The 213,152-nt window shown below is 41.7% G+C and overlaps 4 protein-coding genes, 1 non-coding gene and 1 pseudogene across 16 annotated transcripts; 2 read left to right on the plus strand and 4 right to left on the minus strand.

Moving 5' to 3' along the window:
- The first annotated feature begins 2,209 nt into the window (after positions 1–2,209).
- ZNF233 (zinc finger protein 233) lies at positions 2,210–18,010 on the plus strand. The gene is given in 6 exon segments (XM_019932965.3): positions 2,210–2,278; positions 10,400–10,461; positions 13,283–13,409; positions 13,948–14,043; positions 15,393–17,132; positions 17,135–18,010. Coding segments are annotated over 5 exon segments (2,007 nt in total). The 5' UTR covers positions 2,210–2,278; positions 10,400–10,446; the 3' UTR covers positions 17,164–18,010.
- On the minus strand, positions 6,973–7,045 carry TRNAG-CCC (transfer RNA glycine (anticodon CCC)). Its single transcript has one exon. It is a non-coding gene; the product is annotated as a tRNA-Gly (tRNA).
- Positions 18,011–25,719: 7,709 nt separating the features above from the next.
- LOC101318175 (recombining binding protein suppressor of hairless-like) lies at positions 25,720–27,577 on the plus strand (annotated as a pseudogene).
- A 51,827-nt stretch (positions 27,578–79,404) lies between these two features.
- ZNF235 (zinc finger protein 235) lies at positions 79,405–162,044 on the minus strand. Of its 10 annotated transcripts, none has more exons than XM_019932940.3 (7): positions 161,973–162,044; positions 139,635–139,710; positions 138,293–138,332; positions 123,183–123,245; positions 119,609–119,735; positions 118,707–118,802; positions 79,405–85,317 (listed from the first exon to the last, which is right to left on the minus strand). In XM_019932940.3, the coding sequence occupies exons 2-7, from the start codon at positions 139,676–139,678 to the stop codon at positions 83,348–83,350; spliced, it is 2,340 nt and encodes a 779-aa protein (XP_019788499.2). In that variant the 5' UTR covers positions 139,679–139,710; positions 161,973–162,044; the 3' UTR covers positions 79,405–83,347. The 10 variants fall into 10 exon arrangements, with proteins under 10 accessions (XP_019788499.2, XP_073652030.1, XP_019788501.2 ...); XM_073795929.1 differs by lacking the exons at positions 139,635–139,710; positions 161,973–162,044 and adding exons at positions 136,211–136,292; positions 138,638–138,732 and having other exon boundaries at positions 138,199–138,332; XM_019932942.3 differs by lacking the exons at positions 139,635–139,710; positions 161,973–162,044 and adding an exon at positions 138,671–138,803.
- LOC101329707 (uncharacterized) lies at positions 149,377–180,156 on the minus strand. Of its 3 annotated transcripts, none has more exons than XM_073795928.1 (6): positions 180,078–180,156; positions 168,458–168,596; positions 168,311–168,355; positions 165,607–165,733; positions 161,973–162,068; positions 149,377–152,798 (listed from the first exon to the last, which is right to left on the minus strand). In XM_073795928.1, the coding sequence occupies exons 3-6, from the start codon at positions 168,323–168,325 to the stop codon at positions 150,298–150,300; spliced, it is 2,739 nt and encodes a 912-aa protein (XP_073652029.1). In that variant the 5' UTR covers positions 168,326–168,355; positions 168,458–168,596; positions 180,078–180,156; the 3' UTR covers positions 149,377–150,297. The 3 variants fall into 3 exon arrangements, with proteins under 3 accessions (XP_073652029.1, XP_073652028.1, XP_033702264.1); XM_073795927.1 differs by lacking the exon at positions 180,078–180,156 and adding an exon at positions 172,507–176,242; XM_033846373.2 differs by lacking the exon at positions 168,458–168,596 and having other exon boundaries at positions 180,078–180,142.
- Positions 180,157–188,968: 8,812 nt separating this feature from the next.
- On the minus strand, positions 188,969–210,165 carry ZNF285 (zinc finger protein 285). The gene is given in 10 exon segments (XM_033844032.2): positions 188,969–190,365; positions 190,368–190,513; positions 190,515–190,588; positions 190,590–190,731; positions 190,733–191,202; positions 191,205–191,554; positions 193,500–193,656; positions 195,039–195,097; positions 202,733–202,790; positions 208,509–210,165. Coding segments are annotated over 7 exon segments (1,557 nt in total). The 5' UTR covers positions 193,558–193,656; positions 195,039–195,097; positions 202,733–202,790; positions 208,509–210,165; the 3' UTR covers positions 188,969–190,048.
- Between the last annotated feature and the right edge of the window lie 2,987 nt (positions 210,166–213,152).

Genomic DNA, 213,152 nt, shown 5'->3' on the forward strand with positions numbered 1-213,152 from the left:
TCCTCCTTCCCTCTCTCTTTCCTTTTTCTTTATTTTTTTGGTAGGTGACAGGATTAAAATCAATTTATTAACAAATCTTCAAAGAAAGGTCTATGTTTGCCTTTCACATAATTTGATTATTCACCATATGAATATCCAGTTGTTCCTATACCAATTACTGAACATTTCCCTTATTCCCCACTACTATGCAGTGCCACTTTTGAAGAAAATCAGTAATCTGTATATGATTAGATGGATGTCTTGACTCTCAATTCCCTTTGATTGGTCTACTTTTCAGTAATTTTACCAATACCACACTGCTTCAGTTACCATAGCTTTGCAACGAGTCTTGATATTTGGTAGAAAACATTTTCTCATCTTGATCTCTTTTTAGGTGTCTTGGCAGCTTCCAGTTAGGGTAATAGGAGATACAAACAGAACCACCCATGAAGTATGCTTTCCAAAACAAAATAAACCTGAATCAAATTGAACCTCTAATTCTAACCACTGGTACACAGGAAATACATATGGAGAAATATTTGTAACAACATGAATAAAACTGTAGGGCATATGCTAAATGAAATAAGAGAAAGAAAAATAATGCATGGTATTAGTTATATGTGGAATCTAAGGGGGAAAAAAGGTCAAACTTAGAAACGTAGTGTGGTGGTGGTTGTTGCCTGGGGAATGGGGGGAGGTTGGTTATGAAAAGGGTACAAACTTTCAGCTTTAAGATGAACAAGGTCTGAGGATCTAATCTATGGTGACTACAGTTGATGATGCAGTATTGTATAGTTTAAATTTGCTAAGAGAGTAGATATTAAAGGTTCTCACTCCTCTCCCTCCAAAAGAGTTAGCTATGTGAAGTGATGAATGTGTTAATTCACTTGTGGGAGTCCTTTCACAATGTGTATCAATTCATCACATATACTTTAAATATATTACAATTTTACTTGTCAATTATACCTCATAAGGCTGAAAAAAGTTGAATTTGTTACCGTTATCTGAGCAGGATACCCCACTTTACGCACCTACGTTTTGAATAATTGTGGCTCATTGATTTAGACCATCCTGAAGAAAAATAAAACATTCTATTGTATTTACTTATTTTCCTATTGTGTTTATGGCGATTTTATTTGTTATGGTAACTTTACAAATTGAAGGTTTGTGGCAAACCTGTGTCAAGCAAGTCTACTGGTGCCATTTTTCCAACAGCATTATTTTTATGTTAAGTTGTATACATTATTGTTTAACATAATGTAATTGCACACTTAGATTACATTATAGTGTAAACTTATATGCAGTGGGAAACTAAAAAATTCATACAACTCAAGTTTATTTCGATATTTGCTTTATTGCAATGGTCTGGAATCTAACACCAGATATCTCCGAGGTATGCCTGTATTCTAGACTTTTCTCTTTCAAAGTACAGTATTCCTTCACTTCTTGCTAATGCATCTTCTTTCGTTTGCTGGAAAACTCCAGATTTCAAAATGAGCAATTAAAACCAACAAAAGTGGGAAAGTCGTTATTTATATTGTGGCTTGATCAAAGGTTACTTTTCCTTCTCCTGAGTCTTTAGCATCTTGGAATGAATAGCTCATGCTAGGTAAACATTGTCAGGGGTTTACACAAGGAGAGTAAAGAAGGCAATAAACCGGGTTTGAGATCCTCTCTTCGCCTTTCTTTGCTATACAGCCACATTTACTTTTCAGTCGTACTTATTAGTAATGTAATTAAAACAACAACAACAAAAAAAAACCCTCCAGAAGAGAAGGAAGGAAGGAAAAGAAAAAGATCAAGCGCTAATAGCGTCTCCAAACTGACTGAACTGAACCGGCTTATATTTAAAAACAAAACAAAGCAAACAAAAAAAACGTGGCATTACTTTTTTTTTTTTTTTTTTGTCGGTATGTGGGCCTCTCACTGTTGTGGCCTCTCCCGTTGCGGAGCACAGGCTCCAGACGCGCAGGCTCAGCGGCCATGGCTCACGGGCCCAGCCGCTCCGCGGCACTTGGGATCTTCCCGGACCGGGGCACGAACCCGTCTTCCCTGCGTGAGCAAGCGGACTCTCAACCACTGCGCCACGAGGGAAGCCTGTGGCATTACTTTTGCCGAGGATTCTGGGGAGTGTAGTCCAGCAGCGCCGGGTAGTCAGAGCCACTTCCGCTCTCGAAGGGAAGAGGTGTAGCCCTTGTTCCGCTGAGGGATTCTGGGAAGTGTGGTCCAGGAACGGCGTGTAGTCCGGGCCCTTCCGCTTCAGGAGTGAGAGGCCGCGGTCATCAGTACCTGCTGGGAGGTGAGTCAGTGCCTAGAACCCGAGTCCCTTCCGAGTCTGCCTGGGCGTGGAATCCGCAGGTGCCACCCTCGCCCTTGGGGAATAGAAGCCGTGCAGGGCAGGGGCGACGGTTTTCGTCACCTCGGTGTTTGGGGCTGTTCGCGCGTACCCGAGTTGTAGGCGGGCAGGGGTCGCGATCTCCGGGTTTGAGAGTCTCCGGACGCTCGGTTTCCCTCGCCTCCCCTACTTTCTGCACGCTCTGCGGTCTCTTAGGCATGTACTCTTCGTAGTTATTTCACTTTTCCATTTCTCGTCTGCAAAGTGGAGTTAATAGTAGTGCCTCCCTAGTAGGCATGTGGTGAGATTTACGTGATGTGAAAATGCTTAGAACCGGTCGCTGGCACCTGCGAAAAGGCGGTCGGTCGTTCTCAGTCTTTTATTTCTTTCGAGAATCGCTCAGTCCTTGAAAGCCTCTGTGAGCCCGCGGTGGGTTCTGAGCTGCAGCTGCAGAGCCACTGGCTCTTCTCTGACCCCTGCGGGAAGAGGGGTTTTTCGTGGATTCCTAATGACCCCACGACCTTTTTAATTTTACTTACTTATTTATTTATTTATTTATTTATTTATTTATTTGCGGCACGCGGGCCTCTCACTGTTGTGGCCTCTCCCGTTGTGGAGCACAGGCTCCGGACGCGCAGGCTCAGCGGCCATGGCTCACTGGCCCAGCCGCTCCGCGGCATGTGGGATCTTCCCGGACCTGGGCACGAACCCGTGTCCCCTGCATCGGCAGGTGGACTCTCAACCACTGCGCCACCAGGGAAACCCCCCACGACCTTTTTTAAAGGAAGGAGTGGGTCTCACCCCCAGCTGGTGCCTGGGGATGGCCGCTGTGATTGATCCTGGACCTGAGACACGATTATGATATCTTTCCTTTCCCGACCCTGATTTCTCAAAGAGGTTGCAGAGAGGAGGGAATGACCCATGACTCCAGGCAACATTGTCCCAAAGTGAGAGAATTTATCGTGCTGTGTCATTTCTACTCTCAGTTGGGCAACAGATTTCCTTCATTCATTAGCAGATTTTTACTCCTGGGCAAATGTCGAATGTTTATAGAATAAATGGGAGGTTGGATGAGACATGTTGATGAATGAGTAATAATAATTTGTTAACATAGTGAATGCCAGGTACTCTTTTACAGCATTTATATGCATTAATTAGCTTAATCTTCATAACAAAGATGTGGTTATTATCTGTTTTACAGATGAGAACACTGATAGGTGAAGAATTTAAGTAATTTTCTCAAAGTCAAACAACAGAGAAGAGACAGAACTGGGAATTTGAACCCAGGCAGCCTGTGTTCTTGACCTTTAAGCCATACTCTTGAAACTGAGCGGGACACTCTGGGGCCTTCTTGGAGACAGACCTCCCCTACCCACCGTGTGTCCCTCACCTCTTGTTTATAAAAAAGCTTTAGTCTCCTAGGCCTTCCCTGAGTTCCAAAGAGCAAATTTAGTCAGAGAAGCGAGAAAACGCAGAAACAAAGGAAAACAGTCAAGCAAGACAAAAATAATAGTTTAGCTGTAAAACAAAGTCAAGGAGGACTTTTAGTTCCTCCTCAAGGGCTAGAGATAATACCCTGAGCCACATCCTTGAGTTGTTTTGCAGATACTAAACCCCCCACCACGTGGAGGAAGTTAACTGCATGCTGACCACCAGCGGGTAGATCCCAGATGTGTTGGAACCAGGTTGATGATTGAGATTCCCAAAACAGCACCCTGTTACCTCACCATCAGCCAGTCAGAGAATTGTGCATGAGCTGATCACACACCTGTGATCCCCTCCCTCACACTGTCTTTAAAAACCCTTCGCTGAAATCTATCAGAGAGTTTGTGTCTTTTGAACATGAACTGTCTGTTCTCCTTGCTTGGCATCCTGCGGTAAATGCTATACTTTCCTTCACCACCACCTGGTGTCAGTAGACTGGCTTTGCTGCATGTCGGTTGGGTAACACTCTCCTTCAGTTCTAACATGGTAAATAACCCCTGTGAATGAAGGAGGGAGGGTCGTTTTGTAATAATTTAGGATCTTAGAGGACCTGAAGGCTGTGCTCATTTAATTAATTTTTTTAATTTACTTTATTTATGTATTTATTTATTTTTGGCTGTGTTGGGTCTTTGTTGCTGTGCGCAGACTTTCCCTAGTTGCAGTGAGCAGGGGCTACTCATCGTTGCGGTGTGCAGGCTTCTCACTGTGGTGGCTTCTCTTGTTGTGGAGCACAGGCTCTAGGCGCACGGGCTTCAGTAGTTGTGGCACATGGGCTCAGTAGTTGTGGCTTTTGGGCTCTAGAGCGCAGGCTCAGTAGTTGTGGCTCACAGGCCTAGTTGCTCCGTGACATGTGGGATCTTCCCGGACCAGGGCTTGAACCTGTGTCTCCTGCATTGGCAGGCGGATTCTTAACCACTGCGCCACCAGGGAAGTCCTAATTAATTTCTTGTAATTTTATATGATGTTACATTCATATTCTGATTATAGAAGTAATTTGTGCTCTTCATAGAAAATACGAGAAATAGATGAAGAAAGCCAATAATTATCCATAATTATCCAGAATGTAGAGATAACTGTAAACATGTTAACGTATTTCTCTTTAGTTATTTCTTTGTATATATGTTTTTCTATGCTTCTCAAAAATTTTATCGTACTTGTAGTACTTTTATATTTGGTAACTTGTAATTATGAACATTTTCTAGCAAAAACGTACAGAAAATAATATAATGAATTCTCACATAGCCATCAACCCTTGTCAAACCTTCAACTGTTGTATACCGTTTGTCAATCTTACGTAATCCACCCTCCTTTTTTTTTTTTTGCTTGAGTATTTTAATACAAAATCCAGACCTTGAGTGAAGAGGATTTATACTAGATTATCGTAAATATATAGAGGTCAAGAGAGAGAGAGAGGACATTAAACAGTTCCAAAGTTTTCACATAGTAACTAGGAGAATGGTGGCTAGTGAGAAAGCTAGGGGCCCCCTTGAAAGAGTTGCAGTTAAAGAAGGTTATGGATTTTGTTTCTCATTTGGAATTTAATTTGCTCATGGTTTCCAATCGGTCTTGATTCCTATGTTGTGGGGACTGTGTTGTATTCTTTCTAGTGTGCCCAGCACTGTGACAAGGTTTACAGAGAGAAGTTATTCAGTTAAGTGTTTGTGGCTGGTACAGGTGTTCAGTTGGCAGATGGCTACAGGGGCCTGCAGCTTTGAGAGATGGTTATTTGAATTCCTGAAAATGGATTAAGTGACAAAACAATAAAAACGATCCACATAGGTATTACTTCTCCTTTATCTCACTCACTCTTGGCTATACTTAGAAGCCACAGCTTTTCAGAGTATTTACAAGTTGATATATAGTTATTGGTAATGCTTTTCATGTCCTAAAACAAATTTACTTAGAACAAACCAGGAGTAATGCACCATTTCTGTATTCATCACAAAGTCATAACAATAACCTGGTGGAGTTTATTGGGAGCTTATTACGAGTCAGGCAGAGTTTCCAGTGCTCTTCACGTATTAACTCATTCATTCCTCAAAATATCCCTGTTATTATCCCCATGTTATTACAAATGAGGCAAAGAGGTTAATTGATCTGTACAACGTCACTCACCCAGGAACTACAGCACTAGAATTGAAACCGTCCTTCCTAAAATAGCACCTCCCCATCTCTCTCCATCCCTGTTTTCCCTGCCGTATTTTTCTTAGCAGTGTCTACCAGTGGCTAGCACATTATATACTTATCTGTTGGTTGGCTTATTACCCATCCTCTACTATAATATCAGCTTCATGACAGCAGGGATTTTATCCACTGCTGTATCTTTAATATATAGAACTGTGCCTGGTACATGCTAGATAATCAGTAAGTATTTGTTGAATGAATGAATGAAAGATCCTGGTGAATAGTAATGAAGTGCTCAGCTAATATAATACAGGATGTATCTTTATCAACTATTCATTCAGTAATTCACCTTTTTTTGGCCACCCCTTGTGGCAGACAGAACCTTAGTTCCCTGACCAGGGATCGAACTCGCGCCTCCTGCAATGGAGGCATGGAGTTCTAACCCCTGGATCACCAGGGAAGTCCCCTCAGTCATTCACCTTTTTTTTTTTTTAAACAAATCTGTGTTGAGTGCCTGCTTCATGCCATGAACTATTCTAGGCACTGGAGAAAGAGACTAAAACAATGCGGCCTACACTGCAAAAATGTGGATTGATATAAGCAAGATGAATAACTAAAATGTACATTAGGGACCTTCCTGTTGGTCCAGTGGTTAAGACTCTGTGCTTCTGCTGCAGGGAGCCCAGGATCGATCCCTGGTCGGGGAACTAAGATCCCACATGCTGCGAGGCATGGACAAAAAAAAAATAAGATGTACATTAATAAGATAGAGAGGGATGACCCTAAATATAAAAGGGCAGTGAACTGGAGAAGAAGGGAAGTGGTGGGGCAGGGGATTTAAAGTATATAAAGCATGTCCAGGGAAGAACTCTGAGGACAGTGACATTTGAGTAAATACCTGATCATGTTGAATGAATGAATGTTTTAAAATAAATAAATAAATAGGAATTGCCTTATCCAGAGCCCATAATTATTCCTTTTATCAATATTTTACTTTTTATTTATTTATTTGGCTGTGCCGGGTCTTAGTTGCGGTACACGGGATCTAGTTCCCTGACCAGGGATCGAACCTGGGGCCCCTGCATTGGGAGAGCAGAGTCTTAACCGCTGGACTACCAGGGAAGTTCTTGAGTATTTTACTTTTAAGAATGACCTTAGTGTTGCTTGAGCAAAACCAGTAGTTAGGACTCCACGCTTCCACTTGCACGGGGCACAGGTTCAATCCCTGGTGGGGAACTAAGATCCCGCAAGGCGTGTGGCATGGCCAAAAAAAAAAAAGAAAAGAAACCCAGAGGAAAAAATTGGAAGATACAATTCATCCTCTCCTCCTCCCAATCAGAAACAGCCTCAGAATTTTACAGCTCAGAGGAACCTCTGATCCTTGCCCGACAAAGTGTGTCTTCGGTCATCCTTTGAGTCCATGTGTTTTGAGCACTCATTATATTCTAGGCGCTGGGATTAAAAAAGTGTGTTAATCATCTCAGAAGTAAAACAGATGCTTCACCGCTCACCATCCCCTCAACCGCCCTCAGGCGATAGAAGACTTCTGGGGACTGGGATTTGAAGGGTGAGAGGCGAGCAGAGCTGAGGCAGGCACCCCAGACCCCACTTGCTTTCTCCTTCTAAATATGGCGAAATGTCAGGTCTGCTTGCAAAACCGTGTTGCTGAGCAGAGCAGAGCAGGAGAGTGCAGCAAATATAGGGCCAGCGCAAGGGAGTTGGGGGTTATGAATGATCTGTCTTCCAAGCTTTGGGGAGCGGATACATTGCTCTCATCCCTACGGGAGTGCTTCTGCCTAGAGCAGCAGGACCCACGAACACGAGGCGCTATCATACGTTTAACGCTTATTCGCACGTATTCACTGAAACCTCTTGTCACCCCTATAAGCTCGATATTCTCCTTATCCCTGTTGTCTGGATGTGGAAATAGACGCAAAGAGCTGTCAGAAGAGTTGGTAGAATCCTGATGCCCTGGCTCCATATCGCTCAGCAGGTCACTTTCAGCAGAGTGTGTACCCTCCAACTCCCCTTTCTCTCCTCCCCAAGGACACCCCTCCCATCTCTTCTGTGTGTTTGTGATTAGAGACACAGTGACTGGATTAAGAGCACGGGCTCCGGAGTCAGAGTTGGGTTTCAGGTTAGTCAGTCCTCACCAGCTCTGTGATTATCAGTAACTTAATCTCATGAATCCTCAGCTTCCTCATCCATTAAATGGGAGCAATAATCATCATACCATCACTTACTGAGAGCTTGTATTATGTGCCAGGCACTGAGCCAAGGCTTTTTCCCCCCTATTTTTTATCTTCAGATGTAATTCACATATCATAAGAGTCACCCTTTAGTATACTAAAGTATGCTTTAGGCACCCTTAAAGTCTACAACCCACTGGTTTTTAGTATATTCACAAGGCTGTACAGCCAACACCACAGGCTAATTCCAGAACATTTTCCTCATCCCCAAAAGAAACCCCATGCCCCTGAGCTGTCACTTCTCACTTGCTGCCCTCTCAGCCCCTGGCAGCCACTAATTTACTTTCTGTCTGGATGGACTTGCCTGTTCGGGGCTATTGGACTTGCTCAGTTAATCCCCAAAGCACCCTTATAAGTCAGGATCTGTTATGGCCACTACAGTATTGTTCATTGAGACATTCTGTCGGACTTTTGTTTAAAATGAAAAAAAAACTAGCAGTCATATTTTAAAACAGTTTTTCTGGGCTTCCCTGGTGGCGCAGTGGTTGAGAGTCTGCCTGCCGATGCAGGGGACATGGGTTCGTGCCCCGGTCCGGGAAGATCCCACATGCCGCGAAGCGGCTGGGCCCCTGAGCCATAGCCGCTGGACCTGCGCGTACGGAGCCTGTGCTCCGCAACGGGAGAGGCCACAACAGTGAGAGGCCCGCGTACAGCAAAAAAAAAAAAAAAAAAAAAAAAAAAAAAAAGTTTTTCTTTACTACAGTCAGCATGGCTGAGGGGGATGTGCCATTGAGACTTTTCTGGCTGCTTGAAGAAAATTCACAAGTATTTATACCTTTTACAAAACCAGATACTGGTATCAATGAATCATCATTACAGGGCCAGAAATTATTAAGTAATATAGCCAATCAGAACTATGGACTTGTCAGAGATAAAGGTGAAATATGGATGTTAAAAAAGACTCCTTGGTGCTTCCCTGGTGGCACAGTGGTTAAGAATCCGCCTGCCAATGCAGGGGACACGGGTTCAAGCCCTGGTCCAGGAAAAGCCCACATGCCGCGGAGCAACTAAGCCCATGCACCACAACTACTGAGCCAGCGAGCCACAACTACTGAGCCCGCATGCCACAACTACTGAAGCCCACGTGCCTAGAGCCCGTGCTCCGCAACAAGAGAAGCCACTGCAAGAGCAGTTTTGTGATGTATAATATTTACCTGCTTTTCTGAAGTGGAATCAGTTATAAGTTTCCATCTATTCACACGTTTGACTTGCACAGTTGAGCAATCCTGTAAGGAAGCACTGTTCTCATTTTGCAGGTGATAGATTTGAGGCAGAGGGAGGTTAATTAACTTAAGCAGCGTTAGTAGCTCCGTAAGAACAATTCAGTCTTCCTCCTGTGTTCCTCTCTATTCTCACACTCCTAGCACCTTCACAACGTTTCTGACACCAGATGTGGGTGGGTTTTTCCCCACGCCGAGCAATTAATTCTACTTTACCAGCTGGGTGCCCTACAACTTAGCTCAGTTCAGACACTCTTTTCCTGGAGATAGCTTCAGATCCCACAGGTTAAGGGCTCAGTCCCACGAGATCGCCCTCCCCCACTTCAGATGCCGTTTGCAAGTAGAAGGCCCCCAGGTTACCCACAACTTCTGTCTGACTTGGCTGCAAATCAGAGGTTTGCAAGACTCTTCCACTTCGGAGTCACTTATTTGCTGGTGCGGCTCACAGAACTCAAAGAAACGCTTAACATTTGCTAGTTTGTTAAAGGATATGACATAAGGCGAACCCCATACTATTGGGATTTTATGGAGGCTTCCTCACTAGGGGGTGCGGCTGAACATTCCAAGCCATCTAATCAAGCTTTGACCTTTCTGCTGACCAGTCCCCATCCAGGAGCCCCCCCCAAGAGTTACCTCATTAGAACAAAAGACACTCCTAGCAACCAGGAAATTACGAGGATTTCAGGAGCCCTGTGTCAGGAGCTGGGGGCGAAACCAGTATATTATGTCACAGTAGCAGTACCCGGATTGACCCCAGACCTGTTGCCCCCAGAGTGCACTCTCATACCGGTACATTCCACTGCCTTTCATTTCCCCTGATACCCAGGGCGAGAATGATGACCCTGAACCCTGGGAGCCACCACAAGGGACTCTTGTGTGAGCCTCACTGCTTAGACTTGAGCAGATTGTTCACTGCACAGGAGCCTCTGGCTGGGGGGCTAGTGATTCACACAGAGCCACCACTTGGGCTTGGACCTACGTCTCATGGCTTCCTTCTCCTTTGCCAGTTGTGTCTTCCCAGGACTCTGCCCTTCCCCACAAGGGGCTGGAGGAAATGATCAAGTTCCAGGTGAGTTGAGTTTTATCTCTTAAAATTACATCTCTTTTCTCAAAGATTAGGTACGTACTTTTTCTCTCCCATGGGAAGGATAAAGGAAGAAAACATGTGTTTGTTATATGCCAGGTACTTGCCTTTTTTTTTTTTTTGGCTGTGTCATGCGTGGCTTGCGAGGTCTTAGTTCCCTGACCAAGGATAAAACCCGAGCCCACTGCAGTAAAAATGCTGAGTTCTAACCACTGGACCACCAGGGAATTCCCAGGTACTTGCTTTTTTATTGGTTTTAGTTTTTATTTTTGGTTTTATTTTATCATTTTCGTTTCAAAAATAAGAGTACAGAAATCCATAGATATCAAGAAATTTTGAAAACCCAAACTACTACACTGCTTGTGAATCAGTTATACTTAATATAATTATGATCACAGTATATGTGTAATTTTCAATTTTATTTTTTCACTTAATGTTAACACTTGAGTTTTTATGACTCAGCATTCTTCTGTGTATTGTCTGAGAAGGCTTTCTATTTTTTGTCTAACATTTCAGACGCTACAGTTAAGCATACAGACTGCTGTACCTCTGACTAAGTTTTGCTTTGATTCATAACACTTTTGCATAGGGCTTTAAAAAATGGAATATAATTTACTTACAAAAATTATAGATCAATGACAGTTGTATACCCCATTTTGCAAGTTGTATAATTGCATTAACCCACTACACAAAACAAGAAATAGAACATTTACATTACCTACATTACCCCAAAAAGTTCTCTCATGTCTCTTTCAAGACAGTTTCTTACCCCCGGGAGGCATCTACTGTTCTGATCTGTCATCATATCACTAGATTTACTTGTTTTCAAATTAAATATAATCAGTGAAATCATAGTGTATGTACTCTTGTGTCTGGCTTCTTTCACCCCGCATAAAGTTTTTGAGATTCATCTGTGCTGTTGCAGGTGTCAGTAATTCATTCCTTTTTTATTATATTCCATTTTATGAATATATCAGTTTGCTTATCCTTTTGAAGGACCTTTGAGTTGTTTGCAGATTTTAATTGTTAATGCATAAAGCTCCCATGAGCATTCTGCGCAGGTCTTGAGGACATATGTTTTCATATCTCTTGGGTAAACATCTAGAAGTGGTAGATGAATATAAACTGTTTTCCACAGTGCTTGTACCATTTAACAACTTATCAGTGGTGCATGAAAGTTCCAGTTTGTTCTACCTCTTTGCCGCCATTCGGTGTTGTAGATCTTTTTTATTTTAGCCATTCTAATGAAATGACTTCTCACCGTGACTGTAATTTGTATTTCCCTCATGATGCGTGATGTTGAATACTTTTTCATGGGTTTTTGCAATTGGCATATCCTTTATGAAAAGTTTGTTAAAGTCATTTGCCCATTTAAAAATGTGGCTTCTACTTTTTATTATTGAGGAGTTCTTCATGTTTTGTGAGTTCAAGTCCTTTGTTAGATATACGTACTGTAATTTTTTTCCATTCTGTGATTTGTCGATTTGTTTTCTTAATTTTGTCTTTTAAAATCATTTTGAGGTGAAATTTACATGTAATATATATATAAAAATATATTTGATCAATTTTGACAAATATACATACGCACATGACCACTGCCACAATCTAGACGTAGATCATTTCCATCACCAAAAAGGTTACCTGGTGCCCCAGTTAATCCCAATCCCACATCCCTGGCTGTAGGCAATAACTGATTTACTTTATGTCACTCCAGATCAGATTCATCGTTTCTTGAGTTTCACATTAATGGAATTATACAGTATATGCTCTTCTTGTGTCTGGCTTCATTTGTTCATCAGAATGTTTTTGAATACAGGTCAATAGTTTGTTCCTTTTTATTGCTGCATAGTATTTCATTGCATGGATATACCACAATTTGGTTATTCATTCACCTCTTGATGGACATCTTTTATTGTGGTAAAATATACATAACAGGGGCTTCCCTGGCGGTCCAGTGAGTAAGACTCCATGCTCCCAATGCAGGGGTCCTGGGTTCAATCCCTGGTTGGGGAAGCAGATCCTACCTGCATGCCGCAAGTAAGAGCCTGCATGCCGCAACTAAAGATCCCATGTGCCACAACTAAGACCCAGTGCAGCCAAAAATAAAATAATTTCAAAATATATATATACATAACATAAAATTTACCATTCAAACTATTTTTAAGTGTACAATTCAGTGGTATTAAGTATATTCACACTGTTGTGCAACCATCACCACCACACATCTCCAGAACTTTTTTCATCTTCTCAAAGTGGAATTTCATACCCATTAAAACAGTAGTTCCCTATCCCCCACACCCCCCAGTCTTTTGCAAACATCACTTTACTTCCTGTCTCTATATATGTGACTACTCTGGGTATCTCATATAAGTGGAATCATACACATAATCCTTTTGTGACTGTCTGGCTTCACTTAGCATAATGTCTTCAAGTTTCATCCATCTGATCAGGATTTTAAAGCAACTATCATAAGGGAATTCCCCAGCGGTCCAGTGGTTAGGATTCTGCACTTCCACTGCAGGGGGCACAGGTTCCATCCCTGGTCAGGGAACTAAGATCCTACATCCTGCGTGCCACGAGGCATGGCCAAAAAAAAAAAAAGTCAATGATCATAAATATATTTCAGTATTTAGCATGTGGCATTGACATGCGGACTGGAGAAGAGGAGGAAACTACATAAGGTAGACTCAAGGTCCCCAGGATCTAGAACAACTTCCCACCCACCCTCTCCACCCACTAAGTGCCGTCCCTCTCCCAGTGGCCACTGATCATAAAATTGAGGCTGTGTGTGTGCTTGATGTCGTAGGAGCCAGTGTCCTTCAAGGACGTGGCTGTGACCTTCACCAAGGAGGAGCTGGGGCTGCTGGACTCCACTCAGAGGAAGCTGTACCAAGACGTGATGCTGGAGAACTTCCGGAACCTGGTCTCAGTGGGTGAGGACAGGCACCCTGTGACTCAGTGTCAACCCTCAGAAGTGTCTTGGTTTCAAACGTTTAAGACTTGGGGCTCTTGAAATGCTTCCCTGAATCTGGGGCCCTGAATTTCCTCATCCCAGTGGGACATCTCATCTGTACCTTGTCTATTTTCTCAAATTGTAGTTGCGACATCTTGGTGGGGTTTTAAAGTCAATTAGCAAATTGCGTCATTATTGCATTTAATGAAATAGGACGGAATAGCATAGCTTCTTGTCAGGAACTGCATATAGTGCAACAGAAATTGTGAGTTAAAGACAGGAAAGGAGATGTGATAAAAGTAGATAGTGGTTAGGATCGAGTCATTCGATTCCTCGATTTGGTGATGTACATCTGTGTATTTGTCTACCAGATCACAGCATAAGAGGTATTTATTACAACAGGTCATGATCAGAATTTGGAAAAATACTACTTACAGTGCATGAAGATTGGAGAATTGGAACTAAAAATTTTGCCTTTAGTGTACTCACCTTACACATGTGCCATTTCTTTTTCACAGGATATCTACCTTTCAAATTAGATATGATACTACAGCTGGGGAGAAAAAAGAAGCTTTGGGTGATGGAGCCAGAAGCCCAAGGAGCTGGGTGTTCAGGTGAGAACCATGCAGGTCTGAGTCCTTGCAGATCACAGAGAATGGTGCTAAGTGGATCTCACTGCCCACTCCTCCTGCAGACAGCTCATGAGTGGAGAATATATCAGTATGATGAAAGGATTATTTCAGAACACTGTTAATCTTCTGATGAATGCCTAATCTAATTTTAACTTCTATGGTACTTGTATTAGCCATCAATTGCTGTATAACAAATTGTTCTTAAACTTTGCAGTTTAGAGCTACAGGCATTATAGTTTCTGTGAGTCAGGAATCTGGGGGCAGCTTAGCAGGGTAGTTCTGGCTCATGATCTCATAAGATCTCAAGGAGTCTGCATGAGCTGCAATCCTCTGAAGGCTTGATGGGCCTCAAGGGATGTGCTTCCAAGATGGGCTCATTCACAGGGTTGTTGACAGGAGGCCTTAGTTCTTCCCTGGCTGTTGGCAGGAGGCCTCAGTTCTTTGCCAAACAGGTCTCTCCCTAGGGCTGCCTGAATGTCCTCAAAACGTGGCAGCTGGTTTCCCCAAGCTAGTTACACCCAAGGGAGTAGAAGGCAGAAATCAAAGTGTCTTTTATGACATAACCTTGGAAGTGACATACCATCACGTCTGCCATATCCTGTTGGCTTTGCAGGCCAATCCTGAAAGGTTGTGGAGGGGACTTCAATAGGGTGTGGATACCTCCTGGAGATTGTCTTGGATGCTGGCTACCACAGCAACTTTTGGTATTTGCAGATTCATATCTACAAAACCTGGAAGATAATATTAGCCATTCAGGCTTATCAGAAAATTCAGCCAAATTAAGTGGCAATAATTATCATAGGATTTTTTACTCCCATAGGATGTGTCAGTTAAGGGAATGAGTTTTCTAGTTTTTATTCCCAGTTATAATGTTCACTAGTTGAATATTATATATTAGGACATCATTGAAATAAAGAGGAATTCTCTCAAATCTAGCTTATGTATTAACACGTGCATATAATGGCTGAATTAAGGAAATAAAGTTATCATCTCATGGGTTCATTATCAGGACAGAGGAGATGTTTCCCTTTGCAAATCTTTTCTTTTCACTTTTGCTGAGCAAGTCCCCTGCTCGGTAGCACTGTATTTCTAATTTTGACCTCATACATAAGTCTCGGTACATTAGTTCTAAATGAGTCTCATTAACACGTAGTGAATAGGAGGCTACTACTTATCAGCTCTGTTTCCATAAGCATGAAAAAACAAAGACAGAGTCCAGCTGAACTCTCCACTGGTTGAATAGGGTCTCCCAGCACAGTCGACCTGTGAAATATTTTTTTGTCCCTGAACTTGTCCTCACTTTCATCTCTGAATTCTCTTTATCCTTCCAGGACACGGGAACCAAAATGAGATAGAGACTCTTCAAGAAGCAGGATTAAGACAGCTTTTACATGAAGGCCTTATGTGCTGGCAGATATGGGAACAGTTTACAAGTAAATTAACCAGAACTCAGGACTCAATAATAAATCTGCAAGGCAAGAAGTTGCCAAAACAAGATGATTCCTCCTGTGAGGCATGGTCAGGAGAATCTACTCAGCTTCCAGAAGATGAGAACTATGTAGGAAAGCTTCAAGGAGAGAGTTCCACAAGTATCAAAAATCAAGTGTCTCCAACTCAGACATCCTGGGATTTCTGGAGAAAAATGTATCTGAGAGAGTCACAGAATTATCAGAGTAGGTGTCAGCAAATTGACATAAAAGATAAACTGTGTCAGTGTGATCACTGTGTCATGAGAAGGATCTCTCATCACCATGGCAATCAGGAAGTACACAAAAGTGAGAAGGCTTGTGGCCACAATAATCATGGAAAAGACTTTGTGAAGAACACATCCCAGCATAGTATCATCCACTCAGGAGAGCAGACCTCTGATGAGACTGGAAAAGGTGTCAGCCTTGGCTATGATGTTGAACTTCATCAGCAGTTGCGTGTAGGAGAGAAGCCCCACGTGTGTAGTGAGTGTGGGAAGGGCAGCACGTATAACTCAGTGTTTCACATTCATTACAGTGTTCACAGAGGAGGGAAACGCAGTGGGAATGATGAGTGTGGGGTGGACTTGGGTCAGAGCTCACATCCGGAGACCCATCAGAGAGTCAACCCAGGGGAGAAACCCTACAGATCTGGGGTGTGTGCTGCTGAGAGCTTCAATCAGAACTCCTCCCTTCCCACTCATGAGCCCATTCACCCGGGGGAGAATCTGTGTAGGGGTGGCAGGTGTGGGAAGGGCTCCAGTCATATCTTAGACCTCAACAGTCACTGTGTAGAAAACACTGGCGAGAAATCCTGGAAATGTGAGCTGTGTGGTAAAGGCTTCAATGAGACATCACAAATTCAAGCCCATCAGACAGCCTACCCTCAAGACAAAACGTCCAAATGGAAGGCATATGACAGGATATTCAGTCAGAGCTCTGGTCCTCTTCAGAGAGTTCACACTGGAGGAAAACCATATAAATGCGACGTATGTGGGAAAGACTTCAGTAAGGCCTCCAACCTTCAAGCCCATCAGAGAATCCACACCGGCGAGAAGCCCTACCAATGTGATGTGTGTAATAAGAGCTTCAGCCGGAATTCCCATCTTCAGGCCCATCAGAGAGTCCACACAGGAGAGAAACCCTACAGATGTGACACATGTGGGAAGGATTTCAGTCAGATTTCCCATCTTCAGGCCCATCAGAGAGTCCACACAGGAGAGAAGCCCTACAGATGTGACATATGTGGGAAAGGCTTCAGTCAGAGCTCACATCTTCAAGACCACCAGCGGGTCCACACTGGAGAGAAACCCTACACGTGCGATGTGTGTGGGAAGGGTTTCAGTTGGAGCTCCCATCTTCAAGCCCATCAGAGAGTCCATACAGGGGAGAAACCCTACAAGTGTGAAGAATGTGGGAAAGGCTTCATCTGGAACTCGTACCTTCACGTTCATCAGAGGATCCACACGGGAGAGAAACCCTATAAGTGTGGCATGTGTGGGAAGAGCTTCAGTCAGACCTCCCATCTTCAAGCCCATCAAAGGGTCCATACAGGAGAGAAACCCTACAAATGTTTTGACTGTGGTAAGGGCTTTAGCAAGAGTTCATGTCTTCAGGTTCATCAGAGAGTCCATAGTGGTGATCAATCCAGTACACGCAGAGTGTGATAAAAGTGTTCTTCAGAATTTAGACTTCTCATTTTCATCAGAAAACGCCCACAACAGGGGCTATTTATAAAATGTTGTATTTTAAGCATTCAGGAGGGAGCTGCTTTTTTTTACAGTCATCCGAATTCCATTGGAGGAGACCTATTTGTTGTATGAGTATGGCCAGTGTGTCCAGAAGAGCCCAAAATGTCACAATTCTCAAGAGAATGCACAGCAGAGAAACCTTGTAAGGATGGTGCAGTAGGTTTCAGTCAGAACCTTTACATTCAGTAGAATCTACATGGGGGAGAAGCTTTAAAAATGAGAAGTACCGTCAGGACTTCAGGAAAAGTATAATGATGGACATGACAAAATCCATGTCCACTAGAATGTAAGCTCCATGGGGGCAGGAGGTCTGTTTACTGCTTGTATGACCGTGACCTGGAACCAGTGCCAAACAGAGCAGGTGCCCTGGACTTTGTCTCACTTGAAGGAGAGGAATAGGACAAACATTTGAAAATGTTAGTGAGCTCAATCCCAAGTAGTCACGATAAATTGTACTAGGAAAAGGATTCTTGGAAGAAGCCTTAAAAATTAATTCAAGGAAATGATAATTTAATAAAAATATGTTAAATCATGCAGTCTACAATTTGAGTGTTAGATTTTTGCCATTGGCTCCTATCCTGCTCAGCTCCACTTTTCAAGCAGTAAAGGGCTCGATTTTTTATCGCATCATTTAAGACTTTCTCTGGACAGTGTACCATCAGTTGTGTATAGTGTAAGTTTCACTATTTTTCTTTTGTTGGGTCTTTGGTGACAGAAAAAGACTGAATGGAAAAAGAAAAACTTGGTTTTCATTCCATAAAGCTTCCTGTCAAGGGGTCTACAAAGAAGGGAGAACATATTATAATATGCATTTTGGATGTTGTACTAAGCTGTTAAGGCACAGAGCGTTTTGGACAGCACCCCATGCTTCTCAGATGCTTCTGTATTTTTCAAGTTTGCTTGTTTGAACCGTTTACTCAGGTGTATATTTACTGGAGGTAGTGGACAGTTTCCCACAGCTGTTTTGCTTTGTTGTTTTTTTTTGAGTATAGCTAATTTGCAATGTTGTGTTAGTTTCAACTGCACAACAAAGTAATTCATATATATATAATATGTATATATATATATATACTTTTTCAGATTCTTTTCCTTTATAGGTTATTACAGAATATTGAGTAGAGTTCCCTGTGCTATACTGTAGGACCTAGTTGTTCACATTTTTTTTTTCTTCTGGACCTTACCTTCCAGGACACTCGTTGCTTAAGTTCTATGGTATCTCAAGTTTCATATTACCATCAGAAATCCAGGGCCAACACCATACACTGGGGTGGGCTACCGGAGCTCATGGATGTTTATAACCGTTAGGATGTTCTCAGTTGTAAGAAATAGAAAACCCAACTCAAACTAGCTGAGACAAAAAGGAGGATTATGTAATTACTTCAAAATCCTTTTCAGATAATCCCAACATCTAAATTGTCTTGGTATTGATGTCTGTTGATTGTTTTTTTCTCATTCAAGTTCTGATTGTTCTGGTTCTTGGTATGATGGGTGATTTTTTTTTTATTGTATCCTGGATATTTGGGGTACAATGTTGCAAGACTTTGGATCCCATTTGATCTTTTTTGTCAGGAAGTCACCTGTTTAGGTGTAGTACACAGGTCCAAATGGGAATGGAAGTTCACCTTCCTTCTGGGCCCTTTTGACACTGTGTGTGTGGGAGTGGGGGCGCTGGTGGGGGGGTGGCAGAGGGCCAACTGCCTCTACCTCCTTGCTGCTGAAAGTTCAGCTGTCCCCGTTCAGCCTAGTAGGGGGCATTAGAGCACTGCCTAGGACTGCCTCACCTCTGTGGGTGGTGGGAGTGAGGTGGGGAGGTGGGGAGTGGGAATTCAGCTTTCCATTCATCCCCACTGACCTAGTATTATGGGCTGTCTGTCATATTTGCCTTCTCCTTTTCCAGAAGGGGGATAGTTCAGTAAATTCCAGAAAGTAGTATTTCCTTTCTTGGTTAAACATCTTATCCGTTCTCAGAAGGGATGTGACTCTTACAAAGAGAGCTTAACATCCGTTGAGGGATTCTTCAAGATCACCATTCCTACTATGTTGAAGCCTCAGTGAGGTAAGTGATATTATTCCCATTGTAACATGAGGAAGGGTTAAACCATTGCCCTAGTTCATACAAGTGGCAGTATTGGTAAAATTCAGGCTTCAAAAATTCAAGATTTTAATTCTTAATTATGAAAAACGTCCAGAATAGTCAAAAAGAGAAAATACAATGGACCCCATATATTCATCACCCAAATTTAACAATGGTCAAGATTTTGCCACATTTGCTTAATCTATCCCTTTTTCCTTTTTATCTTACATGCTGAAATAATTTAAAGCAAATCCCTGATGGCATCTCTTACACCTATAGGCATCTCTTAAATATAGACTATTTTTTACAAGATCAGAAAGCTATTATCACACCTAACATAATTAACAGTCACATTTCTATGATTGCTTCAAGTTTTCACTTAACTACAGACTAAATAAACTTCTTTCTTTCTTCCTTTCTTCCTTTCATTCTTTCTTTCTTCCTTTCTTTTGTACTGTCTCTAATTTTGGTATCAGGATAATATTGGCTTCTATTTTCTGGAAGAGATTGTGTATAATTGGTGCTGATGCTTCTTCAAATGTTTAGTAGAATTCTCCAGTGAAACTATCTGGACTTAGAGATTTCTTTTTTTGGAAGTTTTAAAATTATGGATTACATTTCTTCAGTAGTTATAGGACTATTGAGATTATTTCATATTGGGTGAATTTGGGTAGTTTGGTTTTCAAAGAATTGGTCTATTTCTCTTAAGTTGTTGAATTTACCTGGATAGAGTTGTTCATAGAAGTCCTTTATTAAGTTTTTATTGGCTGCAACATCTGTAATTATGTCCCCAATTTTATCCTTGATATTGGTAATGTCTTTGTCTTGCTAGAAGCTTATCAATTTTATGGATCTTTTCAAAGAATCGGCTTTCTGTTTCATAGATTTTCCTTTATTTTTATGTTTTTAATTGTACTTATTTCTGTTCTTTATTATTTCCTTTCTTGTGCTTACTTTTGATTTATTTTTCTCTTTTCCTAGTTATCTGAGTGGGATTTTGACTATTGTTTTGAGACCTTTCCTCTTTACTAAGGTAAACATTCAGTGGCATGAATTTCCCTTTCAGCACCCCTAGATTTTAATATGTTGTATTTTTATTTTCATTCCATTTCCAAATGTTTGGAGAGTTTTCTGTTTTGCTTCTTAGTTTAATTTCTAGTTTGATTCCATTATGATCAGAGAATATAGTTGGTATGATTTTGATTAGCTCATATATTCCCAGACATCAATTTGTTCTCTCAGGGAGAAAACAGTATAAATGTGGTAAGGGCTTTAGAAGGGAGTCATCTCTTACAGCCATCATTGAGTTCACATGGGAATAATAGTTTTACAGGTATAGTGTGCATGGTAAGAGATTTGACTTTAGGTCACTTATTTGTGTTTCAGCGGTATAGGAAAGAAATTCTAAACAAGTGAGGAATGTGGAGAGGGATTTGACAGGAACTCCCATCGTGTCCACTAGAGGGTGAACATTGGAGAGAAATCCTAAAATGCCGTGAGACTGGAAAGTGTTTCTTCAAGTTCAGTTCAAGCGATATTCCTCAAGTCCACTTAGTTTTCACTCAGGAGGGAGGACTTACTGTGAATAGCAGTGGAAAGAGCTTCAGAGAGAGCAAATACCTTCATATTCACTGGAGTCCATAAGGAGAAGCCCTACAAGTGCTATGTGTGTGGAAAGGATTTTGCATATAACTGAGTTTTCACACTCATCTGAGTGTTCTCTCAGGGGATGAATCCTGTAAATATAATGAACGTGATAAGAATGAAAACAGCCATGAATGGGATGAGTGGAGTAAGGGCTTATTTGGAGTTCACATCTTCGTGTCCATCTCAGAACCCACATGGGAGAGAAGCTTCCATATATAAGAAAAAGATATTAAGGACTTCATGTGAAACTCATCTTATTAATCAGAGGTGCATGAGGAAAAGAAAACCATATACATGTGAAGAGTTTATTTTTTTGAATAATAGTTCAGACCTTCTTACTCATCAGAGTCTGCACAGGACAGAAATTCTATACATATGGTCAGTACTTGGCCTGTCAGGGTTCAATAGAGAACCAGATGCCACTCTGTATATTCTAGGCATGAATGCTTTTTTTTTTGCGGGGGGGAGGGGGGGCGGGGAGTAATTTTTTTTTTTTTTTTTTTGCCCTGCCGCATGGCATGCTAGATCTTAGTTCCCCAACCAGGGATCAAACTCGTGCCCCCAGCAGTGGAAGCACGGAACCCTAACCACTGGACCACCAGGGAATTCCCATGGAGTAATAATTCTTATTGGAGTATAGTGGACTTACAATGTTGTGTTAGTTTCTGCAGGCATGAATGCTTTTAATACAGGCAATAAGAGGCACGCACACGTTTGGAAGAGCTAAGGGAACGTTGATCAGGGAAGCCAACACCAGCCTGCAGCGCCAAACTGGGTTCTCAAGAACTTTCTTAGAAGCTGCTGCCAATCTCAAGGATCTCAGTCTACAGCAGCAACATGAGTGATACTCAAGGGATTTCTCTGAAGCTGCTGAAGATGCGGAGAGCCCCGTAAGCTATCTCAGTCTATGGTACCAATATGGGTGATATATTTTTTTAAGTATTAAAAGCTTTATTTATGATTGGAATCATTCAACAAAAAGGCAAAAGCAAATGAGCCTGAAAAAGAAACTAAGCTGTCGTCTAGAATAGCCTCAGTCGCTAAGCTGCCTTTGCACCTGGCTGGCATGACAGCTGTGGCTCAGCATACACAGCAGTTGCACTCACAGAAGCATCAATATGAATGATTCTTTTTTTTTTTTTTTTGGCCGGACCGCAAGGCTTGTGGGATATTAGCTCCCCGACCAGGGATTGACCCCGGGCCCTCAACAGTGAAAGCACAGACTCCTAACCACTGAATCACCAGGGAATTCCCTGGATAATTCTTAAGAAGCTCACTTGGATGCTTGGAAGCTCATGCCTGTCCACGATTCCTCCTGCAATTGCCTCCGGAGAATAATGCCTTTTCTTCCTATGCTTCCTAAGTCTCATGTGAGTGCCTTTTCAATGGCCAACTATAACCAAGAAACATCTGGGGAAGGGGATTCTGAGCTATGCTGTTCCTGTCTTTTCTTTTAATACAGGAGCCCTTAACAGATCCAGTCGTAAAAAGAAGTGAAGATGCCATGTGACCAACAGACAATATAGCACAGTGTTGTAGGGGCCTCATTTGCACCTCAAGTATTAGTAAACAGCATGCACCCTTATTTATGTCCAATCCATGAAGGTCGTGCTACAGGAAGGGCTACAGTTAGCACTCCACTCTTGGAAGACATCAGTTTTCCTACACTGTTGATGGACTCTATTGGTATCATGCATGTCAAGGATTCCAGAGATACCTCTGGTCTCCCCAGTCATTAACCATCTATGCAGAACAAAATCCATAAATGTGATGGTTGTAGCCACGGCTATCGTCAGTGCTCAAACTGCTACCATACCTTCTACACGGGAAGAAAATTGTAACTGGGGTGTGTCTTCAGATTTATTAAACAGACCGTATTAGAAAAATAACCTAATGTTCTTTTTCTAATGTCAGGTCATACAAGTTATCAGAGAGTGTATTCATAAAATAAATAAAATGTGGTGAGAACTTTAATCAATGTTCAGGCCCTTAAATTCATTAGTCTCCACCACATGAGAGAAAGTTTATCGAAGTGATGTTTTAAGAGTATCACAGAAACACTCCTATATGGTCAACACACTGTTTTCTCTTTATAGGCACACGAGATTATGTTCACATCCTCCAATATGGATCGGAGCCATATGATTGAATTCTGGCCAATGGAGTGAGGACAAAAATTATGTGCACCACTTCCTGGCATTGCCCATAAAAATATTCCAGGTGATTCTCTCCTTCCTCTTCCACAGTGATCTCTAGCCATGAATTATGGGTGCCACCTGTTCCATATATGTAGCTACAAGATGAAGGACTGCCTGACCTCTGCTGGACATCACTTGAGTGAGAAATCTTTTTTGCACTAAGACACTGAGATTTCAGGGGTTATCTGAAGTATCAAGTCTATCCTAACCAGTACAAAAGTCTTAGTAGAAGCTAATTTCATAATTACACAGGAAGGTAACTCTACAATCCCCCCCTTAAATGTTTGAAACAATTATTTTCAAACTTACATAAAAGTCACAAGTGAAGTAACAAAGGATTTTCCTTCCCTGAACTCTGAGACTATCATGATGTCCCATCACCACTGGATACTTCAGTGTATATTATTACAAATATGGATATTTTCTACACAATCATTTTATAACAACCAACATCAGGAGATTAATATTTGTACATTACTACCATCTAATCCACATATTCCATTCACATTTCATCAATTGCCCCAACAATGTCCTTTATAGCAAAATTATCTAATCTAGGATCACACAATGCGTTTAGTCATTACAGCATGTTAGGCTCCTTCAGTATGGAATAGTTTCTCAGACTTCCATGAGCTTGACACTTTAGAAGATCACATGTTATTTTTGTTCTTGTGTAGAACATCCCTTAATTCGGACTTGTCTGATATTTCCTCGTGATTAGATTCAGCTTATGCACCTTTGACCAGAATATCACAGAAGTGATGATGTGCTCTCTTGGCATACAATTTTATTTATCCCATTTGTGGGGATGTTAATTTCGATTACTGGACCCATATGATATCTGCTAGACCTTTCACTGTAAAGGTACTAGTTTTTTCCATTATAATCAGGAAGTAGTGTGTGGAGTGGTACTTTGAGTTCATGAAAATATCTACTTTTCATTAAACTCTCATTAACTGTTTTATTAATATAATCTAGACTCTTGGATTTCTAAACTATTCAATGTGTTATGATCAGTTACTGTCACTTATTTTGATCCTTAAATTAACCCAGATTTGGCCATGGGAACCCTTTAGGCTGGCTTCTGTGTCCTTTTAATTTGTACCCATCCTTCTTTAATCACCCCCTTACTTTCTGGCACAGGACATGTGAGGCTCACCTTGTACTTTCCCAGCCTGTTGATTTGCACCCTTGGGAGTCTCCTAGGTGAAATCTGAAACAGAAGCTCCAGACACAGAGGGTAGGGAGAGACTGAAGAAAGAGGCAGATCACTTCAGGTTGGAAGGTGGCAGGTTTAATAAGGGAACTCACATACAAGGCTTGTCTTTGGTGACTGCAAGACAAATAGATCTCTGCACCTGCCTGCCAGAATCTTAAAAGTTTATATAGAGGCCTTAACTGGGTTCAGTCATGTATTCAATCCAGATGGTCTTAACGACGTCTTACTGTCTCAAGGCTGTGTCCTGGAGGCAGCTTCTAGTGGGGAGCGGGCAAGTGGACTGCATATTCCAAAGACAGGGGAGGGGGCAAAGGAGCCTCCAATTGCCCAAGTCCAGCTCATGGGTCAACCAGTGGTCGCATCCTCGAAATGACCTTCTCCAACTTAGTCCCTCCTTTTAACAAGGAGGCCTTCTTCTGTGTAGTGGAGAATGGTGATTAGAGGCCAAAATATGGGTACTAGGTGTACTCATTACTGTAGAGTCACTGCTCCCGGGCTCTCTCATACCCAGAACTGGCAGGGGATGAGTGTGTGATTGTGTTTATACACTTTTTTTTTTTGGTTTTTGGCCATGCTGCACAGCATGCAGGATCTTAGTTCCCCAACCAGGGGTTGAACCTGTGCCCCCTGCAGTGGAAGCAAGGAGTCTTAACCACTGGGCCACCAGGGAAGTCCCAATACACATTTTTTCCCCTATATTTCTTCATACAGTTGACCCTTGAACTTGGGTTTGGACTGCATGGGTCCACTTACACGTGGATTTTTTTTTCAATAGTAAATAGTACAGGAGGGTTGGAGTTTTGGCGAGAGTTTGTGGAAGATGGTGCCTGTTGTGACAGGTTCCTGGCTCACAGCTCCTAAAACCCATGGAATTTCCTGAGTGATAAAGGTGTCTTTTGTTATGTTAATGAGTCGTTGAAATTATGAAACTATCATTCAAATGGAAGCATTATAGTTCTTCGGAACCATTATTATCTCAAAAGGAAAGGAGAATGATACAGATACACTGGCTGAGGTGTTTTGAGGGGCATCGAAGTGTTCCAGCCTGTGGCTTACCTTAACATGTTTTTTTGTTTGTTTGTTTTTGCGGTACACGGGCCTCTCACTGCTGTGGCCTCTCCCGTTGCGGAGCACAGGCTCCGGACGCACAGGCCCAGTGGCCATGGCTCACGGGCCCAGCCGCTCCGTGGCGTGTGGGATCTTCCCGGACCGGGGCATGAACCCGTGTCTCTTGCATCGGCAGGAGGACCCTCAACCACTGCGCTACCAGGGAAGCCCTACCTGAACATATTCTTGAAGTACCATGGCGTGGATTAAAAGAAAATTTGGTGAGCGGCCTCCATCTAAATGACTTACTAGGGAAGCTATGCGAAATTATTTAAAAGAGCAAGGGGGGCTTCCCTGGTGGCGCAGTGGTTGGGAGTCCGCCTGCTGATGCAGGGGACACGGGTTTGTGCCCCGCTCCGGGAGGATCCCACATGCCGCGGAGCGGCTGGGCCCGTGAGCCATGGCCGCTGAGCCTGCGCGTTCGGAGCCTGTGCTTCGCAATGGGAGAGGCCACAGCAGTGAGAGGCCTGCGTACCGCAAAAAAAAAAAAAAAAAAAGAGCGAGGGGATCAAACAGTACTTATTCTTCATGCAAAAGCTGCATAGAAGTCATATGGAAATGAAAAAAGGTTGTTTTGCCCTCCTCCTTATGTGTATCTTATGGGCAGTGGATGGAAGGGAAAAAAAAGAACAAATGGAACGCGATGGTTGTTCTGAACAAGAGTCTCAACCATGTGCATTTATTGGAATAGGAAATAGTGACCAAGAAATGCAGCAGCTGAACTTGGAAGGAAAGAACTATTGCACGGCCAAAACATTGTATATATCTGATTCAGACAAGAGGAAGCACTTCGTGCTGTCTGTAAAGATGTTCTGTGGCAATAGTGATGGCTTTGGTAGGTTCCTCAGCAAGTGGATAAAAGTCATCTCCAAACCTTCCAAAAAGAAGCAGTCATTGGAAAATGCTGACTTATGCATCGCCTCGGTAACAAAGGTGGCTCTGTTTAATCGACTTCGATCCCAGACAGTTAGTACCAGATCCTTGCATGTAGAAGGAGGTAATTTCCATGCCAGTTCTCAGCAGTGAGGAGCATTTTACATTCATCTCTTAGATGATGATGAATCAGAAGGAGAAGAATTCACAGACCGCGATGGATACATCCATTATGGACAAACAGTCAAACTTGTGTGTTCAGTTACTGGCATGGCACTCCCAAGATTGATAATTAGGAAAGTTGATAAGCAGACCGCATTACTAGATGCAGATGATCCTGTGTCACAGCTCTATAAATGTGCATTTTACCTTAAGGATACAGAAAGAATGTACTTGTGCCTTTCTCAAGAAAGAATAATTCAGTTTCAGGCCACTCCATGCCCAAAAGAACCAAATAAAGAGATGATAAATGATGACGCTTCCTGGACAATCAATAGTATGGATAAGGCAGAGTATACCTTTTACGAGGCGATGGGCCCTGTCCTTGCCCCAGTCATACCCGTGCCTGTTGTAGACAGTCTTCAGTTGAATGGCGGTGGGGACGTAGCAATGCTTGAACTTACAGGACAGAATTTCGCTCCAAATTTATGAGTGTCGTTTGGGGATGTAGAAGTTGAAACTATGTACAGACGTGGAGAGAGTATGCTCTGTGTTATCCCAGACATTTCTGCATTCCGAGAAGGTTGGAGAGGGGTCCGGCAGCCAGTCCAGCGTCCAGTGACTTTGGTCCGTAATGATGAAATCATTTATTCCACCAACACCCCAGAACCAGGGCCCTACACCCCAGAACTGGCACCATAGCCACACTGCAGTGCGGGGAGCCATCCTTCGAGCCAACTCCAGCCAAGTGCCCCCTAATGAGTCAAACACAAACAGCAAGGGGAATTACACAAATGTCAGCACAAATTCGACCAATGTCACATCATCTACAGCAACAGTTGTGTCCTAACTGCCGTCTTTTTGCTAGGACGTACACTGACTTGAGTGCAGCCAAATGTTGACAAAAAAAAAAAAGAAAGAAAAAAATGAACAATCTTCTGTGGTTTCTTGGGAAAACTTTTCATACCCAGTGATACTATTCAAAAAGCCCATTACCTGCAAGTGCTGATTTGAAGTGCAGAAGCCACAGTAAAACAAACAAACAAAAAACCCATCAAAATGTACAAACTTTTGGAAATTGATTTTTTTCACCTGTTATTTTTGTTTGGTTGGTTTGTGTTTGGTTTTGTTTAAATGGGCAAGAAATAGAGATGTGGTTGGAGTAAAAGGTAATCAAACTAGAGGATGAAAATCTAACATAGTTTTTATGGACCAAGGAACTTGCATAAGCTTTAGCAAAAGGTACATTTCCATCATACCTTTTTTATATCACAGTATATATAATACACCTTTGTTACCAAATAGGTTGTTCTCCTCCCCACCCCCTTTGAGCGTTTGCTCTTAAGTGCATTCAGGTGGCAAGCTTGACCATGCTTGTTTAATCTAATTACCATACTCCTCCAGGTCTTTTTGGTCTAAGGCTGGAACTGTTCTTTTTATTTTATGATTTTCTTTAAAAGCTGAAGTCTTATGACTTTTCATGAGTGGAAGGTGTTGTGATTTCAGCAAGTCAAATCTTGTAAAGGCCTGCGTATTTCTTTTAAGATTATTTGAAGTCTGTGCAAAAGCTTTAAAAAAAATGCCTCTGCCTTGCCTGCAATACATGCAATGTACGTTGACTTAGGCTCTATTCTCAGACACCATTGACAGTTATTTCTGTGTGTTCCTTTTTTTAAAAAAAAATGTATTTATAGTTGTAATCCAAGAGGTTCTAACATTTACCTGGAATTAAATGTGGCCATTCAGTCATTAATGAAAAGAAAATAGTAAATAGTACAGTCATACACGATCCACAGTTGGTTGAATCCACAGATGGGGAACTTCCAATATGGCGGGCCCTTGGATATGGAGGGCCAGCTGTAAGTTATACTCAGATTTTTGACTGAGTGGAGGGTCAGCGCTCCTAACCCCCAAGTTGTTCAAGGGTCAACTGTATATATTGAAAAGCATAAATTGACACCTCTAAAGTTAATCCCAAACCACAGGCGCATTCTGTTTTCTCCCTTCCCAGCAAAGAGCTCCGATGCCGAAAAGAGTTAATAGCAGGTCTGAGACCACTGTCTGTAGAAAGGCCTGTTTCGAGGTCATGAAGGACATCTGGGAGCTTGGATTTTGGTAGGGTTCCCTCACCATTTCCTGTTAATGGGGATTCACTGTGCCTTGACTGTTTGTACAAATAATGCGGCTTACGCTGAACACCTGCTTTCCTTCTGGGCGCCGGGAATTTGAGTTCGTGCTCTGCAGAGCGTGACTACGTGACCAGCCTGCAGTGGGAATCTTGGGCGATGTGTGTGTGTGACGGGCCTTCCTGGTAGATACACTTCACACGTGTTGTCACAGTTGTTGCTAGGGAATTAACTGTGTCAGACTGGTTTTCTCCAGACTTTACCCCAAGGAACAAAACTTTACATAAACCAGAGAAAAAAAAGAGGGCCTAGGAGGAAAATGCTTAGCCTCCTTGATAGCTTCACAGAGTTGTCACAGAGCCCCTCCCTTCAACCCCCGAACTGTAATGTTAACCCTGTAAGTGCTGAATTTATTGCTCAGGGGTTTGAGGGGGAAAGAGGGAAACTTTTAAGAGCGTGGGTTTGTATTTTGTGGCTAATACACCTAGATGTGGGATCATCTCAGTCACGGAAAGCTGCAAAGAAAACGTGTCAGGGGGCCACAGCGCCCCGGATTTCTGCTGCCAGTGGGCAGGTTGAAACTTAATCTCTGAAGAACAGAGATGTGTCTTGCCTATAGGAACCTCTGGGGAAAAAAGGAGACAACACGAAAAGGGAGGCAATCTCCAGATGGAGATACACTTTCGGAGATTTCAAAAGCCGTTTTCAGTTGTTATTGGGCTCCTGGGAAATCAGATGTCTGACCCTGAGAGGTTGATGCTTCTCCAGCCTGGTGTGCATGTTTTCTAGAGGGTCAGTTTGGACTCTAAGAATGATGAAGAGGAAGGGGTTCCAGGAAAGCCTTACTGGAACTTAGAACATAGCTGTCTGACCCTACTGAGTCTCGGCTTTGCTGCTGCCAAAGAAAAGCAGCTGGCTTTTTTGCGAATCCTGAAATCACAGTTGCTATCTGCCTGGACCTGCCTCTGAGCTGAAACCTGAGACTGTATACCTAAGTGTTTCAGCCCCAGCACGTGCTGTGCTTAATTGAAATGGGATGGAATTTCTTCACTCAAAAACCTGGCTCAGACTATGCAACTGTGGCAGACTTAGGACAGCCCTCTAGGGGGACCCCAAACTGTGACAAAACAGTATGGATACTCCCACTTCTGGGCATAGATCCAAAGGAAATGAAAACAGGTTACTGAAGAGATACGTGTGCTTCCATGTTCATTGCAGCATTATTCACAATAGCCAAGATATGGAAACAACCTAAGTGTCTGTCAGTGAATGAATGGATAAAGATGATGTGGTGTTATGTATACAATGGAATATTATTCAGTCATGAGAAAAAAGGAAATTCTTCCATTTGGGACAACATGGATGCACTTGGGGGGCATATGCTAAGCGAGATAAGTCAGACAGAGAAAGACAAACACTGTATGTTGTCATGTATATGTGGAATCTAACAAATAAAACAAAGTAGTGAATATAACAAAAAAGAAACAGGCTCACAGATACAGAGGACAAACTAGTGGTTACCAGTGGGGAGAGGGACTGGGGAGAGGTGGGTAGGGCATTAAGAAGTTCAAACGATTATGTATAAAATAAACATGCCACAGGGACATATTGTACAGCACAGGGAATATAGCCAATAGTTTATAATAACTATAGATGGAGTATAATCTATAAAACTTTTGAATCACTATGTTGTACACCTGAAACTAATATAATATTGTAAATCAACTATACCACAATAAAAATTTTTTTAATTAAATTTAAAAATGGAAAAAAGAATTGATTAGACAGGTCATTAAAAAGTTCAGATACGTTTCAATAAGACCCTGACACCCCCACCTTAAAAAAATTAAAAATAAAAAAAACAAATGATAAAAACAGAGTAAAATGGTGGTTACCAGGGGCTGGGGGTGGAGGATATGGGAGAGCTATTGTTTAAGGGTACACATAACTAGTAGATAAATAAGTCCTGGAGACCTAATACATGATATAGTGATTATAGACAACAAAACTGTATTATAAACATTAATCTCACCACTTGAAGAAATAATTATGTGATGTGATAGAGATATTAACTAACACCACAAGGGCAATCATTTTGCAGTAGAAGTGTATCAAATCAATCTGCTGTACACCTTAAATCTACACAGTGTTGTAAGTCAAATATATCTTTTTTTTTTTTTTTTCGGTACGCGGGCCTCTCACTGTTGTGGCCTCTCCCGTTGCGGAGCACAGGCTCCGGATGCGCAGGCTCAGCGGCCATGGCTCACGGGCCCAGCCGCTCCGCAGCACGCGGGATCCTCCCGGACCGGGGCACGAACCCGCGTCCCCCGCATCGGCAGGTGGACTCTCAACCACTGCGCCACCAGGGAAGCCCTATATCTTATTTTTTTTGAAAAAAGAAAGTGAAAAGAAATATCATGTAAGTTTCTGGACCCACTGGGTCACACGGAAACACCCACAGGAAAGGCTTATTGCCAGATGAGACCATCTGAAACTAAGCTGCTTATCCACACTCTGACAGCATTCATCACTTTTGAGCCCTGCCTGTCAAATCAAAACACATCTGAACCTCAATAAGGACAGACTTCATTCAAAAGGACTTGTATATATGCACTACCAAACGTAAAATAGGTAGCTGGTGGGAAGCAGCTGCATAGCACAGGGAGATCAGTTCGGTGCTTTGTGACCACCTAGAGGGGTGGGATAGGGAGGGTGGGAGGGAGACGCAAGAGGGAAGAGATATGGGGATATATGTATACATAGAGCTGATTCACTTTGTTATAAAGCAGAAACTAACACAACAATGTAAAGCAATTATACTCCAATAAAGATGTTAAAAAAAAAACACTTGTCGTAGGGAGAACCCTCCGATTTCAGAAATCTGCAAGTGTCTCAAATTTAAACAGAAAAGGGCTTTTCTAAGGCGGGGTAAGAAAGGCTGGCAGGAACGTTGTGAGGTAGGAGCCGGTGGCCAAATCAGGGCTTCAATGAGAAATGTTTATTGTCTTCAAAGACATCCCACGGATGTCCTCAAGATGCTTGAGAACAGTAGATACGGTAAAAAACCCAGAAAATAAAACTGCGGTTCTCCAAATCCTCTGACCGGGGAACCTCAACTCTCACCCGGGCCACAGCTCCCCTGTCCACTTGTCGGTTCATTCACTTCTCCATTCATTGTGGATTCCACCCTTTTATCTGAGGGACTGGCGATACGAAGCTGAGTAAGAATTGATCGCCTCTCGGGCAACACAGGAGGTTAATTAATCAAATATACCTGGATAGGACTTCCCTGGCGGTCCAGTGGTTAAGAATCCACGCTTCCACTGCAGGGGGCGGGGGTCGGATCCCTGGCCGGGGAACTAAGATCCCACATGCCTCGGGGCACAACCAAAAAAATAATAATGATAATAAGTTTAAAAATAAATAAAATAAAATATCCCTGGAGGGTGATGGAGGGCTTCCTGAAGGCCACAGCTGAGTAGGTTTTTAAGGGCACATGAAAGTTTTCCAGGAAAATAAAGGGAAAGAGCGTCTTCCAGGTGGAAACAATGGCCCACATAAAGGGGTGTGAAGACTCGAGAACTCAGGAAAGGCCAAGTCTGGAATGTCGGGTCTAGAAAAGGGACCCTGCTGGACGTCACGGACAAAACCGAGCCAGGTGGACCAAACCCTTATTTGGTCCAGTGAGGTTTTCCCACTAAACCCCCAGAATTGTCAGACCTCCGTGCAACTCCCCGTTTCTGGGAGGAAGGCTTCTGATGATCACTGAGGCACAGAGAAGAAGTTGGGAGTTGTGAGGGGATGCTTCTGCCAGTACGGGGAGATGCTAACGAGAATAGGGAACGTGTCTCAAATGCTTACAGTGGGCGCGGCCCGGTGCTGTGTTTTGTTTTGTTTTTTTTTTTTGCGGTACACGGGCCTCTCACTGCTGTGGCCTCTCCCGTTGCGGAGCACAGGCTCCTAGCGCTGTGTTTTATGTGTATTCACAGCGTTCTGCCTCTTGATGGCCCTGCGAGGAGGTTACAATCTTCCTTTTACACAGATGAGGCACAGAGAGGTAACGAGTCCGTGTTAAACCCTCAACGATGTGGCTTGAAACCACGCTCCTCCCTGCGTTATACTATCTGGCAAGCAGGCCCTATGTCAGCAGGAGGTTTCTCCCTCTTCCGTGGGTCTGTCCTTCACTCCCTGGGGATGGCTGAGTAGTGCCTCCCCCAAAGACACCCACGTCCTGATCCCCAGAACCTATGCATATGTCCCCTTATATGGCAAGAGGGACTTTGCAGATGTAATCAATGTCTTGAGATGGGGAGATGATCTTAGATGATCCAGGTGGACCCAATGTAATCACAAGAGGCTTATAAAAGGAAGGCAGCCTGTTAGAGAGAACATTCCATGCAGCTGGCTTTGAGGATGGTGGGAGGGGTCACAAGCCGCCTCTCGAAGCTGGAAGAGGCAAGGAATGGATCCTTCCCTGGCGCCCCCAGAAAGAATCAGCCCTGCCCGCACCTTGACTTTAGCCGTACTCGCTTTGGATCTCTGACCTCCAGAACTGTAAGAGAATATGCTTGTGTTGTTTGAAGCTAAGTTTGTGCTAATTTTCCACAGCAGCCATAGATAAATGGATCCACTCCTCGACTGTCCTTTCCTGATTCCATGAGAATTCCCCCTTTCTTGTCTTGTATTTGTCTTTAGAGCAGCACGGAGACACGGTGAAGAGCACAGGCTTTTGAGTCAGAGCTGGATTCAGGCCCGGCCACTGCCTATTGTCAACTCCGTGACCCGGGTGCCTTATTCTCATTGAACCTCAGCCTTCCTATCTATTAAATGGGAGCAAAAGTCATCTGCTCCTCATTAGTTATTGAGAATTTATCTAATGTGCCGGGCACTGAGCCTCACGTAGATAAGCTCACAAAATCTCCAAAACAACTATGTGGGCTGGGTTTTGTCATCACTACTCAAGTACCATGAAATGAAACAGAGACTCGCAAAGGTTTTGTTCTAACACGACAAATTAGGATATGTCAGAGGTTCATTCGTCCATGAACATAGGAGAGGGATGTGTCATTGAGCCTTTTCTGGCTTCAGGAAGAAAATTCACCGGCAGTGATTCTTTTTTTTTCTTTGCACCGAGCAGGGGTCGAATCCAGGCCCTCGGCAGTGAAAGCTCCGAGTCCTAGCCACTGGACGGCCAGAGAACTCCCACAATGATTCCTTTTTATAAAACAAATAAGAACATAAAAAAATTTACTGAGCAACAAATAAGTAAAGCTGCCAACCAGAATTTCACACTTTTCAAAGATTACAGTCTGATGCTCAGGTGTCTGACAAGCACGTTGCCAAAGACGGCTTTACCATTCAGAATAGCATCTGCTTCTATGAAGCTACCAGGAAAGAGGGTCCCCCGAGTAGAGTTAGAACAGCTTTGCACCTGCCCACACGTTAATCCCCACAATTATCCCGAGAGGTGCCTCTGTTGGAATCCTCCACACGCAGATGACTAACAGAAACCAGTTACTTGACCAGTGAGTAGCACGGCCATGATTTGAACTCGGGCCTCTTGGGGGTTTTTTGGTTTGTTTTTGTTTTCTTTTTGAAGATGTGGACCTTTTTTTTTTTTTATTTTCCGCTGTACGCGGGCCTCTCACCGCCGCGGCCCCTCCCGTTGCAGATCACAGGCTCCAAACGCGCAGGCCCAGCGGCCATGGCTCACGGGCCCAGCCGCTCCGCGGCATGAGGGATCTTCCCGGACCTGGGCACGAACCCGTGTCCCCTGCATCGGCAGGCGGACTCCCAACCACTGCACCACCAGGGAAGCCCGATGTGGACCATTTTTAAAGTCTTTATTGAATTTGTTACAATATTGCTTCTGTTTTATGTTTTGTTGTTTTGGCCACGAGGCATGTGGGATATTAGCTCCCTGACCAGGGATCGACCCCACACCTCCTGCATTGGAAGGCAAAGTTTTAACCACTGGACAGCCAGGGAAGTCCCCTGAACGCGGGCATTTTGGCCCCAGCCCCAAAATAATTTCTGTTGCCTCCCCTGCCCCACATTTCCTGGGGTGGGATGGCTGGCCTGGGCGCTCTGAGGACCAGCTGTTGGCACTGACAGTGTTTGTCCGAGGTGAACTAGAGGCGGCAGGACCCCAGCCCACACTCTGCTCACCAGGGGCTGTGTCTGTTTGGTGGAAGGGGAACCTTCCTGTACCTTTCGCAAAGATGCCAAACAGGCTAGGGGATTCCTGCTTTTTTCTTATGACTTCATTTCCTTTCTCCAGCTCTGTCTTCTCGTGACTCTGCCCTTCCCCAGAGAAAGGAGAAAACAACCAAGTTCCAGGTGAGTTGCGTTTTCGTATCTTGTTTTGCAGTGAGTGGCCGCGTGTTTTCTGATTTCTTGGAGGGTGAAAGACGATACCCAATGTTTACTATTTGTGATGTACCAGGCATTTGCCTTTTATGATGCAATTTCATTTGTTCGTTTTGTTTGTTCCCCAAATAATAGTGTAGAAGTGAATTTAAAAATTTCTACATTTACTACGTGCCTTACAAACCAGTTTTCTCACTGAAATTTTTATTTATTTGTTATTGAAATATAGTTGATATACAATATTTCAGGTGTACAGCAAAATGACTCAGTTATACATAAGTATATATCTATATTCTTTTTTCAATTCTTTTTCATTATAGTTTATTGGAAGATATTGAATATAGTTCCCTGTGCTATACAGTATATCCTTGTTGTTTAGCTATTTTATATATGGTAGAGTGCATCTGTTAATCGCATACTCCCAATTTATCCCTCTCCTAAACCAGTTGTTTTCAATGCTCTTCTTAAAATAGGTATTCACAACTATTTGCAATAATAGAAAATGATTTTGAATAGTGCTTTCTTTACTTACTTTTTATAACTGCTTGACTGAGATACAATTCACATACTGTATAATACACCCACTTAAAGTGTGAAATTCAAAAGTTTTTAATATACGTACAGATATATGCAACTATCACCACAGTTAATCTTAGAACATTTTCGTCGCCTCAAATTAACACTATACCTTTTAGCTACTACACCCCCTCCACCACTCGTAAAAATGGAATCATATACTATGTACTCTTTATGACGGGCTCTGATTTTTATGACTGATTTGGTGGAATGCTTTCAAGGTTTATCCATGTGTGGCGTGTATCACTGCTCCGTCCCTTTTATGACTGAATAATATTCCATTTATGGATGTAGCACATTTTGCTTAATTCATCAGTTTGGATTGTTTCCGCCTTCTGGCTGCTATGTCTAAGGCTACCGTAAACCTTTGTATACAAGTTTTTGCATGCATGTGTTTTCGTTTGTCTTGGACATGTCTCTTGGGTAGAAGTAGAGTTGCTGTGTCATCTAGTAACTGTTTATTTATTTATTTTTGGATTTAGTGAAATGTATTTATGAGGTTTGCAATCACTTTTATATATAGTTAAGTTATTGCCTGTTGCCTCAGTGTAGGAATGGTTTCCAGGAACTCTCCCTCTGCAAACTGTTAATGAATGTTGCCAGTGCAGAGTTTTTAAGGCTTGTCGCTGAACAAGAGATCTTCAGATGCCTTGTAATCTCGCACCTCATACATGAAAGAAACTTGGTAGGGGACTTCCTGAATTTGACAACGATCCTAAAAGTTTATATGACATTACTAAGACAAGTTGTGGAGCCGAAATAAACTTTTCATAAACTAGCAATAGGAAAAAAAATTGAATAACTAGATTACAGAAAAGAAAAAGTACTTTTTCATTCTCTATATAGAAAATAATATAATAAAACCATTGTCATATGAAAAGGTGATCAAAGATAACCAAAGTTTTAGAAAATAAGAATATGGAAATATGGAGAGATTCATTCCTTTAGCTATTTGATCCACAGATATTTATTATTTGCCTACTCTATTTTCCAGAATGCTGCTAGGGGCTGAAACTAGAACAGTGAATAGACATAAATAGTCCCTGACATTGTAGTAACTATGTTTAAATGTTTGAGAAGCTGCCAGACTCTTTTCCAAAGTGTCTGCACCATTTTACAATCCTGCCAGCCATGTTTCCCATTTCTCCACATCTTTGCCAACACTGGTTATTACTTGATTTTTTTTTCATTCTAGCTATCCTAGTGGGTGTGAAGTGGTATTTGTGGTTTTTTTTTTTTTTTTTTTTTGTATTTGTGGTTTTGATCTGCCTTTTCCTAACAACTAATCTGTTCATTTCAAAATTGAGTTATTTGACTTTGTATTATTGAGTTGTAAGAGTACCTCATATGTTCTAGATACTGGTCCCTTATCAGATAGATGATTTGCAAATATTTTCTCCCATTCTGTATGTTGTCTTTCCATTTTCTTCATAATGTCTTTTGCACAAAAATGTTTAATTTTGATGAAATCCAAGATATCCTTTTTCGTTGTTGCTCATGTTCTAAGAATCCACTTCCAAATCCGAGGTCATGCATATTCACCTGTTTTCTTTGGAAATATTTCTAGCTTTAACTCTCACATGTAAATCTTAGGTCAGTTTTGAGCTAATTTTGTATAAAATTGGAAGTAAGTATCTAGTTTCATTCTTTGACACGTGGCTATCCAGTTGTCCAGCACTCTTCATTGAAAAGATTCTTCTTTCCCCATTGAATGATTGTGGTTCCTTTGAAAACCAGTTGACCACAGACATAAGGTTTTGTCTCTGGACTCTGAATTCCATCCCATTGATCTATATATCCATCCATATGCCAGTACCACATTATCTTGACTGCTGTTGCTTTGAAGTTTTGATTAGAAAGTGTGAGTCTTCTAACCTTCAAACATCTTACGTTGATGCATTTCAAAGTAAGTTGAAGATATTTCCTCCCAAGTATTTCAGTGTCCGTATCATTAACAAGAGTTCAGTATTTGTGGATGGATATTTTTTCTTTGGAGGTAAAACTTACATCAAAATGCACGTATCTTAAGTGAATATGTGTGCAATTAATTGGAGCCTCTAGCAGGATAGAGTTATCCCAGGGAGTTTGTAATGCCCCTTCCCAGGCTCCTCCCTCATGCTCCTCTCCTGCATAACCAGACTAAACACTGTTCTGATGTATTATAAAATAGATTTGCCTATTCTGTTTTTTTGCTGTTGTAGTTAGATGTGATGTCTCTTTGATTTTGTTGTTATTTTCTCTGTCTCTTGGGTCTCCCCTTTTCATTTCACTACAGTTTGCAAACAGTAAAGTTGAAAAATCTGTTGGACTGACACTTTTATCATTATAAAATGTCCTTCTGTGTCTTGTAACAATTTTTGTCAAAGCCGGTATTTTCTTTTTTTTTTTTTTTTTTTTTTTTAAATTAATTTGGCTGCATTGGGTCTTTGCTGCGTGCGGGCTTTCTCTAGTTGCGGTGAGTGGGGGCTACTCTTTGTTGAGGTGTGCGGGCTTCTCATTGTGGTGGCTTCTCTTACTGCAGAGCATGGGCTCTAGGTGCATGGGCTTCAGTAGTTGTGGCACATGGGCTCAATAGTTGTGGTTGACAGGCTCTAGAGCGCAGGCTGAGTAGTTGTGGCGCACGGGCTTAGTTGCTCTGTGGCATGTGGGATCTTCCCGGACCGGGGCTCAAACCCGTGTCCACTGCATTGGCAGGCGGATTCTTAACCACTGCACCAGGAGGGAAGTCCCCCAACTCCATTTTAATTTTCCTTTCACACTTCAAAAGACACAAATAGGCTGAAGGTGAAAGGATGTGAAAAGACATCGTGCAAACAGTAACTGAGAGCTGGAGTGTTCATTACTAATATCAGAAAACAGTGACTTTGGGACTTCCTGGTGGTGCAGTGGTTAAGAATCTGCCTGCCAATGCAGGGGACACGGATTTGAGTCCTGGTCCGGGAAGATCCCACATGCCAGAGAGCAACTAAGCCCGTGAGCCACAACTACTGATCCCACGTGCCACAACTACTGAAGCCTGTGAGCCTAGAGCCCATGCTCCACAACAAGAGAAGCCACTGCAATGAGAAGCCCATGCACCGCAACAAAGAGTAGCCCCCGCTCGCCTCAACTAGAGAAAGCCTGCGTCAGCAATGAAGACCCAACGCAGCCAGAAAAAAAACAAAAACAAAAAACGGAGTTGGTATTGCTAAGAGCACTCGCTAAAATAGAGCCAGGAGGCCATTGAGGAAGTGACATAAGTCATAAGCACGTCTCAGCCTGGTTGGAATCTGACCTTTTGATCTGATGCAGCTATCTAGAACCTCTGCCAGAAATTCATGCCTGTCGACTTACCAATGCTTACACTAAAAAAAACCCCCTCATGATTCCTAAGAAAAAATATTTCCTGGCTCACGTCAGAATCCACTGCAGTTCTCACCCAGCAACGTTTTCTTCTCTATTTTTTTTAAACTGAAGTATACTTGATTTACAAAGTTGCGTTAGTTTCTGCTGTACAGCAAAGTGAATCAGCTATACATATATATACATTCTTTTTCATATTTTCCATTATGGTTTATCATAGGATATTGAAAATAGTTCTCTGTGCTCTACAGTAGGACCTTGTTGTTTATCCATCCTATATATAATCGTTTGCATCTGCTAATCCCAAACTCCCAATCTTTCCTTCCCTCAACCACATCCCCCTTGGCAACCACAAGTCTGTTCTCTATGTCTATGAGTCTGTTTCTGTTTTGTAGATTAGTTCATTTGTGTCATATTTTAGATTCCACATAGAAGTGATATCATATGGTATTTGTCTTTCTCTTTCTGACTTACTTCACTTAGTGTGATAATCTCTAGTTCCATCCATATTGCTGCAAGTCACCGAGCAACTTTTAACAACCTTCATAGCTTTATGTCTTTATAAGCCCATGACTCTTTCTCTTCCTTGGAACACTCTTTCGTGGTTGCCTGAATCTATGTCTCCCGCATTGCAGTTCTTAAAGACCCCAAATAAACTCTTTACTTATTTGCAGATTCCTGCATTATTATTTTCTTTTTGCGGTATGCGGGCCTCTCACTGTTGGTGGCCTCTCCCGTTGCGGAGCACAGGCTCCGGACGTGCAGGCTCAGCAGCCGTGGCTCACGGGCCCAGCCTCTCCGCAGCATGTGGGATCCTCCCGGACTGGGGCACGAACCCGCGTCCCCTGCATCAGCAGGTGGACTCTCAACCACTGCGCCACCAGGGAAGCCCCCTGCATTATTTTTTGGTTGACAGGAGCACCTAAGGGACATCTCACTCCTCAGCTTTTCCTTTTAAGCTTTGTGATTGGTTCATTATCTGCCCCAGCTGAACTGCCTCAGACCACCATGATGTGAAAACATTGCACGGGTTGGGCCTTCCAGGGAGTCAACCAATTGACCCAATAATAATTCTTTGGGAAGGAGGCTTTGAAAGAGCCCTAGGTCTACTCTGCTTCCTCCAGTAATGGAAATGCAGCCTCTCAGCTTCCAAGGCTACTGCTGAGCTGGGAAGTGGGAGATGGACCTAAGCTAAGTTAAAACCGCAGGCCTAAAGATACAGACCTCCTAGAGAACGGACTTGAGGTTATGGGGAGGGGGAAGGGTGAGCTGTGACAGGGCGAGAGAGAGTCATGGACATATACACACTAACAAACGTAGTAAGGTAGATAGCTAGTGGGAAGCAGCCGCATGGCACAGGGATATTGGCTCGGTGCTTTGTGACAGCCTGGAGGGGTGGGATAGGGAGGGTGGGAGGGAGGGAGACGCAAGAGGGAGGAGATATGGTAACATATGTTTATGTGTGACTGATTCACTTTGTTATGGAGTGGAAACTAACACACCATTGTAAAGCAATTATACCCCAATAAAGATGTTTAAAAAAAAAGAGGTACAGCACAGGGAATTATATTCAATATCTTGTAATAAACTATAATGGAAAAGAAAAAAAAACCGCAGGCCTTGCTCTTCTTACTGAGATTCAGCTGTTTTTTTCTTGACTAAATACACCTGGGCTGCTGCAAGCCTTTGGTTAATTTCCAGAGTTCTGGGGAAAAAGTCAATTCTGTATCTGCCAATTTTTTCATTACTTTTACGTAGAGTGAACTTTCAGAGGTCCTTAACCCTACCATGTTTGCCAAATGTTTCCGTATAAGTATTTTCGTGGATTTATCTTTTCATTTGTCCTAGATCAACACCCAGGAGGGTAATCACTGGGCCACGGGAGAGATAGTATATTAAGGTTTATTTAAAAACGGCCAGACATTTTTCCCCCAAAGTTGTACCATTTACAATACAAACATTTGAGGTTTCCAGATGATTCATATCTTTATTAATGTCACATCAACTGAATCATACAATTGAAATGTCATCATTGAATTATACTTTCAAGTATGACTTACTACATTTAACAAATGATATTCATCAATATTTCATTAATATTCATTCCCCTTAAAATTCTATTTCATAGTATGGTATGGATTTATCTCAATTTGTTATTCGCCAGCTGATCTTCCAGTTGGCACTTATGAATAAAGCTGCTATAAATATTGCATACAGATGTTTGGATGTATGCTTTCATTTCTTTTGGGTAACTACCTAGGAGTGAGATTGCTGGGGTTTAGGGTACTTTTTATTCAACTTGATAATGAACTGTCCTCCCTCCCTCCCTCCCTTCCAATTTGATCCATTCTAATAGGTGTGTAGTAATACTACTGCGGTTTTAATTTGTATTTCCTTATTGACTAATGATGTTGAGCACATTCATGTGCTTATTGGCCATTCCTGTGTCTTTTTTTTTTTTTTTTTTTTTTTTTTTTGCGGTACGCGGGCCTCTCACTGTTGTGGCCTCTCCCGTCACGGAGCACAGGCTCCGGACGCGCAGGCTCAGCGGCCATGGCTCACGGGCCCAGCTGCTCCACGGCATGTGGGATCTTCCCAGACCGGGGCACGAACCCGTGTCCCCTGCATCAGCAGGTGGAGTCTCAACCACTGTGCCACCAGGGAAGCCCTCTTCCTGTGTCTTTTGAAAATGTTCAAATATTTTTTCCATTAAGAAAATGTTGGATTATTTGTCTTCCTTGAATTGCAAGAGTTCCCTGTATATTCTGGGTACAAGTCCTTCATCAGATTTATGTCTTATAAATATTTTCTCTCATTATGCATCTTAACTTTTAAACTTTGAAATAGTATCTTTAATGAAATAGAATTTATCAAGCTTATTGAGTGTCTTTTGATTTCATTCTTTCTGTGTCCAGTATAAGAAATCGGACTAACCCATGTTCATAAAGGTTTTCTTCTATGTAATAAGCTTTATAGCTCCCGTTTTACATGTAGGTCTATGATACATTCTGAGTAAATTTGTGAATATGGTACAAAGGATCAAGGCTCATATATTTTAACCTAAGGTTGTTCAATTATTGCAGTACCATTTGTTGAAAAACAACTTTCTCCATTGAATTACCTTGGTACTTTTGTCAAAAATTAACTGACAGTATATATGTGATACTAGTTATGGATTTTCTACTCTGTTTCATTGAGCTATATGTCTATTTCCATCCTAATATCAACCTATCTTGATTGCCATAGCTTTACAGTAAGTCCTGAAATTGAGCAGTATGTCTTCTAATTTCTTTTAAAAAAATTGTTAGATGTTCTAAACCCTATGATTTTTCCATATAAATTTTTATTTATTTAAAAAAATTATTTTTATTTTTGGCTGCGTTGGGTCTTCGTTGCTGCACGGGGGCTTTTCTCTAGTTGCGGCAAGCGGGGGCTACTCTTTGTTGCGGTGTGCGGGCTTCTCATTGCGGTGGCTTCTCGTTGCGGAGCACAGGCTCTAGGCGCGTGGTTTTCAGTAGTTGTGGCACGCGGACTCGGTAGTTGTGGCTCACAGGCTCTAGAGCGCAGGCTCAGTAGTTGTGGCGCATGGGCTCAGCTGCTCTGCGGCATGTGGGATCTTCCTGGACCAGGGCTTGAACCCGTGTCCCCTGCATTGGCAGGTGGATTCTTATCCACTGTGCCACCATGGAAGCCCTATTTATTTAGTAAATGATGTGGTCTTTTCTATAAATGGGCCACCCAACAGTGCCCCCTACATAGATTGGGCTTGTGTGTTTATGAATCAACAATCAATGACCTTTTTTTTGGGGGGCCACACCTCGCGGCATGTGAGATCTTAGTTCCCTGAACAGGGATGGAACCGGTGCCCCCTGCAGTGGAAGGGAAGAGTCTTAACCACTGGACCACCAGGGAAGTCCCAATTTTTCCGTGTAAATTCTAGAATCCACTTGTCAGTATCTACAGGAAAGCCTGAGGAGATTTTGAAGGTGACTGTGTCACAGCTATAGATCAATCTAGGGAGAATTGACATTTTAACAATCTGTCTTATCCAAGAAAAACGACATCTCTCCATTTACGTAGGTCTAGTCTTAAGTTCTGTTAGTGTATTACATAGAATATAGATCATAGTGTTCTGTCGTATGCCACCTACAGGAGGGGGTGACCTCCCCTATCCTCCATCACCTGCCAGATCCCTTGGCTGCCTTGGGATAAACTGAGATGGTGGACTACGTGAGGGTGCTGCCACCACCCATGTGATGGAGCTCAGGGGAATGCTGCTGCTTTCCATCCCTTAACCAGGAAGTCCGTGATGAAGGATGGGACCCAAGCATCAACACACTTGGTCAAACCTCAGGCAGTCTTCTCAGTGCTGGATGCCCTGGCCAGCAAATGGAACCGTCTTCACATTTACCAAATCGCTGGACCACTGCCTAAAAATTGTTTGTGCGCTAGGGTAAAGGACTCTGAGAATCTCTTGCCTTAGAGATGCCCAGGACATAAATCGAATCACACGTGTCTCTACATACACTAAAGCCACGATACAAGGCCTTGCCAGGGTACTCCTCATCTTCAGAATTCTAGAACTTACTGATAATAACCAAGACACCTATTTCACTTCCCAAAATACGCATTGCTAGCTCTTGGAAAAGGCATTCAATGGAACTCATGTCCCTGATGGGTCCCAGATAGCCCATTTAATTAAAAGACAGAAAGGTCACCTCAGACAACTCCTTTTCAAATTCCAGTTCAGCAAATGGATTCCTAAATGGGTCTCTGTCTTGCCCCAGACCTTACTTTATCTTAATTCAGAGCTCCTTGGCTGTGTCACACCAACATTAAAAACCTTTCTCAGCGCCGTTTCCCACGTTTAAAGTGGGTTATGGGGACTTCCCTGGCAGTCCAGTAGTTAAGACTCTACGCTTCCACTGCAGGGGGCATGGGTTCAGTCTGTCGTCCGGGAACTAAGATCCTACACGCTGTGTGGTGTGGCAAAAAAAAGGGTTATGTCTGACCTCCATGTATAAAAAGACTCATTATATATGAGGCCCTTTAATAATATCACCCCATCTTTATAAATGTTTTATCTTGCCCCGCCACCCAATAAGGGCTGGAAAGCAGACTGAGGGTGCATACTCTCCTGGGACCCATTTGAGCCTAAAATTCCACCACCCCAAAACTTTGCTAAATGTTCCAGTTATAAGGGGTAGATAATTTGTGTTCTCCCTCTGATCCTTTTCAGGAAATTAAATTAGTATTCCAGGGCCATCCCCACAGACGGAGTGGACTACCAAAAAAGGGAGATAGAAAACTCCACTTAGTACATTAAAAAAAAAAATCAGGTTTGGACATAATTTATTCAACACTGTATTCATTTACTGTGGCTGTTATTAACAAAATTCTATAAACCAGGTGGCTTAAACAATGGATTTATCTTACCCCAGTTCCGGGCGCTAGAAGTCCAAGATCAAGGTATCAGCAGGTCTGTCTGCTTCTGGGATGTCTCCCTCTGCCTTGCAGATGGCCCCTTCTCTGTCCTCACATGGCCTTTTCTTTGTGTGATGCATACCTGGTGTCTCTGTGTGTGTCTAAATTTCCTCCCCTTATAAGGATACCAGTCATATTGTATTCAGACCCCCCACACACCAAAGACCTCATTTTAACATAATCACCTCTTTAAGGACCTTCTCTCCAAAGAGGGTCACATTCTGAGGTACTGGATGTTAGGACTTCCACATATGAATTTGTTGGGAAGGGGGTGAACACAATTACACCCATAAAAACACCATATCAGATAATGATGAAGCCAGACGAGCCTTCCTTGATAGGTATATGTGCCAAGGAAACTCAACATCATACGACAAAGCCTATCGAGTGCAGCTGCACACCCTACTGTTGACTGTGGGTCTGGGTGCGTTCATTGGTTTGCAGTCAAGAGACTCAAACCTTCCAAGGAAGCCATTGTTTCAACCACACATGACAAATGCTGAGGCCTGCATGCCATCAAGTTCTGTTGATACAGGCGCTATGATCCAAAGACCTTGCGAGCTTGCCTACCACCAACAAATCCTTTGCCCTTGAGGTCAAGGGACCACAGTAACTGGCAAAATCAGAGGACCTGCCTACAGGCTAATGCTGGATATTTCAATTGGCAAATGACCTGACACCCTATTAACACTTTTTTTTTTTTTTTTGTGGTACGCAAGCCTCTCACTGCTGTGGCCTCTCCCATTGCGGAGCACAGGCTCTGACGCGCAGGCTCAGAGGCCATGGCTCACGGGCCCAGCCGCTCCGCGGCATGTGGGATCTTCCCGGACCGGGGCACGAACCCGTGTCCCCTGCATCGGCAGGCGGACTCTCAACCACTGCGCCACCAGGGAAGCCCATTAACACATTTTTGACCAGAGACGTATTACGGCCACAGGCGTTAGTTTCTGCAAAAATCCCCTGGTCAATAATGTGTTAACAACATACACTCAAATCAGGCCATATGGTTTAAAACCTATTTGCAACAGAAATAGGTTGCACACAAACCTCCTCCTCAGTTACACACAGACATCTCGAATCTTTACATATACTTTACCAAACTATCAGTTCATATCCTCCAAGAGCACACCTGCCATACCTACCACCTTGACCCAAGAAACACACCAAGATGTTAATTGTCTATATTTTTTCAATGGCAATTTTCTCCTGATCTGTTGGCCTTACTGTACTTCAACTTTTCTATTAACACACTGTATTTTAAAACATGATCATGTTATCTGTAAGTAGTTTTCTTTCTTTCCAATTTGTACACCTATTAGTTTTTGCACTAACTTGGACCTTCAGTCCAATATTGAATAGAAGTAGTGCGATTGGACATCATAAAAGCATTCATTCTATCAATATTAAATACGCTAGCTGTAGCGTTCTTATAGATATGGTTTATCAGTTTGAGGACATTGCCTTTCTATTCGTAGTTTATTGAGAGTGTTAATCATGAATGGTTGTTCACTTTTGTCAAATACTTTTCATATAGCTATTGAAATGGCCATATGGTCATTTTTTTTAGTCTCTTATTAACATGGTGAATCACTTTAAGGAGATAAATGGTTACTAAATTTCTTTTTAATTAATTAATTTTATCTTTGGCTGTGTTGGTCTTTGTTGCTGCGCACAGGCTTCTCTAGATGCAGCGAGCCAGGACTATTCTTCCTTGTGGCGCATGGGCTTCTCGTTGTGGTGGCTTCTCTTGTCGCAGAGCACAGGCTCTAGGTGTGCAGTTGCGAAGCACAGGCTCCGGACGCGCGGGCTCAGTGGCCATGGCTCACGGGCCCAGCCACTCCACAGCATGTGGGATCTTCCCAAACCGGGTCACGAACCCGTGTCCCCTGCATCGGCAGGCGGACTCTCAACCACTGAGCCACTGAGCCACCAGGGAAGCCCTAACAGTCTTTATTTTAAAGTCTATTTTATCTGATACAAGTATTGCTACTCCAGTTTTCTTGTGACTTCCATTTGCATGGAATATATTTTTCCATCCCCTCCCTTTCAGTCTGCGTGTGTCCCTAGGTCTGAAGTGGGTCTCTTGTAGACAGCATATATACAGGTCTTGTTTTTGTATCCATTCAGCCATACTGTGACTTTTGGGTGAAGCATTTAATCCATTTACATTCAAGATGATTATTGATAATGTATGTTCCTGTTACCATTTTCTTAATTGATTTAGGTTTGTTTTTGTGTGTCTTTTTCTTCTCTTGTGTTTCCCACCTAGAGAAGTTCCTTTAGCATTTGTTGTAAAGCTGGTTTTGTGGTGCTGAATTCTCTTAGCTTTTGCTTGTCTGTAAAGCTTTTGATTTCTCTGTCAAATCTGAATGTAGATCCTTGCTGGGTAGAGAAATCTTGGTTGTAGGTTTTTCCCTTTCATCACTTTAAATATATCCTGCCACTCCCTTCTGGCCTGCAGAGTTTCTGCTGAAAAATCAGCTGATAACCTTGTGGGGATTCCCTTGTATGTTATTTGTTGATTTTTCCCTTGCTGCTTTGAATATTTTTTTCTTTGAATTTAATTTTTGTTAGTTTAATTGATATGTGTCTTGGTGTGTTTCTCCTAGGGTTTATCCTGTATGGGACTCTCTGTGCTTCCTGGACTTGGGTGGTTATTTCCTTTCCCATGTTAGGGAAGTTTTTGACTATAATTTCTTCAAATATTTTCTCAGCCCCTTTCTTTTTCTCTTCTTCTGGGACCCCTATAATTAGAATGTTGGTGCATTTAGTGTTGCCCCAGAGGTATCTGAGACTGTCCTCAATTCTTTTCATTCTTTTTTCTTTATTCTGCTCCTTGGCAGTAATTTCCACCATTCTATGTTCCAGCTCATTTATTTGTTCTTCTGCCTCAGGTATTCTACTATTGAGTCCTTCTAGTGTATTTTTCATTTCAATTATTGTGTTGTTTATCACTGTTTGTTTGCTCTTTAGTTCTTCTAGGTCTTTGTTAAACATGTCTTGTAGTTTCTCGATCCGTGCCTCTATTCTATTTCTGAGATTTTGGATCAACTTTACTATCACTACTCTGAATTCTTTTTCATGTAGGTTGCCTATTTCCTCTTCATTTATTTGGTCTTGTAGGTTTTTACCTTGCTCCTTCGTCTGTAACATATTTTTTTGTTGGCTCATTTTTTTTGATGGTTGGGGCTGTATTCCTGTCTTACTGGTTGTATGGCCTGAGATGTCCAGCACTGGAGTTTGCAGGCAGTTGAGTCAAGTCTTGGTGCTGAGGTGAGGACCTCCGGGAGACCTCACTTCAATTAACATTCCCTGTGGTCTGAGGTTCTCTGTTGGTCCAGTGGTTTGGACTTGGTGCTCCCACCACAGGAGCTCAGGCCTGACCCCCAGCCTGGGAGCCAAGATCCCGCCAGCCATGTGGCACAGCAAAAGAAAAGAAACAAAAAGGAGCAGTCCAATAACAGAATAAGAAATAAAATTAGAAAATTTAAAATGTATTAGGAAAAATAAAAATACAAGTGAAACAACTACAACAAGGTAAAACAGAGCCATAACAGAAAAAAGAAAGAAAAAAATGGGGGGTGGAACAAGCTAAAAGGAGCAGAACAATAACAAAGTATAAAATAAAATTAGAAAAATAAAAAATGTAGTAGAAAAAATACATAAATGAAACAACAACAAGGTAAAACAACCACAATCTAAAAGAAAAAATGGCTGGAAAAGGCCTTGGCTGTGGGGTGGGGTGGAGCTTACACAGGGCTTAGGAGGGGGCGGGGCTTAGGGCAGGGGCGGGGCTTAGGCTCAGAACCCCTGTGGCCAGGAAAGGCAGCACAGCCATGGGAGGCCTCAGGAGTGTGGAGTTTAGAGGTAAGGCCCTGGGTGGGGTGTGGGGGTGGGGCTTAGGTTCAGCACAGCCAGAGGGAGCCTCAGAGGGCAGAGGATTTGCCTGGGACCTCAGCAGGCTCCCGGGGCCCAAGTGGGCAGGGTAAACACTGGCCATGTTCCCTTCCCATCCTCTGCTCTCCCGAGGGTCTCCCCTGTCCCAGTTGATCCCCTAACCATGGGTGGGTCCCTCTAGGCGTGGGAACCCCTCCACTCCCCCAGCCATCCCTCAGGGGTGCCACTCCTGTCCTGCCTCTACTCCTCTCCCTTCCTCCCTGTCATGTCCTACCTGGTTCCTTGGGGGTTTCTCCCATCCCTTTAGGTGTCCATAATCCCCCACCAGTGCCTGGTAGGTGCCCTAGTTGTGCAGAGATGCAAACTTCATGTCCTCCTAGTCTGCCATCTTGACTCCATCCCCTCTGTAGACTTTTTAGTGATGGTCGTTCTGACCCGTGTGAGGTGGTACCTCATTGTAGTTTTGATTTGCATTTCTCTAATAATTACTGATGTTGAGCATATTTTCATGTGCTTACTGTCCATCTGTATATCTTCTTTGGAGAAATGTCTATTAAGGTCTTCTGCTCATTTTTCTATTGGGTTGTTTTGTTGTTGTTGTTGACTTGTGTGAGCTGTTTATATATTTTGGAGAGTAAGCATTTGTCAGTCATGTAATTTGCAAATATTTTCTCCCATTCCATAGGTTGTCTTTTTTTTTTATGGTTTCCTTTGCTATGTAAAAGCTTGTAAGTTTGGTAGGTCCCATTTGTTTATTTTTGTTTTTATTTCTATTGCCTTGGAAGACTGACCTAAGAAAACATTGGTACGATTTATGTCAGAGAATGTTTTGCCTATGTTTTCTTCTAGAAATTTTATGGTGTCATGTCTTATGTTTAAGTCCTTATTGCTTCATGTATTTTGAAGCACCCTTATTAGATGTATACAAATTTGCAATTGTCATGTCTTTTTGATAAAGTTACCCCTTTATCATTGTAGAATACCTTTATTTATACCTGTTAATATTTCTTGCTCTAAAGTCTACTCTTATAATAATATAGACACACTAGCTTTTTTGGACTAGCATTTGCATGACATGCATGTGTCTTCCTATTCTTTTATTTTTCCTACCTGTATCTTTATATTTAAAAATAGGTTTTTGTATACAACACACAGTTGGGGCTTGCTTTGTTTTTAAATATAGTATTAGAATCTTTGCCTTTTAATTGGGTGTTTACATATTTACATATTACATATTACACTTTACACATATTACATATTACACAACATTTACATATTACACTTAATATGACTATTTACATGTTTGGATTTAAATCTATCATCTTCCTACCTGCTTTATATTTTATGTGTTCTTTCTTTTTTTCCTGTTTTCTGTTGGCTTGAGTATTTTTATGTTTCCATTTTATCTCCATTATTGACTTATTAATTATACCCCCCTTGTTTTCCTTTTATACTTTTTTTATAATACACAGTTTGCAACATTATAATCTACCTTAAAGCAATACTGTACTGCTTCAAGTACAATGTCACATCATTACAACTGTACACTTCTAGTTTCTGCCTTCTGTCTTTTGTGCTATCATTATATATTTTACCCTACATATGTAATAAATTTCAAAAAATATTTATGCTTCAAATAGTCAATTCATTTCTTCAAAGTTTACTTAAAAATTATCATACAATAAAAATGACCTTTTTAACTTTAGTGTTTAATTCTGTGAATTTTAACACATGTATAGATTTGTGTAGCCATCATTGTACTTCAGTGTACAAAACGGTTCCTTCACACCAAAAACTTCATTATACTATCTCTTTATAGCCACTCCTCACCACATTGATAAACCCTCAAAACCAATGATATGCTCTCTATCACCATGGTATTATTTTTTAATTTTATTTATTTAGTTTTCGCTGTGTTGGGTCTTTGTTGCTGCGTGCAGGCTTTCTCTAGTTGAGGCAAGTGGGGGCTACTCTTCATTGCAGTGCATGGGCTTCTCATTGCAGTGGCTTCTCTTGTTGCAGAGCATGGGCTCTAGGCATGCGGGCTTCAGTAGTTGTGGCACGTGGGCTCAGTAGTTGTAGCTTGCGGGCTCTAGAGAGCAGGCTCAGTAGTTGTGGCACATGGGCTTAGTTGCTCTACGGCATGTGGGATCTCCCCAGACCAGGGCTCGAACCTGTGTCCCGTGCATTGGCAGGTGGATTCTTAGCCACTGCACCACCAGAGAAGCCTGGTATTTCTTTTTAGAACATGCCATATAAATGAAATCATATAGTACTTAGTGCTATGTGACTGGGTTCTTTCATTTAATAAACTGTCTTTAAGATTCATCAGAGTTGTTGTATATATTAATGGTTGGTTCCTTTTTATTGCTGAGTGGTATTCCATTGTGTGGATGTACTGCAGTTTATTAATCCATCCTCCCATTGAAGGGCATTTGGGTTATTTCCAGGTAATGAAAATTATGAATAACGCTGGTATAAACATTCATGTACAGGTTTTAGTATGAGCATAAGTTCTCATTTCTCTAGGGAAGACTGCTGAGAAGAGTACTTGAGTATTTTTAATTTTGTTATAAATTTTCAAATTGTTTTCCACCAAAGTATCTGTACCCTTTTGCATTCCCCCACCACCCACCAGCAATATGTGAGAGTTCCAGTTGCTCTGGGACCTCATGACAACTTGATATTGTTCCTATTTTTTAAGGCATTCTAATAGGTGTGTAGTAGAGTCTAATTGTAGTTTAACTTGTAATTTCCTTAATTGCTAATGATGTTGTATATATTTTCTTGTGCTTATTTGTCATCATTATATCTGCCTTGGGGAAGTGTATGTTGATGTCTTTTTTAAATTATTGGAGTGTAATTTCTTTACAATGTTGTTAGTTTCTCCTGTAAAATGAAGTGAATCAGCTATATGTATACCTATATCCCCTCCCTCTTGGACCTCCCTTCCTGCTGCCATCCCACACATCTAGGTCGTCACAGAGTACTGAGCTGAGCTTCCTGTACTTTATAGCATGTTCCCACTAGCTATCTACTTTACACATGGTAGTGTATATATGTCAATCCTAATCTCCCAATTCGTCCCACCCTCCCTTCCACCCTCCAATTTTCAGTTAGGTTGTTTGTTACTGTTGAGTTTTAAAGTTCTTATTGTTGAGTTTTGAAAGTTATTTATATATTATGGAGAGAAGATTTTTTTTGAATATGTGATTTGCAAATATTCCTGTCTAGATCTCGTTTTTTTCATTCTCTTAATATTGTCTTTTACATAAGTTTTAAAATTGGATAAGGTTGAATTTACTAATGTGTTTTTGTATGGATTGCACTTTTGGTGTCAAGTCTAGGAACTCTTTGCTTAACCTCAGGTTCCAAAGATTTTCTCTTATGTTTTCTTTTTATATTTTTTCTTCATTAAAAAAAATTTATTGGAGTATAGTTGATTTACAGTGTTGTGTTGGTTTTAGGTGTACAGCAAAGTGAATCAGTTATACATATATCCTCTCATGTCTTCTTTTTAAATTTTTATAGTTTTGCATTTTGTAGTCAGATCTATAAATAACTGCTAATTTTTGCATAAGGTGTATGTTTAGGTTAAGGCTCATTTCATTTTGCACACAGAGGGTCAATTGTTCAAACACCATTTGTTGAAAGAATGTCCTTTTGCATCTTTGTCAAAGTCAATTTGCCATATTTATATGCATACATTTCTGGACTTTCTATTTTCCACTAATCTATGTATCTGTCCCTTCACTATCTTGATTACTGTAGCTTTAGAGTATCTCTTAACATCAAGTAATATGATTCTTCCAATTTATTCTACTTTTAAAATAAAATTTGGGTCTATTTAAGTTCCTTTGCTTTTCCATATAAATTTTAGAATGAGCTAGTCTATAAAATGCTTCTAGAACTTTGACTAATATTGTATTAAATCTGTAAATCAATTTGGGGATAATTGACACATTTACTGTGTTTCATATTCTAATTCATGAACACTGTATATCTCTTCAATTATTTAGGGGTTCTTTGGTTTCATTCTGTCAGTACTTTGTAATGTTTGGCACACGAATTCTATACATGTTGTTAGATTTATACCTAAGCATTTCATTCTTTAGAGATTGTTGTTGTGGTCCGTGCGTGGGTTGGAAGAATTTCCAGACACAAAGTATTTTAGATGAGAGTGAGTTTATGGAGAACAAAGAGCAGAGTTAGTGAGGGGCGCTGCAAATACAGCCGGCCGACTTCCTGATAGACCAGGGAGAGCCGACCCCCTTTGTGGGCTGGTAGCCAACTTTTACAGCCTCAAGACAAGAAAACTCCTGCTGGCAGGATGGCATTAGGTGATCGGTCAGGATGCTACATGGTGAATATTGTACCTGATATGGAGTCAGGGGCTGTCCAGTTTAGGTCAGGAGAGCCTATGGCAACAGTTGCTATGGGGGCTCGGTTAATTCCGGAGATTTTTGTCCTGTGCCCTCAACATAGGAATCCCCATTCCCCTCTCTTTTTATTTATGGACCAAATCTTTGGCCCCTTAACACCCCACTCATGACTAACTATCTACCTATCCCCGTCTCGGGCCATAGGAACCCAGGTCATTGGGGAAAGGGGCGATGACCATTCCTAGCTTCTTCCTGCTGGACGGGGGCATCATGGGGTCCTGGGTCCCAGTGCCCACTCTCTGTCAGGGTGTATTTACAGAGGGAGATGAGAGCCCTCGGAATGAAAAGGCAGCTTGTTCCAACGTAGTCCACGTGCCAACTGGCTGGTACCCTTGTTGTAGCACCATCTGGAATTGAATCTTTTGAACCTGTTGGGAGATGAACCTAGATAATGTGTTAATAATGCAGGAGCCAAACAACAAAACAAAGGCCATCAGGATTAATGGTCCCAACAAGGGCAATAGCCGTGTCCATATCTGGATCCCCAGAGAGGAGAGGAGGCTGGAAAGCCAGCTTGGGGCCCTGTCCTGCTGTCTCTTTTAAATCTTCTATTAATTTGATGTTTTTCTTTAGAATCTGAAGGTTGTCTTCAACCTGGCCGGAGGTATTAATGTAGAAGCAGCCTGTCTCATTTAGCTGGGCACAGACACTCCCACCTCAGCTGTTATAACATTAAGGGCCCTCCTACTTTGAAAAACCCCCGCAGCCAGAGAGCCTGGGGCTGACTGCTGTTCCTCAATGGCTGCTACTGTAGCCTTCCAAGATTCCTGGACCATGATGGTGAGATGGAGAACGCTCCTCTCTAAGAGGGGTGTGCCTGCAAACCGGAAGAACCCTCTAAAGTCGCTACGTATTATTTCAAGCTGATCAAGAACTGGGTTATCATAAGCATGTCCCCACCAAGCAGCGGTTCATTTTTGTCTCTCCAGGACAAGTCTTAAGGCCTCCTTGAGGAAGGACCCCAGGTTGGGAATGCCTCCTGAGGAAGCTAAATCCTTTGTAGTCGTAATGGTCACCTCTGGGACCACAGCAATAATTGTGCAGGAGCCCCTCCAAAGCGTGGGAAGATCTAGATAGACCCCGTTACCACAATGAAACAAAAATCCAGTGCACCTCAAGGATACCCCTGTTGTGGGTCCCCAGAGCCAGGCCTTGACCTTTTGGGAGTTTTCCTCTGGAAATAGACTGGGGTCCCATGGCCTGGGATTATATTGGGAAGGCCAAACTCTGCAGAAGTAATCATCTATACATGAAGGGGAGAATCCGGGCTCTGACTGATTATGAGTGTGACCGGGGAATTGGCATAACAAATTTCTTAATATTAGCTGAATTATGTTATATGTTGGAGGAGAATCTTGTCGGGAGGTTAAACTAAGTAAGTGTCCGGTGTCCGGTGGTCACACCAATCCCCACCTATTTAGTTCCCAGGGCCGAGCTGTTTACGGGGGTATGGTCTTCATTAATATATTTCTTAGTCACATTTTTCCTTGAATTTCCCCAACATAAAGTGAAATTACCTTCGTGTACGTTATATTCATCTTCCTCTGACCAGGGATCCCATTCCAGGCTAGTCTGATTAAAACTAAGAGTGTAATTACAGAGAGTCATTTAGCCAGCCCCAAATGGGTCCCCATCCATCTAGGTTTTGGAAACAGAGCTGTGCCTTTCCTAAGAGCCTGGAAACTGTACCTACACAGACAACTAGCCCTGTGCCAAAAGTGTCAGGTTCTACCTGCCTTTGGCCTCCGTACAAAAGGTAATCCATCCCATAATATTGGCCTTATAGATTACACAACTGTTCGATGGAGGTAGGGAGGGCCAATAAGTAGAGTTCCTCTAAGTTTTGAGTTCCCCTGGGGTATATCCAACAGTCGGTTTTATTAGTTAATTTTGCGACTTGATTTATGGTGTCAGCGGATGACGGGGATATGGAGAAATGAAGGGAAAAGAGCAAAGTCCAGTAACTGTAAGAAGAAATGCCACATTAGGGAAGTAAGAGACTGTGCGAATTCATTTTGTGACGATACGAAGAATAGGAGAAGGGCAAGCACAACGAGAAAAGTCAGGAGGTACAGTAGGCCTGTTACTTCTGCCAACTGTGGGAATGGTGAGTTCATGTACCCAGAGGGCCTAGGTTTAAAAGGCAATGGACCTGTTGTGGTGCATAATCTTGGAAGTCCCCTTGGAGGATTCTGTCCCACGATAATTGTAATATGTATTGTCTCTGATAATTTGGGGGCCGTAAGTGTAACTGAGATTCTTGGGAATTTATGTCTTTCAGCAACGCCCAGTAAAAATCAAGTCCAAAAGGGGAAATTGAAAGCTGGTGTATAGGGGTCAATGGAAAGAGCAGATTTAGTAGCTATCTTAAAGTGTACATTAGTATTAGAAGGAAGTGAGGTTATTGGCGTTAGATCCGTGCCATCCTAGCTAGGCAGTCCCTAGAATACTAGGGAACCGCGTTGCAAGGGAGGGTGATAAGTACAAGCAGAAATGAAATGGCCCAGAAAATAACAAGGAAAATGAAAAAGTTGTAAATCAGTTTCTCAAGATCCAGAAAGCAAGGAGGAGACATCACCTGGTTGTTTTTTGAAAAGGAAGCGAAGACCTTCCAGAGTTTCGCAGCTATATGTTGAGTCCGGCAATTTTTCTACCTCCTGGGGGTTTCGTTCTTCAGGGGTAGGAGCTGCTTTCAGTCTGGATATGTGAATCCAAGGGGTGAAGCCTTGGACTTTTGCCGCCATGGGGCTGGTCAGCAGGACTTGGTGTAGCCCCGTCCAGATCCCACTTAATGGCTTCCGGTCCTTTGGGAGAGTCTTAACGTACACTCAGTTACCCGGTAGTAAGTTTTTAGATGTTTCTGTGAGGTCAGGGTCAGGTTTGGGACTATTTGGGTCCTAATATTTCAATATATTTTTTTTAATGGATAATTATTGGAGTATAATTGCTTCACAATACCGTGTTAGTTTCTGTTGCACAACAAAGTGAATCAGCCATATGCATACATATGTCCCCATATCCCCTCCCTCCGCAGCCTCCCTATCCCACCCCTCTAGGTCATCACAAAGCACCAAGTCAATCTCCCTCTGCTATGCTGCTGCTTCCCACCAGCCAACTATTTTACATTCGGTAGTGTATATACGTCGATGCTACCCTCACTTTGCCCCAGCTTCGCCCTCCCACCCCATGGCATCAAGTCCATTCTCTATGTCTACCTCTTTATTCCTGCCCTGCCACTAGGTTCATCAGTACCATTATTTTTTAATTCCATATAGATGCGTTAGCATATGGTATTTGTTTTTCTCTTTCTGACTTACTTCACTCTGTATGACAGACTCTAGGTCCATCTACCTCACTACAAATAACTCAATTTTGTTTCTTTTTATGGCTGAGTTATATTCCATTGTATATATGTGCCACATCTTCTTTATCCATTCATCTGTTGATGGAAATTTAGGTTGGTTCCATGTCCTGGCTATTGTAAATAGGGCTGCAATGAACAATGTGGTGCATGTCCCTTTTTGAATTATGGTTTTTTCGGGGTATATGCCCAGTAGTGGCATTGCTGGGTCATATGGTAGTTCTATTTTTAGTTTTTAGGTGTGTTTTTTGTTTGTTTGTTTGTTTGTTTTGTGGTACGCGGGCCTCTCACTGCTGTGGCCTCTCCCTCCGCGGACCACAGGCTCTGGAAGCGCAGGCCCAGCGGCCATGGCCCACGGACCCAGCCGCTCTGCGGCACGTGGGATCCTCCCAGACCGGGGCACAAACCCACGTCCCCTGCATCGGCAGGCAGACTCTCAACAACTGTGCCACCAGGGAAGCCCTATTTTTAGTTTTTTAAGGAACCTCCATACTGTTTTCCATAGTGGTTGTATCAATTTACATTCCCATCAACGGTGTAGGAGGGTTCCCTTTTCACCACACCCTTTCCAGCATTTATTGTTTCTAGCTTTTTTGATAATGGCCATTCTGACCAGCGTGAGGTGATACCTCATTGTAGTTTTGATTTGCATTTCTCTAATAATTAGTGATGTTGAGCATCTTTTCATGTGCCTCTTGGCCATCTGTATGTCTTCATTGGTGAAATGTCTATTTAGGTCTTCTGCCCATTTTTTAACTGGATCATTTGGGTTTTTTTGATATTTGAGCTCCATGAGATGTTTGTATATTTTGGAGATTAATCCTTTGTCTGTTGTTTCATTTGCAAATATTTTCTCCCATTCTGAGGGTTGTCTTTTTGTCTTGTTCATGATTTCCTTCAGTGTGCAAAAGCTTTTAAGTTTAATTAAGTCCCATTTGTTTATTTTTGTTTTTATTTCTGTTACTCTAGGAGGTGGGTCAAAAAAGATCTTGCTATGGTTTATGTCAAAGAGTGTTTTTCCTATGAAAGTTTTATAGTGTCTGGTCTTACATTTAAGGCTTTAATCCATTTGGAGTTTATTTCTGTGTATGGTGTTAGGTAGTTAATTTCATTCTTTACATGTAGCTGTCCAGTTTTCCCAGCACCACTTATTGAAGAGGCTGTCTTTTCTCCATTGTATGTTCTTGCCTCCTTTGTCATAAATTAGGTGCCCATATGTGTATGGGTTTATCTCTGGGCATTCTATCCTGTACCATTCTGTTTTTGTGCCAGTACCATACTGTCCTGATTACTGTAGCTTTGTGGTATAGTTTGAAGTCAGGGAGCCTGATTCCTCCAACTACGTTTTTCTTTCTCAAGATTTCTTTGGCTGTTCGGGGTCTTTTGTGTTTCCATACAAATTGCAAGATTTTTTGTTCTAATTCTGTGAAGAATGCCATTGGTAGTTTGATAGGGATTGCACTGAATCTGTAGATTGCTTTGGGTAGTATAGTCATTTTCACAATATTGATTCTTCCAGTCCAAGAACATGGTATATTTCTCCATCTGTGTATGTCATCTTTGATTTCTTTCATCAGTGTTTTATAGTTTTCTGAGTACAAGTCTTTTGCCTCCTTAGGCAGGTTTATTCCTAGGTATTTTATTCTTTTTGTTGCAATGGTAAATGGGAGTGTTTCCTTAATTTCTCTTTCTGATTTTTCGTTGTTGGTGTGTAGGAATGCCAGAGATTTCTGTGCATTAATTTTGTATCCTGTAACCTTACCACATTCATTGATTAGCTCTAGTAGTTTTCTGGTGGCATCTTTAGGATTTTCTTTGTATAGTATGGCATAGGCAAACAGTGACAGTTTTACTTCTTCTTTTCCAATTTGTATTCCTTTTATTTCTTTTTCTTCTCTGATTGCTGTGGCTAGGACTTCCAAAACTATGTTGAATAAGAGTGGTGAGAGTGGACATCCTTGTCTTGTTCCTGATCTTAGTGGACATGCTTTCAGTTTTTCACCATTGAGCATGATGCTTGCTGTGGGGTTGTCATATATAGCCTTTATTATGTTGAGGTAGGTTCCCTCTATGCCCATTATCTGGAGACTTTTTATCATAAATCGGTGTTGAATTCTGTCAGAAGTTTTTTCTGCATCTATTGAGATGATCATATGGTTTTTATTCCTTAATTTGTTAATGTGGTGTATCACATTGATTGATTTGCGTATATTGAAGAATCCTTGCATTCCTGGGATAAATCCCACTTGGTCATGGTGTATGATCCTTTTAATGTGCTGTTGGATTCTGTTTGCTAGTATTTTGTTCAGGATTCTTGCATCTATGTTCATCAGTGATATTGGTCTGTAGTTTTCTTTTTTTGTGTGTGGTACACGGGCCTCTCACTGTTGTGGCCTCTCCTGTTGTGGAGCACAGGCTCCAGACGCGCAGGCTCAGCAGCCATGGCTCACGGGCCTAGCCACTCCGCGGCATGTGAGATCTTCCCGGACCAGGGCACGAACCCGTGTCCCCTGCATCGGCAGGCGTACTCTCAGCCACTGCGCCACCAGGGAAGCCCTGTGGTTTTCTTTTTTTGTGATATCTTTTTCTGGTTTTGGTATCAGGGTGATGGTGGCTTTGTAGAATGAATTTGGGAGTGTTCCTCCCTCTGCAATTTCTTGGAAGAGTTTGAGTAGAATGGGTGTTAGCTCTTCTCTAAATGTTTGATAGAATTCGACTGTGAAGCCATCTGGTCCTAGATTTTTGTTTGTTGGAAGATTTTTAATTACGGTTTCAATTTCATTACTTGTGATAGGTTTGTTAATATTTTCTAATTCTTCCTGGTTCAGCCTTGGAAAATTGTACCTTTCCAAGAATTTGTCCATTTCTTCGTGGTTGTCCATTTTATTGGTATATAGTTGTTTGTAGTAGTCTCTTATAATCTTTTGTATTTCTGCAGTGTCAGTTGTGATTTCTCCTTTTTCATTTCTAATTTTATTGATTTGCATCCTCTCCCTTTTTTTCTTGATGAATCTGACTAAGGGTTTATCAATTTCATTTATCTTCTCAAAAAAACAGCTTTTAGTTTTATTGATCTTTGCTATTGTTTTCTTCTTTTCTATTTCATTTATTTCTGCTCTGATCTTCATGATTTCTTTCTTTCTACTGACTTTGAGTTTTCTTTGTTCTTCTTTCTCTAGTTGTTTTAAGTGTAGGATTAGAGTGTTTATTTGAGACGTTTCTTGAGGTGAGATTGAATTGCTATAAACTTCCCTTTTAGAACTGCTTTTGCTGTGTCCCATGGGTTTTGGGTCGTTGTGTTTTCGTTGTCATTTGTTTCTATATATTTATTAAATTTCTTCTTTGATTTCTTCAGTGAACTCTTGGTTACTTAGTAGCATACTGTTTAGCCTCCATGTATTGTGTTTTCTACAGTTTATTTTATGTAATTGATTTCCAATCTCATAGCACTGTGGTTAGAAAAGATGCTTGATACAATTTCAATTTTCTTAAATTTTCCAAGACTTGATTTGTGACCCAAGATGTAACCTATCCTGGAGAATATTCCACGTGAACTTGAGAAAAAAGTGTATCCTGCCACTTTTGGGTGGAATGTTCTATAAATATCAATTAGATCTATCCGGCCTATTGTGTCATTTAAAGCTTCTGTTTCCTTATTTATTTTCTGTTTGGATGATCTGTCCATTGCTGTAAGTGGGGTTGTTAAAGTCCCCTACTATTGTGTTACTGTCGATTTCTCCTTTCATGGTTGTTAGCATTTGCCTTATGTATTCAGGTGCTCCTATGTTAGGTGCATAAACATTTCTAATTTTTATATCTTCTTCTTGGATTGATTCTTTGATCATTATGTAGTGTCTCTCCTTATATCTTGTAACAGTCTTTATTTTAAAGTCATTTTATGTGATATAAGTACTGCTACTCCAGCTTTCTTTTGATTTCTGTTTGCATGGAGTATTTTTTTCCATCCCTTCACTTTCAGTCTGTATGTGTCCCTAGGTCTGAAGTGGGTCTCTTGTAGACAGCATATATATGGGTCTTGTTTTTGTATCCATTCAGCCAGCCTGTGTCTTTTGGTTGGGGCATTTAATCCATTTACATTCAAGGTTATTATTGATATGTATGTTCCTATTACCATTTTCTTAATTGTTTTGGGTTTGTTTTTGTGGGTCTTTTTCTTCTTTTGTGTTTCCCACTTAGAGAGGTTTCTTTAGCGTTTGTTGTAAAGCTGGTTTTGTGGTGCTGAATTCTCTTAGCTTTTGCTTGTCGGTAAAGCTTTTGACTTCTCCATCGAATCTGAATGAGATCCTTGCTGGGTAGAGTAATCTTGGCTGTAGGTGTTTCTCTTTCATCACTTTAAGTATATCCTGCCACTCTCTTCTGGCCTGCAGAGTTTCTGCTGAAAAATCAGCTGATAACATACAAAGGAATCCCCATAAGGTTATTTTTTGTTTTTCCCTTGCTGCTTTGAATATATTTTCTTTGCATTTAATTTTTGTTAGTTTGATTAATATGTGTATTGGTGTGTTTCTCCTTGGGTTTATCCTGTATGGGACTCTCTGTGCTTCTTGGACTTGGATGACTATTTCCTCTCCCATGTTAGGGAAGTTTTCCACTATATCTCTTCAATAATTTTCTCAGACCCTTTGTTTTTCTTCTCTTCTTCCGAGACCCCTATAATTTGAATGTTGGTGCGTTTAGTGTTGTCCCAGAGGTCTCTGAGGTTGTCTTCAATTCTTTTCTTTATTCTGCTCCTTAGCAGTTATTTCCACCGTTTTATCTTCCAGCTCACTTATTCGTTCTTCTGCCTCAGTTATTCTGTTATTGATTCCTTCTAGTGTATTTTTCATTTCACTTATTGTGTTGTTCATCTCTGTTTGTTCTTTAGTTCTTCTAGATCTTTGTTAAACATTTCTTGTATTTTCTCAATCCGTGCCTCCATTCTATTTCTAAGATTGTGGATCATCTTTACTATCATTACTCTGAATTCTTTTTCAGGTAGATTGCCTGTTTCCTCTTCATTTATTTGGTCTTCTAGGTTTTTACTTTGCTCCTTCATCTGTGACATATTTTTTTGCCATCTCTCTTTTTTTTTTTGAGTGGGATTGTGTTCCTGTTTTACTGGTTGTTTGGCCTGAGGCTTCCAACACTGTAGTTTGTAGGCTATTGCGTAGAGGAGCTGGGTCTTGGTGCTGAGATGAGGGCCTCTGTGAGACCTCACTCCAATGAATATTACTTGGGGTCTGAAGTTCTCTGTTAGTCCAGTGGTTTGGACTCATAGCTCCCACCACAGGAGCTTCTGCCTGACCCCAGGCTCGCAAACCAAGATCCTGCAAGCCGAGTGGGGTGGCAAAAAAAAAAAAAAGTAAAAAATAATACTAGACTAGGAAACTAACAGATATGTTAGAAAGAATGTAAAAATAAAAATATACATGAATTAACAACAAGAAGGTACATCAGTACCACAATAGTAAAGAAGAGGAGGGAAAAGAAAAAAAAGAAAAAACAAAGTGGGGGGGGAGGCCTTGGCTGTGGTGGGCCTAAGCAAAGGCAAGGTTCGGTGGTGGGCGGGGCCAATGCTCAGGACCCACAGGGTTGGGAAAGGCCCTGGGGGCTGTGGGGGGTGGGGCTTAGGCTCAAGGAACAGAAGGGGCTCAGGCGTACCCCCAAACCCTGGTCTCAGAGGGCGGGGGACCTCACCTGAGAGCCCAGCACGCCTCCTGGGCCCGAGTGGGCAGGGCAAACGCCCTCCTCTCCTCTCCTGCTCCTCCAGTCTGGGGTCTGGGAGAGCCCTTCCTTCTTGCCTCTCCTGATCTCCCTGGCCTCCCTCCTATGCCCCCAGGACCAATGCGGCCGGTGCGGGGGAGGGTGGGCACTTTGGAGGACAGAGAACCAGCCTGGGAGCTCAGTAGGCTCCCCATGCCTAAGTGGGCTGGGCGATCGCCCTCCGCTCTTCTCCTCCTCCTCCTGGAGGGCTCCTCCCACCTGCCTCTCCTGTCCTCCCCTTGGCCTCCTTCCTATGCCCCCAAGCACCCACGTGGCCTGGAGAGGGGTCTGGAGGGCAGGGAATATGCCTGCGAACTCAGCAGGCTCCCCAGGGCCCAAGTGGGTGGGGCAAACGCCCTCCGCTCCTCTCCCGCTCTTCCCGGAGAGTCCCTCCCACCTGCCTCTCCTGATCTCCCCGGCCTCAGGGGTGCCGATCTTGTCTGGCCTTCACTTCTCCCCCCTTGGCCCCCCTACATCCTACCGGTTCACTCTGGGGTTCCTCCCGTCTCCTTGGGGGTCAGAGTTCCCCACCAGTGGCCGGCAGGCGCCCTAGTTGTGGGCAGATGCTAACTCCGCGTCTTCCCACACCGCCACCTTGACTCCACCTCCCCATATATTTTTGAGAGTTAATCCTAACACTGGGAGGTGTTGAGCCAGGTAGCGAGTTTCTGGATTGACCAGGAGATCTGTGTTTAAAAAGGGCCTTCCATATAGGATTTCATATGGGCTCAGAGGGGTCTTAGATTTGGGGGTTATTTCAGGCTCTCAAGAGCGTGATGGGGAGAAGTGTAACCCATGTTTGATGGGTCTCCATAGCCAGTTTAGTTAAATACCTTTTGAGGGTTTGATTAGCTCTCTGTGCTTTTCTGGACGCGTGGGGGTGCCAGGCTGAATGGAGAAAGTATTTAATCTGTAATGCTTTGCTTCTGCCCTGAGTTAAGCTGGAAATAAAAGTGGGCCCATTATCGGATTGTAGAGACCTTGGGAGTCCGAATCTAGGTATGATGTGTTCCACTAAGGCTGTGGTGACTTCTGAGGCTCTGTCTTAGTTGGGAATGCCTCTCTCCACCCTGTGAAAGTGTCTACCATAACCAAGAGATATTTGTAACCCTTGCAGGTGTGCCTGTGAGTGAACTCTACCTGCCAGTCTTCCCCTGGTTGGTTCCCCCACCTTTGGACTGGCTTGAGCAGCGTTGGGGGGTCTTATGGCACCCTCTGTGTTAACCTGGTGACATACCGGGTGAGCCTGTGATGTGGACTGAAGTGCTGAGAGAATTCCTCTTCCAGAGAAGACAGTCTCGGCTAATTTAAAGAGAGATTTGGCCCCTAGGTGGGTGGCCTGGTGGAGAATGGTTTAAGACCTTCCATTGAGATGCTGCTGGTAGAAGGAGCGTATTGTCTGGGCCTTGTAACCGTCCTTCAGGAGTTAAGGTGAATCCCCGACTCTTCCCTTCCTTTAGCTCTAGATCACAATACTGGGGTGGGGAGGCTTTAAATTTGGGGTCAAGGGAGCTTGTACGAGTCTTTGAGCGACTTTCTTTGCTTCCCTGTCTGCTTTCTTGTTACCCTTGGTTATCTCTGAGGAGTCCCTTTGGTGTGCCTTGCAATGGATAATGGTCACTTCCTTAGGGAATTTTATTGCCTCTAGCAAGTCTAGAATGTCTGGCCCATGTTTAATTGGGGTGTTATTAACAGTCCCCTTTCTTCCCAGATGGAGGCATGAGCATGGACTACATGGAAGGCATAAGTTGAGTCTGTGTAAATATCTATTCGGAGTCCCTCTCCTAGTTTTAAGGCTCTAATTAAGGCAATGAGTTTCACCCTTTGGGCAGAAGTGGTAGCCCCATAGAGTGGGCCCGACTCTGACATTTTCTTGACTGACAGTGGCATAGCCTGAGACCCTGTGTCCCGTCCTTCATGAAACTACTGCCGTCTGTGAACCATTCTGCATCTGGGTTGGGCAGAGGTGCATCCCAGAGATCTGCCCTAGTGCTGTCATTCTGGTCTAGTGTTTCTAGACAAGAGTGTAATAGGGTGTCAGGATTCGGGTTAGGCAGAAAGGTAGCAGGATTTAATATATTACAAGGTTTAATTGACGTCTTAATTGATGTTTCCAGAAATAAAGCTTGGTATTTTTGAATTCTGTTGCCTGAAACCCAGTGGTAAGCTTTGGAGTTGAGAACACCTAGGACCTGATGTGGAGTATAAACTGTAAGGGGTTGTCCCATAGAGAGTTTGGAAGCCTCTTCTGTTAGTAATGCTGTGGCGGCCAGTGCCCTAAGACAGGGAGGCCACCCCTGGGATGTCGCATCTAATGTTTTAGATAGATACGCCACAGGGCGCTGAGATGGCCCCAGAGATGGAGTTAGCGCTCCAAGGGTTATTCCTCTCCTCTTGTGAGTGAAAAGAGAAAACGGCTTGGTTAAGTCTGGTAGGCCTAAGGCTGGGGCCATAACAAGAGCCTCCTTCATCTGTCTAAAAGCCATCTGTCCATCTCAGTGGTCCACTCAAGAGGGAGATTTTCTGGTCCTTTAAGGGCCTCATAGAGTGGCTTTGCCAACAGGCCGTAGGTGGGGATTCAGATCCAGCAAAAGCCAGCCCCACCCAGGAAGGTTCTGAGCTGTTGTTCAGTGGCTGGCGGGGCCATACTTAGGATTAGAGTCCTTGGGCGTGGAGAAATACTTCTCCTCCGCGGGGTTAATATTAACCCTAGGAAGGTAACCTGCTGGGAAGTAATCTGAGCTTTGGTTGGGGACACTTGGTATCCCCTTTCTGCTAAATGTTTAAGGACTAAAACAGTGTTGTTGTCTGAGGTTTGCCTGTCGGGGCAGGCAGCCTTCGCCTTCCAATCGTAGAGGGAAGAGGTCTTTTGCTCATGCTTGGCCAAATAGGTGGCGGCTGTCTCTGAACCCCTGGGGTAACACTGTGCATGTGAGTTGTTGGGAATGTTTAGTGTCTGGGTCACTCCATTCGAAGGCAAATAAGAATTGGGAGTCAGAATGGACTGGGCTGGCTGCAGAATAAGGCATCTTTTAGATCCAGGACTGAATACCATTGGGTCCCCCGGTGGAATGTGACTCAGGAGGATGTGACAGTTTGGGACTAGAGGGTGGATGGGGACCACAGCCTGGTTGATTGCCCTTAGATCTTGGACCAAACGGTACGTGCTATCAGATTTTTTTTTACTGTGAGAATCGGAGTATTGCGTGGGGAGTTGCAGGGAATTAAAAGGCCGTTTTTGAGAAACTTAGAAATTAGGGGCTGTGGTCCCTTTAAAGCTGCCTCTTTAAGAGGGTATTGTAGGACCCTGGGAAAGGAGTTCGGGTCTTTTAATAACTACCGGGGTGGGGGGCGGTGGTAGATTTGCCAGCAGTAGAAGTGTCCCATATTATTGGAGGTGCCTGTTGGTAAATACGGGGTGGAATATTGTCCGGAATGGATTCAATGTTTAAAGCCATAGTGGTTGCGGCGAGAGATAGGGTGGCTCTGAGTCTTGTCAGGAGGTCTCTGCCTAGCAGAGGAACGGGGCAGGCCGGAAGAACCAACAGAGAATGTGAGAGTAGGGTATTTTCAAGGGAACATGGTAGTGGAGGTGTAAATCGGCCAAGGCTAAGTTGTCCATCTATTCCTGTTAGAAGGATCGAGGAACAGCGGGTAGGACCAGAGAAGGAAGTTAGGGCTGAATAAGTGGCCCCAGTGCCAGTCAGAAAGGTTATGGCAGCCCCTGCCACATCCAGGGTTACCTGGGGCTCCTCCAGTCTTACGGGAACCATAGGGGCCTCTATATTAAGCCCCGGGCACCGTCAATCGTCCGCCTCTAGGATGTCGAGACCCAGGAGACTGTCTGGCTCCCGTTCTTGGTAATCAGCGACCACCGATAATGGCAGCTGGGTCTGAACTTTGCCTGGGGCATTGAGCCCCATCATACCCTTGTTACCGGGAGCCTTGGGTGCCGGCCCACTGGCTTGAGGGCGGGAGGGACAGCTCCTTCTCCAGTGGCCCATCTGCTGGCAAATAGGACAAGGGGTATTAGGCGGTGGGGCGTGACAGTTTCTGACGGTGTGCCCTGGCTGACCTCATTGGTAGCAGGTCATCGGTGGCTTTTGACCGGTAGGAAGAGCTCCCGTTGTACCCTGCCAGAGCGGGACTGGGGGAGATCAAGAGCAAAGTATTGAGCATGCTTTCTTAATTTCTCCTTCTCTCTCTGTTCCCTCCTGTTCCTGGAGGCTTCCTCCCTGTTGTTAAAAAACCTTAAAAGCCATATCACGTAGCACAGGAAATGGGGTCTGGGGGCCCTGCTCTAGTTTTTGTAGCTTTTGCCTAATGTCTGGGGTTGACTTGCTTATGAAGTGGACCGCAAGTATTGCTCTTCCTTTGTTAGTATCCAGATCTAAGTTGGTATATTTTCTCATGGCTCCTGCTAGCCGGGCCTGAAAAAGGGCTGGGTTCTCAGAAGGGTCTCGAGTGACTTCCCTAAGCTGATTGTAATTGACAGGTTTAATGACTGCTTTCCTCATGCCCTCTAGAAGGCAGGTGATCATGTAGTCTTTCCTGGTTCGTCCCCCTGCTGGCCCATTATCATTTGCCTGGTATCTCCGTCTGGGATCCGCTCTCAGGACCGCATCTCCTCCCATTGGATTTTCACTGGGATTTTCGAGCATGTGCCTCGTCTGCCCAAGCTTGGGTTGATGCCCGTATCCTGTTTTTTCTCTTCCTGAGTACAAGAAGTGGTCAGGACTACATGCATGTCTTGCCAGGTCAGGTCAAAGGCTATGGTGAGGGCCTGAAATTCCTTAATAAAGGTGGTGGGATCCTGACTGAGGGAACCTAACTTGTTTTGAATTCAGGAAATGTCAGACATGGGAGGGAACATGGACTCCAATAGTGCCCATGTCTCCATTTGCTACTTCCCTTAAGGGAAGCATATTAGAATCTAATTCCTGGCGTTGGGCAGTCCTTGATCTTGTGTGGGGAGGGGAGAGGGGGCTTTCACCCTGATAAAGGGGGTGGCTGACGGCGAGCTGTGGGTTGAGGCAGGGGCAGGGTTGATGGGGTGGGGGACAGGAAAGGTCAGGTAGAGGGTCGCCTAGGATATCTGATGGAGAGGCAGACAGAGGGGGCAGGGGGAGAAGGTGGCAACAGAAAGACACATGCGGCATGAGCCCCTCAGATCTGGATTCTGACTAAGGGCCATAAAGGTCTGGACATGAGGGACCTCTGAGTTCTTTCCTTGTTTCCAGCAAAAGAGATCAAGTTGGAGGATCGTATGCCATGAACAGGCCATTGTTCTCGGTCCCCCAGTTTATACTGGGGCCACGCTGTGTTACAAAAGAAAATGAGCCTCTTCTTTTTGAGATTTTCAGGGTCAAATGTTTTCCAGTTCCTGAGGATACAGCCGAGGGGTGAGTCTGAGGGAGGCTCCTGAGACATACCAGAACCCGTTCTTATCCTGTATGCCATAGAAGGGGGGGGTACTCAGAGTCACCGGCTGACAGACAGGCGTCCCCTTTGTCCCAGTGATCTCTCCGTGCGACGAAGGCACAAAATGGGCCGACCGTCCCAGCAGTCGCGTCCGACCATGAGAGGTGACCCCTGAGCGTGAGACAGGCACAAACCATGCCACTAAGGCATCGCGTGGCTCAGGCAGAGAAAGAAAGAAAAGAGAGATTCCCAGGACCCACCGGGTGACTCCCTGTTTGGCGATTCCCTGAAACGTGGAAAGCACTCCTGGGACGGCTCAGAGGCAACACCGAGGCTCCTGTAAATCAATCTGGCCCGAGAAAAAGGTGAAAGTAGCAGAGAAGACAGGCTGAGGAATCGGCCTCGTAGTCCTCTCGGGAAGGCGGCGGCCAAGGGGAGGGGGCTGTGTTCTGCTTGAACCAATACGCGCCTCACGGTGCACGGAAGTTGTCTTGCTGGGGGCAGACGCTCTAACAGCCTGGTCTGTTCCGTGACCCCCTTTCCCTTTCACGGGAGTCTTCACGCGGCAGGCGCCCTAATGGCTTTTAAGTGCCTGACCCGTGCCCGTACGATATTAATTGGCCTGGTCCTGAGCCCAAGAGAGAAAGAGGAAAGGAGAGGCCTCACCCGCTTGGGTGGCAGCTACTGGGGCGTAATGGGTTGTGAGGCCTTCAGAACACACCAGAGGGTGCCTCTCGCCTGTTCACAGAGGGTTCGAAAAAAGAAACGACAGTGTGGAGGGGGGCCCCCCCGAGCGTCCCTGTACAGGCCACCAAAATACTGTGGTCCGTGTGCGGGTTGGAAGAAGAATTTCCAGACACAAAGTGTTTTAGATGGGAGTGAGTTTATTGAGAACAAAGAGAAGAGTTAGTGAGGGGCGCTGCAAATACACCGGGCCCACTTCCTGATAGACCAGGGAGAGCCGACCCCCTTTGTGGGCTAGAAGCCAACTTTTATAGTCTCAAGACAAGGAAAACTCCTGCTGGCAGGATGGCATTAGGTGATCGGTCAGGATGCTACAAGGTGAATATTGTACCTGATACGGAGTTGGGGGCTGTCCGGTTTAGGTCAGGAGAGCCCATGGCAACGGTTGCTATGGGGGCTTGGTTAATTCCGGAGATTTTTGTCCTGTGCCCTCGATATAGGGCTCCACACTTGTAAATGGCATTGTTTTTAAATTCTGTACATTGCTAGGGCATAGAAATATTATACATTACTAGGGTTATTAAAAATTGTACATTGGTAGGATATTGAAAAATGATTTGTGTGTGTGTGTGTACTGCCTTCATATCGAATGACCTTGATAAACTACTTAAAATTCTAGCTTTTTGTAGATTCCTTAGAATTTTCTTGGGTAGAAAATTATTTCTTCCTTTCCAATCTGTATACTTTTTTTCTTGCTTTGGTGCACTGGCTAAGACTTCTAGTACAATTTTGAATAGAAGTGGTGAGAGTGGACATCCTTGCTTTGTTCCCAGTCACATGGGGAAAGCATTCAGTCTTTATTAAGTATGATGTCACCTGCTGGTTTTTGCTAGGTGCCTTTTATCAAGTTGAGGAAGTTCTCTTCTTTCCCTAGTTTGCTGAGATGTTTTATCATTACTGGATGTTTTATTTTGTCAAATGCCTTTTCTGTGTCAATTGAAATGATATGATAGGGACTTCCCTGGTGGTGCAGTGGTTAAGAATCCGCCTGCCAATGCAAGGGACATGGGTTTGAGCCCTGGTCTGGGAAGATCCCACATGCTGCAGAGCAACTAAGCCCATGCACCACAACTATTGAGCCTGCGGTCTAGAGCCCGTGAGCTACAGCTACTGAGCCCATGTGCCACAACTACTGAAGCCCACACGCCTAGAGACCGTGCTCCGCAAACAAGAGAAGCCACCGCAATGAGAAGCCAGTGCACCGCAACGAAGAGTAGCCCCTGCTTGACACAACTAGAGAAAGCCCACGTGAGCAGCAAAGACCCAATGCAGCCAAAAATAAATAAATAAGTAAATTTATTTAAAAAAAAAGATAAAGTGTTTTCTTCCTGAGACCAATATTGGAAAACTTTTTCTGAAAAGGATCAGATAGCAAACATTTTAGGCTTTGTGGGCCAAGATGCAAAATTTCAGATATTATGTATGCACTTAAAAAACAAAATTCTTGTCCTAACACTGTTTGCCTAGGTGGACTTCCCAAGGGGCGGGCACACTTTGTGTCTAGTTGTTGGAGACATTCTTAGGATATAGAGCGTCTGGCCTGAGGAGGAGGGGCAAGACGGGCTGAGTCTTTTTTTTTTTTTTTTTTTTTTTTTGCCGTACGCGGGTCTCTCACTGTTGTGGCCCCTCCCGTAGCGGAGCACAGGCTCCAGATGCGCAGGCTCAGCGGCCATGGCTCACGGGCCCAGCCGCTCCGCGGCATGTGGGATCTTCCCGGACCGGGGCACGAACCTGCGTCCCCTGCATCGGCAGGCGGACTCTCAACCACTGCGCCACCAGGGAAGCCCGGGCTGAGTCTTTTTGACATAAACAGTTTCACAGAAAATCAACGTCAGAGAAGGCCACTTTGTTACCATGATACATCAAGGCAAAGACAAGACCATTCTGCAATCATGTCTCAACAGGGACAATACATGATTATCCAAACAAAAATGACCAACCCTCCCCCTCTCCTGGCTGATCTGAGTGACTGCTTTTTTTTTTTTAAACCAATAATACCTTTAGACTTGGTCTTGTTTTCTCTCTTTCTACTGGTACATAAGATTAATTATACCCGAACATAGACCCACTCAAAGGACATAATTCTATGTACATAGACCCACCCAAAGGACATAATTCTATGTCCAAATCTTTTTCTACATCTAAACTTTCTTCCCTCTTCTTGAAGAGAGAACATTATTAGCCTTTTACAGTATAATTGCATAATTGTCTGAAGTTGGATCCCTTTTTATTTTTCCTGTTCCAGTTCCTTTTTATCCACCCCACCCTTGTGAAACTTTTGAGATTTATTATTTAAAAAATCAGGTTTTTTGGGGGTGTGTGTGCCACACAGCATGCAGGATCTTAGTTCCCCAACCAGGAATCGAACCCGTGTCCCCTGCAGTGGGAGCACAGAATCCTAACCATTGGACCACCAGCAAAGTCCCAAAAATCATTCAGTTGTTATTCACACACTTCAGTCAAGATAAACTGTCAAAATGATTTAAAAGAAAGAAATGTTATTAAACTGCAAATTATTACATATTTATCAAAAGAATATGATTTGGGTCTTCTTATATGAAGTGACTAAGTTAATTCATACCCAAATTAATATAGGTTCCTTTTCTGTCACCAAATTATTCTCTTAAACTCTCAGTTAACAGTCAACAGCGTTCTGCTGTTCTTGGGTGAAGGGTTCTGTAAATATCAATTAGATCAAGGTGGTTGATGTTGTCAATATCTGTCTTCACTGATTTTGTGTAGTTGTACTAACAGTTTCTGGGAGAGAGGCTAAAAATCTTTACCTCTGGTGGGTTTTCCTATTTTTTTCCCTTTAGTTTTATAAGTTTTGCTTCATGTGTTTTAAAACTTTGTGATCTGTCCCATAAACGTTTAAAAATTATGTTATTGGGACTTCCCTGGTGGGCCGGTGGTAAAGAGTTCACCTTCCAATGCAGGGGGTGCAGGTTCATTCCCTGGTCGGGAGCTAAAATCCCACATGCCTCGTGGCCAAAAAAACCAAAACATAAAACAGAAGCAATATTGTAACAAATTCAATAAAGACTTTAAAAATGGTCCACATAATTTTTTTAAGATTTTTTTTTATGTTACTGATGTACTGACCTTTTTATCACTGAAAAAACGTCCCTGTTTCAGCTCTGTAGGAGTCTTTGTAAAGAAATCTACTTTATCTTATATTAATATAACTGCTCCAGCCTTCTCATGCTTATGGGAAAAGTCATATGGACTCTTCCATCTGTGTACTTTCAACCCATCTGGCTCTTGATGGTTAAGGTACATTTCTCGAAGAGAGCATATAGTTACTTTTTAATCCATTCAACCCTTGCCTTTGTATAGTTAAGATTTAATGTAATTATTTATGTGGTTATATTTAGGGCTACTGTTTTACTATTTACGTTTTACCCTCTTGTTTTTTTGTTCCTCTATCTTCCCCTTCCTTCTCTCTTTGGGACTAATTAAGTATCTTTTAAAATATATATATATATATTTATTTATTTGTTTGTTTTTGGCTGCATTGGGTCTTCGTTGCTGAGTGCGGGCTTTCTCTAGTTGTGGAGAGTAGGGGCTACTCTTCATTGTGGTGCATGGGCTTCTCATTGCAGTGGCTTCTCTTGTTGCAGAGTATAGGCTCTAGGTGTGTGGGCTTCAGTAGTTGTGGCATGTGGGCTCAGCAGTTGTGGCTCACAGGCTCTAGAGCACAGGCTCAGTAGTTGTGGCACATGGGCTTAGTTGCTCCGCGGCACGTGGGATCTTCCCAGACCAGGGCTCGAACCCGTGTCCCCTGCATTGGCAGGCGGATTCTTAACCACTGTGCCACCAGGGAAGTCCTAATTAAGTATCTTTATGCGTTCTATTTTAATTATCTATTGGCTTTTTGGCTGTACTGCTGCATCATTTAACTAACAGTTGTTTTAGTGATTACAACGTTCTTCATAATTTTTCACAGTTAAAGTGTCATTTCATGTAAAGTGAATAATGTATATGTATTGCATCAACATACATTATATATTTTGCATCATCAGTCATATGTATATTAGTGAGTGAAGAAGAAATACAGTATATTATGTTTACATATTTACCATTTCTGTCTTTCTCCCTTACTTCCTGGAGATCCGTGTTTCCAGTGTCATTTCTGATCATACTGAAAAACTCCTCGAGCATTTATTATGGTGCAGTTCTGCTGGCAGTGAATTCTCTGTTTGCCTTTATTTGAAAATATCTTTACTTTGCCTTTATTTTGAAAGAACATTTTCTTTGAAAATAGGATTGGTTTGATTTTTTTTTTTCTTGCAACACTTTAAAGACATTGCTCCTCTTTTTTTCTGCCCTAGATTTTTTTTCTGGTGCCTTTTTTTTTTTCAAATGTCAGCTGTCATTTGAATCATTGTTTCCCTCTGCAATATCATTTTTCTTTAGCTGCTTTCATGATTTGACTTTTATCCTTGATTTTCATCAGTTTGACTACAGTTGTATATAGGTCTGTCTTTCCTATTTGGAGTACACTGAGCTTTTTTAAAAATTTATTTTATTGAAGTATAGTTGATTTACAATGTTGTATTAATTTCTGCTGTACAGCAAAGTGATTCAGTTATACATATATATTTACATTCTTTTTCATATTCTTTCCCATTATGGTTTATCATAGAATATTGAATATAGTTCCCTGTGCTATACAGTTAAGACCTTGTTGTTTATCCATTCTATATATGAGTTTGTATCTGCTAATCCCAAACTCCCAATCCATCCCTTCCCCCAAACTTTGGTAACCACAAGTCTGTCCTCTCTCTGTCTGTTTCTGTTTTGTAGGTAAGTTCATTTTACACTGAGCTTCTTGAATCTGTAAAGTTATGTCTTTCACCAAATGGGGCAAAATTTTGGTCTTTATGTTTTCAAATTCTTTTCTGCCTCACTCCCCTTACCCCTCTTTCTGGGACTATAAATACACACACATTGGGGCTTCCCTGGTGGTGCAGTGGTTGAGGGTCTGCCTGTCGATGCAGGGGACACGGGTTCGTGCCCTGGTCCGGGAAGATCCCATATGCCGTGGAGTGGCTAGGCCCATGAGCCATGGCCGCTGAGCCTGTGCATCCGGAGCCTGTGCTCCGCAACGGGAGAGGCCACAACAGTGAGCGGGCCGTGTACCACAAAAACAATAACAAAATACACACACATTATACCTTTTTATTATCCTTCAGATTTCAGAGGTTCTCTCCAATTTTTTGTGATTTTTTTTCTCTGTGTTCTTCAGATTTGATAATTACTATTAATGTATCTTCAAGGCCACTGACAATTTTGTTTTTTTCTATTCTGCTATTTTAGTAATCTAGTGAACTTACTTCAGTTATTGTATTTTTTAAAATTAATTAACGTATACAACCATAGATTGTATATCCATTCGCTTGTTGAAGAAACATCTTAGTTGCTTCCAGTTTTTGGCAATTATGATGAAAGTTGCTATAAATATGTGTGCAGGTTTTGAGTATACATAAGTTTTCCACCCAGTTGGGTAGGATCCTAGAAGCATGATTGCAGTCCATATGGAAAGACTCTGTCTAGCTTCATAAGAAACTGTCAAACTGTCTTTCCACATGGCTGTACCATTTTGCTTTCCCACCGGAAATGAAAAAAATCATCCCTGTTGCCACCATGTTCTTAACACCGTTTGGTGTTGTCGGGGGTTTTTTTGTTTTTAAATTTAATTAATTAATTAATTAATTTTTGGCTGTGTTGGGTCTTCGTTGCTGTGTGTGGGCTTCCTCTAGTTGTGGTGAGCGGGGGCTACTCTTCGCTGCGGTGCACAGGCTTCTTACTGCTGTGGCTCCTCCTGCTGTGGAGCACAGGTTCCAGGCATGCAGGATTCAGTAGTTGTGGCTCCTGGGCTCTAGAGTGCACGCTAAGTAGTTGTGGTGCATGGGTTTAGTTGTTCCACGGCATGTGGGATCTTCCTGGACCAGGGCTTGAACCTGTGTCCCCTACCTTGGCAGGCGGATTCTTAACCACTGCGCCACCACAAAAGTCCCGTGTTGTCAGTTTTTTGATAGCCATTCTGATAGGTAGTATCTCATTTTAATTTGCAATTCCCTGATGACATGATGTAGAACGTATATTTATATGCTTATTTTCTATCTGTATATCTTCTTTGGTGAGATGTCTACTGAGATCCTTTGCCCATTTTTAAGTTGGCTTGTTAGCTCTTGTTGACTTTTAAGAGTTCTTTGTATATTTTGGACACATCCTTTATTAGATATGTTTTGTAAGAATTTTCTTAGTCTGTGGTTTGTCTTTTTTTCAATAGTGTCTTATGCAGAATGTGTTTTTAATTTTATAGAAGTCTAACATTATTTTTTTTCTTTCATGGACATATGGTAAGTGCTCTATCTATCTACAACTTATCGCCCACCCCAAGGTCATCTAGATTTTCTCTTATGTTATCTTCTAGAAGTCTTACAGTTTTGCATTTTACATTGAAGTTTGTGATCTGTGAAGTATGTAAAGCCTGTCTCTAGATCCTTTTTTAAATTTGTTTTTGCATGTGGATGTCCAGTTGTTCCGTGTCATTTGTTGAAAAGACTCTTTGCTCCTTTGTCAAAGATCAGTTGACTAGTATTTGTTGTGGGGGGGTCTATTTCTGGGCTCTCTATTCTGTTCCACTGATCTACTTGTATATTCTTTTGCCAGTACCACACCATCTTGATTACACCTTTATAGTAAGTCTGTACCTCTATATACAGTCAGGTCTTTTGACCTTCTTCTTTTGTTGGCTATTCTGGATCTTTTGCCTTTTCGTATACAATTTAGAATCCAATTGTCAATATTAACAAAATAACATGATGGGATTTTGGCTGGGACTGCATTAAGTCTATAGATCACATTAGGAAAACTGACATCTTGACAGTATTGTCTTCCTGTCCATGAACATGGAATATCTCTCCATTTATTTAGATATTTCTTTCATCAAGGTTTTAGTTTCCCTCATATGGATCATGTGCCTATTTTGTTAGATTTGTACCTAAATATTTCTCATTTTTGGAGCTAATGTCAGTGGTATTTTGTTTTTTATTCAAATTCCAGTTGTTCACTGCTGGTATACAGGGAAGCAGTTGAATTTTGTATATTGTATTCTATACTTGGCTATAATCACTTTGACTTGCAGGAGTTATTATTTTCTCATCAATGCTTTGGGATTTTCTACATAGACTATTACATCACCTGTGAACAAAGTTCCACTTCTTTCTTCCCAAGTTTCCTTATTTTATTACATTAGCTAGGACCTCCAGTACAATGTTGACTAGGAATGGTGTAAGTGAACATTCTTGCCTTGTCTTTGATCTTTGGGGAAGCATCCAGTTTCCCACCATTAAGTATTATGTTGCTGCAGGTTTTTTGGTAGATGTTATCAAGTTTGGAAAGTTCTATTCCTAGTTTACTGAGTTTTTGTTACAAATGTGAGTTAGGTTTTGTCAAATGCTTTTTCTGCATCTATTGATATGATCATGTGATTTTTCTTATTTAGCCTATTGGTGTGATGGATTAATTTAATGTTCAAGTATTAAACCAGCCTTGTATACCTGAAATAAATCCCTCTTGATTGTGGTATAAATTCTTTTCATACATTTTTGGATTTGATTTGCTATTTTGTTGAGGATTTTTACACCTTTGTCCATGAGAGATATTTGTCTGTAGTTTTCTTGCTTCTAATATCTTTATCTGGTTTTGATATTAGGGTAATGCTGGCCTCATAGCATATTCCCTCTGCTTCAATTTTCTGGAAGAAATAATACCAATTTTCTATAATTTCTTTCTTAAACGTTTGGGAATTTCACCAATGAAACTCTCTGGGCCTGGTGCATTCTTTTTTGTAATTACTCACTGGTTCAATTTCTTTAGTAGATATAGGCGTATTCAGATTATCTATTTTTTTCTTGATTGTGTCTTTCAAAGAATAGGTCCATTTCATCTAAGTTATTTTAAAGTTCACTGAAACACTTTTCTCTGTCATTTTCACTTTTGTTACAGTGATCTAATAAATTTGTTAGGATATTTTTTAGTTCTAGAATTTTTTTTAAACATTTTTTGGCTGCATTGGGTCTTCATTGCTGCGCTTGCGGTTACTCTTTGTGGTGCATGGGCTTCTCATTGGGTAGCTTTTCTTGTTGTGGAGCACAGGATCCAGGCGCGTTGGTTTCAGTAGTTGTGGCATATGGACTCAGTAGTTGTGGCTCACAGGCTTAGTTGCTCTGCAGCATGTGGGATCTTCCCAGACCAGGGCTCGAACCTGTGACCCTGCACTGGCAGGTGGATTCTTAACCACTGCACCACCAGGGAAACCCATAGAATTTTTATTTTTATTTTTTTATTTTTTGCAGTACACAGGCCTCTCACTGTTGTGGCCTCTCCTGTTGCAGAGCACAGGCTCTGGACGCGCAGGCTCAGCAGCCATGGCTCACTGGCCCAGCCGCTCCGCGGCACGCGGGATCCTCCCGGACCGGGGCACAAACCCGCGTCCCCTGCATCGGCAGGCGGACTCTCAACCACTGTGCCACCAGGGAAGCCCTCCTTTACATTTTAAGCATAGTTATAATAGATTTTATTTTAATAGAGTGGTTCTTTTTTTAAATTTTATTTATTTATTTTTTGGCTGTGTTGGGTCTTCGTTGTTGTATGTGGGCTTTCTAGTTGCAGCAAGTGGGGGCTACTCTTTGTTGTGGTGTGAGGGCTTCTCATCGCGGTGGCTTCTCTTGTGGAGCACAGGCTCCAGGCGCATGGGCTCAGTAGTTGTGGTGCACAGGCTCAGTAGTTGTGGCACATGGGCTTAGTTGCTCCGTGGCACGTGGGATCTTCCCAGACCAGGGATCGAACCTGTGTCTCCTGCATTGGCAGGAGGATTCTTAAACACTGTGCCACCAGGTAAGTCCTTATAATAGCTTTTAAAAATCATTATCGGGCTTCCCTGGTGGCACAGTAGTTAAGCATCTGCCTGCTAATGCATGGGACATGGGTTCGAGCCCTGGCCTGGGAAGATCCCACATGCTGCAGAGCAACTAAGCCTGTGTGCCACAACTACTGAGCCTGTGCTCTAGAGTCTGCACACCACAACTACTGAAGCCCATGTGCCTAGAGCCCGTGCTCCGCAACAATAGAAGCCACTGCAATGAGAAGCCTGTGCACTGCAACAAAGAGTAGCCCCCACTCGCTGCAACCACAGAAAGCCTGTGCACAGCAATGAAGACCCAACACAGCCAAAAATTAAAAAAAAAAATTAGCTAATTGCAACATCTGAATCATCTCAGGGCTAGATGTCCATTGATCTCTTGTCTCTTGAGAATGGGTCATGTTTTCCTGTTTCTTTCATCTGTCTAGTAACTTTGGATTATATCCTGGACATTGTCATTAATATACTGAGGAAACTGGATTCCATTATGTTCCTCCAAAGGGTGCTGATTTTCTTTTTTTAAAAAGTAGTTTTATTACTCACTTAATTTAGCTGTATTCAGACTGAAAATTGTTTCTTTCCTGTGGGTGACAGCTCAAATTTCAATTCAGTTCTATTGGCTTGGTAGCTTTGTCTCCTCTGCCTTATATAGTTAAAGAATCAGCCAGACTTTGGGGAAATGCTTATACACAGAATTTGGGGCTTTCCCTCTCTGGCTTGCTTCTTCCCAAGGCTATCCTACACACCTCATCTTCCAGCAGCAGTTGTATAGGCCTTGAACTCTTTTGCGGTTTTCCAGATGGTACTGCCCAAGATACAATCCAAAATTTTAGCTGCCCTAAACAGAGTTGACTGGGATGTGCTCTCAGGATAAAAGCCATATAAAAAGCAGAAAACTGACCCTGTCATTTCCTTCTTCTAAGCGTTGACCTATCTCCAGGATCTGCCCACTTTTGATCATTCACCAATGCTTTTGGATAGTGTGTTTTTATTTTTAAAATTTATTTATTTGGCTTCACTGGGTCTTTAGTTGTGGCTCGCAGGATCTTCGTTGCACTATATGGGATCTTCTTAGTTGTGGCATGCAGGATCTTTTTAGGTGCTGTATGCGGAACCTTTACTTGCAGTATGCAGGATCTTTACTTGTGGTATGCAGGCTCTTAGTTGCAGCATGCAGGATCTAGTTCAAACCTGGGCCCCGTGCATTGGGAGTGCGGAGTCTTAACCACTGGATCACCAGGGAAGTTGCCGGTTTTGGATAGTTTTTAAATTAAAAAAATTTTTTTTAAATATTTGGTGTAGAATTAATACTTTATGTGTTGCAGTTTTGGTACAGTAGGAATTTACTTGGTCAACACATTTAAAATACAGAAATGAACAGACTGGTAGGTGACTGTATGGAAAAGGAATGGTGGGTAGTTTGATGACATGAAAATTAATGCTGGGGGGTGGGGGCTGGAATTTAGGGAGAAGAAGGAGATAATAGTTCGGAAGCGGAAATTAACAAGACACGCATCCCATGTCCACGCCTAGTGGTACAAGGAGTGTGAGAGAGAACACAGGAGACCATTTGAAAGACAGTCCTTGAGGGGGGAAGCAACTTTCTTCATTGAAATTTCAGAATATTTATTAAGAATGCCTCACTTACAGGCAGGAATATATAATATACTGTATGAATAACATATAAGTACATACTATTAATATATACTAACATAAGTAAATATAATATTTATAAATATATTAGTAAATTGTCCAAGTCTCAAAGCAAGCACATCAACTACAGAGCTCTGCTGTACATTTTCTGACCCTAAATGTCTATACTCACTAGCTCTTTCTCTTTTCATTTTATATATTTAAAATTCCTGGCATATTTCAAATATAAAGAAATATATAAGAATAAAACAAATATCCTTTTATAAGCCATCCAGCTTTTGTAAATCCACCCAGTTTCCATCATGCATTACAATCTCTCCATTCCTGTGGTCTATCTACTCAAAGGAATATAATGCAGTCATTAAAGATTAATTTCATGAAGGATGTGGAACAGTGAAAAGCACTTACTGTGTATTTCCAAGGAGGTAAATAGAATATTTTAAATATCTAAGGAATCAATGCAAATGAAATATATTAGGGAATTCTAGTTTCACCTTAATTTAATCCACTTCCCAATTTTTGTAAATCAAAAGATGGGAGGGATGGGAACCTGAAAGAGACTATAAACATAAAAAAGAATCTAACTTTATTTCAAATGAATCATATAATTGGGTTGAACGGGGATAAAAAGAACTAGGTGACGTAACTTTTAAACAGAGTACTTCATCTCTACATATGATCTAAAAAGACCTGTAAAAGAAAAATTCCTGAACAGAGCCAGGTGTGTGTTTTGCAGTGACATTATTTAGCAACTCTAAAGCTACTTGCTGCATATTGGAGGACTGAACAAATGAGTAAGCAGATTGATGACTGGGAGCCTACTTCCAACTATTGAAGACCTAAATATGGAATAGGGAAAGACCAGAAAGCAATAGTTACTTGAAGTGGAAGCTATCAGTATTTTACACACACACATATACATGAAGGATTGCTATCCCAGTAACAAGGAGAACATACAGCCCCTAGGTCTTGGTTTCCCCAAAGGATTCAGGGCTCTATAGAATCTGTGGTCGCAGCAGGCAATATACAAGATAAACCCAACCTTATTGTACCAGAAAACAAGAGTTCATACTGATGATAGAGAAAGAGACGTGGGGGAGAAGGCAAAGCTCTTCTAACAGTAGAAAGCCAATTGCTAAATACAGAAGGGATGATGGAGCAAGAAAGTCATCCTTTTGCAATCATGACAGTAATAACTGATTCACAGAAGAATATCCACGAATGTTAAGACTAGTAGGTGAAGGTTATGATGAAGCAGTTATTACACAGTCTCCAAGATTTCCCCACAAATTAGTTATTAATTTCAAAGGCAAACAGCAATTTTACTGTGGAGAAATCTAGTAATTATCAGTGTATCCAAGTGATCAAAGCCACCATCACCAATGAAACAAATACATCTTTCCTGTTCTAATGCACTGAGAAGTATGCATCATTCATGGAACACTCATGCCACAGTTAACCTGAATCTAATCATGATGAGTCAAACCCCCCATTTAGGGACACCCTACACATTAGCTTGTGTTCTTCAAAATTACCAGTTTCATGGAAGACAAAGAAAGGCTGTGGAACTGATCCAGAATTAAAGACTAAACAAACATGACAATCAAATGCAGGTTATGACACACCTTAAGAGTAGATCCTGATATAGGAAAAAAAAATGCTACCAATATATATATTGGGACAACTGTGGAATCTGAATAAACTGTAGATTAGAAAATATCATAGCAATGTATGGCAGTCTTAAAATAGGTTTGCAAATTCTTTGACACTCCTCTCATGAAGTAGGGTTCAGGTCCCCTCCCCTTGCTCCTGGATAGGCTTTTATGACTGTCTCAATAGACTGACTGGCAGACTGACTGTTACTTCCAAGGTTAGATTAGCAAAGGCCATGGTACTTCCGCTGGTTTTTCTTGGCAGACTTTTGAGCCACCACATAGTGTCCAGTTAGTATGAAGTTGTCATGCTGGAGGCCACACCGATTTGTAAAGACAAGCCAAGGCTGTCTGGGTTCTCAGTTCAGGTACTAGATAAACAGGTCTGCTTGTAATCACATTAGATACCCAAAGGATATAAAGGAATTCTATTATTCTTACATCTTTTCTGAGTGTTTAGAATGAGCTAAAACACTCTAATAGAAGCATTTCAAAAAATTAAAAATTTACTGTAATGGGTAATTCCCTGGTGGTCCAGTGGTTAGGACTCCACACTTTTACTGCCAGTGGCCCAGGTTCCATCCCTGGTCAGGGAACTAAGATCCTGCAAGCCATGAGGTGCAGCCAAAAAAAAAAAAAAAATTACTATAATGCCCTTAGGTATCTCTTATATATATATATATATATATATATATATATATATATATATAAAATGACATACATGTATGATATTATTGTATGTATGGCTATGATCTGGTTACTTTTAAAGGGAGGGCATCACAGTAAATTTAGATATCATTTCATAAAAAATTCTATGTCTCTGCCCACTTTCCTCAGCATATTCTGGATATCTACTAATGTCGGTAACTATGAACTTATCTTTTCTCATTTGATTCTGCATAGTATTCCACAGAATGGCTAAGCCACAAATTATTTTTGTCAGATCCAACCGATGAATGCAACGTGTGCTATTACCAATAATGCAATGGTGAACATGCTTTATGTACATCCGTAACACAAGTTTACAGGCCATGAGATAGAGCAGTTAAGATTTAGCTGTAAGGGATTTTCATTTATTTTATTGTCCCAGTTTTACTGCTTTGGTAAAATGGATAATGGCCACTGTAAATAATTTTTCAAAAAGGTAAAGAAAAATCATCCGAACCCTCTATGCCAGAGTAAACCAGGTGGTATATTAATATCTTTCCACCTGGGACTTCCCTCCCGGCACAGTGATTGAGAATCCGCCTGCCAATGCATGGGACATGGGTTCGATCCCTGGTCCGGGAAGATCCCACATGCCGCAGAGCAACTAAGCCTGTGTGCCACAGCTACTGAGCCTGTGCTCTAGAGCCTGAGAGCCACAACTACTGAACCCGCGTGCTGCAACTACTGAGCCTAGAGCCCATGCTCCACAACAACAAAAGCCACTGCAATGAGAAGCCTGTGCACCGCGACAAAGAGTAGCCCCTGCTCACCACAACTAGAGAAAGCCCACACACAGCAACGAAGACCCAACACAGACAAAAAAAAAAATATGTCTTTCCACCTATTAGTGCTATGCACATAATCACATCTTCAGGTACACATCCCCTTATTACTTGAATTATACCAGGAAGTCTCTAACCTAGTTTTTTCGTGGATGACGAATTTTTTCGGGTCATTATACATCTATATCATATTTTTTCATGGCTATATATTAGAATATATTTATGTAAATATTTTGCTGATACTTCCTTTTTAAAAAATTCAGTATAAACATCTTTGTGTACAATCTTCCTTACTGTTGCTATAATCTCCTAAGCAAAACCTCTAATGCTAGGATTTGCCAGGGCAGACTATTTTGATACCTATTGACCAGCAAATGTTCACTCCTACTAATAGGTGTTGAACACAGAATGCTGTGTATATGACAGTTAATCTAAACTGATAACTTTAATGAAATCTCAATCAAAATCCAAGAGGTTTTTTGTCTACCCCACCCCATTTTTAGAGGGGGAACAATGGGGGTGGAATGTGACAAAATTAATATCCTTGGTTTCTGCCAAAGCTCCTGCTTAAAGAGGTCTGGATGAAGGACCATGAATAGAAAAGGCAATGTGACCTGAGCCTGAATGGAAATAATGCAAAGAAACTGATTATTAACAATTCAAGTTTACTAAGAAACTTTTTGTTACTAGTAACTACTTTTAACACTTTCAGAGTTACAGTAAAACCCTAAGGAATTAATTAGTGTTCAAAATTTCCAATCATATAAGTTGCAGTATGTTATTAGATTAAAAAAGTCTTTCAGTCTATAAAATACAAACTAATGATGCTAAATATTACACTGCACACAATGGGTGATTCTGTACATATAACTGAAGCTGGATGGAGGGTGGCAGCCATTCAAAACTATTGTGGATGGCTATTATATGACTCTGATTTCAGGAAATATTAATTGAAGTACAATCTTATTAAGGCGACTTGCAGGATTCTTCTTGAGTATGTTATGAATTTAGGATAGGAAGCCAACCAGAATTTTCAAATATTTGTCCTAATTAGAGGGATTTCCTCCCCTTGGTTCAGTAATTGCCAGGCACCTATTAGGAACCAAGCACAGTTCTACACAGTAGAGACAGAATGGTGAAAAACAGCCCTCCCTATGTGGAGGGTACACTGCAGTTGACATCTATTGTTTGTCCATCATTATACTTTTGTTCAAGTCCTGCCCATAACCTTCATGTACGGTAGATGCCAATGATTCTTCTCTTGTGTCACATCTTGAGAATCGGGGCATTCAGAGCTCTGGTATAACCACTGACCATATTTATAGAATACGTTTTCCTTCCTCTGTGAAACCTGATGTTAGTATAAAGAGTTCACCTCCCAACTGGATCTTTAAAAACACAGCATTTTACAGAACTTCTTTCCCATGAAGATTCCTTCATGTTTCCAAGTTCTGCAGGAACTTCCCACAACTACGAGCACAGACTTTCCAATAGAGATGAAGACGTGGATTAGCTGGAGGCCATGCCTCACCTTCCAATTCTACAGGTTCCCTCCAGTGTGGACCCTCTGATGGTAAACAAGATGTGACCTCTGGCTGAAGCCCTTGCAACATATATCACATATGTAAGGCCTCTCTCCGGTGTGGACCCTCTGATGGGTGTGGAAATGTGAGGCCTGGCTGAAGCCCTTACCGCACTGCTGACACGTATAGGGTTTCTCTCCCGTGTGGACCCTCTGATGAGCACTGAGCCCGGCGCTCCAGCTGAACTCTTTCCCACACTCCTCGCATTTGAATGGTTTCTCTCCAGTGTGAATTATCTGATGGACTTGGAGATTCGACCTCTGGCTGAAGGCCTTACCACATGTATCACATTTATATGGCTTCTCTCCCGTGTGGACTCTCTGATGGGCTTGAAGATGGGAGGCCTGACTGAATCGCTTCTGACACGCATCACATTTGAAGGGCTTTTCCCCCGTGTGGACACTCTGATGAGCTTGAAGGTTCGAGGCCTGACTGAAGCCCTTCCCGCACTCCTCGCACTTATAGGGTTTCTCTCCCGTGTGGACCCTCTGATGGTTGTGAAGATTCAGGCTCCAATTGAAGCGCTTCCCACACACCTCACACTTGTAGGGCTTTTCTCCAGTGTGGACTCTCTGATGGGCTTGGAAATAGGAACTCTGGCTGAAGCCCTTCCCACACACACTGCATCGAAACGGCTTCTCTCCCGTGTGAACCCTCTGGTGGCTCTGGAAGCTTGAGGCCGAACTAAAACCCTTCCCGCACTCCTCACATTTGTAGGGTTTCTCTCCCGTGTGGACGCGCTGGTGACTGTGAAGGTTGAAGCTCAGGCTGAAGCACTTGCCGCACTCCTCACATCTGTAGGGTTTCTCCTCAGTGTGGACGCGCTGGTGCGTGTGAAGATTTGAGCTACAGCTGAAGCGTTTCCCACAATCTGCACACTTGTATGGTTTCTCTCCAGTGTGGATTCTTTCGTGGGCCTGAAGGTGGGACCTCTGGGTGAAGCCCTTCCCGCACACCTCACACTTATATGGTTTCTCTCCCGTGTGGACTCTGCAGTGGATGTTGAGGTCTGTGCTACGACTGAAGCCCTTCCCGCAGCTCTCGCATCTGTAGGGCTTCTCTCCGGTGTGAATGGGCAGGTGGGCGTACAGGTGTGAGGTCTGATTAAAGCTCTTCCCGCACTCGTGGCATGAATAGGGCTTCTCCCCTGTGTGGACTCTCTGGTGAGTCTGCAGGTTTGAGCTCTGACTGAAGCCCTTCCCGCACTCGTGACACCAATAGCGTTTCTTCCCTGGGAGGACACTCTGTTGAATGGGACTAGCTGAGCTGTAACCACTGCCCTTCTCATGTATCCTGTATGTAGGGGACTTCCTGCCCAAGTGTACCTGCTGATGAAGTTCAAGGCTGGTATGGTCACGGAATCCTTTCTCACGTTCATTACACTGGTAGGTTTTCGGTCCAGTTTGAATGATACTGTACGGGGCCAGAGGTGATGCCTTTAAGAGATCTCTACCACACTCTCTGTTGCCGTGAGCTTTCTCTCTTTTGTACACCGTGTCATCATCGAGGTGAGGAGAGATACAACTGAAAATATTAGCACATGGAACAAATATACAGAACTTGTTTTTCACTGGAGTCAGCTTACAACTTCTCTGATAATTCTGAGTCCCATTCAGATAGAGTTTATTCCAGGAATTCTGAGCTCTCCCAGTTGGAAATTCTTGATTTTCAATAACATTAGAATGATCCTCTAGAAGAGTCATTAAACAGCTGTCTTCCACAGAAGCCTGAATGGACACTCCTGCAGGGGAGTTATGTTGTTTGGGGGACTGAGAATTCTTTCTGTGAATACTTATCACGGAGTCCTGACTTCTGGTTAATTTGCTCACAACGTGTTTCTTGATGTACCAGCACGAAAGCTCTCCCAATGAAAGGAGTCTGACTCCTGTTTCATGAAGAGTCTCCACCTCATTGTGATTCCCGGCTCCTGAAAGGAAAACAGTAAGGAATTAAGGACGGAGAGAGTGACGGCAGCAAGATGGTGGGCTAGGAAGCTCCAAGCCTCTGCTCCTGCCACGAAAACATTATAAACAAGTAGAGAGTAGTGAAAATGACTTCATAGGAGTTCTGAAAAACAAAGGTCTACAGCAACCAAGAGAACGTCCAATCAAGAAAAAGCCAAATTTGAAAAGGTAGGATATTTGGGATCAGTCCGGAGTGAGGTTGCCCATATCCCTGGCAGATCTCTTAAGGATACAGACACGGGAAAGACCAAAGGCCTGGACTGAAAAGCAGCAGCTAAAAGCCAGCCAGAGGCATGGAAGTGTAATACCAAAACATATTTGATCTACCCGAAAGAACACAGAAAAGGACAAAGAGATGAACAAAATACATGAGACCTCCCCCAACAAAAGCAATTGCAAATATACCCGGTTTCAGTAAGTATATTATGTGGAAGTGCACTCCCCTAAAATCAAAAGGCAGAGATTGGCAGAGAATATAAAAAGCAAGGTTCAACTACATGCTGTCAACAAGGGATATGTTTTAAATACAAGTAAGCAAAAGAAAAAGGGTAGGAAAAGACGTATCATACAAATATCATGCAAAGCCTAAGAAAGCTGGAATGGCTAAACAGACAAAAAGACTTTACAAAATAGAGCACTCTTAGATACAAAGACATTTTATGACAAGGATCAGCAGATGTAACAATTACAAATGTATATGTATCTAATAAAGGCTCCAAAATAAATGAAACAAAAAGAGGGAACTAAAATGAGAAATGGACAAATCTACAGACTTGAAGATTTTTTACACACTTATTAGACCATTAAAAAAAATCAGCAAAGCCATACAAGATCTGAACCACTATAACCAAAACGAAACTTACAGGTCACTGCACCTAACTGCAGTACATACATTTTTTTTTCAAGTACATATAAAACATCCATCAAGATAAACCATACCCAGGGCTATAAAACAAATTTTGAAAGATTTTTAAAGACCATAGCAGAATTAAAATCAAAACCAACACGCAGAAAAGGCCTATAAGAAATCACATGGAAACTAGAAAATATTTTGAAATAATAATGAAAGAAAATAGTATCTCAATTTCTGGCATGCAGTTAAACAGCACTCAGATTATTTATACCTTTAAATATTCATATAGAAAGCAAGAAAGGCCTAAAGTCAATAACCTAAGGTTCCAATTTAAGAAGCCATAAAAAGAAGAGGAAATGAAAGGAAATAGTGAAAAGCAATTAAACAAGGGGGAAAAAAAATCAAGGAAAACAAACTGAATCAAGGAAAAAAATAGAAAAGACAAAACACACCATTGTAAAGCAATTATACACCAATAAAGATGTTAAAAAAAAAAAAAGACAAAAACTACCAACATCAGGCATAAAAGATGGGATATTACTAAAGATCATAAAAGGCATTAGAATAAGGGGATATATTCAACAACTTAGATAAAATATACCAATTCCCTGAAACATACAAATCTGTTACAAGAAAAGCAAAATATGTAAGTAGTTCATGAACTGAAGTCATAAATAACATTCTCACAAAAGGACCAGACAACTTCACTGGTGAATTCCACTTAGCACGTAGGAAAGGAATAATACCAGTCTTACACAAACCCTTGCAGAAGGCTGAAAAGGAGAGTATACTTTCTGAGGTATTGTGTATAATAAGGCCTGTATTACCTTGATATCAAGATAGATGAAGACATTAAGTACAAAGAAAATTACAGATCAAAATCCCTACATAATGTAAGTGCAAAAATCCTAAACAAAGAGAAAATCTTGTTTTTTATAATACACAATAAAAGGGTACTATTAATAAGTGGGTTGAATCCTAGGAATGCGAGGTGGTTTTAACACGTGAAATCATCAGTGCTTCATGCTCCTTTAATAGCATAAAGCAGGAGGACAAGATGGCAGAGTAGAAGGACTTGAGCTCACCTCCTCTCATGAAAACACCAAAATCAATTACTTCTCAACAACCATTAACAAAAAAGACTGGAACCTATCAAAAAAGATATTCTACATCCAGAGGCAAAGAAGAAGCCATAACAAGATGGTAGGAGGGGCACTTTTGTGATACAACCAAATCCATACCTGCCGACTGGGTGACCCACAAACTGGAAACTAATCACATCACAGAGGCTCTCCCACAGAAGAGTTCTGATCCCCATGGCAGGCTCCTCAGCCTGGGGGTCTGGCATCAAGAGGAAGAGCCCCCAGAGCATTGGGCTTTGAAGGCCAGTGGGGCTTGATTTCAGGAGCTCCACAGGACTGGGGGAAACAGAGACTCGACTCCTGGAGGGCGCACACAAGGTAGCATGTGCACCGGGACCCAGGGCAAAGCAGTGACTCCACAGGAGCCTGGGCCTGACCTGCCTGTGGGTCTCGGAGGGTCTCTTGGGGAGGCAGGGGTCAGCTGTGATCCACTGCAGGGGCAAGGACACTGGTGGGGGAGCCCCCAGGGAATATTCCTCAGCATGCGCTCTCCTGGAGGTCACCATTTTGGCACCAAGACCTGTCCCCACCCAACAGCCTTCAGGCTCCAGTGCTGGGATGCCTCAGGCTAAACAGCCAACAGGGTGGGAACACAGCCCCACCCATCAACAGACGGGCTGCCTAAAGTCATCCTGAGCCCACAGTCACTTTTTGACATGTCCCTGTCCATCAGAAAGGCCTCCACAAGCCCCTGCACCAACCCCACCCACCAGGGGGCAGAAACCAGATGCAAGAAGTACAATCTGCAGCCTGTGGAATGGAGACCATAAACACAAAGTTAGACAAAATGAGATGGAAGAGAAATATGTTGCAGATGAAGGAAGAAGATAAAACTCTAGAAGAACAACTAAGTGAAGTGGAGATAGGCAATCTGCCTGAAAAAGAATTCAGAATAATGATAGTAAAGATGATCCAAGATGGTGGAAAAAGAATGGAGGCACAGACCAAGAAGATACAAGAAATTTTAAAGAACAGATGAACAATAACTGAAATGAAAAATATACTATCAGGAATCAACAGCAGAATAATAGAGGCAGAAGAACCAACAAGTAGCTGGAAGACAGAATGGTGGAAATCACTGCTGCAGAACGGAATTAAAAAAGAAGAATGAAAAGAAATGACAGTCTGAGACCTCTGGGACAACATTAAATGCCACCAACATTTGCATTATAGGAGTCCCAGAAGTAGGAGAGAGAGACAAAGGGCCTGAGAAAATATTTGAAGAGATAAGGGACTTCCCTGGTGGTGCAGTGGTTAAGAATCTGCCTGCCAATGTAGGGGACCAGAGTCCTGGTCCGGGAAGAGCCCACATGCCGTGGAGCAACTAAGCCCATGTGCCACAACTACTGAGCCTGCATGCCACAACTACTGAAGCCCATGTGCCTAGAGCCCATGCTCTACAACAAGCCACCGCAATGAGAAGCCTGTACACCGTGACGAAGAGTAGCCGCTGCTCGCCACAACTACAGAAAGCCCAGGCTCAGCAACAAAGACCCAATGCAGCCAAAAATAAATAAATAAATTTTTTAAAAAAGAGAGAAGAGCCAAAAACTTCCCTAAAATGGGAAAGGAAACACTCAAGTCCAGGAAGTGCAGAGAGTCCCATACTGGATAAACACAAGGAGGAACAAGCTGAGACACATATTAGTCAAACTGACAAAAATTAAAGACAGACAAAATATTAAAAGCAACAAGGGAAAAGCAATAAATAACATACAAGGGAATTCCCATAAGGTTATCAGTTGATTTTTCAGTAGAAACTCTGCAGGCCAGAAGGGAGTGCCAGGATATATTTAAAGTGATGAAAGGAAAAAACTTACAACCAAGAATACTCTACCCAGCAAGGTTCTTGTTCAGATTCGATGGAGAAATCAAAAGCTTTACAGACAAGCAAAAGCTAAGAGAATCCAGCACCACAAAACCAGCTTTATAACAAATGCTAAAGGAACTTGTCTAGGTGAAAAAAAAAAAGCCCACAACTAGAAACAAGAAAACTACGAATGGAAAAGCTCACTAGTAAAGGCAAACACACAGTAAAGGTAGGATATCATCCACACACAAATATATCAAAACCAGCAACTGTGAAGAGAGGAGAGTACAAATGGGGAATATTGGAAAAGCATTTGAAATTAATAGACCTGCGACTTATAGCAGTCTGTGTATATATACAAGATTGTTTTATCAAAACCTCATGGTAGGGGGACCTTGAAGATGGCGGAAGAGTAAGACGCGGAGATCACCTTCCTCCCCACAGATACACCAGAAATACATCTACACGTGGAACAACTCCTACAGAACACCTACTGAATGCTGGCAGAAGACCTCAGACCTCCCAAACGGCAAGAAACTCCCCACGTACCTGGGTAGGGCAAAAGAAAAAAAAAAAAAAAGAAAAAACAGAGACAAAAGAATAGGGACGGCACCTGCACCAGTGGGAGGGAGCTGTGAAGGAAGAAAAGTTTCCACACACTAGGAAGCCCCTTCGCGGGCGGAGACTGCGGGAGGCCGAGGGGGGAGCTTCGAAGCCGCGGAGGAGAGCACAGCAACGGGTGCGGAGGGCAAAGCGGGGAGATTCCCGCACAGAGGATCGGTGCCGACCGGCACTCACCAGCCCGAGAGGCTTGTCTGCTCACCCGCCGGGGCGGGCGGGGCTGCGAGCTGAGGCTCTGAGGCTTGGGTTTCGGTTTCGGACCAAGCGCAGGGAGAGGGTTGGCGGCTTGAACATAGCCTGAAGGGGTTAGTGCACCACAGCTAGCCGGGAGGGAGTCCGGGGAAAAGTCTGCACCTACCGAAGACGCAAGAGACTTTTTCTTCCCTCTTTGTTTCCTGGTGCGTGAGGAGAGGGGTTTAAGAGCGCTGCTTAAAGGAACTCCAGAGACGGGCGCGAGCCGCGGCTAAAAGCGCGAACCCCAGAGACGGGCGGGAGACGCTAAGGCTGCTGCTGCCGCCGCCACCAAGGGGCCTGTGTGCGAGCACAGGTCACTCTCCACACCCCTCTTCCGCGGAGCCTGTGCAGCCCGCCACTGCCAGGTTCCCGGGATCCAGGGACAACTTCCCAGGGAGAACGCACGGCGGGCCTCAGGCTGGTGCAAAGTCACGCTAGACTTTGCCGCCGCAGGCCCGCCCCGCACTCCGTGCCCCTCCCTCCCCGCCGGCCTGAGTGCGCCAGAGCCCCCGAATCAGCGGCTCCTTTAACCCCGTCCTGTCTGAGCAAAGAACAGACGCCCTCCAGCGACCTACACGCAGAGGCAGGGCCAAATCCAAAGCTGAGCCCCTGTGAGCACAAAGAAGAGAAAGGGAAATCTCTCCCAGCAGCCTCAGAAGCAGCGGATTAAAGCTCCACAATCAACTTGATATACAGGAGGTGGACTTTAGGAGCAAGATCTATGATTTTTTTCCCTTTTCCTCTTTCTGTGAATGTGTATGTGTATGTTTTTGTGTGAGATCTTGTCTGTATAGTCTTGCTTCCACCATTTGTCCTAGGGTTCTATCCGTCCATGGTTTTTTTAAAAAATTTTTTTCTTAATAATCAATTTTAATTTTAATAATGTTATTATACTTTACCTTCGTTCTTTCTTTCTTTCCTTCCTTCCTTCCCTCCTTTAGACAACGAATCATCCGAAATTGAGGAGGTGGTCTCTGACAGCAAGATTTATAATTTTTCCCCCTTTACCTCTTTTAGTGAGGGTGTATGTGTATGCTTCTGTGTAAGATTTTGTCTGTATAGCTTTGCTTCCAACATTTGTCCTAAGGTTCTATCTGTCCCTTTTTTTTTCTAAATAAGAATTTTTTAATTCAATTTTATTATACTTTTATTTTTACTGTATCTTCTTTCTTTTTTCCTTCTTTCCCTCCTTCCTTCCTTCCTCCCTCCCTCCTTTCTTTCCTTCTTTCTTTCTTCCTTCCTTCCCTCCTCCTTTCTTTCTTTCCTCATACTTCTACTAATTCCCTCTACTTTTTCTCCCTTTTATTCTGAGCCGTGTGGATGAAAGGCTCTTGCTGCTCCAGCCAGGAGTCAGGGCTCTGCCTCTGACGTAGGAGAGCCAACTTCAGGACACTGGTCAACAAGAGACCTCCCAGCTCCACATAATATCAAACAGCGAAAATCTCCCAGAGACCTCCATCTTAACACCAGCACCCAGCTTCACTCAACGACCAGCAAGCCACAGTGCTAGACAATCTATGCCAAACAACTAGCAACACAGGAACACAACCCCACCCATTAGCAGAGAGACTGCCTAAAATCATAAGGCCACAGACACCCCAAAACACACCACCAGACGTGAACCTGCCCACTACAGAGACAAGATCCAGCCTCATCCACCACAACACTGGCACTAGTCCCCTCCACCAGGAAGCCTACACAACCCACTGAACCAACCTTAGCCACTGGAGACAGACATCAAAAACAACGGGAACTACGAACCTGCAGTCTGCAAAAAGGAGACCCCAAACACAGTAAGATAAGCAAAATGAGAAGACAGAAAAACACAGAGCAGATAAAGGAGCAAATTAAAATGCACCAGACCCAACAAATGAAGAGGAAATAGGCAGTCTACCTGAAAAAGAATTCAGAATAATGATAGTAAGGATGATCTGAAATCTTGGAAATAGAATGGACAAAATGCAAGAAACAGTTAACAAGGACCTAGAAGAAGTAAAGATGAAACAAGCAACGATGAACAACACAATAAATGAAATTAAAAGTACTCTAGATGGGATCAATAGCAGAATAACTGAGGCAGAAGAACGGATAAGTGACCTGGAAGATAAAATAGTGGAAAGAACTACTGCAGAGCAGAATAAAGAATGAAAAGAACTGAGGACAGTCTCAGAGACCTCTGGGACAACATTAAACGCACCAACATTCGAATTATATGGGTTCCAGAAGAAGAAGAGAAAAAGAAAGGGACTGAGAAAATATTTGAAGAGATTATAGTTGAAAACTTCCCTAATATGGGAAAGGAAATAGTTAATCAAGTCCAGGAAGCACAGAGAGTCCCATACAGGATAAATCCAAGGAGAAATACGCCAAGACACATATTAATCAAACTGTAAAAAATTAAATACAAAGAAAACATATTAAAAGCAGCAAGGGAAAAACAACAAATAACACACAAGGGAATCTCCATAAGGTTAATAGCTGATCTCTCAGCAGAAACCCTACAAGCCAGAAGGGAGTGGCAGGACATACTGAAAGTGATGAAGGAGAAAAACCTGCAGCCAAGACTACTCTACCCAGCAAGGATCTCATTCAGATTTGATGGAGAAATTAAAACCTTTACAGACAAGCAAAAGCTGAGAGTTCAGCACCACCAAACCAGCTTTACAACAAATGCTAAAGGATCTTCTCTAGGCAAGAAACACAAGAGAAGGAAAAGACCTATAATAACGAACCCAAAACAATTTAGAAAATGGGAATAGGAACATACATATTGATAATTACCTTAAATGTAAATGGACTAAATGCTCCCACCAAAAGACACAGATTGGCTGAATGGATACAAAAACAAGACCCTTATATATGCTGTCTACAAGAGACCCACTTCAGACCTAGAGACACATACAGACTGAAAGTAAGGGGATGGAAAAAAATATTCCATGCAAATGGAAAACAAAAGAAAGCTGGAGTAGCAATTCTCGTATCAGACAAAATAGACTTTAAAATAAGGACTATTAGAAGAGACAAAGAAGGACACTACATAATGATTAAGGGATCGATCCAAGAAGAAGATATAACAATTGTAAATATTTATGCACCCAACATAGGAGCACCTCAATACATAAGGCAAATACTAACAGCCATAAAAGGGGAAATCGACAGTAACACATTCATAGTAGGGGACTTCAACACCCCACTTTCACCCATGGACAGATCATCCACAATGAAAATAAATAAGGAAACACAAGCTTCAAATGATACATTAAACAAGATGGACTTAATTGATATTTATAGGACACTCCATCCAAAAACAACAGAATACACATTTTTCTCAAGTGCTCATGGAACATTCTCCAGGATAGATCATATCTTGGGTCACAAATCAAGCCTTGGTAAATTTAACAAAACTGAAATTGTATCAAGTACCTTTTCCGACCACAATGCCATGAGACTAGATATCAATTACAGGAAAAGATCTGTAAAAAATACAAACACATGGAGGCTAAACAATACACTACTTAATAATGAAGTGATCACTGAAGAAATCAAAGAGGAAATAAAAAAATACCTAGAAACGAATGACAATGGAGACACAACGACTCAAAACCTATGGGATGCAGCAAAAGCAGTTCTAAGAGGGAAGTTTATAGCAATACAAGCCCACCTTAAGAAGCAGGAATCATCTCGAATAAACAACCTAACCGTGCACCTCAAGCAATTAGAGAAAGAAGAACAAAAAAACCCCAAAGCTAGCAGAAGGAAAGAAATCATAAAAATCAGATCAGAAATAAATGAAAAAGAAATGAAGGAAACAATAGCAAAGATCAATAAAACTAAAAGCTGGTTCTTTGAGAAGATAAACAAAATAGATAAACCACTAGCCAGACTCATCAAGAAAAAAAGGGAGAAGACTCAAATCAATAGAATTAGAAATGAAAAAGGAGAGGTAACAACTGACACTGCAGAAATAAAAAAGATCATGAGAGATTACTACAAGCAACTCTATGCCAATAAAATGGACAATCTGGAAGAAATGGACAAATTCTTAGAAATGCACAAACTGCCAAGACTGAATCAGGAAGAAATAGAAAATATGAACAGACCAATCACAAGCACTGAAATTGAAACTGTGATTAAAAATCTTCCAACAAACAAAAGCCCAGGACCAGATGGCTTCACAGGCGAATTCTATCAAACATTTAGAGAAGAGCTAACACCTATCCTTCTCAAACTCTTCCAAAATATAGTAGAGGGAGGAACACTCCCAAACTCATTCTATGAGGCCACCATCACCTTGATACCAAAACCAGACAAGGATGTCACAAAGAAAACTACAGGCCAATATCACTGATGAACATAGATGCAAAAATCCTCAACAAAATACTAGCAAACAGAATCCAACAGCACATTAAAAGGATCATACACCATGATCAAGTGGGGTTTATTCCAGGAATGCAAGGATTCTTCAATATACGCAAATCAATCAGTGTGATAAACCATATTAACAAATTGAAGGAGAAAAATCATATGATCATCTCAATAGATGCAGAGAAAGCTTTTGACAAAATTCAACACCCATTTATGATAAAAACCCTGCAGAAAGTAGGCATAGAGGGAACTTTCCTCAACATAATAAAGGCCATATATGACAAGCCCACAGCCAACATCATCCTCAATGGTGAATAATTGAAAGCATTTCCACTAAGATCAGGAACAAGACAAGGTTGCCCACTCTCACCACTCTTATTCAACACAGTTTTGGAAGTTTTAGCCACAGCAATCAGAGAAGAAAAGGAAATAAAAAGAATCCAAATCGGAGAAGAAGAAGTAAAGCTGTCACTGTTTGCAGATGACATGATCCTATATATAGAGAATCCTAAAGATGCTACCAGAAAACTACTAGAGCTAATCAATGAATTTGGTAAAGTGGTAGGATACAAAATTAATGCACAGAAATCTCTGGCATTCCTATATACTAATGATGAAAAATCTGAAAGTGAAATCAAGAAAACACTCCCATTTACCACTGCAACAAAAAGAATAAAATATCTAGGAATAAACCTACCTAAGGAGACAAAAGACCTGTATGCAGAAAATTATAAGACACTGATGAAAGAAATTAAAGATGATACAAATAGATGGAGAGATATATCATGTTCTTGGATTGGAAGAATCAACATTGTGAAAATGACTCTACTACCCAAAGCATTCTATAGATTCAATGCAATCCCTATCAAACCACCACTGGCATTTTTCACAGAACTAGAACAAAAAATTTCACAATTTGTATGGAAACACAAAAGACCCCGAATAGCCAAAGCAATCTTGAGAACGAAAAAAGGAACTGGAGGAATCAGGCTCCCTGACTTCAGACTATACTACAAAGCTACAGTTATCAAGATGGTATGGTACTGGCACAAAAACAGAAAGATAGATCAATGGAACAGGATAGAAAGCCCAGAGATAAACCCACGCACATATGGACACCTTATCTTTGATAAAGGTGGCAGGAATGTACAGTGGAGAAAGGACAGCCTCTTCAATAAGTGGTGCTGGGACAACTGGACAGGTACTTTTAAAAGTATGAGATTAGATCACTCCCTAACACCATACACAAAAATAAGCTCAAAATGGATGAAAGACCTAAATGTAAGGCCAGAAACTATCAAACTCTTAGAGGAAAACATAGGCAGAACACTCTATGACATAAATCACAGCAAGATCCTTTCTGACCCACCTCCTAGAGTAATGGAAATAAAAACAAAAATAAACAAATGGGACCTAATGAAACTTCAAAGCTTTTGCACAGCAAAGGAAACCATAAACAAGACCAAAAGACAACCCTCAGAATGGGAGAAAATATTTGCAAATGAAGCAACTGACAAAGGATTAATCTCCAAAATTTATAAGCAGCTCATGCAGCTCAATAACAAAAAAACAAACAACCCAATCCAAAAATGGGCAGAAGACCTAAATAGACATTTCTCCAAAGAAGATATACAGACTGCCAACAAACACATGAAAGAATGCTCAACATCATTAATCATTAGAGAAATGCAAATCAAAACTACAATGAGATATCATCTCACACCAGTCAGAATGGCCATCATCAAAAAATCTAGAAACAATAAATGCTGGAGAGGGTGTGGAGAAAAGGGAACACTCTTGCACTACTGGTGGGAATGTGAATTGGTTCAGCCACCATGGAGAACAGTATGGAGGTTCCTTAAAAAACTACAAATAGAACTACCATATGACCCAGCAATCCCACTACTGGGCATATACCCTGAGAAAACCAAAATTCAAAAAGAGTCATGTACCAAAATGTTCATTGCAGCTCTATTTACAATAGCCCGGAGATGGAAACAACCTAAGTGCCCATCATCGGATGAATGGATAAAGACGTGGCACATATATACAATGGAATATTACTCAGCCATAAAAAGAAACGAAATTGAGCTATTTGTAATGAGGTGGATAGACCTAGAGTGTGTCATACAGAGTGAAGTAAGTCAGAAAGAAAAAGACAAATACCATATGCTAACACATATATATGGAATTTAAGGAAAAAAAAATGTCATGAAGAACCTAGGGGTAAGGCAGGAATAAAGACGCAGACCTCCTAGAGAACGGACTTGAGGTTATGGGGAGGGGGAAGGGTGAGCTGTGACAGGGTGAGAGAGAGAGTCATGGACATATACACACTAACAAACGTAGTAAGGTAGATAGCTAGTGGGAAGCAGCCGCATGGCACAGGGATATTGGCTCGGTGCTTTGTGACAGCCTGGAGGGGTGGGATAGGGAGGGTGGGAGGGAGGGAGACGCAAGAGGGAAGACATATGGGAACATATGTTTATGTATGACTGATTCACTTTGTTATAAAGCAGAAACTAACACACCATTGTAAAGCAATTATACCCCAATAAAGATGTTAAAAAAAAAACACAAAAAACCTCATGGTAACTGCAAACCAAAAACCTACAATAGATACACAAAAAAAGAAAAAGGAATCCAAACACCACAAAAGATAGTCATCAAATCACAAGAAAAGAGAACAAAAGAGGAAGGGAAGCAAAAAGACCTACGAAAACGGTCCCAAAAGAATTAACAACATGGCAGTAAGAATATACGTATCAGTAATTACCTCAAACCTAAATGGATTGAATACTCCAACCAAAACACACAGACTGGCTGAATGGATACAAAAATAAGACCTGGATATCAACGTATGTTTTCTCCAAGAGACCCAATTCACATGTAGGGACACATGAAGACTGAAAGTGAGGGGATGAAAAAAGATACTCCATGCAAATGGGAATCAAAAGAAAGCTGGAGCAGCAATACTCATATCAGCCAAAATAGACTTTAAAATAAAGACTGTTACAAGAGATAAGGAAGGGGGCTTCCCTGGTGGCGCAGTGCTTGGGAGTCCACCTGCCGATGCAGGGGACGCGGGTTCATGCCCCGGTCCAGGAGGATCCCACGTGCCACGGAGTGGCTGGGCCCGTGGGCCATGGCTGCTGGGCCTGCGCGTCCAGAGCCTGTGCTCCGCGACAGGAGGGGCTGCAGCAGTGGGAGGCCCGTGTACTGCAAAAAAAAGAAAAAAAAAAAAAAAGGATAAGGAAGGACACTACATAATGATTCAAGGGATCAATCCAAGAAGATATAACGATTGTAAATATATATATGCACCCCACATAGAAGCACCTCAATATATAAGGCAAATGCTAACAGCCATAAAAGGAGAAATTGACAGTAACACAATAATAGTGAGGGACTTTAACACCTCACTTACATCAATGGACTGATCATCCAGCCAGAAAATCAATAGGGAAACACAGGCCTTAAATGACCCATTAGACCAGATGGACTTAACTGATATTTATAGGGCATTCCATCCCAAAGCAACAGAATACATATTCTTCTCAAGTGCACATGAAACATTCTCCGGGATAGATCACATGCTGGGCCACAAAGCAAGTCTCAGTAAATTTAAGAAAACTGAAATCATATCAAGTATCTTTTCCGACAACAATGCTATGAGATTAGAAATCAACTAGAAGAAAAAAACCTATAAAAATCACAAACACATAGAGGCTAAACAGTATGTTACTAAACAACCCATGGATCACTGAACAAATCAAAGAAGAAATTTAAAAAAAAAAACCTAGGGACAAATGAAAGTGAAAGCACAATGATCCAAAACCTATGGGACAAAGCAAAAGCAGTTCTACGAGGAAGTTTATAGCAATACAGTCTTACCTCAGGAAACAAGAAAAATCTCAAACAACCCAACTTTGCACCTAAAGCAACTAGAGAAAGAACAAACAAAACCCAAAGTTTGTAAAAGGAAAGAAATCATGAAGATGAGACCAGAAATAGAGACAAAGAAAACAAAAGATCAATGAAACTAAAATCTGGTTCTTTGAAAAGATAAACAAAGTTCATAAGCCTTTAGCCCAACTCATCAAGGAAAAAAGGAAGAGGGTTCAAATCAATAAAAATATTTACACAGAAAAAAACAGCATAAAGGAGAAACTCTTACAATTGTCTGAAAAAATGTGAATAAGCATTTGACAAATTACCATACCCACACATGACAAAAATGCACATTAAATAAGAAATGAAAGGAACTCAGTCCATTAAGGACGCTAAAAAATCACCTCCAGTTAACACCATGCTCAGTGAGGAAAGACTGAATGCTGTCTACCTGCATTCAGGCAGAAGGAAACAAGAGGCATACAGATTGGAAAGGAAAGTAAAATAATGTATTTACAGAAGTTATAAATCTATATATAGAAAAATCTTTAGGAATGTACAAAAATGCTTCTAGAACACGTGAATATAGGAAGATTGCAGGCTACAAGAATTGATGTACAAAAATCAACTCTATTCCGACAAGCAAATAATTGAAAAACAGAATTAATTCCATTTATATAGCATCAAAACACAAAACACTTCTGAAAAATTAGAGATACAATTCCTATAGGCTACATGCTGTAAAAGGTGACACTGTGATTCATAATAAATGTTTCATCTTCTCCCATGGTTCCTGGCTCACAGCTCCCAAAACCCTTGGAATTTCCTGAGAGATAAGAGCAATCAGAGCATCTTTTGTTCTAATATTTAGTCTTTTATCCTCTGTTCCTGAAATGGCTTCAGAGCCCTAAGGGTGAAATGGGTGTCTTCTTATTCATGATGAGCCCTGGGATGCTGAACCTATGATTAAGGCCAACCAGATCTTCAAATTTACTCAGTTGAATTTTGTTTTTTTATCAGATTGGTGGCAGTGACGAGATCCCAAGTGGAACTTCTGAACGCATTCAGAAGAAATACAGGCACGGCGCCCTGGAGAACCATTCTGAGTTCAGTCTTTCTTGCCGTTCCTGAGGGCTGCTGGTACATGTTACAAGTGTTTCAGAAATTGTGTGATATCTCCTGCTATAAAATGTCTGTCACCTAAATTGAGGCTCACACCAAAAGGACTGAACCCTAGCATCAGGGAACTGCCCTCGCTTCTCAGGCAAAGGTAGCAGCAGTAGAATCTATAGATTGTGGGGCATGTGGATGAAGTCCATTCTGCTTCTGCAAAGACCGACCCCTCAATGCCAAACTTTTGCCACGCCGATGTCCTTGTCACCTGGCAACAGTCTGCTCGTGCGTCAGATAAACTGAGACAGGTAAACAATGGCTCTGGGAAAACCAAGATATATATGGCCACTTGGTTCTTCCCAGCTCCCTGGCAAGCCCCATTTTTTGGTGTTTGCATTCCTTCACCCACCACAGTGCATTTAAAAAAAACTTTTTTTTTAAGTCAAAACTCTCTGTACAGCCTGGCGACTATGGTAAATAATACTGTATTGCATATATGAAAGCTGCTAAGAGTAGATTTTAAAAGTTATCATCACAAGAAAAAAAATTATAACTGTGTGGTGACGGATGTTAACTAGACTCATCGTGGTGATAGTTTTGAGACATACACAAATGTTGATTCATTATGTTGGACATCTGAAATTAATGTTATATGTTAATTATATCTCAATTTTAAAAATTAAAAAAGAAAAACTATCTTTGTCCCTGGAGGCGTCCTCTTTCTGGACCCTCTGAATACTTTGCAGCTGGACTTCATTCAAGTGCCACTCACTATGGGTCATCAGTCTGGATGTTTTCCAGATAGTAAAGCCTTTCCCTGCTGCAAGACCAATGCCCTCATCGTGGCAAAGACACTATTAAAGAAGGTGTTTCCTGCTTGGGGTACACCTTCCACAATCTCCAGTGATCTAGGTACCGCCTCACTGGGTATATCACACAGAAACCTTGTAAACTTCTTGGAATGATCACTGCCCTACTGGCTTCAATCATCAGGCAAGGTCAAGAGAACTAATGGAAAAAACCAGATTCAAGCAAAACAAGTGTTAATTATGTGGGACGACATGAACTGGGGAGGATGCTCTGATATTTTCGTTTTCCCATTTTAAGGAGACCTTTATCTCTTAAGTTATATATGACTTACAGAAATCTGGTACAATATACCTTTGTGAGCAAAGATGAAACACCTACTTTTTCTCCTTACCTGATCCTTCCAGAATTCAGAAAGTCTCAGTGAGTACCCTTATTTTTCTGATAGTATATTTGTTCACATAAGTTCAGTAAGAATCTGCTCTCCCTGTGACAGGACAGAATTAGAAACACTGGCTGTATTACCAAGGTTTTGACTGAAATGTCATATTTGAGATACGTGTAGACTCATATATGACCACAGAGCTTCAAGGAACTGCTTGGAAAAATCGAACTGGTACCTTGCATACACAGTTCCAGGAAACCAGTCTTAAAAAAGAGTTTTTAAATAATCAGGCCAAATTTAACACAAACCTTTGTTTTTTTTTTTTAAAGAAAAAGGAGGTGGAGTAATTGTAGAGAAAAAAATTATGTTTCCACCTTTGTAGATATTAGATTCTAGTCCTGCTAACTGTCTTGGAGGTAATGTTATCTGTAAACTGGACTGGATCCTGAATGTTTTCTAGTTTCCTCAAGTATCTGGCTCTGACTCACCAAACTAACACTTGCAATTTTCTCCTACCCTTCTGATTTGAAATCAGGAAGAAGGCAGCCCCCGAGCTCCGTCCGAAGGGACCTCACCAAGTGCTCCTGCCCACTGACACTGCAGGGAAACTAGAAGGTACTGAACCCTGGATGTACATCCCATGGCTAAAAAGACACCCCACCTAACACCAGGTCCTATACAGATGCTGGGGACCTCCAAATCAAGGTGACGGGCAAGAAGTAGCTGACACCAAGGTCGACTGCTTCTGCCCAAGAAGCCAGATCCAGACTTTACCTAACCGTGAAACCCCTTCTTTCCTTTACTCTGGCATTGGCCTGCAGAGATTATGCCCTCATCTGCATCCCCCAGGCCACTGCTAAGGGGGTTAACCTCTGGAATTTAGAATAGATTTTTCTCCCAGCCTGAAATATAAGTTAACTGACCCCTGCCTTGAATAGGCACAGGCAACAATTCTTACAAATGAATCCATTAACAGTGCCACCTTCATGGAAGTAGTTTGTGCCCTGACAAGACTTATCTTTGTCTGTGGTGGTTATGTTTCTCCTTGGGCCAACGGATGCCTAGATGGCTGGTGCACAGCTGGGCAATGCCTCTTGGTTATCAAACCGTGCCCCTACCTGTTCTAGCAAGGACCTACCAGGAGGCTTTTCATGATTCGGGGTTTGCTTCCTTCGGTAGGGCCCTACTTCCCCGATTAGGAGCAGATATGAATGAGACTGTCATCAGAAACCACTCCTTAACTCCTGAAGAGACTCTTGAAGAGACTGCAGATTTCATTGCTAAGACATTAGCAGAAATATGTGGACCCTCTGGCCAAGGCCACTCCTGATGACAGCCCCTGATTATCTTTTAGCTGAAGGAGGAGGTGCCTGTGCTGTGGCCAACATCACCTGTTGCACCTGGGTTAACACTTCTGAGGAAGCTGAAACTCAGGTACAGAAGTTCATTGAGGAGGCCACCTTGCTTAAGAAGATGACTCTTTTGATACTATACATAGAAAACCCTAAAGATGCTACCAGAAAACTACTAGAGTGCATCACTGAATTCGGTAAAGTTGCAGGATACAAAACTAATACACAGAAATCTCTTGCATTCCTATATATTAACAATGAAAGATCAGAAAGAGAAATTAAGGAAATAATCCAATTTACCATCACATCAAAAAGAATAAAATACCAAGGAATAAACCTACCACAGAAATCTCTTGCATTCCTATATATTAACAATGAAAGATCAGAAAGAGAAATTAAGGAAATAATCCAATTTACCATCACATCAAAAAGAATAAAATACCAAGGAATAAACCTACCACAGAAATCTCTTGCATTCCTATATATTAACAATGAAAGATCAGAAAGAGAAATTAAGGAAATAATCCAATTTACCATCACATCAAAAAGAATAAAATACCAAGGAATAAACCTACCTAAGGAGGCAAAGGACCTGTACTCTGAAAACTATATTTAGGGCACTAATGAAAGAAATCGAAGATGACACAAACAGGTGGAAAGATATACCATGTTCTTGGACTGGAAGAATCAATATTGTCAAAATGACTGTCCTACCCAAGGCAATCCACAGATTCAATGCAATCCCTATCAAGTTACCAATGGCATTTTTCAGAGAACTAGAACAGACACAAAAAACCCTGAATAGCCAAAGCAATCCTGTCAAAGAAAAATGGAGGACTTCCCTGGTGTGCAGTGGTTAAGAATCTGCCTGCCAATGCAGGAGACACGGGTTCCAGCCCTGGTCCAGGAAGATCCCACATGCCACACAGCAGCATAGCCTGTAGGGCACAACTACTAAAGCCCGTGTGCCTAGAGCCCGTGCTCCACAACAAGAGAAGCCACTGCACTGGGAAGCCCACACACCGCAACGGAGAGTAGCCACTGCTCGCCACAACTAGAGAAAGCCTGCGCGCAGCAACGAAGACCCAATGCAGCCAAAAATAAATAAATTAAATAAATTAAAATCCAACAAATCTATGGTTACCAAAGGGGAAACGTGGGGGATAAGAGGGATAAAGTAGGAGCTTGGGATTAACACACACATTCTACTATATATAAAATAGATAACCAACAAGGGCCTACCATATAGCACAGGGAACTCTACTCAGTATTTTCTAATAACCTATATGGGTAAAGAATCTGAAAAAGAATGAATCTATGTATATGTATAACTGAATCACTTTGCTGTGCACCTGAAGCTAACAACATTGTAAATCAACAATACTCCAAACAAATTTTTAAAAAAGGAGGGAAGGAGCTTCAAGATGGTGGAGGAGTAAGACGTGGAGATCACCTTCCTCCCCACAAATACATCAGAAATACATCTACATGTAGAACAACAACTACAGAACACCTACTGAACGCTGGCAAAAGACCTCAGACTTCCCAAAAGGGTCTTGGTGCTCTGGCCAGGTGTCAGGCCTGTGCTTCTGAGGTGGCAGAGCTGAGTTCAGGACATTGGTCCACCAGAGACCTCCCGGCTCCATGAAATATCAAATGGCGAAAACTCTCCCAGAGATCTCCTTCTCAACACTAAGACCCAGCTCCACTCAACAACCAGCAAGCTACAGTGCTGGACATGCATGCCAAGCAACTAGCAAGACAGGAACACAACCCCACCCATTAGCAGAGAGGCTGCCTAACATCATCATAAGTTCACAGACACCCCAAAACACACCACTGGACGCGGTGCTGCCCACCGGAAAGACAAGATCCAGCCTCATCCACCAGAACACAGTAACTAGTCCTCTCCACCAGGAAGCCTACACAACCCACTGAAACAACCTTACCCACTGGGGGGGGACACAAAAACAACGGGAACTATGAATCTTCAGCCTGCAAAAAGGAGACCCCAAACACAGTAAGTTAAGCAAAATGAGAAGACAGAGAAACACACAGCAGATGAGGGAGCAAGGTAAAAGCCCACCAGACCAAACAAATGAGGAGGAAATAGGCAGTCTATGTGAAAAAGAATTCAGAGTAACAGTAAACATGATCCAAAATCTTGGAAACAGAATGGAGAAAATACAAGAAACATTTAATAGGGACCTAGAAGAACTAAAGAGCAAACAAACAATGATGAACAACACAATAAATGAAATTTAAAATTCTCTAGAAGGAATCAATAGCAGAATAACTGAGGCAGAACAGATAAGTGACCTGGAAGATAAAATAGTGGAAATAACTACTGCAGAGCAGAATAAAGAAAAAATAATGAAAAGAATGGAGGACAGTCTTAGAGACAACATTAAACACACCAACATTCGAATTATAGAGATCCCAGAAGAAGAAGAGAAAAAGAAAGGGACTGAGAAAATATTTGAAGAGATTATAGTTGAAAACTTTCCTAATATGGGAAAGGAAATAATCAAGTCCAGGAAGTACAAAGAGTCCCATACAGGATAAATCCAAGGAGAAACATGCCCAGACACATATTAATCAAACTATCAAAAATTAAATACAAAGAAAAAGTATTAAAAACAGCAAGGGAAAAACAACAAATAACATACAACGGAATCCCCATGAGGTTAACAGCTGATCTTTCAGCAGAAACTCTGCAAGCCAGAAGGAAGTGGCAAGACGTATTTAAAGTGATGAAAGGGGGGTGCTGGGAAGATGGTGGAAGAGTAAGACGCGGAGATCACCTTCCTCCCCACAGATACACCAGAAATACATCTACACGTGGAAAAACTCCTACAGAACACCTACTGAATGCTGGCAGAAGACCTCAGACCTCCCAAAAGGCAAGAAACTCCCCAGTACCTGGGCAGGGCAAAAGAAAAAACAGAGACAAAAGAATGGGGACGGCACCTGCACCAGTGGGAGGGAGCTGTGAAGGAGGAAAGGTCTCCACACACTAGGAAGCCCCTTCGCGGGCGGAGACTGCGGGAGACAGAGCGGGGAGCTTCGGAGCCGCGGAGGAGAGCGCAGCCACAGGGGTGCGGAGGACAAAGCGGAGAGATTCCCGCATAGAGGATCGGTGCGACCAGTACTCACCAGCCCGAGGGGCTTGTCTGCTCACCCGCAGGGGCGGGCAGGGCTGGGAGCTGAGGCTCCTCAGCGCAGGGAGAGGACAGGGGTTGGCGGCTCGAACACAGCCTGAAGGGGTTAGTGCACCACGGCTAGCCGGGAGGGAGTCCAGGGAAAAGTCTGCACCTGCTGAAGAGGCAAGAGATTTTTTCTTCCCTCTTTGTTTCCTGGTGCGCGAGGAGAGGGGTTTAAGAGCGCTGCTTAAAGGAGCTCCAGAGACTGGCGCAAGCCGCAGCTAAAAGCGTGAATCCCAGAGACAGGCGCGAGCCGCGGCTAAAAGCGCGGACCCCAGGGACGGGCGGGAGACGCTAAGGCTGCTGCTGCCGCCACCAAGAAGCCTGTGTGCGAGCACAGGTCACTATCCACAGCCCCCTTCCGGGGAGCCCGTGCAGCCCGCCACTGCCAGGTTCCCGGGATCCAGGGACAACTTCCCAGGGAGAACGCACAGCGGGCCTCAGCTGGTGCAACATCACACCGGCCTCTGCCGCCGCAGGCCCGCCCCGCACGCCGTGCCCCTCCCTCCCCCCGGGCTGAGTGCGCCAGAGCCCCCGAATCAGCGGCTCCTTTAACCCTGTCCTGTCTGAGCAAAAAGCAGACGCCCTCCAGTGACCTACACGCAGAGGCAGGGCCAAATACAAAGCTGAGCCTCTGTGAGCTGTGAGAACAAAGAAGAGAAAGGGAAATCTCTCCCAGCAGCCTCAGAAGCAGCGGATTAAAGCTCCACATCAACTTGATGTGCCCTGCATCTGTGGAATACATGAATAGACAACGAGTCATCCCAAACTGAGGAGGTGGGCTTCGAGAGCAAGATCTATGATTTTTTCCCCCTTTCCTCTTTTTGTGAATGTGTATGTGTATGCTTCTGTGTGAGATCTTGTCTGTATAGCTTTGCTTCCACCATTTGTCCTAGGGTTCTATCCGGCCATTGTTGTTTTCTTATTTAAAAAAATTTTTTCTTAATAATTAATTTTAATTTTAATAACTCTATTAAACTTTACCTTCTTTCCTTTCTCTCTCTCTCTTTCCTTCCTTCCCTCCTTTAGACAACGAATCATCCCAAATTGAGGAGGTGGACTTTGAGAGCAAGATTTATGATTTTTTCCCCCTTCACCTCTTTTTGTGAAGGTGTATGTGTATGCTTCTGTGTAAGATTTTGTCTGTATAGCTTTGCTTCCACCATTTGTCCTAAGGTTCTATCCGTCCTTTTTTTTAATAAATAATTATTTTTTAATTCAATAACTATTATACTTTATTTTATTTTACTGTATCTTCTTTCTTTCTGTCTTTTTCCTTCCTTCCCTCCTCCCTCCCTCCCTTCTTTCCTTCTTACCTTCTTCCATTTTCTTTCTTCTTTCCTTCCTTCCTTCCTTCCTTCCCTTTCTTTCTTTCTTCCTACTTCTACTAATTCTCTCTACTTTGTCTCCCTTTTATTCTGAGCCGTGTGGATGAAAGGCTCTTGCTGCTCCAGCCAGGAGTCAGAGCTCTGCCTCTGAGGTGAGAGAGCCAACTTCAGGACACTGGTCAACAACAGACCTCCCAGCTCCACATAATATCAAATGGCGAAAATCTCCTAGAGACCTCCATCTTAACACCAGCACCCAGCTTCACTCAACGACCAGCAAGCTACAGTGCTGGACAACCTATGCCAAACAACTAGCAAAACAGGAACACAACCCCACCCATTAGCAGAAAGGCTGCCTAAAATAATAATAAGTCCACAGACACCCCAAAACACACCACCAGACGTGGACCTGCCCACCAGAAAGACAAGATCCAGCCTCATCCACCTGAACACGGGCACTAGTCCCCTCCACCAGGAAGCCTACACAACCCACTGAACCAACCTTAGCCACTGGAGACAGACATCAAAAACAGCGGGAACTACGAACCTGCAGTCTGCAAAAAGGAGACCCCCAAACACAGTTAGATAAGCAAAATGAGAAGACAGAAAAACACCCAGCAGATAAAGGAGCAAGATAAAAATGCACCAGACCTAACAAATGAAGAGGAAATAGGCAGTCTACCTGAAAAAGAATTCAGAATAATGATAGTAAAGATGATCCAAAATCTTGGAAATAGAATGGACAAAATGCAAGAAACATTTAACAAGGACCTAGAAGAAATAAAGATGAAACAAGCAACGATGAACAACACAATAAATGAAATTAAAAGTACTCTAGATGGGATCAATAGCAGAATAACTGAGGCAGAAGAACGGATAAGTGACCTGGAAGATAAAATAGTGGAAATAACTACTGCAGAGCAGAATAAAGAATGAAAAGAACTGAGGACAGTCTCAGAGACCTCTGGGACAACATTAAACGCACCAATATTCAAATTATAGGGGTTCCAGAAGAAGAAGGGAAAAAGAAAGGGACTGAGAGAATATTTGAAGAGATTATAGTTGAAAACTTCCCTAATATGGGAAAGGAAATAGTTAATCAAGTCCAGGAAGCACAGAGAGTCCCATACAGGATAAATCCAAGGAGAAATACGCCAAGACACATATTAATCAAACTGTCAAAAATTAAATACAAAGAAAGCATATTAAAAGCAGCAAGGGAAAAATAACATACAAGGGAATGCCCATAAGGTTAACAGCTGATCTCTCAGCAGGAACTCTGCAAGCCAGAAGGGAGTGGCAGGACATACTGAAAGTGATGAAGGAGAAAAACCTGCAACCAAGATTACTCTACCCAGCCAGGATCTCATTCAGATTTGATGGAGAAATTAAAACCTTTACAGACAAGCAAAAGCTGAGAGAGTTCAGCACCACCAAACCAGCTTTACAACAAATGCTAAAGGAACTTCTCTAGACAAGAAACACAAGAGAAGGAAAAGACCTATAATAACGAACCCAAAACAATTTAGAAAATGGGAATAGGAACATACATATTGATAATTACCTTAAATGTAAATGGACTAAATGCTCCCACCAAAAGACACAGATTGGCTGAATGGATACAAAAACAAGACCCTTATATATGCTGTCTACAAGAGACCCACTTCAGACCTAGAGACACATACAGACTGAAAGTAAGGGGATGGAAAAAGATATTCCATGCAAATGGAAAACAAAAGAAAGCTGGAGTAGCAATTCTCATATCAGACAAAATAGACTTTAAAATAAAGACTATTAGAAGAGACAAAGAAGGACACTACATAATGATTAAGGGATCGATCCAAGAAGATATAACAATTGTAAATATTTATGCACCCAACATAGGAGCACCTCAATACATAAGGCAAAAACTAACAGCCATAAAAGGGGAAATCGACAGTAACACATTCATAGTAGGGGACTTAAATACCCCACTTTCACCAATGGACAGATCATCCAAAATGAAAATAAATAAGGAAACACAAGCTTCAAATGATACATTAAACAAGATGGACTTAATTGGTATTTATAGGATATTCTATCCAAAAACAACAGAATACACATTTTTCTCAAGTGCTCATGGAACATTCTCCAGGATAGATCATATCTTGGGTCACAAATCAAGCCTTGGTAAATTTAAGAAAATAGAAATTGTATCAAGTATCTTTTCCGACCACAATGCCATGAGACTAGATATCAATTACAGGAAAAGTTCTGTAAAAAATACAAACACATGGAGGCTAAACAATACACTACTTAATAACAAAGTGATCACTGAAGAAATCAAAGAAGAAATAAAAAAATACCTAGAAACAAATGACAATGGAGACATGACGACCCAAAACCTATGGGATGCAACAAAAGCAGTTCTAAGAGGGAAGTTTATAGCAATACAAGCCCACCTTAAGAAGCAGGAATCATCTCGAATAAACAACCTAACCTTGCACCTCAAGCAATTAGAGAAAGAAGAACAAAAAACCCCCAAAGTTAGCAGAAGGAAAGAAATCATAAAAATCAGATTAGAAATAAATGAAAAAGAAATGAAGGAAACAATAGCAAAGATCAATAAAACTAAAAGCTGGTTCTTTGAGAAGATAAACAAAATTGATAAACCCTTAGCCAGACTCATCAAGAAAAAAAGGGAGAAGACTCAAAATCAATAGAATTAGAAATGAAAAAGGAGAGGTAACAACTGACACTGCAGAAATAAAAAAGATCATGAGAGATTACTACAAGCAACTCTATGCCAATAAAATGGACAATCTGGAAGAAATGGACAAATTCTTAGAAATGCACAAACTGCCAAGACTGAATCAGGAAGAAATAGAAAATATGAACAGACCAATCACAAGCACTGAAATTGAAACTGTGATTAAAAGTCTTCCAACAAACAAAAGCTCAGGACCAGATGGCTTCACAGGCGAATTCTATCAAACATTTAGAGAAGAGCTAACACCTATCCTTCTCAAACTCTTCCAAAATATAGCAGAGAGAGGAACACTCCCAAACTCCTTCTACGAGGCCACCATCACCTTGATACCAAAACCAGACAAGGATGTCACAAAGAAAGAAAACTACAGGCCAATATCACTGATGAACATAGATGCAAAAATCCTCAACAAAATACTAGCAAACAGAATCCAACAGCACATTAAAAGGATCATACACCATGATCAAGAGGGGTTTATTCCAGGAATGCAAGGATTCAATATATGCAAATCAATCAATGTGATAAACCATATTAACAAATTGAAGGAGAAAAACCATATGATCATCTCAATAGATGCAGAGAAAGCTTTTGACAAAATTCAACACCCATTTATGATAAAAACCCTGCAGAAAGTAGGCATAGAGGGAACTTTCCTCAACATAATAAAGGCCATATATGACAAGCCCACAGCCAACATCATCCTCAATGGTGAATAATTGAAAGCATTTCCACTAAGATCAGGAACAAGACAAGGTTGCCCACTCTCACCACTCTTATTCAACATAGTTTTGGAAGTTTTAGCCACAGCAATCAGAGAAGAAAAGGAAATAAAAAGAATCCAAATCGGAAGAGAAGAAGTAAAGCTGTCACTGTTTGCAGATGACATGATCCTATATATAGAGAATCCTAAAGATGCTACCAGAAAACTACTAGAGCTAATCAATGAATTTGGTAAAGTGGTAGGATACAAAATTAATGCACAGAAATCTCTGGCATTCCTATATACTAATGATGAAAAATCTGAAAGTGAAATCAAGAAAACACTCCCATTTACCACTGCAACAAAAAGAATAAAATATCTAGGAATAAACCTACCTAAGGAGACAAAAGACCTGTATGCAGAAAACTATAAGACACTGATGAAAGAAATTAAAGATGATACAAACAGATGGAGAGATATACCATGTTCTTGGATTGGAGGAATCGACATTGTGAAAACGACTATACTACCCAAAGCAATCTACAGATCAATGCAATCCCTATCAAACTACTGATGGCATTTTTCACAGAACTAGAACAAAAAATTTCACAATTTGTATGGAAACACAAAAGACCCCGAAAATCCAAAGCAATCTTGAAAAAGAAAAACGGAGCTGGAGGAATCAGGCTCCCAGACCTCAGACTATACTACAAAGCTTCAGTAATCAAGACAGTATGGTACTGGCACAAAAACAGAAATATAGATCAATGGAACAGGATAGAAAGCCCAGAGATAAGCCCACGCTCATATGGTTACCTTGTTTTTGATAAAGGAGGGAAGAATATACAATGGAGAAAAGACATCTTCAATAAGTGGTGCTGGGAAACTGGACAGCTACATGTAAAAGAATGAAATTAGGGGCTTCCCTGGTAGCACAGTAGTTAGAACCTGCCTGCCAATGCAGGGGACACGGATTCGAGCCCTGGTCTGGGAAGACACCACATGCCACGGAGCAACTAAGCCCGTGCACCACAACTACTGAAGCCTGTGCACCTAGAGCCTGTGCTCTGCAACAAGAGAAGCCACCACAATGAGAAGCCTGTGCACTGCAACAAACAGTAGCCCCCACTCACTGCAACTAGAGAAAGCCCACGCACAGTAATAGAGAAAGACCCAACAAAGCCAAAATTAAAATAAATAATTTTTAAAAACAATTAAATTAGAACACTCCCTAACACCATACACAAAAATAAACTTAAAATGGATTAAAGACCTAAATGTAAGGTCAGACACTATAAAACTCTTAGAGGAAAACATAGGCAGAACACTCTATGACATAAATCACAGCAAGATCCTTTCTGACCCACCTCTTAGAGTAATGGAAATAAAAACAAAAATAAACAAGTGGGACCTAATGAAACTTAAAAGCTTTTGCACAGCAAAGGAAACCATAAACAAGACGGAAAGACAGCCCTCAGAATGGGAGAAAATATTTGCAAGTGAAGCAACCGACGAAGGATTAATCTCCAAAATTTACAAGCAGCTCATGCAGCTCAATATCAAAAAAACAAACAACCCAATCCAAAAATGGGCAGAAGACCTAAACAGACATTTCTCCAAAGAAGATATACAGATTGCCAACAAACACATGAAAGGATGCTCAACATCACTAATCACTAGAGAAATGCGAATCAAACTACAATGAGGTATCACCTCACACCAGTCAGAATGGCCATCATCAAAAAGTCTACAAACCATAAATGCTGGAGATGGTGTGGAGGAAAGGGAACCCTCTTGCACTGTTAGTGGGAATGTGAATTGATACACCCACTACAGAGAACAGTATAGAGGTTCGTTAAAAAAAATAAAAATAGAACTACCATACGACCCAGCAATCTCACTACTGGGCATATACCCTGAGAAAACCATAATTCAAAAAGAGTCATGTACCACAATGTTCACTGCAGCTCTATTTACAGTAGCCAGGACATGGAAGCAACCCAAGTGTCCATCGACAGATGAATGGATAAAGAAGATGTGGCACATTTATACAACGGAATATTACTCAGCCATAAAAAGAAACCAAATTGAGTTATTTGTAGTGAGGTGGATGGACCCAGCGACTGTCATACGGAGTGAAGTAAGTCAGAAAGAGAAAAATAAATACCGTATGCTGACACATATATAAGGAATCTAAAAAAAAAAAGGTTCTGAAGAACCTAGGGGCAGGACAGGAATAAAGACGCAGACGTAGAGAATGGACTTGAGGACACAGGGAAGGGGAAGGGGAAGCTGGGACAAAGTGAGAGAGTGTCATGGACTTATATATACTACCAAATGTAAAACAGACAGCTAGTGGGAAGCAGCCACATAGCACAGGGAGATCAGCTCGGTGCTTTGTGACCACCTAGAGGGGTGGGATAGGGAGGGTGGGAGGGAGATGCAAGAGGGAGGAGATATGGGGATATATGTATAGCTGTTTCACTTTGTTATAAAGCAGAAACTAACACACCACTGTAAAGCAATTACACTCCAATAAAGATGTTAAAAAATAAATAATTTTTAAAAAATTTTTGAAAAGAAAAAAAAGACTTTCAATGGCATTTCTTTGACTTACTTGATTTTGACTGGTTTGGGTCTTGGGGACCATGGTTCCAAGCATATCCAAACAGAGGGAATTATCCTGCATATAGTTATAAAAAGAAAAAAAATCACTCTGGCTCATGGGATTCTCTCAAAAGCTTTAAATGCGTGTTCACAGCTGCTGACTGCCAAGCATATGATTTCCCTAAGATGAGAACATCAGAAGAGGAAGAAGAGAGGCTTCCCTGGTGGTGCAGTGGTTAAGAATCCGCCTGCCAATGCAGGGGACACGGGTTCAAGCCCTTGTCCGGGAAGATCCCACATGCCGCGGAGCAACTAAGCCCGTGCACCACAACTACTGAGCCTGCGCTCTAGAGCCCACGAGCCACAACTACTGAGCCCACATGCTACAGCTACTGAAGCCCACACGCCTAGAGCCTGTGCTCCACAACAAGAGAAGTCACCACAATGAAGCCTGTGCACTGCAACGAAGATCCAATGCAGCCAAAAATAATACAAATACATTTTTAAAAAAATTTACAAGGAAAAGGAAGAAGAGTGACTGACTTAAGGATTATGTATCTGGAACCCATGACCTGCGAATGTCACGGGGATTAAATAAAACCACGACCTATGGACTCCACGTCAGGGATCAACAAAGTTGCAAGAATCACAGGGCAATAGCGGAGAATGGCATTAATGCCTTACATTTTGATGACATCTCTCAGATAAGTTGAGACTTTGATAAGGTTAAGAAATAACAAGCCCCAAATGGGGTCATCTGCCCCCATGACAGCAAACCAAGACATAACTGCAGTTTCAACCCCTCTCAGGAAGGTGGCCTTTAAACACACACTCTGAAATCTCCACATCAGCACCAGTGAGGTAACCTGCATAAGAAGACGCCTCCCTAAAAAGATGAGCTGGCCTAAATCATTTCTTTTCTTCTGCTAACAACTTCCTTCCCCCACCCCCTTTCTGCCTATAAAAAACCTTCCATTTTGTACAGCTCCTTGGGGGGTCCTTGTAATTGCTAGGTAGAATGCTGCTCTATTCAAGAACTGCTTGCAAACTATTATACGTAGGATAGATAAACAACAAGGTCCTACTGTATAGCACAGGGAACTATATTCAACATCCTGTGATAGACCATAATGAAAAAGAATGTATACATATAACTGAACCACTTTGTTGTACAGAAGAAATGAACACAACATTGTAAATCAACTCTACTTCAATAAATTTAAAAAATTAAAAAAGAATTGCTTGATAGGGCCAATTAGATTTTAAAAAGTACTATACCAATGTGAAATTTGTAGTTTTGACAAATTTACCTTGGTCAGGTAGGGTGTTAACAGTGGGCAAACCAGGTGAGGCACTTGCGGGAACTTTCTACACTATCTACGTACCATTTCTGTAACTCTCAAATTATAAATTTTCAAAAAGGGTGAATTTTACTTTATGTCAGTTGTTTCTCAGTAAGGTTGATTAAGAAGCATTTTAACTAAAAAGCATTTTGATTAGTGCACAATTATACCATTCTCCACTAAAAGGAACCAGGAGTCCTTGGGCAGATGGCTGATTCTAAGGCTGGGTAAGAAAAATACAAGATGACACGGAGGACTTTGTAGAGTCAGAAGGAAAGGAAACGCTCCAAAAACAAAAGGATGAGGCGAGGCACAGTGGTATAGGAGCCAACCTGAAAGAGCTCCCAATGGTCAAAGCAGGAACAATTTGACAGCAAAATAAACAATGCCATGTTGGATATAACCCAAAGTAAAAATAAATATACACGCATCCATACTGATCATAGGATAGGCATGAGGTGACTTCTTGCTGTGGACAGACACTGATGTATCTGTGGGTGATGTGACATACTCCAGCAAAAAAGGAGTTGGAGGATGCGTAAAACGGGAATGGCAGAAAGTGACAACTGTTGAGACGGTATGAATATATAGACTATGCTATACTATTTTCATTACTTCTGCATTTTAATATTTCCAAAATAAAATGTTTAAAGCCATGGAAAGGAGAAAAACCAGATCATCCAGATGGTGTGTGTATGTGGGGAAGGCAGAGAAGCAGAGAATTAACTTTTTAAATCGTCAGTTCAATTTTCAATAAAAAACATGATGATGAATGTTAAAACTGAACTCAACTGTAGGGTTACACATGGGATCCCATTAGATCATTTTTTTTTATCACGTATGCCCCCAGGTTGGTGGTTTATTAAATGATTACCTTAATGAAGCACATACACAATTTTAGGATTAACTAATTTTCTACATTTTATACGTTTTTGAAATTCTTCCACTTCTGTAGTAGATGCTACACTTGCAGGAAAATGGCAAATTGGCAGTTTGGGGGTCCACAAAAACGTTAACAGGTTTAAATCAGCGCCTCTACTAAGAGCAAACAGGCTTTAAGGCCTGACTCACCCACTTACAAGCTATATGACATTTTCAAAGGCATAAGTTTCATCCCATAAAAAACAGATCATCACCCAGGTGGTCAGGACTATTGCAAGGATTAAATGTATAAGGTGCTTTGTCTTTTTTTTATTTTTTTTTTGGCTGTGCTGGGCAGCTTGCAGGATCTTAGTTCCCCAACCAGGGATTGAACCTGGGCCCTCAGCAGTGAAAGTGCAGAGTACTAACCCTGGACTGCCAGGGAATTCCCAAGGTGTTTCTTCTAATACTTATGATAAATGAGTTCAGAGTAATACCAAATTACACAAACTTACTCAGAATTGCAAAAGGTTCATTTCAGTAATTTCTTTTTTTTTTTTAACACAGATTCTCCTTGTCTACACAGCTGCATCTGTGACGTCTATAAATATCACATTTGAAAAGTCTACCAGAAAACTTCACCTAGGTCATGTGATTGTTTAAGTATCAGGGGAGAGGGGCAGAGAGGATAAGATAAATGGCAGAGAAGATGACTGCCTGGCTGGGAATACGGATTCCACACACAAAAAAACTGTTAAAACCAGCAAATGAATTAAAAGTAGCAAGATACAATGTCAACATACAAAAATTAGTTGCATTTCTAGCCACTGTGGAAAACAGTATGGAAGTTCCTCAGAAAACTAAAAACAGAGTTGCCATATGATCCAGCAATCCCACTCCTGCACACATACCCAGATAGAACTACTATTCAAAGAGATGCATGCACCCCTATGTTCACAGCAGCACTACTCACAATAGCCAAGACATGGAAACAACCTACCTGTCCATCAGCAGATGACTGGATGAAGAAGATGTGGTATATGTATACAATGGAATAGTACTCGGCCATTAAAAAGAAGGAAATAATGCCATTTGCAGCAACGTGGATGGAACTACAGATTATCATACTAAGCAAAGTCAGAAAAAGACAAATACCATATGATATCACTTATATGTAGAATCTAAAAAATGACACAAATGAACCTATAAAAAAAAAATGAACCTATCTATGAAACAGAATGACAGACACAGAGAACAGATTGGTGGTTGCCAAGGTGGAGGGGTGGGGAAGGGATGGAGTGGGAGGCTGGGATTGGCAGATGCAAACTATCATATACAGAATGGATAAACAGCAAGGTCCTACTATATAGCACAGAGAACTATTGATATATTCAGTACCCTGTGATAAACCATAATGGAAAAGAATATTTAAAAAAAAGAATGTATATACATGTATAACTGAATCACTTTGCTCTACAGCAGTAAATTAACACTGCAAATCAACTATACTTCAATTTAAAAAAATCGCATTTCTATACACAATGAACAGTTTGAAAACGAAATAAAACAATTCCATTTACAATAGCGTCAAAAAGAATAAAATACTTAGGAATGAACCAAGGAGGTGAAAGGCTTGTACACTGAAAGCTACAAAACACTGGTAAAAGAAATTAAAGACATTAAAAAAATGGAGTGACATCTCATGTTCACAGACAGGGAGATCTAATGTTACTTTGTCAGTGCTACCTAAAGGGATCTACAGATTCAATCCCTGTCAAAATCCCAACACACAAATAGGAAAACTCATCCTAAAGTTCATATGGAATCTCGCGGGAACCCAAATAGCCAAAACAATCCTGAAAAATTAGAAGAAGGTTGGTGGACTCACACCCTGATTTTAAAACTTATAAAGCTAACCAAAACAGTGTGGTATTGGCGTCAAGACAGACATACAAACAGACCAAGGCAACAGACCAGAGAGCCCAGAAATAAACCACTGGTTTATGGTCAAATGATTTTGGACAAGGGGGCCAAGACCATTCAATGGGGAAAGGACCATCTTTTCAACAAATGGTTCTGGGAAAGCTGGATATTCACACGCAGAAGAATGAGGTTGGACCCCTCCTTACACCATATACAAAAATCAACTCAAAATGCATCAGACCTAAACATAACAGCTAAAACTATAAACCCCCTAGAAGAAAACAGTAAAAGCTGCATGACGTTGGAGTTGGCAATGGTTTCTTAGATACGACACCAAAGGCACAGGCGACAACAAAAAAAATTGACAAATTTCACGTCATGAAAATTAAAAACTTTTCTGCATTAAAAGACCTTCTCCAGGCTTCCCTGGTGGCGCAGTGGTTGAGAGTCCACCTGCCGATGCAGGGGACACGGGTTCGTGCCCCGGTCCGGGAAGATCCCACATGCCGCAGAGCGGCTGGGCCCGTGAGCCATGGCCGCCGAGCCTGCGCGTCCGGAACCTGTGCTCCGCAATGGGAGAGGCCACAACAGTGAGAGGCCCGCATACCGCAAAAAAAAAAAAAAAAAAAAAAAAAAAAAAGACCTTCTCCATGAAGTAAAAAGGCCACACACAGAATGAGAGAAAATACTTGTAAATCATATACCTGATGAGGGATATTCAAATTACACAAAGAACTCCTAAAAACAACAAACACCCTGATTCAAAAACGAGCAAAAGACTTGCATAGACATTTCTCCAAAGAAGATAAACATGTGGCCAATAAGAATATAAAAAGATGCTAAACATCACGAATCATTAGAAAAATGCAAATCAAAAACAATGGGATACCACTTCATACCCATTAGGATGGCTACTATAAAAAACAAACAAAAAACAAGTATTGGTGAGGATGCTACCAACTGGAACCCTTCTGCATTCCTGGTGGGAATGTAAAATGCTGCAGCTACCATGGAAAAAAGTATGGCAGTGTCTCAAAAAATTAGAGAATTACCACATGATCCAGCATTTCTACCTGGGGTATATACACAAAAGAATGAAAAGCAGAGACTTGAACAGATATCTGGACACCCACGTTCACAGCAGCAGCATTCACAATAACCAAAAGGTTGCGAACAACCCAAATGTCCATCGACAGATGAAGAAAATGTGCTCTATACATACAATGCGGTATTATTCAGCCTTCAAAAAGGAAATTCTGACACACCGTAACGTGGACGAACCTCGGAGATACCATGCGAAGTGCAATAAGCCAGACACAAAACGACAGATACTGTATGACAGAGACAGAAGGTAGAACAGCGGTTACTAGGGCCTGCGGGTAGGGAGAGAACAAGGCCTTGTTTAATGGGGACAGTTTCTGTTTGGGAAGATGAAAAAGTTCTGGAGATGAACAGTGTTGATGGTTCCACAACAGTGTGAATGTACTTAACACCACTGAACTGTATACTTAAAGATGATTAAAATGATAAATTTTGTTATGTTTTTCTACAATTAAAAACATATATATATACTAGGAAGTCTGGAGGTGTTGTACTTAGACACAAATGAAGGTGATGGAGTGAAGACGGTATTTTAAAAGGGGTGGTCAAGGAAGGCTGTAGGTGAGATGAACTTCCGAGCAGAGACATGAATGAATAGGAGAGAGGGGCTGGAGGTTTGTGGGGTAGCAGCCTCCCAGCCAGAGAAAAGAGAGGAAAAGGTCCTCACGCAGAAGCGTAACCCTCGTATTTGAGGAACCAGTGAGGCTGGCAGAGGGCAAGGCAGGGGGAAATGACAGGAGAAAAATGCAGACTGTTAAGGCTGGGTGAACGGACACCACTACAGGGGCCCCTTAAATACGTTGGATTTTATTCTGAGTGAAATGGGGAGCCAGGGGAGCGCCTGAAGTAGAGGAGTGTGATGTGACTGAGGTTTTCAAAGGGCCTCTTTGCCTGCCGTACAGAGAAGAGACAGATTATCCAGAACAGAGGCAGGATAATGGGACTGTAGCAGCGAGGTCCTCACCTGAATGCCCACCTCTCTGGGTCTGGACCTCCGTCATCCAAAGTTTCTCCTCTCTCTCCAACTGGGATATCATATCTGGCTTGGAGGACTGGTGCCCTGAGAAAACATTAAAGGGAAAAAAGTACTGAACAATTTTGGTTCCAATCCCATGATGGAAGGCTCCGCCCACCCCCCCAAAGTTTATTGAACATTTTTGATCAGACCTGTTGTGAGAAATACATTCTCATTAGAAACACGTGACTATCCCCACGAATCACTGAAACAAAAGACTAAATGACCTGTGTCATCACGTCCTTTGCAGAGTCTCACTGTATTTACTGCAAGCGCTGCAGTTATTGCTACGATGTGCACCACTCTCGCTAAGGAGCTCTGACACTGCTACTTTATTCTACATTATTACAAGACTTAGTACTAAATTAATTTCATGCCCCACCAATGGATCATGACCCACCAATTTAAAAAAAATATAATATGTAAAGCAACTATACTCCAATAAAAATTAATTTAAAAAAATTAAAAAAGGTATGAAAGTGGGGGAGAGAGGGATAAATCAGGAGATTGGGATGAAAAAAAAAGATATAATATGAAATAAGGAGCCAGGTGCAGCCAAGCTCAACTGCTCACTTACAGTGCAGTTACAAAAGAAACGTTTGCCTTGGAATAAAGACTAGAAACATCTTGTCTCTATGCTCCAAAGGGACTGGAAAACTCTGGGTCTCTAAGGAGTCCCAAAGCCTGGAAGTCACGGGCAGAGGCCAGGGATGTTACTAAACATCCTATAATGCACAGGAGAGTCCCCATGACAAAGAAACCATCTGGCCCCAAAAGGCAGTAGTACCGAGGTTGGGAAACCCGGCCCATGGGGAATGATGCCAAGTCACAGGGAGGGCGCCCGTCCTCACCCACTGAGAGCAGGTTCCGGAAGTTCTCCAGCATCACCTCTCGGTACAGCTTCCTCTGGGTGGAGTCCAGCAGCCCCAGCTCTTCCTCCGTGAAGGTCACGGCCACGTCCTTGAAGGTCACCGCCTCCTACGACACCAAACACATGTAGCTTTAATCTTACAAGCAACCGCCCCTGGGAGCAGGGCAGCACTGGGAAGGTGGAGGAGGCATGTGGGAGGCCGTTCCAGATTCTAAGCGACCTGAACCACTCTTCTTAGGACACCGTCTCCTCTTCCCCTTCCACAGTTACACCAAAGATGCTGGAGTGGTGGGGTCGGTGGAGGAAGGAACGACAAGAAAAAATCTTAAAACCTTATATACATGCAATATGGTGCCTTTTATATAGCTGTGTCTCTAGAACTGTCACGGTTACGTTAAGGCATACACGCATTTTACAATGTCACTGAAAGTCCCAAATTTTGTAAGAAATGTTGAGTTAATTTAGTCCAAACGGTATTTACAATAATAGTGCCTATCTCCTTCTCTCACTAGGCAGTACCACTATTTTGTCAATGACTGCCAATCTAAACAGCCTTCAGTACCTCCGTGGGGGCAGGTAGGTAGTTCATTCTGTCCCAGGTACACGCTGTACCTGTCAACTGTGGCAGCATTCAGTGTCAAGGTTAAGAGCACAGGCTTTGGAGACTGACTGCCTCAGTTCACACTCTAAGGCTCTGTCCATTACTACCTTTGTGACCTTGGACAAGTCACCTAACTTCTCAATACCTCAATTTCCCCATCTGTACAAGGGCACACCATCATAGGGTACTTGATGGGATTAAATGAGAATATGCGAAGGGTTTAGGATATATCTGACACTTTTTTTTTTTCCCCCACCTCGCTGCACAGCATGCGGGATCTTAGTTCCCCGACCAGGGATCGAACCTGTGCCCCATTCAGTGGAAGCGTGGAGTCTTAACCACTTGGACCTCCAGGGAGTATCACGTTAGATACTCAAAAAATGTCAGCCATCACTATTACTATTATCATCATTATTCACGGCTGCATGGTATTTCATAAAAGTGAAAAAATATACATTTAACCGTTCCAAATAATTAACAATACAATAATTTAAGATTTTAAACTTACTAATAATGCTGCAAAAAACGCATTAGCCAACTTAGCCAACTTGTCTGGTTATTTCCTTAGGCTAAGTTCCAAGAAGTGGCAACTACACTGTCAAAAAAAATATGCACCTTTGCTAGTAAAATGGCAATTCTCCCAATTAACTCTTCCTGTCACAGATCAAAAGTGTTCCTGATTCTCCATACTCTGGCCCAAATTGGACATTATCTTACTTTTTTTTTTTTTTTTTGTGGTACGCGGGCCTCTCACTGTTGTGGCCTCTCCCGTTGTGGAGCACAGGCTCTGGACGCGCAGGCTCAGCGGCCATGGCTAACGGGCCCAGCCGCTCCGCGGCATGTGGGATCTTCCCGGACCGGGGCACGAACCCGTATCCCCTGCATTGGCAGGCAGACCCTCAACCACTGTGCCACCAGGGAAGCCCTATCTTACTTCTTAAATCTTGGGTAATTTGGTAAGTGATAAAAACAGCTCTTTTTAAAAATTTCCATTTATTTAACTTCATCAAAACATCTCTTTCAGTATTTTCCCCCCACATATCGCTTGTTCATTTGCCTTGCTTGTAATCCTACTGAGGTAGCTGATGCATCAGTAAGATTCCTATGAAGAACATTAAGCCTTTTCTAGCATGTACAAATTCCCACCTTCACCCCTCACTCCTGTTTCCTGTGTCTCATGCCTTAGCATATGGTGTTTTCCTTTATGACAATTAAAATTATTTCTCTAGGGAATTCCCTGGCAGGCCAGTGGTTAGGACTCGGTGCTTCCACTGCCAGGGTCCCGGGTTCAATCCCTGGCCAAGGAACTAAGATCCCACAAGCTGCTCAGCAAAAAAAAAAAAAAAAAAAAAAAGTTATCTGTCTAAAGACTTAGCCCATCTCGACATTTGTTCTGACTGGAGTCCTGAGCATATGTGTATTAAACAACTAGCTGACACATCTGGCAAAGAAGAGACAGGCACTCAGAAAAGGAACTGAGGGCAGTGTTATTTTTGGAGTCCTCCAGCCACACCAGGCATACACACAATGTGGCCTCAGGGCCCCATGTGGAGCAGTCTCTTCTTCTGGGTCTCTCCACTCATCCTCATTGGACACCTGAAAGTCCTGCCTCGGGCAATGGAAACTTTAGTGTCAGCTGGGGACTGAGTGGATTTTCACAGGTATCTGAAAGTTCACAAATCTGTTTCTGTTAAAATGCAGATAAGACCATCTATATCCTAACACAGCTGCTTCATGAAGTAAATACCTGGCAAGTCCCTGCTGCTACTAGACTTTTCAAAATCAGTGGGTACCTCTTTAACATATACTAACATGGCAGTGAACAAAACAGATACTTAACTATAATACATACGTGGTGTAACTTAGAATTAAAGAATCTAGTTCTTGTTTGAAAACAAAATTATTTTCTCTTAGTTCAGTATCAGCTGGACTCTGCTGCATGAAACCATGCTTTAGACATTCCAGCCACAAAACGTGAGGCTCCCCATGAGAAAACAATTGAGTTCCCAAACTTTTAGGAAGAAAATGGCAGAACTCTCAGAATTCCTGTTTGGGAAGAAAGGTTATATGTAGGAAAACGGTCACTGCAAACATCTTAAAATGGGAAAGTTCATAAACCACATAAATATGGACAACAGAAAAAAATACTAGGTAAACTATGGAAAATGAAGTGACCTTTCAAGTTGTGGGAGCTACACAATTTTAAAAATCCAAAATGTGGGGCTTCCCTGGTGGCACAGTGGCTAAGACTCTGCCTGCCAAGGCAGGGGACACGGGTTCGAGCCCTGGTCCAGGAAGATCCCACAAGCCACAGAGCAAGTAAGCCCATGCACCACAACTACTGAGCCTGCACTCTAGAGCCCGTGCGCCACAACTACTGAGCCCGTGCGCCACAACTACTGAGTCTGCGTGCCTAGAGCCCATGCTCCACAACAAGAGAAGCCACCACAATGAGAAGCCCGCGCACCACCACGAAGAGTAGCCCCTGTTCGCCACAGCTAGAGAAAGCCCGCACGCAGCAACGAAGACCCAATGCAGCCAAAAAGCACAGTTAAATAAATTAAAAAAATAAAAATCCAAAATGGTATTGAAAACTGTGATTACAAATCAACACACGTAAACACTAATGAAAAGGAATATGAGAAAATGAAAACTGATTTGTAAACATGTTTATAACGTGGGAACTGTTTTTTTGGGGGGGTAATGAATTTATTTTTTTAACTTTTTGTTTTATATTGGAGGGTAATTGATTATGGGAACATTTTTATTTTAAAAAATTATCTATTAATTTTCACATCATTATGTGGAAATAAACAAAAAGCAAGGGGCCGCCATACAACAGTTCCTCAAGTGCCTTTGGTTCCCTTTACCCTTCCCGAGCAGGAGAAAAATGCGTCCAGTCTTTGTGAAATGAGATGTCATTTTAAGAAACAGAAAAGCAAACCTGACTTACCTGGAATTTGGTCATTTTTTTCCTCTTCCTGCTGGGGAAAGGCCGAGTTCTGGGAAGGCAAAACTGGGGAAGGGAAAGAAAGCCATCATGAGAGAGATACTGGGAACTGTGCTAGTCCACGTGGTACTTCGTGTGATCTGGAAGAGGGGCCCCTTTCTCTAGGCAAATGCAGTGACAACATAACCCAGTGAGAACAGGGGCTGGATTCCAGCTTCCCCTGGGCCTCCTCGGCCAGCTGCCTTAGTTCATGAACAGTCCATAAACAGCCCTCACCCACATGTTTCTTGTAGCTCCCAGAGTATTCCTGAGGCTGGCTGTTAGAGGAAATGAGAGGCAGACGGGAAGTACCAACAACTTAATGGGGCTGATACCGAGCAGGGCCCTCTGGGGCTCCTGGGCACAAAGCCTTTCTGTGTCCCCCATTTCTTTGACTACAGGAAATAGCCTTCATTCAGCCTCCATGACCCTGAGTTCCAATGGGCAGATTCAAGCAGCTGTTCATTAGGGAAGAGCGGGGATGCAAGACTAGGGAGAAACAAACAGTCCAGAGAAACAATAGTGCAGCCTTGGGGCAAGGTCCTGCTTCCCCACCAATGGATACACACAACAATGTCTTTGAGCTGTTTTGCAGATACTGAAACCCCCTCCAGGTGGGGGAAGTTAATGATGGTATGGTGCCCACAAGCATGTAGACCCCAGACCAGTTGGAACCTGAAGGTTGATGATGCCGACTCCCACTTACCTCACCGCCAACTCATCAGGAGAATGTCCACGAGCTGATCACGCCCTTCTTGAAAAACTACTATAAAACTTCCCACTATCCTCTCCAAGTGGGGACACAGTTTTTCGAGGCAGGAGCCCACCGTGTCCCCCTTTGCCTGGCAAAGTAATAAAGCTATCCTTTTCTACTTCACCCAAAACTCTGTCTCCGAGATTCAATTCCACACCCGTGTACAGAGAAGCTGAGCTTTTGACATCAGGGCCAAAATGCCTGGGTTCAAATTCTGTTATTTCTACTTATCACTTTCTACTTACTAGTCGCATAAACCTTGAGCAAGTTATTAATCTCTCTGTGCCTCAATCCAGTCTACCTGTAAATGGGTATAATAATGCCAGAATTCCCTCCTGCAGCTTCAGACAAGTAGGTGCTCTTAAGATTCATAAAACTGCCTTTGCGAATCTGCTTTACAGAAGATGACTCTTAGGAAACACAGACTTCAGAGATGACTATGTCCCTTTACTTACCCTTACTCTCCAAAAAAAGCCTAATTCTGACTGGTGGTCTCACAGATGGTTTGTGCTGTTGTTAATGAACGTTAAATTGCCACGGGTTTTTTTCCCCTTAATAGGTGTAACTACTTGCACGTGTTATTAAGCTGAAAGAACGAAGTTTCTTCTCGCATTGCATGAAGGTAAACAATGACTAATAAAAACCTAAAACTAAGAAATCGTGTTGCATTTAAATTAACAATACGGGGTTGTTACACAATACTAAACATTTTTAACTGAAGCCTGGCTACATCGCAGGCACTGTGCAAAGCCGTGACCACGATCATTTCTCGGTCTGGAATAAACCACAGAGGACTTTTCCCACGATCCAGCGGAAGATAACTCTCCTTCCTAAACAAGCGTCCAGAAAGAATCCAGGAATCCAAGAACAAACCCACCTCAGTGATCAGGGAAGGCACAATGGGTCTGCAGCTGGAGCTCCGACCCCATCCCAGGCTCGCAGGAGCTTCCCAACAACAGGGCGCTTAAGTATTATCACTGAATTTATGGTAACATCCAACATTTTACCGTGCACTAGGCACTGTTCTTAAGCTTTTAAAATATAATCTGACTTAATCCTCAAAAGAACATCATTGGGAAGGAACTAACCGGAGGAAACTGAGGCAGAGAGAGATTAAGCAACCCGCTCAATAATTTACCGCAAGAAACAGAGCTGGCCCGTAGTAGCGGTAGGAGGGCTGGGGGAGCAGAGAGCGCGGGAGACCGTCAAACTCAATGTAGGACGCGAGCCCGCCCCCGACGCGGGAGGTTCGCCGAGGGAACGCACACCGCCGCCGCTGCCCCCTCCCACCCTCCGCCGCTCGCCGCGGCTTCCCTGCCCCAGGAACGAGGACCGGGTGGCCCCACGCAGAGTCCGAGAAGGCTCAGAGGGATCACAGGGACGCTGGGTTAACTCACCGCCCTAGGAGTAATCTCGGCCCCGACCTCGCCTTCCCGGAGCGGAAGTGCCTCGGGCTACACACAGTTCCCGGACTACACTTCCCAGAATCCCCAGGCGGAAGCGCCTCAGATTTCACGAACCTCCTGGACTACATTTCCCAGAATGAAGTTCGCAGAACTGCTCTTCCCACCAGCTGTCTTGGGTTTTGACTGTGGAGCGGGCTCGGATTTGGTCACTTTTGGTGGAACTGTCAGATTCCTTTTGTTCTACTCATTTCTTAAAGCTCATGAGAAAATAACGTAAGCAGACAGTTTTATGGGTAACAATAATTGCGAATTTTTTAAAAATGCGGCCGTATAAGAGAGAAAAGAGAGGCTTGTATTACGAAAATAAGTTAAAACCCAACATTTTTAGCGGAGGCAAAGGGTAGACTAAAAAGTGGGAAACGTAAAAGTGACCTAGGCGGAACTGCCTAACACAGAACTTAAGGAACACTGGATTTCAAACTTGTTTCCAATGCTGACTCCCCAAATATCAGCAATAAAACCTGTTAATGAGACAAAAACATAGTTTATTGCTACCTGGTGACACCACCTCCACAGAGCTTCCGCACCTTGACAGTGTCCGCGGAGCCAGGAAGACAAGGCTGGAATTCACTGAGAATTGGAAGTGTGGTTTAAGGCGGCGTCTTTCAGTGCAAAAGACGAATGGGATTGCATGACGGTCATGATGCTGCAGTCCAGGATTGGTGGGAAGAGCAAGGATTTTTGTAGGCGAGGAACCTACAGGTGCAAACTGTTGATGTTCTTTAAAGAGATAGAAGAGTTGATGGGTGCTTGTGGAAGCTCCTTTAATGAACAATCAAGCAATTTGGGCAGGAATCTTCTGGAATAGTAAAGGCCTGCTAGTAAAACTGACTAGTTATGTTAATGTACACAGTAAATTGCGGGAGGGAAGGTAGATAGGTAGGAAGTTTCAGTCTTCAGTTTCCAAGCTGTCTGTCTTGGGGGGAAGGGAGAGGTTGGAATAAAGTGTTTTGACTCCTTTGCTTCCTTTATTCAGCAAGGCACCTAAGGGCTCTTGAGAGGGTTCTGTGGAATGAGCGGTTCATTCCAATATGCTAAGAATTTGCAAAAAAGCTATACACACATCGATTAGGCTGTAAAAGCGAAATATCTTTAACTTCATTTTAAAAAAACATAGTGGTTGTTATGTCAAACAAAAGCAGCTCCGTTGCAGGGAATTTAATATTGTGATGTGTGCATATATAAAATCCTGAATTGTTTTCTAATTCATTTGGCTTCAGACATTTCAGTATATATTTCTATTCTGCTCCTGATATAAATAGTGTCTGGTGAGTGAATAAGCCAAGTGAACCAGGAAACCATGGTTTTTCTCCTAGGCAGGGAATATATTTTGTAGCTTTTTATTATGAAAGTTTTCAAAAACTGACAAAGGGGGGGATGGGGATGACAGAAAGGCATTTGTGCCCAGGAGGACCCCAGAGGGTCCTGCTCAGTTTCACTCCATTGTTTATTTTTTGTGTCATTAAATAATTTCTTCTTCTAGCCTATGTGTTTCCTATCAAGTAAAATTTAAATCTAAAGGCCTAATTAGACTTTTTTTGCAGTTCACATTTTGAAAAATATTTATTAAATGGCCTGATATGAAATGTCCTAATTTTTAAAACATCTTTATTGGAGTATAATTGCTTTGCAATGGTGTGTTCATTTCTGCTGTATTACAAAGTGAATCAGCTATACGTATACATATATCCCCATATCTCCTCCCTCTTGCGTCTCCCTCCCACTTTCCCTATCCTACCCCTCTAGGTGGACACAAAGCACAGAGCTGATCTCCCTGTGCTATGCGGCTGCTTCCCACTAGCTATCTATTTTACATTTGGTACTGTATATAAGTCCATGCCACTCTCTCACTTCATCCCAGCTTACTGATTAGATTTAAGTTCATCTCTTTTGACAAAGAGACCACTTCATAGGTAGAACTAGAAACACCTGAACAAAGACCAAATGAAGCCAATACAAATCGCGGGCAAAACACCTTTGAATAGGAAAACAAATAACAGCAAATATGTGAAAAACAGTGGACTTACTTTATTTTATTTTTTTGGCCACACGACTTGCAGGATCTTAGTTACTGGCAGTGAAAGTGTCCTAACCACTGGATGGCCAGGGAATTCCCTAAATTGGGACATTTTTGAAAGTGATAACGGGTACCGTTCCTAATTACACTAAGGCAATAGATATAATCTGGCACTATTATAGACAACTGGGAGATAGGGTCACCGCACTCATGGGGATTGATATAATTCTATTTTCTAGTACCTAGGTGTCTGCTGTCACCTAGATGTCCCAATAACCAAGACAGAAAACTAGCTGGAACAAAAAACACACACCTGCAGAAACTGAGCTGCAAGAGGAGAGGGATGAAACTTGAATTAAAAAAAATGATAATAGGATTATTTAAGGAAACTGAAGTTCAGCATGTATGTGTCCATAAGTGCATGGGCAAGGGCACACACACTCATCTAAGTTCCATCTCCAATTTACCAATTGAAAGTAGATGAATTTAAGGGGAGGATTACCAATGATGAGGGCAAAGATAGTAATCTCAAAGACTAAGTGAAAGAAATTTCTCAAAATACAGCACAGAAATACAATCAGCTGGAATCAATGATGGGAAGAGAGGAGATGTGAAACGTATATCCTGGAAATCTATCATGTGAGTAAAAGGAATTCTGAAAATTGGAGAAGGAAACAACAGAGGCAAGAAAATAATGAACTAGATAATGAATGAACATTTTCTTGATCTGAAGAAACAACGCTGCAGACTGATAAGGCTACCAAAGGTCATGCCTGGATTGATGAGAAAACAAAAAATTCCCATCTTGGCAGAATTCTGGAATTCTAAGATTAAAGTGAAAATCTTAGAACCCTCCAAGCAGAAAGAACAAGCTACTCATAAAAGCAAAAGAATCCATTGATATTGAACTTTTCCTCTACAAAACAGGAACACAGAAGTAAGTTGAAGCACTTTCTACTTACTAATAGCAAGCCAACAGTTCTGTACTGAAGCTAGATATCACTTACTTGTCAGGGCAAAAGGAAGGATGAGCATGAATTCAGACAGTATTGCCCCACAGGAGGAAAATACTCAAAATGAAACAGAATTGCTAAGCAGCAAATGCTGTCGCTCCTAAGAGCTATAAGCCTAAAGAGAAGGAGTAGCCTCATGACCTAGGTGGAACCAAGGTGCCCTCTGGTTCTGTGCTGGTTCCATTTATTTCCGTATCATCAGGAAGCAGCAACTCCAGAACATCGTTTTATCAACCAGGAGAGGCTGGCAAATAAGACCAGTGCAGTATCCTGCTCATCCAGCAGAGGTCGCACTCCATGAGAAGCGGGTCACTGTCCCAGCCCCCGAATCTAGGCAGTGGCGAGATTCTCCCCAGGAGGAGAGGCAGCCATAAGAACACAGCTCTGTAGCTCTAAGGGGGATGACCTCACTTGAAAGAGTGTGGGTGAGTTTACTTGATAATTTCAGAGATCCCATTTTACACAGATTTATTGCTTGAGTAAACTGACATTCACTGCAAAATCTAAAAAGTAGAAGAAACATTCCATAAAATCCTTATCAGAACAAGTCGTTGTTTATACAAGGTGTCCTTCACATGCTATCTGATGCACATATACACACGTACACATGTTCATGTTTTTGATATTAATCTGCAGACAGAACCTATTTTCCGTAAATCCGATTATATCCCGTCATGTTTGTGCCATCATTTTAACAGCTCCATGTTATTAAAAGCATATCAAAGTGTATCAAATCTTACGCAAATTCTTATTGAGGAACACTCGTTATATCCACTTGTTGAAAACTTAGTGACATCATTCATGGTACTTATCTTTTCTATGCTTTAAATTTCCTAATTTAAATTTAAATTACTGTTCTAAGATTTGCAGATCGAAGAGAGATACACATTAAACATTTCAAAATATACTAACTCCTCTCTGAAATTTATACATTTTTTACAGCTACCCATAGAGAAAACTGTGTAAGAATGTCAAGCCTACACCAATAATGAAAAATTTGAAAATAAAATGACCACATGCAACAATTTAAAAAAATTTTTTTTCTTGAGGATTAGGAGGGGGAACGTTGGATAGGGAACTCGACAAAATTAGTATTCTTCAAATCCAACACAGCCCTACCTAACAAATGTTGATGGGAGAAATGCTATAGCACTCTGAATATAATCACATCAAAGTCTCAATGAAAAGATGAAGAATAAAAAAACTAATTATCAGTTTAAAGTTTACTGTGACAACTTTTGTCATTAGCTAATACTTTTGACACTTTCTAAGTGTTACAGTAAAATTCTACTTTAACACCCTAGTGGGGTCAAAAGATTTAAGTGTTATGGAGTATCCAGTTAGTGAAAGATTAACAAAAGTAATTTTTTAGCCAGGCTATACCATCACAAAAATCATAAAGGATAGCTGAATTCAGACTGTTTACAAGAGATGGAATATGAAACAGAGTCCCAAATACTAAGAACCCAATTTGAGAACTGTTTTGTAAATTAGCAAACGATAGCCCCTGTTTATTGGCCCTATGTTGTTTATTTTTTTAATTGAAGTATAGTTGATTTACAATGTTAATTTCTGCTGTACAGCAAAGTGACTCAGTTATACATGTGTGTGTACATATATATATATATATATATATATACATCTTCTTTTTCATATTCTTTTCCATTATGGTTTATCACAGGATATTGAATACGGTTCCCTGTGTTATACAGTAGGACCTTGTTGTTCTATGTTATTTACTTCTTTATAGCCGCCTGGGACCATGAGCTCAAAAGCCTGCTGGTGCCAAACTGAAATCCTCATGTAATCAATTACTTTAATACAGCCCAAATGAGCACATTTTAAGTCATTTGGAGCCTGCTTGTTTTGTACACTCTGCAAAATTGCATCCAACATCTGCTAGCCAGAGATTAAGACAAACCCTGGCGCTGTAACAGACCCTAAGCAGCTGCTGCCTTTCGGAGTTCTCTGACCCCAAGGCTCCGCCTTGTACTGCCGAGCGACATCACTTAGACCTGTAAGCAGCCCCCCTCCAATCCCCACCTGCCCCAGAAGTTCCCTTGCCCTCTTTCTCTTCTCAGTGGTGGTGGTGGCCACCCACTGTAGTCTCTGTAAGGTCTCATGCTCTGAGACTTCCCTTCACACATGCGATCTTATCAAAGTACCATCCCGATGAACCTGACTGGGTACCACTGCCACTTCCTGGTCATATCTTTTTCCTTGATCAGCCCCGAAATCTTCCCACTCACTATAAGAACAAAGGCTGGGGAAAGAACAGGAGCCAATCACACACCAGTGTAAGACCAAATTAGATGATGAATTGTAGTACCATTGGTCTTCTGCATTTTGACTATCTACTTGAATTAGTTTTATTAAGACCATTGGGTTCTTCTGAATATATTTTATATGAAATTCTTCAGATGAACCTAATATAATTTTCTCCCTTTTATATACATTTTCTCTCTTTAATCATATAACAAACAAGTTCTGAGCACACCTACAAAGCACTAAGCAATGCTGTGTGGCTTCAGCAGTGAACAAAAGCTCTGCCCTCATGGAGCTTACATCCTAGTGGAAATCAGTTTTGGCATGTCTATGATCACCTTTAAGGACCTGATCCTAGTCATCCTTTCTAAGGCCTCCCTCCTGAGTAATGTGTGATAAATGCCACCGTTCTGACTGATGTCCTTAGTGTACCACTTACGAGGGTTCTCTGCCGTGTGGGCTCTTAACCACTGGGATGTGTCGAGCTATGGCTGAAACACAGACTTTATTTTGTTTTGGCCACGCAGCATGCGGGATCTTAGTTCCCCGTCCAGGGACTGAACCCGTGTCCCCTGCAGTGGAAGCGCAGAGTCTTAACCACTGGACCGCCAGGGAAAGTCCCTGAAACACAGACTTTAATGAAAATATTTTCTCTCCTATTTGACCAAAGGATTAGATGAATTTAGACCTCACTGAGGTCTTTGACAGACACCATTTCATAGAACTGTTTCCCTCCGTGGATCCTCTGATAAAGTTCCTCCCACTCTCATCACTTCTTCAAAATTCATCCTGGATAAATGTGATGATGTACAAAATCACTGGCAAGTTGTTGCTAGAACTGCTAGCAGGAAAGCTCTTTGTTTCCACCTCACTTTCTTTGTTGCCTCCTATGAGGACAGAGAATTCAGAAATGTGGACAAGTGACCTGCCTTGTTCAGAGATTTCAAGATTTCGCACTTAGGACACAAAAGTAAACTTTAATAAACTCTGGGAAGGTTCAGCTTACGTTTTTCACCATGTAACATGTTCTCTGATTTACAAGGCTTCAGAAACCAGTAAGCGGTCCACTAGGCTCCACTTGGCATTAAGTGAGACCCACTGAAGACCAAATTAGAAATCAGTTGGCTGCACAGTGACAAAAAAGACAACACTAACAAACAACTAAAAACAAAAACAAACAAATGAAAAGAAAAACAACCAAAAAATTCCACCTCAATGAAGACTGAAACTTCACAAGTTTTGGCAAAAGAATTCACTCCTTATGGTAATGGAATTACAATGAGAAAAGCAGATGGAAATACCATATATTTAGAGGTTGTGCTCCTTCATGGAGAATATTTTGAGGCAGAGTTTAGAAGAGTTTGTGCTATAGAAAAGATTAAGTCACAAGGGATAATTAAGTATTATGTGTGTCAGTTTTAGACTGAGAGAGGTTTTGGGTTTGATACATACTGATAACTTGTTGCGCTTCTTTTTTAACTGAGTTTTTCTAGATTGATATTGACTACGAGTTGTCTCACAACTATTGTGAATTCTTGATTACCTCCAAAATAATTTCAGGTTTAGAAATTTCTAAACTGTTTATCATTACTGTGATTCCTAAGTTTCTAAATTTAGACAGACACCTAAACGTTTGAGATTTTTTTTTTCAATTTTTCATCTCAATGTTACATGACTTCAGAGGAATTGTTTTGAGAACTTCACTTCCCACCCTGTAAGAACAGTCAATTAAAAGTTGTCTCTCCTTGGGCTTCCCTGGTGGCGCAGTGGTTGAGGGTCCGCCTGCCAATGCAGGGGATGCGGGTTCATGCCCTGGTCCAGAAAGATCCCACATGCCGTGGAGCGGCTGGGCCTGTGAGCCATGGCCGCTGAGCCTGCGCGTCCAGAGCCTGTGCTCCACAATGGGAGAGGCCACAACAGTGAGAGGTCCGTGTACCGAAAAAAGAAAAAAAAAAAAAAGTTGTCTCTCCTGGGGACTTTCCCAGTGGCCCAGTGGATAAGAATCCACCTGCCAATGCAGGGGACACGGGTTCGAGCCCTGGTCCAGGAAGATCCCACATGCCGCAGAGCAACTAAGCCCGTGCGCCACGACTACTGAGCCTGCACTCTAGAGCCCGTGAGCCACAACTAATGAGCCCTTGTGCCACAACTACTGAAGCCCGCGCGCCTAGAGCCCGTGCTCCGCAACAAGAGAAGCCACTGCAAGGAGAAGCCCGTGCACCACAACGAAGAGTAGCCCCCGCTCGCCACAACTAGAGAAAGCCCATGTGCAGCAATGAAGACCCAATGCAGCCAAAAATAAATAAAATTAAATCTTTAAAAAAAAAAAAGTTGTCTCTTCTGGAACAGACTGGTGGTTGCCAAGGGGGAGGGGGTTGGGGGAGGGACAGAGTGAGAGGCTGGGGTTAGCAGATGTAAGCTTTTATATACAGAATGGATAAATGAGGTCCTACTGTATAGCACAGAGAACTATATTCAATATCCTATGATAAACCATAATGGAAAAGAATATTTTAAAAAAGAATGTATATATATGTACTACTGCACAGCAGTAATTAACGCAACATTGTAAATCAACTATACTTCAAAAAAAAAAGTTGTCTCTTCTGTTGTCGTGGCAGGGGCTTGATGAACAGGCTCTACATAACTCTGCTGAGCTGCATGTTTCAGAATCAGGGCCACGCTGCACAACCTACACATCTGGACATCAGGGCCCTACTCGAAATAGTTAATAAAATGTTCACAGATGGGATTAGCAGGGGATTTTTCAGACAGAGTTTAAAGTCATTTTTGCCTTAGAACATCACACTGGAAACTTATGCTAATGTCTAAGGGGCTGTGAGGCCTTGGAATGGTTGGAATAACTTGCAAGCTTGGGAGCAAAGTACCTTTATCACCCACTGCCTGGAATGCAGTGTGAAAGCAGAGAGTGGTCCTTCAGCTCTTGCTGGGATATTTCTCCCATGAGAATTAAGGGGAAAGAAAGCTGATGTGGTAACATACGTGGTTTTAAAAACCTAGCAGTAATTCAGAGCTCCATAAATTCCGGGGAAAAAAAAAAGTAAAAACCTGGAAGCTAATCTTTTACAACAGAGACAGAGTCTGGGAGAATGAAGAGAACAGGGCTCAATGCAAACTCTGAAAGCCAACTGTGGAAATGGACTTACAATGTGTCTGGAACCCTCATGTGGATGACCCCTCCCTTCCTTCAGGTTCCCCACTCAAATGTCAGCCCATCCATATAAAATTGGTTACTTTAGGGGCTTCCCTGGTGGCGCAGTGGTTGAGAGTCCGCCTGCCGATGCAGGGGACACGGGTTCGTGCCCCGGTCCGGGAAGATCCCACATGCTGTGGAGCGGCTGGGCCCGTGAGCCATGGCCGCTGAGCCTGCGCGTCTGGAGCCTGTGCTCCGCAACGGGAGAGGCCACAGCGGTGAGAGGCCCACGTACTGCAAAAAAAAAAAGGTTAGGCCCTGCTAAAACTAAATTAGAATCTGTCAAGGCATCTGTAATTTTGGAAAGCTCCCCAGGTGATTTCAGGATGCAGTCAGGGCTGAGAACCACTGCACTAGGTGATGAACCCAGATGATTTGTGGCCTGAGTCCTTGCTCCCAGCCCCTACACAACCTGCCTCACTAGGAGTAAGGGAACTAACTGCCCAAGGGCTCCCAGCGAGCCAGGAAGGGAGCTAAGCCCAGCATCCAGGCCTCCTGACTTCCACCTTCCCTCTTCTCTCCATTATAGATACCAGTGGAGCAATCTCTAAGAAGAAAGAGAAGCATCATGGTTTCTTAGTGCCACTGGAGGCAAATACCCAGAGTGGAAAGGCAGACCTGATTTTAGATCTACCAGATCAACTTTAAAAAAAAAAAAAATAGAGGCAATTCTTATAAGCCCCTCCCTGTGCTGAAACATTCTGAATTCAAAGGATAAAGAAATCATGTTAAGCAGATTTTTTTTTCGGCCGTGCTGTGCAGCTTGTGGGATCTTAGTTCCCCAACCAGGGATTAAATCCAGGCCCTTGGCAGTGAAAGCGCGGAGTCCTAACCACTGGACCGCCAGGGAATTCCCAAGCAGATATTTAAAAAGTAGTCTTCAATAGGCAAGACATGGAAACAACCTAAATGTCCATCAACAGATGAACGGATAAAGAAGATGTGGTACATATATATACAATGGAATATTACTCAGCCATAAAAAAAGAATGAACTAATGCCATTCACAGCAACACGGATGGACTTAGAACTTAACATACTAAGTGAAGTAAGTCAGACGGAGAAAGACAAATACCATATGATATCACTTATATGTGAAATCTAATATGACACACATGAACTTATCTACAAACAGAGACAGACTCACAGACAGAGAGAACAGACTTGTGGTTGCCAACGGGGAGGGATGCATTGGGAGTTTGGGATTAGCAGTGGCAAACTATTACATATAGAATGGATAAACAGTAAGGTCCTACTGTATAGCACAGGGAACTATGTTCAATATCCTGTGATCAACCATAAGAGAAAAGAATATGAAAAAGAATGTATATATGTATGTATGTATAACTGAATCACTTTGCTGTACAGCAAAAACGCAACACTGTAAATCAACTATACTTCAATTAAAAAAATAAAAGAAGCCTTCGTATACAATATTTATGTTTGTTCAAAGGTAAGATAGCATCCAAGTTTCAAAGTGAAGGAGGTGAGAGAGAAGAGGATACCTTGAAATATCTCTATGTGCTCTACATATTCCTTCTGAAAACTTCTTGCTTTTGTCATGCTTGATATTACAAAATAAAATGTCTTACATATATTTAGTTTTTGCCAGACTCCAGCACCTATATATAATCCAACCGATGATATATAGTCTCTTTTAACCCATACAATAACCTCATGAAATATGTAATGATATTGTCTGTATTTTACATCTTTGACCCTGAGGCACAGAGAGATTAAGTAACTTGCCCAAGGTCACTGAGTAAGTGTTAGAGCTCAAAACTAGCAGGTCTGGATCCGGAGTCTGAGCCTTAAGTGCTCAGAATATTGCCCCTAATCAATCAGCTCCCCTTCTCGTTGCCAGGGTTCTGCCTAAGATGGAAATGTGGTTTTGTTCTTGCATGACATACCTCTATGGCTCCCCTGCGCCTTTAAAATAAACACACAATTCACAGAAACTTTCCAGGTCAGACCTTTTCTCTCCCTCTCACCACACGGAATTTCTGGCCTTAGTATTCCACTTGCTTTCCCACAAAAGCCTCCAGGCCTCTCCTTGGGCTGTTCCTCTTTTACCATGGCCTCTTCCTGCTCATCTAGCTTTTAGACTTTAATTATTCTCAGCTTAAACATCCTCTGCTTCAATATGTTTTCTCCTGGTTTTGACCTCATCCTCAAAAACTTCTAAGCCTACTTGACATCCTAATGAAAGCAGAATATGCTGGCCAAGAGCCCAGGCGATGGAACCAGGCTGCTGGGACTTAACTCTGGCTCTGCCATTTCCTGGCTGTGTGACTCTCAGCATAAGCCATTGTTCAAGGAGCCTCTCTGTGTTTCTGTTCCCTCATCTGTAAAACAACAGGGTCTTATGAGGAATACGCAGACTGATACCTGCAAAGCATTAGAGTCTCTGCCTGTTAAGAAGTGCCCAACAGATGCTAATAATTATCATCATTATGATCAAAGTTACCATATGATACATATAAGAGCCACACATTTGTGCTGGTTTGTTTCTAAAGACATGTGTCTTAGATCATGAAAATATTAGCAATAATTATATGTCAACTTTTGAATATTCTGAAAGTTGGCAGATGCTCCAAGAAAAGCAGCAGCAGTTCTCAAGGGAAGGCTGTGGACTCCTAGGGGTCCCAGAGACCCCTTCAGGGAGTCTGTAGGGTCGAAACTATTTTCCTAATAATACCAAGGCACTGGTTGTCTTTTTCGCTGTCTGTAATCACAATGATGGTGCAAAAGAATGCTGTTTAAAATCACTAGCACCTTGGCATAAATCAAAGCAGTGACACCAAAAATGTAAGCAGTCACTGTATTCTTTTTTTTTTTTTTTTTTTTGCGGTACGCGGGCCTCTCACTGTTGTGGCCTCTCCCGTTGCGGAGCACAGGCTCCGGACGCGCAGGCTCAGCGGCCATGGCTCACAGGCCCAGCCGCTCCGCGGCATGTGGGATCTTCCCGGACCAGGGCACGAACCCGTGTCCCCTGCATTGGCAGGCGGACTCTCAACCACTGTGCCACCAGGGAAGCCCCACTGTATTCTCTATTGCTTTTCACTCATAGTAAAAACAGTGATAGTTTCACTTAAGAAAGTTCTTGATGAAACAGTGAAAGTTATTAATTTTTTAAAAAGTTATTAATTTTACTGCATCTCAGTCCTGGGGTATACGTCCTTGTGATAGTCTACAGTAAAATTTATGCTTACTTACTGCATATGCTTACTGACAACAATGGTTGTCCCAAGAAAAGGCAGCTGTGGCCATTCTTGGAGTTACCAGGAATACTAGGCATTCCTTTCTGGAAAACATCCCTTTTCTTGAAAGAACAACTGACAAACTGGTTGCTCAGATCTAGGTATCTGGCAGAACTTTTGGAAATGAGCAAAACAAGTCTGTTACTTCAAAGAAAATTACTGGCAGCAAATTATCGGAATTTTGGAAAACTTGTATCACTGAGAGCTTGACAGCCTCCCAGTGCTTAAAGACTTAAGGTCTTTAGAGACAGAACTTTTCTGATGAGACTGGTGATGGTATTGACAAATATGATTTTTTAAAATCTTGTAAAATCAAATGTGTCAATATTTGAAATATCTGTAAAACTCGGCCATTAACATTTTCCAATTGAGCGATGCATCATTTCATAAAACCATTAATGGATGAAAGACTCAAAGTACACAAAATACAAAACTGACCAAAGGGTTGTAATGTAATGTAGTACAAAAAGTCCTCTGATATGGTTTCAGATTCCACATAACCTTAAGAAACTATCACTTGTGGCTCTTGGGTGCAGTATCAAAGGAGAATATTATCTGTAAAGTCTATTAAAATAATCCTTTCTTTCCTAACTATAACTGTGTGAGGCTGGATTTTCTTCATCACTTTAACCAAAACAGTATCTCACAACAAATAGCACAAGAGAACATGAAAATCCAGCTATTTTTCTTATAAAAAGTCAAGAATTAAAGAGATATGCAAAAATGTAAAACATCGCTACTCTTCTCATTAAGTATGTATATGGAAATACAGTTTTCTCATAAAAGCTAGTTCTGCTATAGGTTTATTTAAAAAAATAGATTAATAAAAAATTTCAAAGTAATTTTTTAAAAGTATTACTATTCCTGAACAGTAAATACACTTTTCATAGGGCTACTCTAAACGTAATTTGTATAAAGCCCTTAGACTGGAACTTAACAACTAAGGCTTAATTACTGGCATCGCTCACAACCAAATAAATACACAACCTACCTTTTCTTCCATTTATGTGAACATCTTTTACAGAAGAAGAATGCCAAGTCCTACTCACGTGGGGCCCTGGGCCAGGAGCCAAGGGGTTACTTACCCCCTGCACTTCGGTGCAAGTCCTTCTTGTGAAGTCAGGGCTGGGGAAGGAAAGGAGGCTGTGAAATATCACCATTGCCCTAATGAACTACAAAGGACATTCCAAAACTACTAGGAAGGTACTGCTATCAACCCATTTAACAGATGAGCACACAGAGGCACAGAGAGATTAAATAACTTGCCCAATGTTATACTGCCAGAAAGTGGCTGACACGTGGGGGAGGCGAGTTGGGGGAGCTGAGCGCGGGAAAGACTGCAACCCGGACCCGCGCCCAACTCCGGGACAGGAGAATCTCCCCAAACTCGAGACGACTTCGCCTAACTGAACTAAAACTGTCGTCCTTACATCTCAAATATCCGCTTTTCCCCTTAAACTCACAACCGGGTTGCTGTTGCTCGAGAGCAACTCGAAGAAGTTCCGAAGGGTGGCGGGACGCGAAACTGACGATCATTACTCGAAAAGATGGTCATAACCTCGCCCACCTGGGCCGGAAGTGCCTGCAACTACCAGGAGCCCTAGATCAACATTTCCCAGAATTCCCCATCACGGCCCTTTGGGAACGGAAGTGCCTGGGACTACACGGAGTTCCTGGACTACACTTCCCAGAATGCCCGAGGACAACATCCACAGCCCCGCCCATCGGGGCGGAAGTGCCTGCGAGTACTCGGAGCTCCCGAGACGTGTTTCCCAGAATGCCGAGGGGGAGCGCTGTCCACGGTCCTGCCTGCCTGGTGCAAAAGTGCTTGCAGTCGTTGGGAGCGCCTGGACCACACTTCCTACAGTGCCCTAGGGCAACAATGACTACAGCTTCGGCTTCCTGGGCGGAAATGTGGATTACTACACTGAGTACATAGATTAAATTTCCCAGAGTCCTGGAGGGGAAAATATTCTATAGACATGGTGTTCTGGAGCCCAAATGTCTCCAAAAGAACCCAGAGCTCCAGTGGACTGAGTGCCACTGACCTGCTTGCCTGGACAGAAGTTTCTTTTTCTAGATCTGGATCTTCTAGACCAGAAGCATGGGGGTGCTTCCTGCCATGCAGCCCTTTGGTGTTGCAAATAATTGGGTTCAGTTTGGATGAATTCTGTGCTGCTGGTTGAGCCCAGTTTTCCCTTTTCTTTTTCTCACTCCCCCCCCCCCACCTTTCTCATATAACTATACTAATAAGCGGTTGTCAAGGAAATATGTTGTATAGGAGAGAAAAATGAAGCTTGAAATATGGAAAGAAAATAAAAATCATCATAGAGTGGGAGCGATGTGTGGGTTAAAAACGGAGATCTTGAAAGAGGATTGGCCTGAACTGCACTGAACAATTTAAGGAACACAAGATCTCAGTCTTACCTTGACTGGATTGCCTTCTTTGTTCCATGTGTACCTGGATACATCTGGAACTCTTAACGGTGTCAGCTAGGGTGGGCTGTTGATTCCGAAGTACCAAGAAATCACAAAAAGGCAAATGTTCATCAGGTCATAATGCAGAAACATTAAAAACTTCCAGCATTTCCTTGGTTTTAATTTCTCACTTTAAAAGTGAATGAAAGCTGCACTGGCAGGGAACTGGAATAAACACTGCAATATTGAAAGGGGTAAATCCTATATAAAATCTTGAGAATATTTCTTTTTTGAGTTTATCTTCAGATATTATATCACCTACTACCAACCTGATCTTTGCACAGTAAATCCAATAAATTAATAACATGCTTTAGTATTCCACAAGCCAGCTGAAATCAGAGAGGCCATGATTTATCCTGTGAGATAAGAGCTCAAGTCCAGAAAAACTGTAGAACAACAAAAACTACCACCACCAAAACCAAATCCAAACCAAAACAAACAAAAAACCCCACAAAACCCCAAACCCAGAAAGGTTGTCCTGTCTACTTTTCTCTTGCATAAGAATGAAATATTCTATTATGAAAACTTTAAAAAACACGAGTGGAGAAAAAAGTTAAATGTGCATAAACTCATCTTACAGATTAAATGTTATTGATGTGTTGCCCCACATGCTTCATCTAACTCTTTTTTCTTCCTTTTTTATTATTGAAATAAAGTACAGATCCATGACATCTTGTCATTTCTCCCTAAAATATTTTCATATATTTCTCAAAAACATAAGGACATTTATTTGCATAACCACAATATTATCACACTGAAAAAAATCAATAATACCTCCTTAATATTAATTTATTCTATCCTTATTTGAAGTCCCAAATTCTTTCAAAAGTCTTTCACACTTGGTTTTTTTGAATATCAAAACACGTCCATTCATTGCATGATTGTTGCATAAGTCTCGTGACTCTCCTGCATCTTCTTGACCTACTGAAGAAATTATATCAGTTGTCATGCAGGATTCCCATATAGTGGATCTGTCTGAGAGCTTCCTGGATCTGTCATTTAACTTTTTCCTCAATTGTTGTTTTATGTGGAGGACTCCAAAGCAATGCACACTGAGAGTAAGAGTGAAAAGGGAAGTAGACTTTCAGCCCAACTCTGAGTCATCTTTATCCCCTGAGAGTGTATTAAGGAAATCCTGGATTGCTGACGGCCTCACAGCTAACTGTTGGAAGAAAATGACATTTTCTCTGGAAGAAAGACATTACCAACCTTGGCTACAAATTATCACTATGTTAAAAACTACAACATAGGGCCTTTCCTGGTGGTCCAGTGGTTAGACTCCGTACTTCCACTGCAGGGGGCACCAGTTTGATACCTGGTGGGGAAACTAAGATCCTGCATGCCGCATGGCAAACAAAACGAAACAAAAAAACAAAACCAAAGGGCTTCCCTGATGGCGCAGTGGTTGAGAGTCCGCCTGCCGATGCGGGGCGCATGGGTTCGTGCCCCGATCCGGGAAGATCCCACATGCCGCGGAGCGGCTGGGCCCGTGAGCCATGGCCGCTGAGCCTGCGCTCCGCAACGGGAGAGGCCACAACACTGGGAGGACCGCGTACCGAAAAAAAAAAAAAAAAAAAAAAAACAAAAATACTACAACATAAATAATGGACAAAGTAAATTTTAACATCAAAAAACTATGCTGGGGGCTTCCCTGGTGGCGCAGTGGTTGAGAGTCCGCCTGCCGATGCAGGGGACACGGGTTCGTGCCCTGGTCCGGGAAGATCCCACATGCGCAGAGCGGCTGGGCCCGTGAGCCATGGCCGCTGAGCCTGCGCGTCTGGAGCCTGTGCTCCGCAACGGGAGAGGCCACAACAGTGAGAGGCCCGTGTACCCCAAAAAAAAAAAAAAAAAAAAAAAAAAAAAAAACTATGCTGGAACTACTATAGGATACATCATAGTGATAAAAGATTAAATTATCCAAGAACATAACACAAATATATATCTACATACATGTAATAAATATCCTCAAATATATTTTTTAATCTGGCAAAACTAAAGGGAGAAATACTCTCTGATTACCTAATAAAATACACACACATGCGCGCACACACACACAAACAGTAAAAAACAGTTAAGTATATGGAAAAATTAACCCAATTAGGAAATTTGATCTAATTATATGTAGAATACACATCTGCTCAGGTACATACAGAATGTTTACAAAATTTGACCATATGCTGGACCATAAAGCATAAATCGCAAATTTCAAAACACTTTAATAATATAAAGTATATTCTCTAGATAAGGTGCAATAAAGCTAGAAATCAGTAATGAAATCCTTACTAGAAAATTGTAGCATGTCTGTAAATTAAGAAAATCAATCTTAACCATGAATTCTTTTTTCTTTTTAATTTTTGGCTGTGTTGGGTCTTAGTTGCTGCCCACAGGCTTTCTCTAGTTGTGGAGAGCGGGGTCTACTCTTTGTTGAGGTGGGCGGGCTTCTCATTGCAATGGCTTTTCTTGTTGTGGAGCACAGGTACTAGGCACGCATGCTTCAGTAGTTGTGGCACATGGGCTCAGTAGCTGTGGCACACGGGCTTAGTTGCTCTGCAGCGTATGGTATCTTCCTGAACCAGGGCTTAAACCCGTGCCCCCTGCATTGGCAGGTGGATTCTTAATCACTGCACCACCAGGGAAGTCCCTGTAGTAAGTCTTGAGATCAGACATTATGAGTCTTCCAACATTGTTCTTCATTTTTTAATATTTTTAAAGCTACTCGTTTCATTGTTTTTTGTATAGATTTTAGAAATAGCTTGTCAATTTCGGCAGTAACTCCTGCTGGGATACTGAGTGGGACTATGTTGCACTTATAGATCAACTTAGGATAAATGGCTTAACAATATTGAGTCTTCCATTCCATGGAACAGGTCACATCTCTTCGAGTAGTCTTCTAAATCTTTCATCAGTATTTCATAGTATGCAGCATAGAGATCACACACACTCACCCCCCCCCCCCACCTACCAAAACACACACAAATTATATATTTGGGGCTACTGAACTGGTACTGCTTTTTTCTTTCTTAATCTCAGTTTCCAGTAGTTTAAGACTAACATAGTGATTTTGTATATTTACTTTGTTTCCTATGACTTTGCTAAACTCACCATTTCTACTAGCTTTTCTGTTGATTCTTTGGACTTTTCTACATAGAGAATCTTGTCTTCTGCAAATAGTTTTATTTTTTCCTTTCCTATCTGTATATCTTTTCTTTTTCTCACTTCAGTGCACTGGCTATTAGCTCCTGTATGATGTTGACATGGTGGTGAGAATAGAAATCTTTGACTTGTTTCCAAACTTTGGGTGAAAATTATTCAATCTTTCACCATTAAAAATGATGTTATCAGTATTTTGTCAACATTCTTTATCAGCTCAAGGAAGGCTCCCTTTGATTCCTAGGTGTTTCTTTTTGTCTGAAGTCATAAATGGATGTTCAATTTTGTCAAATGCTTTTCCTTCATCTTTTTCTTCTTTTTTTCTGTGGATACAGTGAATTAGGCAGTTTGATTTTCATATATTGAAACAATCTGCATTTCCAGAATCTATACCACTTTCATGATGCATTATACTTTTTATAAATTGCTGAATATGATAATATTTCATTGAGAATTTTTGTGACTTTGTTCATGAAGGATATTAGTCAATAGTTTTCTGTTCTTATAATGTCACTGTTGGATTTTGTTATCAGGGTAATGCTAGCTTTGTAAAATAACTTAGAAAGGTTTCACTTCTATTTTTTTTTGAAGCTTTTTTTGGTAGAATTAGAATCATTTTTTCCCTTATGTTTGGCTAGAATTTGCCAGTAAAATCATCTGTCCCTAAATTGTCTTTGTTGGTTTTTAATCTGTAAATTCAACTTCTTCAGGAGATACAGGGCTATTCAGGTTGTCTACTTCATGTGTATGCATGGGTAATTTGTGTCTTTCAAGGAACTTGTACATTTTGATTAAATTGTCAAATTTATAGGCACAAAGGTGTTCCTAATATTCACGGGGACCTCAACACCTAGAAACCATGCAGTGGGTGCACACTCTGGGATGGCTGCTCCAGGTGGGAGGCAACAGGTATCACTTGCTCAATGTAGTTTAATTACTTTGGGGTCAGAGAACACTGTATAGTTTTACTTCTTTTAAACTTGGCATGGCTTGTTTTATGGCCCAGAATATGATTTATCTTGGTGAATATTCCAAATGCACTTGAAACGAATGTGTACTTGATCACTGTTGGATGAAGTGTTCTCTAAATGGCAAATAAGTTAAGTTGGGTAGAAGTGTTGTTCAAGCCTTCTCTGTCTTTGTTGATGTTGTCATCTTGTTTTTATCAATTACTAACATAACTACTGAGGTCTCCAACTATACTTGTGGTTTTCTACCAGGTTTTTTTCATGAATCTTGAAGCTCTGTTGTTAGATGCATACACATTTGGCACTGCAAGTCTTCCTGGTATATCCTTGGTAATATTCCTTGTATGAATTCTTTGTTGATATTAATATAGCTAGTCCAGCTTTCTTTTTTTCTTTCCTTCCTTCCTTCCTCCCTCCCTCCCTCCCTCCCTTTATTGCTGTGTTGGATCTTCGTTGCTGTGCGCAGGCTTTCTCTACTTGCAGCTAGCGGGGGCTACTCTTTGTTGCGGTGTGCAGGCTTCTCATTGAGGTGGCTTCTCTTGTTGCAGAGCACAGGCTCTAGGCATGTGGGCTTCAGTAGTTGTGGCACATGGGTTTAACTGCTCTGCAGCATGTGGGACCTTCCCAGACCAGGGCTCGAATCCGTGTCCCCTGCATTGGCAGGCGGATTCTTAACCACTGTGCCACCAGGGAAGTCCCCTCCAGCTTTCTTTTAACTAATTTTAGCATGGCATGACTTTTTCCATCCTAGTCTTTAAATCTACTTATCTCTTTATATTTAAAAAGGGTTTCTTGTAGAAAACATAAAGCATATAGTTGGGTCTTGCTTTTTAATCCAATCTGACAAACTCTGTTTTAAGTGGTGTGTTTAGAACATTTACATTTAATGTAATTTTTGATATCACTGGATTTGAACCTACCATCATGCTAATTGTTTCCTATTTGTGCCATGTGTTATTTGTTCAATTTTCCTGTCTGCTTTTGGATTATCTTTTAGAATTCCAACTTATCTCCACTACTGGCTTATTAGTTATATGCCACTTAAATTTTTTAAATGGTTGCTCAAGGGCTTATAATATGCATCTATTATTTTTCAGTCTACTTTCTAATAATATGATGCCCATTCACATAGTATATGACAGCTACTTCCAATTTCTCTGCCCTGTTTTGTGGTATCGTTACATTTTATTTTTATATATGCTATAAACTCACAAAACTTTGCTCCTGTTTTTGCTTTAGAAGTTGTATTTTCCAGTGATTAGAAATAAGAAAAATTATTTTATATTTTACTTCCTTTTTAACCATTTTAAAACTTCTTTATTAGATCCAAGTCTGTTTCTGGTATGATACTCTTCCAGCCTATGGAAAATTCCTTTAATACTTCTTGTAGTGCAGATCTGCTGGCAGTATATTCTATTAACTTTTGTTCATATGAAAATGTCTTTATTTTGCATACTTTTTTGGAAGATTTTTTCATTGGGCTTGGAATTTTTGATTCACAGTGTTTTGTTTCAGAATATTAAAGATGTTACTCCAATGTCTTCTGGCTTACTTTTTTTAAAATTTTTATTTATTTATTTTTGGCTGCATTGGGTCTTCATTGCTGCATGCGGGCTTTCTCTAGTTGTGGTGAGCAGGGGCTACTCTTTGTTGTGGTGCACTGGCTTCTCATTGCAGTGGCTTCTCTTGTTGTGGAACATGGGCTCTAGGCATGCGGGCTTCAGTAGTTGTGGCTAGCAGACTCTAGAGCACAGGCTCAGTAGTTGTGGCACATGGGCTTAGTTGCTCTGAGGCATGTGGGACCTTCCCAGACCAGGGCTCGAACCCGGATCTCCTGCATTGGCAGGTGGATTCTTAACCACTGCACCATCAGGGAAGCCCCTGGATTTTAGCCCCTGGTTTTTTTCCTTTAAGTTGGGGGGAGAAGAAATCTCTCTAGTTTTATTTATTTATTTATGGCTGTGTTGGGTCTTAGTTGCGGCACACGGGATCTTTGTTGAGGCATGTGGGATCTTTGGTTGCAGCATGTGGGCTCTTCGTTGTGGCACACAGGCTTCTCTCTAGTTGTGGTGCACGGGTTTTCTATTCTCTAGTTGTGGTGCACAGGCTCCAGGGCACAGGGGCTCTGTAGTTGTGGCGAGTGGGTTCCAGAGGGCATGGGCTCTGTAGTTTGCGGCATGTAGGCTCTCTGGTTGAGGCACACAAGCTCAGTAGTTGTGGTGCACAGGCTTAGTTGCCCTGCAGCACGTGGGATCTTAGTTTCCTGACCAGTTATTGAACCTGTGTCCCCTGCATGGAAGGCGGATTCTTTACCACTGGACCACCAGGGAAGTCCCTTCTGGCTTACATGGTTTTTGATGGGAAGTCTCCTCTCTTCCTCATCTCTGTTCTTTGTATGTAATGTGACCTTTTTCTGTCAATATTTCCTGCATTGTTCAATGCTGCTGTTTGGCAATAATGTGCCTAGTTTTTTGGTTTTTGCATTGTTTGTTTTAAAATTCTGCTTGTGTATTCTTGAGTTCTTGGATTCGGTGAAGTCTTTTGTTATTTTAAAAATATTCGCAGCCACTATCTCTTGAAATATTTTTCTTCTCATTCTCTCTCTCCTTTCACCCTGGGTTTCCAATTATACGTAAGTTTGACCACAAAAAGTTTCCCCGTAGTTCTTGGATACTCTATTCTGTTTTCTTTACACTTTTTGTTTCAGGTAGGATGATTTTGATTAGCCTTTATTCAAGTTCTTTGACACTTTTCTCAGCTGTGTTTAGCCTACTTACAAGTCCTTCAAAATCATCCTTTGTGATAAATTTTCTTTTCTAGCATTTCCCATTTGATTCTATATTAATTTCCACTGAAATTCCCTCATCTGTTCATGTATATTGTCTGCCCTTTTCATGAAAGCATTTAACACATCAACCAGTCATATAAAATTCTCTGGCATTTCCAAAATATAGTCATCTCTAAGTGTGGTTTTATTGATTGGTCTGCTGTCTCTTGGCAGAGGGTTATTATTTTTTTTAATCTTGTAAGGTTTTACTGAATGCAAGGTACCATGTATCAAACAGTAGAGACTGAAATAAATAGTATTTTTGCCTGGAACTGGGCACACCTGTTCTGCTAGGATGTTAGGGTGGGGTGTTGAATCAGTCTGGTCAGGAATTAAGTTGAAATTGGATTCTGTTGTTGCAATAGTTATCTTCAGTACACTGCTTCAAAATTTTCTAATGTTACCTTGTGCTTAGGGTGGGGGCTGGAGTGCTGGAGGATTTTCCTCAATGTTCCTTCTCCACCTTCAGCTTTTGGCTATCCCTATGCACCTGTGCCACAGAAGGATTCTCTGTCCATGTTCTTGCCTTTTCCCCAATGTAGCCTGCTATTGCTTGTCACTAGGAGAAAGCTAGCATGTTTATGGGGACCAGGAATGTTCTGTATTGTCTTGGTTTAGTCTTAGTCTTGAGTGGGGATTGGAGAGATCAGACACCTTGTGAATTTGGGGGAGCTAGGACTACGTAACACTAAAAATGAGACAAACTCTCTCCTCTAGGCTGTGAACAATAAAGCAGGCGATACTTTCATTTGTGAGCAAACTGAAGACAAGAGTTCACATAAAAGGACAGAGGTAAGAGACTTAAAGCAGAATAAAGTCTCCTTGACTGACCCAGACCCAAGTCTTACCTTACCTACATCTCTTCACTTATATGAACTGAGAAACATTTTTGGTTTAAGCAATTCTGAACTACATTTTGTTACCTACAACTAAAAGCATCCTAACTGATAAAACCACCATGAGCTCTCATGATCTTCCTTTGGAAGTGATCGTAGTAAAGAAATGCATTAGAAGCCCTGAATTTCTGATGATACTGTGAAACTTGAACTAGCACCTTGGAAGCCAGGTTAAGCCAGTGCCTTGGTCGCCCCATTCACCCAACGGGCTGAAATCTGACAGAAAAACTATGGTGCACCAATTTATACTACTACTGAATTGTACTAGGAGATTTAAGGCTGCATGTGCTTTGAGACCTAAAGAAATTTTATAGAAAGGTAAAGCTGCTAACACCTAATTTATCTGTACTCTCTAGAGACTTTTTGATGCCATCTAATGAAATAGAGTGATCACATTATGAGTTCTTAACTATAAGGGACAATATCTCAGTAGTTTATTGCTTTGGTAAAATGTTAACTGTGAATTTTTAAAAATAAAGTACAAGAAAGACTAAGCCAAAATTCTGCTTGCCACAGAAAACCACTGTATACAGGACAGTGAGTAATCTTTCACAGATAATCTATTAAGCATGTATTTGAACATATATGTATACAGACCTAAGATAACTGGATATTATGAAGGTACAATCCGCATTTTTACTAAACAAGATGTGTGAGTCTTCTCTGTCATTTTAGATTGATTTCATACTTTCTGTAGCTCCATATTATAGGAACACAAAGATATTTATCTAAACTCTTATTAATTTCCAATTTAAAAAATTACCCTTATGTACACATCCTTTCTGTTAAAACTGCTTTACCTTAAATTATTATTCTATGATTTCCAGATGGGTACGTACACTTTACACTTTGATACATATTGTATGACTCTTCTCTAACAAACTTGTATTTTTCACTCCCTCCAACAAAATGCATTGTTCTTGAAGACAGAGACTAGCAAGTAAAAGGAAATCTTATCCTAATAATCAATACATTTGAAAAAATGTTTAGAAAAATTCAATATTTTTCCTTTCTTTACTAAAAATAGAATTACCATATGATCTACCAATCCCACGTCTGGGCATATATCTAGACAAAACTATAATTCAAAAAGATACATGCACCCCCTATATTCATAGCAGCACTATTCACAAAGCCAAGACATGGAAACAACCTAAATGTCCATCAACAGGTGAATGGATAAAGAAGATGTGGCACATACATACAATGGAGTACTACTCAGCCATAGAAAAGAAGAAAATAATGCCATTTGTAGCAACATGGATGTAAGTAGAGATTATCATACTAAGTGAAGTAAGTCAGAAAGCGAAGGACAAGTAACATATGATATCACTTTTATGTGGAATCTAAAATATGACACAGAAGAACCTATCTATGAAATGGAAACAGAGTCACAGACATAGAGAACAGACTGGTAGTTGCCAAGGGGAAGGGGGTTGAGGGAGGGATGGAGTGGGAGGTTAGGGTTAGCAGATATAAGCTTTTATATATAGAATGGATAAGGTCCTACTGTATAGCAGAGAACTATATTCAATATCCTATGATATATCATAATGGAAAAGAATAAAAAATAGAATGTATATGTATGTATAACTGAATCATTTTGCTGTACAGCAGTAATTAACATAACATTGTAAATCAACTATACTTCAATAAAAAAATATTGATATTTTTCTTTCTTTGTGTGAGTGGAAGAAGTATGGAGATGTGAAACTTGACAAAATTAAAGTCCTCCAAACTTGTCACAGATCCTGCCTAAGGAGGTCTGAATTGGACAAAGGCTATAACGCCTAGAAATCAGTCAGATCAAAAGGATTTTGATGGAAATATGGAGACTAAAAAACCAAGTATTGTAATTTTGACATTTATTAAGAAAGTATTTGTCATTAGTAACCATTTCTGCCACTTTCCAAATATTACAGTAAAACTCTGTCCTAACACACAGGGCAGGAGTAAAAATTCAATTATGTGAAATGCAGTGTTCCATTTTTGTAAAGTTAACCAGAAACATTGTTTTAACAGTTTGTATTGTCCTTTAAAGTGCACACAGGTGTACATACTCACAGCTAAACTTGAATGAATAGTATACTGTAGAGAAAGAGACCAAATGGTAAGAAATTCAGTTCATCCCTGCTTACACAAGGGACAAATGGAGAGAACCATTCCCAAAAGGGTTACAACCAAATTCATGTAGTTTCAGATAGCGATATTGCTGATACATTTCAAATAATATTTACTTGAAGTGCTTACATTACTTGCAGTATTCCTCCTCCAAATACATTTTTAAATGACTTTTTGGAGAAAATAAGCTTAATAAAAATTCCAAACATGATACCTTTACACACTTTTAGTCATTTAACAAAAAGTACTGAGCACCTAATATTGAGTTATGCAGTGTCGTGGCTTTGGAGACTTCACAATGCATGAAGCCCCTTCTCTCGTTAACTTTACATTCCAGTGGACGTGGATTTAGGCACGCTCATCACTGTGCTTCTGTTAAAATCCTGACTATACTCGTATCTTGTTTAAGCCCTAGTGCAACAACTGCTTAAAGTAACGTGCAATGACATGTTAACGTTCTCACAAAATCCCGTATGGAACCCCTCTCGTTAGATGTCTCTGCTGTGTGGTCTCCTGACTATTGTGAATGTTGATGTTGGGCAGAAACATTACCTTTTCATGAAAGAAATTCTTTTTCTACTTTAAGAACTGGAGTGAACGGAAAATTTCAGCTCTCGTTTGAGGACTTCAGAACGCAATAGAATACCATTTTACAGAATTTCACTTTTGTATGGATTCTCTGAAGAAAGATAATCCTTACCATACTCTTCACTTTTATAGAATGTATCACCACTATGGACTCTTTGATGAATTAGAAGACCTGAGCTCCAACGGAAACCCTTACCACACGCATCACATCTGTATGGTTTCTCTCCCGTGTGGACTCTCTGATGAGCCTGGAGGTTTGATCTCTGACTGAAGCCCTTACCACACACCTCACATTTGTATGGCTTTTCCCCAGTGTGGACTCTGTGATGGGCTTGAAGACTTGAAAACCCACTGAAACCCTTACCGCACTGTTCACATTTATAGGGCCTCCCTTCTGTGTGGACCCTCTGATGCGCTTGAAGGCGTGAACTTTCACTGAAACCCTTTGTGCACACCTCACATTTGTACGGTTTCCCTCCTGTGTGGACCCTCTGATGTGCTTCAAGGCGTGAGCTCTGACTAAAGCCCTTCCCACACATCTCACATTTGTATGGCTTCACTCTGGTGTGGACTCTCTGATGACCTTGAAGATATGCTCTCTGACTGAAGCCCTTCCCACATACCTCACATATATATGGTCTCTCGCCAGTGTGGACACTCTGATGGCTTTGAAGGTACGATCTCTGACTGAAGCTCTTACCACACTCATCACATTGGTATGGCTTCTCTCCTGTGTGGACTCTCTGATGGGCCAGAAGAGTTGAGGCCTTACTGAAGCCCTTATCACATTCTCCACACTTATAGGGTTTCTCTCCTGTGTGAACCCTCTGATGAATTTGAAGATTAAAGCTCCAACTGAATCCCTTCCCGCACTCCTCACACTTGAATGGCTTTTCTCCAGTGTGAACTCTCTGATGGCCTTGAAGGTGTGAACTCCGACTGAACCCCTTCCCACACTCCTCACACTTGTATGGTTTCTCTCCAGTGTGAACTCTCTGATGGCCTTGAAGGTATGAACTCCGACTGAATCCCTTCCCACACTCCTCACACTTGTATGGTTTCTCTCCAGTGTGGACTCTCTGATGGGCTTGAAGGTATGAACTCCGACTGAATCCCTTATCACACTCCTCACATTTAAAAGGTTTCTCTCCCGTGTGGACCCTCTGATGAACATTAAGAATTGATCTGTGACTGAAGACTTTACCACATGCGTTGCATTTGTATGGCTTCTCTCCAGTGTGGACTCTCTGATGATCTTTAGGTTTTGAATTCCAATTGAAGCCGTTCCCACACCCCTTGTAAGGTTTCTCTCCAATGTGAATTTTCTGATGGCCTTGAAGGTATGAATTGTGGCTGAAGCTGTTACCACATGTATAATGTTTATATGGTTGTTCCCTAGTGTGGACTATCTGAAGGTCTTGAAAATGTGAGGCCAGACTGAAGCCATTACCACACACCTCAGAATTATACGGAATCTCTTCCATGTGAACTCTGTGCTGAATGTTACAATCTGAGTTACAAATGAAACCCTTCTCACACTCCACATCTGTGTATAGTTTCTCTTCAGTTTGGATTTTCTGATGGGTTCGAAGGCAAGAATTCTGGTTAAAGGCATTCCCATTCTCCTCAAATTCATAGGGCTCCTGCTCAGTATGGACCCTAAAACTACTACTAAGGTCTAAGCTATGACTGAAGCCCTTCTCATAAATGTTGCATCTGTTGGACACCTCTCCTGTGTGAGTGAGTTCATATGTGTTATGAGAGGAACACTGATTGACATTCTCACCATATTCATATTTAAATGCCACCTCCTCTGCTTGTACTTTCTGATGGCATTGCAGATGTGAACTCTCAGAAACACAGTTATCTCCTCTACAAACACTTTGATGAGTATGAAGAACTGAACTGTAACTACAGTCCTTTCCACATGGACTGTAGGTACAGGGCTTGCCTTCTAAGTGTAACTGCTGAAGAACTTCAGAACTGGAGTCATTGTTGAAGGCTTTTCTGTACTCATTACCAGGGTAGGGCTTTTGCCCTGTCTGAATTAAGTCTTGATTAAGCAATGAAACCTTCATGACATCTTCTCCACAGTCATGGCAGCTATAGATTTTTTCTGTTCTGTGTACACCCAGATTATCATTGTGATGTGAGATCCAACTGATACTTTCAGACATACAGAAATCATTTTTCATGGAAATTTTCTGACATCTACACTGATAATTACGTGACTCTGTAAGATACATTTTCCTCCAGGAATGCTGGGCTCTCCAAGAGGGAAATTCTTGACTTTTTATGTCATGGGAACCATCTCCTATATGAGTCAATACGTAGTTCTCATCTTCAGAAATCTGAATCGGTATTCCTGCCCAAACTTGGCAGGGGGAATCGCCTTGTTTTTGCAGCTGAGAAATATTCTCTTGAAAAATTTTCATCGAATCTTGACACCCAGTTAACCTGCCTGCACCTTGTTGCCAGGTCTGCCAGGTGGAAAGCTCTTTGGGGGAAAGGCAGCTTAATCCCACTTCTTGAATACTTTCCATATTATGTTGACTCTTGGTTCCTATAAGAATAAAGAGATTTTAGACGTGTACACAGTGAATGCTTTTATTCAGAGATTTCAAGATTTTGCACTTAGATGATGATATGCAACTTCAATAAACTGGAGGAAAATTCATGTTACTACCTCTGATGATACTTAGAAAATGGCTCATCTTTGGCTACACCAGGAATATAAGTAGGATCCACAGAATTCAGGCTATCTGCGTGCCTCAAAATCAGGGCTTTGCAACACAACCTGGACATCGAAGATGGCGGCCCTGTTCAAAATTCCTAGTTAAACCATACACATATTATCATGGGCTGCCTGGAGATTTCAAGAAAACAGAAGGGGATAGTCTCAAATCGGAAAGAGCATAGTTTCAAATGGATAAATGCTTTTTGCCCTGATAGTAATGGGCATGGTAACATTTTTGTTTGTTTTTAAGAAGACTGCATGTTAAATGCTGTGCAGATGAAGGTAAAAGTAGATCTTTATGCTTGAGGCATCAAACTGCCTATCTCTAATTCGCTCTTTATCTTCATGAGACTAATAAGCTCTTCTAAGTCACTGTAAGCCATTATCAGCTTTAACTCCTTTCAAAAGATATTTTGCAATTATCAAGGGCTATGGTGCAGGTCAGAATGTAAAACACGGGTGACAGAATTCAACTCCAAAGACATCAGAAAAAAATGGAGGCTGAGGGAAGCATAGGCAAGTTTTATGGCACCAGTAGGTGTCCTTTGTTATCAAACAAACAAAACTCAGCAAACACTGACTTTGGCTTGCACCATTTTGCTGGAAAATTACTTTAATGTTTAGGGAATTTGAGGCTCCAGAAGAGTTGAAGATGGGTATGTTTGGGTGGAAATGGCTTGTCACTTAGTTATGAAAGCTCAGATTATCAGCAGGCAGCAGATCTTCATATCCTGGTGAGAGAAGTATACTCCCTGAGGACCGGTGGTCCAATGGGGTTGAAGTAATAACGTGCACTCTCCTAACACTTGGCAGTACGTTAATTCTCTTTCAGCATCCGGGGGGCGGGGGAAGCAGTAAAATAGGATTCTTTTCATAACATGAACATTATCCTCAAACATAATAATTCTTTGTGTTTTTCTGTCTCTCCACACTGGGGTGGATTACCCAGAAGGACAAGCACTTCGCTGTGTACACAGCATTACCCTCACTGCCTGTAACACTCCTAGCAAATAGTAGTTGCTCAATAAGCACATAATGAATAGATCACAGCTTGAGTCACTCTCACTCACAGAACTGAAAGTGCATATATGTGTTGAGTTATTTTTCATGGGAAAGGAATTGGTGATGGCAGTTTTACTGCAATGTTGAAAGGCTGTATGAGAGGTAGGGCTACACTCAGATATCACCTGCTGATGAGAAAAGCAAACGTCACAAGAATCTTGTGGATTGTGCCTTTTTAATTTTGAAAATAAATGGTGTAGTTTTTCTTGTATAAAATCTTACCTGTAGCCCCACCCTATGCCCAATTTATAAAAAAATTAAAAATAAAAGGCCACACTGATGATTGCGTGGCAGCAGGATCTGGGGCAGTTCACCGACTTCAGGGTAACACTTTACGGCATGTCTATGAGTACTCATCTCAGTAGTACTTTAAAAAATAAAACGCCAACCAACTATACTCCAATAAAAAATTAATTTAAAAAATGCCTAGTGATGTCTTTGGTTTCTCAAAAGCAAAGCTTTCAATTACTATATTAATATTTTATAGAATAATGAAATGAAGGGACACAGTATACGAGGCATGTCAAATAAAGTAAATAGCTTTACTTTCCTTTCGGCAAATGTGTCTTTCAAGGAATTGGTCTATTTCATCTAGGCTGTCAAATTTGTGGGCACAGAGTTTGTTCATAGTATTCCTTTTTTATTCTTTTAATGCCCACAGGTTCTGTAGTCATGTTCCCTCTTTCATTTCTGATATTAGTAATTTGCATTTCTGTGATATTAGTAATTTGTGTCTCTTTTTCTTACCCTAGCTAAGAAGCTTATCCATTTTAGGCATCTTTTCAAAGAACCAGCTTTTGGTTTCATTGATTTTCTCTACTGATTTCTTATTTCCAATTCTTATTCTTGTCTTCTACTTACTTTTCTTCTGCTTACAATTTGCTTTTCTTTTTCTAGTTTCCTAAGGTGGAAGCTTAGATGATTGATTTTAGACCTTTCTTCTTTTCTAATACATATATTCAATGCTATAACTTTTCCTCTAAGCAGTGCTTTTGCTGCAGCCCACAAATTTTGGTAGGTTGTGTTTTCATTTTCAGGTAGTTCAAATTACCTTAAAATTTCTCTTGAGATTTCTTCTTTGAGCCATGTGTTATTTGGAAGTGTATTGTTTAATCTCCATTTGAGGTTTTCCAGTTATTTGATTTATTGACTTCTAGTTTAATTCCGTTGCAGTCTGAGAGCAGGCACTGCATAATTTCTATTCTTTTAAATTTGTTAAGGTGTGTTTTTTGATTCAGAATATGGTCTATCTTGGTGAATGTTCCATGTGAGCTTGAGAAGAAGAGTTCTTTCTAATCAAGTACATTAACAATGCCACAAAGCTATCTATGCCACAAAGCTATCACTTTAGAAGCCATTTTAACTCAGTCTACAGGGAAAAATATACTCCGTACCTTGTTTTATTGTGCTTTGCTTTATTGTGCTTCACAGGTAGAGTATCTTACAAATTGAAGGCAACCCTATGTTGAGCAAGCCTACTGGCACTATTTTTCCAACAGAATTTGCTCATTTCATGTCTCTGTGTTACATTTTGGTAATTCTCACAATATTTCAAACTTTTTCATTATTATATTTGTCATGGTTATCTGTGATCTTTGATGTTACTACTATGACTCACTGAAGGCTCAGATGATGGTTAGCATTTTTTAGCAATAAAGTATTTTTTAGTTAAGGTATGTGAATTGTTTTTTTTAGCATAATGCTATTGCACACTTAGTAAACTACAGTATAGTATAAACATGACTTTTATATGCACTAGGAAACCAAAAAATTTGTGACTTGCTTTATATGCAATATTTGCTTTATTGCAGTGCTCTGGAACTGAACCTGCAATATCTCCGAGATCTGCCTGTTTGAAAACAAGAACAGGGTTATGTGGGGTGGAGACAGAAGAAGTGAAATGCAGAAAACAAAGACTATTCTAGCATAAAATGGCCAGCCTATCACAGCCTGAGATCAGATGTCACCACTGTAATGATCAAAAAAGTAATCTAAAAATTATACGAAAAAAGTAATTAAACATATGTATAATTTAAAAAACAGATGGGTCATATTTTATTAACATGCTATTTTACCCATATGTACTTTATGTCTGCAGTTAGTTAATGCAAATGTAGTAAGTTTTCTATTAAAAAGGAAATTCTGGCAAGGAATTGTAATGCTAGATCAACATGATTGGCATGTGTAAGACATCATAAGGTATTTATGAAAGGTTGCATTAAAACTTAAGGTTTAGTTAAGGTTAACATATAGGTTAAGTTACGACTTCAAAAACTCTTAACCCAGTGATGTTTGATATTCTAATTAAGCCATAAAGGAATTAAAATTAACAAAGGAAATAGCTGAGAACAGCTACGTCAGAACTACTGACAGGAATGTATTCAGATCTAGCTGGAACCAGCAAACTACCAAGGAAAGAGAAGAAAAAGCAAGATAATTTGCAGGAAACACCTTATTACTTGAAAGAAGGAGATTACTAAAAGCAAGTATCTCCTGGTTAATGAAGTAGATGGTTTTGCTATAATTAGAGATGACACTGGAAATGAAAAACAGGAATAATCTGCTATGGGGAAAAAAAAAAAAGCCCAGAAGCCCTTGGTTTATACAGCAATGATGCTTGCCTGGCTCTACGGACCAGAAACTTCCCTTTCCATCCCTGCTGGGAGTTTCAGATCGCACCAGTGGCAGTCAGCAGCATTAAGGTATAGTGTTGGTAAAGGATCACCTTTCAGAGCCCCTGGGGATCATGAAGCCTCATGTCAGCAACAGGTGCAGGTGGCTCTAAAAGGCTGTGGACTCTGCACCTCTGATCAAATTAATCAGGCAATTCCATGAAACAGATTTTACTTATGTGGACTGACAAGCTGATTTTATGTAAACATGGACTACAAATCATCTTTTTCACTCCAAGTAAAATTATTTTTCTTATCACTTTCCAATAGAAGACAAAATTTAATCACTGGCAGAGAAGGCTGAAAACAGATTATGGAATATTACTGGATGTATTTGGAATGAATAGCCTATAAGAGCACAAGAACACTAATGGTGGGAAACCATTAGTGAGGCTTAAGATCAATTTAATAGACTGTGACATGCAATTTTAAAAAGGACAGAAAATATCACAGTTGCACTGCATGTCAGGGTATCAGTGCACAAATGCTTGTTTCAGACTTGCAGATATGTATACACACCTAGGTCTGTACTGGGTTACATTACATACTGAAGGCCATGGCCAAAAAAGTATGAAAACCACTGGTGTAAATAGTTGAGGAAGGTATAAAGTTTGTAATGAAACAATTGTAAGGCTCAAATGCAAAGTTCAAATACGGAAACTTGGAAAAATATCAATAGGTAGGTTTGTACCTCTTAGTTTCATGCCTACATGGACTGAAGTTTCAAAATACTGGGAACAAATTACCACTTGAGATATATTCTTTCTTTCCCTCAGGATGTATGAAACCTGAGAGTACAACTTTTTTCAGGTTATAATGGTCACCAGTTGGAAATTATACACTAGATCTTTAGGGGGATGAAGGCTTGAAAACTGTCTAAAATCTACATTAACATTTGTTTATTTAATGGCTAATGTGTACAAAATAAAGATGAAGAAATAGATACTTATTTTTGAATAGGGGATGAAAAGAAAGACAGGGGCTGGTCTTCCTAACTCTTGTTTTTCTCACCTTGAATCTTCCTTGCCTGGCCTGAAAAAAAACTAGGAAATTTATGCAGATGATGACTTTGGGAGAGATGGATGGGTTGCGACTTGGAACATCTTGCAAGGAGATGGACAGTTAAGAAGCCATTATTGGGACTTCCCTGGTGGCGCAGTGGTTAGGGATCCACCTGCCAATGCAGGGCACATGGTTCGAGCCCTGGTCCAGGAAGATCTCACATGTTGCGGAGCAACAAAGGCCGTGTGCCACAACTACTGAGCCTGCGCTCTAGAGCCTGTGAGCCACAACTACTGAGCCCACATGCCACTACTCCCATGTACCTAGAGCCCACTCACTGCAATGAAGAGTAGCCCCCACTCACCACAACTAAAGAAAGCCCATGCGCAGCAACGAAGACCCAATACAGCCAAAAAAAAAAGAAGCCATTATTTATTGACATCATTCTCTTTCCTAGTGGAAACTGAGATAGTTCTTCTGCTAACAGAGTGGTTTTAAGACTATCATTTTAAAAATATTTCTTTGCCCACGTCAATTAAATCAGCTCCTAGAGGCTGCAGGAAAGTCAATGGGGATAATTATGTCTCTCTTGGTTACAACTCCAAAGTTAAAGCTCAGTAAGGGGACTTCCCCGGTGGTCCAGTGGTAAAGAATCCACCTTCCAATGCAGGGGACGTGGGTTCGATCCCGGTCAGGGACCTAAGATCCCACATGCCGTGGGGCAACTATGCCTGTGAGCCACAACTACTGAGCTCACATGAGAACCCGCCTCAATGAGAGAACCCGCCTCAATGAGAGAACCCGCGTGCAGTAAGCTATGGAGCCGTGCTCTGGAGCCCACGCACCCTGGAGCCCGCACGCCACAACTAGAGAGAAAACCCGCACACTACAACCAGAGGGAAGCCTGAGCACTGCAACGAAGAGACTGCGCCATAATGAAAATATCCCGCATGCTTCAACAAAGATCCCATGTGCCTCAACTAAGACCCGACGCAGCCAAAAAAAAACAGCTCAGTAGGATGGTTTTTCTGTTTGAATCTCTGAGTCACCAGGTAATTTATTCCACAGAAATAAAATCACTAGTACCCAACGACATTTGGATTGGGGTTTTTATTGCTGTACTTTCTATATTAGTAGTAAAAAAACAAGGGAGACGGCAGAGAAATGAATGCCCATCAATTAAAAAATGGGTAAATGATGCATGTTATAGCCACATATTGGATTATGTAATGATGATTATTTTTAAAAAGAGATAATCTCAGATTGGGAGGGATTTCTTGCTCAAGGTACCATGAAGGAGAAAAATTAGTATATTAAAAATAAGAAGGTACATTTTCAAAATTTTGCATTAATATAAGGTATATACATGTTAGTATATGTAAAAAATTAAATAAAAAGATATTTTAAAATATGACATTACATTCCTACTGATGCTATCAGGCAGGGGGACTGGCACACTATGGCCCTAGCCCTGCTTTTGTGTAGCTTAAGAACAAGAATAGATTTTACATTTTTTTAAATGGTGTAAGAAAAAACAAAGAAGAATATGTGACAGAGACCACATATGGCCAGCAAAGCCTAAAATATTCACTATCTGGACCTTTAGAGAAAAACTTTGCTGACCTCTGCTCTAGAGAGTATAGTCCTGTTATGACTCTGAATGTTAACTGAGATGGAAACAAAAAATTATAGAAGTGAAGTAATTTGTTTTGAAATTTTCAGTTGACTTTCCTTCTCACCCAGGAGCATCCTTGGCTACACAGGTGTGACCATGGCTTCTGACACCAGGGTCTGAGGACTCAAAAACATTACTAAAATGTTTGGACTCGCATATATGTCCAACTTGGAAGTACCACTTCAAAAAGAAAATTACAGGCCAATATCTCTGATGAACATAATGTAAAAATCCTAAACAAAATGTTAGCAAACTGAATTCAACAACACATTAAAAGGGTCATACACCAAAATCAAATGGGATTTATTGTAGGGATGCAAGGATGGTTTGACATCTGCAAATCAGTACGTGTGATACACCACATTAACAAAATGAAGGACAAAAATCATTTTATCCTTCATCAAAAGCAAAAGAAACAAAAGCAAAAATAAACAAGTGGGGCTACAGTCAAACTAAGAAGCTTCTGCACAGCTAAGAAAACCAACAATAAAACTAAAAGGCAAACTACTGAATGGGAGAAAAATATGTGCAAATCATATATTTGATAAGGGGTTATATCCAAAATATAGAAAGAACTCATACAATTCAACAGCAAAAACCAAACGATCTGATTTAAAAAATGGGCAGAAGACCAGAATAGACATTTTCCCAAAGAAGACATACAGATGGCCAACAGGTTCATAAAAAGATGCTCCACAACATTAATCATCAGGGAAATGCAAATCAAATCCACAATGAGATTATCACCTCCCACCTGTTAGGATGTCTGTTATCAAAAAGACAAGAGATAACAAATGGTGGCAAGGATGTGGAGGAGAGGGAGCCCTTGTACACTACTGGTGGGAATGGAAGTTGGTGCAGCCACTATGGAAATCAGTATGGAGGGTCCTCAAAAAATTAAAAATAGAACTATCATATGATTCAGCAATTCTACTTCTGTGCATTTATCTGAAGAAAACGAAAACAGTAACTCGAAAAGATATATGGGGCTTCCCTGGTGGCACAGTGATTAAGAATCCACCTGCCGGGCTTCCCTGGTGGTGCAGTGGCCGAGAGTCCGCCTGCCGATGCAGGGTACACGGGTTCGTGCCCCAGTCCGGGAAGATTCCACATGCCGTGGAGTAACTAAGCCCGTGCGCCACAACTACTGAGTCTGTGCTCTAGAGCCCACGAGCCACAACTACTGAGCTTGCGTGCCACAACTATTGAAGCTCACACGCCTACAGCCTGTGCTCCGCAACAAAGAGAAGCCACCGCAATGAGAAGCCCATACACCACAACGAAGAGTAACCCCCTCTCACAGCAACTAGAGAAAGCCCGTGCACGGCAACAAAGACCCAACGCAGCGCAAAATAAATAAATAAATTCATACAAAAAAAGAAAAAATATATGCACCCCCATGTACACTGCAGCATTATTTACAATAGTCAAGATAAGGAAACAATCTAAGTGTCCACTGATGGATGAATGGATAAAGAAAATTCAGCCATAAATAAAAATGAAATCTTGCCATTTGCAACAATACGGGTAGACCTTGAGGTATTTGAAGACAAATGCCGCTCAATCTCTCTTATATGTGGAACTTAAAGTCACCACCCCCCACCCCACAACAAACACACAAAACCAACCAAGCTCACAGATACAGAGAACAGACTGTTGGTTGCAAGAGGCAGCGGTTGGGGAATGGGAAAAATAGGTGAACTGTTTTTTTTTTTTAATTTCAGTAAATTGAATAAAATTTTTTTAAAAAACCGTAGCTAGGTCAAGAGACTGTTTAGGTGTTAGGGGATGCAACAGTGAGAAGAGAGGACAGAATGGGAAGATAAAGAGCTGGGCATCTGAATGAGGAAGTTAATGCAAGAGTGTCTCACTTGAAATTACTGCATGGGAAGGGTCAATTATAATGTTGGCCTTGATCTTTTTTTTTTTTTTTTTTGCATTACGTGGGCCTTTCACTGTTGTGGCCTCTCCCGTTGCGGAGCACAGGCTCCAGACGCACAGGCCCAGCGGCCATGGCTCACGGGCCCATCCGCTCCGCGGCATGTGGGATCTTCCCGGACCGGGGCATGAACCCGTGTCCCCTGCATCGGCAGGTGGACTCTCAACCACTGCGCCACCAGGGAAGCCCGGCATTGATCATTTTTGATATTTCCCTTAGCTGACTGGCTATTCATCTTTTAGGAATAATGGCTACCTATCCATGAATACTCAAGGACACCTGAACAGAATTAGGACAGGCATTCATCAGTTGACAAACAATACCCTGGAGTATCCCTCCATCACACTGATTTATTCTATACCTATTAGCTGCCTCAAGGAGGACCGAAGACAGTGAAAGACCACACGTGCATTAACCGATTCACTCAGTCACGGCACAGAGCAAAGCAAGCCAAGTAACCTGAAGCAGAAGCAGAATTCTGACAGGTCTGATGGGCAGCAATGGGCCAGTGCAGCTGGGACAGGATGAATGAGCTAGAATATGGAAAGCTAGAGGGGGTGAGGGGACAGACACCTCAGGGCCTGACATTTTCTGACTCATGTTTCAGGAGGGGCTCTCTGGCTTCTGGGTCACTGCTGGATGGTTCTCACCTGAACACCCTTCTCTCTGGGTCTCCGTCTCCATCATCAAAAGCTCTTCTTCTCTCTCCAGCTGGAATATAAGCTCCGGTTTGAAGGGCTGATTCCCTGCAAAAAGGCGAGGACAGCAAAAGTTTTAAATTTTGACCAAGTCCCACTTGTGTGGTTTTTTTCTTTTTTTCTTTTCTGAATCATGTTTTGGGGATCATATCTAAGACCTCTTTGCCTAACCCACGGTCATGAAGATTTTCTCCTGTGTTTCTTTCTAAAATTTACATTTTACATTATGTCTCTTATTCATCATGAGTTAATTTTTTGGTAGATGTGAGGCATGCAAATATATGCATACAGAAGTCCAAATGCTTCAGCACCATCTGTTGAAAAGATGATACTTTCTCCACTGAATGGCCTTGGCACCTGTAGTACATCTAAAATAGTCTCAGAATTGCTTATTCCATATCAAAGCAAATCCACTAAAAAGTGTTCAGGATTGCAAATCATTCTCCCATCCCCCTCCCACTGTACCTAAAACTAAGGGTATAGAGTTATACACTGTGTTCCTTAGCTACTTCCATGAATTCTTTCTTTTCTCTGTTCATTGTGGTTAAGGTATTAATTTCAAATACAATTCATTTTTCTTTTAGATTATCATCCCTTTGCCTTCTTATTTGATTTACTCTTCAGAATGTGTTGAACCAACATATTTTCAGAAGTCCAAACTAGATAAAAAGGTGTATTCAGACAAGTGTAACTCTCTCAAACATCCCTTCCACACTATTAACTTCCACCCACTTATAAGAAACTAATGATTTCCTGATTAATCCTTCCTGTGTTTCTTCTTATAAAGGTCGGCAGATATTCATATATTTACTTATTTTCCCTTCCTTCTTACACAAACTAGTACACTATTAATGCTCTTTTGCACTTTGTTATCTTTAGGGAAAATTCCTACAAGTGAACTGGGAAAAGATAACTCCATAGTTCTGTTAGATATTGTCAAATTCCTCTCCTTAGGGGTGGTATCGAGTTGCACTCCTACTTTCAATGCATGAAAGTGTTTTATTCCCCACAGCTTTGCCCCCAAAATACAGTGTTATGTTTTTGAATTTTTGCTAATCTCATGGATGAAAAACGGTGTTTCAGTATAATCTCTCTTATTTTGAATGAAACTGAATAGCTATTCATATGTATACATATTTATATCAATATGTGTGCATGTATATGTGTATGTATATGAATATACACACACACAGACACACCCCTACCTCTTAGCTCTAAACCCTGAGACCAGGAAACAAAGAAACCACAGTGGCAAGGACAATCCCTAGCATCCAGACCTTGGTGTTAAATACCATTCCCCAATAAATGAAATATATGATTCCAGAGCTGGGGCAAAGTACAGGATGAGCCTAAGACAGCATGCTATGCTCCCAAATAAGACAGTGCTCAAAAAAAGGCTGGGGGCATATTACAAGGGCAAGGAGTCAGCTTAAAGGGGTCAAATTTGGAACAACTTTAGCAAGATAATTATTACAGTAATAAATTACAAATCATTTTTATAAGAGAATTCACAAGTCCCTACAAATAATAAATAAATGGTTAAGAGAGAGGGGCTCTTGCTTTCTGTAGAATGCCAAGTGCTCACTGCTACGTGTGAAGGAAGCACGAAGTCAGAAAATCATCATTTGGTAACTATCATGGTAAAGACTGGATACGGCAAGAATCATCAATGGATGCTAAGTCTATAGGGAAATGTTTGTGTGGTCTTAAAAAGTGTTGCCTTGTGACTGCAAGAGGAAACAAAGCAGTAATCTTACAGTGGAGAAATTGGACCTCTTGACAGGGTGATGAAAATTAGCATCACTAACGAGGGACAGATGGTGTGTCTCTAGATGTGATACCCTCAAAAGGACACACCACTACCAACTGCAGAGGTCCAGCCAGAATGGATCATCTGAATCTAATTATGAGGAAATACTAGGAATGCTCTATTAAAAATGGGGGAGGGAGTAGCAGTATTCCTTAAAAAGTCACAGTCTTAAAAGGCAAAGCAATGCTGTGAAAATGCTCCATATTAAAGGAGGCTAAAGAAACACTGAGAGCTAGACTAGACCCTAGGTTGGATCTTGCCCTGGAGAGAGAAAAATATGCTTTAAGTTATATAATTGGCTCCACTGATAAAATTAGGGTATAAATGATAGACTGGATAAAAGGACTATATCTGCACTGGGGATATGTAAGAGAATATTCCTATTTCTACCAAATATACTGTTCAGTGAAGTATTAACCTTGCCCAAAGAGAGGTCTGGCTTTTGCCCTCAGCTCTTGGGAGATGATCTCTAAGCACTGGCCATGTACTGCCTGATAAGAGTGTCTTTTTTTACCTGGAGGCCCTGGGCCGCACCAGAGAGTTTAACAATGTGATTTATGGTGGAGCCTTTAGGCCATGTGTATCAGCTTGATTTCTGGGAGTGAGGGGGCGGATGGAAACCAAAGTCAGCCACGTAGGTGCCCAACCACATCTATGTGACCAAGCCGCAATCAAAGCTCTGGACACCAAGGTTTGTGTGAGCCTCCCTGGTGGGCAACACTCCGCATGTACGGTCACCCGTCACCGATGGGGAGACTGAGTGCTGTCCACGACTCCACTGGGAGAGGACAGCTGGGAGTTTGTGCTGGAAACTCCCCTGGACTCTGCCCCAGGCATCTCTTCTCTCGGCTGATTTTATCCTGTATCCTTTCCATGTAATAAAGTGTAGCTGTGAGTATAACAGCTTTTAGTGGCTTCTGAGAGTTCTAGCAAACTACTGAGGCTCAGGGGATCCCCCGAGCTTGCAACTGGTGTCAGAGTAAGGGGAGCCTTGGGATTCCTGAACTCTGCATGTACACGGAAGTATTTAGAGATAATAGGGCCATGGTGTACGTAAATTACCCTCAAATGGTTCAGAAAAAAATTAGGTATATACATATGTTTTCATACATATACATAAATATTTATGGAGAGAGAAAGAACACGCACATAAATGATAAAATTTAAATGCGGTAAAATGTTACTATAGGTGAATCTAGGTGAAAGCTGTATGGGTGTTCTTGTTCTATACTTTTACTTTTGCAAATTTTCTGTAAGTCTGAAGTTATTTACAAATACATCGTTAAAGCAAAAAACAAAATACCTGTGAAAAATCACATTTATAAACAACTACAGTGGGAATTCCCTGGCGGTCCAGTGGTTAGGACTCGGTGCTTTCACTGATGAAGGCCTAGGTTCAATCCCTGGTCAGGGAACTAAGATCCCGCAAGCCGTGTGGTGTGGTGCCCCCCCCCACACCAAAAAAAAACCAAAAACAAAAACAACTACAGTTACTGGAACCCTGAGAGACAAAGAAGCTGGAGCAACTCACTAAACTGATTTTATGACAAACCAGTGGGGCAGCACCACAAGCTGCCCATTTATAGTTCAAAGGACAGATTGCTTTCCTGGACAGAAACATCAGAAACATCTTGTCTCTGCTGCACAGGGATTATTAGGACTCCCAGGTACCCAAGCTCAAAGAATGATTTTAGGAGTCCCAGAGCTTCAAGCAACTACGCACACAAAGACACCCCAGGAGGCTGACACTGCGTCACAGAGGGCGCCCGTCCTCACCCACTGAGAGCAGGTTCCGGAAGTTCTCCAGCATCACGTCTCGGTACAGCTTCCTCTGGGCAGAGTCCAGCAGCCCCAGCTCCCCCTCGGTGAAGACCACGGCCACGTCCTTGAAGGACACTGGCTCCTACAATACCAAACACACACAGACTATGTTTATGGAAGAGGGGCAGCACTGAGAAAGTGTCAAGAATGGGAAGCTGTTCCGGATTCCCAGGGACCGAGTCAAATTTCAGTAGCTGCCTGCTGTTCGCTTTTCACACTGCCAATTCCATCCACCAGAAGGGCTGCAGGAAAAGAAATCCTTGCACTTTAAATTGCTGCCTTTTGTTAGTACTCCTATAGGTAAGTCCCTGGAACTCTGGTGCATCGCGTGGGCTGCTAGAAAAGCTTTAGTTCCACCAGCGTGTGATGGAGTCTGTTTTCCCTCTTTTATACGCTTACACCACTTATTTAATGTGCTGATCTTACAGGGCACGAGTCACCCTTACTGTTCGAGTATGTAGCTCCTCCTCTGTGCCCCATCTAGATGTGCAGCATTTATGGGCGCAGCCCTGGAGCCTGAATGCCTGTGTTCACCTCAGGATGCTCTGCTGTGGGACCTTGGACTTGATCCTCATCCTCTCTTCATTTGCAGGCTGATAACTGTACCTTAGGGTACTGGTAATAAAACGAGTGACTATAGGTAAAGCACTCAGGACCAGTGACTGGTACATAGTAAGTACCCAATATAAATGATAACTATTATTGTGATGATGATGGAAGATGATGATGATGATGATGATGATGATGACGACGACGACGACGACGATTTCTGGCATCCCACTTCAGGGCTGCATAGTAATTCAAGAAATTGATGACTGAGAATATAGTGAACTGATCCAAATAATGCATGCTTAGTTTTAGATTACTTATTATAAACAATGTTGCAAAAAAAATCTTTCCATATAGACCTTAGTCCCTGGAACTCTGCTGGCTATCTCCTTAAAATAAATTACAAAAAGTAGAAATGGTAATGTTGAAGAATAACAAACTTTAAAGTTTTGAAACCATAATGGCAGATGTTTCCTCCAAAAAGATTTTTCTTAACTTATTCTGCTTCCAAGAAAGTATAAATCCCTAAACCTCTATACCCTGGCCAACAATGGACATGAATATTAAAAAGAAAAAATCTTTGATAATCTCAGAAGTCAATTTGGGAAGTAAAAACTAGTTATCTCAAAAAATTTTCACGGAACTTCCCTGGCGGTCCAGTGGTTAAGAATCCGTGCTTCCACTGCAAGGGGCACAGGTTCGATCCCTGGTCAGGGAACTAAGATCCCACCCGGTGCGGCAAAAAAAATTTTTTTCACAAAGTTGATTAGTAATGAAGATCATTCCCTTTTCATAGGTTTGCTGGTCATCTCTATTTCTTGTTTTGTAATAACATTCATTCATTTGGGAATAGTAAGGCCTTTTCTTCCATGTATGTTATAAAGATTTTTCTTTCTACCTTGCTATTTGTCTTTTAATTTTTTGCTATAGGGAAATTTAAAATTTCTATATGAAGACCTGCTCAACAGTGTATTTGTTCTGGCTGGAGCTCTGAACATCACAACTTCAAGTCTTGGTCTCTGAATGAGAACTCTGGTTTGTTTTTTGTTTGTCTGTGTGTTTGGGGTTTTTTCTGCCCTTCTTTCCACCCAAATGGTACACCTGATACTCTTAATCCAGAAGCAAAGGCTTTGGAGTTGGCCAGATACTTGCCTACTGTAGGACCTTGAACAGGTCTTCAACTTACATGAACCTCTTATCTTCATGTTGACAGTGAAGATGATTCCAAGCCCCTCTTAGAGCAGTGAATAGCACGACAGATGGAAAGTGCCTGTGTGTCTTATAGTATAACTAAAATTTTAAAAGTAAGTACCTGTAATGCTCTAATAAATTAATTCATGAATGGTGTGACACACAGGCACACAGACACAGACACAGATAAAGAAAGCTTTCAGGTCCTGGAAAGAAAGAATCTAGCTCTTTTTGAACAAAAACAGCTAACACTATTTTTTTCTGAGTTCAGCCTCAGTATGACCCTGTTATACAAAACCATCCTTTAAGTAGTCTTTTACAAAGGTACCACTTAAGAAAAAAAAATTTTTTTAAGTTTTGAGTCCCTAGAACATAAGGACAAATAGTATCAGAATTCTCTCAGAATTGCTTTTTGAGTAAAGATTAGATGTAGAGAAACTGATACTGTTGTGTAAAACTGTGAGAATCCTCATGAATTTAAAAGCTTGTGAATGATGAATAGTTAAAAAAAATGGGGGAGAGTGTATAACAGTTCATTGAAATAATATTAGATGACAAAAATTAAGAGCTATAATTTTAAGTGAAAAAATTCAAAATTGTATCTATTATTTCAAGTATAGTTATGAATGCACATGAAAAATGAGCATGGAAAACACAGGTGATTTGTAAGCAGGGTAATAACGTGTGGGCTTTCCCATTTAAAAAATTCCTATTCTCTTTCACACCATTAGTTGTGAAATACAATGATAATAAAAACTGAAAAGGGAAATTAAAAAAAAATGAAACAAAAGAGCATGGCACACAAATGGTATTAAATGTCTGCTGTCATTCTTTACGCTTGGCAAGGAAGAGAAAAAAGGTGTCCACTTACTGAGAAATGAAATACCTGTTAAGTGACGGAAATAAAAATCCAACTCACCTGGAACTTGATCATCTTCTCCGTTTCCTGGGGAAAGGCAGAGACCTGAAGAGGCACAAAAGGTAAAAAGAAAGAAGCCATGAGAGAGGGGGAAATGCATCTCTGTGCAAATCAGAAAAAGGTGTCCCTCCTTCCAGGCACACACACCTTCACAAGCAGGGTGCGGGCTGGGGTCCAGCTGCCAGTAGGCTATCCTGGCAGGATGCCCACGAGCATGGGACAGCCTGCACCGCCATACCTGGCAGTTCTCACACACCTCGACGTTCCCCAGGTACTCATTCTGTTCCTGGGAAATGTGGGAAAGGAGAGACAGTTAAGTGGGAGAGGAGAGGTACTGGTTAAAAGTGGCCTCTGGGGACAATTCGTTTTCAAAACCTCACACTGCTATAAAATTGCTGTATATTGGCACTGCTATATATTTGCTATATATTTTTAATCATGGTTAAGTTAATCAACCTCTAGGTTTCCTTTCTGCAAGCTGCAGCATTGGGATCGTAATAGTACCAACATTGTAAGACTGCTGTTAGGATTATGTGCGTTAGTAGTGGAAAACTGTTGTAACTATACCAATGTTTTCTATTATCTTGTAGCTGCAGAGAAGCAGATACCATTCTACATCATAAAACTGTCCTTGCAGATGGGGTTGAAAGAAATCTGCGTGGCAGAGATTATGGCTTTTCACTTAATAAGTTGTTGCCCTGATAAGAACATTTGTTTAGACACTGAGCCCACCCTTCTGAAAAGTTTAGTGGCTGGTGAATATTCCTCCTGAAGCGGGAGGAAGCTCTCAACTGGTATTGATACTTCCCTCTTCCCACATGGATATAATAAAGATTAAAGAAGCCCGTGATGCTACTATATCTGTATAAAGCACTGGCTCACTGCTTGACCCTTGGGAGGATTTGGAGAACAGGAGTGTAATTTCTTGGGTTCTTCCTCAAGGTTATTTACTGTTCTCAATAGTTATTTACTGTTATTTATCTTATTTACTATTCCCAAGCAACTTCAAAGTCATCTGTGGAAGAAGAAGAACTCAAAAAAGGGCTAATCATGGGCTTTGTGGCCACGAACTGTCTCTGTGGAATGCTGTTCTTTTTGTTCTTTTTACAACCTTTCATATGTATTGGGTTGGCCAAAAAGTGCCTTTGGTTTCTAAGTAAAAATAAAAGACACATTTTTCATTTTCACCAAGAACTTTATTGAACAATGTATTCACCCTTTTGTTCCACTACCTTCTACCATTTTTCAGGCAACTTCATATTCCATCTTCCCAAAACTTTTTACCTTTCTGAGCAAAAAACTGTCCCAGGTGCCTTTTACAGTCTTCCAGGGAATTGGAATTTTTTCTATTAAGAGAATTTTGTAAAGATCGAAATAAATGGAAATCTGAAGGTGCAATGTCTGGTGAATATGGCAGATGAATCAGAACTTCCCAGCCAAGCTGTGACAGTTTTTGCCTGGTTATCAAAGAAACATGTGGTCTTGCATTATCCTGATGGAAGATTTTGCATTTTCTGTTGACTGATTCTGGACACTTTTCGTCGAGTGCTGCTTTCAGTTGGTCTAATTGGGAGCAGGACTTGTTGGCACTAGTTGTTTGGTTTTCCATAAGGAGCTTATAATTGAGGGCTCCCTTCCAATCCCACCATATACACAACATCACCTTCTTTGGATGAAGACCGGCCTTTGGTGTGGTTGGTGGTGGTTTATTTCACTTGCTCCACAATCTCCTCCATTCCACATTATTGTACAGTATCCATTTTTCATTGCCTGTCACAATTTGTTTTAAAAACGGAACGTTTTCATTACTTTTAAGTAGAGAATCGCATGCAGAAATATGGTCAAGAAGGTTTTTTTCACTTAACTTACATGGAAGCCAAACATCAAAGCGATGAACATAACCAAGCTGGAGCAAGTGATTTTCAACGCTTGATTCGGATATTTTGAGTATGTCGGCGATCTCTCGCGTGGTGTAACGTTGATTGTTCTCAATTAATGTCTCGATTTGATTGCTATCAACTTCAACCAGTCTACCCAACCGGGGAGCCTCGTCTAGCAAGAAATCTCCAGCATGAAACTTCGCAAACCATTTTTGACACATTCAATCAGTCACAGCACCCTCTCCATACAGTGCAAAAATCTTTTTTCAAGTTTCAGTTACGTTTTTACCTTTCTTGAAATAATAAGGCATAATATGCCAAAGATGTTGCTTTCTTTTCCTTCCATCTTCAATATTAAAATGGCTACACAAAAATTCATAAGTCTTTTTTTAAATGCACACTGATATGACAGCTGTTACATACAATCTAACAAAATTGTTTCGAATGAAGTTAAAGACAACTAAGGGCTACTAGAGCCATCTAAAGGAAAAAACCGAATGAACCTTTTGGCCAACCCAATAAGAACCATTCTTAGCTGGGGAGGAAAAGGGGATTTACAAAAATAAGCCATGGGCAGTAGCTTGCCCACCTGCATCCTTGACCCTGTTAGCTTTTAACACTCAGCTGCTCCAGGATACCTTTTAACAGGTTTGGCTGCAGCCTTATTAATTCCTAAAACTTTGCCAGTCTAATAAAAGCAGGGCTTTGGCCAAGAGCCCAGGCTATAGAATCAGGCCACCAAGCTTCAATCTTGATTCTGCCACTTACTGGCAAAGTAAACTTTTACAAGTTAATTAACCTCTTGATGCCTCTGTTTCTTCATCTGTAAAATGGAAATAAAAATAGGGTTATTATGAAGAACAGATGAGTTAATGCACCAAAGCATTAGGAAGCCAGTGAGGTTCATAATAAACACCTAATAAATGTTAGCTATTATTTGTATCATCCTCATTATCACCATGAAATATACAGAAGCCACACATTAGCCTTGGTTTGTTTCTAACTATATTTACTTTAGGTAGTAATTATCAATAGGTGTATATTACCCTTGGAATATTCTGAAAAAGCTGGTGGCTTCGGCATCCCACCAAAACTTACTGAGACAAAGGACAGGGAATAGTTATACTGTTTATTCTCCCACATGCATTTTCAGAAAATTTGAACACAATCTCACGTAGCTGAAGGTTCCTATTTTCTGCTGCCTGTTGGAAAACTACACCAACCCCAAACAGATACTGAATAACTCTTTTCTGCTAATCCCTATACTTGGCAATAAACACAATGAGAAACTGACCTAGTCCCTGCTACACAGAAACCTGCAACTGAGTGGGAGAAACAGATCAGAAACAAGGAGCAGAAACTCCAGTGAACTCAGACAGGTCAACAGAAATTGCTAAAACTGAAGCTTATGCAAGTAATGTGCACTCTGTTGTACTGATAGCATGTTCTAGAAATGTCAGCAAGGTCAAGTTGGTTAATGGTATTGTTCAGGTAGGAATAATCAGTTTTGTATTCTTAATGAGTTTCAGTCTGCTTGTATTGATTGCTGAGAAGAGTGTTCAAATCTCCATATTTAATTGTGGATTTCTCTCTCTCTTCCTTCAGTTCTGTCAGATTTTCTTCACGTAGTTTGAAGCTCTGTTGTTTTCTGGGTACACATTTAGGATTGTTATGTCTACGTGGTGAATTGACGCTTGGTGTAATGTCCCTACTTCTCCCTGGTAATAGTCCTTGTTCTGAAGTCTATTTTGTCTGATATTAATACAGTCACTCCAGCCTTTTTTGATTGATGTTTGCATGGTACTTTTTTTTTAATCCTTTTAACATATCTATACCCTTATAGCTAAAGTGGGGCTCCTTTAGACAGCATATACTCAGTTTTTGTTCTTTATCCAATCTTAACAATCTTTTAAAATTAGCATATTTAGGTCATTAGCATTTCATGTAATTTTTAATATGGTCAGATTTAAGTCTACCATTTTATTATTTTTCCCTGTTTTTCCTTCTTGATTTTCTTCCTCTATGACCCTTTTTCTGCCCTCTTTTGGGTTGAATTTTTTTAGAATTAAATTCATCTCTTTTTATCTATTAGTTTTTGGCTATTATCACCTTTTTTTTTTTTTCCTCCTCCAGGGTTGCAATATACATATCTTTCACAGTGAACTCAGTGTTATTTTATCAATTCCCCCGTTCTTTAATTAGTTGTCATATGTATTCTCTATATACAGTGCTCTAGCCAAGAAAGCTATAAATTTTATTTTAAACAGTTGCATTTTTAAGAGGAGAAAAACATTTTATATTTACAAAAAAACTTACTATTTTTGTTGCTCTTTTTTCATTTCTGAAGTTCCTAGTTTCCATCTGGTATTTCTGTTCAACCTAAAGAACTTCTTTTAACACTCCTTTTTAGCATAGGTGTGACATTTTCCCCCCTTCTTCCTGAAGGAAATTTTCACTGGATATATAATTCTGAGTTGACGATTTGTTTAAGCACCTCAAAGATGCTGTTCCAATGTTTTCTGGCCTACATGATTTCCAATGAGAAATCTGCAGATGTATGAATCATTGTTCTACCACATATTTTCTCAAGAATTTTTATCTTTAATTTTCAGAAGTTTATGATGTATCCAGAAGTGATATTTTCTCTAACTATTATAGCATTAAACAAGAAGTGAATAACAAAAAGATATCTGGACAATCTCCAAACATTTAGAAATTAAACAGCATACTTCTAGCAACCAATGGACCAAGTCACAAAAGAAAGTAGAGCAGGGACTTCCCTGGTGGTGCAGTGGTTAAGACTCTGCGCTTCCAATGCAGGGGGCCCGGGTTTGATCCCTGGTCAGGGAACTAGATCCCACATGCATGCCGCAACTGAGTTCACATGCCACAACTAAGGAGCCTGCATGCCGCAATTAAGGAGCTGGTGAACCACAACTCAGGAGCCCACCAGCCACAACTAAGGAGCCTTCGAGCTGCAACTAAAGGAGCCTGCCTGCCACAACTAAGGAGCCTGCCTGCCACAACTAAGACCCAGAGCAACCAAAGAAAGAAAGAACGAGCATATTTTGAATGGAATGAAAATGAAGACACAACATATCAAAATGTATGAGATCCTGCCAAAGCAGATATTCTTTAAAAAAATGTATTCAATGATGTATATATTACAACAGAGAAGGAGTCTTAAATCCATTATCTAAGCTAAGAACTAGGGGGAAAAGGGCAAATAAATTAAACCTAAAACAAACAGAAAAAAAGGAAATAATAAACGTAAGACAGAAGTCAATAAGTCCAAAATAAACATAAAACATAAATCGATGTAACTGAAAACATGAAAACACTAGTCAAAATCAGCGTTGGCAAAATATGGCCAATTATGGTCCACTGCTTCTTTTTGTATAGGCTGTGTGCTAATGATGGTTTTTAACATTCTTAGAGATGGACTGAGTTTTTTAAGTGGTTGGGAAAATTTTTTTAAAGAATATTAAGACACATAAAAATTACATGAAATTCAAATTTCAATGTCCATAAGGTGTTATTGGAACATTATCATGCTCATTTGTTTGCATATTGCCTATGGCTGCTTTCATACTACAGCAGCAGAGTTGTGTAGTTACAACAGAGACCGTATGTGCCCCTCTCATTTCTTTATACTGTTGCTAAACACAGTACAGATCACAGTGACCTAGCTATAGCTCAACAGCAATTGAAGTATCACATGTGTTTTTTAAAGTATCGCATGTAATGATGTACCACAACATTTAATTTTTTTTATTACTAGCACATACTCATCATGTCAAAACAAGAAGAGAAAAAGAGACTTCAAATGTTGCACTTTTAAGGCACATTGGAAGTAAAATATTTTGTTACAGAATTAGATGGCAAAGCCTTTTGCCTTTTATACAGCAACAACATAGCTATGCTAAAAGAATACAATGTATGTGAACATTAGCAGACTAAGCATTCGTCACAAATATGCTCAATTCACAGTAAAGCATTGGTCAGAAGGATTTAAAAATTTTAATGAAACATCTCATTGGAACAGATATTCTTCACAAAAATAATGGAAATGAGGCTGTAACCAAAATAAGTTTTGGATATTCAGATATTCAGCTTCTATTTCTGTCCCAAGCAAATAAAGCAATTTAACAATGATGAGTTAATTAAATCATGTTTGACTGTGGCAGCCAAAGAAATGTGTCCTGAAAAAACAAACTTTTCTAAGATTATTAGACTTTGGGCAAGAATCGTTGCTCAAAGAGTTGAATACAGTGGGAACACTATAATCAATTAAAATACAAGGGAAATAATTCTGATAAACTTTATTTGGCTCTTGGCAATTCAGCATATGTCACAGATGTTGCTCGGTAACTGTTTATTGAAGGAATCATTGCCAAGTTTGAAGTGACTAATCAGTAAGTCACCAGAATAGCCTGCGTGGAACAACTACAAGTGAAAATATTTTCAAAGAAGTTGAAAACATACTAATTCAGTGTAACCAGTGTAATCTTCTGGACTGTGTGAAAACTGATTACAAATTTATAAAGCTGGTAAAAATGTAAGTTTGTAGTCTATGGTTCTTTATTGTATTATTCATCAGCAGGTACTTTGCAGAAAATATTTTAATATATCAGGTGCTATTGAAGCAGCAGCATCAACAGTGAACTTCATTTACTCTCATGGACTTAATCATCAAAAGTTTCATGAATTTCGTCAGAAACAGAAGCTAAATATCCCGACTTGCCTTACCACCCAGCAGTTCAATGGCTGAGCTGCAGTAAAGTTTTATTGTGATATTTTAAATCTCGGGCTTTCTAAGTGAGAAAAGCTGCCCTCCACCACTATTATTGAATACTGAATGGCTTTGGAAATTAGCTTTAGCTGCAGACTTCATGATGTTTTTTAATGAATTCAACCTAGAAGGCAAAAATAGCACTTATACTGTAGTAAAGTCATTTCAATGACAACTAATTTTGTTTGAATCCCAAGTAGTGCCAAGCTACTTTATAAATTTCCATTGTTGTCAAAAGTTAAAACAAGGCAGATCTTCATTCCGCACAAATTTTTAGTGTGATGCAATTGCCAAAACTCAGAATTGTACACTAAAAATAATTTTACTGTATGTAGGTTAAACAATAAATGTTAAAAATTAAATGAGGCTGTTCAACAAGCACTTGTTCAATCTTAAAGTAAATAAAGATCACCTGGGGCTCCTATTAAAAGTAAGAGTCTTGGTCCCACCCCTTCAAAATTCTAAATAAATTGACATGAAACTGGACCCAAGGACCTGCCTTTATATAGAGCTCCCAGGTGATAATGCTGCTTGAAAGCAGCCAGAGAAGAACAATGCATTACCTACAGGGGTACAATGATTCGAATGAACCCAGATTTCTCATTAGGAACCATGAGGCCAGAAGGAAGTAGCACAATACACTTTTAAAGTAGTGAAAGAAAAGAATTGTCAAAGCAGAATTGTATACTAAAGATAATAGTTTAGAAAAATATTTAGGAATGAAGGTGAAATAAAGATATTCTCAGATGAACTAAGAATTCACAGGGAGCAGACTTGCTCTAAAAGGATTGGTGAAGGAAAACTTTCAAAGGAAATAAAAGAAAGAAATTTGCATCATCAGGAAGGAGGAGCAACAGAACAGTAAATACTCGGGAAAATATGATAGGTTACTCATCTCGAGTTCTTTAAAATATATTTGACCATTGGAAGCAAAAATTATAACACTATAGGATTTTCAAGTTATATACATGCAATATATGACAACTAGAGCATAAAGGTAATGCATTAGTTTTCTCTGGCTCCTTTCTAGTTTCTTTCTTTGTCTTTCGTTTTCAGCAGTTTGATTATAATGTGCCTGGGCTTGGATTGCTATGAGTTCATCCTGTTTGGGATTTGCTCAACTTCTTAAAAGAAAACCTATAGGGCTTCCCTGGTGGCGCAGTGGTTGAGAATCCGCCTGCTGATGCAGGGGACACGGGTTCGTGCCCCGGTGCGGGAAGATCCCACATGCCGCAGAGCGGCTGGGCCCGTGAGCCACGGCCCGCAGAGCCTGCGGGTCCGGAGCCTGTGCTCCGCAACGGGAGAGGCCACAACAGTGAGAGGCCCGCGTACCCCAAAAAAAAAAAAAAAAAAAAAAAAGAAAACCTATAAGTTACACTTAAGATACTAGAAAAGAGAAGCAAAATAAACCCAAGTCAAGCAAAAGAAAGGATATAATAAAGCTAAATACAGAAATCAATGAAACCAAAAGCAGTTGTTGTTTTTTTTACCATAACAAAAACTCTAGCAAGAGTGGCAAAAAATAAAAGAGAGACAACAAAAGTTACCAATATTAGGAATGAAAAAGTAGATATCATTACTTCTAGAAGAAAATATAAGAGAAAAATCTTCCTGACTTGGAATTAGGCAGAGATCTTAGACATGAAAGGAACAATTCATAAAAGAAAACACTGATAAATCAGACTTCATCAAAATTAAAAACTTTTGCTCTGCAAAAGACACTGTTAAGAGAATGAAAAGATAAGCTATAGGCTGAGAAAAAATATTTGCAAAGGACATATCTTGACAAAGGACTTGTATCTAGAATACATGAATAACTCTCAAACATCAACAATATGGAAAACACAACTCAATTTAAAACTGGGCAAAACACTTTAGTAGAGAAGATAAATAAGCTGAAAAAAGGTACATCTGCTGAACATCATTAGTCTTTAAGGAAATGTATATAAAAGTCACAATAAGATACCAACACATGCCTACCATATGGCTAAAATTAAAAAAACAAAACCAGAAAATACTAAGTGCTGACAAGGATGTGGAGCAACTGGTACTCTCATATATCATTAATGGGAATGCAAAATAGTAGATACCCTGGAGAATAATTTGGCCACTTCTTACAAAGTTAAACATACATTTTCCTTATGACCCAGCAATCCCATTCCTGGTTATGAATTCTAGAAAAATAAGCAAAGAAAACCTTGTACACAAATATTTATAGCAGCTTCTTCATAAATGCCAAAAGCTAGAAACATTCCAAATATTCTTCAATGGGTGAATGGATAAACTATGGTATATCCATAAATGTAATATTAATCAGCAATAAAAACAAAGTACTGATACACAACTAGGATGAATGTCAAAGGCATTAAGCTGGGAACAGTTCTTGGAGCTCTCTGAGATGCTGTTCCCAGGTTATAATCCTCGATTTGGCTCAAATAAAATTTTTCATTAAAAAAACGCATTATGCTGAGTTAAAGCCCTAAAAGGTTACACGTGGTATAAGGCCATTTGTGTGACATTCTCAAAAAGATGAAATTATAGGGTTATAGTGGTCACCAGTGGTTACAGATGCGGTGAGGGGTGATTATAAAAGGAAAATAGGAGAATGTTTTGGTGTGATGGAACTGTTCTGTGGCTGATGAAAGTGGTGATTATACGAATCTACACCTGTGGTAAAATTAATAGAATTGTATCCCAAACAGGAAAAAAACAGTTAATTTTACTGTACGATGATTGTTTTAAAAAACCTGCTTCTCATCTGTAAAATGAGGGTAATGATAGGTTTGTTATGAAAAATAAGTATCTGTAAGTCACTGGAAACACTGCCTGGTCATAAAACACAATCTATAAATGTTAGCTGTTATCATTTCTATCAATGTATATCTCAGGAAATTTGTTTTAGATCATGAAAATAATTGCTCATAAGCATTTCAACAATCTGAAATAGATGATGGATTCTACAGCTCACCAACATTAAAGATTAAGGAACATCTCCATGGGTTATTTCTATTCTGTTTTGTTACCTAATTCCAATTTCAGGAATTCTGCACTGCAAACTCTTGATGCCGGCAGTCTGTTGAGTAGCTACTCTAACTCCAAACCCTTGCCAATCTTGTACTGTGTGCTGGGCACACAGAGAAAAATATGACATGGTCCCGGCAACAGAAGAACTTTCAGTGTATGAAAAGAGAGAGATGAGAAACAAAGAGCCCCAAGACATAGGTAAGTCAAACTGTATACGGGAAAACAAAGAGCATTGGACTTTGGAACCATCCCTCTCCAAAGTGCAATGTTCGTGTCCCCTAGCTTTCTCAAATGAGTGCCATTCTCCAAGCTGCAAAAATAAAAACCTTGGAGTAGCTGCTAACATCTCCCTTTCTTGGTCTTGGGTATAAACAATGGATGATAATCAATTTTTGGCAATTATAACAATAAATCAATCACTATCATACTGACTCAATGTTGGGGACTTGCTTTAAAATTTTGAAACAAAAAAAAATTGGAGCAGGGGTGTGTTGATACAAGACTGACAAATGTTAACAAGGGTTGAATTTGGGTGATGGTTCCACAGGGGTTCATTATTTTATTCTTATTACATTTGGCTCTGTTTGTAAATTTCCACAGTAAGAACTTAAGGGGAAAATAAAACCTATGATACCTATTTTGAAAAACTTAAGTAAAAGTCCAAAAATAAATCTACAGAACAGGAAAACATTAAAATATTAATACTGTTATCGCTACATCCTGTACTACATCCTTCATAAATTTTCTTCTCTATAATATGCAATCATTATTTTCATAATAGAATATGAACTATATTATTTCAAATAAAACTCAATTAAATTGCAGATAACTGAAAAAAATCTCATCAAAAACTCAAAGCTTTCATGACCCTCTATAAAAATCCAAACATGCCTTCTCAACCTGACACTAAACACATTAAGAACTAAGGCAGCAGATCGAAACGACCTAAATTCAAAACCCAGGTAAGCCTCTTACTAGCTGTGTGACCTAGGATAAACAACTCAGGCTCTGTGTCTGTTTCCTCATCTTTAACATGGGAATAACAGTATCCCCAGTTCCCATAGGGCTCTTGTGAGGATTAAGTATGTTCATTCATATAAAGCTCCTAGATTAATGTTTAGCACTAAATGTTTAAACATTATCATTATTACTCATGCCCACGTATTCCCCCATCCCTTCCTGCATTTATTCAACAAATATCAGGGCATCTTTGTAGCAGAATTTGCCCATGAGTGATGGAAATGTCTTCTCCCCTGCGAAGAGATAACATAAGAGGAAGAAGGATGCTAAGTCCTAGTCAGGTGAGTCTCTGCTGCCTGCGGCCAAAGGGTCATTCCCTCCTCACTTCAGCCTTTTGCAAGAAGTAAGGCTGGGAGAGGAAAAGAGGCTGAAAGAAATCAGAACTTCATCAGTACTCCCGCATAAATCACAGTGCACATCCCAGACAACAGCCAGAAGTGATCCTCTCCAAAATTTTTAATTAAAAAAATTAGGAGTCTGGGTTCAGCCCCGATTCCTTCAGGGATCAGAGAAGGGCCAGGGACACTGTAGCAAGAGCGCTGACCCACAAAAGCTTTCAGGGACCTGAGCGCTTTTCAGGAAATTAAAAAATACTAGTAACAAGAGACCTTGTGATTTTTAACCACAAGCCAGCCTCTGTTCTAAGTCTTTTCCTGAACATTCTCATTTAACTCTCACAATAGCCCTATTAGGTAGACACTAAGGCCAACTTTAAAGAAGAGGAGACAGAGACATGAACATACTCGCCGAATATACTGTCAGGAAGCGGCAGCGCGGGCTGGTGGTCGCGAAAAAAGCGGGGGAGGCAAGTACAGAACCCAGGAGACTCCCAACCCCAGAGACATACGGCCCTGGCCCGGGCCCCTAAACCAGGGATGCACCAACAGTCCCACGCTCCAGGAGGCTCATTCAAAGGGAGCACCAACCGCGCCCTTCGCCGCAGATGGATTCCTTCCCCAAGGTCGAGGGCCGGGTCGCTACTGGCCCACAACAAAGCGAAGAAAGGTCAGTGTAGACTCGGGGAGAGGGGCTCGGGGGAGGGGAGGCTCACCTTTCCGAGAGGAAAGAAGGCCGCGGCCTCGCGTACCTGGGCCGGAAGTGACTCTGCCTACAGAGACCTCCTGGACTACGCTTCCCAGAATTCCCAACGGGAGCAGGGACACAGCCTCATCCTCCTGTAGCGGAAGTTATCCAACTACGGTGTTCCCGGGCTACACTTCCCAGAATTCCCAGGCACCTCGTCGCCTTCCCAGGGCGGAAGTGCTGGCTGCTATACAGAGCGTGTGGATTGTACTTCACAGCGTCCCAGAATGAATTTCGTAACCCCGCCTTCCTGGAGCCGAAATGCTTCCAGACCTAGAGCGCTCTACTACACAATTCTGTATTTGCTTAAAGGCGCCTTTTCGGAGCGTAACTATCTCTGATTCTGTGGATCTTCTGAGCTGCCATTACCGAATCTCCTGGGGGGCAGCCCTTTCCGCAAGACTGCCTTTTCTCTTTTGGGTAGACAGTATTTGGATAGTCAGTATTCTCTTTAGGATAGTCAGTATGAATCAACTCTATACTGTTAGTCGAGCTTGGTCTTTCTCTCCCTTTTTTCTTAAAAAAAAATTTTTTTAAACGTGACCGAAACAAAGCAAACTCAACCAGAGCAAACTCTATTTACTTATCCACCTACCTATTCATAGAAACTACCCATAAAGACAGACTAGAGAAACTTGAAATGTGAAAAAAAGAAGAGAGAAAGGGAAGGAGGGAGTAAGGGAATAGATTATATAAAGAAAGCGATTTGTAGGCAAAAAATGCAATACTAAAAGGAAATTGTGCTGCCTGCACTGGGCACTGAATGTAAGGAATACAGGATCTCAACCTTACTTTGACTGGATTGCTTCTTTTATTCTGTATGGGTGTGAATGCATCTAGAACTCTTGACACTGCTACCTCCCATGAGCTGTTCATGCCAAGATCCACAAGAATGGACGTGAATGCCAAGAATCCACAAGAAGCAGATGCAACCACTGACCAGGGCATAAAGCAGCAGCAGCAAATGTTTTCCACATTTCCTTTGCTTTAATTTCTAACTATGAAATGTGGGTCATAAGGCAAATGGAAGGAGCTGTAGTGATAGATAAAACATTCTACTATGGGAAGGGATAAATCCTTTATGAAATCTTGAATTTTTTTCTTTTTTGAGCTTCTAGTATCACATCACCTATTTTCACCCTGCTCTTGATATCATAAATACTATAAGTTGTCAGAAAACTAGCAGAAATAAAGAAAAAAAGAGAGGAGAAAGTTTAATTGTCCACTCTTCTCTTGGGGAAGAAATACAGATTATTTTCCTTGGGCTTCCCTGGTGGCTCAGTGGTTAAGAATCTGCCTGCCAATGCAGGGGACACAGGTTCGAGCCCTGGTCCGGGAATATCCCACATGCCTGTGTGCCACAACTACTGAGCCTGCACTCTAGAGCCCACGTGCCACAACTACTAAGCCCGCATGCCACAACTACTGAGCCTGCGTGCCTAGAGCCTGTGCTCCACAATAAGCGAAACCACCACAACGAGAAGCCTGCGGATCGCAACGAAGAGTAGCCCCCGCTCGCCACAACTAGAGAAAGCCCGCGCGCAGCAACGAAGACCCAACACAGCCAAAAATAAATGAATTTTTTAAAAAAGAAATGCATATTATTTTCCTTTATGCTGGTACATGAATTGTATTTGATGTTATATCACTTGACGCTCTTGTAATCTAGAACAGCTCCCCCTCCCCTTTTTTGTATGCCCTTCACCTACTGAACTAACTAGATCAGTTGTCATGTAGGATTGCTTACATTCTGCATTTGTCCGATGGCTTTTTTGACCTGGCATTTATTGCCCTGAAACTTTGATATATTCTGTGAACTGGAGGTTAAAGGTTAGATTTTTGGCAAGGATAAGGAAAATATGGTGTTGAAAATAGCTGAACAAGGTCCCATACAGTGTCCAACTGAAACCAGTTCTAATGCTGGGTAAGTACTCTCACTAAGGAGTAAAAGAAAAATGACATAACAGCCACTATGTGAAAATGCGCAGTGGTTTAAAGAAGGGGATCATTTAAAGAAATTATACCACGTGACTCTTTAACAACCCCTCCCAAAAGGAAATGTTTTTTTAAAAAATACTTATCTAATACGTAGCTTACGTATTAAGGAAGATCAATCTGATAAAAGGTTAAGTTTGGGGGATAAAATGACAGGGAAATTTTAAAATACACTAGACAAAATAAAGGAAATGTTTTGTATACTTACGCTTCCAGTAATAATAAAATAGGTGATTTGGGACAAACATCTGGCACATGAAAGGTGGATACATTTTTTTAAGTATTGGAAGGCATCAAAACACAAGGTAATGGAGAGTTAGTGGGCTAAAATTCAGAAAAAGTTGGGGAGTCATGTATTAGGGGCTGCTTTTCTCCTGGGGTGATGGTCTAGTCAAAGAGCCGAAAAGCCCAGAAGCTCTGTAGCACTCTTGACACCCATTTGGGGCTAGGGGAACAAAAGGTGCTGGAAATACCTATAAAATACATATCTTTTCAAGCACACATAAAATATTTACAGAAAGGGGTCATAAGGTGCGCCAAAAAGAATAACAACAAATTTCAAAATATTGAAATAAAATTAAATGCTTTCTGAATACAATGAAATTCAGCCAAAAATCAATAACAAAAAGATAATTTAAAAATTTCCATGTATGCATTTAATAAATTATCTCTTGGCTTCAAACCCAACCTTCTTTACATTGCTTTATGGGGCTGGAATGAGAGGGAAATCTGCAGCTATTCTCTTTACTTTGCCATCTGGGTCTATGTTAGGCTCTGCCAATAGAGGGCGACGGTGATTCACATATTTGGTATCAGGATTTTAAAGTCATGTGTATCAGAATCTTCTGAAGAGGGACTTCCCTGGTGGTCCAGTGTCTAAGAATCTGCACTCCCAATGCAGGGGGCCCGGGTTCGATCCCTGGTCAGGGAACTAGATCCCGCATGCATGCCACAATTAAGAGTCCGCATGTCGCAAGACTAAAACAAACAAACAAACAAACAAAAAACAGATCCCGCATGCTGCAACAAAGATTCCGCACGGCCTAAATAAACATTAAAAAAAAAAACCCAACAAAAACACCTAGGGACTTCCCTTGTGGCGCAGTGGTTACGAATCCGCCTGCCAATGCAGGGGACACGGGTTCGAGCCCTTGTCCGGGAAGATTCCACATGCTGCGGAGCAACTAAGCCCATGCGCCACAACTATTGAGCCTGCGCTCTAGAGCCCGCGTGCCACAACTACTGAAGTCGACGCGCCCAGAGCCCGTGCTCCGCAACAAGAGAAGCCACCGCAATGAGAAGCCCGTGCACCGCAACGAAGAGTAGCCCCCGCTCGCCGCAACTAGAGAAAGCCCGCGCGCAGCAACGTGGCCAAAAATAAAATTAATTAATTAATTACTTTTCAAAAAAGAAGTTAAGGCTGGGAAAGGAAAGGAGGCGGGGGGAATCAGAACTGTGTCTCCCTTCTGCACGAATCACAGAACACAAACTCACACACTATCCTGGAGACACACACACACACACACACACACACACACTCTCTCTCTCTCTCTCTCTCTCTCTCTCTCTCTCTTCTGAAAGAGAGAGAGAAAATGAACCCAGAAGAAATTCAGGAATAACCTGGATTCCTGCAGGGATCAGAGAAAAGGTCTGGTAGCACTGCCAAGTGGGACTCATCTCTTCCTGGGCTCATGTAAGTTGTCAGGTAACTGAACATTTCTCAGGAAATTAAATACATTAACCAAAAGATACAATTACCTTTGGCTTTAAACCTTTTATTTGTGACTATCCCACTTAACCCTCCAAACAACTCTACTAGGTAAGTACTATTATTTCCCTCTTCTTACAGGAAAGGAATGCAAGGCACAAACAGATTAAGTTAGCTGCTTAATCTCACACCCCTAGGAGGCGGCAGAGCTGCAGGGTCAGTTGGCGATTAGGAACAGACAGCACAGAATACAGGAGACTCAACCCTCGACCACCAGTCGTGGCACTCAAGAAGGCTCAATCCAGTAGGGCCCAACCCCACCCTCTGCCTCTGGCTGCACATTCCCTCTCATAAGGCCAAGGACATGTCACAGTTGACCCCAGCCAAGCAAAGAAGCATTGCCGTCCCGTGCCTGAGTTTCTCCAGAAGAAGGACTGCCAAGACCTCACTTCCCTGGAGGAAGTGACTCTACCCACAATTCCTGTTTACGCTCCCAGAACTCCCGACAAGATACTAGTCACAGCCGCGCCCCCCTGTAGCGGAAGTTCGCCGCCTACAGAGCTGTTAGACTACACTTCCCAGAACCCTCACGTCATTACCCTCCTAAGGCGGAAGGTTGACTACTACCCTTAGAGCCTAGATTACATTTCACGCGATTCCAGAGGAATCAGGGAAGAACTACTTGTTTAAACATGTTCACTTATTTGATAATTAATCACATTTTTCCTATGTATTTACTTGCTATAGCGATTGCTTCTTTTAAAAACTTGACTATTCATATCCTTTGCTGTATTCATATCCATATTCCTATTGAGGTTTCATTACCTTAAGATTCCTGTTAAGGATTTTAAACCATTTTCTAGCATATATGTCAATATATGTCAAATAGGTCAATATTTTCAGCCCAGTTTACTATGTCTTCTACCTTTATGTATGTTGCCTTTTTAATATAGGGAAATTAACGTTTTTCCATACAGACTTAATCATTGTTATATTTGCTTTGCTTAGAACTCTGTGCATCTATAACAAGCAACCTTTTCTGTGCTCCATTACTATTCCACACGTTTTAAAAGTATTAATTTCATTTAACTCTCACTATCCCACTAAGTACTATATAATTATAACCTGGCAACTGATTCACAGAGATTAACTCGCCCAAAGTTATAACACTAGGAAGTGGCTGTGCTGATTGCGAGTCAAGGAGAGGCTGGGGAAGCACAGAACCCAACAGACCATCAAACCAGCGATGCATCACCCCAACCTGGGACGCGCTAACCGCTGCAAACGCTAGGAGGTTCTGCCGAGAGGGAGGCGTAAATGCCTCTACCCCTTGTCCTCTGCCGACCATCGCTTCTCTTCCTCAAGGCAGAGGGCCGGGCCACTGCTGGTCCCTCGTCTAGGCTGAGGAGGTGCGGAGTAGTTGCTGGGACTCAAGTCTCCACTCCACATGGTGTAGGATGGCCGCAACCTCCCCTGGAGCGGAAGTTCTTGCAACTCACTTCCCTGGATCCGGAGACCACCCGAGAGGGGCCGCACCCCGCACTCCTGAAGAGGAAGTGTTGTCGATTGCACGCAGCTTCTGGACTACACTTCCCAGAATTCCCAATGGGTCTACAGCCCTGCCTATCTGGGGTGGAACTGCTTCAGACTACAACTCCCAGAATGGTCTGCGTGGTAGTGCTTCCGCCTTCCCTCCACTCTTTCTTTTGGTAAAATTCAACCTTGTATTTTTTTTTTTCCAAGAAAAAACTAAAACGTGGGAATTTAAAGGAAATATGGATATTTAGGGGTAAAAAAGAGACGCATTTCACATTAAAAGAAAATTAACACATTTTAGCAGGATATGCCTATGACAAAAGACAAGGGACTTGGTCTGTGCTGCACTGGATATCGACCTTAAGGAACATGGAATTTCAGACTTGGTTTGACTCCATTGTCTCTTTATTTGTGCCTGTCTTCATCTACTTCTGAGTTTGCTGTCTGGTATAAACTATTTACTGCAAGATGCCAAGAATCCACAAGGAGTTTCACGCACTGTTCAGGCCGTAAAACAGAAACTGCAGTGCTGTTTCTGACAAATGAGAGGAGGTGCACTGGCAAGGAACTGGAGAAAATATTGTTTTAGGGAAAAGGTCTCTTTCCTCGAAATTTTTTGAGTTCAAACTCAGGCTTCCCTTTGACTACTCCTGTGTTGTTCTCTTTGACATCATATATTTGCTAAGAATATTTCTTTTCTATAGATCTGTTTAAACAAAGTGAGGTCATGTTTATTTGAGGCTGTGGGGTAGGTAGGTTGATGTAGGAGATGGAGTCATATAACAAGTGAAACTACAGGAAGTATGTACTTCCGCTTTCCTTCTGGACAGGAAATAATTTTTTAAAATGAAACTTCTAAAAATAATAGGAAAGTATGGAGAATAGTAATATGAAATATCAATACTAAATACATATACCTTAAATTTAACACTTATCAACATGCCACACTGGCTTCACTTATCATTTTAAAATTTTGTTACTAAAGGATTTTAAAACAGTCTTTGACATTATCATTTCCTTCCAAATACCGTATTGCTTAAAAATAATAATATTTTACAGCTGGTTTATTCTAGTTACTATCCAAGTAGATCAATTCATTGTATTTGATTGTTATCTTAGCTGAGGCTCATTTATTCTAGAACTATATCCTACATACATACACAAGCACTGCCATTTTTTAATGTCCTTGAACTGTTGGAGAAATCAAGATGTCAAATTAGGTGTCTGAATTCTGGATTTGTCTAACGGCTTCTCATACTTTCTCCTCTAATCTTCTAGATTTCCTGTAAAGTAGACTTTTGATTTAAAGACTAGATTAGATACAGGTTTTTTTTGTTTTTGTTTTTGTTTTGGCAAGAATACTTCATAGAAGGGACTGAAAGTATTTGAACAGAAACATTCTGTTCAACCAAAGCCAATGCAAATCCTGGGCCAGTTTCTCTCCAACAAAGAGAAAAACAAAAACAAATAACAGCAAATATGTAAAAAAACACACATGGCTTAAAACAAGGAAAGCACTATCACAAATCACATCACATGATCTCCTATATAACAGATTCTATCTTTGTGAGAGGCAAAAGAATATTTGGTAATCTGTTTTGAATTTTCACATATATTAAACAGGGTAAGATAAAAGCAAAGATTTTTCAGATGAGGAAAATAATTTGGGGAAAGGCTTACAACACTGAAAAGTGAAGTGTAGAGTGGTGGAGGGGGATGGTTCCCGGTGCTGCTCTGCATTCTAAAAATCTTTTCTATTAGTCACAGATTGTACTTGATCTTTTATAACTTCATTTTTTTCCCTCCAAACAATATGTGAAAAATTTGTAGGTCTAGATCATTTTTAATGGTGTATATTATTCCATTACATGAGGATACCATAATTTGCTCAATCTTTCTTTTTTTTTTTTTAAACATGACTCTTTTTTTTTCTTTTTCTTTTTTGGCCACACTGAGCAGCATGTGGGAATCTTAGTTTCCTGACTAGGGATCGAACCAGCAGCCCCTGCAGTGGAAGCGCAGAGTCTTAACCACTGGACTGCCAGGGAAATCCTTCCTCAATCTCTTATTCATGGATCTTTAGGTTCTTTGCAATTTTTATTATTGCAAAATTCTTAGAAGATGTTCCCTTCTGAAACCATCTTTTCCAACTTGTGCAATTATGTCTGAAAGATAAATTCTGAGCAGTAGGATTAGTGGATCAAAGACAATGCTCCTTATACACTTTGATACGTATATACAAAATCCTCTCCAGAAATGTTACACCTGTTTTTTTTTCCCCACTAACTTATGTGAGGATGCTAACTTTTTTCTACTCCCTTACTGACAATGAGCTTTGTTAATCTTTCACTATTGCCCACCTGAATCGGTAAGAAAGTAATACTTCAGGGATGGTTTTATTTGCATTTGAATGGCTGTTTCAGACACAGACAATAACTAGTATGAAAATGTAATGTAAGAAAAACTAGGAATAAAATATGATCCAAATGAAGAAACCTATAAATAAACTAAGATACAAAAAAAATACATTGTTATTGAAGATGAATAAAGATATTGTAAAGTATCTCCTCCTCCCAAATCCAACAATAATCCGAAACTAAATCACTATTTTGGTAGGAACTTGACAAAATGAGCACCTTCTAAAAACCCATCATTAAACAAGACTGCTGAGAAACAGTGGTGTCTGCTTCTGACAATGAACACTTTGGCTTGGCCTTCTATAGTTGTTACCCACTTGAGTAAAATGTTAGTTTTACTTAATTTTATTAATACTATTTGCAGTGCACCATTTTTTTTAATTGCATTTAAGATGTGAGCTGACAAACTTTTTCACTACACATTACGGAAGTTCTCTGCTGTATGGGATTTCTTATGTCCATAGATTGCACTTTCGGTAAAGTTTTATCACATGCACAGCACCTGGAACAGGTCTCTTTTATGTACAGACCAATGAATGAAGATTCTCACTAAAGAAGTCCTACCGGGCTTCCCTGGTGGCGCAGTGGTTGAGAGTCCGCCTGCCGATGCAGGGGACACGGGTTTGTGCCCCGGTCCGGGAAGATCGCACATGCCGCGGAGCGGCTGGGCCCGTGAGCCATGGCCGCTGAGCCTGCGCGTCCGGAGCCTGTTGCTCCGCAATTGGAGAGGCCACAACAGTGAGAGGCCCGCGTACCGCAAAAAAAGAAGTCCTACCTACACCACTTAAATGCCTGCACTGCCACAGAGTGCCTCAAAGATTTAAAAGTTTTAGGGACCTCCCTGTTGGTCCAGTGGGTAAGACTCCACGCTTCCAATGCAGGAGCCCGGGTTCGAGCCCTGGTCAGGGAACTAGATCCCGCATGCATGTAGCAACTAAGAGTTCACATGCCGCAACTAAGAAGTCCGCATGCCGGAACTAAAGGTCCCTCATGCCACAATGAAGATCCTGCGTGCCGCAACTAAGATCCGGCACAGCCAAAATAAATAAATAAATATATTTTAAAAGTTTTGAACTCGAATTCTACTGCTGCTTCCTTATATGGACGCCAGTGACTGTGAAACATGTTGCTATTAAATCCCTCTGTACTAGGCAGTACAGCCTAGGCAATGTTGTAACAAATAAACTGCCCAAATCCCAGTAGTGTAACACAATAAATGTTTATTTCTCACTCAAAAGAAACAAAAACAAAAAAGTCCAACACAGATATCCACCTTCCCATCTGGAAGAAACAGCCTCCAAAACCACCATGACAGGAAAGAGAAGCCTGGAGGACATGGACAGATGCTTGTAAGGGCCAGTCCTGGAAGTAGCGCATATCACTTTTGCACACACTCCATTGGTTGAAACTCAATCACATGGGCCCACATTTAACTGCAAGGCCTGCTGGGAAATGGAGTCTTCCTATGTGCCCAGGAAATAGAACCAGTACGAATATGAATACGTATCACTATCTCTGCCACACCCTAAAAATATCACTTCTACAGAGCTTCTCCTGTGTGGAAATTCTAATGGATTTGAAAACCTGAGTATGGCCTAATTCTTACCATACTAATAACATAGCTCTCATGTCTGAGCACTATTTTGAATGTTCTTAAAGGAGACTGTCTTTCTAGAGGAGACTCCAGAAACAAAAAGCAAAATCACCTAAAGATTATGGCTGGACTGAAGTTCTTACTCTCCTCATCCCAATTAGAATTTCCTTCCTGGGCATACCCATTAATGGAAATTTGACCTGTGACTATTGCCACACACAACCCATTTGTCAAGAATCATTTTCTAAATTCAATAAATAAATAAATAAATAAATAAAGCTTCAAAACCTAAAAAAAAAAAAAAAAAAAAGAATCACTTTCTTTGCCACGACAGCAGACAGCAGCTGATGAGAGCTTCAAGGAAGGTGTTGAGATCCACAGTGGTTTCCTGGAGTGCCCTTAAGAACCACGTGCTTCAGTGCTGCCAGCTGACCTCACGGGTCGTCGTGTCCCTGTCCTTTTCTCCCCCCGGCCCTCCCAATGGCTGAGTAAGCCTCTGTCATCTGGAACACATAAGTGGCTTCTGTTTTCCTGATTGAACACAGACTGACTACATTTATAATGTTTCTGTTCTCTTGTGCAGTCTTGGCTGAGTACGAAGGTCTGAGCTACATACTTCCTGAGCCTTGCCAGGCTCATGACATGCATAGTCCATCTCATCTCTATGTGCTGTCTGACGGGCAAGAGGATTAAGAGTTACGACCGAAGCCCTTCCCGCATTCTTTACACTTACAGGGCCTCTCTCCCGTGCGGACTCTGAGATGAACGTGAAGATCAGAGTTCCGAATGAAGACCTTCCCACACTCGTCACATGCATGCGGTTTCTCTCGGGTGTGATCTCTTTGATGTAAGTGAAAATAGGAGCTGTAACTGAAGTCCTTACCGCACACTTGGCACATGTAAGGCTTTTCTCCCGTGTGAACTCTCCGGTGAGTGTGCAGAAACGAGCTGTAGGAGAAAGCCTTCCTGCACACGTCGCATTTGTAGGGTTTCTCCCCCGTGTGGACCTCTGGTGAATGTGCAGGTGTGTGCTTTGGCTGAAGCCCTTTCCACACTTGCCACACCTGTAAGGCTTCTCCCCCATGTGCAGCCTCCAGTGGACTTGGAGGACGGAGCTGGAGCCGAAGCATTTGCTGCACTTGCTGCATTTGTAGTTTCTCTCCAGTGTGGACCCTCTGATGGACAAGAAGTCTGGAGCTCTGATCGAAGCCCTTCCCACACTCTGTGCACATTATAGGGCCTTTTCCCTGTGTGGACTCCCTGGTGGATACACAGAAGCGACCTGAATCCGAACCCCTTCCCACACATGTCACACGTGTAGGGCATCTCCCCCGTGTGGACTCGGTGATGGTTGTGAAGAGAAGAACTGCGCTTTGCCACATTCAATGCCTTTGTAGGGTTTGTCTCCCAAGGGGCCCTTCTGATTCCTGGGAAGGTCTGAGCTCTGTTTGCAGCCCTTAGCCCACTCCTGACCCTCACAAGTTTTCTCCCCTGAGTGGGTGTTATAGTGAACAGTAAGTCCTGAGCTCTGACTAAAGTCCTTTCCACACTGGTCATATTTACAAGATTTTTCTCCTGTGTGAGCGCTGTGATGAACATGAGCATTTGCATCATCTATGAAACCCATTCTATAGTTATTACAACTGAAAGGTTGCCGCACTGCATAGACCACGTGACTGTGTTTGACTGCTGACTTCATAACCAAATGTTTCCCACAGCCGGTGTATCTATAAGGTTCCTCTCCTTTACATTCTTGGAAATCATTACAATCACGTGAGGTCTGAAAGAAGATGCCATCACACTGAGCACATCCATCCAATTTCTCTTCCATATGAATTCTCTTGTGTACCTTCCCTGAGAATTCTCAGGCTCAATCATTATGTTGGCTTTCTTCCAAGATTCTGGGGTAAGGACCTGTGCCAGGCCTTTCCGAGCTGTGATGTCTTGGTTTTCTAAATTAATGGCATTTATTACATACCTTTCATTTTCAGACACTTCTGCCCACTCTTCACAGAGGGAAACATCTCCTTCTAAATATTGGGGACAATCTCCTTGAAGATGCATGACATAACCCTGACTCACACTCAATTCACTGATCCTTCGTTTCCAAATCTGCCAAAAGTAGAGCGCTTCTGGTGAGAGGTAACTCAATCCTTTTTCCTGAAGGTTCGAAATGTTGTTTTTAATCCTGTCTCCTATGAGGAGAAAGAGAATTTGGCTAAGTGAACAAGGAGATCATCTATCCAAAGGCTTTGAGGAAATGAAGTAGGATGGGATGAGAAGTTGCCACTGGCTCCTAGTCATATAGGAAACAATTAGAAACCCAATAATTCTAATCGGTGAGCTGCTAATTAAAAACCAGGTATTGCAGGGAAATCAAAAAAAAATCTTGGAAATAGTTTATAAAGGAAGAAATTCACCTCTCGGCTATAAGAGTAGTTGATAAAAAGCCTTTAATCATTTTGCTACAGAAGGCATGGGGAAGGCTCCCATATGATTCATGTTATATGCATAATAATGGAGTTCCGGACATGGTGAGAGGCACAAACGATTACAGGGACCTTCCAGGATCCTGTAAAAGGTTGCAGAAACAAGTAACAAGTCCTATCTCCTAACGATGTCCCTTCCCTTACATCACTGTTATATGGGATAGAACTATCATGTATGTTTGTGTACAACCTTCACAACTGTACAGGGTGGGCCTACAGCTGCAGTGGGGATTGAAACGGGGATAACATTGTGAAATACGAGACATCCTTTTTATCTTTCCTGAGGTTCCCTGGCTTCATGAAGAGACAAAGTCCACCAAGATCCTGCCATCCAATTCCTTAACTTCTCCCCTTTGAGGTTCCTGCAGAATCTCAAACAGCCATGGCTATGAGAATTGGCAGCATGAAACTGTCAATGGCCTGGCACCCAGGGAAGCAAGACTGTACTAAAGGGACATAAGAAACAGGGGTTTGAGGCAGAAGAGGATGGTCACACCCTTGGCACCCAAAAATAGGCTTCAAAATGTCACAAAAACCACGGTTAAAACCGTCTGGACACTGCTTCTGGTTCAAGGTAATTTTCGGAGTCATTTTATTGACAGTGACTCTGGTTCATAAGGTGGTGTCAGAGAAAAGGGAAACAGGTTTAAAGCAGCAGTTTTCCACCGGTTTTGACTGTACCCATAGTAAGAAAAGCATTTACGCTGTGACCCAGTACCTACACATAGACACATACCATAAACTAAAATAGTTTTATCAGCTGAGATTTACCTTACCAGGTGCAATGTACTCTGATAAATCCTTTTGTGTTCTAGTCCATTTATCTATTTTGCTTTTCAAAAACTGCTAGTTACGACATGGTCACTTGATTTCAGGACTCACCAATGGGGTTGCATCCTGCAGAGTTAGCCCAAGGAGCCCTGTTTATAATCTATGGACACAGTGGTACTTAGTGTCACCTGGTTATTATAAGCACAGGGTCTACAGCCAGACTGGGAAGGTTCAAATCCTAGTTCCTCTGACAAGCTGGGTGGCCCTGCACAAGTTACTTACCCACTCTGTGCCTCAGTTGTTTCCTTTGTAAAAGGGGGCCAATGATAGCAACTATCTCATAAACTAAACTGAGGTAATACATATCTGTATATGGGGCTCTGAGAAATTGAAATTAGGTTAGATATTGATCAGCACGGAAGCAAATCAGGAGACACTTATATTGCACTGACCACCAACCAGATCCTAATTTGGTTCCTTTAACACTAGTTTGTCCAAAACATTGGTTTCGCTCTAGAGGCAACCAAGGGACCAAGGCCTTGGTAATGTGTGAATTTTCTCAATCTCACTCTGAGAAATATGAGGAGAGAATGAGAGCCTAAACGTGTGAGGAGGTCAGGGTAGGCTGGCCAACTGCATCAGATGCCCACAGGGCAGGGGGCGCAGCGTTGACAAGGGCTCCCTCACCAACACCTTACAGGGGACCACCGGCTCACAGTTATCTGCTAAAACTCATGAACTGCAGGTTCCCACCTGCACGTGCATCTCTTAGGAGATTTCTCTCTGGTGGCCAAAGTTTCCCTTTGTGCTCCAACTGGAATATTCTATCTGGTTTGAAGCTGACCACTTGAGAAAATAGGACCAGTGGTTTGATGCTTACTTACAGGGAGGTCGCTGTCCTCACCCACAGAGACCAGGTTCCTGAAGTTCTCCAGCATCACGTCTTGGTACAGGTTTATCTGGGTGGAGTCCAATAGCGCCAGCTCTTCCTCGGTGAAGACCACAGCCACGTCCTTGAAGGTCACAGTTTCCTAAAACTTCAAGCACATGCCACATTCATCATCTGCACAAATGACCCCTGGAAGAAGAGCCATGTTGGAAGCTTTTGTGCCAGTCATTAAGTTGTCGTCTTCTTGCTCCAAACCCTCTTAGTTCCCTGACCAGGGATTGAACCCGGGGCCACGGCAGTGAAAGCACCAAGTCCTAACCACTGGACCGCCAGGGCATTCCTGCAAAATTTTTTTCTATAATCTCTTTTCACTAGAGAAGGCTTTATAAAATAATATCATGTACGGAAAAAAGTACGTAAAATTCTGCATTCACTTTGACTTCTTTTCCCCCAATTTAAAGATAAGTTACAATATACACATGTACATATAATGAGAGAGAGAGAGCACGCACACACGTATTTCCATGTCCTAATATTTTCACCCACTTTATCTCACTTGATAGCAGCACAGGGTCGAGACAAGAGGACGAATGAAACCACAATAATCCATTGATCCAACACCAATCCAGTGGATGGACATGGAGTCCACGCCACCATCTTTTTTTTTTTCACTGTTATAAACAATGCTGTGATGATCATTCTTTGAACACTTGCTCTGACTTAGAATTCTTGGAATGGGAAATACTGGAGCACAGGTTTGCAGAACTTCTACAAGGGCTGAAATGCCCCTGCAGTTGTGTGGATGTACCCATTTTCCATATGTTAGCTAACAGTGAACACCGATCTTTCAAATCTTTGGTCACCTGCTAGGAAAAGAATCACATCTTGTTTCAATCTGCATCACTTTGATTACTAGAGGCTGATCATCTTTTCATATGATTATTGGTCATTTGTTTTTCCTCTTTTCTCCCTTCCTGAACACGAAGGCTCAGGTCTTTATTCCCAGCTCCTGTTTTTAAAATAAGGATATTAAAATTTTGTTGTGCATGAAGCTTTTTTCACCCAATATGCTGTCTTTTAACTTTGTTCATGGTATAAGTTTTGGTAGCGTGTATTACGTGGAGAATACAGCATCTGGAAATGAATAAGAAGAAATGTGCCACTGAGGAGAAAAACCTGGGCAGAAAAGGAGGATTCATTATTTGGAGTCACCTCTCTACATAATGTGGGCTCAGGGCCCTGAGATGAAACCATTATTGACAGGCCGCATGTAGAGCAAACAGGCACATTACAGAGCCCTACAGACCTGGGCTCAAATCCAGGATTCACCACTCATTTCTTCATCTCTAAAGCAGAATCATACCACCTCTCTCGCACAGCTATTTTGGGCATAAATGCACTGAGTAATGTAATGTGCTCACCTAAAATGTTTTTTCCCCCCTCTTTTTCCTTTTACCAAGGGAGGGACGTATGTTTACTCTCTGATGCCTTACATTGTTATTTCTGGAGAGAAAAGAGAACTCGACCCACCTGAAGCTTGGTTTTGTCTCCCCCATCTTGGGAAAGGGCTGCGGCTTGAGAACGCAGAGCTGCAGGAGAAGAGAGAAGCATTAGGAAAGGTGGGGCCTGCCTGGGCACTCTGACTACCCACCTGGACCTCAGGAATGTCTGCCCCCTTACAGACTGGTTTCTTTTCACTGGACGCAGCTCTTCATCCACCTCATTTCCTCTCTCCACACCCAACTTAGATTCTCCCCCACCCTTCATAAGCTCTCAACTCTTTCCTACCGCCTTGAGGAGGAAAAAGTCTCCACGGTCACCCCTCCTAGGTTTCTGGAGCATCAGCAATTTTATTTTATTTATTTTTATTTTTAAACCAGATTTATTTATTTATTTTTTTTAATTTATTTAAAGCTGTTGGGGGTAGGAGTTTATTAATTAATCTTTTTTTTTTTTTTTTTGCTGTGTTGGGTCTTCGTTTCTGTGCGAGGGCTTTCTCTAGTTGCGGCGAGCGGGGGCCACTCTTCATCGCGGTGCGTGGGCCTCTCACTATCATGGCCTCTCTTGTTGCAGAGCACAGGTTCCAGACACACAGGCTCAGTGGTTGTGGCTCATGGGCCCAGTTGCTCCACGGCGTGTGGGATCCTCCCAGACCAGGGCTCAAACCTGTGTCCTCTGCACTAGCAGGCAGACTCTCAACCACTGCGCCACCAGGGAAGCCCAGCAGTTTTATTTATTCTCTGATCTTCCTAAACTGGAGAAGCAGAAGATCCAGCGGTTCTTCGTTCTTGAGACTGTCTAAGCTCTGATGAGGAGCTTCGGATGGACACCTGGGCTCCCAAGTACCTACCTCCACCTCCACTCCGCAGAGCCTGCTTCTTGGTTTCCACGTTCCAGAGACCTGTGAGCTCAAGAAGGAACTTGACTTTATCTGAGTTCTTTCTTCTGGCCCCAAAGTTCACACCCTCTGGATGCCATTCATTCAGAGGATATGTACTGAACGGCTATATGCACAGTCCCTGCTCTGGGGGAACTCACAGTCCAGAAAGCCATGAATGTCGCAGATGGCTGTACAGTCAGAGGAGTGTCTGCAGGGAGGGCCCAGCAGCAGAAATCTTGCAGTGAGACACAGGGCCTTACAGAAGGGTACAGATCCCACCAACATACAGGATCTGTGCCCTGTGAAGTAAAACCTGGAGTGCAAAAGCTTCACTAACGCACCAGTCTGGGGATTGCAAAAATAAAAACTCCACATCCCTGCCCTCAAGGATTCTAAAAACCAGGAGATGACCATGGAATGCTACTCAGCCATAAAAAAAGAATGAAATAATGCCAGTTGCAGCAACATCGATGGACCTACAGATTATCATACGAAGTGAAATAAGTCAGCCAGAGAAAGACAAATACCATATGATATCACTTATATGTGGAATCTAAAATACAACACAAATGAACTTATCTACGAAACAGAAACAGACTCACAGACATAGAGAACAGATTTGTGGTTGCTGGTGGAGGGGGCGGGGAGGGATGGAGTGGGAGTTTGGGATTAGCAGATGCAAACTATTACATATAGAATGGATAAACAACAAGGTCATACTGTATATCACAGGACCTATATCCTGTGATAAACCATAATGAAAAAGAATGTGAGGGACTTCCCTAGTGGCACAGTGGTTAAGACTCTGTGCTCCCAATGTAGGGGGCCTGGGTTCAATCCCTGGCCAGGGAACTAGATCTCACATGCATGTTGCAACTAAGAGTTCGCATGCCACAATTAAGGAGCCTGAGTGTCGCAACTAAGGAGCCCACGTGCCGCAACTAAGGAGCCCGCCTGTCGCAACTAAGACCCGGCACAACCAAATAAATAAATAATAAATATTAAAAAAAGAAAAGAATATGAAAAAGAGTGTATATGAATGTGTAACCGAATTGCTTTGCTGTATAGCAGGAATTAACACAACACTGTAAATCAACTATTCTTCAATAAAATAAATTTTAAAAAATAAAAATAAAAATCAGGATATGGGTGAGCAAATGTCTTCTAAATCAGAGTTTGTAACCTCTCCTGTTCCATGACCTCCTTTGACAGTTGGGTGATATTTATGGACTTCTGTTCAGAATAATGTTTTAAATGCATAAAATAAAACACAGGATGATTTTAAAAGCTAATTACACTTAAAGACAACCTTCAAAAATATTAAAACATCAAGTGTGTGCTTCATTATTAATTATCAAGAATGAATCAACTACTGTAATTTCAAAATAGTAATGAGCAGAAGCAATATTTTGAAACATCTACACCAACTGTATTATAAGAATATCTATGATTTATGGGACTTCCCTGGTGGCGCAGTGGTTAAGAATCTTCCTGTCAATGCAGGGGACATGGGTTTGATCCCTGGTCCAGGAAGATCCCACATGCTGCGGAGCAACTAAGCCCATGCACCACAACCAAGCCTGCGCTCTAAAGTCCGCGAGCCACAACTACTGAGCCCACGTGGCTCAACTACTGAAGCCCACGTGCCCAGAGCCTGTGCTCCACAACAAGAGAAGCCACCGCAATGAGAAGCCCGTGCACTGCAACGAAGAGCAGCCCACACTTGCCACAACTAGAGAAAGAGAAAGCCCATGTGTAGCCACAAAGACCCAACGCAGCCAAAAACAAATAAATAATTAAAAAAAGAATATCTATGATTTACATGGATAACAGAGTCACAGGTTCTGCTAATACTATTGCGGTTTGCTGCCTACATTCATAATGGAAGGAAATGCTGATTTTCAGTTTGACCAGTATACATTTTTTCCCACTCAAGTTCATGGACCTGCTGCATTACACCATGGACTCGAGTTCAAGAACTCCTTTTCTAATGAAGCCTTCTCCTGCCAGCACCAGATAGGATGAACCACTCTGGGACCCAGCCACACTATGTTTAAAATGCTGGCTTAGGGCTTCCCTGGTGGCGCAGTGGTTGAGAGTCCGCCTGCCGATGCAGGGAACACGAGTTCGTGCCCCGGTCCGGGAGGATCCCACGTGCCGCGGAGCAGCTGGGCCTGTGGGCCGTGGCCGCTGAGCCTGCGCGTCCAGAGCCTGTGCTCCGCAACGGGAGAGGCCACAACAGTGAGAGGCTCGCACCGGAAAAAAAAAAAAAAAAATGCTGGCTTAGCACCTTTCACACAGCCTGCCTTGTTAACATCTCTAAATCACTGATGGACTCCAGTCTTCTTCCTTTATTTATCTTCACTATCTTGGACAGGTGTGGCCCCTCGGATGCACTTAGCAGATCCCATCAACAGGTTGTGATGCACCCAGAAGAACAGAACTCTTGAAATCAGCCTGGAGCTAGTGAGTAAGTAATGCAAAGACACTGACCGGGAGCTTCCGCCTTCCCTTACCTGTTTTTCCCTTAGATCCAAGCCACAGGGCAAATTCAGACAGATACACCTGCTTGGGATGTCCACTCTAAGATGCTCCCTGGCCTGTGGCGCTTCAGGAGCTCAGGTGTCCACCTTTCCTCTAACCACCTGTCCTGGACCTTCACACAGCCTGCTCTGCCAGGCACCTGTCTCACACCATGTGTGCCCTGCCCTGCACTAGGATCGCTCTCTCCAAAGCAAATGTGGAAGACTGGTTCACCTGCTGACCTCCTGTATGGAGGATAAAGGGCAAAGGAAAGCAGAGGCCAGGTCTGTAACGAGTCCTCCACAACAATGCCTTTCAAACTCAACTCCTTAGGATCCTCCAGGACTGTGCTTTGCAAACTTTAGAGTTTTTAAAAATCACCACAAGAGATTGCTAAAACAGACTGCTGGATGCCACCTCCAAAGATTCTGATGCAAGGGCTCTGCAGTGGAGCCCAGGGATCTGTATTTCTAACAAGTTTCCAGGTGATGCTGATACAGCTGCCCCAGGGACCACCCTTTAAGCAGCACGTGCTAAGATACTCTTTGCTGATTTCCAAGGTTTCCAGGGGCTTCTAGTTTGTACAGAATCTCCTTGTGGTTCCTCCTCATGTCCCTGACCTCCAAGAGTTAGGGCTGCCTCAAGATTCAGTCCAGGAAGTTCTTCTCTATCTCGACTCATCACTCTCTTGGTGAACACATTCGACTTCATGACTTCAAAGCGCATCCATATGCTGATGACTCAATGCCAACCTGACGGCTCCACTCGGGTGTCCAAAAGGTGTCTCAAACACGCCCCCAAACCAAATTCCAGATTGGCCTCTAGAGGTCCCCCTCCCCTTTCAAATAAGCAGGCGATATATTCTGGAGCAATCCTTGATTTCTCTCTTTTTCATACTCCACATCCAATCAGCAGCAAGGACCTTCAAATTATAGCCAGACTCAGACTTCTTGCTGTCACCATCCAAACCGCCATCTTCTCTGCCTGAAATACTCCAGTAGCCTCCTAACTGGTCTCTCTGATTCTATTCCAGTCCTGCCTGCAAGTCTATTTCCTACAAAGCAGCCACAGTGGTCTCTCTTTTTTTTTTTAATTAAAAAATACTTGATTGTTAAAAAATGCTAACCAGGCTTCCACGGTGGCGCAGTGGTTAAGAATCCGCCTGCCAATGCAGTGAACACGGGTTCGAGCCCTGGTCCGGGAAGATCCCACATGCCGCGGAGCAACTAAGCCCGTGCACCACAACTACTGAGCCTGCGCTCTAGGGCCCGCGAGACACAACTACTGAAGCCCACGTGCTTAGAGCCCGTGCTCTGCAACAAGAGAAGCCACCGCAATGAGAAACCCACGCACTGCAACGAAGAGTAGCCCCCACTCGCCACAACTAGAGAAAAGCCCACGTACAGCAACAAAGACCCAACGCAGCCAAAAATAAAATAAATAAATTTTAAAAAATGCTAACCATCGTTTGAGCTTTCAGAGAGTAATAATATTTTGTCTGGTAGAGGGTCCTGCCTTCATGCTGACGCTGCTGAAAGATCAGGATGGTGGTTGCTGAAGGTTGGGGTGGAAGTGGTAATTTCTTAAAATAAAACAATGAAGTTTTAAAAATATAAAGTCATGCCACTTCTGTGGCCAAACCCTTCACTTGACTCAAAACCTTCGTCCTTTCAATGGCCAAACGACCTTACACTATGAGGCCTCCCAAGACCCCGTTTCCTACTTATCCTTCCTCTTTCTCATTCTCATCAGCCTCTCTGGCCTTCGTACTGGTTTTCAAATAGACCAGTCATACGCCCACCTCAGGGCCTTCACTGCCATTCCCTCTCCCCTGATGTCCACAGGCCCCCTACCTCCTTTGGGTCCCTATTCAGGCATCACCTTCTCGGTGACAGCATCCCTGGTTATCCCACTTCAAGCTCCCAGTCCCTCCGCCAGCACTCCCAAAGCCCTTTTCCTGCTTCGTTTTTCTCCATGAAACTTCTCATCTAAACTGCCACCTGTTTTTCTTGTTTACTGTCTTTCTGCGCCCACTAGAACGTGAGCTCTCTGAGGGCTGGGATTTCAATCTGCTCCTGGCACAATGTAGGTGCTCAATAAATATTTATTAAAAAAAAGTTTTTTTATTATTGAAGTCTAGTTGATTTACAATGTTGTGTTAATTTCTGCTGTATAGCAAAGTGACTCAGTTATACACATATATACATTCTTTTTTATACTCTTTTCTATTATGGTTTATCCCAGGACATTGAATATAGTTCCCTGTGCTATACAGTAGGACCTTGTTGTCCATCCATTCTATAGATAATAGTTTGCATCTACTAACCCCAAACTCCCAATCCATCCCTCCCCCACCCCTAAATAAATATTTAAATGGAGACTGGGACTTGCCTGAACTCAGCCTGCTGCTACCTGGATCCTGGGTCTGCTGATACCAGTTATAGAGCAGAATGGATTTTGTTCCCCAGTTCGTTCACTTAGTAAATTACATGCTAAGGACCATGCGGGGTGTGTCGGGACACAATGGTGATCAGGGCAGGAAAGGATTCTGCACTCAAGCTGACATTCCAGCTGGGAAGACAGCACACATTGACTGAAATTCTACCATGTGACAGCTGCGTGGGATATAAAGAAAGATACCGTCCCTGACCATGTGATGCTCACACTGCAGGGAGAAAGAGGATGACAGAAATAATTGGTGACAAAGGCAGTGGGATGAAGAGGTAACGGGAATAATAGATACTGCAAAGGTAGAAGTAACAGATGAATAAAATTATGATGAATAAGATTATGTACGGGGATGAAAAGGAGGAGAACTCAAATGTGAGTCTGGGTTGAAACTTGAGGAAAATGGGGAAATTATGATGTTTTCATCTAGACAGCAAAAGGAGAAGCCAGGTTTTGGAAGTTACAGCTCTTGTCTCTCAATATTGGGAGCTATGCAATGGTTTGGGTTCAAATTCTGGCTCAGCCACTTGGTAGCTGTACTAACACTAGAAGAGTGACAAACCTCTGAGTCTGTTCTTTGTTCTGTTAAATGAAGATAATATTCCTTACTTGCAGAGTGGAAAGAATTAATTCTTTCTCATACACGTATACATGCCTACCTATCTGAATAAAGCTCATAGCCCAGTTCTTGGCACATAGAAAATCCTCTATAAACTATTATCATTGCTGTTATTCATTCATCCCCAGGCACTAACCTTGGAATACAAGCATCTCTTCATTTAACAAATATACGTTCAGTGCCTAACTACATCTTGGATGCTACAACAAACACTGGGGATGCAGCAGTAAATAAGACGGGCAAGGTACTTGTTCTTATGCCTTCTGGTGGGTAAACAAATCTACAAAGGTGATCAGCGATTACAAAAAGGACAATGAAGAAAAGGAAACACATGTGACAGATTCTTGTTTACCCCCAGAATGTAAGTTCTCTCAGACAGAACATTGGAGGCAGGTTTGGGAGGGGCAACATTAAATCAGGTGGTCATGGAAGGTCTCTAAGAACCGCATGAAAATAAATCAGTTGTGTAAAGATCCGGCATGAGAAGAGTACAGGGGGAAGTGCAAGGACAAAGGCCCTGACTTCTGGTGATAACATCTCCTGGCCAAGTGACACTTGTTAGGTTTCTTAACCTTTCTAAGCCTCAGTATTCTTATCTGTAACATGGGACTAATATTATCTAACTTCTGCAGTTGCTGAGCAAATTAAATATATATTAATTTACTCAGGGACTTCCCTGGTGATCCAGTGGCTAAGACTCCGCACTCCCAATGCAGGGGGGGCCTGGGTTCGATCCCTGGTCAGGGAACTAGATCCCACATGCCACAACTAAGACCACGGTGCAGCCAAATAAATAAATAAATAATAAATAGAAAAATTAATTCACTCATTCAAATATTTATTGACAGGCTACTATATGCCACACACTGTTCCAGGGACCAGGGATACAGCAGTGAAAGCCCTCAACATAATAACTGTTATATAATAAGCACTTAATTAACGCATACCATTAGTTACTATTATTACCTCTTTCCTACACGTAGCACATCCTTGAAACAGTGTAAGCCTGAGCGATCTACTGATCAAATGAACCACTACTAGAAGCCAAGGAGAGAACATACGAGTAAGACACCAGGAAATTCCCCAACCTTAGAAGAAACCCATTTCTGAATGAAGGGGGTAAGCCTGAGGGGCCTGAACGGGACATGTGTCAAAACCATGGGATAAACAATGAGGTCGGAAAAACAGGTCTCCACCTGGGAAGACAGCAAGCATTGACATAAAACAACAACAAGAGACCAAAGTCCTACTCACCTGGAGCTCCAGTGGCAAGAGACCTGGGATTATTCCGTCCTCTTTGATGCAGTTCTCTCTGGCAAAGAAACAGTTGGAAGAGAACAAGAAAAGAAATGAGCCATGAGATAACATGATGTTATCATAATTCCCAACACACCACAGGGAAAAATCTCTGAGCACCAGCTGGATGTAATCTACTCCTATTAATTACTTCCTTCAGGTGTCCTAGAAAGGCACCACCCTCCCTACAGGACTCAGAGAGAAGGTCCCATGCCAGTCCTGCTTTGTGCCTTGTCTACAAGCCTGCACTCACTGTAGCTCCCAGGAGACAAAAAGAATCAGGACACAGTCTCGAATTGAATTCAGAGCTGTGACTCCCACATGCTATGTGACATTTAAATTTTGGGGGGAGGGGGAAGGATTTTTTTTATTGAAGTATAGTTGATGTACAATATTATATGTTATAGGTGTACAATATAGTGATTCACAGTTTTTGAAGGTTATACTCCATTTATAGTTATTATAAAATGTTGGCTATATTCCCTTTGTTGTGTAATAAATCCTTGTACCTTATTTTATACACAACAGTTTGTACCTCTTAATCCCCTACCCCAATCTTGCCCCTCTCCCCACTGGTAACCACTAGTTTGGTCTCTATATCAGTTTGTGACATTTAGAGCGGAATTCAACCTGTGCGTACCTCAGACGCGACAAAAACCAGATGCAGCAACAATACATCAACAAAAGAATCTTTCACAACTTGCACAGTGCTTTAAAATTCTCCAAGGAACACATACAGAACATGAAGATTCAACTTCAGCAGCTCTTTACAGAAATGCCTTCACAGACAGAAATCTCTGAAATTAGTACAGAAGTGGGTGGGTGGCTACCATGAAAGAAGTCAAGATACCATCAATCCGCGACTGCCTGGATTGGAGTCTCCCAAACGGGACATGCCCGTCTCAGAGTCAGAGCTGCCGGCCTCAAACTGCTCCTTCCGAGCCTGAGGGGTACCAAGGGCTGCCGGCCCGGGCCCCGCCCCCCATCCCCCCACACCCCGGGATGCTCGGCGACCCGCTTCCTCAAACCCTTCCTTCGCCAAGCCGAGCTCGTTGAAATTCCCTGGTTCCGACCCTCCGCCATTCGCCGCCCTTTCCCCCTCAGATCCTTGAGATCTGGCCCCTGTGCCTAAGGCCGGAACAAAGACCTCCAAGAACACTCACGTCCCTTTCCCTACTCACCGTCGCATAAGGAACCAAAGCAGTGGTGCGCCGACAGGAAGCGGAAGTGGGCGACTAGGGAGGGCCCGGACTACACTTCCCAGAACCCTCTGCGGCGCGCTGTCTTTGAGTCCAGATGGTGATGGAAATAAGCGTCCGCCTGGAGCTTTGCCAGACGCGTGGCGGAGGGCAGGGGGCGCTCAAGATTGCAGCGCTCAGCTTTGGGGCGCCGCTACACTTTGCTTAAAACAAAGAGAGTTAGGGACTTCCCTGGTGGTGCAGTGGTTAAGAATACGCCTGCCAATGAAGGGGACCTGTAGGTTCAAGCCCTGCTCCCGAAAGATCCTACATGCTGCGGAACACATAAGCGCGTGCGCCCCAACTACTGCGCCTGCGCTCTAGGGCCAGCGAGCCGCAACTATTAAGTCCGCGTGCCACAACTACTGAAGCCCACACACCTACAGCCTGTGCCCTGCAAGAAGAGAAGCCACACCAATGAGAAGCCCATGCACCACAAGGAAGAGTAGCCCCCGCTCACCACAACTAGAGAAAGCCCGCACGCAGCAACGAAGACCCAATGCAGTCATAAGTAAATAACCTTATTTTTAAAAAGTTACCACTCACTACTAACATGTTCACATTGCAGGAAATCCGACAATATTCTCAAACAAATCCACAATCCCTGACAGGGGATACAAAGCATTACTGATGCTTTGGTGTAAACTATATATAATTATTATATATTTATATATATTAAGTATATAACTTACATATAAAAATCATATGTATTATATATGTATACATATTGTATTATATTACATATTTACATATATATCTAATTCCAAAATAGTGCATGGTCAATGTTAAGAAAACACAGGAGAAAAGTAAGAAAAAAAAAAGGAAAAATGTAAGAAAAAAGGACGAAATTAAAGTCGTCTGTAATCCTAGCACCCAGAAACAATCATCATTAATATCTTGGCCCATTTACTTCCCGATCCTCTATGACAGTAAATATGTATTAAAAATATTTTTCTCCCTACAAAATTGGCATATTTTGGAACTTTTTTCTCTCACTTTATATATCATGGGTAGCTTTCCACGTTACTAAATAATGGAATCATTTAAAGTGGTTGCCTAGGATTGTTTAGTTTTAGATGTTACAGCCTTGTCCTCCAATGAAGTTATGCTTCCAGTCTTAGTGTATCAAAACTAGGGATAATAATTTTCTTGAAATTTTCCCAATTTGATAAACCAAGCACAGTGTCTCATTATGGAGATGTTGAATAGATGTTAATATATCAGTGGTGGGTGAATTGCCTATTTATGTAGCCTTTGCCCAGTTATCATAACTGATTTGAAATGTTACCATGTCAAATACTAATTATGGTTCATACTCAAATGTACGTTCTGAATACTCTGTTTTCTTCTAGGGATTATTCCAGCTGTTTGGGTTTTAAGCTCTTTCTTTTTTTTCTGTTTTGTTTCCTCTGTAGGTTTATCCTGCTTTCATCTTATCTCCATTCCTACTGATTTCTTAATCCTCAATTGTTTTTCATTCCACTTCCCAATTTGAGTTCTATGATTCATGTATTGGTTATATTTTGCTGTTGTGATAACAAGCATTTAAGGTTATGGAAACTGCTAAAGATTTTGGCAAACTATAAAATTTAATATTCCCTGTTTAGATCCATGCTTTCCTCTACCTTACATGAACATCCTTTAATTGTGAGTTTAAATTCCCTTATAAACCAAGATTAAATAGTAAGAGATTTTAATCTTGCTAGTGATGGTTTTAATTATTTTTTGTTTTAGTGTCTTGACATATAAAAATTTTAACTGAATGATTTCTGTGTTATTCTATGTATATATACATATATGTGTGTATTTTACAATTTAATATTTTGTTTCCTCATTGCTTTTTGGTCATAGACAGTGGATCACAATCCAATCTGCTTAGCTGAATTTCCAGAGAAATTATAATAAATATATATTCCCAGCCCAACATCCTACTTTTAACTCACTTAATCACAAATCTAGGCTAGGGCACAGGAAACAGCATAATTTTAGACAGCCAGGGAAAATTTGAAATTGGCTGTTTTAGGAAGCTCTGGTCTACAAACTATAAACAAGCCATATGTATTTCAATATAAGGTATCATCTCCTGAAGCTCTACCATTTTATCCATTATGTTATTGTATGAAGATGACTGAATATGTGGGTCAGTTCCTATGTGTATTTTACTTTTTCTACTGAATGCAAGAGGTGTGGTTACCCCCAATTCTTCTCTATCACTAACCATTCATGATTATTATATTTATATAAGCATTATGGTTGGTACTTTTTTCCAGTAAACATTGATCTTTTCCTATTTAGTGCTCTTGACTTGATTTTTTTTTTTTGGTTGGGGCTGCCTTTTGTTTATTTATTTAACCAGCTTTACTGAGATATAACTGACAAATAACATCGTGTAAAGTTAAGGTGTACAATGTCATGATTTGATATATGTCTACATTGTGATATATAAGGTTAGTGGACACATCCATCACCTCATATAGTTACCTTGCTTTTTTGTGGTGAGAACATTAAGATTTGCTCTCTTAGCTTATTTCAAGTATACAGTAAAGTATTGTTAACTTTAGTCACCATGCTGACCATTAGATCCCCTGAACTTATTCATCTTATAACTGAATGTTTGTGCTCTTTGGCCAATATTTTCCCATTTCCCCCACCTCCCAGCCCCTGACAACCACCAATCTACTCTTTCTTTCTATGAGTTCAACATTTTTAGACTCCACATGTAAGTGAGATCATACAGTATTTGTTCTTCTCTGTCTTTGCATTTGCCCTAAGTAAAAAAGGTCACCTTTTAAAAGTCCTGAGTGGCTAAAAACAAATATCCGAACTCCTTGCTGAGATCCCTTACAGAGGACTTCTCGCGCCTTCTTTTTTTTTTTAAAGTATTTACAAAGTTGTGTTCGTTTCTGGTATACAGCAAAGTGATTCATATATATATATATATATATATACATATTAATATATATTATATATATGTGTATATTTTTTTCATACTTTTCCATTATGATTTACTATAGAATATTGAATATAGTTCCCTGTGCTATACAGTAGGACCTTGTTGTTTATCTATTTTATATATAGTAGTTTGTATCTGCTAATCCCAAACCTATAATTTATCCTTTCCTCACCCCCTTTCCCCTTTGGTAACCATAAGTTTGTTTTCTATTTCTGTGACTCTGTTTCTGTTTTGTAAATAAGTTTATTTGTATCATTTTTTTTTTAGATTCCACATATAAGTGATATCATATGCTATCTGTCTTTCTCTTTCTGGGTTACTTCACTTAGTATGATAATCTCTAGGTCCATCCATGTTGCTGCAAATGGCATTATTTCATTCTTTCTTATGGCTGAGTAGTATTCCATTTTATATATATATATACACACCCCACATCTTCTTTATCCATTCATCTGTAGATGGACATTTAGGTTGTTTCCATGTCTTGGCTATTGTAAATAGCGCTGCTATGAATATAGGGCTGTATGTATCTTTTCAAACTAGAGTTTTATCTGGATATATGCCCAGGAGTGGGACTGCTGGATCATGTGCTTGCCTTCTGGTATATACTTGAGTGCCTAGAAAAAGAACCTGATAGAGCACAGTAATTATGTGGCAGGTCCCCTTTACTACTATAGTCTAACAAATGACCACAGACTTCGTGCCTTAAAACAACTACTTTATTACGCTCATGGGTTCTCTGGGTCATGAATTAGAAAGGGCACAGCAAGGATGGCTTTCCTCTGTTCCATGATGTCTGGAGCCTCAGCTGGGAAGACCCACAGGCTGGGTGGTAACTTGACAGCTGGGGAATGGAATTACATGACTGGTGGTTGAAGGAGAGGTTAAGCTGGACCTCAGCTGGGGCTGTCAACTACAATACCTACACATGGCCTCTCCACGTGGTTTCCAAGCCTGCTTCACAGCACGGCGGCTGTGTTCCAAGTGCGAGTGCTCCAAGAGAACAAGGGGAAAGCTGCAACACTTTTTATGATTTGGCATCGAAAGTCACATATAGTGCTGCTGTCATCATCATCAAAAGCCTGTTCAGATTCAAGGGCAAAGAAGATCAATGCCCCTCCCCCAACCTCTCAGTGGGAGGAATGTTAAAGTCACAGTGTAAGAAAAGTATGGATTTTAGAGGATTTGTTGGAAAATATAATCTGCCATATGGTGCTTCCCCTGAAGGTATATTTTCTTCCCTTTCTTTTCCCATTTAGCCCACTTGGAATTTGAATACAAATGAGGATCTGTCCACATGGCAACTGTATCAATCAGCTATACTAACTCCCTATTCTCAGAAACCTCACTTTGATGCCTAGGGGACGTGGCCCTCTCCCTCCATCTTTAAAACCAACAATGGATCACTCTGGCCTGACACTTCTGCCTACCTCTTCCCTATTTACGGATACTTGTGATTATGTTGGGCCACCAGTACTCAGGGTAATCTCCTTACATTACGAGCAGCAGATTAGTAACCTTAATTCCATCTGCTATGACTTACCCAAGTAACATAGCCAGTAAGATGCCAATGAAATGTTGAAACGAATTTGTAATCAGGAATTCTTGGCTTCCAAGCTTGTGTTCTCTTCCCTAAATCCCGCTGCCCCATCGCAGAAACATCGGAGTGCAGGAAAATCGGAGGTTGAAGGTTGATTCATTGACTGAATGATATCTACATCCACCCTTCACATTGAAGGATGTAGGTGGTAGAGGATTCTTAGAAAATTTCTTCCTTGCTCCTCTGGAAAAGTTACAGGATGCCTTTCTCTCTCAGTTCAAATGGTAATGATAAAGCTGTGGACCACATCACATAACTCTGAGAAGAAACCATACCTTGAAGCATTTCTTGTGGACAGCAGAGAGACGAAATCAAAGTGAACCTTGATGATATTGTTAAACCAACACACCAACCAAACAACAGCAAAAGCCACCCCAAATGTGGAATAAAACTTTCTGATGATTGTGGGTGAAAGCATTACTTCCGATAGAGAAGTGGACAGTATTAACCTTGATATAGTCTCTGCAACAACTACTCTACTATGCTCATGGGTTCTCCAGCGTGACACAAGATTTTTGTATCCAAAAACCATGTCAGAGGTGGACAGTATTTTCAGTGATAAAAAATGTGATAATGATTATGTCATGGGAATAAGCATGAATTGTTCAATGTGAAATCCTCTTTGCTTTTGTTTTTTCAGATATGAAACACTGTGTGGCGTGCTCAAGTCATTAGTACACAAAGGCTGAGAGACTGCTGTCTCCCCAAAATCGTGACCTTCCTGGCATTTGAAGACACTGTAGGGATGGTGCTGGCCTGCACTGCTCTTTCCTTGTCTATACTCACAGCAGTGATTCTCGGGATCTTTGTGAAAGATCAAGAAACCTCCACTGTCAAGGTCGAAAACTGGGTACTCAGCTCCCTTCGGCTCCTTTCTCATTCTCCACTTCTTCTGCTCCTTACTTTTCATTGGTCAGCCTAACATGGTAACCTGCATCCTCCAACAAATGACATTTGGAGTCGTATGTACTATGTATCTCTACTATTTGGCCCAAACAATCACTGTGGTTGGTTCTAGGCTTCAAGGCCATGGTATCGGGGAGAAGGATGAGGTGGTACTTGTTATCAGGTGTTCCTACCTGTCATTCCCACCTGCTCTCTGGATTAAGGGATCCTCTGTGGAATCAGGCAGGAGGGTCACACTGCCCAGCCAAGGGCTGCCAATGGCCAATGTGGTAAAGTCGGCCATTAGAAGTGTCCCTTCTGTGGGCAAAGTGTGTGACAGTAGCTGGGGGACACAGGGGATTCTCTGAGGGCTGTGGGTGAAAAGATAAGGGACATGGGGGAGGAAGCTGGTGAGTTCTGTGTGTTAGTAGGTGTTTCCTGTGGGCGATGGGCTGACTCCTGCAGAAATCTGGGGATGGTAAGAGAGTAGCATGTAGTTTGGTGAGTCAGGGCTGGGGGACCCTTCAGGGGAGAAGCCAGATGGGACTTCACTCTCTTTAGATGAAGACATGATTGAGGAGCCTGCAGCTCCTAGAGCCTCCTCCTTTTTTTTATGACCCCACAAATGGAGAGTAGTGTGCTGTGTATGTGGCAGGACGGGCGTGGGTCGGGTGGGGGGGTGGACCACGGTCTCAAGACAAATGCAGTAATAAACAAACAAAAGACACAGACTTACCAAGTGTTCTGTCCTCTGTCTTCTGAATCGGGTTCCACACAGGGAGGACTCTGTAAGGACCAAGTGCAGGCGGCTCAGGCAACCCAGACTGAACGCTGCTCTCCCCTGGGAAGATCTGAGCGGAGAGAAGCCGGGGTGGGCTCAAATACCAGGGAGGAGCGCGGGGTGGGGTGTGGGGGGCGGGGACGGGGGAAGGGGCGGGGCTTCACACCTTCTCACGCATCTTGTACAGTTCTGGCTGCCAGACTCTGCCCAACACAAACTTCCTCTCCTAATTTGATTTAAAGTTAAAAGTTTGGCACAATTTAAGGCAAGAACTTAGAACTTTCGTGAGCCAGATATATTATAAGTTAATTCCATTTAAATACTTAAAACCGTTCTAGCGCTGTGGTTCTCAGGTTGTGGTCCTGGACCAGCAGAATCATTGCAAACCCCCAAACTCCACCCCAGACCTACTGAATCAGAAACTCTCGGGTCGCGACCCAGAAATCTGTGTTATAAGAAGCACTCCCTCTGATTCTGATGCATGGCAAAGTTTAAGAACCACCTACGTAAAGGAAAAGTTGTGTTTGTTTTTTTTTTTTAAGTTGAGATATATGTTGTATAAATTAAGATTTTGTTCTTATCATCTGGGGAAATGGAAGCTAGGGAGGTGGTGGATTGATTGCATTCGGGTGATTAGGTTAGGAATTCGATGGTTCTAGATCACTAGATCATCTACTTATTTAAATTATACTAAATCGTTTAAATTATACTTGTGTAAATTGGGGGGCAGTAGGAAACCAACTATAGTCTAATTTGTCCCAGATGTTTGGTAGATGGAGTACTGTTTTCCACAAGAGGAAGTAAGCCCATATTTCAATCAGGTTCTAGCACATCTGGCTGAGTGATGTGAGGCTCTTCAACCTTGAAAAATGGAAGCAACTGTTAAAAGCAAGGGGATTAAGAAAACCATACAAGAAGAAAAAAAAAAAAAAAAAAAACCATACAAGAAAAAGAACTATCGACCAGAATTCTACCTAGATATTTGGTTCCTAAACATCCCTCGGCCATATATTTAGTGTTGCTTTAGAGTTGGTATTTGTATTTCCCCCCCTTTATGGTTTGCCTCCTGGATAAATAATCTACACGTTGCCTGCCCCACCTCCACTCCCATTTCATGAAATGGGCCATATTCATTTACATATTTTTTCTTGTTTTCTTCCTAAGTTTTATCAAAGAGCAAACGAGCGTCTCATGGAAGGTGAGTTATCATTAATCCCAATCACTTTTTCCCCCTTATCTGCTCCCTTCAATGATAAACATGACCAAATACACCTGGGGCTGGGCTCCCTTATTTATTTTTTTTATTTATTTAATAGATCTTTATTGGAGTATAATTGCTTCAAAAGACTGTTAGTTTCTGTTGCACAACAAAGCGAATCAGCCATATGCGTACACGTCCCCATATCCCCTCCCTCTTGAGCCTCCCTCCCATCCTCCCTATCCCACCCCTCTACATCACCGCTGGACTCCTTTATTGATGGCATATTTATGTGTCCTTATAGAGCCGGTGGCCTATCCACCAGTAGCAAGTAATGAAGAGATCAACCTCCAGTGTCAGTCAGTGAGGGGCCTAAGCTGGAATTTTAGATGCCCCTTTCATTGTGAGATTAAAATGTATAGTTTCCAGATCTTCATCCTAGTGAAGGTGCCTTTTTCTGTATGGACCTCCATATAAGCCTGTTTTTCATATGTTGTAAAATTAATGATGACCAACACTTGCCTGCAGGGCAACTGGAACTGACCAATATAATGCACCTTTATTTGAAGGCTATTAGAAGTTGAGTTTGTGCCTGTTGTGGACTGAATTCTTGTGTCACCTAACCAAATTCATATGTTGAAATCCTAACCCCCAATGTGATATTAGGGGGTGAGGGCCTTTGGGAGGTGGTTAGGTCATGAGGGTACCTCACAAATGGGATTAGTGCCCTTATAAAAGAGGCCTCAGAGACCTCAGAGTCCTTGTGAGAACAGAACAAGAAGATGTGCAGCTAACGAGCGGGAAGTGAGTCCTCAGACACTGATACAGCCAGTTTAAAGTATTTTTGTTAGAGCAGTCTGAACAGAATAAGAATGCCTTTCTTCAGCACGCTTGATACTGCATCTTACGAAGGACCCGTGGCTCTGTATTGACCTACCTTGGTCCAGCTGTCTATGACTAATGGTTTCTCAATGCTCAAGGTGTTCCTGCTTGGCTGGCAGGAATTCCACACAGGTTAGTGGCCCCGGTGGCATATGTAACACCACCCAAATGTCTCTTGAAGTGTGTTTTAACCTATTATTCACAAGATAGTGCAAGCCCATTTCTACCTTTCTGCCTTAACATAAGCTACTCACCAAAGAGCCCTAGTTTCAAATTGCTGCTGCATCACTGATAGATCCCTAGGATGATGTGCAACCCAAGAGGCTGCTCAGCTTTTAAGGGTGTGAACTAATGCTGCTGTTTTCAATTTAACTCTTGTTTTAAACTAGTCTCCATCTTTTACTTAAACATTTTTTTCTCATTCAGTGTCTTCTGACCAATTTGAATGTTTCATAAACACAACCCCCCCACAAACAATTTTATAGTTTCATTTAAAGCTAGAAACTTCAGTTTTCCTTGCATAAAAAAATGCAACTGGACTTTATCCAGAAGTAACAGAGAACAATACTCCAAACACAGTAGTCATCCCATCTTCCCATGTGAACATAGGAACCATGGTTGGATACTCATACAAGGTAGAGGCTACACCACCCGGGGATAGGTGTAGCCTGTGGTGACTGGTCATCCAGTTTTCTGGGGACACATCTTGGAACTGGCTGTATTGTATACAGGTCTAGATGATCAATACTATCAGTTATATCTAATTAAAGCACCAGATTACAAAAAGAGACTCCAACTCCCTCTACCCAGTGCAACATAAATACTAAAGCAGAGAGTTTCA

The sequence above is a fragment of the Tursiops truncatus genome, chromosome 19 (genome assembly GCF_011762595.2).
Source record: "Tursiops truncatus isolate mTurTru1 chromosome 19, mTurTru1.mat.Y, whole genome shotgun sequence".
NCBI classification, from domain to species: domain Eukaryota; kingdom Metazoa; phylum Chordata; class Mammalia; order Artiodactyla; family Delphinidae; genus Tursiops; species Tursiops truncatus.

Bases quoted from the DNA above. Each gene is read 5' to 3' on its own strand.
- ZNF235 (XM_019932942.3), bottom strand. From the start codon at position 138,762: ATGACCATCTTTTCGAGTAATGATCGTCAGTTTCGCGTCCCGCCACCC. The intron at 119,736-123,182 runs GTAAGTCAGGTT...TTGGTGTCGTAG, and splicing joins AAAAAATGACCAAATTCCAG to GAGGCGGTGACCTTCAAGGA. The intron at 118,803-119,608 runs GTGAGGACGGGC...ATGTTTTCTCAG, and splicing joins CCGGAACCTGCTCTCAGTGG to GGCACCAGTCCTCCAAGCCA.
- LOC101329707 (XM_073795928.1), bottom strand. The intron at 162,069-165,606 runs GTGAGGACGGGC...GCCTTTTTGCAG, and splicing joins CCGGAACCTGCTCTCAGTGG to GGAATCAGCCCTTCAAACCG. The intron at 152,799-161,972 runs GTGAGAACCATC...TTATTCTTATAG, and splicing joins CCAGAGAGAAGGGTGTTCAG to GAACCAAGAGTCAACATAAT.